This window comes from Bos javanicus, chromosome 18, assembly GCF_032452875.1.
Source record: "Bos javanicus breed banteng chromosome 18, ARS-OSU_banteng_1.0, whole genome shotgun sequence".
Classification (NCBI taxonomy): domain Eukaryota; kingdom Metazoa; phylum Chordata; class Mammalia; order Artiodactyla; family Bovidae; genus Bos; species Bos javanicus.
The window spans coordinates 53,115,364-53,389,795 of NC_083885.1; the positions used below are offsets into that span (position 1 = coordinate 53,115,364).

General features: G+C 51.6%; 16 protein-coding genes, 3 long non-coding RNA genes and 1 other non-coding gene across 63 annotated transcripts in view; 8 read left to right on the forward strand and 12 right to left on the reverse strand.

Moving 5' to 3' along the window:
* Positions 1-9,575: 9,575 nt before the first annotated feature.
* On the forward strand, positions 9,576-15,971 carry FOSB (FosB proto-oncogene, AP-1 transcription factor subunit). Of its 3 annotated transcripts, XM_061388672.1 has the most exons (5): positions 9,576-9,701; positions 11,628-11,948; positions 12,197-12,304; positions 13,312-13,476; positions 13,617-13,706. In XM_061388672.1, the coding sequence occupies exons 1-5, from the start codon at positions 9,576-9,578 to the stop codon at positions 13,617-13,619; spliced, it is 723 nt and encodes a 240-aa protein (XP_061244656.1). In that variant the 3' UTR covers positions 13,620-13,706. The 3 variants fall into 3 exon arrangements, with proteins under 3 accessions (XP_061244656.1, XP_061244653.1, XP_061244654.1); XM_061388669.1 differs by having other exon boundaries at positions 13,312-15,971; XM_061388670.1 differs by lacking the exon at positions 12,197-12,304 and having other exon boundaries at positions 13,312-15,971.
* Positions 15,972-18,510: 2,539 nt separating this feature from the next.
* Positions 18,511-18,597, reverse strand: TRNASTOP-UCA (transfer RNA opal suppressor (anticodon UCA)). The gene has a single exon. It is a non-coding gene; the product is annotated as a tRNA-Sec (tRNA).
* A 3,338-nt stretch (positions 18,598-21,935) lies between these two features.
* Positions 21,936-30,647, reverse strand: RTN2 (reticulon 2). Of its 2 annotated transcripts, XM_061388649.1 has the most exons (10): positions 30,421-30,647; positions 28,520-28,564; positions 27,926-28,396; positions 27,561-27,818; positions 24,934-25,141; positions 24,436-24,574; positions 24,215-24,284; positions 24,042-24,088; positions 22,713-22,771; positions 21,936-22,435 (listed from the first exon to the last, which is right to left on the reverse strand). In XM_061388649.1, exons 1-10 carry the CDS (start codon positions 30,452-30,454, stop codon positions 22,354-22,356), a joined length of 1,413 nt encoding a protein of 470 aa, XP_061244633.1. In that variant the 5' UTR covers positions 30,455-30,647; the 3' UTR covers positions 21,936-22,353. The 2 variants fall into 2 exon arrangements, with proteins under 2 accessions (XP_061244633.1, XP_061244634.1); XM_061388650.1 differs by lacking the exons at positions 27,561-27,818; positions 27,926-28,396; positions 28,520-28,564; positions 30,421-30,647 and adding an exon at positions 26,863-26,972.
* Positions 30,648-31,811: 1,164 nt separating this feature from the next.
* PPM1N (protein phosphatase, Mg2+/Mn2+ dependent 1N (putative)) lies at positions 31,812-36,295 on the forward strand. The gene is made up of 5 exons (XM_061388651.1): positions 31,812-32,787; positions 33,827-33,944; positions 34,021-34,126; positions 34,211-34,271; positions 35,819-36,295. Exons 1-5 carry the CDS (start codon positions 31,873-31,875, stop codon positions 35,885-35,887), a joined length of 1,269 nt encoding a protein of 422 aa, XP_061244635.1. The 5' UTR covers positions 31,812-31,872; the 3' UTR covers positions 35,888-36,295.
* Positions 36,296-39,017: 2,722 nt separating this feature from the next.
* On the forward strand, positions 39,018-52,462 carry VASP (vasodilator stimulated phosphoprotein). Of its 5 annotated transcripts, XM_061388655.1 has the most exons (14): positions 39,421-39,753; positions 43,610-43,800; positions 46,879-47,050; positions 47,135-47,300; positions 48,366-48,459; positions 48,952-49,001; positions 49,121-49,362; positions 49,498-49,598; positions 50,129-50,180; positions 50,342-50,378; positions 50,593-50,638; positions 50,792-50,882; positions 51,418-51,475; positions 51,603-52,462. In XM_061388655.1, exons 3-14 carry the CDS (start codon positions 46,913-46,915, stop codon positions 51,638-51,640), a joined length of 1,113 nt encoding a protein of 370 aa, XP_061244639.1. In that variant the 5' UTR covers positions 39,421-39,753; positions 43,610-43,800; positions 46,879-46,912; the 3' UTR covers positions 51,641-52,462. The 5 variants fall into 5 exon arrangements, with proteins under 5 accessions (XP_061244641.1, XP_061244636.1, XP_061244638.1 ...); XM_061388657.1 differs by lacking the exons at positions 39,421-39,753; positions 43,610-43,800 and adding an exon at positions 39,018-39,143; XM_061388652.1 differs by lacking the exon at positions 43,610-43,800 and having other exon boundaries at positions 39,415-39,753.
* On the reverse strand, positions 52,025-121,075 carry OPA3 (outer mitochondrial membrane lipid metabolism regulator OPA3). Of its 2 annotated transcripts, none has more exons than XM_061388673.1 (2): positions 119,487-121,075; positions 52,025-54,177 (listed from the first exon to the last, which is right to left on the reverse strand). In XM_061388673.1, exons 1-2 carry the CDS (start codon positions 119,911-119,913, stop codon positions 53,744-53,746), a joined length of 861 nt encoding a protein of 286 aa, XP_061244657.1. In that variant the 5' UTR covers positions 119,914-121,075; the 3' UTR covers positions 52,025-53,743. The 2 variants fall into 2 exon arrangements, with proteins under 2 accessions (XP_061244657.1, XP_061244658.1); XM_061388674.1 differs by lacking the exon at positions 52,025-54,177 and adding an exon at positions 83,283-87,089 and having other exon boundaries at positions 119,487-120,458.
* A 2,450-nt stretch (positions 121,076-123,525) lies between these two features.
* GPR4 (G protein-coupled receptor 4) lies at positions 123,526-134,217 on the reverse strand. Of its 4 annotated transcripts, none has more exons than XM_061388658.1 (2): positions 134,109-134,217; positions 123,526-125,602 (listed from the first exon to the last, which is right to left on the reverse strand). In XM_061388658.1, exon 2 carries the CDS (start codon positions 124,744-124,746, stop codon positions 123,658-123,660), a length of 1,089 nt encoding a protein of 362 aa, XP_061244642.1. In that variant the 5' UTR covers positions 124,747-125,602; positions 134,109-134,217; the 3' UTR covers positions 123,526-123,657. The 4 variants fall into 4 exon arrangements, with proteins under 4 accessions (XP_061244642.1, XP_061244644.1, XP_061244643.1 ...); XM_061388660.1 differs by lacking the exon at positions 134,109-134,217 and adding an exon at positions 131,279-134,044; XM_061388659.1 differs by lacking the exon at positions 134,109-134,217 and adding an exon at positions 131,120-131,266.
* A 7,617-nt stretch (positions 134,218-141,834) lies between these two features.
* EML2 (EMAP like 2) lies at positions 141,835-166,789 on the reverse strand. 7 transcript variants are annotated; one of them, XM_061388683.1, is made up of 22 exons: positions 166,482-166,789; positions 163,635-163,853; positions 163,419-163,542; positions 163,130-163,234; positions 161,016-161,044; positions 160,667-160,796; positions 156,501-156,650; positions 155,689-155,758; positions 155,463-155,573; positions 154,118-154,213; positions 153,082-153,216; positions 152,208-152,307; positions 151,286-151,440; positions 150,838-150,963; positions 148,313-148,444; positions 145,875-145,942; positions 145,517-145,605; positions 145,186-145,283; positions 144,566-144,653; positions 144,030-144,125; positions 142,552-142,682; positions 141,835-142,250 (listed from the first exon to the last, which is right to left on the reverse strand). In XM_061388683.1, exons 1-22 carry the CDS (start codon positions 166,651-166,653, stop codon positions 142,125-142,127), a joined length of 2,550 nt encoding a protein of 849 aa, XP_061244667.1. In that variant the 5' UTR covers positions 166,654-166,789; the 3' UTR covers positions 141,835-142,124. The 7 variants fall into 7 exon arrangements, 6 of the variants coding, with proteins under 6 accessions (XP_061244667.1, XP_061244666.1, XP_061244668.1 ...); XM_061388682.1 differs by having other exon boundaries at positions 163,130-163,237; XM_061388684.1 differs by having other exon boundaries at positions 160,667-160,799; positions 166,482-166,786.
* On the reverse strand, positions 142,854-144,023 carry LOC133230800 (uncharacterized). Its single transcript, XR_009730968.1, has 2 exons — positions 143,073-144,023; positions 142,854-143,022 (listed from the first exon to the last, which is right to left on the reverse strand). It is a non-coding gene; the product is annotated as an uncharacterized LOC133230800 (long non-coding RNA).
* LOC133230802 (uncharacterized) lies at positions 159,345-161,598 on the forward strand. The gene is made up of 3 exons (XR_009730970.1): positions 159,345-160,558; positions 161,052-161,165; positions 161,235-161,598. It is a non-coding gene; the product is annotated as an uncharacterized LOC133230802 (long non-coding RNA).
* Positions 166,790-173,810: 7,021 nt separating the features above from the next.
* On the forward strand, positions 173,811-185,951 carry GIPR (gastric inhibitory polypeptide receptor). 4 transcript variants are annotated; one of them, XM_061388717.1, is made up of 13 exons: positions 173,811-176,125; positions 176,563-176,662; positions 177,160-177,267; positions 177,944-178,047; positions 178,897-179,000; positions 179,188-179,332; positions 180,783-180,942; positions 181,154-181,214; positions 181,549-181,618; positions 181,753-181,841; positions 181,921-182,059; positions 183,996-184,037; positions 184,131-185,951. In XM_061388717.1, exons 1-13 carry the CDS (start codon positions 176,054-176,056, stop codon positions 184,335-184,337), a joined length of 1,401 nt encoding a protein of 466 aa, XP_061244701.1. In that variant the 5' UTR covers positions 173,811-176,053; the 3' UTR covers positions 184,338-185,951. The 4 variants fall into 4 exon arrangements, with proteins under 4 accessions (XP_061244701.1, XP_061244702.1, XP_061244700.1 ...); XM_061388718.1 differs by having other exon boundaries at positions 181,801-181,841; XM_061388716.1 differs by having other exon boundaries at positions 173,811-175,038; positions 175,997-176,125; positions 183,996-185,951.
* A 2,205-nt stretch (positions 185,952-188,156) lies between these two features.
* SNRPD2 (small nuclear ribonucleoprotein D2 polypeptide) lies at positions 188,157-191,037 on the reverse strand. 4 transcript variants are annotated; one of them, XM_061388729.1, is made up of 4 exons: positions 190,932-191,036; positions 189,370-189,549; positions 188,874-188,968; positions 188,305-188,421 (listed from the first exon to the last, which is right to left on the reverse strand). In XM_061388729.1, coding segments are annotated over exons 1-4 (306 nt in total). In that variant the 5' UTR covers positions 190,934-191,036; the 3' UTR covers positions 188,305-188,392. The 4 variants fall into 4 exon arrangements, with proteins under 4 accessions (XP_061244711.1, XP_061244713.1, XP_061244714.1 ...); XM_061388730.1 differs by having other exon boundaries at positions 188,335-188,421; positions 188,874-188,994; XM_061388728.1 differs by lacking the exon at positions 188,305-188,421 and adding an exon at positions 188,477-188,604 and having other exon boundaries at positions 190,932-191,037.
* A 57-nt stretch (positions 191,038-191,094) lies between these two features.
* Positions 191,095-197,775, forward strand: QPCTL (glutaminyl-peptide cyclotransferase like). 3 transcript variants are annotated; one of them, XM_061388720.1, is made up of 8 exons: positions 191,095-191,133; positions 192,013-192,234; positions 192,705-192,848; positions 193,580-193,861; positions 195,495-195,647; positions 195,748-195,847; positions 196,451-196,567; positions 197,003-197,775. In XM_061388720.1, the coding sequence occupies exons 2-8, from the start codon at positions 192,025-192,027 to the stop codon at positions 197,146-197,148; spliced, it is 1,152 nt and encodes a 383-aa protein (XP_061244704.1). In that variant the 5' UTR covers positions 191,095-191,133; positions 192,013-192,024; the 3' UTR covers positions 197,149-197,775. The 3 variants fall into 3 exon arrangements, with proteins under 3 accessions (XP_061244704.1, XP_061244705.1, XP_061244703.1); XM_061388721.1 differs by lacking the exon at positions 191,095-191,133 and adding an exon at positions 191,705-191,721; XM_061388719.1 differs by lacking the exons at positions 191,095-191,133; positions 197,003-197,775 and having other exon boundaries at positions 191,938-192,234; positions 196,394-196,480.
* A 1,124-nt stretch (positions 197,776-198,899) lies between these two features.
* On the reverse strand, positions 198,900-216,849 carry FBXO46 (F-box protein 46). 9 transcript variants are annotated; one of them, XM_061388702.1, is made up of 3 exons: positions 216,747-216,838; positions 215,911-216,006; positions 198,900-204,288 (listed from the first exon to the last, which is right to left on the reverse strand). In XM_061388702.1, the coding sequence occupies exon 3, from the start codon at positions 204,128-204,130 to the stop codon at positions 202,313-202,315; it is 1,818 nt and encodes a 605-aa protein (XP_061244686.1). In that variant the 5' UTR covers positions 204,131-204,288; positions 215,911-216,006; positions 216,747-216,838; the 3' UTR covers positions 198,900-202,312. The 9 variants fall into 9 exon arrangements, 8 of the variants coding, with proteins under 8 accessions (XP_061244686.1, XP_061244691.1, XP_061244690.1 ...); XM_061388707.1 differs by having other exon boundaries at positions 215,911-216,091; positions 216,747-216,832; XM_061388706.1 differs by lacking the exon at positions 216,747-216,838 and adding an exon at positions 206,835-207,445 and having other exon boundaries at positions 215,911-216,728.
* Positions 216,850-217,802: 953 nt separating this feature from the next.
* MEIOSIN (meiosis initiator) lies at positions 217,803-240,263 on the forward strand. Of its 2 annotated transcripts, XM_061388713.1 has the most exons (13): positions 217,804-220,156; positions 225,266-225,356; positions 229,618-229,729; positions 230,965-231,099; positions 232,123-232,293; positions 234,015-234,123; positions 234,982-235,082; positions 235,789-235,944; positions 236,354-236,427; positions 237,356-237,520; positions 237,613-237,854; positions 238,701-238,790; positions 239,395-240,263. In XM_061388713.1, exons 1-13 carry the CDS (start codon positions 220,086-220,088, stop codon positions 239,558-239,560), a joined length of 1,683 nt encoding a protein of 560 aa, XP_061244697.1. In that variant the 5' UTR covers positions 217,804-220,085; the 3' UTR covers positions 239,561-240,263. The 2 variants fall into 2 exon arrangements, with proteins under 2 accessions (XP_061244698.1, XP_061244697.1); XM_061388714.1 differs by lacking the exon at positions 237,356-237,520 and having other exon boundaries at positions 217,803-220,156.
* Positions 221,821-244,529, reverse strand: SIX5 (SIX homeobox 5). Of its 2 annotated transcripts, none has more exons than XM_061388688.1 (3): positions 243,463-244,529; positions 241,705-242,501; positions 221,821-222,127 (listed from the first exon to the last, which is right to left on the reverse strand). In XM_061388688.1, the coding sequence occupies exons 1-3, from the start codon at positions 244,263-244,265 to the stop codon at positions 221,982-221,984; spliced, it is 1,746 nt and encodes a 581-aa protein (XP_061244672.1). In that variant the 5' UTR covers positions 244,266-244,529; the 3' UTR covers positions 221,821-221,981. The 2 variants fall into 2 exon arrangements, with proteins under 2 accessions (XP_061244672.1, XP_061244671.1); XM_061388687.1 differs by lacking the exon at positions 221,821-222,127 and adding an exon at positions 240,181-241,446.
* Positions 244,168-249,166, forward strand: LOC133230801 (uncharacterized). Its single transcript, XR_009730969.1, has 2 exons — positions 244,168-244,257; positions 244,523-249,166. It is a non-coding gene; the product is annotated as an uncharacterized LOC133230801 (long non-coding RNA).
* On the reverse strand, positions 245,156-255,975 carry DMPK (DM1 protein kinase). 6 transcript variants are annotated; one of them, XM_061388695.1, is made up of 15 exons: positions 254,588-255,975; positions 252,363-252,454; positions 252,026-252,109; positions 251,840-251,935; positions 251,398-251,546; positions 251,177-251,270; positions 250,673-250,879; positions 250,328-250,591; positions 249,550-249,635; positions 248,122-248,230; positions 247,220-247,377; positions 247,028-247,125; positions 246,821-246,867; positions 246,413-246,498; positions 245,156-246,075 (listed from the first exon to the last, which is right to left on the reverse strand). In XM_061388695.1, exons 1-15 carry the CDS (start codon positions 254,745-254,747, stop codon positions 245,916-245,918), a joined length of 1,890 nt encoding a protein of 629 aa, XP_061244679.1. In that variant the 5' UTR covers positions 254,748-255,975; the 3' UTR covers positions 245,156-245,915. The 6 variants fall into 6 exon arrangements, with proteins under 6 accessions (XP_061244679.1, XP_061244680.1, XP_061244683.1 ...); XM_061388696.1 differs by having other exon boundaries at positions 250,343-250,591; positions 254,588-254,909; XM_061388699.1 differs by having other exon boundaries at positions 246,413-246,502; positions 250,343-250,591; positions 254,588-254,909.
* A 96-nt stretch (positions 255,976-256,071) lies between these two features.
* DMWD (DM1 locus, WD repeat containing) lies at positions 256,072-263,099 on the reverse strand. 2 transcript variants are annotated; one of them, XM_061388693.1, is made up of 5 exons: positions 262,578-263,099; positions 261,147-261,329; positions 257,862-259,130; positions 256,999-257,073; positions 256,072-256,626 (listed from the first exon to the last, which is right to left on the reverse strand). In XM_061388693.1, the coding sequence occupies exons 1-5, from the start codon at positions 263,016-263,018 to the stop codon at positions 256,579-256,581; spliced, it is 2,016 nt and encodes a 671-aa protein (XP_061244677.1). In that variant the 5' UTR covers positions 263,019-263,099; the 3' UTR covers positions 256,072-256,578. The 2 variants fall into 2 exon arrangements, with proteins under 2 accessions (XP_061244677.1, XP_061244678.1); XM_061388694.1 differs by lacking the exon at positions 256,999-257,073.
* A 1,847-nt stretch (positions 263,100-264,946) lies between these two features.
* RSPH6A (radial spoke head 6 homolog A) overlaps positions 264,947-274,432 on the reverse strand; it is a 20,561-nt gene continuing 11,075 nt past the window's right edge. The window contains exons 3-6 of one of the 3 annotated variants that reach the window (XM_061388690.1): positions 271,464-272,228; positions 269,874-270,018; positions 268,953-269,070; positions 264,947-265,272 (exon numbers count right to left, since the gene is read on the reverse strand). In XM_061388690.1, coding sequence (XP_061244674.1) covers positions 265,128-265,272; positions 268,953-269,070; positions 269,874-270,018; positions 271,464-272,228 — 1,173 coding nt within the window. In that variant the 3' untranslated portion in view covers positions 264,947-265,127. Of the gene's footprint in view, positions 265,344-268,952; positions 269,071-269,873; positions 270,019-271,463; positions 272,229-274,432 lie in introns of all 3 variants that reach the window. The other 2 variants (XM_061388689.1, XM_061388691.1) reach the window with 2 other exon arrangements.

Genomic DNA, 274,432 nt, shown 5'->3' on the forward strand with positions numbered 1-274,432 from the left:
TGTCTATCTGGGGTTTCCGGTGGGAGAGCATGCTTATGAGGGCTTCCTTCGTGTGTGTGAGAGCAACTGACGGACTCAGTGAGTGGTTTCCCCAGTTTGCACTTGTGTAACTGGATGTACTGGAGAAGGAAATGGCAATCCACTTCAATATTCTTGCCTGGGAACCCCATAGACAGAGGAGCTTCGTGGGCTATACAGTTCATGGGGTTGCAAGAGTTGGATATGACTTAGCGACTACACCACCACCACCAACTGGATGTATGGGTATCTGAACCCTGCTGACTGTGTGTTTGGGTGTGTGTACTTGAGTCTTTTTGTGTGATTGTACGTGAAATATGACTGTGTAAGTACCTATATACACAGTACTTACAGATACATACATTTGGATGTGTACAGTCTTGCTCTTAGCTTGCCTTTCTGTGTGTGTGCATGTGTGTAGTTCTGGATCTCTGTGTGTGGTCATCTGTGTGCAACTGTGCCGGTGGCTGCGTTTGTCCGTCAGTTCTCTCTCAGTTCTTTCCACAGAATTTGTAAATGAATCTGTGACTCATGTGTCCACGTTGAGTGCACATCTGTGTAACTGTGTGCATGGTTCTGTGTCTCCTGTGTGTGTCTTCCAGCTTTGTGGCTCTGGGTAAGCCATGTCCAGTTGCACAGCTCTAATTTTCAGCACCACCACACTGGGAAACATAGCTGGATTTCAGTCAGTATTTGTGGACTTGAACCGTATTAGCATTAAGACCTCTATGGACCTCAGTTTTCTCATCTGTAAAATGGGAATAATAATTGCCGGCACTCATGGGACTGTCGTGGGGAGTAAATGAGTTCCTACAGAGAACGTTTAGAAAGTGCTCAGCACAGAATAAACTTTTACAAAATACCACACTTGACTGTCAGCAGTATTGTTACTTCCTCTCTGTGTGTGCCCTGTAAGCATGTGTCCAGAACATGAGTTATATAGGCTCAGGGGTTAGCTGTGTGGTTTAGCGTCAGTTCCCTTCCTATAAAATGGGCATGACAACAGGCCTCCTCCACGGGTGGCTGTGACCAGATGAAGGTGTGTCTCTAAGTCTTGACCCTGGTATAAGGACCTAAGGAGCCCTCGGTGTCTGCTAGGCCGATCATGATCATCACTGTGAAGCTCAGGTTCTGGGGAAGCCAGTGGAAGGTAAGAGTTTGAGGCTGGGGAGAACAGAGGCTTAAATCATTCATTGGGACAGGGAACGAGGAAAGTCCAAGAGGGAAGGAGAGGCACCTGCTGCGGCAGGCTGGCTGAAGGTCAGAGTCCTGAAAGGACTTCCTCCCAGGGACTGTTTGGGAGCCAGGGATTAAAAGGAACTGGAACTGTTTGGACAGCTGCCTGGAGGAACAGAAACTAACCTGAGTCTTGCAGACTGGTGGGATCTGGGGAGAGGGGATAACAATAGCAATAATAATATTATACAACTTGCAGGCTCTGATGGGGCACTGTGAGGAATTTCTGTCTTATTCTCAGTTCTATCCCCAGTGTCTGGAGAGCCTGACACAGGAGAGGTGCTGAGAACATGTGTTTGAATGGCTGGTTGAATGAATAAGTTAATGAATGAATTCCATCCCATAACAATCTGTGAGTCCTGATCTCCAGGGGAGGTGGGGAGGTCCCGGTGGGCTGCTGGGGCTGGCCTGGGGTCTGAGCCTCTGGAATCTGCCTCCTGCCGGTCCCCTAGTCCGCTGTTCCCACAGCTCAGGGGTGTGGAGGGCGTGGAGGGGGCCGGGAAGGGAGTGTCAGGCTGCCTGCCGGCCGCCAGCCCTGGAGAGCTGCCCAGAGTGTCTGCAGGAGGGAGAGGGTAGCTCTGGGCCTGAGTCACACTCAGAGAAACCCCGGACGCATACCTGGCCGCTGACATCAGACCAGGGCACCCCCGGCGACCCAGACAAGCCGACTGAATCACAGGCGGAATTCAGCCACCCCGGGTGCGGGCACGTGGCCCACTGTGACACCCCCCCCCATGACACCCCCGCGTGGCTGTCTGGCTGTGGGGGCCAGGCAGGCCGCATTCAGGTCAGTGAGGGGGCACAGGCCTGAGTCAGGGATGGGGCAGCTCCAGCCTGAGACCACCCAGTCCAGCCACAGGCATCCTCAAGGTGCAAGAAGGGGAGGCGGGGGAGGGGGTCAGCCGGTGGGGAGGCCCCTGGGCCGTAAAGAGGAAACCCGCAGCGGGTATGACTGGGAGGCTGTGGGTTGTGGCTAGCAGTTAGATGACCTGCTAGGGGTGGGATGGGGTCTGGGTGTTTGCGCAGAGAACAATGGAATCACCCTACGTGTGCTCAGGCACGCACGCATGCACGCACGCAAGCACACACACACCCCAAAGTGGGGAGGCCCTGCCTCCCCCACCCACTACCCCAGAGCCCCATTACCAGTGTCGGAACCAGTCTTCACTTCACACAAACCTGCAGGTTGGGCAAGTTCCCTACGGACTCTTGGCCTCAGTTTCCTGATCCATTGAATGGGGCTAATAATAATTACTGCCATTGCAGCTTACACTTACAGGGAACATATTTTCTGCCAGGCACTGTTCTGGGCATTTTTACATACAAACTCATTTATTCCTCAAAACGCTAGGAGGGAGGTGCTGTTATTATCTCCACTTTACATGAGGGAACTGAGATCAGAGAAGTTGCTTGCCCAGAGTCACACAACTAGTGCCCTCCTTATAGTGTATCAGAAGACTTAAGAAAATAGAGCGGATCTGTATGGAGCAACTGGCACATGGTTAGTTTTCTCAAGTGACTGCCAGCTATTATTACTACTACTACTATTTTCATTCAAAGTGCAGCTGGAAAGGTCTCCAAAACTGTTATCCTTACCACCTTGGTCCGGTCCTTCCTTTTAGCTTCCTGCAGGCTCTCCTGCTTCCTCTCTTTGGTCTTGGATGTCTATAGTAGGGAGAGAGTGCTTTCACAGACTCCCTCCTTATCTAAATCTTTTCAGGATTTGACAGTAGTTGCCCAGACCCACCTCCACCAGGAAGTCCTCCTGACTTGCTCAGGCCTCCCTAAGCACTCCCATCCCCCCAATGCCTAGAGCAGTTATAGCCAGTGAAACACCATCACACTGTGTGGGTCTGAGTTGGGATGGGTGAGAGGTTGGCTCCCACAGTGACGGGGTTTGCAGGGCCTCTGGACCAGGGCCTGACACAAGTCAGCATCTGAAAGTAGCCTCTGCTTAGCAGTGTCTGCATGCCCTCACACGTGAAACTGCGTGTGTGTAGCTGTGAGCATGCGTGGGAAAGAGGGTACACAGAAATGGGATCTGAGTGTGTGATGCTGTATCCCTGTGTGCCTTGTTCTGTAGGTTTGTATGCAACTCTGAGCAAGACTGTGAAGCTTCCTTGTGTCCGACTGACTTGGAGGCGGGAATCTCCACACAAATGTGGGTAGCTAAGAAATGCTGCCAGTCCATAGCCCTGGGGCCTCTCCGTGGCAGTGGGAGTGCCTAGCTCTGCCAGTTTGTGTGTGTAGAGTTGTGGCCTGTCAGTATCTGTTGTCTACACATTTCTGCAGTGTGTGTGCATGAGAGTGTGTGTTAAGCTCTGTGTGTGACTGTGTGTTCGTTTAGTTCTTTGTGTGCATGCACATTTGTGTTGTCTGCCTGTGTGTCTGTCTTTTTGTCTCCACAGTTTGGATTCTGTAAACCAAGCCTCCTCCTTCCCACCCCTGACGAATGTGTCCACCTCAACCCTGGGAAGACCCAGGGTCACCAGCTCAGCTGGGAAAAGGCAGGGAGGACAGACAGGCGACTGTTTATCAACACTGAGAGCCAAGTCCCTACACCCGTGTACAGCCGTGCTGCCTGTCAGTTAGTCTATAGCATCTTCCCCCTTCAATCCATGAAATGGCAAAGGAACAGATATGTTTCTGTCCAAGGCAGTCTGTCAGAGTTGATAACTGAGTAAGTGAGTGGAAGATGAAGAATCATTTAATCAACAAATATTTACTGAGCACCTGCTGAGTACCTGGCACTGTGCTGGGGAGGTGGCTGTGACTTGGACAACCTCGACTTAGGTCTGAATAATAATACACCCCAATGAAGAAGAGCAGATTGTCCCCAGAGAGTGATGAACCCAGACAGGCATAGAGGGGAGGGGGGCTCTCTAAGGGAAGGGTGCTAACCCAGGGAGGGCTTCCTGGAGGAGGGAACAGAGGAGCTGAGACCTGGAGGAAGAGAGTATGAGCTAGAGGGAGGAAAAGGGAGCATGCTCCAGGCAAAGGGAAGAGCACATGCAAAGATCTGAAGACCAGGGAGACAGACCACACGAAGAAGAGGAGGAGGAGGCGAGACTGGGGTGGTCGGCCCCAGCCAGGTCATGCCAGACTTTGTGGGCTGTGGTGAGTGAGGAGTTTGAATGCAGGATGCAGGGGTACTAAGGGCAAGCTAAGAGTCCCAAGTCTGGACTGCTCTGCTTCCCTGAAACTCCACAGACACTGCCTCCAGGAGGCCTCCAGGATTGCTCAATGGAGAGTGGGCCCAGCCAGCCAGTAACACTCACTACTTAACCCTGGGCCCGGAGGAGCCAGCAGTTACTAACCAGCTCAGCTCTACCCTCTTGGAGGTCGCAGTCGCCGCAGTAGAACCTACACCCACACATGTGCACCCTCTCCACTCAGCATCAGAAACTCTCACAGACCTGTCTTTTGGAGCCAGAGCCTTGGAATCACACAGGGGCTGCCTGGAAACACAAAAGACTACATCAGACATGCATTGTAACCAGATTCCCTAGCTGGTTTGATTTCACAGAAACAGCTGAAAAACCCTGTTCTCAGGTTTAACGTCCCTGTGCCTCAGTGTCCTTCTCTGTACAATGGGGATAACATCAGAACTTACTTATGGGGCTGATGTAGTGTGAGGATTAACTGAGAGAATTCATGTGAGCAGAGCTAAGTGTTTACTTCCCGTATCTTCCTCTTTTTTTTTTTTTTATAATTTCATTCATGTATTTTGGGCTGTGCTGGGTCTTCTGTGCAGGCTTTCTCTAGCTGTGGGAGCGGGGGCTACTCTTTGTTGCGGTGCTTGGCCTCACTTGCGGCAGGGTCTCTTGTTGCAGAGCACTGGCTCTAGGTGTGTGGGCTCAACAGCTGCGGTCCCCCAGCTCTAGAGCACAGGCTCAACAGTTGTGGCACAGGGCCTCAGTTGCTCCACAGCAAGTGGGATCTTCCCAGACCAGGGATCGAACCCATGTCTCCTGCATTGGCAGGCAGATGCTTCACCACCGAGCCACCAGGAAGCCTCTCCTTGTCATTTTCACTATTAAATTTCGGAGCCGGAAAGGACTTTGAGAGCCCATGGCCATCCAACCTTCTTGCCCTATGGGTGGGGATTCTGAGGAACACAGTAGCAAGGGTTTTGCCAAAGGAAGAATGAAAGAATGAGGGCTCCCTTTGGCAGAACTGGGCCTCCCGGGCTGTTTACAGGATGCTCTGAGCAAACGCAGCTGTCACTGCTTCCCCACCCCCAACAGGAACAGGAGGCTCAGGGTCCCCCTGCTCCCCATCACCTGCAGAGCCCAAGCTCTTGGGAGCCAGAGCAGGGGTCCTGCCCTCTCCCCTACACTCAAGTCCTCCTCCTCCTGGAAGCTCCCTGGAATTGAGCCTCATGGAGGAAGACTTGCCTTGCCCCTGCCATGCTGCGAGGGCAAGGTATGCATGTCTGCGTGTATGCTCGAGTGAGACTTTGTGAATGTGAGGGTGTGTGTGTATGTGTGTGTGTGTGTGGTATGTCTTCAAGGCAAATTTTTCCCTTAGGTGCAGAGGGCATGGTACTAGGACCTATGATAACTTTAGGGGCCCATATAAGTGTTTAATTGCTTTTCTTTGGTTGGCCAAAAAGTTCATTCGGGGTTTTCCGTAACATCTCCTGGAAAAACCCAAACAAACTTTTTGGCCAACCCAATAAAATCCAAGAAGAACTGAACTTCTAGGTTAAGTGAAATGTTTTAATATTCAGTATTTGTCTTTATATCAATGCAGTCATGAAAAAATACTTTTAAAGATGTCTTTATGGAAAAAGAGGCCCACAAAGGCAAAAGTACTCAGGACTCATGAAAACTGCAATGTGATCTGGCGTGTCTGGTGGCTTTGTTTTATTTTTTATCATTATTTATTTTTTAAATGAATTAATTTTTTTTTTTTTTTTTTTTTGGTAGCACAGCATGTGTGATCTTAGTTCCCTGACCAGGAACTGAACCCATGTACCTTGCCTTGAAAGTGCAGGGTCTTAACTACTGGACTGCCAGGCAAGTCCTAGGGTGGCTTTGTTTTAAAAACAAAACAAGCCCCTCCATTGTGCCAGGCATGTTCCAAGATATTCACTTCACATAATCCTCTCACCAGCGTCATAAGCTGGGCACTATTTCTCCTCTTTTCCAAGGACAGAAAACAGGCTCCAGACTTCACCAGCTCAAGTTCATCCAACTACTAAGTGGTGGCGTCAGAATGTAAGCCCAAGGCGCCTAGTTTCTGGGTCTGCCTGTGGGCAAGGGGGCGGGGGGAGGAGGGTCGTAAATGCCCAGTGCCTGCATGAGTGTCACCATCTGCCTGTGAATATGTCAATGTACATAACTCATTTAATAATAATTAAAAGCAGGGGCTACATTCTTATCCTAGCTCTGCCACTAATTTGCTGTGTGACTCTAGACAAGTGACTTCACCTCTCTGGGCCTCTATTTCCTTGCCTGTGAAATGATAGTTCCTACCTCATAGGAGTGTTGTGAGAATTAAATAAATTAATACAAGTGCTCAGAAGAATTAACACACAATTGTCATTGTGTGTAAAGAGCAACCACAAGTATCTATAGTGAGGATGTGCCTGTCATATGTGTTGGTAACCATGTGAAGGTGTGTTTCTATGTGCGGGGTGTGTGTGTGTGTGTGTGAAACCTGAATGCCCAACTATGCCCCTCTGAGGATATGCCAGCAGCTGTGTGGTCATATGGGCCACCTCGGTTGGGGTATGAAGGTCTCTGGGCAGCGAGGGTAGGCATTTATGTGTCTCCTTTATCCCGTGGGAGAGGAGATGAGGGGCTTGGACAGAACAGGAATGAGGGGTCACTCCCTGTCTGATGCTGGAGCCGAGTCACTGCCTGCTGGTGGCTGCTGTGTCATCTCCTAGTCCCCTCCCTACTCCCAGACTGGTGGCAGACAGAGGGGGCGTTGGCGAACGAGGTGTTTGAGGCTGTGCTTTTTTTCTCAACCTCCCTGTATTGAGCCCATGTCCCTTCAGCCTTCCCCATCTCCCTCCCTCCTCCCCATTTTGGGGACAGGGAATCAAAAGTCTTCTGGGAATGAGGAAAGACCTAACCCCTCCAACTTGGCTTCATACCTAATGTGTGACCAGGAGCCAGCCCTCCCTCTCTCTGGGCCTGTGGGATTCAACAGTTTTAAGGTGCTTCTTCCTCTGTGCCCTGGCTGAGCCAGGCTCCAACCTGGGAGGGAAATGCCAGGAACTCGGGTTTATGAAGCACCTGGTAAGAGCCTTACCAATGGGTGCTAAAGAGTTAGAGGCTGCGGGGTCTGAAATACCCTAATTAGACTCTTGAACCACATTTCCTAACTGGATAGCCAGGTAAGCAGCTTGCTCCCACCCACGCCCCGCCCCCGCCGTGGCCCCCCAGCCCGACCTGGAACCTGGGTTATAATAGTGTATGCTGTGAGCAGACAGGGACAGGTTTGCAAGGCGTATCACTCCCCACCAATGGAAGCTGTTATTTAAATAATCCCAACACCCAGGTTCTTCAGGGAGTTTCACTGAAACAGGCAGCTCTCGGAAGTCAGGAAGAGAACGAGAATTCTGGGTTTGAATTTCTTGAGATGAGATCTTGGGCAAGTCGCGATCTATCCTTTTCCTCTTTTATAAAATGAAGATTTTCCTCCCTTAAACTTCTGAAGCTGTACAAGGATTGAAAACCTTGTATTGAAAGGCTTAGTACAAGAGCCGGTATCTGGTAAATGCTAAATACTTGGCATCTATTATTATTATATCATTATTATTACTATCATTTATTTCCCACCCCACCCCGCACCGCCGTCACACATATTTCTGATTACGGATAGGATTATAAAGCAGAAAGGGGAGCACCAGCAGCAGCAGGGACACTTCACCCCAAGTTTCATTCCCCTTCTCCCCCAAACCCGCGTACCTCCCAAACGCCGCACCTCTGGGGGCAGCAGGGTCCAAGATACACACTCTTTGTCCATCCGGGAAAAGTGAAGCTGAAGTTCAGAGAGAAAAAATATATATATATATATTTTTTCAAGATTGCACAACTATTCAGGGCAGAAGCTTGTACGAGCCTAGGGACTCCACCCTCACCTCCACTTTCACCGGGAGCATCAGAGTCCCACCCACCCGTCTTGGGACTCAGTTTCCCCGCCTATGTGACTACAACCACAGAGCCAGAGTCTCCTTTTGGAGATTGACCTTCCTCTCGAGAGAGGGCGCTGCACCATCAGGGGAAATGGGAGGGGGGGCCAGAGTGATATGGACCCCCCAGTTGGGGTCTCCCGCCTGGATCCTTTGCCCGGTCAGTCTAATAACCTATTAATACCAGCCCTCCCCCGTCCCCCGGGCGGCGCCTGGACTGCGCAGGCGCGGGCGGGTTCCGCAGGCGCGCCGGGTGAGCGCGCGAGCGAGCGAGCGAGCGAGCGAGGGATTCCCTCTGACGTAATTGCTAGGATACCAAACAAACACAGCCGCGCCGGCCGAGCTCCTTATATGGCTAATTGCGTCACAGGAACTCCGGGGAGACCGGCCGGGATCCCCTCCCGCCGAGTGCTCCAGAATGCAGCCCCCAAGACCCCCAAGGCCACGAAGGTGATGCAGATGATCAGATCGAGGCTAAGACAGACCTCTTGCCGGACGGTGCGGGGCTGGGTTCACAAGGGCCGGAGATATCGAGAAGTTTGCCGAGTGAGGGACGGGTGACGTCAACAAGGGGGCCGGGCCCCGGGCATATAAATACAGGCTGGCGGCTCCGAGCTTCATTCATAAGACTGAGATCTACGGTCAAGGCTGGGACACGCGGAGCTGGAACTTGATTGTTGTGGTTCTTCTTCTTGGGGGCTGTGAAATTCGGTTTATTTTCTTCCGGAAAGTTTTTGGAAGGATTCTTCTAGATAATTCTACATTTTATTTCGGAGGATCGACTTTTTTTTCGTCTTCTTTACTACTCCCTCCTCCCCCGTGGGACCCGCCGGACGCGTGGAGGTGATCGCACCCGAAGCAGATTCTGTACAGCAGGACAGAGCTTTCCGCCTCTGGGGGAGCGATCCCCCCTCGCCCCCGGGTCCTACGGAGCCTAGACTATCAGGAGGCACAGCGGCATCTTGTGGGGGCCTGGGCACCGCAAAGGAATTACACGGAAACTTTACCATTGTTGGAGCGGGACGCTGCCCCCACCCTGAGTTTCCCCGAACAGCGTACTTTGGGGACGCGCTCGGCTCACCCCGGACTCGCATCTTTCTTCCCCCACCCGGCCATAGCCTTGGCTTCCCGGCGACCTCAGCGTGGTCACAGGGGCCCCCCTGTGCCCAGGGAAATGTTTCAAGCTTTCCCTGGAGACTACGACTCCGGCTCCCGGTGCAGCTCCTCACCCTCCGCCGAGTCTCAGTATCTGTCCTCGGTGGACTCCTTCGGCAGTCCACCCACCGCCGCCGCCTCCCAGGTAAGTTCTAGAGGGCTGGGGTACTGCTTTGTATTTATAAATTTTTAAAATTCAAGGGTGGAGCGAGCAATCCCCTCACCCCAAATACAACGCGTCCAAATCTAGGATCTGACAGGGAGTAGGTTCACGGCGCACTTTGCAAACTGCAGAGTCCGGACGTGCTTGCAATTGGTTGTGTGCGTGGAGCGCAGGGAGGGAACACAGAGGGGTGAGCTTTGCGGGTGGGGATAGCGCGCCGTTCAGTGCAACGTGCGTGAGGTAGCAGGGCTGAGAACTTTTAGCCGGTTCGGGAACTGCCCCCCACTCAAGTCACCAACCTGAAGCCAGAGAGGTTAGGCAGGTGAGGGAAATCCCGGAGAAGCTTCCAGTAGCCGCCTCTCTTTTTCCTTCTCCATCCTAGCGCCTACTCCGGCGCCGGGTCACCCTGGACCCAGCGGGAAGGCGGGCCTCGAACCCTCGGTGGCGCTGCCTCCGCCTCCTGCGCGGAGACGTAACGGGGGACCCGTGCGTAACGGCTGACGCGCTGGAATCCTCCGTCTGACGCGGGGCACGCACGGCGCGTGGCGCCCCCTTCGTCCGCCCCGCCCCTGACGTCCCGGGAGCGTTCTATTTTGGAACGCCGGGCCACGTTGCTAAGGGAGGGGGCAGCTCAGCGTCCCGATTGGCCGCCGCGGCACGAGCTGTGGCCAATCAACTTTCGCTTCCTATTTGTAGGGCGCAGTTTCCTTCCCACAGTTCGTCCCCGGAACCTGTGGTTCTCCGGCACTAGGGTCTCTTTCACGGGCCTCTAGAGGCACAGCGAGGGGATTCCTGTCGCCACAGGAGCGATCTTCTGCGACCCAATGAGTCCGCAAGGACCTGGCAGGGATCCTGTCCCTCCGCTCTCAGGGTCAGAGCGTGTCTGTGTGCCAGGGTTCCTTTGGGAGACGTAGTGACCGTCACCCACCTCTCCAGGCACACACAGACACGTTCTCACTCCCTCTGCTCCGGACGCCGGGTGCCTCCCGTGTGTCAGAAAATAGGACTAAAGCCGCTAGCCCTGGGGGATCCAGCCAGGTGGTCTCCAGGAGCCCCGCCCCCTCTGAGTTTCCGGGGCGCTGATTGGCCAGTGAGCCAGCCCATCCCTCACCACGCCCCCTGCGAGAGTAGTTGAGCCTTCCGAGCAGTTCTAGGATTACATTTTAGGGGTGGGGGGCGGGGGGGACATGAGCGCTACTTGGGCTTGGGGTCTCAGGACCTACCCCACCCCGCCTCCGCGACAGTCTGAGGGAGCCTGGCTGCTCACTTGCTGTCCTTGTCTGCCCACCGTAACCTGTCGCTTGTCAGTTTCACTCTGGGGAGAGACAATTACTTGAAACGTTGTTCTAAACTCCTAGGCCCGTCCCCCAACACTCTTTTAACTGGGACCCCCCGCCCCTGCACGGGGGTCTCATGGACCCTCTAGTCCCTTATCCCTGCGCTCAGAGGGGTGTGTATATGTGTGTGAGTGTAGAGGAAGGCTTAGCCTAAGGCCTCTCCCTCTCCCTCCCCTTGCCTCTGGGGTGGGGGTGGGGTGTTGTGGCTGTGTGTGTGGCTGTGACTCCATCCCGGGGCTTCTGTCACCCGGCTGTGTCCAGCCTCCTCCCCACCCCCCACACCTAAGAGTCACCAACCCGGGGTGTGATTCACCACCCGCTGGAACCGTGCAACCTTTCCCCGAGGAAGAAGGAGGAGGTAGAAGCCAGTTGCACAGAAATCCTCATTAACCACTGCGTCACGGTGTAGTGGAAGGGTGGGTGTTGTGGCTTTTTGCCTGTGACACACACATCCACACCCGCTGGCCCTGTGCTCACTCACCGGGTCGGTGTGTGTATGTGTGTTGGGTGTGTGTGTGTCGGTGTCTCTGTTTGTGTGTCTACGCCTGTGTGTGTATGTGTCACCCCGTAGGAGTGCGCCGGTCTTGGGGAAATGCCCGGTTCCTTCGTGCCCACGGTCACCGCGATCACAACCAGCCAGGACCTCCAGTGGCTTGTGCAACCCACCCTCATCTCTTCCATGGCCCAGTCCCAGGGGCAGCCACTGGCCTCCCAGCCCCCGGCCGTCGACCCCTATGACATGCCAGGAACCAGTTACTCCACACCGGGCATGAGTGGCTACAGCAGTGGCGGAGCGAGTGGCAGTGGTGGGCCTTCCACCAGCGGAACCACTAGCGGACCTGGGCCTTCCCGCCCAGCTCGAGCCCGGCCTAGGAGACCCCGAGAGGAGACGGTGAGTAAGGGGCATCAGAGCTTGCTCTGGGGGCTGGGGGGGAGGAAAAGAGAGAGGCAGGAACTTTCCCACTCTTGGGGTGAGGGACCACCTGCAGCCTCAATGCTGCAGAAACCCTGTCCTCCTCCCTACAGTGAGGACTTGGTCCTTTTCTGACTCCTGGGGGTTCTTGACGAAGAGGAGGTTCAGGATGGAGGGGGAGGTACACCGTGTCCCCAGATCTCACCATCTCTATTTCTCCTACTCAGCTCACCCCAGAGGAGGAGGAGAAGAGAAGGGTTCGCCGAGAACGAAACAAACTGGCAGCAGCGAAGTGTAGGAACCGGCGAAGGGAGCTGACTGACCGACTCCAGGCGGTGAGGGTGGTCCCTGGGATGGGGTGGGCTGAGGGAAGGCTGAAGGGGGGCTCTCTCCCTATCTTCTGCTGCCCACCACCACCTGTGCCTCTGTCCTGAACTGAGAGCAAGAAGTTCCACACGTGGAACTGGATATAGATGGGGTCAGCCAGCTCACACACACCGACCCTCACATACTCCTGGCCAGTCCATGTCCTGGTTGAAGACCCCCTCACGCCCCTGACCACTTGCCTGGCCTTCACTTTATCCTGAGGGGGACCTATGAGCGACCTTTAATAGAGGGATGCTTCAGTCATACCCCTTTTTTGGCCTTGGGCAAGTGATAACTCTTTTTGCCTCAGTTTTCCATCTCTTCAACTCCTCATTGAATCTCCCAGGTTCCTTCTAGCTTTAACATTCTGGAGAGTCTGAGAAACGAAATCCTTTAATCCTATGTCAATTCCCCCACCATCTGCCCCCGCCACCTGTAGTTCGATCTTGGGCTGGGGGCCTGTGCCAAGGTGCCCCTCTATTTTCATACCCTACCTCAGTCTGAGAGTTTTCTACTTTATGCTTGTAGGGTGACCTGCTCACCTAGGAGGAAATTAGGGAAATTGTCTACTTCCCTGAGCTACCTGGTCTCTTCCCTGGGAGGCAGAGGGGAAAGGGTAATGAGGAGAATAGGGGGCATGAAAAACAAGTAAGGATGGTTGGTTCATTCAACAACCCTCCGAGTGCCTCTTGCAACCAGAGACTTCCTGTGTGTACCTGGCCCTTTCCCAAACAGCCACTGGACAGATGGGGAAACTGAGGGTCCTAGAAGGCAAGACCCCTCCCCCAAGTCCCCTGGCACACCAGGCCTCCACTTCAGGGGGTCTTTCAATCGGGAGCCGCCTTCCAGCCATGGGCCTTAGCCGTCAGAGTAGGAGAACTGGTTTCAGCCATGACCCACCTTCTCCAGTCGCTCACGGCCTTTTCCTCCTTCCTTGCTCTCCTCCGTGCTCCACCGTGGCCACTGGGGACCTCAGGAGACAGATCAGCTAGAGGAAGAAAAGGCGGAGCTGGAGTCGGAGATCGCCGAGCTCCAAAAGGAGAAGGAACGTCTGGAGTTTGTGCTGGTGGCCCACAAACCGGGCTGCAAGATCCCCTACGAAGAGGGGCCCGGGGGGCCCGGGCCGGGCCCGCTGGCGGAGGTGAGAGATTTGCCGGGGTCAGCATCCACTAAGGAAGATGGTTTCAGCTGGCTGCTGCCGCCCCCGCCACCACCGCCCTTGCCCTTCCAGACCAGCCAAGACGCACCCCCCAACCTGACAGCTTCTCTCTTTACACACAGTGAAGTTCAAGTCCTCGGCGACCCCTTCCCCGTTGTTAACCCTTCGTACACTTCCTCGTTTGTCCTCACCTGCCCGGAGGTCTCCGCGTTCGCCGGCGCCCAACGCACCAGCGGCAGTGACCAGCCTTCCGACCCCCTGAACTCGCCCTCCCTTCTTGCTCTGTGAGCTTTAGACAAAACAAACAAACACACAGGGGAGAGAGATTTGGACGAGGAGGAACTGGAGGAGAGAGGGGAAGAGACAAAGCGGGCGTGTGGTTTCCCTGCTTCTCCTGTTTGACCCTCTGCTGCCGCTGCCATCGGACAGGAGGACTTCCTTGTGTTTTGTGCCGCCTCTTGTTTCTGCCGGCCCGGCGAGGCCAGAGAGCTGGTGACTTTGGGGGCACGGGGTGGGGAGGGGATGGACACCCCCCAGGCTGCCCAGTGCTGCCTGTGGGCCGTTTCACTTGGACCCAACCTCTGGGGATGGGGGGTGGGGGCGGGAGGGATGCCCACCTTTGGGCTGGAGGGAGCGGGGTGTTGGCAGTGGGCTGTGGGGTGGGCTGGAGTTCTCTCCAGAGAAGCCCAACAAGGAAATGCCACCAAACCCCCAAAGTGTTTCTCCTACGCCCACCCTTCCAGGGGTGACTAGGCTGGTTCTCCCTGCCGCCCCCCACGACCTCAGCTTATTTATCCAACATTTCCACGGGCTTCGATCCTCCTCCGAATTGAGCCCCCCTTTAAAGGGAAGTTGATGCCCCCACCTTTGTTAATCTTCCTTCCACCCAGACCTAGTCTGAAATGTGAACCTCCCTCCCTGACCGTCCAGCTGCTCCGTCCCGGCAAAACTGGCTCCGATTTTGAATTTCCCGCCTCCTAAGCCTCCCCCTACGTTCAGCCCCCAGCCCTCCTTTCTGATTACAGTATTATTCTCCCCCTGCCCGCCACCCACCTCCCACAGCCTCCCCTCCGGGCCTTCCTTGTTGGGCCTCTCTGATTCAGGCAGCAGGGGGCGTTGTGATGCCTGTCCTGCTGGAGTGTTTTATACTGTGAAACGAGTTGGCCGGATTGTGGGGGGAGCCGGGTGGGACAGAACCCCTCCGGAGGGATTGTGCCCCCCACTCCCCAAAGCCTTTCCGTGGTCTCCCCTCCCCTCATCTGCCTCCTTTCTCCCCTCAAAATGAGTTAGACTCGAGGGGGTGACAGAATCGAGAGGGGAGGACAGTTATCCATCCACGTGGCCTCTCTCCTCAGGACCCCCGTCTCCGCACCCAGACCAAGCCCTGGCCTTTTTCTTTAAGGCCTGTCACCCTATCCCAGCCTAGGACGCCAACTTCTCCCTTGCCTTGGCCTCCCACAACCTTTCTAGAAAGAGAGCAACGGGAGATTGCCAGGGGGCCCGACATTTTCCCGGAGAAGATTTAAAGGCTGAGGCTTTGACCCCCACCACCCCCTAATATTTTTGGACTGGCAAACTCCAAGGGGCTGGGTTCCCCAGGATCCCAGCTTCCCCTCGCCCAGCCCCAGCCCCAATTCTCGGTTTAGGTTCCCTAACTCTGCCTTTCCCTGTGTTTCCCCTCATGAGGATTGTATCATGAGGCCAATTGGTATTTTTTAATATCGGGTGGGTCACGCCGCCCTCTGTGCTGCATGGAGAACATTCCACTGCCCCGTCCTGCGGCTCCCGCCCTGAACCCAGACGCCCCCCACCCACTTCCGTGGCTATTTATCCCTTTCTTGATTTCCGAAAGGCACTTATATCTATTATATATAAATAAATATATTATATATGAGTGTGTGTGCGCGCGTGTGAGTGTGTGAGCGCTTCTGCATCCTTGGCCTAGGTCACGTTGGCCCTCAAAGCCATGCCGTTGAATTGGAAACACTGCTTCTGAAAACTTCCAGGCTGCCTGTCTCCGGCTGCCTCTGTCTCTAGCTGTCTCTTTTCTGGCTGTCTCTGGTTGTTTTCTGGCCATCTCTGGTTCTCTCTTTCCTGAATCTCTCCCGCCTCTGTCTGTTCTCTGCCAGTTTTTACCTGACTGTTTCCACGTGACTGTCCCTGGTTCTCCAGCCGTCTTCTGACTCTGGGTTTGTTGGGGACCTGATATTTTATTTTTGTGAGTAAGCCTGAGGGATTATAGATTTTTGCAATCTGTATCTTTGAGAATTCTGGGTGCGAGTGTGAGGCTGTGAGCAGGGCCTGCCCCTGCAGATCACAATGTATTGAACCCCCAAACCCCCCACCCCACGCTGTATTTGTGATTCTTTTTGTATTTTGCACCTGACCCCCCGGGGGCTGGGGCTGGCTGGCACTGGGCCGCTACCCCCCTCCTCGTGGTTCTGCACTGTCGCCAATAAAAAACTCTTAAAAATGTATCCACCAAGCTTCAGGGTCTCCTTGCTCCTGACACCCATCATCTGCCTTCCTTTCAGCATGAGGGAGTGAGGTTAGATTGCTCCAGGACCACACACACACACATATATGCTGGAACTCTTACTAGTGAATCAGTCAACAGCAGGATGGAGGGAGGCTAGATAGTCAGGAGGACTTCCCACACACACAGGCTGTACCTCCTCCTTGAAGAAGTAATGAGGCAGAATATTAGCCATGAGGCGTCTGATACCAAAATACTAAAGGCTCAGGGAAGTTTCCAGGTGAGGGAAGAATTTATACTTGACCATGTAATGCTCTGGGGTTGGCCTGAGCAAAAGTGAGAGGTAGAAAAAAACTCGAACGGTTGAAGACCACTCAGGTACATTGGGAGTCCTCAGGGTTACATGAATCATAAAACTTGGATCACTTTACAGTGAAGATGAGTTTCCTTTTGCTTTTTCACATGATCACATCTTCTGAGTGAGGAACATATTGGGGACAACCTAAGACTGACTAAACCAAAGATATTGCCACTTAGTCCACAGATACACTGAGCCATCCCCGTTGCAAGATCCAAACCCACTCTCATTCGCATAGCAGCAAGCACTTTGAGAATTGAAGTACTGGTCCAGAGGTTAGGTGTCTTAGTAAATGACTAAGCAGGGGGATTTGTCATGATGGAATCCCTTAATTTATTAATTAGCTCAAAAATGTACTAACTTATTAATTTCGAACTATTACTTAGTTCAAAGTCGGATGCGACTGAGCAGACGCACACAATATTATGTGCCCGGGGTTGGGGACACTGCAGAGACTGAGACAGCCTCAAACTCCCCCTCCCAGGGTTCACAGTCAAGTGGGGGACACAGACCTGTTCCCAATCAGGGATGATGTAAATTGGGCAGAGTTGGGGGAGTCCATGGGATTTGGGGGGCCCCGTGGGGGCACCTAACCTGGTCTGGGAGTCAGGAAAGACTTCTGGGAAGAGAGGATCCCTAAACTGAGTCTTAGAGGATAAACAGAGGGCATAGAAGGAAATAGAAAAAACTGAGTCAAATGAAATAGTGCAAAGAGTTGACGGGGGAGGGCTTGGTACATTGAGAAAACTAGAGGTTCCCAGGGGCTAAAACAAAAGGTGTGAAGAGAGAGGTTGAGCAGGGACCAGATTCTGCAAGCTAAAATTCCAGACTAAGTTTAGATCTTCTCTTGAGAGTATTGGGGAGCTCTGGCAGGTTTTGGCCATAAGAAATTCAAGGACAGTTTTGTGCTTTAGGGAGACTCCTCTAGCTGCCAGGCTGAGGGTAATTGGGAAAGAGGTGGGGATGAGGCAGAGGACCAGGGAGGAGGCTAGGATGAGAACACTGAGGTGTGAGGGGGTGCCTGGAGCAGCACCAGGGCTGTGGGCTGGAGAGGAGGGGAAGGATTCAAAAGACTTCGAGGAGGCAAAACAGGCAGGGTTTGGTGAGTAGCTGGCTTAGGAAAGACAGCAGGGGGCAGTGGTAAATAGTATGGGCCAAGGGTGTGAGAGCCCTGGGGTTGGAGGCCTCCCAAAGGTGATCCTGAATAAAAGGCTTCATCTTTCTGAACCTCAGTTTTCTCAGCTGCAGAATGGGCTGAAGGGTATCAGTGAGCTTATACATGCCAGCGCTGAGCACAGAGTAACGGTGCAATTATTACCATCCTCATCCCTGTTATTACAGCCATCCTGTTTCCCTCTCTGGAATACTCTCCCCTTCTGCTGACTAATTCACTCCCATCCTTCAGGTATATGTTCAACCGTTACCCTGACACCCTACCTGAACTCAGGTCTCCTTATAAGATGTCCTCATAGGTTTCACTTTCCTGCATTGGAGAAGGAAATGGCAACCCACTCCAGTGTTCTTGCCTGGAGAATCCCAGGGACAGGAGAGCCTGGTGGGCTGCCGTCTATGGGGTCGCACAGAGTCGGACACGACTGAAGCGACTTAGCAGCAGCAGCAGCAGCAGCATAGGTTCTGTACCTGCCTTCCCAGTAGTGAACACTTTGATAGTTGTTAATTCAATGGGGAATTAATTAAAGTTTGTCTCCACTGGCCACGAGGTCAGGGTCAGGGTTTTGTAGTCATCAGCGTGTCCCCAAGACCGCTCAGTGCAGGGCTGGGCATGGAGCAGTCACCCAGCAGATACTTGTTGAATATGTGAATGAATAAATGATTAAAGGAATAAATATTCGACGGTTTTATAACTGCATGCGTGATTAAATACATGAGTGGGTAAATGACTGAACAAGTGAGTAAGCAAGTGAAGGGGAGGAATCTAGAATCACTTTCTAACTGTAAATTTCCTAGAACTGAGAGTATACACGAGTTTTTCTTCATCTTTTGGTGTTCTTTGGTTTTCCCCGGGGCGGGCAGGGGTGGGGTGTGTGAATGTATTCACAGGGAAAAACTTGAGCGACGAAAAACAAAGACTGCAGCGATATCTCCAGACGCGGGTCCGAGGTCCTCTGGGCCAACTCGCATTCTAATGTCCAGTTTGGAAGAAGAAAAAGAGAAACCACCTCGCCCGAAAGGTGGAATTGAACCACTCTGTCGCTAGACAGCTACAGGTTTGAAGCCTGCACCCCAGACCACTGAGGATCATCCGGGCGACATAAAAGCTTACCCGTACAGCTATATAAAAGCCAGAAATTTCTACTTTTTTACAGTTATGGTGATGTAGTTTGCGAGACTGTGAAACTGTCGATTTCAACATCTATAAACTCTACCAATATTATTACGACAGACATCCTCCCAAAATGCTGCGTTTGCCTCCTATGAATTGAATCACGTCTCTTTGGAAACTGTCTCATTTGCATAGCGCCGCGCATTCTGGGAAACGGTGGTACAGGACGTGGCCCCCTCGTGTCTAGCTGTTAAAGAGACTGAAGCCCCTTTTATCCAAGAGAGAAGTCCATTAATTTTTTTAAAACAAAAAAGATTCATAATTCGGGATTCAGAAGCTTCTTTCCTGAAAAATCTGAATTCAAGTGTGTCCGTTTCCGTTAAGAGTCTGATTTAGCCCAGCCGCGGAGACTCCGCCCTGGCGGCTGTAGGGCTGGTGCGACACCTGCTGTTCTTTTGTGGAACTTCAGCGATCTAAACCTTTGAAAAGTTTATGAGCGCCTCTCGGTTCAGTTCAGTCGCTCAGTCCTCTCCGCCTCTCGGTTCAGTTCAGTCGCTCAGTCCTCTCCGACCCCATGGACTGCAGCACGCCAGGCTTCCTTGTCCATCACCAGCTCCTGGAGCTTGCTCAAACTCATGTCCATCGATTCGGTGATGCCATCCAACCATCTCATCCTCTGTCGTCCCCTTCTCTTCCCGTTTTCAATCTTTCCCAGCATCAGGGTCTTTTCCAATGAGCGCCTACAGAGTCCCAGACACAATCCTAGGTACTGGTGATGACAGAATTTCTGTCCCCATTGAGCTTAAACACTAGAGATCATCAGTTTTTGCATTTGCATTTTATGGCCGAGGAAAGTGAGCCATAGAAACGGATAGTACCCTACCCTATCCACACAGCCCATCCACGTGGGAAAATAGAAACTGTGCCATCGTAATTACTATTTAAAACAAACAAAAAAAAGTGATCCTTTTATAATCCAAGTCGGTGATCCTTTGACAACAATGTCATTCCCCGACATGAATCTTCCCGTGTCTCCCTTCTCAGCGGAAAAGTCAAATCTCTTACCACAGCTTTACGATCCTGACGATTAGCCTTTTGCACTTCTCTGACCCCATGTCCTCCTACTCCTCTCTCCTCATATACTTGGTTTCTGGCACACAGATCACTTGCTGCAGACACCAGGCACGCTCGCTTCCCAGGGCCATTGTATCTGTTGACTCCCTTGTCTGAGTCTCCTTTCCTCCATGTTTCCATGACTCACTGCCTCCCTTCACTCTGGCCTCTGCTTAAATATCACCACTTAATGAGGCCTTCCCTGACCACCCAGTTTAAAATAGCAAGCCTTGTCACTCTGTCCCCTTCTTCTGCTGGACTTCTCTCCATCACCCTGATCACCACCTACCCTTGTCTATGTCCATTTGCTTATTGTCTGGCTGCTCCCGCTAAAATAGCGACTCCATGAAACCATGGACTTTGTTTTGGTTCATTTCTGTGTCCCTGATAACTAAAGAGTGCTTGAGCACTTTCCAGATGCTGGCTAAACGTTTGTACAATGAATGCAAGAATATGGGGACTTCCCTGGTGGTCCAGTGGTTAAGGCTCTGTACTCCCATTACAAGGAGGCACAGGTTCCATCCCTAGGTGGGGAAATAAGATCTGCATGCTTCTGAGCCTCAGTTTCCCCGTCTGAAAAACAAGACTAGTGCAACTAGGGGGAACCATAACAAGCAGATGGATATAAAAGCCAGACATGGCACTGTGAGTGACTCAATTAAGACTGTTCCCATCACCAACCTGTTTCCTGCCTCCAGTGGGGGTGCCAAGGATGGGCTTGGGGGCTTTAGACATTCTTGGGTCCATAATCTCAACCAGTCCCTCTTCCTCCAGCTTTTGATAAAGACAAATGGACACTTCGTCTTATGGAAAGTATCAATAAAAATATCTTTAGGAAATGTTGCTATTTTATTTGGAAGTTTAAAACATTGCCCCTAAAAAACAAAAACAAAACACTGCCCCTGCTTGCCAAATCCAGATGCAGGAAAAGCCCCTCAAGTACTCTTTCTTTTAAGCAGCAAGCTGCTGCTAGGCAACCCCTGTATACAAAATCTGATACCGTAACTACCACTCTTATTATTATGTATCTTGTAAAATGTGACATGCCTCACTAGAGGCAAGATTTTAAGTGATGCACAAGTAAACATTTTAAATGGTAATAGTTTTGCGTTTAACTGTTGTCTTCTATTGCTGGCAAGGGATACTGACTTCCTTAGTGGTGGAGTAACATTTCATTTTAAAAGATGTTTGCTTTATTTTTTAATAAACCAATTTAGGGAATTCCCTGGTGGTCCAGTGATTAGGACTCCGTGCTCTCACTGCCAAGGGCCCTTGCTTGATCCTTAGTCTGGGAGTTAAATTTTACAAGCAATGTGATATGGCAAAAAAGAACAAAATAGTTAACTAGCAGAACAGGTGGTATACAGATCATCAAAGTCCGAGGAACTGAGTGGGATGTAGGTAGCTTAGGGTGACAACTTTTCATTTGAGGAAAGGGAGGCTTCCTGCAGGTCACGTAGTCGAAAAGTAGAGAAGCTGATTCAAGTCCAATCTATTGGCTTGTTGTTGGTTTTTTTCCCCTATTTTTTTGGCCCTTCTGCACAGCGTGCGGGATCTTATTTCCCCCAGGAGGGATCGAACGCACTGCCCCCTCTGGGGAAGCGGAGCGTCTCAACCACTGGACCGCCAAGGAAGTCCCAAGGTCCCTGGGTCTTTAGAGTCGAGCTTCCTGCCTTCTCTTGCCCCGGTTTAGTTTTGGAAACCGAGGCCCAGAGGCCACAAGGCCCTGTGTTTATTCCCAAGGCATTTGGAATAGAGACGTGGGTGGATGAGAGACGTTTGAGAGAGTGAATAGGTGTGGCTTCACGACTGAATAGATGTGAGGGAGTAGGAGCCCCGGGCCAAATCTGGGTCTCCGGCTGGGCGACAACGTGGACAGGAGGGGGCTCCCGGACTTGGAAATCAGGTAGGACCAGAAGAGGTTTGGATAGATTTGAGGAAGGAGTCCTCCAGAAGGCAGCTGGATACATGGGTCTGGTACTCAGGCGAGACGGGGGCACAGCAGGCAGAGTGTGGGGATCGCCTAGTGATGTCTGCCAGGAGTACAGGTGTGGAAAGCGACCGTCAAGGCCTGACTAGCCCTGGGATCCGCTGCCTCTCGGTTCTTCTTCGGCAGAGATGGGGAAGGTTCCTTCTTGAGAATCACTTACACACTTTTCAGGGCAGGAATATGAAAGCTGGAGGGGGCTGGAAGCACAGGAGGCCTTGGGTTTTCCACAGAAGTCTTTATTACAGTGTAAATCCAAGCTCAGGCCTCCCCTGGGCCCCATGCAAAGCCCCAGCGTTGGGGCTAGTGGCGTCAAAAGAGACACCAAGCCCTCACGGCGCCTCCAGCGGTGGGGTCACGGAAGTGCAGGGCGTGCGCCCTATCTAGGCAACTACAAGTCCCAGCAGGCCCCGTGGCCAAGGTGCCTCGCTTTCCTTGGACTCGTAGAGCAGAGCCTCTTGGGAAATGTAGTCCTGGTCGCTCAGGCAATTTGCGCAAACTCCCTGGTGTGAGTGATCCTGACACCCACTGGGAAATGGCTCGGGCTGAGGCTGGGAGAGGGCAGGGATGGAAGGGAGATGGAAGAGGGCAGAGGGCTACACGGGGTGGGAGCAGGCGTCCCGCAGGCAGAGACACCTCTTTCATTCGGCTTTGGCTTTGGGTCCGGAGACTGCAGCTGCTACCGAGGCAAGGGCTCCGGTCCCTGGGATCTTAGCTCGGATCCTGAGTGAGAAACAGGTGGAGTCAAGGGGTGGGGCAAGAGAGGATAATTCTGAGAACTAAAGGGAAAACTGAAGGAGGAACTTAGGGCCCAAACCATCCCCAGCCCTCCACCTACTGGCCTGCGATGGAATTGTCTCTTACCTTTTAGGAAGGAGATATTCAACCCCAGGAGATTTAGGTATAAGGAATATGGGGGCGGGGGCGCAAAGGGAGCAAGGGGAACGGTCCCCAAGTTTCCCCATTCCCCATCCCATCCATCTCCACCACATGCACTTACTTAGCTTTGATGTGGCTCAACTGATTGGTCACCAATCCCACATACTGATCAATCTGGGCCTGGGGGGATGAAGAAGAGGGGTGAAAGGAGAGATTGGAGGGGGCTCTTCTCCCTAATTCATTAAGGTGGCTGCTTCCTCCCCCCCGCCTCAAATCAGGAGTTTGGGGGAGCGGCCTACCATGCAACCTTCAACTCTAAACCTAATAAAATACCCTTGGAAGTCAGAAGTCCAAGTTGAAGTGTCAAACTGATTGGACCGTACTCTGTGTAGGAAGGGATGATGGGTAGACACAAGAATTTGCCAGTGAGTTTGTGTCCTGGGCACTATTGTTAATCTTTGAGATGTGTGTATGTGTGTGTGTTTAGGGACAGTATAAGAGCAGAGGGCATTAGTGTTGCTTGTCAAGTCCCTGAGTGGATTGATTTAAATACTAGTTTAATTCACAACATTAGCTGACTTTGTGAGTCTTAGTGATTCCAGCATGTGAGGGAGTTAGTTAGGACTATGTCCCTGGCAGGGATGGGCATCACTGGGCTCTCAGCTGTGCTGGAGAATGTCAAAATGGAATGCAGTCCATCTGTCTGTCTCTGGATAGGAGGTATGTCAGTTGGCCCTGGTTCTGTCAGTGTTCTGGGTAACAGACATCCCACCTGATTTAACTGAAATGTCAGTCCCTCGCAGTTTCAGGGAGTGAGGGCATCAGTCAGTCCACCTGATTGGCTGAGACGGGTGCCAGTCAGACCCAGGCTATGTGTAGGGATAGACGGCATCAGTCTGTCTGTGTGTCTGCAAATGGAATATGTATTTGTCAGTCCCTGGTGGTATCACAGGGACAGAGGGTATCAGGCTGTCAGGAGGAGGCATTCATCTGTCTGCCTGTTTCTAGCTAGGATGAGTGTTGTTTGGCCTCCTGCTGTGTCAGGGAGAGAAGACACCAGTCAGGCTCCTTCTCCGGAGTTAGGACATGTCAAGGCAGGCCTTGCATCATTGTTGGGGAGGAGCATCGGTGAGTCCACTTGCCTTGGGTTGGGATACATCAGCTAGATCCTGGCTCTGCCACTGGCTCTGTCATGGGACACCAATCAAAATGCCTGTCTCTGACTATTGAAATGTATTAGGTAGGCTCTAGCTGCATGGAGGAAGGGCAGTAGGCAGACCACCTGTGCCTGGCATGTGTCAGATCCTGACTGTCGGGGTAGGAACACCAGCTGGTCCTCTCTTCTCTGGCTGGGACATTTGTCATCGACCCTGGCTGTTGGGGGGCAGGGGGCGATCAGACAAGTTGTGTTTGGTTGGGGTACTGCCAACTGATGGCCTGTCACACTCACCTGGTGCTGTCGATATAGCAGAGGGACTGTGAATACACCGATCACTCCTGCAGGCACAGAGATGGGGGGTCAGGGTCCTCCCCGGAGATTAACAGTTCCATTCATAACCCTGTCCCCCCCAAGCCCCAGCGCCCCACCTCCCCACCCTGCCCTCCACAGCCTTCCCAGCTCACCCAGAATGAGAAGAGTCAAACCATTGAAGACGGCACCCACGAAGGTCAAGATGTAGAAGAGAAGGGCCAGCTGAGGGTGAGGGTGAGGGTCAGCAGAGCCTACAGGGTGCACCCCAGGCTGGGAACTCACACAGCAATGGCCCTCCTCCCCCTCCACCCCACCAGGGGCAGGCAGGTGAATGCTGAGGACCCAGGAGGGAGGTGGGGGTGCTTCAGGGCACCTTGAGGGAGTCCACGAGGTCTTCTACCAGAAAGAAATGCCGCAGCTGTATGGCCGCAGAGACAACACGGGAGGCAATCTGCTGGGACAAGCGTTCAGTCTGCTCCTGAGTCAGGGTCAGGTCCACGTCCAGGTAGGCCCTGAGAGAACAGAGATGTGTGAGGCAACTCGGCAGGTGGAGGGGGCCCAGGCTGAGGGGATGCCCAAGACAAGGACAAGAAATGAGGGTTGGGGAGGAGGCCAGGTGTAGAGGGGTAGGGTGGAGGTCAGGGTCAGGAGATGGGATCAAGGATTAAGGATCAGAGGTTAGGGTCAGAGGTCAGGGCTGGAAGCTAAGGGTCAGAGTTCGGTTTAATGTCAGGATATCAGGTTGGAGTTAGGAACAGGAAGAGGATGGGTTGGGGCCCGAGTGAGAAGTCAGTGCCTGATCTGAGGTCATGGGTCAGCTCTGGGGTCTGGACAGAGATAAGGGGTGGGGGGCCGGGCCGGGGCTTCTCACTGGAAGGGGTTGGCGCCGTCCCCCCGGTGCACGGCCTGCAGCACTTTTCGGTAAACCCTGAGAGAGATGGTGCCGCAGAGCAGCAACAGGGCCACGTGGGCCGCCACGGACACGATGCTAAAGTGCAGGAGGCTTAGCAGGGAGACCATGAGGCATGTGAAGACCACTCCTGACGTCTTCGCGTCCTTCCAGTGCAGCAGGTCCACCACTGTGGAGGGAGGGGGCGGCGATCAGGCTGGGGTATGGAGCTGCCCTGGCTGACCTCTTGACCTCGTATTTCCTGTCTCGGGGCTGAACCATGACCTCTTGACACACCTGTGGGAGCCTTAACCCAATTTCCAGATTTTTATTTGTCTTCTTTTATTCCATGCTTGGGCTTTCCTGGTGACTCAGACAGTAAAGAATCTGCCTGCCAGGTGGAAGACCCAGATTCGATCCCTGGGTCAGGAAGATCCCTTAGAGAAGGGAAAGGCTACCCACTCCAGTATTCTTGCCTCAAGAATCCCGTGGACAGAGGAGCCTAGCCGGCTACAGTCCATGGGGTCACAAAGAGTCAGACATGACTGACTGACTAACACTTTCATTCCACGCATGCCTCCTGGAAAACCCAAGTTAACTGTCTAGCAAGTCCCCACAAGCTTACTCCTTATTATGTGTGAACAGAAGTTTGGGTGAAAAAAATCATTCTTCTGCATCATGTATATCTCACTCTACTTTTTCTCCTAGAATTCTCTTCTGGTCAACTGGAACAGCTGTTAATTCATTCTTTTTAAGGGCTACACAATATTCCATGGTGTAGCTACACCATTATTCATTTTATTCAACCACGTATCTATTGCCAGGCCATTTCTTTTGTTTCCTCCCCCCATCCCCTTCCTAGACAGTACTGCAAACAACAGCCTCCTGTAGATATTCTTACCTCCAGGAGGTTCTGTTTCTGAGATACAATCCCAGGGGTCAAATCGCAGGGGGGACTAGTTTTGTATTTTCAAGTATCATAAATTTTATTGGATTGCTTACAAACAAGAGTTAACAATCCTTTTTTCTGTGAAATGAAAGTGACCTTTTCCCAGCATCCTACCCAGCAATGGGTTATTGTTCTTTTTATTTTATGTACCCTGAGGGGTATAAAGTAACATCTCCCTGAAACCCTACCAACACATATATCTAAGTCCTAAGTGTATTAATGACATCATTCTCCTTCCTAGGCTCTAACTCAAATTTCTAACTCACCTCCCAAGCCCAGCCTAAGCTTTGATCAGTGGCCTTTGGACTCCAACCCTCATCTCACTCATCTTAACTTTTAACAGCTCTCCCTATAATCGGCTCCCCTTTGAGCCCTGAACTGAGAGCCTGATACCCTGCCATCTATTTCTGGACAGTTTCCATCCTACCACCCTTACTGCAATCAAACTGACCCATCCCAACCAGTCCCCCTCAGAGTCTGACTCTCCTCACTTCTGCATCCTCCCTGTACACATCCTCCCATCTACTGTAACTAGGGTAGGTCTCCCCTCAACCCCTCCCCTGCAGGCTCCCCAAGGCCTGGGCCATTGGGTGGGGGAGGGGCCGGGTCGTCTGAGGCGGGGGCTAAGTTTAGGCACGCTGAGGGGAGGGAGCCTCTCCCGCAGCTGTGCTGGCCTGTCCGGCTACTGAGTGACAGCACCGCCTGGACCAGAGGCAGGGGGAGGGGGCCTCGCTGCTCTCGGGCCCCAAAGCTCCGGCTGGAGAGAGAGGGGACCCCACACTCCCACCACGCCCTCCCTAGGTACCCCCACAGCCCCTCAGCCCCAGCCTGCATTTCTGGGGAATCTGGGACCAAGAGGAAACATTCCCCCAGAGTTGAGGGCGACAAAAGCGAATCTGGGGCCCTTTCCACGGTCCCCCAGCCCTCGCGTCCCAGCGCCCCAGCCCGCCCCGAAAGCCCACCTTTACTCCCCATCTCGGCTCCTCCGAGTGAGAGGCTACAGACACCGCTGCTTCTCAGGGATTTTGCCCACTTCAGTGGAACCGGGAGGGAGGGAATAGGGGGCGGGGCCCCCTTTGTACCCAGCCAATGGCTCTCCATAGAGGTGGGAACTATTCCAAAACGGTGTGGCTCTCTTTGTAAACAGCCGAAAGCAGGAATGTCTACAACCAATCTATAGGAACCGTTCATGGAGACTGAGCATACTTTAAGGCAAGGCGGGTATATTTACAATTTGCCAATGCTAGTGGTCAGGGAAGAGGAAAAGTTTTAAAAGGCTCTGAGTTTACTTTTACGAGCCGGGTGGCCACATTCAAAAGAGCCTTTTCAGGGATTTGGCCTATCCAAAATCAGCCTCCAGGGGGAGCACTACAAAAGAGGGATTTTTTTTTTTTTTTTTTTTTAGCAATTAGCCAATCCCAATCCTAAACCCTCAGTGGGAGGGCTAATTTCTCGAGTGGGAGGGGCAGCTATTTAAAAAGAGGCAATGGCAATCTTAGGTAACGGGACTTTTTTTAAGGCTAGAGTTTATAATGTCCTGCCAAAAGGAATACCTCCTCCGTTTCTCCACTCTCCGCTCCTTCGCGAGTTTGGTGCCTTTAAATATCAATCCTCCACCCTCCCAGTGGTCCAAAGTAGCACTTTCCCTCTCGGAGTTTACCTAGAACTTGTGATTCCAATGTGAATTCTGATTGGTCCGTGCTAGCGAGGCACTGTCCCGTGATTGGCTCTCGCTCCAGCTGCCCCCAGGGCTCTTCCTCCTTCTCGTCCGGCAAGGGCTCATCCAGCCAAGAGTTCGAATCCCGGGATCGAGGTGGGGATGGGGTGGGGGTCTGGGGGATCCCAGAGACAGGGCTGGGCTGTGGAGTAAAGACTTCCAGCGGCGAGGACTGAACGAATGCGAGTGGTAGGTCCAATTCTGGTGAGTTAGAGAGAGAAGGCTGTGAGCTTTCGCTTTGGAGGTGCCCTAAGGAAAGAAACCACCCACCCCTTGTGGCTTCAGTCTCAGCACCTCAGACATCTCACCTTTCCCAGCCTCTCCAGCCACTGATCCTTCGGGCTCCTCGTCTTCCAGTGGAGTGGAGCTACTGGTGGCAGAGTCCTCCCCAGTCCCTGCTCCCCGGGTCGCCCAGCCCAGTTGATCCAGCTGCAACCCCAGGTCCTCTGGGGGGCGCTCAGCTGGAGGGGCAGAACTGGGGTCACCTCGACGCCCGGGCTCCGGGGATTGGCTCAGGCTGGGGATGCTTTCCAAGCTGTCGCCCAGGCCGGGCTGAGGGGGCGGATCTCGCGGCTCCGAGACTGAGCGGCCCTGGGGCCGTGGGCGGCGAGCGGCTGAATCCCTGCGAGCCCCAGAGCCCACCACACCGTCGAAGGCGATGTAGGAGAAGGTCAGCTCCCGCGGAGTGCCCCAGTCCTGCGACGTGGTCTCCTCCTCGTCGTCCTCCGAGAATTCCCGGGCTGTATGCAGCTCCCGAAAATCCGAATCATCGTTCCCTCCTGCCACGAGCAAAGGAGGGCATGAGCTCCTCTGACGAAGACCCTAACCCACTCCCCTTAATCCCTTGGCCCAGCTGTGAGCCCCCTTTAAGTTCCACCCTCACATCCTCCCTCTTTGTTTACCTTCTGTGGAGTCAGGGGTAGATGAAGCTGTAGACGGAGCTTCTTCTGCAAGAGGAAAATATCGAGGACACTTAGAAGTTTAGACTGCCTGAGTTACAGTAGTGAGCCAGTCCTGGAAACTTGTCTGAATTAAGGAATCTTAGAATTTTCATCACAGGACCTTTAGAACATTCTGTATACAAACTGTAAAACCTTCCTATCCCTGTTATCTGAAGCTCAGTCTTGGAAGTTCAAATCCAGGAATCTTGATCTTAGAGTCTTCAAGCGTTGCTTCACTCGTGTCTGACTCTTTGCGATCCCATGGACTGTAGTCTGCCAGGCTCTTTTGTCCATGGGATTCTCCAGACAAGAACACTGAAGTGGGTTGCTGTGCCCTATTCCAGCGGATCTTCCCAACCCAGGAATCAAAACCGTGTCTCTTATGTTTCCTGCATTGGCAAACGGGTCCTTTACCAACAGCGCCACCTGGGAAACCCTTCAGGATTTTAGGAGGCTTTTAGGAGGTTTCAATTCATTAATTCTTTCAACAACCATTATTTGAGTGCTTAATAAATTCCAGTCACTATTTTAGATCCTGAAGATACAACTGTAAACAAAGCCCCTAGTCTTATAGAGCTTACACTCTATAGAGGAGATAGACACAAACAATTAAACTTATGGTGTTGGGTGCTAAGTGTATGGAGAAAAATCAAAGTAAGGGAAGAGAAAATAAGGGGATGCTATTTCAGACAGGTTGGTGAGGAAGACTCCTTGGATGACATCTGAGAAGAAATCTGAATGATGTGATGAAGCCATGAGAATATCTAGGGAAGAGTCTTCCAGGCAGAGGGAAAAGCCAGTACAAAGGCCCTGAGGCAAGCACTAAGCTTTGCATATTTGAGGAACAGAGAAGTATGCAGATATGACTGGAACAGAGTGACTGATGGGAAGATGATGGGAGATGAGAGCAGAGAGGTAAGGTGGGGGTGGGGTGGGGAGAAGACGAAGGGCCTTCCTTTGTAAGCCCAGGTAGGGACAAGATCTTAGAATGTAGGGATGATACGCTAAAACGTTGAAATAACAAATTCTTAGAATCTTGGCATCTGGACTCCCAAGACATACAAGTGGCTAGGTCAGTGTTGAAATCCCCAATTCTCAGAACCTCGGGGATGTGAGACAGAGAATGTTAGACGAGGACCGTTAGAGCTCTGGGCTCAGAAATCATGAGGCTTAGACAAGGCTTAATTTCAATTATGGAATTCAGCCTCTCAGAGCTAGCTTGGGGCTTTGCCTACAGGAGATGCTCAATACCTTTTGGAAATTGAAATCGCATACCCCCCGCCCCCACCTCATTTCCTCAGATGGGGAATAGGAGACCAGGAATGAAAGACCTGGAGGGGTAAAAACAGCTAAGGATCCAGGAGTCCTAGCCCTAACCCAGAGATTGGCTGTTTCCTGGGGACAGGGGATTGGACACTTCGGGTGAGCCCAGAGCTGCCTCTGATTCTGGGCAGAAAACGGAGGTGGGATGCGAAGATGGGTGATGCGGGGGAGGGGGAATCAGACCCCTCTTCTCCATCCTGACTCTACCCCTCCCCGCAGGCTGCGGCCAGCACCAGGGCGAGGGGACAGCTCCTGGAGAGCGTCCTCATGCCGGGCGGAGCCCCGCCGCACATTCAAGCGCCCAGCGCGCCCCCCGTCGGCTATCTCAGTGCCCCCAACCTCTGCTCAGTCTCACTCAGATTCTCCGGGTCAAGTCGCCCCCACCGTTGCTAGAACATGGGGGAGGGCAGATCTTCCTTTGTCTCCTTCACCTCCTCCCCTATCTCGGCTCTCCCACGGCCCAGGTCGGAGGGGAAACCGAAGAGGAGCCCACCCGGGCCTCTGGGCCCCACACCAGGCCTGAGCCTCCCCCTACTCACTGCAGTGGGCGAAGACCGGCAGGACCTGCCCCATGGCCCCCCTCGGGCCTGCATCGGGACCCCCGCCCACTCCGGCCACGCCGCCTTGGGCCTGGGGCCGCGAGCGCTCATCTCCGCCGCGCCCAGGACGCCGCCGCCGCCGCCGCCATCCTCGCCGCCTCCTCCTGCCGGGCCGCTCCAGCAGTCGTCGCCGCCGCCGCCGCCGCCGCCCTCAGTTCGGCTTGGCAGGGGCGGGCGGGGCCGCTGGCGGGGGGGCACTGCAGCGCGAGGGCAAGGGGCGGGGCCACAGACCGGGGGGAGGAACCTGAGGGAGGGCGAGGGGGCGGGGAAAAGCGCGGGAGGATGGAGGGGTGTGGTCTTTCTAATAGAGGGGTGGAGCTAGGGCGGTAGGCTACTGGTCGAGAAGTCTTGGAAGGCGGTCTGAACGGCGGGATCTAGCGAGAGGAGGGCGGGGCCTTTAGTGGGAGTGAAGTGGGGGCCGAGGGTGGGGTGAGGGGCTCAGCGAGATAAGGATGCAGGAGCCTAGGCGGAGAGGATGGAGGCGTGGAACTCAGACCCTGTTCTGGTGGAGCTAGAGGTGTCAGTGAAGGGAGGGTACAAAGATTCTACCGCTGGGAGGTAAAGGTAAGAGCTGAGAATCTCAATGGGAGTGGGAAAGGGGGCGGGAGGAAACTACTTGGAAACTTTTGAGACAAGGGGAGGAGCTCAGACTTGAAGGGCCTTAAACTAATTTAGAATTATTCAGAGTTGGGCGGAGTCAGTCCGAGACAGATGAGCTAGAGGCGTGGCCTAGGGGGAATAAGGCAGAACAAAACAAGGGAGATGGTGTGGCTCAGAAGGGGAGCGCAATCTGGAGTGAGGGGGCGGGGCCTGTAGCTAAGAGGCGGAGCTAGAGTCCAGTCGGGGATAGCAAATATTTGGAGCCACTGTATGTATGAATGGATGGGCGGGACCTGGAAGAGAAGCGACTGAAACCCGAGAGCGAGAGGTAGAAATAAAAAAGTTAAGAGTTGAAAGCTTTTGAAACCCAGGATGGGACCACTGATATGGGAGAAGATTGGACAGAGCAGGGCTGGGTACCCGAAGCCGAGTGTTGTGTTGAGAATACAGATTCTAGAAATCGTTTCCCGATAATATTGTTTACTTCTATGACTCTGTTTCCTCTTCGGTAAACTGGAGATGATGATGTAAAATTATGTTTAGCTGTGGTCAGTGCTAGATTGGCACTATTGTCATTTTCCTCTGATCCAAACCCAAAGCCTCGCTTTGAAGATGCTGAAGAGGGAAGCCCTAAGAGTTCAACCCTTTCTAGTGACTTGAGTGCAAGTCAAGGGCATAGGAAGGAGATTTAGGTGGTTTAAAATGTCACAAGGCAGGGGATTAGTGGGCGGGTGGGGCGGGGATGGTTAGCAGGTGCAGAGGGTGGAGTCTTCCTGATCCCCAGGCCGAAGGATGGCGGCCCTTGCCCGCCTGCTGGAACGTCTCCTTTGGCCAGCCCGCAAGGAAGAGGAGGCGGAGGAAGAAGAGGAGGGATGCAGGTCTCCCAACCGGCCTCAGTCCCTCCTAGACGCGCCGCGTTGCGCCCAGCGGCCGCACGGGGGTGCGGCGGCGGCGTGGGGTCTGCGCTTCGGGGCTAGCGCAGTGCAGGGCTGGCGCGCACACATGGAGGATGCTCATTGCGCTTGCCTTGCGCTACCTGGGCTGCCCCCGGGCTGGGCTTTCTTCGCAGTCCTCGATGGCCACGGCGGGGCAAGAGCCGCCCTCTTCGGCGCGCGCCACCTGAAGGGCCAAGTACTTGAGGCTCTAGGCCCGGAGCCCAGCGAGCCCCAGGGAGTGTGCGAAGCACTGCGCCGCGCCTTTCTGAGCGCAGACGCGCGCCTGCGTGCTCTCTGGCCCCGCGGCGAGCCGGGGGGCTCCACCGCTGTGGCGTTACTGGTTTCCCCGCGCTTTCTGTACCTGGCGCACTGCGGTGACTCTCGCGCGGTGCTAAGTCGCGCCGGCGCCGTGGCCTTCAGCACCGAGGACCATCGGCCCCTCCGTCCCCGAGAACGTGAACGCATCCATGACGCGGGTGGCACCATCAGCCGTCGGCGCCTCGAGGGCTCTTTGGCAGTGTCCAGAGCCCTGGGAGACTTTGCCTACAAAGAGGCTCCAGGAAGGCCCCCAGAACAGCAACTCGTTTCCGCGGAGCCTGAGGTGACCGCCCTGGCACGCCAAGCGGAGGACGAGTTCATGCTCTTGGCTTCTGATGGCGTGTGGGACGCGATGTCCGGGTCTGCCCTAGTGGGACTGGTGGCATCGCGCCTCTGTTTGGGCTTGGCCCCAGAGCTTCTCTGCGCGCAGCTGTTGGACACGTGTCTTTGCAAGGTCCTGGGGGCGGGGCTTGAGGTCTTTGAGGGAAGAACCTAAGGACTTAGGGAAGAGGAGCTTTGATAGAGAGGCTAAAGTAAAACTAGAGGATGGGTGGGGCTCCATTAGGGGGCGGGGCCTGCAGGAACGGGGCAGGGTCAAAAGATGCAGAGGGCGGAGACTGAGGGAAGACTGGAGACAAGATGGGATGGACAGATACTCGAGGGGTTTAAGAGAAATGGCGTGGTCTTTTGGAATGGGACAGCTCTTAGGGCTTTCCAGGTGGTTCAGTGGTAAAGAATTCACCTGCAATATAGGAGATGGGGGAGACACAGGTTCGATTCGTGGGTTGGGAAGATCCACTGACGTAGGAAATGCCAACCCACTCCAGTATTCTTGCCGGGAAAATTCCACGGACAGAGGAGCCTGGTGGGTCACGGTCCATGGGGTCGCAAAGAATCGGATACGCCTGAAGCGACTAAACACAACCGCTTAGGCCTAGAGGTGGGTACTGAGGTGTGATTAGTGGCAGAAGGAAGAGCAGCTAAACAGCAAAGTGCGAAGAGCTTTGGAAAAGAGAAGTTGTCGTTGTTGTAGCTCAGTCATGTCCAGCTCTGCGACCCCATGAACAGCAGCACACCAGGCTTCCCTGTCCATCACTATCTCCGGGAGTTTGCTCAAACTCATTTCCATTGAGTCGGTGATGCCGTCCAACCATCTCATCCTCTGTTGCCCACTTCCCCTCCTGCCCTCAATCTTTCCCAGCATCAGGGTCTTTTCCAATGAGCCGGCTCTTCGCATCAGGTGGCCAAAATGGTTCTCCTTGATAGGGTGGGCTAGGACAGCAAGAGAGGGCGTGGCCTAAGCAATTGGTCTTTGTGAGAGGCTTGCTTTAGAATGGCAGAAGGGTGGGACTTTCGAGAAATGTGCATAACCAGATTGGGAAGGGGGCACTAGAACAAGGGTAATGTTCGGAAACTGCTGCCCAAGGCATAGAGCCCTGTGCTGGGGCTCTCACGCGTGTTCCACCAGGCTCTCTTTCCTCCACCTTCTCCAGGGCAGCCTGGACAACATGACCTGCCTCCTGGTCTGCTTTCCGGGGGCTCCCAGACCTTGTGAGGAGGCCATCAGGAAGGAGGTACTGCTCGATGCAGCCCTGGGACGCAGAGTTGCAGGTGAGCGGTGTTGGGAGTCCAGCAGAAGGGGTTGTCTGCCAGCCGAGCACCCCCACAATTCTTGTCTCTTTCTCAGAGCTGTGTGCTTCTGCCTCAGAGCCCCCCAGCTTGAACACAGTTTTCAGGACTCTGGCCTCTGAGGACATCCCGGATTTACCTCCTGGGGGAGGACTCTACTGCAAGTGAGTTGGGGTAAGGTAGGTTGGAATGGGAGAGTTGCTGGCCGGAGGAGGATGCCCTCCTGAAGGCCTTCCTTTGCTCTCTAGGGCCACAGTCATCGCTGAAGCTTATTCTCAGTTCTGCCAGGCCTCAAGACAGCGCTGCGTGGTAAGGACCCTGTATTCTTGAACGTTTTCATAGAAGCATGTAATTCAGGCCCCCACCCGATTCCTTTAAGTGATGGGGCAATTGCAGCCAGAGTGGATTTGCCAGATATATCAATAAATTCTCACACCTGTTCCTGAAGAACTGTGATAGGTGTGTGTGGGAAGGTGGGGGGTGGGATCGGAAGCAGAAGCAGAGAAGAGATTGTGCTTCTTCTCCAAGAAATATGCCTCTGACTTTGCTCCATCATTGGGAAAGACCCTGAAGTTGGGAAAGATTGAGGGCAGGAGGAGAAGGGGGCAACATAAGATGAGATGGTTGGATGGCATCACCGACTCAATGGACATAAGTTTGAGCAAACTCCCGGAGATAGTGAAGGAGGTGGAAGTCTTGCCTGCTGCAGCCTATGGGGTCACAAAGAATGGGACATGACTTAGCCACTGAACAACAACATTGCTCTGTGAAGCGCCATCATCCCAAGCACCACCCCCTCCATCCAGGAATAAGGCAGAAAAATTCACGGAACGTTGATGACCAACCTGATTGCACTGCGGAGACTACCAGGACATCTCTGAGGGTGGTCTAGGTCTTAGAGGACAGAGGTTGTGGATTGGGCCCAGATACCCCATTTGGGGGGCTTCCCTAGTGGTTCAGACAGTAAAGAATCTGCCTGCAATGCAGGAGACTTGGGTTCGATCCCTGGGTCGAGAAGATCCCCTGGAGAAGGGAATGGCTACCCACTCTAGTACTCTTGCCTGGAAAATTCCATGGACAGAAGAGCCTGGTGGACAACAGTCCGTGGGATCACAAAGCTTATTTGAAGATGTCCAAGGAGGTGGTGGGTGAAGCCATATAAACTAAGGTACAGGGTGGAGGTCTGGGAGGAAATATGAGAATGGAAACTGGAAGGCCTTTGCAGGGCAGAGAAGGGAGCTGGGTTATTTATTACTCTTTGGCGGGGGGTATGGATAATTTCTTAGCAGCAGAAAGGAGAACTTAGTAAGGATTCTTTTGATTTGTGAGTGCCAGAAACCTCATTCAAACTGCGAATACAAAGCAGAGAATTTACTGGTCCGTGTAATTGAAGAGTTCAGGGACTTAAGGCATGACTGCATCCAGTTGTCAAATGATGTCATGCAGTTAGTTTTATTTTCTCTGAGTTGGCTTCATTTCCTGGCAGGGTCTCCACATGAGGTGGCACAGAGTTTCTGCTCCAGGCTTACGTCCCAGGAACCTAACATCCCCAGTGGGGAGAGCAGGCGTTTCCCAGTAGGGGGCAGCCGCGGTTCCAGAGCTGCTTCTCATTGGCCACACTGGGTCAAGTGCCCGACCAGTGTCCGTGTCTCTGATTGGCCAGGCTGGGGTCACAGGTCCATCCCTTAGTGCCTGCCTTGGGGTCCCCTCGCCCTAAAACAAAGGGGTTGAAGAGATGAGGAATGTTGGTTCCTCAAAGGAAAAAATAGGAACGGAGCATTCAGAACACCAGGGAGTAAATACCGAGAGGCAAGAAGGGGTTCCTATTCACCGTCTTCCACGTTTTGTTTCTACAGAAGGGGCAGAAAGGGGCTGAGGAACCCACTGGCGCCCTTTCAGTCTCTGCCTTGCACTTGGAGGCTTAACAGCTGTCATCCTTTGAGGACCCTCTGCCCAGCAGGGACCTCAGCGGAATTAAGGAAGAGAACTCCCCTTCCCCAGTTATGAGACCAGCGGAAGGAAGAGAAGCTGATGGAGGAACCCCAGAATGTTTATTTCCCTTTTTCCTACTTCCCTCTCATAAGACGTCTTATGAGAGAGGGGAAATTCCACCCACCAGCTAGACCGAAAAAAAAAAAAAAAAAAAATCCAAACCCCCAAACCAAATGTCTAATAATTAGAGCTGACCGGACTCTGAAAAACACCCAGTTCAATAACCTTCTCTTTGCTTCCTATTTTTCATCTATTTGGCAGGAAGGTTGGGGAAAGTTTTTATGATTAAATTTTAATTACATAATTCAAAATATATTTTTGTGAAAAAAACCAAAAAAACATATGCATTATTTGCTCAGTCATTTGGCAAATATGTATGGGGCACCTACTGTGGGCAAAAGGCCCTGCTCATAGCCATCAACCTGGCAGACCCACTGAAGTTCCTCCCCCTGGAACTTCCTAGTGGGGGGCGTGGGGGGGTGGGGGAACAGCAAACAAGGGAACCCATAACAAGGTCATCTCAGACACTGAGAAGGGTCTTAAAAAAAAAAAAAAGGAGATGGGGGATTGATTAAGAAAACGTCTAGGGGAGCTATGTTGGTTTTTTTACATTGCTATCTATGAGTAGTAAGTTCACTTGGTTTGAAATTCACAGGGCACAAAATGGTATACAATGACAAGGCCCCACCCATAGTCATCATTCCATTTTCCACCTGGGGATGGTTGCTTTAGACAGGGGGGTCTGTGAACACCTCTGAGGAGGGGACAGCTGAGTAGAAACGTATCAGAGAACTAGTCAGCCACGCAAAAACCCCTCGGGGCAGAAGGAACAGCTAGTGTGAAAGCCTAGAGGAAAGATTGAACTTGACATTTTCTTTTTTTCTTTATTTTTTAAAATTTTGCTTGCACTGGGTCTTCAATGCTGCCCAGGGGCTTCCTCTAGTTGACAGCAGTGAGCGAGGGGTTCTGTGGTTTCGGGAGCTTGGGATCTAGGGCACGCCGGCTTCAGTAGTTGAGGCATATGGGCTCAGCAGTTGAGCTCAGAGGCTCTAGAGCACTGGGCTCAGTAGTTGTGGCGCATGGGCTTTGTTGCCCTGAGGGCATGTGGAAATCTTCCCCGACCCTGTCTCTAGCATTGGCGGTGGATTCTTAACCACTGGACCAGCAGGGACTTCCCAGACTTGGCATTTTTGAGATGAGGCTTGAGATTATGATCATCAAACTCTCCATGATGCCATTCACTGTCCTATTGGTAATCCCTGCAATGAGTTTGGAGTGGATTTTTCGAGACCTTTTATTGGACAAGTACACACACGTATATGGTACCTTAAAGTGTTTCCTTGATTTTTACTCATACCCTATGTATCATTTGGTAATTTGTTTCCTTTTACTCAATAATGTGTTAGAGCCTTCTTTCATGCCACTTGCACACACCTCATTCTTTTTAGCTGCCTCTCAGCACTTCAAATGAGATATGGAATGGTTTCAACACCCATCATCCTCTTGATGGCTATTTAGGTTGTTTCCAGTTTCTTACCCTTGCATTGCTGCTGCCATAAAGATTCTTGATCAGACTCCTGTGTACACATGCAAGAGTTTCTCTAGTGCAGGGGTCTCGCCACCTGTTTTGTACAGCACTTGAGCTAAGAATGATTTTTACATTTTTAAAGGGTTGTAAAAAATACATAAAAGAGGCTCTATGTCTAATATACTTAAAATATTTACTATTTGTGCTTTATTTATTTGGCTGCTCTGGGTCTTACTTGCAGCACCAGCGATCTAGTTCCCTGACCAGGGATGGAAACCGGGCTCCCTACTTGTGGTCTCAGCCTCTGGACCACCAGGGAAGTCCCTATTTGGATCTTTACCAAAAAATTTGCTGACTATAGTGCAAGTGGCACACAGAAGCACCACTTTCCCATTTCACAGATGGGAAAGCTGAGACCCAGAGAGGAGAAAGGACTTGCCCATGGTCACAAAGAACTGGGGTTCTCAAGTCTGTCCCCAAATGACTCACAGCCTGAGGAGACACAAAGAGAAATAATTATAACCTACAGTGGATCAGGGTTTAAGGCCTTCCACTGTGGGGTAGGGGAGAAGGAAATGGCAACCCACTCCAGTATTCTTGCTTAGAGAATCCTGTGGACGGAGGAGCCTGGTGGGCTGCCGTCTATGGGGTCGCAGAGAGTCGGACACGACTGAAGCGACTTAGCAGCAGCAATAGCAGCAGTGTACGGTAGAGAAGGGGAGAGGATTACTCAGTTCTTCAGAGAAGAATTAGTATCAGAGACTGGCCTAGAAGAATGAGATAAAGATCAGGGTATCGCCCAGGCAGCAGGCTCCTTTAGGAAACAGGTAGGAAGCTTGATTCCCTCACCAAATCAGCTAGGCCCTAAGAATTGTTTTACTCTCATTAACCACTGGAGTCCTGGTGGCTCAGGCAAGAGGGCTCTAGCCCAGATTTATTCCCTGCCTCTAGACCTCAGTTTATCCATTTCTAAACTTTCAACTGATTGCCCAGACTCCTGCCCTCCAGGCCAGGTGGCGCTCTACAGGAGGGGCGTGGTCATATTGCTGGCGTCTCGTGGGGGTGGAGTCTGCGGGTCCCGGTGCGGAAGCCCGGGAGGCTGTAGGGACTCAGCCTGAACCTTGCGCGTGGGGGAGGGGTCTCGCAGGAGTCGGTAGAGGGAGGGTCCTCCAACTCCGTGCCCTCGGATTGCTGCATGATCCCACCATCTTCCGCACGCGAAACTGAGTCACGGCGGGGCGTGCGTGGGTAGGGGGCCAGGAGCCTTATTCACACAGGGATCGGGAGTCCCATTCCCACCCAGGTCCACCGCTGCACCACCCCCCCCCACCCCGCCCCCCACACACACCCTGCGGTTGTGAGTCAGCGGCCGGCCGCGCCCCCTCGGCCCACTTCCTCCTCACCTTCCCTGGGCGGGCGGGGGTGGGGGGCAACGAGAGAGGTGGGCCCCCTCCCCACCCATCCCCCTCCTCGGCGAGGGAGGTGGATCACCCTAGTGACCCCTCATAAATTGGGGGAGGAGGGAGACCTTGGGGGGGGGGTAGTCCCGAAGGTAGGATTTAAGGGAGAAAATCGGAGAAAATCTATGCTTGACCCGAGGGTCCTCCTCGTCCCCCAAATTGAGAAGAATGTAAAGAAATGAAAAAAAGTCGATGAGGAGGGTAAGAAGAAATTCTGCCCCCCTGATATTCCCCTAAGAATTTCCATCGTGGCAGAGAACTCAGGATCAAGGAAGGATCCCTTCCTCTCTATCAAGCTTCCCCTCTAATTTGGGGGTGACCCCCAGAGTGCATCGCTGTGCAAAAATGTTGGGGAAGAGGGAAATAGCGGAAGTCGAAGGTTCCGCGTTGCCCTTTTAAGCGCCCTCCACCAACCCCCCCCAACCCCACCGCCTTAAGGTGTCCGCGGCCCCTTTAAGGCGCAGGGCATTGTGGGTGCGGGGAGTGGAATTTTGGAACGAAATGTAGCAAAGAGAAGTACAGTAGTAAGAGTAACATTGTAGCTGCTGCCGGCCGAGGGGGCGCGCCGGGGAGGGGACGCCGCACCCTCTTTCTGCCGCACGGACCCCCCGAGCAGAACCCCAGAGGGAAGAGGCGCCCGAGGACCCGCCCCGGCCCTGTCCACGTTCCCCCCCAGGACTCTATGGGGCGGGACCCTGGGGGAGACTGAGCAGAACCTAGAGCCAGCGCTGAATCTCTGAACCCCGAGCCAGGGGCGCCCCGGGAGCACCTAGCCCGTGGGCGCTCCGCCCGCCCGCTGAGCAGCCATGAGGTGAGCCTCCAACTGCCTCCAGACCGTTCCCTGGCCGGCGCGGGCTCCTGCCGCCCTGCCTTTGTCCCCTCCTCCCCCCAGCTTGGTCCCGGTTGGAATTTGGGGACTGGGCACTGGGCGCCTCGGATTTGAGGCCGAGCCCCCTTGGACGAGCTCCAAACACTGACCACTTCCCCTTGACTCTCAAGGCTCTAGGTGGTGCCGTGAGATTCTCCTGGGAGCCCTTAGGTTTGGGGGCGCTCCGAGGACTCCCGAAATTTTTTAAGACTTTTCAGAGAACCTCCAAGTTGGCAAATAATCCCTGCAGAGAAGCTAGGGGTTAGGCAGGACTCAGACTGCCCCCAAATCTCAACCTGGCCCTGAGAGGGATTATGGGGGGCCGGTTTGGGAATCCCCTGGGACCTGGAAGAGAGATTGAGACGTAGAGCTTGGTTTTCGGGGTCCCCCTATACATGGCGCTGGAAATTCTTCCCACGAGGGACTTTGCTCATTAACTTAGGGGGTACCTAACCCCTAAATTTGGGCGGTTCATCCCCCTGTGAAGGAGGTTGATGTGGACGGATCCAGGGACCCAGACGCAGTCTGGAGGGTCTGGTTGGGACTCCGGTTCCTCGCCGCTCCCCACCCACAATGTGCTTAAAACAGGCTGTGCCTAGGAGGGAGCGAGCGCTCTGTGCCGAGGGCGCCTCCCCGGCCCCGGCCCGAAGGGCGGCCCCTCTCCCCGACCTGCGCGGCCCTGGAGAGGAGGGGCGCGGCAGCTGGGGGAAGAGGGGCCTTTGTCTAACTGACTCACCTGTCGAGACAGCTGGTGTGTGTGTGTGTGTGTAGTGGGGGGGAGGCGGGCTGAGAGTGCCGTGGGCCGGCTGCTTTCCCCACCACGGCGCCTCCCCCTTCTCTCAACACCGCCCCCCCTTACCCAGCCGTCCGGAGTTGTGCGGTTGGAGGAGGGGGCGTTGGAAAGCCTCAAGGTCATAGCCCTCTCCCTCTGGGACTCAGGCTTCCCAGGGAGTTCCAGCTATCTTCCCAGGAATTTAATCCTGAGTGGGGGGCCCAAGGGACCCAGGGATTTTGTTTTTCCCGGAGCCTCCCTCAAAACTCCTGGGCTCACCTGAGGGCGGGGCCGGTGCAGACTGGGGGACCCGACTGGCCCTCCCCCTCATTCTCCCATCCTCCCCGGCCCCCCATAATCTCTCCCTTGAGGCCTGAGCCTGACAATACTATCTCCTTTCCTCTACTCTCTCAGAGACTTCCTGCTGCAAAGCCCCCAGCTTGAGGGGGAGGCCCCTGGGGGGCCGCTGGGGATTAACCCCCTGGGGCCCACATCCTCTCTCATCTGCCACGTTCCCTGCCCTTTGACATCTGGGTGGCATTCCTTTTTGTGGTCATTAGAGAATACCCCCTCCCACATTTGTTCCTTCTGCTGAAAAGGGATTGTTGGAAAATTTGGAACGATGGGGGCACCCACAGACACCCACAAGACTTCCTGCCTACTCTTACCGCCACTATAGCAACATCTCTAAAAGGTCTGCCCGGGAGAGAGGGCAGTTTTGGGGAGTCAGGCCCTGTTCCTTCACCTTCTTCCGGGGGGACTCTCCTCTCCTACTGCCCCCCAGCCCCGCCCTGTGCGCGCGCGCCCGCCCCCCCCCCCCCCCCCCGCCGCCCGCGTTTCCGGTCCCAGGCATGGTGGAAGGCGTGGAAGGCGGATGGCGGATGTCCGAGTTAGTGCTGCCTCACTCACTGAGACCGTAAAAGGGCAGGAGCAATGTCTGGGCCAGCCTCCCGCCCCCGCCTCCCCCAGTCCCAGAGGCCCTGGCCCTCCCACAAGGCCCCCTGCTACTGCGAGCCGTGACCAAACCTCCTGTATCTCCTGGGGGGTGGGCAGAAGTTAGCTGATGCCTGTCCCAGCAGAGGGTTACTCCCATCTCCTGAAGGGTCTTCCCTGCTGATGGCCACACTAGCCTTCTTGGGCTGTGCCCCTACTCCCAGGACAGCTAGGATTCAAAAAGACCCACGGCCCTGTCTAGGGGCTGCTGGGGAAACTGAGGGAGGCTCAAAGAGAGAAAAGGCCTGGCCCAAGATCCCTCAGAAATTTCTAAGCAGTGTTGAGGGATGGGAGGGCACTGGGATCCCCTGATTTCTGGCTGGTTAGGCTGGAGACAGTCTTGGGGACAGTTGGAAGAGAGGCTGTAAAGATGGAAAATTACAGTTCTTTTTTTTTTCTCAGTTTGACAAATATTTGTTGAGTGTCTGCCGTGTCCGGGACTCTGCGCTGGAATTCTGGGAAGTGGGGCAGAGGTCTGAGACTCTAAGGGCAGAGGAGACTCTAGAACTTGGTTCATTTATTATTGTTTTTAATAATGAGAGACCATTTGATCAAGCAACTCCTTTGTGCCAGGCATTGTACCAGGTGCCTGATTCAAATTAATCCTCACGGCAATTGTAAGAGATTGATACTATTATGATCGTCCCCCTTTCCCAGATGGGAAAATTGAGGCACTGGGGAATTAAGCAGATTACCTATTAAAGTCAGTTTGGAAGTAGGCAAGATTGGATATGAACTAAAGCCTCTTTCCAGACTATTGTACTCTTAAAGAAAAGCAAAGTCAAACCTTTAGTGGCCTTAGCAAAAAACAAGTAACCTGCTTTTACTGTACAAACACTGAAGATAATGCTGATAAGCAAGAAGGAACCCAGTTACCTTCCTGTTCACTTATGGGGAACTGAGGCCTGTCAAGGAGGAGGGACTAGAGTGAACCCATAGAAGCCCTACAGACGCTATACCTGTGTTTCTATCCAGGGTTGCTTCAAAGATTTGTAGTTTGTAAAGGCTGTGTATCCCTGGGTCTTTGTGGGGTGGATTACAGTTTAAGGGGCTATCAGATGAAGGGGTAGAAGGAAGGGCAAACCTCTCAATGGGTAAATTTCAGTAAACCAGAGTGACTGTGCTTGATTGCCTCCCATGATGAGAGGCTCTCTCTTTCCTGTATGTATTGCTTCTTGGCTCCCTTATATGTTGTTTGTGTGCTTAGTCACTTGAGTCTGACTTTTTGTGACCCTTTGGACTGTAGCCCGCCAGGCTCCTCTGTCCATGGCATTCTCCAGGCAAGAATATTGGAGTGGGTTGCCATTTCCTTCTCCAGGGGATCTTCCCAACCCAGGGATCAAACCCATATCTCCTATGACTCCTGCATTGCAGGCAGATTCTTTACTCTCTGAGCCATCGGGGAAGCTCTCCCTTTTGGTCCTGTGCCAAATTCCAGGTCCTGCGCTTAAGGCTTTTCTTATCTCTTTCAATCCTTACCAAACCCCAGGGAGTTACGGTTTCCAGGGCTGGAAAGTGAGGCTTAGAGAGGTGAAGCCATGCAGCAAGGGGTTGACTTCAATTCTCCTTTACTGACCACATACTGGAGATTTCCAGAATGGGAGGGCTTGTGGGAGAGTTCTGGGCTGACTGGGGATTCAGGCTGTCTCATGTCAAATTGAGGCTGTGAGACCCCAGTGTTGAATTGAAAGTGTTAGTCGCTCAGTTGTGTCTGACTCTTTGCAACCCCATGGAGCCTGCCAGGCTCCTCTGTGATGGGATTTCCCAGGTAGGAATACTGGAGTGGGTAGCTATGCCCTTCTCCAAGGGATCTTCCCAACCCAGGGATCAAACCCGTGTCTCCTGCATTGCAGGCAGATTCTTTACCATCTGAGCCACCAGGGAAGCCCCCAGAGACCACTGGAATTAAGCAGACCTTATATGCATCTCACTCCCGGCTTCCTGGCTGTGAGATTTTTCCGATCTAGCTTTTTGTCTGGTTTATAGGTGGATTTTTTTTTTTTTGTACTTAAGTAATGAATTAATTTTTTATAGGTAATACCAGCCCATGGTAAAACAAAGCAAAAAGAGAAGACATAATCAAGCAACTCAAGTGGGTAAACAGTGCGAACTGTCCACTTCCTGCCTCCCTTGTCAGACCCCCGGTGCCTCAGTGCCTCAGAGGCGAGCAGGGGAGGCTAGTCCCCTGAGAAGCAACCTCGCTTTTCACCACTCTGGGTGCAGAGGTATTTATATCCTCCCCAGCTTTTTTTTTTTTTTTTTTTAATCTCTCACACCACTTTATACCTTGCCTTAAAAAAAAAAAAAATCAGCTTAGCTGTTTCCTCATCTTTAAATGAGGTTAAGAACATTGGGGGTGGGGAAGATCAGGACTTGGGTTCAAATATGAGCCCCTGTGCTTGTTTGCTGTGTGACCTGGGATGGCTGTCTTCACTCCTCTGTGGCCACAGTTCCTTGTCTGGAAAAAGGGTGTGCACTGAGGTCACTGTAAGGTTCACTGTGGCAGCTGGAGCTCCGTACCTGGAACGGTGTCTGGGACACAGACTAACCAATACATGTCAGCTGCTGTTAAAAAAAAAAAAAATTTCCTTTTTTTATAGACGGCTAATTTAACAACTCCTGGATACCTGCTAGGTTCTAGGCACGAGTCTAGGTTCTGAGAACACAGTAGTGAACAGAAAAGACAAAAATCCCCGCCCTTGTGGTCCTGACATTTTGGTGGGGGAGACAGATAGAGCCCTGATGAAACACCCAACGGTGTGTGCAGTGAGAGCTTTTCCAGGTAGGGTAGTCAGGGAGGGCTTCTCGGAAGAGGTGATGGCTAAGCAGAGGCCCGAAGGAGGTGAAAATCCAGGTTGAGGGAGAAAGGGAGCGCAGCCCTGAGGTGGAGATGTGTCTGGCATGTTGAAGTGGGGGCTAGAACGGCTGGTGGGGCCAGTCGAGGGGAGATCAGAGATCATACAGATCATGAAGGCCGCAGAGAGAACTTGGCCAGAATAAAAATTCTGCTGGGAGCTGCCAGCGGAGCTTCCAAGAAGAGGAGATACACAATCTGACTTGTGTTTTAACAGGTTCCTTTTGCTGGAATGGGGATACCGTGGCTTGGAGAGGGACAAGACCAGTCCGGGGTCACTCGGCAAACACCCACAGCTCAGGCTAGTCCAGAGACTGAGCAGGGCAGGGGCTCTTGGAAAGAGCAAAGTGCAGCCAGGGTGGGGTAGCAACGAAGGCCCTGGGCACCTGGCCAGAGTCTGCCCTGGGTGTGGGTGGCAGGTGTGGGCGAGGCCTTAACCCTGCCCTGCCGGGGGCAGCGGAAGCCAGAAACAGCCCCTGAGGCTGCGCTTGTCTAGAACCAGCACCTGGTGCTTGGGGAGGACCCGCACAGTCCGTGGTGGTGAAGACAGTGGACTTGGGGGCCAGGTGGCCTGGGTTCCCATCCTCGCTCTGCTGCCCGCTGGCTGTGTGACCATGGGTGAGTCACACAACCTCTCTGTGCCACTGTTTGCAGTCTTTGCATAATGAGGATGAAATAGCCCACCTGGAAGAGCTGCACTGAGAATAAAATGAGAGATCCGGAGAAAGGGCTGGGTGAAGTGCCTGACAAGAGGGAGCCCCCCTAATTATGCAAACCTGGGGGCTTAGCTCCCTGGCCTAAGAACTCGGATCTGGGTCAGCTGAGGGGGCTTTCCCTGCCTTGTCTTTTATAGTGTCACTGTCACGCTTCAGCCCCTAGCCCTGGTAGAGACAGAGCCATTGTGGGGTATAATTTATCTCCCCGGAAACCTCTGACCACCAACTTCCTCTTTTTAGGAAAAAGTCTGGTGGGGGGTGGGGCTGGGCAGGGACTAGTGCTTCCCCCTGGTTTGTGGGTGACCTTGGCCAAGTCACTTCCCGTCTGGGAGCCTGAGTTTCCCCACTGAGAGAGGAGGGCATTGAACCTTTCCAGAAGGACTGGTGAGGGGTGGAGGAGGGCCCTTTGGTGCCTGTTCAGAGTGCCCAGGGAAGGGATGCTGACAGTTACTCAGCACTCATGCCAGGCACCACGCCAAGCATTCTACATGCCCAGACTCTTACTTCTCCCACTGCCCTGGGAGGTGGGGTCTGTCATTTCCCCAGTTTGCGGGCAAAGAAGATGACTTCTGTGGGAAGGTTGCTCGCCTGAGTCACATGGAGTAGGTGGCCCAGCGGGGGTTTGAACCTACGTCTGTGGATATCAGATCCTGAACCCTGAGCTGCGTTACTGAGCCCCCTCCCTGCAGGGCTAAGTCAGATGTCATCTCCTCCAGGAAGTCTTCTCTGATCCAAAGGCTGGGGCAGGCCCTGCTTCTGGGCAACCCCAGGCCTGGTCTTGGATTATCACCATGTGCGGACAGCACAGTCCCTTGCGATGCTCCCCTGCCCTGCAGGGTGGGGCCGGGGCTGTCTGGGTCACTGCCGGACACAGAGCAGGGAGTGTCTGCTGATGGCCGTTGGCGCCAGGGGGCGGGGAAGGGCTGGTGGTGCCGGATGGATGGGGTGGGCAGCAGGAAGGGGAAGAGCCTGGGATCTTGCATCGGTCCCCAACTTGCTGGAAGCCTCACCCTTCACCTCCCTGAGCCTCAGCTTCCTCCTCCACAGTGGGGAATGGGGGCAGGAAGGTCCAAGCCTCCCAGCAGAGACAGGGAAACTGAGGCTCCAGGCGCATCGGGCAGGGGCTTGTTCCCAGTGCTGCCCAGGACACCTGCTCTGTCCCTTGCATCCGCTTCTCCCGGGCCCCCTCCTCCAGCTCTCATGCCACATCTCTGTCTCTCGGTCCATCTCAGTCCTCTCTGTCTGCCTGTTTGTCTGCTCTCTGCCTTTGCCTCTCTTCTCCCCATTACTACTTTCAGTCCATCTCCCCTGTAACAATCTGACCCCCTTTCTTACCTCTCTCTCCCCATCGTCAGTCTGTATGTTTGTCTCTTCCAGCAGGTCTGACTCTTCCTCTTCCTGTCTCTTGCTCCCCATTTGACTGTCTGTCTCTTTCCTTGTCTGTCTCACATCCCCCGGTTTGTCTTATTTGTCTGTCTCTCCCGGTGTGTCTTTCGCCGTCCCACCTGTCTTTTTCTCCTCCAGTCTCCCTGTCTGGGTCTCTCCGAGGGCCTGTCCTCAGCCCTCTCTCTCGGTCTGTCTTCCTCTTCGTGGGTCCCCTATTCCTGGCACACTGGCTTTGCATCTCCGAATCTCCCAGGGGAACGAGAAGGCGACCGGCCCCTGGGGGGAGGATGCCAGGCTCCCCACAGCTAACTGGCCTCTCTCCCTTTTGCCCGCCTGCCTCTCTGCAGCGAGACGGTTGTGTGCACCAGCCGGGCCACGGTGATGCTCTATGATGACAGCAACAAGCGCTGGCTGCCCGCCGGCACGGGCCCGCAGGCCTTCAGCCGCGTCCAGATCTATCACAACCCCACCGCCAACTCCTTCCGGGTGGTCGGCCGCAAGATGCAGCCGGACCAGCAGGTGAGGCTCCCCTCCTCCTCACCCCCTCTGCCTGCGGGGCCTCACCACCGCTCACCCACTTCTCCCCTACCCCTCTCCCACCAGGTGGTCATCAACTGTGCCATCGTCCGGGGTGTCAAGTATAACCAGGCCACCCCCAACTTCCACCAGTGGCGCGATGCCCGGCAGGTCTGGGGCCTCAACTTTGGCAGCAAGGAGGATGCCACGCAGTTTGCCAACGGCATGGCCAGCGCCCTAGAGGCCTTGGAAGGTTAGAGACAGCGGGCGGAGGGGACCATTGAGCCCTGCGGTGGGGCCTGGGGCCACCCCTTTACCACTCGGCCTCAGTATACTCATCTGAAAACAGGGCTCATTCACTGCTGCTATGGAGAGTTACTGGGCTGACCAGAAAGCTCATTCAGGTTTTTCCGATGTTAGAGAGAAACCCACGTGGATTTTTTTGGCCATCCCAATTCTGTGGGCTCCTCTTTGCCCCAGTTGCACCCACATGTCAAACGCATGGTTCCTAAGAGCCCATTTTGCTCCATGAATTTTTACACTTGCACACTCCTGTGTGACCGCCTCCCAGATCAAGATAGAAATATTTCAGGCCTCCGGGGGGTTTCCTTTGCCCTTTCTCCAGGTAACCATTAGACTGACTGACGTCATTGTCAGTTAGTTTTCAAGCCACAATGTTAAGAAAAAACTTCCAGTTGGTATTTCTTAAACTGGAATGTGCCTGCGAGTCATCTAGGAAAAAATGCAGATTCTGAATCAGGTAGGTGGGCCAAGGCCGGAGCCTCTGTGCTTCCTGCGAGCTCCCTGATGATGCCAAAGTTGACCGGTCCATAAAGAGCGCTTTGAGGAGCAACAGTTTTAGGTGGCGGCTGTGCGTCTAGGTTCGCCGGTTGTCAAATGGTGGAGGCATTTGCTTCCAGGAGCAACTTCAGCGGCAGTCTGAAGCACAAGAAATACACGGGAGCGGGAGGCCTGAGGCTGGGTGAGGAGGGGGCTGTCAGCCTCTTCTGAGCTCTCAGGTAGGGGGTCTGAGCAGCTGTGACGGTGGGTTAAGAGCCTGGATTCTGGAATCTGCCTGAATTCAAGTCTTGTCCCTGCTAATTCCCATCTGCAGGCCTTGGGGTGGGTGACCCCCTTCTCTGGGCCTTGGCTGTCCTGCCTGTGATCTGGGTATCCTTCCAGTGCCCACCACCTGTCAGCTCAGTCAGGGGAAGCGGGTGCCAACCCTCCTTACAGGGTACCTGGAAGCCCCTCGGGAGCGTGCCAAGGGGTGGGGCTGGCTTCCGTGTGACTCACTAGCCTTTACTCTCACTTCCAGGAGGTGGGCCCCCGCCCCCGCCACCACCTACAGCGCCTCCCACCTGGTCTGCCCAGAATGGCCCCTCGCCAGAGGAGATGGAGCAGCAGAAAAGGTGGGGCCAGTCCCCGGTGGGAAACCCTCCCCCAGCCAGAGTTCTAGGTGGTTCCAGAACCCCTGACGCTTAGAGTTAAGACCTCTCCAACTTTGAATTTTCAGAATGTTCCAACTCCCAGGGGACTAGAAATCCACATCTTTAAGAACCACTCCCCCGCCACTTGGAGTTTGAAAAACTCCTGATGCCCAGAGTTACAGAACCCTTCAAATCTCAGTCCCCTGGACTCACAGAGTCCAGAACTGGGTTTTTTAAAGGATCTTGGGCGTTTTGTGATTCCTGATGGTCTGATGACTAGATCGCTCACATCCTGGTCTCACCCTTTCCCGGCCCTCACCACCCCACCCCCGAGCCCTTTCCTGGGCCCCTGGGAGATAGAAGAAATGAGCGGGGCTTAGGAACCAGCCCTGCCGGACACCTCTGAGAGGCAATCCGGGAGGTTGCTGGCCATCTGGGGGCCCTGAGTGATAGCCACTCGCCCTCCCTCCCCAGGCAGCAGCAGTCAGAGCTCATGGAGCGGGAGCGCAGAGCCTCCAACGCAGGTGATTGCTCAAATGGCCTCAGGGGTCAGGGGACCGCCCCAGAGGAGGGGGTGGGCCAGCCGGACAACAAAGAATGAAGCTTCTCTCTTAGCACCCCTCCTGTTTTGTTTTTCTTACAGGAGGCCCGCCTGCTCCCTCAGCTGGGGCACCACCACCGCCCCCAGGACCTCCCCCTCCTCCGGGTCCACCCCCACCCCCTGGTCTCTCCTCCTCAGGGGTCTCGGCTGCCACGCAGGGAGCAGGGGGAGGCCCACCCCCGGCACCCCCTCTCCCTACAGCACAAGGCCCCAGTGGTGGAGGGACTGGGGCCCCCAGCCTGGCCTCAGCCATTGCTGGTGCCAAACTCAGGAAAGTTAGCAAGGTGAGGGGTAGGCGCAGTGGGTGTGGGGTGATGGGTCTGATATAATAATGGAATGAGGCCAGAGTTGCCTGGGAGCCTCACAGGAGGGCTGGGAGGCCCCCCCGTAAAGCCCTCTCTTCTCTGTAATTTCTCCAGCAGGAAGAGGCTTCAGCGGGGCCTGTGGCCCCCAAAGCTGAGAGCAGTCGAAGCACGGGTGGAGGCCTCATGGAAGAGATGAACGCCATGCTGGCCCGGAGGTGAGCCTGAGCCCAGAGCTCTCAATGGTCGTGGAAAGCTCTCAAAACAAACCTCTCAGCCCAGCAGTTATCACCTGGAGATTCCGGTTCAGTTGGACCAGGTGTGGGGAGGGCTCAGATTCCTGGTTAGTTTGTTTCTTTGGGTGAAAGTTCATCCTTTGATTGCCAGGTTTGAGATATACTGATGGGGACTGCATTCTCCTGAGATGGCTGAGGTTTGCAACCCCCTAGGTAGCCTCTGGAATGTCTGGAACTCAGAATTTTAGGACCTTAGATGACCTAGCCTCAGAAGCTGGGGACTCTGCCCTGAGAATTTTGTGATTCCCAAATGCAGGAATCCTAAACGCCACCCCCATCCCCTCATTCGCGAACAGCACCCTCTTTAACTTCTAAAATTAAAATGTGCTTAGCCTTGATGAATTCCAGAAGCCTGCACCCTAGGACCCACTTTTCCAGAACCCTGGGGAAGGGAACTGTTGAGTGGCTGAGAGAGGACAGAAGCCATCTGTTTCTGCCTTTCTCTCCCGCAGAAGGAAAGCCACGCAAGTTGGGGAGAAACCCGCCAAGGATGAATCTGCCAATGTGAGTTAAGGACCCTTCCTGCCTAATACACCTTAGGATATACCATTAGAGTAGGAATATTGGGGCGGGGGCTGTGATAGGGATTGGCTGTGTTTGAAGGTGGAGGAAGAAAAGGAGCAGAATGGCCATGTCTGGCTCGTGACAGTTTTATTTCCCACCAGCAGGAGGAGTCAGACGCCAGAGTCCCAGCCCACAGTGGTGAGTGAGAGCCCAGTCTAGTCACAGGAACTACAAGTCCCAGGATGCCCTCTTCTCATATATAACACACCTTCATGGGAAAGTCTGTACAGATAATTCTGGGGATTGTAGTCTGAGATGGTTCTTGGAACGGGGGCTGATGAGGCTCGGGAAGAAAGGCTGAGGGAGGGCATTCCTTGTTCCTGATCTTTTTGACTTATTGTCTGTCCCACAGAATCTGTGCGGAGACCCTGGGAGAAGAACAGCACAACCTTGCCAAGGTGGGCCATCAATACTGGGGCCCTACCTCCAGAAAGAGTCGGACTTGCCAAATTTGTAGGGAGGAACACAGTGTGACCCCTGGAATGGGAGGCAGGGGAGGCAGACCCTCTCTCTAACCTTGTTTCTGCCCCACACCATGCCACCTCTCCCAGGATGAAGTCGTCTTCTTCAGTGACCACTTCCGAGGCCCACCCCGCTACGCCTAGTTCCAGTGACGAGTCAGACCTGGAGAGGGTGAAACAGGTAGGGGAGGGGACTGGGGGTGAGGCTCAGGGGATAGAAAGGAGATCTGGGTCTAGACTCTGCCACTGACCTGCTATGTGATTCTAGAAAAGGCCTTGGAACCCTCAGCTTCCCAGTCTGAAAACTGGAGAAATTGGATCGTGTCAGGGATGACAGACCCCATAACCACCTTGTCCAATGCCCATGACAGACCTTACTAATCTATCACTGCACTCATTCCTGATGAGTATCCAGAATCTTTTTCAGCACACTGGCTGCAGACATTTATCACCAACCAGAGTTGGCAGGAGACTGGAATGTCTTATTTGCCAGCCCTGGTACTGGATGTTCTCCAGTACTTTTTTCTCTGGCTCAGAGGATCCAGAATTCTCCCCTAGAAATCTCAGTCACTTTATGGCCTGGCCAGTGATGTCATAGTGTGTGTGTGATACAGGTCTTGACCCTCCTTCCTCTGGCCCCTCAGTCATTAAACGGGGGATTCACTTCTGCAAGTCCAGGTACTCTTCCTCATTGGTTGTACCCCCATTATTTTCAGGAGCTTCTGGAAGAGGTGAGGAAGGAATTGCAGAAAGTGAAAGAGGAAATAATTGAAGGTGAGGTGTTTTCCTTTTTAAACATGTATTTATTTTGGAGGCATGGTGTCCCTTGGAAAGCCCTTGTTTTGGAAGGGAGAAGGGGAAGAGGCTCTGCCCCTGACCTCTGCCCACTGTTTCTTTCCAGCCTTTGTTCAGGAGCTGAGGAAGCGGGGTGCCCCCTGACCACAGGGCCCCAGAAAATCCAGTTTCTCCTTTCCGCACACCCCCTCCGCCTGTCACCCTGCTTTCCCTGCCTCAACTCGACTTGGAATTGGCTGAAGTCTACACAGGAATGCATCTTCCCCACTCCCTATGTCACTTGGAAAATTCCAAGGGGGTGTGGCTTCCCCAGCACCACGCCCACACCCATATTGGCTGCTGATTGGCTGGGGAAGCCCCCACCCTTTGTTCCCTTTGGTCCTTCCCCTCTGCCATCCCCTTGGGGCTGGTTCCTCTGCTGGGGATGTACCAAGTAACCCCACAGTAAGGGGGAAGGAAGGAGGGAATTTCACATTCCCTTGTAGATTCACTTTAACGCTTAATGCCTTTGAAGTTTTGTTTTTTAAGAAAAAAAAGTATATATATATATATATATTTAGGTTTGTTGCGGGGGGAGGAAATTTTTTTTTCTCTTTGGTTTTGATAAAATGGGATGTGGGAGTTTTTAAATGCTGTGCCCCTGGCTTGTCCCATTTGGGACAGCTGTGTAAGGAGGGTTGTCCCACCAGGCTGGGGGTGCCTCCCCTTACCCCAGGGACCGACCTCCCTTCCCTCTGGCTCCTTCCCCTTTTCTATGAGGAATTAAGATGCTGTAACTTTTTGGAACCTCAGTTTTTTGGTTTTTTATTTGGGTAGGTTTTGGGGTCTAGGCCATTTTTACCCCCTGGGGATAAACAAGATAAGGGGGAAAGGAATAGGGGAGGAAACCTCTCCTCTTACCTTCACCTTTAGCTTCTTGGAAATGGGCCCCTGTGGAATAAATCTGCCAGTTTTTATAAATGCTAAGATTTCTGGCGTCATTTGACTAGCTGCTCTCATGAGGATGGGCATGTCCCTCCCTCCCTCAGTAATCCACCTTCCCTCACTTTCCTCCTTCCCACCAGAACCTGCTCCTCTGCCCCCTCTTGCTTCCCGGTGCCCCTCAACAGGCAGCTTCCTTAGTCCTTTCCACCCAGCCCTAAAGAAAGCCAAGGGCATCCCTCATTGACCGTTTGCCCTTGGGCCAGACCCTTGGGTTCTCCTGGACCTCAGTGTCTCGGTCTGGGAAAGGACTCAAAGGATGACTCAGGCAGGGCTCCTCCCACCGGGAACCCTTCCAGCTTCTACTTTTAGTGAGCCTTGTACCCATTTGGCAGATGTACATTATGGTTTTCAAGACACTTTCTTAAGATGACTTTTTCCCCCCAGAGCTCCTTTAATTATTATAATATTTACAGTCTTAAAAAGTAGAATTCAGGAATCAGAGGTCATACACACCCACTTCAGTGGTTCATTGGGTGGGCAGGGGGTAGGTGAGGTAGGTAACAGCCTGGTGGAATTATTCCATTCTGTTGGAGGTAGGGAACTTCAGGGCTGAGGGGCAGACTTCAGTGGCAGAAGACTTTGAATGAAGGTGGGTGGTAACTGAGTGTCCAGTTCAAAGGCAGGAAGTAAGGGGGAATCCCTGAGTACTCTGAAGGGCAGATTTGGATGGAGGAAAGGGTGGAAGGGGAGATCCACTTAAAGAGGGGAGGACCCCAGTCAGGATACCAATGGTGGACTAAATACAGGAGACACAGAGTGACTCAGAAGAGCTGATGCATGCCAAGATCCACCCTATTCCTAATCCCCTAAAAGAGTGAGGTAGATGGAAGGTCATGGGGTCAGGAAGTCCATCAGAGGTTTCTATATTTCCACTACAATGTTCTGTACCAGTGGAGAAGCGGGAAAAGGTAGATGGGGGTCCCAGGAAGAGGACCACTCCTCAGGTAGGTTGAAGATGTGAGTGATAAAATTAGAGATGGTGTAATGGTGGGTGGGTGGGGTCCAATGGAAGACACCGCTTCTCCATTCCAAAGTGCTAAACCAGTGGAGTAGGGCGTGGAGGTTTGGGCTGGAACGCTTCACCAGTGGATGGGGGAGTCCCAGTAGAAGGTACCCCTCACTGGGCAGGTTAGTAGGGAGGTGACCAAAGGCCTGGTTGGATCAACCCCTGTCCAGGATCCCGACTGCCCCTAAAGGGGCCTGGTGGTATTAGCTCGGCCGGTTCAGGGAGGGATAGTGCAGACAGACATACCAGCCCAGACTTCAGTCCTGTCCGAGACCTGGGTCTGGCGGCCCCTCATCCCTTGGTGTGGGCTCTTCCTGGGGCGCCGGCGGCAGGTCCTGGACGCAGAGCTGGGCGCGCACCTCTCGCATCTGCGCCTGCAGCTCCTCCAGGGCGCCCGGCGGCGGCGCCGCCTGCACCTGCGCCTGCAGGGCCTCCAGCACCAGCGCCAGGTGGTCCACCTCGTCCCGCATCGCGTCCCAGGCGGCGAGCTGCTCTCCCTCCTTGCGACGCTGTTGCGTCTTTTGTCGCGAGTACTCCAGCACCAGGCAGCCGCAGGCCACCAAGAAGATGGTGGCCTCGCCCAGCAGCTCGGCGCCCAGCTCCGCAGCTGCCTCCTCGTTCAACGGCTTGATGGTTTCCGCATTGAAGCCCATGAGGCGCATCTTGGCCCGCATCTCGACCCAGTGGTACACTGCAGGGGAAGAGAGGGGTCGGGGATCTTGGCTGGGACCGCAAGCCCTGCCCCTCGATGCTCAGTGTTCCTGTCGGAGCAATGGGGACGCAGCGGCCAGAATCGCGAGCGCTAGTGGGAAATGGGCGCCTTAACCAAGACCGGCGCCGGGCCTCGCAGTTACCTGACCAGAAGTGGCCTTGAGGGCATTATTTTGAAAACGTCCAGAAGGTTCTGGTTAACTACTGCAGATGAGAATTGCTGCCCTGGAGGGGAGGTCCAGGGTGTGGGGCAGCATCTCTAGGGGGAGGTGAGTGGTCATAAGTCCAGGGCAGGTGTAAACCTTGCTCCTGCCCCACCCCCAACCCACCAGCCAGGCTCCTTCCCTCTCCCCAAAGGTGGAGCTGATGGTGATGCACTCCATCCGGAAGTGAGTTCAGTGTGGGGTTTGGGGCTTTGTACAGAGCTCAGGGCTGGGGCTACTGCTCTAATGCCAACTTCTTCCTTATCTGATCACTTGTGTGAACAAGAGTTATCACCATTGTCCTTGTTTGTCAATGCAAGAGTGGCCTAGAGTTGATATTTAAGCCTGAATCCCTGCAGTAATAATTAATACTCATCCATTGATACAAGAACTGATGGGGAAAATAAGGTTCCTTGGGCTCATTAAGGGATGAATTTCTGAAAACATTTATACTTGACCCTTGCCAACCATCCTCCACAGCAATCAGGCTGACCTAATACGGCTTTTTTTTTTTTTTTTTGCAAGTTAGAAGAATAACATGCACGTGGTGGGGGGGATCATTTAGATCACACAGAAGTGAGTAAATTGTAAGACAAAAGTCCATCTTTCCACCTCCAGTTTTGGTCCTCCTAGTCCTCAAAGGTTAACCACTTTTTTTTTTTTGGTCACACTCTGACTGGCGGATCTCAGTTTCCTGACCAGGCATTGAACCCAGGCCACATCAACGAAAGCATGGAATCCTAATCATCTGACCACCAGGGAACTCCAAAGGTTGACCGCTTTTGATCTTTTTCTGTTAACATTTGTTAAGCAAAACATGATAAGGACTAGCCGTAAAGAAAAAGTTTGACACACTGGAATGCTCTGAAATTCATTCCTGTTTGATGCCCCAGAGGGCAATTCCCTGGCAATCTAGTAGTTAAGACTCCATGCATCCAATGCTTCGGGTCCTGGTCTGATCCCTGGTGGGGGAACTAAGTTTCCACATGCTGACCCAATGTGATCAAAAAAGAAAAAAAGGGGGGGAAAAGACACAAGCAAGAGAAAGAAAAGGCAAGTTCCAGACTTGGAGAAGCCATTTGCACCATACCTATCTGACAAATAACTCAGATTCAGGATATGCAAAGACCTCCTGGGGATCAATAAGAGCATGTGAGACCAGTCAATAGAAAAAGACTTGAATCACCTAAGAGGAGAACTAAATGGCCACTCTGTGTGTGTGTGTGTGTGTGTGTGTGTGTGTGTGTGTGTGTGTGTGTTAGTCTCTCAGCCATATCTGACTCTGAGACCCCATGGACTGTACTCTGCCAGGCTCCTCTGTCCCTGGGATTTCCCTGGCAGAATACTGGAGTGGGTTGCCATTCCCTTCTCCAGGGAATCTTTCTGACCCAGGGATGGAACCCAGGTCTCTTGCATTGCAGGCAGATTTTTTACCATATGAGCCACTAGGGAAGCCCACTAGACACGTTAAAAAAAAAAAAAAGCTGACCTCTATTACACATCAGGGAAATACTAATTAAAATCACAAAGAGAAAGCCCTATAAACCCCCCAGAATAGCTGAAATGAAAACACCAAACATCCTGAAGTGAAGTGAAAGTCACTCAGTCGTGTCCAACTCTTTGGGATCCCATGGACTATATTGTCCATGAAATTCTCCAGGCCAGAATACTGGAGTGGGTAACCTTTCCCTTCTCCAGGGGATCTTCCCAACCCAGGAATCGAACTGGGGTCTCCTGCATTGCAGGCGGATTCTTTACCAGATGAACCACAAGGGAAGCCCAAAGACAGTGGAGTAGGTAGCCTATCCCTTCTCCAGTGGATCTTCCCAACCCAGGAATCGAACTGGGGTCTCCTGCATTGCAGGCAGATTCTTTACCAGCTGAGCTATGACGGAAGCCTGTTTCTACATATCCTAAGTGCTGCTTAAGACAAACTGCAGTCAGACTCCGAGGAGGTCATTGAGGACACACACCCACTCAGGCAGCTGGTTGGCAGTGGACTACTAAATTTAGCATCCAATCCTGATAAACCAGCAATTCCGCTCCTGGGTGGACACCCACCAAAACCTGTCACATGTTCTCCGAAAGACATGTCCCTGCATGTTCATCTCAGTGCTATGAATAAAGGACCCAAGACAATTTGAATGCCCACCCATAACTGCAGGATTCGTTAAAAAAAAAAATGTACACAGTGAAACACTCAACAGCAGTGAGAACAAGTGAAGCATGACAACATACAGCAAACTGAATAGTGTTGAATGAAAGAGGCCGCACAAGCGTACACTGCTGTGTGATTTCCTTTATGTAACAACCCCCAAGAGGCAACCTCCACCCACAGAGTCACAAGTCAGGAGAGTGGCTACCCTTGGCAGACTTAGTGACCGGAAGGGGGACATGGGAGGCTTTCTAGGGGGCTGGTTATGTTGTTTCCTATTCTTTCTGTGAGTTTATCAAACTGGACACTTAGGATTTGTATACTTTGCTTTAGGTATATTATAATCCAGTTAAAAATTTTCATAACCCAAATGAATCAGTGTTGTCCAGCCACCTTCCTGGTCTCTCCCAAGTGAGTTTCACTTGCAACATCTGGAGGAGCCCAGAGAAATGCCACTGTCCGGTGCCCTGCCCTTCATCAGTCTGTTCCTCCCTGTTGCCTGTGGGGGATCAGACTCGGCCTTGGCCACCTGTCAGATGAGCCTGAGACATCTAAGTTCAAGGTGCCCTGACTGCCTATTTAATCCTCTTCCAGTTGGGAAATTGTACAGGCCTCTCCCAAGAGGAATCCCAGTCTTATGATGTCCTCCAGGCTTCTGCTTGTGTGCAGGGAGCAGGGAGAAGGGTTGTGATGAAACCATGAATTCTTTACTCTCCCTGATGTCTGTTAGAAGGCAAAATGGATTCAGAACCCAGGCCTGAGAAATTCCAGTCCCTCACTCAAAATGGGAGGGCAAGGGGCATGACTATGGCTTGTGTTAAAGGGACTCAAATACACATTCCTTTCTCTCTCTCTTTTTTTTAACATTTGTAATTGTATTATTTTTTTAAAACTTTAAACTTTTTATTTTGTATTGGGGCATAGCTGATTAACAATGGTGTGACAGTTTCAGGTGAACAGAGAAGGGACTCAACCATACATGGATACACATGTATCCATTCTCCCCTATACCCGCCTGTATCCAGGCTGGCACAAAGCACTGAGTAGAGTTCCCTGTGCTATACAGCAGGTCCGTGTTGGTTATCCATTTTGAATATAGCAGAACACACATTCCTTTCTTGTTTAAAAAACAAAATTTGTTGAGCAGTTAAGACAGTTTTTTTTTTTGGCCAAGCAGCATGTGGGATCTTAGTTCCTCAACCAGGGATCTAAAATGTGTCCCCTGCATTGAAAACACAGAGTCTTAACCACTGGGTCACCTGAAAGTCCCCAAGAGAGTCTTTATAATATACTTTTATTATATGATTTGAACCACAAGTTTTAAAATTTTTCAAATTCCACATGTCAATTACCTCCACAAATCTAGACAGTTCCTTAAAGGTAAAGGCTCTAAAGGGAATCTCAGCCTGAAATTGAGGAGGATTTTATGTCACCATCTATAAATGCAGCTATGGTTATCAAGCACAGTAGTTAAAACAAAAAAATGGTGAAATCACTCACGTTTGCTTCCCTAACAGTGTCTTATATTCCCAAGCATATTTTTGCCAACTTAGCAACACTTCAGAGTTATTTCATTACTAATAAATAAATCTCATAATTTGCAAAGGAGCTTTATATATTTCAACACACAAGAATCTCCCAAACATAATACAGAGAGAAGAAACGCAAGTTCCAATAGATACAAACAGTGTGAGAAAAACAAGAATGTGCACTGACTGTGGACACACATATGTTTAGGAAAAGGAAAATCTCACATGGAGTAACTAACACTCAGCAACTTCAGGACAGATGAGGGAGGAAGCAGGAAGAAAAGAGGCTTTTTAATGTTATCTCCTAAAAACGGGGGAAAAACCCAAAGCAAGTAGGGCAAAATGTTCATCTCTGTTAATCCCAAGTGGTAGGTACATGGGTGTTTGTTACATTATTTTCTCTATGTCTGCAATACGTAATGATTAAAAGTAAAAGATTACAGACTTCCCTGGTGGTCCAGTGGCTAAGACTCTGAGCTCCCAGTGCAAGGGCTAGGGTTTGATCCCTGGTCAAGGAACTAGATCCCGCATGCGGTGGCCAAATAAATAAATAAAAATATATAAAAAGTAAAAGAGTATTTCCAAAAAACACCCAATTATATATATATATATATATATATATATATATATATATATATATATATTTGCCACTTGGGGGCAGGCGAAGAGATTTTGATGAATGCACAGTGATAGAAATCAGGTCACTGGTTCCCTGAGGGCAGGGGTGGCCAGAGGGATGGACCGAAAAAAAAATACAAGGAAATCTGGAGGATGATGGAAATATTTTTAGTGGTAGTGATTTCATGGCAAATACCCATGATAAACCCATCACAGTGAACACTTAAAATAAGCACAGTTTATTGCATGTAAGTTATACCTCAAAAATGTTGTTAAATAAAAAAGGAAGTTTACATTTTATACGATTATGAAAGTGAGAAGGCAAGCCACAGACTGGGAGAAAATATTTGCAAATCATATATTTGATGAAGGACTTGTTCCAGAACACATAACGAGCTCTTAAAACTCAACAACAGGAAGATAAATAATCCAGTTAAAATGGGGGAAAGATTTGAACAGACACTTCAGATAAGATCAGATCAGTTGCTCAGTTGTGTCCGACTCTTTGCGACCCCAGGAATCACAGCACGCCAGGCCTCCCTGTCCATCACCAACTCCCGGAGTTCACTCAGACTCACGTCCATCGAGTCAGAGATGCCATCCAGCCATCTCATCCTCTGTCATCCCCTTCTCCTCCTGCCCCCAATCCCTCCCAGCATTAGAGTCTTTTCCAATGAGTCAACTCTTCGCATGAGGTGGCCAAAGTACTGGAGTTTCAGCTTTAGCATCAGTCCTTCCAAAGAAATCCCAGGGCTGATCTCCTTCAGAATGGACTGGTTGGATCTCCTTGCAGTCCAAGGGACTCTCAAGAGTCTCCTGCAACACCACAGTTCAAAAGCATCAATTCTTCGGCGCTCAGCCTTCACAGTCCGACTCTCACATCCATACATGACCACAGGAAAAACCATAGCCTTGACTAGACGAACCTTTGTTGGCAAAGTAATGTCTCTGCTTTTTAATATGCTATCTAGGTTGGTCATAACTTTCTTTCCAAGGAGTAAGCGTCTTTTAATTTCATGGCTGCAGTCACCATCTGTAGTGATTTTGGAGCCCAGAAAAATAAAGTCTGACACTGTTTCCACTGTTTCCCCATCTATTTCCCATGAAGTGGTGGGACCGGATGCCATGATCTTCGTTTTCTGAATGTTGAGCTTTAAGCCAACTTTTTCACTCTCCACTTTCACTTTCATCAAGAGGCTTTTTAGTTCCTCTTCACTTTCTGCCATAAGGGTGGTGTCATCTGCATATCTGAGGTTATTGATATTTCTCCCAGCAATCTTGATTCCAGCTTGTGTTTCTTCCAGTCCAGCGTTTCTCATGATGTACTCTGCATAGAAGTTCAATAAACAGGGTGACAATATACAGCCTTGACGAACTCCTTTTCCTATTTGGAACCAGTCTGTTGTTCCATGTCCAGTTCTAACTGTTGCTTCCTGACCTGCATACAAATTTCTCAAGAGGCAGATCAGGTGGTCTGGTATTCCCCACTCTTTCAGAATTTTCCACAGTTTATTGTGATGCACACAGTCAAAGGCTTTGGCATAGTCAATAAAGCAGAAATAGATGTTTTTCTGGAACTCTCTTGCTTTTTCTATGATCCAGCGGATGTTGGCAATTTGATCTCTGGTTCCTCTGCCTTTTCTAAAACCAGCTTGAACATCAGGAAGTTCACGGTTCACATACTGTTGAAGCCTGGCTTGGAGAATTTTGAGCATTACTTTACTAGCGTGTGAGATGAGTGCAATTGTGCGGTAGTTTGAGCATTCTTTGGCATTGCCTTTCTTTGGGATTGGAATGAAAACTGACCTTTTCCAGTTCTGTGGCCACTGCTGAGTTTTCCAAATTTGCTGGCATATTGAGTGCAGCACTTTCACAGCATCATCTTTCAGGATTTGGAATAGTTCAACTGGAATTCCATCACCTCCACTAGCTTTGTCCGTAGTGATGCTTTCTAAGGCCCACTTGACTTCACATTCCAGGATGTCTGGCTCTAGGTCAGTGATCACACCATCGTGATTATCTGGGACATGAAGATCTTTTTTGTACAGTTCTTCTGTGTATTCTTGCCATCTCTTCTTAATATCTTCTGCTTCTGTTAGGTCCATACCATTTCTGTCCTTTATCGAGCTCATCTTTGCATGAAATGTTCCTTTGGTATCTCTGATTTTCTTGAAGAGATCCCTAGTCTTTCCCATTCTGTTGTTTTCCTCTATTTCTTTGCACTGATCGCTGAAGAAGGCTTTCTTACCTCTTCTTGCTATTCTTTGGAACTCTGCATTCAGATGCTTATATCTTTCCTTTTCTCCTTTGCTTTTCGCTTCTCTTCTTTTCACAGCTTTTTGTAAGGCCTCCCCAGACAGCCATTTTGCTTTTTTGCATTTCTTTTCTATGGGAATGGTCTTGATCCCTGCCTCCTGTACAATGTCACGAACCTCATTCCATAGTTCATCAGGCACTCTATCTATCAGATCTAGGCCCTTAAATCTATTTCTCACTTCCACTGTATAATCATAAGGGATTTGATTTAGTTCATACCTGAATGGTCTAGTGGTTTTCCCTACTTTCTTCAATTTAAGTCTGAATTTGGCAATAAGGAGTTCATGATCTGAGCCACAGTCAGCTCCCGGTCTTGTTTTTGCTGACTGTATAGAGCTGCTCCATCTTTGGCCACAAAGAATATAATCAATCTGATTTCGGTGTTGACCATCTGATGATGTCCATGTATAGAGTCTTATCTTGTGTTGTTGGAAGAGGGTGTTTGTTATGACCAGTGCATTTTCTTGGCAAAACTCTATTAGTCTTTGCCCTGCTTCATTCCATATTCCAAGGCCAAATTTGCCTGTTACTCCAGGTGTTTCTTGACTTCCTACTTTTGCATTCCAGTCCCCTATAATGAAAAGGACATCTTTTTTGGGTGTTAGTTCTAAAAGGTCTTGTAGGTCTTCATAGAACCGTTCACCTTCAGCTTCTTCAGCATTACTGGTTGGGGCATAGACTTGGATTACTGTGATATTGAATGGTTTGCCTTGGAAACGAACAGAGATTATTCTGTCATTTTTGAGATTGCATCCAAGTACTGCATTTCAGACTCTTTTGTTGACCATGATGGCCACTCCATTTCTTCTGAGGGGTTCCTGCCCGCAGTAGTAGATATAATGGTCATCTGAGTTAAATTCACCCATTCCAGTCCATTTCAGTTCGATGATTCCTAGAATGTCAATATTCACTCTTGCCATCTCTTGTTTGACCACTTCCAATTTGCCTTGATTCATGGACCTGACATTCCAGGTTCCTATGAAATATTGCTCTTTACAGCATTGGACTTTGCTTCTATCACCAGTCACATCCACAGCTGGGTATTGTTTTTGCTTTGGCTCCATCCCTTCATTCTTTCTGGAGTTATTTCTCCACTGATCTCCAGTAGCATGTTGGACACTTCATCAAACATGATATGCAAACTGTTAATAAGCAAGTGAAAAGATGCTCAAATCATTAGTCAGCAGAGAAATACAAATCAAACCCACATGAGATTCCATTTCACACACACTTTGTTGTTGCTGCTCAGTCACTTAGTCATGTCTGACTCTGTGACTCTACGGACTGCAGCATGCCAGGCTTCCCTGTCCTTCACCATCTCCAGGACTTTGCTCAAACTTATGTCCACTGAGTCGATGATGTCATTCAACCATCTCATCCTCTGTCACCCCTTTCTCCTCCTGCCTTCAATCTTTCCCAGCATAAGGATCTTTTCCAATGAGTTGGATCTTCGCATCAGGTGGCCAAAGTACTGGAGTTTCAGCTTCAGCATCAGTCCTTCCAATGAATATTCAGGACTGATTTTTTTTTAGGATTGACTGGTTGGATCTCCTTGTGTCCAAGGGACTCTCAAGAGTCTTTTCTAGCACCACAGTTTGAAAGCATCAATTCTTCGGCGTTCAGCCGTCTTTATGGTCCAACTCTCATATCCATACATGACTACTGGAAAAATCATAGCTTTGACAACATGGACCTTTGTTGGCAAAGTGATATCTCTGCTTTTTAATATACTGTCTAGGTTTGTCATAGCTTTTCTTCCAAGAAGCAAGCATCTTTTAATTTTGTGGCTGCAGTCACTGTCCGAAGTGATTTTGGAGCCTAAGAAAATAAAGTCTGTCACTGTTTCCATTGTTTCCCCATCTACTTGCCATGAAGTGATGGTACTGGATGCCATGATCTTGGTTTTCTGAATATTGAGTTTTAAGCCAGCTTTTTCACTCTCCTCTTTCACCTTCACATCAAGAGGCTCTTTAGTTCCTCTTCGCTTTCTGTCATAAGGGTGGTGTCATCTGCATATCTGAGGTTATTGATATTTTCCCCGGCAATCTTGATTCAAGCTTGTGCTTCATCTAGCCTGGCATTTTGCATGATGCACTCTGCATGTAAGTTAAATAAGTAGGGTGATTATATATAAAGCCTTGATGTACTCCTTTCCCAATTTTCAACCAGTCTGCCATTCTATGTTGGTTCTAACTGTTGCTTCTTGACCTGCATACAGGTTTCTCAGGAGGCAGATAGGGTGGTCTGGTATTCCCATCTCTTTCAGAATTTTCCACAGTTTATTGTGATCCACAGTAAAAGGCTTTGGCGTAGTCAGTGAAGCAGAAGGAGATGTTTTTCTGGAATTCCATTGCTTTCTCTATGATGCTAATTTTGATGTTGGCAATTTGATGCTGAAACTAAAACCTGACTCAGCCAAAAAAAAAAAAAGACTGTACAATGGTCTCATATGGAATTGGAGGGGAGGGGGGATGCTCTGGAGCCAGGGCAGGCCAGCCCCAGCCCTGCTCTATGACTGTCCTAGCCGGCAGGACATCCGCAGCTACTGCTTCCGCCCCTCCCACTCCCTGAGCCACCCTCACTGCAAGAAGAACCCGCCTGCCAATGCAGGGCACTTCAGTTCAGTAAATGGATTTAAAGAGCCCACGTGCTTCGGGACAACTAAGTCTGCTCACCACAACTACTGAGCCCACTTGCGGCAACTACTGAAGTCTGGCACCTGGAGCCGGTGCTTTGCAACAAGAGAAGCCATCGCAGTGAGAAGCTCACGCACCGCCAAAAAGAGCAGCCCCTGCTCTCAGCAACTAGAGAAAGGCCGCAGCAATGAAGACCCTGTACAGCCAAAAATAAATACATTTCTAAAAAACTCATCAAATTTACACACACTATAAGTAGTGACATTGTATGTATATATATATATAGAAAAAACATTGTAAGTCAATTATACTTCAATACAATTTTAAACATTTAAACCATCAAATTTTATACTTTATATACATGCATTGTATTGTGTGTCGCTTATACCTCAATAAAGCCGCTTTGACAAAAATATCCAAGGGAAGGCAGGGTAAGGACTTAGAGAAAAAGGACTGAAAGAGTTTGTGGCAGGAGACGGGGTACAGAGTGGGTGGTATGTGGCTGAGAATTGCTGCTTTTAATGAGGAGCCTTAGAAAATGCTTATTTATTTTTTTAAAGATTTAACTGATTATTTGTTTTGGCTGTCCTGGGTTGCTGTGCACGGGCTTTCTCCAGCGGCGGCAACCAGGGGCTGATTTCCAGCTGCGGTGTGCAGGCTTCTCACTGAGGGGGCTGCTCTTGTTGCAGAGCACGGGCTCTAGAGGCCCGGCTTCAGTAGTTGCTGCACCTGCTTGGTTGCTCCTGGGGATGTGGGATCTTCCTGGAGCAGGGATCGAACCATGTCTCCTGCATCGGCAGCCAGCGTCTTAACCACTGGACCACCATGGAAGCCCCGGGAATGTTTATTCTTTAAACTGAGAATTAAAAAATAAACATTTAATGTAATTACACTACTGAGCAACTGAACTGTGTAATTACACACACGCGTTGGCACAGACACAATATTCATGGGACCTGAGCACTGCAGCGCCTATCCTCACCCACCTGCTCTGATTGGTCACCAGGTCTGATGTATCGCAGTCTCTGCCCCTTGGCGCCCCCTGCAGCTCCCCACCAAGAAGGGATCATCCAGAAAATAAAAATACAATGTTAAGCCACAGCCCTCTTCTGCAGAAAACCCTGCTACAGTGGTCTCTACTTGCTCACAGAAAATGTCCTGACTGCTTAAAATGGCCACAAGGCCCAATGGGATTTTTTTAAATTTATTTTTTGTTTAAAAAATTCTGGCAGCGCCAAGAAGCTTGTGAGATCTTAGTTCTCCAACCAGGGATCAAACCCTGCTCTGGGAGCACAGAGTCTTAACCACGGGATTATCAGGGAAGTTCTTTCTCTTTTTTTCACCCAAGTGTTATTCTTAAGAAGAATCTTCTTGTTGTTTAATCACTAAGTCCTGTCGGACTCTGCAACACCATGGACTGGAGACTGCCAGGCTCCTCTGTTCGCAGGATCTCCTGGGCAAGAATACTGGAGTGGGTTGCCATTTCCTTCTCCAGGGGATCCTCTCTACTCAGGGATCGAATCCGCATCTTCTGTATTGGCAGGTGGGTTCATTGGCATGCACAAAGATTGAGTCCAAGGTCCCTGTTGACACCTTTCTGCCCAGAGTGGCTTTTGGGAAGTTCCTTCCCTTCTAGTCACCAAGGTGTCCTGATGCTGCCTTTCAGATCAAGTAGAAGTGGAGCCACTGTTTGGTGTGTGACATGTCCATCTTCTAAGCTTAAAACTCAAAGCTCATGGGAAACTTAGAAGAACAGAACGGCAAACTCTGGGGTACCTTATACGCTGTCTCTTGGAGAGGTCCCTGCAAGACTGAGCCCCAGGTACAGGAGTAACCTGCTCACTAACATATCCTATAAAGACTTTCTTCCTTTTCGGTCTCACCTCCCTCTCCAGGCACCCCTTGTACCTACCCTTCTAAGAGTCAAAGAATAGTAGTCATTTATTATTCCCATAGTTACTTTCTGAAGAGGTAAAGATGCATTTCTCTTGCATCTCCTGCATTGGCAGGTGGATTCTTTATTGCTGAGCCACCAGGGGAAAATCATGTATATCTTGCCACAATTTAAAAAGAAAAGGTAACCTGGCAACGAGAAATTGGTTTAGGTGCTGCTCTATGTCACAGCCAACTGGTCAACACCAACTGGCTGTATTGCAATATGACCCGGATGATGATCACCCAGAGTTAGTGCAGACCCCACACTATATGGGCTCAGTCCCAGCAGACTACCCCGACTCCAGACCTCAACCACAAGTGGGGTTCCCAAGCCATGTGCACTTCTGACTGACTGGTTACAAATTCGGGGTGCCCACAATTCTCTCAGGTTCAAAACTGTCTAGAATAACTCATAGATGCCCTAAAAACATTATAAACATACTTGCAATTACAGTTTCATTATAAAAGATGCACAGAGGGTGAGATTAGGAGAGCTTCCTGGCTCTCTCCCTGAGAATCAGAACAGGAATCAGGTTGCCACCCAGGAATCACTGTTCCATCAGGAGTGATGAAATTTTCTGCCAAGTGATTGAACTTGGCGGTCTCAATATGGCTAGTTTAAAGTCACAACCCTCTGGGGGTCTGAGGCGGGGAAAAATAAATTAGGAGTTTGGGATTCACACAGATCAGATCAGATCAGATCAGTCGCTCAGTCGTGTCCGACTCTTTGCGACCCCATGAATCGCAGCACGCCAGGCCTCCCTGTCCATCACCATCTCCCGGAGTTCACTCAAACACACTGTTATATATATAAAATAGGTAAATAAGAAGGGCCTACTTTACAGCACAGAGAACTCTACTCGGTATTTATAATGGAAAAGAACCTGAAAAAAATACATATGTATAGTTGAAAACATATGTATAATTTAACACAACATGGTAAATTACCTACATACTTCGATAAAATAAAATCACAGTGCTGTAAATCTTCTATCTATACCTTATTCATAGGTCCTTCTGGTGACCGGCCTAGCCTGGTTTGAGTAATCTCATTAGCATTAGCAAACACACACCCATCCTTTAGAAATTTATGGATGTTTCTGGAATGCTGTTAGGAGTTGCGAAAACATCTGCATATATTCTTTATTATTAACACTAAAGGAATTTACTTGATACATTGTCATCACTGGTGACTGACTTTGCAGGGCAGACGGCCAGAGACAGAAGCTGTCTTCCCTGGGTGCTGCTGGCCTCCATGACATGTGGCAGCCGGCAGTGGTCAGAGGCAGGCCGGGGCCCAGGGCCAGAGTTGGCATAGGGTCCCGACTGCTCATCTTCTCAGGTACAGGCCTCTCCCCACCCTCCTCCTCCGGCCCAGCTCCCCAGCCGGCCCTCACGTCTCTCTCTCCTGCAGCTCTCTTCCTCCTGCTGTTCCCATGCCTGCAAGGCTGGCCCCGTGCCTCCAAAGGTGAGCAGGGGTGTTGTGGGGCAGGGAAGTCCAGCTCCTTTGGGGTGGCCGGGCAGTGGGGAGGGGCCCAGCTTCCACCTCGGTGCTCCTGCTCAGCTGAAATGCCAGCCTGAGCGTGAAATTCTGACACACTTTCCACCCTCGGGTTCTGGGGTTGCCTCTGGGAGGATCCCCTCTGCCAGCCCCCTGTGCTGGGGGGCAGGGGTCTTCCCAGGAGGGAGGAGAAATGGGGCTTGGAGGGAGATAGGGAGGGGCCAGCTGAGTCAAGTAATTGTAACTGTGCTGTGCTCAGTTGTGTCCGACTCTTTGCAACCCCCTGGACTGCAGCCCACCAGGCCTCTCTGTCCATGGGATTCTCCAGGCAAGAATACTGGAGTGGGTTGCCATGCCCTCCTCCAGGGCATCTTCCCAACCCAGGGATGGAACTCTTCTCTATTGCATCTCCTGCACTGGCGGGCAGGTTCTTTACCAATGTCCCACCTGGGAAGCCCAGATGAGTCATGGTCAAAAGTCCCTTTCTACAAAAAGCTCAGCTGGGGAAGCTTCTCTATCATCACTGCCCGACAGCAACTTTCACTCTGGTGACACCCTCAAGAAGCAGACAATCCCATTTTAGGGATGGGGAAAGTGTGGCTCAGAGGGGTGAAGTTAATTGCATGAGGTGAGGGGGAAAAACGGGGCTTAAACCTTGACCCGGCAAGTCCTCTTTCCTCTACTTAAAAAAAAAAACACTTTTTTTTTCATTTTCGCTGGGTCTTAGTCACTGCACGTGGGATCTAGTTCCCTGACCAGGGATCAAACCCAACCAGGCCCCCTGCATTGTGAGCATGGAGTTTAAGTCACTGGACTGCCAGGGAAGTCCTCCTCACTGTCCCATTCTCTTTCTGGAAACTGAGGGAGGCTGATCAGTACTTTTTTTTTAATGACCACTGGCTGTATGCACTTTTTTGCTGTGACGGGACACCCAAGGTGAGTGGCTGTAACTCTGCCCACAGAGGGCCAGAGAACTCAGCAGAGAAGCCACGGCCCTGGGCCAGGAGGAAGGCAGATGAGGAGGTAGCGAGAGGAAAGGGGGCACGTGTACTCTGGGGACAGAGGTGACCTGGACACTGGACCGCAGTGCTGGGTAAGGGATAAACGGATGCAGGGAAACACAGATCAAAACCACAAGGAGATACCACTTCCCACCCACAAAGGAATGGCTATAATCAGAGACTCAGACATCATGGACTGGCAAGGATGTGGGGAAATCAGCACTCATATACTGCTGGTGGAAATGAAATGGGGCAGTGTCCAGAATAGACAGCAAGTAGACTGGCGGTGGTTGCCCGAGGCTGGGGCGTGTCGGGAAGTGGGCGGAAGAGAGCAGCAACTGCTGATGGACACGGGTTTCCTTTTAGGGTGATTGAACATCTTCTAAAATCAATCGTGGTAGTGACTGCACAACTCTGAAAATATACTAAAAACCATGTATGCTTGAAATGAGTGAATTGTATGATATGTGAATTCTACCTTTAAAAAAAATTTTTTTTTAATTTATCTATTTGGCTCTGCTGGTTCTTAGTTGCTGTAGGTGGGATCTTCATTGTCAAATGTTGTGCATGGGGGATCTTTTAGTTTGAGTATGTGGGATCTTTTTTAGGTATGGCCACTTAAACTCAGTTGCAGCCTGTGGGATTTAGTTCCCTGATCAGGGATTGAACCTTGGCTCCTTGCACTTGGAGCTTGGAGTCTCAGCCACTGAACCACCGGAGAAGTCCCTGAATTCTATCTCTCTGTTGTTGCTGTTGTCAGTTCCTCTCTTTTTTAGTATTTACTAATGTATTTGGCTGTCCAGGTCCTGGCTGTGGCACATGGGCTCTTTGATCTGCTGCTGCAGCGTGCAGAATGGCTTAGTTGTGGCATGTGGGATCTAGTTCCCTGTTTGGTTGTTTAGTCGCTCAGTTGTGTCCGACTCTTTGTGACCCCATGGACTGTAGCCTGCCAGGCTCCTCTGTCCATGGGATTTTCCAGGCCAGATTGTTGCAGAGGATTGCCATTTCCTTCTTCAGGAGATCCTCCCGACCCAGGGATCGAACCTGCATCTCCATGTCTCCTGCATCGCAGACAGATTCTTTTACTGCTGAGCCACCGGGGAAGCCCTAATAGTCCCCAGACCAGGGAGCAAACCTGGGTCCCCTACACTGGGACCTCAGAGTCCTAGCCACTAGACCACCAGTGAAGTCCGCTGGATTCTATCTTAATAAAGGTATTCGAGAGAAAAAACACAGGGAACTCCTTGGTGGTCCAGTAGTTAGGACTCCATGCTTTCACTGCCAACGTCTCGAGAGCAAGCCAAAAAACTACACAAAGGCAAAAAACATCCCCCAGCCCCAGAAATGAATGGATGTGAGGGCAGGGCCCCTGCACCCAGGCCCTCCCGCTGAGCCGAGTCTGGCCCGCAGGCGAGGTGCTGGTCCTGAGAAAGGAGCGCTGGCGGCTCTGCGGCAGCATGGCGCTGGACCCCAAGGACAAGAAGTGGAGCTGCTGCAGAGGCTTCTACCCTTTCCACCGCCCTACGCAGAGGTGCTGCCAAACCTGGGGGAAGTTCCTGGTCATCCCCATGGACCCGGAAAAGTCAGAGGCTGAAGACTGCAGGATGTACACCCAGAAAGCTCTAGGTAGGTCCTGTCCCCACTGGTAGCCTCTCTGTCTGCTCTGGGGGTCACAGAGACCCTTTTCTCTCTCCTTCCTTCCCGGGAGCTCTGCCCTCCTCCTAGGGGCTTGTCTGCTACCAGACAAGGGGTCTGTGCCAAGAAGTTAGTTGCGTTCCAGCTCCCTACTGTGTGACCTCAGACAAGTGTTCTGCCCTCTCTGGGCCCAGTCTACCTGTCATCAGAGTAAGGGCATGCACAAGAACTTTTCCAAAGGTCGGGGGCGGGGCCTTTCAAAGTCATTGGAAGTGACATCAGGGGAAATCCCTCTTGTGTTCTGCCCTCCTCTGAGTCCCTCCCCGTCCCGGGTCCCAGATCCCCACATGTGTGTGCATGTGTGATGGGAAGTCCCCTGGGTATCTCACAAGAATGGCCGACTCCAAACACAGGCAGGGGTGGGGGCTCCTGGTTTTTGGAAGTTGCCACCAGGTGGAAATCACCTGAGGGCCACTACACTGCAGTGGGGCCTGCTGCCTCCCTGGAGGGTCCCAGAGACACTTCCAAGGTCACAGGCCCTGTCTCTGAACTGGGCTGGTGGTGACCTGGGTGTTTGTTTTTCTCTTCTCCGTGTATTACAGAATAAAACAAAGACTGATGATTAGATCTGTGTGCATTCTCAAGCAAACATGTCCTTGACAGAACAAGCCTGATACTGATGGGCATACATTCTGATCTGGCTTTGATGAAAAGCAAATCATCGTGTTAACTGGCTAGAAATGCAGGACATTCTTCTTTTCCTTCTGGCTGATTACATTTCACGAACAGGTGTTAGAGAACAGGAACAACAAGAGCAATCTCCCTTCTTGGGATTGGAACCTCTATGGATCCAAGTAAACTTCTCCCAGGGACATGAGCCCCACCGGCCCTGTGAGAGGAGGTCCCCTGGGAATCCGGCACTAACCCGAAGTCACGTGTAGTATTGTGTGTTGCAGGGCAGCCTGTCCACCTGCCTTCTGAGTCATACCTGGGAGGGGAGGCAAAAACCTTGACACCAACTCGATGCTTCGAGTGTGACTCACCACGCCCAGGACCTTAGGTCTCACTCTGAAAGATCACACCAGGTAACTCATGGCACAGAGGCTGGGCTTAAATATACAGCAAAAATGTGATGGGTGAGGGTCTGCCCCTGAGTGTGGACAGCTCAAATGAGCCATGGATATCAGTGGTCTTGGTCTCCTGCTCACCTGGAAAGTTGGGGAATGATGGGGCCACGATACATCCCTCCGCCCCCAGAACCCCTCTCTCCACTTTTGGCTGCCCTTCTGTGCTCCTGGAAGCTCAGTGCCTCTCCTCCGCTTCTGGTGGACACTGACTTTGGGCAGTGCCCTCAAGAGAGGAGGGGATAGGGACCTCCCTGGTGGGCCAGTGGCTAAGACTTTGCCTACCAGTGTAGGGGGGGTGGGTTCAATCCCTGGCTGGGGAGCTAAGATGGACTCAGGTGCCTTGGGCCAAAAAATCAAAACATAAAATAGAAGCAATATTGTAACAAAACTTTAAAAATGGTCCACATCAAAAAAGCTTTAAAATAAAAAATAAAAACAAGGCGGGGACAGGAGAAGGTGGAGGTGGGGCCTGTCTCTTCAGTCCCCTCTGTGGCTGGGCTGCAAGCTCTTACATCTGCCCATCTGGGTCCTGCTTCTGGTGCCCCCCCCCCTTTTTAAAGACATTTACAAATATTTATTTATTTTGGAGAAGGAAATGGGAACCCAGTCCAGTATTCTTGCCTGGAGAATCCCATGGGCAGCCTGGAGGGCTACAGCCCATGGGATTGCAGAGCCGGATACGACTGAAGAGACTCAGCATGCATTTGTTTCTTAGGGCGGGGTCTTCATTGCTGCAGCACTCTTTCTCCAGCTGCCGAGCGCAAGCCTCTCATCGTGGTGGCTTCTCTTGTTTCAGGACGTGGGCTCTGGGCACGTGGGCTCAGTAGTTGTGATGCAAGTCCATAGTTGCTCCGAAGCACGTGAGATCTTAGTGCCCGGACTAGGGGTCAAACCCGTGTCCCCTGCATTGGCAAGTGGGTTCTTAACCACTGGAGCACCAGGGAAGTCCTCCTGGGCCCGTCTGACATCTCCGGACAGTGTCTGGTCCCCGGGGACCTTAGCCCCCTGCTGGATCCCTCACCATACCAGCCCACACTTCGGTCCTGCACGGGCTTGAATAAACAAAACCAACGAACACACATGCAGGAAAAACTTGCACAGTTCCCAGGAGCTCTCCGGGGCCCCTGAGGTCCTGCACAAATCTGCCATCCCAAGCTCATCTTGCCCCCACTCTGCTCCAGCCGCTCTCACCGCTCCCTGCAGCCACTGGATACTTTCGCAAGCTGTGCCCTTTACCAGATCATCCTTCTCTCCCACACTGCTGCTAGTGCATAACAGAGGCTCACAGATCCATCCACCCTCACCTGGCCAAGGGGACCTGACGCCTTCTCCTCCAAGACTCCTTCTCAGTCACTTAACATACAGATACAGAGCATTTTATAGGATGATTCCCACTTATATTAATACATATGTGTATATCTACCAATATACATGGGGCTTCCCAGGTGGCCAGAGTGGTAAAGAACCTGCCTGCCAATGCAGCAGACCTAAGAGACAGGGATTCTATCCCTGGGTTGGGAAGATCCCCTGGAGGAAGGCATGGCAACCCACCCCAGTATTCTTGCCTGGAGAATCCCAGGGACAGAGGAGCCTGGTGGGCTACAGTCCATAGGGTCACACAGAGTTGGACACCACTGAAGAGACTTAGCACGCACCAATATATACACAATGCATAACTTTTTTTCTGTACACACACGTGCGTGTGTGCATTTAGGATCATGAAATACAGCTAAAAGTTAACAATGATCATCTCTGGGTAGTGGGATTACAGATGATTTTTTTTTCATTTCATTGTTTTTCAGTTTTCACTGCTGTTTCTATACTGAACCTGTTGTCTCCTAAATATGATTGGGAAATAACGTGATTGGAGTGAAATTCCTTTCTGTACTGACACCTTCAACTCCAGACCACCCAGTGCTCTCAGCTCACAAGTCACGAAAGGCCATACCCTCCTTTCCAAGGCCCCAAGCCTTGGTGATCTGGTCTCCCGCCTCTCGTCCTGCCCGCTAAGGTCCATGACTAAGCCATGGAGTCATCCCTTCTCACTCTCATCTTTGGGCCTCTGCACATGCTGTTCTCTTTGCACCTGGACTTCACCCCGTTTACGTTTTCCCTTTGTTGGTAAGAATCTGTATCCTTTCACTGTAAGGCTATGTCGGCTTACTATGTAGCAAATAAATCATCAGGTCTGAGGGTGGTTTGGAGGACCCATGACACAGGGAGATTCAGGGATTCAGTGATATGACTCTTGTAAAATCCTCGCAGTGCCTGGAACCTAAGAAATGTGAACTGGAAGAGATTATGTTCTTCTGTATCTCAATTTCCTTCTCTGTAAAATGAAGGTTATTACCATTCTGCACCCTTAGGGTGGGGATGCTTCTAACCTGGGGCAAGGACGCTCTTCCCAGACAAGGGAGGAAAAATAAGAGCCATAAAGGAAAAGATGGGAAAACCTGTTTATTAAAGTTGAAAAACTTTTTGTAAAAGGACAGAAGACCTCACAAACAAGCACCAAGGATGAGCAAAGCAAACATTCTTTTTGGGGGCGGGGAGGGGGGAGCTGTGCCCATGTGGCTTACGGGATCTTAGTTCCCTGACCAGGGATTGAACCCAGGCCCTCGGCAGTGAGAGTACGGGGTTCTAAGTACCGGACCGCCAGGCAATTTTACAACACAGGCATTTCTCATAGAATTGAAAGGTCCGATAAACAGCTGAAAATGAATATGCTGAGCTCCCTAGCGATCATCTGGGAAGCACAGACCACAGCCCCATGCCAGCCTTCTCACTCCAAGGCTCTAACAAGAGGTTTGCCAAAAAGTATCCCCATCTCGGGCTTCCCTGGTGGCTCAGAGGTAAAGAATCCGCCTGCCAATGCAGGAGACATGGGTTCGATCCCTGGTTCAAAAGATCCCACACGCCTGGGAATAACTAACCCTGTGCACAACTACTGCGCCTGCGCTCTAGAACCCTGAAGCCCACGCACCTAAAGCCTGGGCTCCGCAACACGAGAGGCCACCGCAATGAGAAGCCCACACACTGCAATTAGGAAGCCCCGGCTCCACGCAACTAGAGAAAAAGCCCTCGCGGCAATGAAGACCCAGCACAGCCATAAACGAACAAATGAATTATTTTTTTAAATGTCCCCATCTCAAATGAAGGGGCAGTATGCAAATTCTGTGTAGAGCACTTAGAAATCATAACAGAACAGCCTAAAAAAGGGGGATGTGGTATATTAAATAGTGGGTCCCAATCCCCGGATCTTGTGAATCTTACTTTATGTGGCAAAAAGGACTTTGCAGATGTGATGGAGTTAAGGATTTGAGATGGGGAATGATCCAAGATTATTCAGGTGGGCCCTAAACGCAACCCAAAGGGTCCCTGTGTGAGGGAGGCAGGGGGAGATTTGATCACTGGAGTAGGAGGAAGGGATGAACACACCCAAGTCCCTAGAACATGTGACTGTTGCCTTATTTGGCAAAAGGATCTTTACAGATGTGATTAAGGTTAAGAATTTCAAGGTGGTGTCATCTTAGCTTACCCAGATGGGCCCTAAATCCAGTGACAAGTGTCCTAATACGAGAGGGAAGAGGAAAAGAAAACACAGACATACAGGGGAGGGGGCTATGTGAAGAAGGAGGGAGAGAGTGGATTGACGCTGCCATGAGGCAAGGAAAGCCTGGAGCCACCGGAAGCTGGAAGAGGCGAGGAACCTGCTCTCCCCTCAAGCCTTTGGAGGGAGCACAGCCCTGCCAACATTCCAGCCCAGTGATATTGATCTGGGTTTTCTGGCCTCGGGAATTGTTAAGAGAATAAATGTGTGCTTCTGTTTTGAACTTTTTGTATTGGGGTATAGCCAATGTACAGTGTTGTGGTAGTTTCGGGTGGACAGAAAAGGGACTCAGCCATACATATACATGTATCCATTCTCCCCCAAACCCTTTTCCCATCCGGGCTGGCACATAACATTGAGCAGAATTCCATGTGCCATACAACAGGTCCTTGTTGGTTATCCATTTTGAATATAGCCATGTGTACATGACCACCCAAAGTCCCTAACTGTCCCTGAACAACCATAAGTGTGTTTTCTAAGTCTGTGAGTCTCTTTCTGTTTTGTCAGGTCTAAAAGTGTATTCTTTTAAGCCACCAAGTTTGCGGTAATTGGTTACAACCACCACAGGAAACTGATATGACTGACTGATGACTTGAACAGATCTAATTATTATCAGATAATGGTATTAACAGACGCAATTATTATCTTTGCCAAAGAAGATGATGAGCATGGCCAGTAAACACATATAAAGATGCTCAACATCATACCTGAGAGAAAGACAAATTAAAACCACAATAATAACACGAGGAGCTCAGCTTGGTACCCTGTGATGACCTAGAGGGATGGGATGGCAGGTGGGATGGGAGGGAGCCTCAGGAGGGAGGGGATATATGTATACTTATAGCCGATTCATTATGCTGTATAGCAGAAACTAACACAACATTGTAAAGCAATTATCCTCCAATTAAAAAAACATTAAATTAAAAAAAAAAAAAACACAATCAGAGGAACTTCCTTGTGGTCTAGTGGTTGAGAATCTGCCTTGCAATGCAGGGGACATGGGATTGATCCCTGGCTGGGGAAGATTCCACATGCTGTGGAGTGACTAAGGGCTACGACTAGAGAAAGCTCACATTTCACAGTGAAAACTTAGCGCAGCCAAAAAAAAAAGAAAGAAAGAAAAGAGAAACATGTAATGGGGAAAAAAAAATGGCCCAAGGTTAGAAACAGAGTTTTGAAAATCTGGAAAAAATTAACTGCTCAATAAAATGTGAGCTAGTAAAGACATGACTACTCTTTCACCACAGACTACTAAACAAGCTATCAAAATACCTGTGTCCAGTTGAGGAATTACCTTCTCTCCAGCAACATAGAGGAAAGCCACGAGAAGTCTCTGGAAAATCCAGGCCCTCCACACCCCCAGCAAAATGAAGTAGGCTTGTCCCGTCTTTAATTGAGAGGCCAGAGTTACTCGGGATGAGCCATCAGATAGACTGTGGGAGTGGATTAACTTCCTGTGGCTCCTGTAACACATTACTATGAACTGGATGGCTTAAAACAACAGAAGGTAACAAAACAAAACAAAACAAAACAACCACCACCCAGAAACTTACTCTCTCACAGTTCTGAGGGACAGAAGTTCAAAATCAGCATCACCGGCCCCAAAATCAAGCTGTGAGTGGGCTCCACTCACTCTCAAAGCCTGAGGGGAGAATCTGTTCTTTTTTTGTTTGTTTTCATCATACTCTGAGGCACAGTTGTTCAATGTCCTGGTCATCTATCACCTGTTCATCAAGTCTGCATCTCCATTAAAATAAATGAGGAAACTGGGTTTCTGAGAATAACCTTCTCTGGGGCACACAGGAAAAGGGCTAGGGTCAGAATGTGTTTCTCTTGCCTCACAGTGCAATGTTCACGCCACTACTGCCGCACCATGCTTTGAGATCAGCTCCACAGATGTTAATTATAAAATAGCCCAGTGTTCATAAACAGTAAAATCCCGACTGCTTTTTTAAAAGTTCATGTTAAATATATCAACTTAAATATTTTCATCTCAAAGACCATGACAATTGTTCATGGAAGATCCAAACAGAAACTTCCTTTGGTATGAGTGAGTGAGTGAGTGAAGTCGCTCAGTCATGTCCGACTCTTTGCGACCCCATAGACTGTAGCCTACCAGGCTCCTCCGTCCATGGGATTTTCCAGGCAAGAGTACTAGAGTGGGTTGCCTGACCCTTGATAAATACAGGAGGTCTTTCATGTGCCTTGTCAACCCTAATGAAAATTATAATAATCATTTTTTTAATTGGTTCAGTAAGAACCTTTTTATTTAATTTATTTATTTCTTTATTGGCCCTGCCAGACAGCTCCCGAAATCTTAGTTCCCCTACCAGGGATTGAACCCACGCACCCTGCGGTAGAAGCCTAGAGGCCTAACCACTGGACAACCAGGGAATTCCCTGTAGTCAAATTTTTATTCTACGTTAGAGAGATGCTGAATTTAAGGACAAAGACTTTATATAATAAATATTTTGTGACATGCACAAGAGAAAATTCAGCTAGGTGAAGGAATGTTTTCAGATGTCTTTCAGATTTAATGTTGTTCAGTCACTTAGTCGCTAAGTCATGTCCAACTCTTTTGAGACCCTGTGGACTGTAGCCCGCTGGGCTCCTCCGTCCATGGGATTTCCCAGGCAAGAATACTGAGGTGGGTTGCCATTTCCTTCTCCAGGGGATCTTCCAAACCCGGGGATCAAACCCACATTGGCAGGCAGGTTCTTTACCACTGAGTCACCTGGAAAGCCCAGAATACTGCTGTGCGGCTAGCCAAAGGGGTGAATCTATTCTCTGCCTCTTCTGGCTTCCAATGACGGCTTCATTCCTTGGCTTGTGCCTTCATCACTTCAGTCTCTGCCTCCATCTTCACATCACCTTCTTCTCTGGGTGTGCAACCTCCCTCTGACTGTCTCTTATGAGCACACTGTAAAATCTCTTTCTCACAGTGTCTTTAATTTGATCATGTCTGCAAACATTTTTATGGGATGAGATCACATTCGTGGAATGCAGGGACTGGGTCCGAGGCTCTTTGGGGGCCACCACTTGTCCACTGTAGGGTGGGAGGGCCTGGAGGCTACAGGTTAGCTGGGGTTTGACCAGGTACGTTGTGAAGCTCATGGATTCACTGACTCAGCAAATGCAGGAGTGTTGGTGGGTGACAGAGGTCTCACATCACACAAGACTGTGGAGACAGTAAAAAGATCAGTGCTGCAGGGGGTCAGGGTAGGAGAGGGACCAGTGAATAAGTAGAGCACAGGGGGGAATTTTAGGGCAGTGAAACCATTCTGTATTTCATAATGGTGGATGTCATTATAAATTTGTCCAAACCCATAGAATATACAACACCAAGAGTGAACCCTAATGTAAACTATGGACTTTGGTGATATATCAATATTGATCCCTCAATTGTAACAAATATACTGCAGCAAGATGTTGATAATAGGAGCAATTATATGTGTATGGGGGGAGAGGATATGTGGGAATTCTCCGTATTTTTAAAATACCTTTTATTTATGTATTTGACTGTGAAGGGTCTCAGTTGCATCATGTGGGCTCTTCATTATGCCGGGCAGGCTTCTCTCTAGTTGTGGTGTGGGGGCTTATTGCCACCAGGCAAGTCAGATCCTTGACCCCGCATCCTGAGTTACAACCCAGATTCTTAACCACTGCACCACCAGCCAAGCCCTTTCTGTACTTTCTGCTCAATTTTCCTATAAACCTTCTTGTTGTTTAGTCACCAGGTCATGTCTGACTCTTCTGTGACCTCCATGAGCTATAGCCCATCAGGCTCCTCTGTCCATGGGATTCTCCAGGCAAGAATACTAGAGTGGGTTGCCATGCCCTTCTCCAGGGGATCTTCCCAACCCAGGGATCGAACACTTGTTTCCTGAATTGGCAGGCGGATTCTTTACCACTGAGCCACCTGGGAAGCCCTTCTGTAAGCCCAAAACTTCTCAAAAAATTAAGTCTATTAATTTTGGAAAATGTTTATCAAGGAACAAATGTACTCAGATAAGTCTGAAAACAAGGACGAGGCTACCAGTTTGCCTTGAAGAGACCAAAAAATATTTTCAAGCTCTTGGCATTCAGAAGACCTGGTGTTGGTGCAGGACGGACAAAGATTGACAGAACAGGATCAAGAAGGAAGTACCTGTGTCTGGGAACACAGCGGACGCTGCTGTCCAGAATCAGATGAGGCGGGAAAGGATGTGCCATTCCACGCACTCTGAGACGCCAGCCCTCATACATCTGGAAACTGAAGATCGCAGACCGCACCCAACCTTACACTCACCAGAAACCAAAACGCAACGCAACACAAGTTCAGGGAACGACAAGCACAAAGGCAACATTAACACAAATACGAGAAGAAGGGAGACGGTGAAGATATAAACTCTTAGGGTAGAGAAGCCCTTCTCAAATAAACACAGAAACAAACAATCACAACAAGTGCCTGAAAGGAAAAAGTCTCATAGATTTGGTTACTTTAAAACGAAACAACTTCAGCAGGACAAAACATGCCAGAAATGAACATTAATTCACAGACAATGAAAAGAGGCATCTTTCAAAAGCGGTATAAATGTCCAATAAGCGGCGGAAAAGATGTTCATCCTACGGGTTAAAACAAGAAAGTGCGAATTAAAAGAATAATGAAATTCCACCATGCACTTGTGTGGGTTGAAATTTTTTTTAGTTTGATCCTTGCAAGTGTCGACAGTTCCTCCAACACTTCACTGAGATTTTGGGGGCATTCCTTTTTTGGCCGTGCCACACAGCCTGCAGGATCTTAAGTTTCCCAAACAGGGATTGAACCCATGCCCCCTGAAGTGGAAGCGCAAAGTGCTAACTACTGGACCACCAGGGAAGTCCCTATGAGGCATTTTTAGATTAACTATAAATGTCTTTGGCTTCCCTGGTGGCTCAGTTGGTAAAGAATCCACCAGCAACGCGGGAGACCTGGGTTTGATCCCGGGGTTGGGAAAATCCCCTGGAGGAGGGCATGGCAACCCACTCCAGTATTCTTGCCTGGAGAATTCCATGGAGAAGGGAGCCTGGCAGGCTACAGTCCATGGGATCGCAAAGAGTCAGACACGCCTGAGTGACTGAGCACACAGCCCAGCATAAATGTCTTTAAGGGTATTTGCTTTTTTCAGCTCTGGGCATCTTCCTGAGGAAACGCTCATGCTGGCCACAGAGGCGTGGGCAGATCCCTGACTGTCACAAGAGGGAAGAGGGGGACAGCACTCGTGCCCACAAAGGGAGATCTTTAGTAGATGTGTCGTGGCCAGACCACTCCCAAAAGGGTTCTTGCCAACGTGTCCCCCCACCACCACCAGAAACAAGAATCCTTTTAGGGAGGGAACTTTGGTCTCTCTGAAGTGGCCAAACTTTAGGAAGAGACTGCAATTTCCAAATATAAATATCGAGGTACAGGGATGTGACCCCTGAGTGAGACAGCCCACTGCGCTCATGCACCCCCCAAACCAGGTCCATATGAGCCCTGACTTGGTGGAGGCGCTTCTGGGGAGCCTGGCCTGAGCACTGCTATTCCAGGGGTGAGGAGAGCCCTAAGATCAGAGTCCCAAGTCCAAGCCCGCCACCTCCAGTTGCCTCCTTCCTCCAGGGTGTCCCAAATGGACCCCAGGAGAGTCCCCTGATGGAGGAACCTGGAGATAAACAATGTCAGTTACACGGTGTGAGGAGAGCACCCAGGATCAGCCCCCACCAGCTACAATTCAGAAAAACTGAAGCCTTCCAGAGGGCACCCAGATCTGAGACGACCGTGGGGTGGGGAAGGGGAAGGCTATCCACATCTCCTCACACTGGTTCTCCTGCAGCCTCAGCCCCTCAGCACCAACATGTCCCTTCTCGGTACACAGAGCAAAAACCTTGAAGCCATCAGTGACTCGCCATCTCCCATCCCTGAGCACATTCTGTCTGCTCTACCTTTGAAATATTAATCTGCCCAGAATCCCACTTCTCCCTACCCCCACTGTCTCCACGGCCTGGACAATCACAGTCGCCTCTTCACTGTGCTGGCAGCTTCCAGTTTTGCCCCGCGCTCATAATGTGTACCGGGCTCCCGTTAAAACTAAGCCAGCTCACATCCTCCTCCACTCAGAGCCCTCCCTTGGCTCCTGCTCACCCCACAGTAAAAGCCAAAGTCTTCACCATGGCCAAAGGCAGCCTGCTTTATGGAGGTTAGTGTAATCCATACCTATGTGTATGCTTTCCTTAAAAAAAAGTGAATAGAAAGTAACAGAGTTCATCACACACCAGTAAGGGCAATTATTGTTTAGCAAAATTTTGTTCTAACAAGGTATGTATGATATTAACATTGTTGTCATTCCGTCACCCAGTCACGTCCAACTCTTTGCGACCCCATGGACTGCAGCATGCCAGGCCTCCCTGTCCATCACCATCTCCCAAAGTTTGCTCAAGCTTCAGGTCCATTGCTTCGGAGATGCCATCCAGCCATCCCATCCTCTGACGCCCTCTTCTCTTTCTGCCCTCAATCTTTCCCAGCATCAGGGACTTTTCCAATGAGTCAGCTGTTCCCATCAGATGACCAAAATACTGGAGTTTCAGCTTAAGCGTCAGTCCTTTCAGTGAATATTAAAGGTTGATTTCCCTTAAAATTGACTGGTTTGATCTCCTTGCTGTCCAAGGGACTCTCAGGAGTCTTCTCCAGCACCACAGTTCAAAAGCATTAATTCTTCAGCACTCCACCTTATATAACACATGATATTAACATACATGTGTTTTATGATACGATGGATTTTATGTTTATGATACATATTAGGTATATGATACATATTCATCTGTAGTTTTTCTAAATGCAACACAATAAAACAGGCGATATCAGACTACATAGCACATATTAAGGGTAAATTACTGAAATGTTCATTGCAATGATAAATTTTACACACACACAACACACACAACATATATGATGTTATGTGACATATTACATAAAATGTTTTTATATTCCATTATATACTATGTCACATAATGCAGGAATTACACAATGTATATCCAACACGGAGGGTGAGTTGTGAATTATTATACATATATATGGTGGATTATATAAAACATAGGTCTTATTTCACCTTGCTGCTGTAGATTGAGATGGAGACTCTGCAATCTGAGAATGGCAGGGTTATTGCGGCATCTCCAGGAAGTAGTTCCCGTGGGTGGGGACGTGATGGATGCAGGCCCAGGCAGGGGGGCGTAAGAGCTGACCTGATGGGCGTGTCGGAGCTGGTTGGCCCCTCCAGAGTTGTGCCAACTGAGGCAAGGGGGCCAGCCTTTGTCCTCTGGAGCCCTTTGCCCGTCCTTCTTCCCTTGCTTACTCTGTTCCAGGGGTCAGTAAACTCTTTTTATGTAAAGGGCCAAATAGTAAATATTTGCATCTTTGAAGGCAAAATGGTATTTTTCACAAATGACTCAACTCTCATTGCCATGCAAAAGCAGCCATAAAAAGACACAAACAAATGAGCGTGGCTGGATTCCAATAAATCTTTATTCCCAAAGACAGGCAGCGCCAGGCCCTTAGTCCGCTGACCCCAGCCCTGTTCTCATAGCAGAGCCTCTTGCAGGTCCAGGAAGAGGCAGACCCCCCCACTGTTGCAGGGCCTGCTAACCCTTTCTCACTCTGGCAGCTGCCAACAGGGCTCCTCGCATCTCCTCCCTGACCAGCTGATCTACACCCCCATCTCCATTACTCCTGAACTCTTTCTTCTCAGCCCCCATCACCCAGACCCAGATTAGTTTTTCTTCTTTCTTCCTTCCTGTTTTTGGCTGTGCTGGGTCTTCGTTGCGGTGCACAGCTCTCTAGCTGTGGAACATGGGCTCAGTAGTCGTGGCTCGAGGGCTTAATTGCCCCAAGACATGTGGGATCTTAGTCCCCACCCCACCCCCAGGGATCAAACCCACATTCCCCTGCATTGGAAGGTGGATTCTTTACCACTGAGCCACCAGGGAAGACCCTAGTTTTTTTCCTTTACTGTCCTTGCACTAGCTGGTGGCTCCGTGGTAACGGCAACCTTGTCTAGTTCCTGGCTGCCTCCCAGCTGCTAGATAGAACGGGGCCAGGAGCGAAGTAAACATTTGTCCAGTAAGCGGGTAGATGGTGCCCTCTCCACCCTCCTCTGGACATGTTTCTCCTCTCCTTCTGCCTATAGGGGCTGGGGGACCCCAGCCTGGCCCCACAGCATCACAGTGGCCAGCTCAGCGATGGGCCAGTGGGTCAGGTGGGGGCTTCAGGAAGTCCATTTTCTCCTGGGGTGGCTCTCCCCAGGCAAGGGCCTGCCCAACGGGGAAATCAACATGGGGGCCAACAGGGCCTGCCAGGAGATGACAGAGGCAGAGTCCTCGGAACACCGGATGAGGCTTTTGTGAGCCACTGTTGAAGAATTTGCTTCTGATGGCTAACAGCCCTCCTCAGGAGGAGGAGTCCCTCCTTCCCAAATAACCACAGGGCAGATAACACTGGAAGAGAAATACTGGACTGTAAGCCCCCTGGGGGTAGGGTTGGGACTGTCTCCTTCACAGCTGGGTCACCAGCCCTGCACAGAACACAGTGAGGAACATGGTGGGCGCCTTGGTGACAGTTTTTTGTTTGTTTGTTGGTCAGGCGGGGCAACACCCAGGGATCAAGCTCCTGCCCCATGCAGTGGATGCGCAGAGTCCGAACCACTGGACCTCCAGGCAATTCCCTCGGTGACAGTTCTTTGAATGAAAGAATAAACGAAGGACAGTTTTTCTAAGGTTAACAGGGATTTTTAAATGTGGGGAAAAAAATACACCAACTTGAAGACAGCCAATTTGAATTACAAATTTATTCTAACCCCTTTTCCCAAGTCACAAATAGATACAAAATTTTAGCTAGCAGGAAACCAGAGCGATGAGCCATCCTCTGGTCTTGTACGTTTTGGGGGGATTCTTTCCCCTCACATGCACTGACCCCACCCGCACACAGTGGGTGAAGCGGCTACATCCCACGTCTCGCCGCACTTGAGTATGCGTCAGGGCTGAGTTCTGAGTCCGAGATGCGAGAGCAGCACTGTATCAGGCGCAGGGGGTAGGAGCTCCAACCCAGACTGCCCGTCTTCTCATCCCACGTCTGCTTCTTCCCCTCCTGTGTGACCCTGGGTGGTTGACGTTCCCTCTCTGTGCCTCAGTTTCCTCATCAAGGAAACCAAGAAAATAATGTTATGCCAACTATATGAAGCACTTAGAACAGTGTCCTGCGCCTAACTGGAATTCAATAATTAACTCCACCAGAGGCTTCCCTTGTAGCTCAGTTGGTAAAGATCTGCCTGCAGTGCAGGAGACCCGGATTCGATTCCTGGGTCAGGAAGATCTCCTGAAGAAGGAAATGGCAACCCACTCCAGTATTCTTGCCTAGAGAATCCCATGAAGAGAAGAGCCTAGCAGGCTACAGCCCATGGGGTTGCAAGAGTCGGACATGACTTAGCAACTAAACCACCACCACCACTCTGATAATGACCACATCTAACTGACAAGAGAGGTCACTGACATTGATGTCACTGACACTGATGTGATGTGGGGGGCAGTTACAGTCCCTGGCCTCCAGAAACCCTGATCCAGAGATGTGTCAGTGCCAGAGTGGACCCACCCCCACCAGAGGTAACCATGGAAACAGGTACTGAGCTGGCTCACCTGGCTCAGTCAACCACTCCATCATCCTGTGGCAGCTCTGTCTCTTGCCTTCATCATTTAACCCACTCAAGTCACTTCCAATTTAAAAAGTATCCCTACCTGGGCCCACCTCCTTAGCTCCCTCTGTATCAGTGGAGGCTCTTCTAGAAGGAATTAAGATGCTGTCTCAGAACCCGTTTCTTGGTTTCCTATCTGGGTGGGTCTTGTGTCCATGTGGTTTTCACCCCCCTGGGGAGGGTAGGTGAGGGAGGAAGGAGAGAAAGCTGGCCCCTCCCACCCCACCTGCAGCTGCTGGGAAACAGATGTGGAATGGGTCTCACCTCATTCGTCAAATGCTAAGATCCTGAGTGCAATGGGGGGCTGTTGATAGAGAACTGCACCCCCTGCTTTCGCTATTGTGTAGAGATCTCTGCCCCCTCCCCGAGTAGTCCACCTCCCTCTCATCTTTCTTCTCACTTCTCTCCTAATTTCAATAAGCCTTGTACCCGTTTTGGAGATCAGCTCATGATTCTCAAACACATCCTTCAGCTGACTTCCTCACTCCAGGGCTCCTTTAAGTAAGCAACATCTACAGCCTGAAAGGGGCTTCCCAGGTGGCTCAGTAGTAAAGAATCCGCCTGCCAATGCAGGAGACACAGGTTTGATCCCTGGGTCAGGAAGATTCCCTGGAGAAGGAAATGGCAACCCATTCCAGTATTCTTGCCTGGAAAAGCCCGTGGACAGAGGAGCCTGGTGGGCTACGGTCCATGCGGTCACAAGACTCGGATATGACTTAGCGACTAAACAGCGACAGCCTGAAAGACAGAATGCTGACTGGTGGGGCCCAGACCCCTCCCGCTTCAGAGGTGACTCTTGGAAGAGAAGCCACGTTGTGAAGTATGGTTCCTGGACTGTTCCTCTCACCCTTGTGCTTCCCCAAATGTCCCACGGGGTTGGCAGGAGTCCCAAAGTACTCCTGGGCTGCCTCACCCAGGAAGTTATGGGAGCTTATGTGCAAAGAATCTTTGATGTAATTAAGTCAAGGATCTTGACGTGAAACCATCCTTGATTTAGGGTGAGCCCTAAACCCAATGACAGGAGTCTTCACAAGAGACAGGGAGGAAGAGAAGGCCATGGGAAGATGGAGGCAGAGGCTGGGGACATGTGGCCACAAGCCAAGGGATGCCTGAGGGCACAGAAGCTGAAGAGGCAAGAAAGCGTCCTCCCCTAGAGCCTGTGGAAGGAGGGAGATCTGTGAACACCCTGGTTTCAGATCTCTGACCTCCACAACTCCTGTGGTTGTGGGGTGTTTTTTTTTTGGTTTGTTTTGGCCGCCCTGCAGCATGTGGGATCTTAGTTCCCCAACCAAGGACTGAACCTGCGCCCCCTGTACTAGAAGCGCAGAGTTAATCCCTGGACCACTAGGGAAGTCCCTAAACTGTTGCTTTAAGCCACCGAGTTTGTGGTAATTTGTTATGGAAGTCCTGGAAACTAATAACAGAGGTAAGACCAACTGGTAGCCAAGCCCAGTGGGATGGAGGTGTGAGTTGGGGATTGGAGGCAGGAGGGTAATGCTGCGTGAAGAGGGTCTGCTGGACCAGAGCCCCATGAGAGGAGGGCAAGAGCACACAGATCTACAGATCTGATGGGACATGGGGATGTGGTCATCTAATCCATGGCAGGCAGTACCCTGAGCGATGCCACTGAAGATGACAGTGGGAAGGCAGGAAAGGACACATCAGGAAAGGCCTAGGACTCTGAGGACAGGTAACCAGGGGGCTGAGGCTGCAAGACAGGCCAGACTAGCCATCTGCAGGACCGAATTTGCAGGACTCCCAGAAGTGGGAGTGGTAGGGCACTGCTAGAAGACCCTGCCCAGCCATTCCAGTGGGTTGTGCCCTAGACCAAAGGAAGGGGGTGGCGGTTGGTTCTGTTGGAAAATTCCATTTGAGTGTCTCGGGGGAAGAGACCATGGATCAGGTTAAGGGGAAAGATATAATATTTGACGGATCAACTGTAAGCCAAGATCCCCTGTGTCTTCCCCTCAAAGAGAGGAGTGATGGCCAGAGAGCCCACCTTAGAAGGTGAGGGAGGCAGAAGCACATTGAAAGACACTGCATTTCCTCACAATGGCCGGCGCCACCTGACAAAGGGAAGGAGGTATTCTGATGTCAAGGATGAGCGTCCCAGGGAAACGTAACACTGATCACCGTAAACGGGGGGCTGACAGGTTGATCTGGCTCAAGTCCGGTTCCAGGTCTTCTGCCACAGGAGTGAGCCTGCTGTCCTGCTGGCTGGGCCCTGGGTCTGTGCGGTTTGGAGTGGGCGGGAGGGGTGAGTACTGCTGACTGCACCACCTGAGTCAGAGGCTGGAGGGGCCACGTAACGCTTCACCTGCTGGCCACTGGTCACAGCAGGGTGACCTAAGCCAAGTCCCATCCATCCACATCCTGGTGGTTTCCCCTGGGCCAGCACAGGCAAGGGTAACGCAGGGAGAAGGCCACATCAGGGCACAAAAGGCCACGTCCAAGTTCAGGCTTCAGCAAGCTCCTACTTCTTGGGTGAGGATGCTGCCTGGGACGTGGACGCGGCCCCGGGGGTGGACGGCGGGTCCCCGGCGCCCAGCTGGGCGCGCACCTCTCGCATCTGCGCCTGCAGCTCCTCCAGGTCACCCTTTGGCGGCGCTGCCTGCACCTGCGTCTGCAGGGCCTCGAGCGCCAGCGCCAGGTGGCCCACCTCATCCCGCATCGCGTCCCAGGCGGCGCGCTGCTCCTCCTCCTTGCGCCGCTGCTGCGCCTGGTGGCGCCAGTACTCCAGCACCAGGCAACTGCCGCCCACGATGAAGATGGTGGCCTCGCCCAGCAGCTCGGCGCCCAGCTCGGCGGCCGCCTCCTCGTTCAGCGGCTTAATGACCGTGCCCCGGAAGCCCATGATGCGCATCTTGGTCCGCATCTCCACCCAGTGGTACACTGCGGGGGAAGAGAGGGGTCAGGTTGTGCGTTCAGGGCCCCCTGCCACCCCCGCCCCTCCACGCCTTGGTGTCCAGGTCAGAGAATTGGGGACACAGCAGCCAAAATCACCAGGCGGGTGCTTTAAAGAAGACCCTGCCCCTGGCCTGGTCTGAGGAACACCAAGTCACCCCTCTTGGGGTGACCCTGAGGGCATCCTTTAAATCTCCCAGAAGATTCTGGCAAGGGGCCAGGAATGAGAAACTGTGCCCCAGAGGGGAGGTTCTGAGACTGGGGACCAAGCTCCTGGAAGGTCACTAGGAGCTCCCAGGGCTCAAAGTCCCAGGAGGTGTAAAGAAAGGGTCAACTGCTGAAAGCTTAGCTCCTTCTGCTTGTCTCTCAAGCCACCTCCCTGGGTACCATCACCCCACCCACTTGAGAGAGGCAGAACCCTTTCCAGATCTTCCCCAAATGCAGCGGTGGTGGTGTGGGGGGCACCTCCTGGATCCAAAGAAAGGGCAGCTGAAATGTGGGAATGGATGCTAAGCGACTGTGAGCACAGGGTGCCCGAGCCTCTGCAAGTCTGGCTCCCAGCCTAGATCTTCATCGACTCTGAAGATGGAGCTCCTCACAGTAAGGTTCTGGGCACATATCCTGGAAGAAGCTCACAGCTGACTGATGCTGCTGGAACAAAAAACTTCCTTGCCTAGCTGTTTCTTTGTGAAGGAAGATTCTCAGCGTTTGAGTCTTAGAAACAAGGCAGAATGGATGCTGAACCCTGACTCACTCATAAGACAGTTAACATTCATCCAAGGACACTTGGGATTATTGGGGGTGATGTCCTGTTTTCTGACTTATCTGGAGATTCATTTTCCTTCCTCTCATTTTACTTTTAATGTATAATAATTATCCAGAAAATGTAGAACACATAAAAGGTTTTAATTAATTGTGGACTAATAATTTTATTTTTTGGACCAATAATTTTAAAGGCAATTCAAACCAGAAGAAAATATTTTAACATTTAGAACCTTACATAGGAAATTAAACAGATTCAAATTTGAATTTCTGTACATATTTTGGTTGCTGATACATCATTCATTAGAATTCTTCGGGGAATGAAACTGTAAGTATAATTTCAAGGACAAAAAGGGACAACATAAAATTTGACTGTAAAAGAAGAACTTGCTCTTTTTTTTTTTCCTTATAAACCGGGCAACGGCAGGCACCAAATCACAAGAGTATGTGGATTTCGGTAATACTTCAAAGAAAGGATGCTCCAGGTGTTTGAAAATGTTGTATTCCTAACACAATAGAAATGATATCTTTTGTAGTTCCTATTGGTCCCCCAGCCACACCATAAGAGATGAGCACCTCGTCTTTCCCTGACCCCTCTGCTCCCCATTCCTACAAGTGATTTGTAATATATATTTTATTCTTATATTTACACTCTTCTCACCATCTCCCTTGGCTCCCAACATGGCTGAGGAGGAAGCCAGCAAGCCCTCTTCCCCTTTCCACTTCACACCCCGCAATCTCCCTAGGTCAGACCATTCTTTCTCAAGATCAAGGTTTAAAACACTGGCTGTTCAGGGGCTATAGTACAGTCCCTTGCACTCTGTGCATCAGGTAAGTCAGAAAAATGAAAATAAATGGCACATACAAGGCACCAATCATGGAGACACTGTTCGGTGTGACATGACTACGCTAGAAAGGAGCCCCTGTGATGGGCTGTGTGAGGGTGGGGGCCGCCTGGCAGAGGGGCCTCGGTGCCTTGATGTGTCCTCAGGATCAGGTCAGCCAGCTTCTCTACTCTTACTCCACGGAGCACGTCAGTTTGCTCTCAGCTGGACGATGACTTTCTAGGATGACTTGACCTTCTCTTGCATGACAGTTCTCAAACTGCATATCTCATCCCATAAGTGGGTCATGAGGCCGGTGTGGTTGCACAAACTATCATTAAAAATATAAGCAAGAATGTAATTTTTAGGGAACTGGTGACTGACCCTGGTCAGGTATGATGATAACCACTTGCATGACCTGTGTTGCAATAGGAGGTCCTGATAAGGAATGAGGTCCTGCCTGCAAATGCTAACCTGGAGAATTCAGAAGGGACCAAAGGAGAGAGGATACGCCTGCCCACAGCATGTCCTGTAAAATTAGCCCAGAATTCAGGGGGAGCCCAGGGAGGAGGTGAGTGCTAAGTCACTTCAGTCGTGTCTGACCCTTGGCAGCCCCATGGACTGTAGCCCGCCAGACTCCTCTGTCCATGGGATTCTCCAGGCAAGAATGCTACAGGGAGTTGCCATGCCCTCCTCCAGGGATTCCCAACCCAGGGACTGAATCCTAGCTGCTTATGCCTCCTGCATTAGCAGGCAGGTTCTTTACCACTAGCGCCACCTGGGAAGCCAGTGGAGGAGGGAGGAGATGATATATCCTGCCAACCTCTCAGAAACCCTCACGCTGGAATCCATCTTGGCTAAGTGATGCACGAACCACCAGGGAGGAGCCTGAGTCAGAATGATTGGTCAGAGCAACAGGGAAACTAACCCCATCACCGTAAAACCTGAGACCTCGAGCCACGTGGCAGAGCAGTCCTCCTGGTTCCCTTACCCTTCTGCTCTCCACCCAGGTGCCCCTTCCCAATGAAGTCTTTTGCTTTGTCAGCACGTGTTTCTCCTCAGACAACGCATTTCTAGGTGTTAGAACAGAGCACACTCTCGGGCCCTGGAAGGGGTACCCCTTCCTGCAACATAATAAAAAATATTAGATGGACTTGGAGGCATTACCCTAGTTGGTCAGAGAAAGACAGATACCCAATGATCTCATTTACATGTGGAACTAAAACAACAAAAACAAAAAACCAAGCTCATCAATATAACAACAACAACAAAAAATACAAAACATCCAAGCCAATCTCATGAACTCAGGGCACGGACTGTTTCACAAAACTTTTATTCTTGTTTTGTGTGGGACTATATGACTGTGTGTGCGACTGGAACATGGGCAAAAGGCTGAAAGCCACTGTCCTAGACTTTGGTTGGATCCCCAAATCTCCAGACAATGTTTAGGATAGTGATATCTTCCCAACACTGAGTCTTTCAATCCGTGAGTATGGTCTCTCTCTCCACTTAGCCTCGCATTCTTTCGGCCAGCCTTGCACTTCTCTAATTTTATTTATTCCTAGGTACTAATAGTTTTGCCATTATTACTCATGGTATTTTAAACTCCATTTTCCATTTGGCTGGGGCTGGTGCACAGTGATGATACAGTTGAGTTATGTAAATAACTTTCTCTCCAGTGACCACCCCCATCCATTCTTTTTTTCCCTTTTTAGTGAAATATAACTTACACAAAGTATACAAATGTTAACTGTAGAGCTAGAGAATTTTTTTTTAATCTTTATTTTGTACTGGGGTATAGCTGATTAACAAACAATGTTGTGATGATTTCAGGTGAACAGTGAAGGGACTCAGCCATACATACACATGTACCCATTCTCCCCCAAGAGCTGCATAGTTTTGTAATATGTAAGCATCATCTAGGTCAAGATCTAGGACATTCTCACACTCCAAACGGCTCCCACCCTCAAGCCTTCTTCCAGTCGCTACTCCTAAGATCACTATTCTGACCGCTCATGATAGATGAAAGCTCCCTGAAATCCTAGTCTGTCTTCCTCGTGATAGAGCACTGTTACTCTTTCTGTTCTGACTTCTTTTGTTTAGCAATATGTGAGATCCATGGTGTTGCCATGCGTTCAGCTCATCCAGTGTGTTGACTGAACAGTTCATTCACCCACACCCCACGGATGGGCACTCAGAGAGCCTACAGTAGCAAGCTTTCCCAGGAATGAAACTGCTGAATCACAGGGCATTGCATAACCCAGACAATCCAACACACATCTTAATGAAGTATTTCGTTGTTAGGGGCAAGCTGACCCTAAAATTCACAGGAAATGCAGATGTCCTAAGAATAGAAAATTTTAAAGAAGATCAAAGTTGGAAGATTTACACAATCAGATTTCAAGACTAACTACAAAGCTAAAGTAATTAAGACAAGACAGTACTGGAACAAGGACAAATAGAGAACTGGGAAAGAACAGACTGTCCAAAACTGGGACCCCACATATTTGACTGCTTTTCAAATGCTAGACCCAACCTTGTAGTCTTGGAATAAATCCCACTAGGTTATAAAGTATTATCTTTCTTATACAGTGCTGGATTCTACTTGCTAACATTTTTGTTCAGAATATCTGAATCCATGTTTAGAAGGATCTTGGCCTAAAATTTTTCTTTCTTATAACGACCTCGTTAGGTTGTGGTTATCAGTATCTCATTCGACTCATAAAATGAATAAGGAAGTGTTCCACATTCTCTATTATTTAGAAGAGTTTGGGTAATGACCTCATTTCTTTCTTAAATGTTTGGAAGAATTTATCACTGAAGCCATCTGGGCCTGTGATTTTCTTTAAGGGGAAGGTTTTAAATTATAGATTCAAAGTCTCTAACAGATATAGGGCTATTCAGAGTTTCTATTTTTTTCTTGTGTCAACATTGTTAATTGTATTTTTCAAGGAAACTGTCCATTTCCTCTACATTGCCAAATTTGGGGGCTATAGTTGATCATGATATACTCTTGTCATCCTAGAGTTAGGATCTGAATTCATCTTTCGTCTTTCATCCCTTTTAATGGAACTTTATGTCTTTCCCCTTGAGTAGTATTAACCTTTTCAAAGAAACGTCTTTTGACTTTGTTGAAATGCCTGCTAACTCCTAGTTGTTCTTCAAGGTGTGTCTCAGGTGCTTCCTTTTTCAGGACTAAGACCCCTCTGGGCATCCTCAGCTCCTTGGGCTCCTACATCCCAGCCCTGATCAATCCTGGGTATCACTGGTGACAGATCTGTCTTCCCCACTGGTCACGAGCTCCGCAAGGGCTGGGCGCAGGCGCATTCTGCTTGCCCTTCCATCTCACAGCTGAGTTCACCTCTGCCCGGAGTACCAGCCCTGCACTCCTCTTTTCCCACTGTGCCCAATTCACTTTTTAGGTCTCAGCTGGAGGGTCTCTTCTTCCTAGACGAAGACACCTCTCTGACAGCTAGGCTGCATCAAACACCTCCTCTAGGCTGGCGAAGCTCCCAGGCTTCCCTTATCATGACACTGTTTATTCCAGGTTGAATTTTTTTTTTTCTTTAAATACGGATGTAGAACTCCTTGCTTCTAAAATGGATACAGAAATCAGTTTCACCCAGGCATGTCTGACCTTTCACCAGAAATGTTGGTTTCACTGTTTTCAAGTTTCTTGGGATCTTTGGCAATTCTCCCTGTTTCATGGGGAACTCCTTTGTCACTGCCTGGAGGCTAGACTGAAGGGCAGGTTCCCAGAAATGCCCAGCCCAGCACCTGGCATCAAGAAGGCACTCAGGCAATGTTTAATGAGTGGATGAACGTCTCATCTTTCCTTTGGGTGTCCTCAAATTTATTGTATTTAATGTCACTATAAGCAACCAAATTTTGCCCAAACATTCTTGTCTGTTTTGAAGTTTATATCTTAAATAAAGCTTGATGTTTATCCTATCTTTCAGGAGTCAAGAATGCTGCCCTTCCCAAGCGGGAGAGAATTTCACAGGTCGCTTTAGCCAAGAGAAAGGCAGGATTGGCCTAACCTGCTCATCTGCCCTTAGTCACTCTGCTAGAACTTTTAACATCATATCACGGTGGCGCACTGCCACCTTCAATTCTTCTCCTTTTGAATTGGGGTGTGTTGATTTACAATATGGTGACTGAAGACATGAAATTAAAAGACGCTTACTCCTTGGAAGGAAAGTTATGACCAACCTAGATAGCATATTCAAAAGCAGAGACATTACTTTGCCAACAAAGGTCCATCTAGTCAAGGCTATGGTTTTTCCTGTGGTCACGTATGGATGTGAGAGTTGGACTGTGAAGAAGGCTGAGCACTGAAGAATTGATGCTTTTGAACTGTGGTGTTGGAGAAGACTCTTGAGAGTCCCTTGGACTGCAAGGAGATCCAACCAGTCCATTCTGAAGGAGATCAACCCTGGGATTTCTTTGGAAGGAATGATGCTAAAGCTGAAACTCCAGTACTTTGGCCACCTCATGCGAAGAGTTGACTCATTGGAAAAGACTCTGATGCTGGGAGGGATTGGGGGCAGGAGGAGAAGGGGACGACAGAGGATGAGATGGCTGGATGACATCACTGACTCGATGGACGTGAGTCTGAGCAAACTCCGGGAGTTGGTGATGGACAGGGAAGCCTGGCGTGCTGGGATTCATGGGGTCGCAAAGAGTCGGACATGACTGAGCGACTGAACTGAACTGAACTGAATATATTATGTATTGTGAACAAGAGTTTCAGGTGTACAGCATAGTAATAGTCTTTTCGTGGATTATACTCTATTACAGATTATTACAAGATAATGTGTATAATTCCCTGTGCTATACAGTGAACCCTTGTTGCTTATCTACTTTATATATAGTTAGTATCTGTTAATTCCATGCCCCTAATTGGTCCCTTCCCACTTCCCTTTCCTCTTTGGTAACCACAAATTTGTTTTCTGTATCTGTGTGTTTGTTTATGTTCTACATATACATTCATTTGTATTATTTTTTAGATTCCACATATAGGTGATATCAAATAGTATTTTCCTTTCTTTCTGTCTGACTTATTTCACTAAACATAACACTTTCTAGGTTCATCCATGTGCTGCAAATGGCACTACTTACTTTTTATGCCCAAGTAATATTCCATTACACACACACACACACACACACACACACACACACACACACATCTCTCTCTATATGTATGTATACACACACACACATACACACACATATTAGATATATATATATCACATTCTTTTAATCCAACTGAGGCAGGACATAGATGGGGCCCCAGGTTGAACAGCTCCAACCAGTCTCCTGGCTGATACTTGGAGATAGAAGGTATCATCAGGGCCTTGATTGCGTAAAAGCCAAAGCAACCACATTCTTCTAATTCTTGTGGTTAAGAGGATTTCCCTGCCTGACACACTGGCAGAGAAGGTCCTCAGTCCAGGGGAGAGAAAAAGGGAGGGAGGAGACACCAGCCCATAATTTGTCCTGACAACCTCCCAGAAACCTTCATGTTTGAACTGATCTTGGCTGAGAGACGCACACACACTGGGGAGGACCCTGAGTCAGACCAAAGATGGGCACAGACAAGATGGTGTCAGAGGCAACCCAAAGACTGCCCGGATGTAAGAGACTTAACTCTCTCCTATTGACACACAACTCACTCTGAGTTCCCCTGTGTTTTCTTCCACACATACTTTGCTTCTAATAAATGCTTTATTTTTGTTTCACAGTCTTAATCTCTGCTAAATTCTTCCTTCAAAGAAGACAAGGACTGAGGTCCCTCTTCTTCCCAGCAAAATCACAATCGTCTGTTGATGGGCACTTGGGTTGTTCCTATGTCTTGGCTATTGTAAAGTGCTGCTATGTACACTGGGGTGCGTGTATCTTTCCAAATTAGTGTTTCTGTTTTGTCCAGATATATGCCTAGGAGTGGATTGCTGGATCGTATATAGTTCTATTTTTAAATTTTAAAGGACACTATGCAACATATATTGCACAACAAATGGATCAATGAAGAAATTCAAAGAGAAATTCTAAAAAATACTTTGAGATGAATGAAAATGAAATACAACATATCAAAACTCATGGGAATCAGCAAAAGCAGTTCTAAGAGGGAAAACAATTTTTGAAAATACAGTGGTAAATACAATAAAACAGATAAAATAGTTAAACTGGGGAACAGGAACTGAGGTAGAAAAGAAGATGGTTGAGTTTTCTTCTTTTTGTCATAAATCACAGATGTATTTGACTCTTTAAATACTCATGTTCCTTTGACAACATTAGTAATTAATGTAATTTTGAAAACACAAATACATTTAAAAGACTTGTCTAAGCCAAATATTCAATCCAAAAGTCACAGAAAAGACATTCTTCTCAAGTCTCAAGTGTACATGGAATGTTCTCCAATTATAGATCATGTGTTAGGCAGCAAAACAAGCCTTAACAAGAAGACTGAAATCATATCAAGTATCTTTTCTGACCACACTGGTATGAAGCTAGAAATCAATTACAAGAAAACTGGAAAATTCACAAATATGTGGAGATTTAACAACATGTATTGTGCAACCAATGGGTCAATGGAGAAATAAAAAATACTTTGAAATGAATGAAAATGAAATACACCATACCGAAACTCATGGGATTCAGCAAAAGCACTTCTAAGAGAGAAGTTCATTGTGATAAACACCTACCTCAAAAAACACAAAAACTCTCAAATATACAACCTTACTTTATACCTCAAGGAACAAGAAGAAGGACAAATGAAGCCTAAAGTTAATAGAAGGAAGGAGATAACAAAGACCAGAGCAGAAATAAATGAAATAGAAACTAAAAAGACAACATAAAAGGTCAATGAAACCAAGAGCCGGCTCTTTGAAAATATAAACAAAATTGATAAATCTTTAGCTAGACTGACCAACAAAAAAAGGGAGAGGAATCAAATAAAATCAGAAATGAAGAAGTTACTACTGATTCTACAGAAATACAAAGGATCGAGAGAGTACTATAGACAATTGTATGCCAACAAATTGGACAACCTAAAAGAAATGAATAAATGCCTAGAAACATACAATCTTCCAAGATTGAATCATGAAGAAATATTATCTTCAAAAATATATTTATGTTCAATAAAAGACACTGAGAAGACTAGACAACCATATGTAAAAGAATTAAATTGTACCACTATCCCAGGTGGCAGTAGTGGTAAAGAAGCTGCCCGCCAATGCAGTAGATAAGAGAAGCAGGCTCGACCCCTGGGATGGGACAATCCTTTGGAAAAAGAAATGGCAAACCATTCCAGTATTCTTGCCTGGAGAATTCCATGGATAGAGGAGCCTGGCAGGCTATGGTCCATAGGGTCGCAAAGAGTTGGACACAACTGAAGTGACTTAGCATGCACACATCTTACACCACATACAAAAATTAACTCAAAATGGATTAAATACCTGACTGTAAGACCTGAAACCATCAAACTCCTAGAAGAAACAGGTGGTAAGCTCTTTAACATAAGTCTTGGCAACAATTTTTTGGATTTGACACCAAAAGCAAAAATAAACAAGTCAAACTAAAAAAGCTTCTGCACAGTAAAGAAAAACCATAAACAAAAAGAAAAGGTAACGTATGGGATGGGAGAAAATATCTTCAAATCATATATCTGATAAAGGGTTAATATCCAAAATATATAAAGAACTCATTTAATTCAACAACAGAAAAACCAAACAACTCAACTGGCAGAGGATGTCTGAACAGGCATTTTTTCAAAGGGGATATACAGATGGCTTGCAGGTACATGAAAAGATGTTCAACGTCACATCATCAGAGAATTGCAAATCAAAACCACAGTGAGCTATCACACCTATGAGAATGGCTATTATCAAAAAGACAGGAAATAACAAGCGATGGTGAGGACTTGGAGAAAAGGGAACTCGTGGGCATCGTTGGTGGGATCATAAGTTGGTGCAGCCACTGTGGAGAACAGTATGAAGGTTCCTCAAAACATTAAAAATAGAACTACCATATGATCCAGCAAACCCACTCCTGGGTATTTATCTGAAGAAAACGAAAACACTGACTCACAGTTCTGATTCTAGGAATTTATCACTTTCTTCTCCAAGAAAAAAAAGTATGTATGGGTTTATAGAGAGATCTGGAGTCCAGAGGAATGCATGTTAACCCCCACATGCTGGGACCATTTAGCAGGGAGCTTCTTTCACCTGCTAGGCCAGGGTCCTGCTCTGCATTCAGTTACCCAGGGGTGCACCCTGGGCACCAGCCACTCCTGAGGGGCTGATCTGCAGGACCACTGGGGCGCACCAGGAGGGGACTTTATCAGTGACTATTAGGGCCAGAGGCACGTGAGTGGTGCATGACACCATTTGATGACCTGAAGTTTTATGGCCATGTGATAAGATCACTTGAATAACCTTCATGGGGAAGACAGGTTCTTGGGAAGTTAATCACAAATATCTCAGGAGACTTTGGATCTTTCTCGGGAAGCTTTGTTGCTGCAGTGTCAGTGTGCACCAGCCAGGAGAACCCCAGAGGGTGGCGGGCCCCGCCAGCAGCCGGTGTAATGGGGCCCAGGGTCCACTCGAGCAGGAGGATCTGACACATCACCTTCTCCAGTAACTACCTCGCTGGAGACCCCCTGGACCCAGTCAGTCCTCACTCTTCTCTCCTCTGCCTCCTGCTGTGGCCATTCTCTTAACAGCTTGCCCTCCCTGAGCCAAGAACCCAGGGTGAGTATAGGGAGAGGAGGTGTGAAAGCCAGGATCTTCTGAAGGGTGGTAAATGTGAGGTGAGATGTGGGTATGACAGCCTTCCAAGCAGGAGTTGTAAATTGCAGATCTATGATCATAAGCTGCAAAATCAATGTGGTATGTGGTAACCAGCGTCTCTTTAAAGTAAAAACATTTTAATTCACATTGTGTAATTTCAATTACATAAAATTCTAGAAAATGCAAGCTGCTCTCCAACAGATCAGTGGTTGCCTAGGGATCGGGGAGTCACAGGCAGGGGCTGGAAGGGGCACAGGGATACCCTGGGGTGACGGCTATGTTCACTCTCTAGGCTGTGGTGATGGTTTCATGGGTGTACACGTTTGTCAGAACTTATCAAGTTGTATACTTTAAATACATGCAGTTTATGATGTGTCAATTATACCTCAATAAAGTCATTAAAAATTAAAAGAGGAAACCTCCCTGGCAGTCCAATGGTTAAGAATCCACCTTCCAATGCAGGGAATGTGGGTTCAATCCCTGGTTGGGGAACTAAGATCCCACATGCCACATGGTGTGGCAAAAAAAAAAAAAACACTAAAAGAAACAGACGAGAATAAAATAGAGTAGAACAGACTAAGCCAGCCAGGAAGGAAGAGGAGCGGATGTTAGCTGGGTGAAGTCAACAAATACCACAGGAGATGAGGGTAGTCCCCAGAAAGGGGGATCAAAGCTGAACTAGAGTGAAGAGGGGAGGGGCCCAAGACACTCCCAGGCAGGGAGCCCGCCTCCCAGCTCTGCCCAGGCCCAGGCTGAGCTGCTTCTGGCCCCCAGGCGATGTGCAGGTGACTCAGTGGAGGCAGTGTGGCCCTGGATCCCAGGGAGTGCACGGAGAGGGCTGTGGGCTCTACTGCTCCTTCCATCAGAGCTGCTCAGTTGAGATGGAGCTCCTGGTCATCTCTGAAGACAATACCAAGTCAGAATAGGACAACTGCAGGAAATACTACAGGAAGAACGTCCAGGCCCTGAGAAGGCATCGTCCCCTCCCCTTACTCCTCCCCTTCCTTCCTGAACCTTCACTTTGAGGACACGGCCCGGGGTCACCAGTGGTCTCTTCTTTCCAAGATTCTAAGTTATGGACCACAGATTCCTGGTCTGGGGCTCCTTGTCTGCAAAACAGACCAAATTAGAGAGGTTTCCAGCTCTAGCCGGAGGGTGAAGGATGATGGCTAGGGAAGATGAAGCATGTGGTGGCAAGGCAGATTTCTTTCTGCAAGCAAATGAACATGCTGAGCCAAAGGCCCCAGTTTGCTGAGTTCATAAACCACAAGATGGTGCAGAAACTTCTCTCTGGACCTTCTCCTTCCTCATGATTCTCCTGAGCTGCAGGCCAGTCTGCTGGTCTTCCTCCTAGCACCAGAGAGGCAAGAGATCCAGGAGGGGGAAAGACAGGCATTCAAGGATGTTCTTTTTTTTTTTTTTCTGGCTGCACTGGCTCTTCATTGCTTTGCAAGGGTTTTCTCTAGTTGTGGCTCAAGGATGTTCCTGGCAGTGAGGTTTACAGAGGTAAAAAGTGGAAAATAACTCAGCTGCCAGAAGTAGATGATTTTGTTTGTGCTGCAACAGTCCCAGGTGACTGGGCCTTCCTGTACCAACAGGCTGCAAGGTACTTCCCCAACTGACTGACCACGCGAGACCAGGATATGAGTTAAGAGTCCACCAATGAGACGCATCACCCAGGATTTGCAAGGAGACATTACTGAGATAGGGTCCCCCAACTGCAGCTTTGCATGGGTTCTGCTGGTGAAGGTAGGTTAGGGACCTCAAGGATTTCCAAGGTAAATGTCCAGTGTCCTATTACCAACTTCAGGGGTGTGATGGCTTCTTGGCCCCTGGATGGCATTAAATCAGTGTGTTCTTCAATACAAAAGTCAAGCAAGCAGCGTCAGAGGCAGCATCTCCCCTGGTGGGTCAGTTCTGTGGTGGTATTCCTGGAAGCCCAGCCAAGAGGCACTTCTTCTAGCCCTTTCAATGACTCTGCAAACCTCATCCTTTGTATTAAATTGCTTTCTGCCTACTTTATTTGGAAATGTACCAAAAATAAGACAGATTAATCGATGGATAGAGGGATGGACTAATGGGTCAAAACGTGTTAAAGGAAGTACAGTAAGATGCTACTGGGAGACTCTTTGTGGGGGTATATGGGTATTCAATGTAAACCTCTTTCAATGTTGCTGTATGTTTGGAAATGTTTATATTAATAATAAAATGTTGAGAACCATCCTTTTTCCTAAAAGAGCTGGAGTGTTTTCTCTTTTCTGCAAGTGAACCCCGAAGATGCCGTGGTCTTAGAAATGACGAAAGCTGTCTATGGCCAATGTGGAAAGGGGCTCTGAATGTAACAGGTGAACTGAGCAGTTGTCTAGTTCTTGGCCGGGTGCCCAACACAGAGGAGAAATCTCCTCTCCAGGAACAGGGACCTCAGGGGACACTGGGTCTCCGTCTCCCTCTGCTGGCCTGAGATGAAGGTGGGACGCTGTCCCTCTGCTCCCTCCTGCAGGGGAACCTGCTATTTTAAGAGCCAGCCTTGGATTCAGCAGTTCCAAGGCTGGAGGCCCAGCGATGCTCCCTGTCCAAGCCTCAGTCTCCTGCTTTATAAAAAGGGTTTAATAATAATCCTTACCCATAGGGTGTGTGACTCCATCAAGACTGGCACCAGCTGAAGGTTTCCATACTGGGCAGCTATTGTCGTTGTTATAATCAGGCCTGGGCTGAGGCTCCTGAATCTCAAAATTGAAAAGTTTTCACTGGGTGTGGTGCAGGGAGATGACAGAAAATACACAGGGGTGTGCTCCTCCAGGCTTGGGACACAAGGTCACTGTTAGCAATACCCAGAGGGTCCTCTTTGCTCCTACAAATGCCAAGACCACAGGCTGGAGGCAGGCTGGGCCTGGATCCAGTCTCCATGTCCTTGGTGAACCCCCTTTCCCTCACCGCAGTGACTGGTAAAACAGCCCCCAAGAGGGAGGAACAGTTCTTCCTACGTTAGACTTCCAAATAGTAAATGGAGAAGAAAAGAAGGAAACAGAAAATCAACACTGGATAAATAACACAATAATAACTGCCGCAGATAAGATCCATAGATGACGCTAAAATTAGTGGGCAGAAGTCTCAGGAGAAACAGGATATCTGTATGGTCTCAGAGTGTCTTCCCCAAGAGATTTATTTCATTTTAAAATTTTTATTTATTTATTTGGCTGTGCTGGGTCTCAGTTGCAGCACATGGCATCCAGTTCCCTGACCAGAGATTGAGCCTGGGCCCCCTGCTTCCCCCTGGGAGCAGAGTTTTAGCCACTGGACCACTGGGAAGTCCCCCATTTTATTTATTGAGGTATAACTGACATAGAGTATTACATTAATTTCAATGACTTAATGATTTGGTCCTTGTATATACTGCAAAATTAGATTAACTACAAATGGAAAAATGCTAACTTCACACTGGACAAACCTAGCAGACACCACCTCGACCACGTGACCAAGGTCGGTATGACCAGAAATCCGGCTGATATCCTAAATTTCCTGACACAGTGCACTGAGAAGCACACACTGGCTCTGGGTTATGTTTGCCAAAAACGTGGAATTTCTTTCCAGTCACGGGAAAGCATCAGACAAACTCAGATCAAAGGACAGTCTACAGAATTAACTAACCAGTATTCTTCGAAAGGGTCAAGGAAGACAAAGACAAACCGGGAAACTGTCACAGATTAAAGGGAGCTACAGAGACATGACAACTAACTCGGGACACCAGATGAGATCTGGAGACAGAATAAGGACTTCGGTGAAAACACTGGTGAAATGGGAATGCCATGGGTGGCTGCGTTACCAGCACTGCACTTGCACTCCTTCCCTGGGTTTGCTTCCTGTACCATGTTTAGAGAGGATGCTATCATGGGGGGAAGTTGAAGGAAAGGTCTGCAAGAACTCTGCACCATTTCACAACTTTTCTTTAAATCTACCCTGAGCTCAAAGGAACAAGATTTAAAAAAAAGAAGAAGGGACTTCCCTGGTGGTCCACAGGCTAAGTCTCCATGCTCCCAACACAGGGGACCTGGGTTCGATCCCTGATCGGGAAACTAGATCCCACATGCTGTAACCAAGACCTGGTGCAGCCAAATAAATAAATTTTTTAAAAAAGAAATAGCCTCCAGGTGGCGAGACTGGGAGGAAATGAACCTTGGGAACATTCTCGGCTGCCAGGGTATATCTGTTGCACACCTTTGAGTCAGTCATTCCGCTTCTGGCCAGATTCACCCTGCAGGTGTGAAAGGTTTGCCTGGCACATGAGTTCTGCAGCATCGTTTATGATATAAGAACAACAACAACAAAACCAGGAAGACCCTACGAGACTATCTACAGTCTCAGAAATTACAAGAATCTGTCAGTAGCTGAGAGTAAGGAAGTTTTTGTTGTAGACAGACAGTTCTCCCCAGGATGCCATGGAGCACAGTCAGTGAAAAGCAGTGAGGGCCAGCACAGTGTCTACTGTGTGCTGAGTTCACGGAAAAAGACAGTGGGGTGGCGGGGCTGCATAGCAGCATCTGCTTGGAAATGCACAGTTGCCTTTTGTTTGTTTGTTTGTTTTTTTCTGGAAAATACTCAAGATAACCATGGTTGCCGATGTGGAGGAGAACAGCGTGCCTGGGGAACAGAAGTGGCGGGAGACTTTCCCCTACTTAACTCTTCTGACCCTTAAACTATGGGAACTTGAAACCAAAAACTGAAGACAAAACAGATAACTAAAATTTTTTTCCCCAAAAATCAACAAACAAGCCACCCTGGACCCAGAATTTGGGGTCAAGCCTGTTTAGATGAAATACTCTGCTCTTCCCTCAAGACCCACTAAGATGGTGATCGGGTAGAAAGAAGCCAGAAGCCACAAGAACAGAGCGGAGAGGGCAGAGTAGCCTGGAGGGAGTGAGGGGGGGCACCTGTGGGTGGGGTGGGGCAGGAGACCAGGATAGCAGGCCCTGGTGCCCCTGAGAGTGGAGATAAGCTGAGGACCCTCAGAACCTCTTCCCCACCTGACAGGAAGCTGCAGAGGGTGAACCAGGAGGACTCCAGGAACCGCTGAGGGAGCGGGTGCCATGCTGAAATTTTACAGGCCTGCCCCTCTGGCCTGGGACTGGTGGTCAATGCCCAGAGGTCAAGAGTGAAGGCCAGTGGCCCAGCCGGGAGTTGCTGGGAGTGAGGCCACATCGTTCACTGAGGCACTTTTTTTTAGAAAGGGGCTCTGCTGAGCTGTGACCTTGGCAGTCAGGGGCACAGGGAAGGTCTAGGCCACTGACATACCAGTAGCTCCCAGGCCTCTCTCTTCAGGAATCCAGAGCCCCCTCCCCGCTCTTCCTCTAAAGCCCCCGTGAAGTGGGTATCTGTTAGGTTTGCCAGCCCAGCATCCACTCCTCTTTCTGGAAACTCTCCCCGACCCTCCTGTGGGGAAGCCGCTCCCCCACTGTTCCCGCATGCTGTTCAGGTAAACCTGACCCTCCCCTCATCTTCAGATGCTGGCATTCAGCCCTGGGACTTTTCCTGGAATTTCAGGAGAGAGGCCTCCTCCTTCCTCTGGGGTTGCCTGGTGAGTGGGATGTGAAACTGGAGTTACTGAGGCCATCTTGTCCCCAAAGAGAGAGACTGCCTGAGAAAGAAGACAGCACAGAGAAACACAGGGCCCGCGGAGGGGACTGCGCCTTCCAGGAATTGTCTGGGTTCCTGGATGCAGCTGAGCTTGAAGCTGTACACTTCCGGAGCTTTTATGCCCCTGCCCATTAGCTTAGGATTCTGCCACTTGTAAACAGGAGTTGAGAGAGGAGTTCAAAATGAGGTCACCACCCCTTCTTGACAAATATTGAGAGACAGGAAACTCAGGGAGCGCTGAGGGGGCCATGCCTAAAAGTGTGTGCCAGAGTACAACAGGACGCTGACAGCACAGACAAGAGGCTAGACAGGTCTTCTGCACTGAGCAAGTGTTACCTTTATTAGCAGAAATCAATTTTCTTCGAAAAATAATAAAGCAAATTAATTGATTCCTTGCCGCCCTTCATTTCTTTTGTCACCATGACCTCCCAGACCAGGTCCAAATGTATTAACATGGCCCTGTGTGATCTGTCTTTGGATGCCCATCTGGTCCCACCGTCTACGTTTCAGCCACCCCAGCCTCTTATTCCTCTCATTCACACCTTGACCCTTGCACCTGTGCCTCCATCTTTCCACTGTGGCTCACTCCTCCTTGAGTTCTGAGTCATCCCCTTCTCTCCAAAGCCCTCCCCCAAACCCACAGACAGGCTAAGGTCCCCTCCAGGCTTGCCCAGCCCAGCACTGACCCACTAACTACCCCTCATCATCGAGGGCTGGGCCTGTGTCCCGCTCTGCACTGGAGACTCATCAGGGCAGGGCTGTGTCCCCACCACTGCTCAGCACAGGCCCTGGCACAGAGAAGCTGTTGGGCAGTGTTAATGGACGGATGAGATAAGGATGAATACAACAGGCAGGGACAAGGTTTGTCTCACCCCTGTGTCCCCAGCACTCAGCACAGGCCATGGTATGGAGAAGATGTGCAAACGGGAGATATGTTGAAAGAATGACACCAAAAGTGAAAAGTCTGAGCTGTGAAGACATATCAAAGTGAAAGTCAAAGTCGCTCAGCTGTGTCCGACTCTTTGCGACCCATGGACTCTATACAGTCCATGGGATTCTCCAGGCCAGAGTACTGGAGTGAGTAGCCTTTCCCTTCTCCAGGGGATCTTCCCAACGCAGGGATCAAACCCAGGTCTCCCACATTGCAGGCAGATTCTTTACCAGCTGAGCCACAAGAGAAGCCCAAGAATACCGGAGTGGGAAGACATATCAGTGTGGTGAGAAAAAGATGCTTCGTTCAATCAATGCTGTTGGGACAACTGGAAAGCCAACTAGGAAAGAAAATAAGATGGATCCCAAGTGGGTTGAGGTATCGCTGGGAGGAGTTGGGTGGTGAGAGAAGCCAATACGGGAACCAGAGCCAGGGATGAAGCCTGAGCAAGAGGACAACCTCCCAAAGGCACTGAGACTTCAGGACAGAACCCATGGGGGAAAAGTCAGTGGGAAGCCTAGCCCGGGCTGGCAAAGACCTGGGTGACAAGCTGGAGGAAAGGGGTTTTGACAAGGCCCATGTGGTCCCCAGCCAGTTTCTGCTGCTAAAGAAAGATGAAGACCTCTTCCAGGAATGGCTAAAGGACACAGGTCCTGCCAGTGCCAAGAGGGAGGGGACACTGATGCTAGAGGGAGGAGGCTGAAAGCTGCTGGACGGTGTCCCCAAACCACAGCCCACATTCCCACAGACGCAGACCCAGACCCACAGACAGGCACTCAGGAATAATTACAGGGAGACACCCTTGTGTAGGAGCCAAATAAGCATCGCATTGCTCCTGTGTATTCTCAACAAATTTTGGAAGAACTGTGCACCCTCTTTATACACTTTGAAGTGGTCAGATCCATTTTTTCCATCCTAAATTTAAATTATTGCAAAGAACATAATGAATTTTAAAAGAAATCCACCGCATCACTCTTTTAAGCATACGCAAAGGGCTAAAGAGCCACGGAAATGTAACACCTTCCAGGTTCATTTTAAAGATGCATGCCAGGCAGCTCTTCTTTAACAGCACTTTGCACTGTTCCTTACTCTTCTTTTTTAAAATTCATCTTATTTGTTGTATTTCTGGCTGTGCTGGGTCTTTGTTGCTGCACGGGCTTTAGTCATGGTGTGCGGGCTTCTCACTGCGGTGGCTTCTCTTGTTCTAGAGTTTTCAGGCTTCAGCACTTGCAGCTCTCAGACTCTAGAGCACAGACGCAGTAGTTGTGGCATGTGGGCTAAGCTGTCCCGAGGCATGTGGGATATTCCTGGACTAGGGATTGAACCCGTGTCTCCTGCCCTGGCAGGCAGATTCTTTACCACTGAGCCTCCAGGGAACCTCTAGCATGATTCATTTTAAAGATAAACACCAAGCAGCTCCTCCTGAACAGTGTTGGCACTGTTCCTTACTCTCTCGATGTTCAATCTATATTCTACTTTCTCTACAAAATCTTATCCTAACATATTTTTATGCACAAATGTCCTATTATATTTCTCTGAAACAAAAAATGTGCCTATGAATTAAGATCAAAATTTTCATTTCTTGTGATATTAGTTAAATTTTTCTCTAAGACTGAGTCACCCTTACAATTATTATTAGTATGTGTATGCACTAACTCGCTTCAGTCATGTCCAACTCTTTGCGACCCTGCGAACTATAGCCCCCCAGGCTCCACTGTCCATGGAATTCTCCAGGCAAGGATACTGGAGTAGGCTGCCATTTCCCTCTCCATATTACTGGTATATCAGCTGATCAAGATATCATATATGACACAACTTGATACATATTAATACTATTGAGCATAAAAAGTAAATTTTGACCACAGATGCATGTCTTAATAAGGTGGACTGGGGAAAGCATTCATTCCATCAATATTCTAAATTGTTCCTTTGTTATGCTGGTTAGTTTTCGATATGGGGTAATGCATCAGTAGGAAGGGAGAGGAGATTCGCCTCTTTTTTCATACTTCTCCCAGAATTTCTTTTCCTGGGAGCAGAGCCATTGAAAAGGGAGGGAAGGAAGGAAAAGAGGGAGGGAGGAAAGGAGGGAACCCAGCAGATTCCTCAGGCAAGTCGGGTGAAACTGGAGCTCTGGAAAGGATTCCCTTAAGACTCCCCCGCAGGAGTGCGGGGCGTGGGGGCGGGGGGTGAAGCCACATCTGCAGCCTGAAGGCCCCTGCCACGTACCACACAGTCTGCACTGCCGACAGCGGCATTCTCCGGGGAGCCTGACCCAGAAACCGCCTCATGTTCACCAATGGGGCCGAGTACAACCACACCAAGTACCAAGTGCTGTGAAAAAGAACATGGGATAAATGTTCAAGGTACGCAGTTAAGAGGGAAAAAAATAGGTCACTGAACAATGTGAACAGTACACAATCTGTTATGTGAGTTAAGTTTATACATACAATACACCTGATCACGCCCAGAACACCTCTGGAAGGTGCCTGGGGAGTGACCTTTGGAGGTTCTGACCTCTGACTGCCTCCTCTTTCCATCAACCTCTGCCCCAGCCACACAAGCCACTGTTCCTAGAACTTGATAGGCATGCTCGAGCCTCAGGGCCTTTGCACTTACTGTACCTTATGCCTGAAACACTCCTCTCCAAACGTCAATACTTCCTCACTTTACTCAAGTCCCTCATCAATCAACGGAAACCCAAATGACTAAGAGAGTGGATAAACAAAACACAGGCTATTCATATAAGTATTAGAATAAAAGAATATACGCTAAAAGCAATTTTAAAAAATGAACTGATACATACAGCAACAGGAAATATCTCAAAAGCATCTTGTGAACAAAAGCTAGACATGAGCTTCATCCTGTGTGATTCCACTTACATGACATTTAACAACACATAAAGTTCATCTATGGGCTTCCCTGGTGGCTCAGTGGTAAATAATCTACCTGCCAATGTAGGAGATGTGGGTTCAAGCCCTGGGTCAGGAAGATCCCCTGGAGAAGGAAATGGTAACCCTCTCCAGTATTCTTGCCTGGAAAATCCCATGGACAGAGGAGCCTGGCAGGCTACAGTCCCAAGAGCTGGACACAATTTAGCGACTAAAACTACAACAAAGTTAATCTACAGTGAGAGGAGTCATACAGGGCAACAGAGCCGGAGAGAAAGGAATTTCTCCCAGAGTGATGGAAATGTTTTATATCTTGAATGCTGATTATATGGGCATATGCATTTGTTAACGCTCATTAAACTATACATCTTTACTAACCTTTAGATCTGTATTGCACTGTATACTGTATTGTACTTCAATAAGTAATATACAGACAAACAAATATTAGTAACTAAATGTAAGAGGAGGAGTTTGGGAGCCCGTGAGGCTTGATTTCTTATTCAGTGTTGCCTTGGGGAACTTAACGGTCTCTGGGCTATTTCATCATTCATACAATCAGGACAATCACATAAACTCCCTAATAAAGTGGTTAATATCATTTGTTGAGATCACAGAAAGCTAATAAATGAGAACTATTATCATCAGTTAAGAAATTACTATTTAGAGTAAACACAGCTTTGAGCCAGTCCCTGGGCCAGCTGCCCTTTTTGCTGGCTGCCTTCCAGCCAGTTGAAAGCGCACCCCGACAGTGCTCCAGGTGTTCACAGACTTGTGCCGCCGCAAGCGGGAACCTTGTCTGGCAAACCTGGTCCTGTCCCCCTTTACACCAGTCACCACAGGAAACACGATTGGTTCTGTCTTTCCAGCACCTTGGCCAATCTCATGTCCCACACTCTGGGTCTAAAAAATTTCTTAGAGGTTAACCCCGCCCCTCAGGCTGGCCAATCAGAGCACGGCATTCCCAGGCCACAGGGACGGGCTCAGGGCTGGGGACGTGACCCAAGCTGCACCACTGAGGCTCACCCTGGGAAGAACGACCTCCCTGTGCCCTGGAGTCACTGGGCAGGTAACTAGTACTTCAACTGTGAGCTCCGTGAGAGGAGCGTCTTTTGTCTGTTCTGTTGTTTGTCACACCTCCTAGAATAGCTCCTGGCACACAGCTGGCACTAGATAAAGACGGAATGAGTCAAGTATACAGATGCCTAATGGACTGAAGCAAGTCCTTGTCCCAGAATATAATTCCACTTCTACTCCCTGCCCAGATCTGGAGAGTCTGTACAACTTAGTACAGAAGGCATCTGGGGATGTTAAGAGGCACAAGGGAAGCAGCTAACAGAGGCTAAGAGTTTAGTGGGCTCTAAGTCCCCGGATTCAAGTTCTGGATCTGCTACTTGCATGCTCTGTGAGCTTGCAGACATTTCTCAACCTCTCTACACCTCCATTTCCTCCTTTTTTTTTTTGTCGTTAAGGAAAGTGTAGTGTTTATTGCAGGGCACCAAGCAAGCAGTCCAGGCACAGACTCCCTGATGGCTTTCAAGGAAAGGTTTTTAGAGACAGAATGAGGCAGGGGGAAGATGGGGTGCATGATCAGCTGGTGGACATTCTTCTGATTGGTTGGTGGTGAGGTAATCCGGGGCCAACATCATCAATCTTCCAATTCCAACCAGTCTGGGGTCTGCATGCTTGTGGGCAGCATATAGTTAACATCTCCCACCTGGTGGGGGTTTCAGTACCTGCAAAACAGCTCACAGGACATCGCAAAGAATACTATCTATAGCCCTTGAGGGGGAACTAATGCTCCTTGACTTTGTCCATTTCCTCTTTTTCAAAATGGGGATCATAAACCCCGGCTTGTGAGGATGTTGGCGCAGTCAAGGCTTGTGCATGAATGAACTGTCCAGCGGGAGATTCAGCAAGGCTACCTGCAGAGACTAGGAATGAGGCTGAACACACGGGGTGCAAAGTGGAACCAGATAATCGGGTCCCAGCTCTGGCACTCGGCACCCATGTGCCCTTGGGCAGGTTGCAGAGCTGCTCTGCTCGTTTCTCCGTCTGTTTAGCTATGTCAGTGATAGCGATCTACTTCATGGGGCATGGAGAAATAACATAGAGAAGGACGACAACTTTAGTGTTCACTTTGTACCATTCTTTACTGCCTTATTAACTCCATTCTCTTCTGCCAATGGGCTCCCCTGGTAGCTCAGCTGGTAAAGAATCTGCCTGGAATGCAGAAGACCTGTGTTCAATCCCTGGGTGGGGAAGATCCCCTGGAGGAGGGCATGGAAACCCACTCCAGTATTCTTGCCTGGAGAATCCCCAGGAGAGATGAGCCTGGCAAGAAGATGGTGAAGGACAGGGAAGCCTGGCGTGCTGCAGTCCACGGAGTCGCAAAGAGTCAGACGCGATGGAGCAACCAAGCACACTCCTGCCATTAGAGTGCAGAAACTATATCAATTGACTACCATGACCTTCCCAGATAGCTGGAGACTATGACTCAATTCTGGTCAATCAGCAGTAAGGGGAGTCCCCTGGGGGCTTCTGGGAAAATATTTTTCTCCTTGCAGGGCCTTCTCTCATATCCCTAGAACCCCCATCCCACATCTGAACACGCACATGAACACACACACACACTTCCTCCCTTTGGACACAGCAGTATAAAGGCGTGATGCCTGGCACTCCAGCAGTTCCTTTGAGGCCTTGAGGGGAGTTACTGCCTGAACACCAAGATGGTAAAGATAGAAAGAGTCCTCAAGTCCCTAATGACATCACCAAGCCACCGAACCAACCACAAGCTACCTTCCTCCACCAACAATAAACATCCCTTAGACTTAAGGTTTGGGTAAGATTTATTGGCTGGGTTTCCAATCCATCACAGATGGGCACAAACTAATTTGTGTCTTGTTCTTTCACAATAAGCATGCATTACTTTCTCAGATTTAGTTAAGTCCTCCTAAAAAACTTCGGAGGGAAAAAAACCCTAAAGCTCCAAAATAAAATAAAATGTGATTTAAAATAAAATGTGATTCAATTTTAAAAAGAAAAGAGATAAAACACAGCACAGAATTCAGCACACACTAGGCCTTCAGCAGAAGGAAGCCACTGTGGCTGTGTGCTCATCAAAGGCAGGACCCAGGTGAGTCTGGGAGCCGGAAGATCACTGAGGAAAGAGAGGGAGTGGGGGGGGGGGGGTCTGAAGAAATCTGAAGAAATACAGTGGCTTAGGGGTCTGATGTGGGGTCAGCTGGAGCCAGGGCAGCAGAAACAGAGAAAGAACCAATTACCTACAAATGAGGGTTAAGACCCCAGTTAGAGACAGGAGCACACCCTGGGAGCACGAGCCATCAGGACAGGTTTCTAAGGAACTGACCAGGAAGTCTCAAGGACAGGTGAACAAGGAGGGGTGGATGAGGAGTTTCTCTGGTGCAGAGGGAGAAAAAGTCAGAACTCACAGTTATGTTTGTTTGAAAAAGGAGGAAGAAAGGTAAGAAAAGGGAGAAGAAGAAGAGAAGGAGAAGAAATTAAGCTTTACTAGGCATATAATAAATCAACCCTGAATATTCATTGCAAGGACTGAAGCTGAAACTCCAATACTTTGGCCACTTGATGCAAAAAGCCAACTCACTGGGAAAAGACTGATGCTGGGAAAGACTGAAGGCAAAAGGAGAAGGGGGTGGCAGAGAATGAGATGGTTGGATGGCATCACCAACTCAATGGACATGAATTTAAGCAAACTCCAGGAGATAGTGAGGGACAGGGAAGCCTGGTGTGCTGCAGTCCATGGGGTTGCAAAGGGTCAGACACGACGAAGCGACTCAACAACCACCACCACAGGCATGTAGAGATACACCCAGAAAAGGCCTCTAGGGCCCCTCCACCGGCAGGTGCCAGCTTCCCCAGGTGCCAGACCTAAAGGCAAAGGACTGACACGGCCGCCCTCTCCTGTCCACTCAGCGCACTGCAGCCGGCAAATCGATTCCCAGGGACATTCTCAGGTTGCAAATCAAGTCCTCACACAGGAGCTTCTTAGACTCCTGCTCAGAAACCAAAGACTGCACATCTAACAAGACTAGCAAGAGGAAATTCCAACAAATGCCTCTGCATATGAAGGGTAGGGATGCAAACTGAGCAGGGGATTAAAAGCAGCTGACAGCACACTCTTCTTTGGATCTCTGTATCTTAGTGAGGTCTTTGCCAGCTGTGACAGCTGTGCACAAAGAATGTCATAGCTCTCACAGAGGGTCTCATGGAGAGTTTCCAAACGCATTAACAATGTCTGTATAGGAAAATATTTTTAGTGAGAGCAAAAATATTTGGGGGGCTAGGAATACATAAAACAAAAAATATTTAAATATTAGTTTCATCCCTCCTAAATTTTAAATGTTTCTAAATGCACATAATATATTCATAGTAATATGTCAGCACTATACACGACTCCTAATTAACTATATATATAGTTATATATATATATATCTCTCTTCATATTGTAATATATATACACACATGGGCTTCCCTTGTGGCTCAGCTGGTAAAGAATCCGCCTGAAATGTGAGAGACCTGGGTTCAATCCCTGGGTTGGGAAGATCCCCTGGAGAAGGGAAAGGCTACCCACTCCAGTATTCTGGCCTGGAGAATTCCACGGACTGTGTAGTCCATGGGGTCGAAAAGAGTCGGACATGACTAAGCGACTTGCACTTTCTTTTCACTTCACACACACACACACACACACACACACACACATATACACACATACATACATTCATACTAGAGGAGAACGCTCAAAATGTTTCCTTAATAGGAGAGCATGATGAAACTGTTTGGAAGTCACCAGCATCAGCCTGCTGCCGTGTAACAAAACTGATATGGTGCTCTGGAGATTATAAATAGACTTCAGGGAAGTGGTTTTCAAACACTCATGCACACGAGGATCCTTTCTGAAAAAGATTAAAAATAAAAATGCCCAGCTCTTCCTTCCCCAGATGGACCCGATCAGGATCCTGGGTGGCTAAAGGGAGCACCCCACAAACCTCACTTTTTTTCCCCTTCAGGGCATCTACTTTCAGCTCATCAGTCTTCACAGCAGCTGTATTTAGTCTGGGGTTTGTGTAATCCTATTGAGCTCTGAATGTCAATTCTATCTGTCACTTCTTGGAGTTCTCTTTGGCTTTTTTCCCAACTCCCTGGTGATTTTTTATTGTATTCATTTGTATTTTTGTATCCCTCCTATTTTAGCCTTTCCATACATAAGCAGAGCTCTTTTGTATCCACATCTGACCATTCCTGTACCCACAGTGTTGGCAGGTCTTGAGCTGCCATATTTTGTATCTGCTGACTGTTGATCATGGTGCCTGCTTCTCTGCACCGCACACAATTTTTTCTCATGAGCTCATATTTGCTGGAACTCTACCTGAAGGAATTCTCCAAGGCCCAGGCAGAGGGGGGAGACCTCCTCCAGGGAGGGTGTATGTTTGTCCTGACCAGGTACTTAGGGGCACACAGACCCAGGTTCATTTTCAGCCTGCTGTTTCCAGGATCTTTCAAAGAGTATAAATTAAGCCTCGAACCCACACAGGGACAGTCAGTGACTGCCAATTCACAGAGGAAGACGTTTTCAATCTCTGCCTAGATCTAAGGGTGTGTGTCTTTGCAGGATGGGTTCTTTTTAGTCCACTCTTCCCCTGAGGGGTACCTTCGCTGGGAGCTGGTTGTGCACAAGGTGGTCCCCTGTCCAGCTTTCCCACAACACAGCCTCTGTCCCTGAGGCCACATGAACCTGTCAATGTCCCCAGACTATCAGGTAGCCTCTGTGCTTGCTCCCCTCCTTGGCTCTTTGCTCTTGATTTCTCCTTGCTCTGCGAGGAGTCCCTCTTCCTCGCAGGTACAAACCGTTCATTCCAAAGGATGCTTCAAGTATTTCAGGAAGCATTGGGTCATAGGAGGTTCTCTACTCAGCCACACTGTCCTCTCTCTTTGACCTTCTCACTTTTCTTTGCTCAGAGACACACCTCCAGTCCCATCAGATCAACATAATTGCCCTGTGCTAGTTAGAAATGTTCGCGGGGAGGGCCCAACTCCTCTGCCTGTGGCAAGGCTGTGAGGAATGACTGAGGAAGAGACACCAACACCACCTAGAGGCCTGAAGTACTGACAGCTCAGCCACAAGAGGCCGCCAGGGAGTGCACCTGAGAAAGAATGCACTAGAAAGTTTAGTATTAAGATAATGATGGGACTTCCCTGGTGGTAGAGTGGTTAAGAATCTGCCTGCCCATGCAGGGGACACAGATTTGATCCCTGGTCTGGGAAGATCCCACATGCCTTGCGGCAACTAAGCCCCTGTGCCACAACGACTGAGAACGCCCAGTGCCTGTGCCCCTCAACTGGAGAGGCCACCACAATAAGCCCGCGCGCCGCAACTAGAGACAGCATGAGCATGCCAACGAAGACCCAATGCAGCCAAAAATAATGACTAAACACACAAATAATTTTTAAAAAATTAAAAAAATACTCTAGGATGATAAATGGATAGCTGCAAGCCCCCACAAAGGCGATGATAATGATCAAAATAGTATGGTGCCTGACATCTCCATATATTCAACAAAGAATTATGCAGTGCTTAAGAGCCAGGCATTGTTTAATGCTTTATGGATATATGAACTCATGGAATATGAATTATAATGATACAATTTATAGACAACAAAAGTATGATCCAGAGAAGCTAAATAACTTGCCTTGGGGCCACACAGAAAATGGCAGAACTGGGATTCACATGCAGCCAGACAGCTCAGCTTCAGAGGCTAGTTTTGCCCACTCCACCCAACCAAGTTACTGAGTTCACTCTAAGTCACTGAACTTAGAACATGCCAGGCCTGTGCTAAGGGTATTCACGTACTTGACAGATCCTCCCATCAGACCTATGAGGTGAGTGCTACACTGTGCGGAGGAGGAAACTGAGGTACAGAAAGGCAGAGGGACTCGCCCAGGATACACACTGGATGGCAGAGCAGAAAGCTGAGTGCGGGAAGCCTTTATCTGGAGGCAGTGTTCTGCCTCTGGACAGTAATGCCCATGCAGGATAAGAAGAGATTATCACAGCCAGCACCAACGACCAGATCCGCACATTCTGGGCTAGGCCTTGATATCCACTAGCTCTTGGATCCTCACGAGAATCCTGGGAGGTGAGTTCTGTCGTCACCCTCATCAGACAAACATGGATTTGGGAGTCTCGGAGAGGTCAAGCTGCTTGCCCACAGCTCATTAGTGGCACCAAGATGCCAAGCCAGGAGGGTCTCCCCTGGGGCAAACTGCCTTTGGTGACTGTCTGTATCACGCCCTGTGTAGCTCCCTCCCACACTCCCTCTAGTCTGTGCCAGAGCTGCTGGGATCAACAGAGTGCGCTGCAAGTGATGCTGTGTGGTTCCAGGTCCTGCCCTTAAATGGCCTGCAGCTTCTGCTCCTTCTCCCATGGAAATCCGGCTCCAGCAAGCCCTGAGAGACCATGAGGGGAAAGACATGTGGAAAAGAGAGGTCTGTAGACAACACTGAGATGGAGAGAGGAAACAGGATATTCCAACACCCCAGTCGAGCCTCCTGATGACTCCAGGCCCGGCTGGCCTCTGACTGAAACCCCCTGAGAGACCACCAGGCCAGACGGACAGAGGAACCAGCCAGCTGAGCCCAGTCAAGGCACAAAACTGTGAGAGAAAAACAAAACGGTCGCTGTGTAAAGCCCTTAAACAGTAGGTCACATTGCTTTGTAAGCAAAAGAAAACAAAAACCAACTCCAAAGCCAAAACTTGTAAGAATGACCACAGAGCTGAGCTCTTCTGAAAAAACTCTCCCAGTCGCCTGAAAGAATTACATGGCATATTAGTTTCCTATTCCTTCTGTAAGAAATGACCACAAAAGCAGTGGCTTAAAACAACTCGCATTTGTTATCCACAGTTTCAAAGGTCAGGAGTCTGCAATGGTTCTCACTAGGCTACACTCTGTCAGTAAGTAAGAGCTCCTTTCCAGAGGCTGTAGGGAAGAATTTGTTTTCCTGCCTTTCCCAGCTTCCAGAGGGGACCTGCATTCCTGAGCTCACGCTCCCTCCTCCATCTTCAAATGGATGTCTTTCCTGTCTCCTTCTTTCACCTACAAGGACCTGGGTGATTACACTGGGCCCACCTGTACAATTCAGGCCACTCTCGTTTCTCAAATACCTGATTCAATCATACATGTAATAATGTTCCTCTGTCGTGTAAGGTAACACATTCAACAGGTTCCTGGAATTAAGATGTGGGCATCTCCGGGCAGGGGAGGGCTCATTATTCTGCCCACCAGGGTAGCAAACTGGAAAAATAACCAGTGTTCTCCAAAGGCCTAAGTGGAAACACACTGGAATTTTCCCACTGCCCAGAAACCTCCCACAGCTCTTCCCACAGTGCACTTTGCAGGCATGGCCCCAACCTGCCTGGCATCACTGCCTTCTTTTATTTTCTCTCCCCAAGAAATCTTGGTTGAAAAAGATCGTTGCCTCCTCGGCACAGTGCGTCACCGATGATTTATGCTTCGTGCATTTACTGTTCTTTCGCAGGCAGACACACCTACTCCTCCAGCTTCTACTGTGAGGAGACGCATGGCCAGGCCCACCCTCTGTGTCTAAAGAATCTTAGCCAAAGATACAGTCGCTGTATGTGTGGGTCAGCTCGGGAGGCCTGACCCAGGAGAACACACAGTAGCCATAATGCTGGAAAACTCCAGTTGCCTGGGTCAGGGGCCATGGTGAACAGCAGTTAGCAGTATGAAGACAATACAACAACATAATTCAAAAAGCGTAAATCTGATAAGTCAGTGCATTCCAACATCAAACTGCATCTCCAACCAAACCTGTCCCCCCACTGAGCTCCTGGTGCTTTCTGTTCAGCCTGCCCCTCCACCAGACTGCCTGTCACACCCCATCCACAGGAAATCCTGCTGGAGCTACCTTTCAAATAAATCTACTGCTTATTCATTACTAAGGGGAAAAAGAAAGGTTCTTTTAGTGGTCACCACCTTAACCAAGGGATCCAAGTTACCACAAATGACGGAACAAACAGACATCAGGAACCCCCTGAGGTGATGTCCTTAGGTGTTCTGAAGTGTTCCTGCCAAATATGCTCAACGTGAATCAAATCAGAGGAAACGATCAGAAAACCTCAGATTGCAGGACACTATGGAACAACTACCCCAAAGTCAACGTCACAAGGACGTTGTGGAGGAGGGCCAGCAAACTTATTCTGTGAAGGGCCACACAGTAACCATTTCACATTTGTGGACCATAGAAATCCATCTCTGTGTCCACAGACAACGTATAACAAATGGACATGGTTCTGTTCCAATAAAACTTTATTTACAAAGACAGGCACTGGGCCAGACTGCCAAACCTGCTGTAGATTAAAGGATACTAAAGAGGCATGATCATCAAATGCTGTGCGTGATTGTTGAGCTGACACTAGATTAAAAATAAAAATAATAAACAGCTTAAAAAGGACATTTTGGGGACCAGAATATGAGCTATATATTATATAGAAGCTGTATATTAAACAATATTGTCACCAATATTATTGTTATCAATGCTAAATTTCTCAGGTGTGATACTGGTTCCGTGTTCTTAGAAAATACAGGCTGAAATATTTAGGAGTTTAGAACCATGTCCAAGACTTATTTACAAATTTTTCAAGGGGGAAAAAAAAGACTGTGAGTATACATTCATGTATGATGGCGAAGACCAAACAAATCTGCTGAAAGCTAATAAGAGCGAACCAGGGGTTGAAGGGCATATAACCGATGACCATACCATTCTTTCTTTCAACTTTTCTGGGAGTGTGAAATTTTAGAAAGAAGTTGCTGGAGAAAGAGTGTGAGGCAGTGGACAAGTGACTTCCCCACTCACCTGGAGTCCTGTAGTCATCTCCTCCCTGCAACCACTCTCACCCTATGATTGCCAAAAGGATCACATGAAAAGTGGTCTCAGATCCGGTCCCTCCTCTGCTCAGACCCTCCAGTGAGTCCCAGCCATTCAGAGGGGTCCACAGGCCCTGCACAATCTGCCCCCTTCCCGCCACCTGCTCAGCCCTCAGCCTCTACTCTGTCCCTCTGTTCAGCCACACTGGCTTCCTCGATGTTCATCAAGCATGCCAGCTGCGTGCTCACCTCAGGGCCTTGGCAGGTGTGGAGACTTCGGGTGAGAAAGCTCTTCCCCCAGACACCCGCACTGCTGGCTCCCTCCTCTCCTCATATTGTCGATGAGGTCACCCTGATAATCCTATCTAAACTTCACAACCGTCCCCCAAATACTCCTCCTTCTGCATCCCTGATGTTTTCTCCAGAGCAGTTTGTGCTATCGAATATATTTCACACTTTACTGCTTTCTTTATTGTCTGACTTTCCCCCAAAGCTGAGAATGTAAGGTCTCCTGAAGACAAAATGTTTTGCTTTTTCTTCTCTGCTGTATCCATAACATCTACACGACAGCCACAACTCAGAGCCATGCACTGACCTACCATTTTACATCCACTTACTCCTCACAACAACAGGATGAGATAAGTATTATTTATAGCATAAATGCATATGCAGCATATACACAAAATAGGAATAATAACAGTGTCTAACTCAGAGTAATTGGTGAGGACTTAATGCTGTGAAGTGCTTAGCACACTGCCTGGCACAAAGTGAGTGCCCATTAAATGTCACTATTATATAATACCCACTGTACAGAGGAGGAAACTGAACCTCAGAGGGGTTAGTGACCTGCCCAAAACCACCTGGCTGAGAAGGGGGGGACCCCAGTTTGGAACCGATGTCAGTTTGACTCAAGTTGCTGCTTTTTAAACCACAACACTAAGACATCCCACGGTGTCTGGGAGAAAGGCAGTGGCAGGAAACAGAAACCAGCTCTGGGAATCCAGAATGCAGGGTTTAAGTCCCGCCTTAAAGGGCCAGGGTTTAAGTCTGGCCCAGACTCCACGTGTAACCTCAGCAATTCTCTTCTGCTCTCAAGACTTTAGTTTTCTCTTTGATAAACTGCAGGGAGTCATTTCCCCTCCCTGACATGGGGACAAAACAGTGTGAGAGTCAAATGAGAAAGCTTATAGGAAAGCACTTCAGTAACTGAAATCCAACATTTCTCCATTCTAAGATCTGCAACTCTGGCAGACAACCGACCAAACACCAAAAGATTAAGAATTCCAGGCCCTGCAAAGCAAATTTTAGGCATCCAAACTTGTAAAGAAAAGAAGTGTGGTTCCCTTAACCATTTGGCCTTTGCACACGCTCCTCCCTGTCCCTCAACATTATCCGTGTCCCTGTGCTGTCTGCTGACATTCTTCTCACCCTTCAGTTCCCAGCCCAGAGGTTTTCTGCCAGGAAGCTCTCCCTGAATGCTACATCAGGTCAAGTGTCCAGTGGGCTTCCTTATCCAAGCTCTGCCCACTCTGGGTCATCACCTTGAAGGATGGGCCTGTCCTCACCCAACTGTGAGTTCCTCGAGGGCACAGACTAGGGCTGGCTTGATTCCTGCTGTTTCACCAGCACTGCCCAGCACAAGGCCAATCACAGGGTAGACACTCAGAAAACACCAACCAAATGAAGTACCAGCTGGATTAATGGTGGTTCCCTGACCTAGCAAATTAGGTTAAATTTCCTTATTCTTTGCTCCCACAGGCCCCTAGCACATAGATCATCTTCTCACAGTAGCCCGTATTTTAAATGTTTACTATGCCCTTCGGATCTCAGCTCAGGCAGCCTTCCTCCAGAGTCTAGACAGCTTTCCCGACCCCACGCCCCTGGGTCAGGAGGTCTCTCAGCTCTGGAGTTGGCACCATCCTGTCCGCTCTGGAGTGACAACGATGGATCATAAATGTGTCTCCCAGCCCAGCAAAAAGCCAGAACGGCCTGTCTACTGAATGAATGGAAGAACAAATATGGTGTATGTGTGGATTAATAAATAGACGGATGAATGTCCACTTTAGTTAAAATGACTCCTTTAGCCAGATTCCCATGTCAGGACTCCAGACTTTGCCCGGAGCCACGCCCCTAACCTAGGCCTATTCCCCGGAGTCCAACTGGGACAAACGAATGACCTAAACAGATGAAAAAAGCACCCCTGACTTCCCAGGACGGGAGGGAAACTGAGGCACGAGGTGGCGTTTGAGGAATGATGCCACACAAGGATGATTTGGCAAATGACCCGGTCAAGTTTTTCCTCAGCTCTCCCCAGGTCCTCTCAGTCCTGGCATGCCCCGCCCAAATCACTCCCGTTGCCCACACTATTGGCTCGTCTAGACGTCAATCTTCTCGCGCTCTTTTCCTCTATTGGCTAATATTCCCAAATCAAGCGCGGGCACTTTGTACCGCCCTTCACCCCATGCCCGTTCTTACTATTGGGCTATTCGTATGCCCCTCTTCAAGGAACCCTCCCTATTGGCGTCAAGACTCTGCCGGTTCGGGCTGTGATTGGTTGTGAACAGAAGCCCATCTCCTGAGCAACCACCTGAGAAGGATTAGAGAATGGAAAGGTTGGAGGGACGTGGGGTCAGACTCACGCTGAGCCGGCGGGAGGCAGATATAGGTCTTGAAGAACTCGCTTCGGCGGGCGGCCTCCTTAATGCGGTTGGCAAGCGGCTTGCTGACCTGCCGGATGCCCAAGTATAGCAGCTTCGCCATAGGGAACGCGCCCACCACCATCTTGGCGGTCGCAAGGGGAACACGCAACCTTGCTGACTGGGAGGGGCGCCTCAGATCGCTCCCTCCTCCCCCGCCCTCTCGTCGCCGTGCGTGCGTACGTACGTGCGTACGCCCCGGGGGAACCGCTGGGGCGGTCCATGACGTCACGGCGTAGACGCTGACGCTCCGACGTCCGCTCCTATGAATATGCAAATATACGGCGGAAGTGAGGCTGTCAGAGGGTGGTACCGTTAAACGGCTGCTGTAGCCTATATGGGTTCCCACGCCCGCTTCGGCTGACGTCATCGCCTTCCTCCGTGACGTGGCGTACCTGCGCGGCTTCTCCAAAAGAGCAGTCTTAATTAGTCCTAGTTAGGGCTCAGGCATCCCAAATGCACCTTCTCTCTCAGTTTAGAGCTCTCACTGGTCGTGAGAAACTAGCCAGGTAACCTGTAGTGAGATCCCAGCTCTGCGGTTTACCTGCTGTGTATGGCGAGTGACTTAACCTCTCTGAGTATCAGCATTCCCATCTACAGAATAGAAATCATAAGAAGGCACATTCCTTATTAGATTGTTACGAGGTTTGCATGAGAATCTTGAAGATAAATACATAATGAGTGAACTATGTTAAGTGTTTAGAATGATGCGAATCACCCAACAAACAGCCCTTATAACTGCACAGGTATTAGCATTGTTATTGCTAACTTGAGCATGAGGGTTCATTTCATCTCCAGAAACAGCTGTTTCAACCCTTTCCCAAGTAACTGACAAACAGGCCTAAAAAGGGGCCAGGGGAGTGGCACGAGGTCCCTCGGCCAGGAGAGGTTGATAGCCCAGCCTCTTGGCTAATAAACTTATCCGTTCTCAAGCAGGTCCACTTCCTCTGTTGGGGAGGAGGGTCCCTAGGGAGCTGGCTCAGGAAGGAGTTTAAAGAACATGTCCCAGACTGTCATCCCTTACCCAGCGGGGAGCAAAATCATGTAAACAAGTTCGTCTGAGAGAAATGCCTGGGTGGTGGAGTGCTAATGGGTAACTGAGAGATTCTCGAAGAGGCAGAGGGCGAGGGAAAGTCCAAAGAGCAGAGTTGTGTACAGGAGGAAACAAACGTTCAGGTCAGAGTCGGGGGACCCAGGGCTTTCCTCGGCAACCGCTCTGACTCCCTGTGTGGCTTTTGTCACTTTCCTGGCCCTGATGGACTCCCATTTCTCCATCTGAGATAATGGTGATACTGACATGTATGAACCCTGATATTCTAAATTACTAAGAATGCCAAGACTCCATGAAAACAACTCCTCTCCAGGATCCCTGTTGGACTGAAGGTGTGAAGGAGCTTGGGACCTATTCCAGATCCATCACCCACTCACTGGGAACCAACCACTCCCCCATTTTACAGACTGACCAACTGAGGCCAGAGACTTCACAAGGATTTATCCAGAGTTCCATGGGTAATCAGGAGAGAAACCCCTTGGGTTTCTTGAGTCCCAGCCTAGAGTCTTCTCCTAATTCCAAGAACCGACTTGGGAGTGGGGCTCAGGTTCCACTTGATGCATTTAGGAAACTTTTAAACTTGTACATGATTTTTTTGTGTATAATTCACTACTGTTTCCTCAGCTCCTAGAACAATTTCAGGCATACAGTAGGTGCTCAATACTTGTTGAATGAATGGAAATGAGCATTTGGTGGAGGGGTAGTGTTCAAGCTTTCATCCGATTCCCCAAGGGGCCCATGTTCAGAAAGTTTCTGGCTCCCTACATGTTCATCCTGGTAGCTGTACTGCAATGAGACAGGGTGGGAAAATTATAACACCCCCCCCCACCCCAGCCAACCACCAGATCCCAGGCCTCCCTCTTTTCTTTCTCCCATAACACCAGAGCCCCAACTTCCTGCATCTCAGTGACCCAACCCTCCTCTTGCAAAAAAGTTGTCCTCATTAAGTTCTTTATTTTCCCCCCTCATTCCCCTCCTCCTTCCTCTTTCTTTCTCTCAGGAACCTCTCCTGGGAACTTTCGGGGCAAGGGTGTATTTATGCCCGTGTGTGTGTGTGTGTGTGTGTGTGTGTGTGTGTATAGGCTTCACATCTCCTTAGCCTGGAGCCTCTTACATACCCAGAGGGGTCAAGGCCTACAGAGCTGGGTGTTTTCCTCCTCCTGCTCTCCAGTCTGGTTCTGGAAGGACAGCCATTCCTGGTTGACCCCTGAGGGCCAGGGGAGGGAGGGGAACGCCGTTAGCCAGGGCAGCAGCCTTGGCCACTCTGGGGCGTGGGAACAGAGGCAGAGGCGGGGAGGGGAAAGGGAACCCAGGATGGTCTCAGCACTGACTCACCGGCTGTGCGACCCTGGGCTAATCACTTGGCCTCTCTGGTGAATAGCGCCTGGGATCATTCCCAGAGTTCCTTCTAATTCAGGTCCTCTGGTCACCCTTTTCCCAGGATGGGCAAGGGACTAGGGTTACACAATCCCACAGGGCCTTGTATTTCTTCCATCATTGGATTCCTTCAAGAGAAATCCGAAAGCTGACACCAATCCTTGCTTGCTCCACCCTGACCCGGGTCCAGCTGTCAGCATCTCCTGCCTGGGCTTCTGGCTTCTGCCTTTACTTCCCATATTCTGTTCCCCACTCAGCAGCCTGGGACTCCTGTTAACATTTAAGCCAATCCCAAATGTTCTTTGCTAAGAGCCCCTCTGTGGTTCCCATCTACCTTGGAATAAAAGGCAAGGCCCTCACATGGATTCACAATGCTCTGGGACATTGGCCCCTGTCCCTACCTGTCTCATCTCCATTCTTAATGTCCTCCCACACCTCTGCTCCCACCACACTGCTGTGTGTACTTGCTGGCCCTCGAAATGCAGGCGCTCTCTTACTCCAGGACTTTCCACCTGTCGTCCCCTCTGCCTGCAGCCCTCTCCCATCTGATCCCTCGCCTCCTTCAGGTCTTTTCTCAAATGCCCCCTTCTCAGCGAGCCCTCCCCACTCTCCTGATCTAGATCAGACTCCATATCATTCTCTGTCCTCTCAATTGGCTTTATCTTGCTCCATTACCCTTACCAATTCCATTTTTTTTTTTTTTTGGCTGCACCACACAGCATATGGGGTCTTAGTTCACCAACCAGGGACTGAACCTGTGCGCCTTGCAGTGGAAGTGCAGAGTCTTAACCACTGGACTGCCAAGGAAGTCCTTTGATTCCAAATTTAATATTTATCTTTATTTACTCATTTACTGTGAGCTCCATGATGGCGGGGCCTGGACTGTCTTGGTCACTGTTTATACTGGCCAGTACAGGTATAAATAAATCTCTCTTGAATGAATGAATACCCTTCTCTTGTCCTAAGCCCTGTTCCCAAGCCTATCCTGCTCCCTGCTCCTCCAGATAGTTGGCCAGTGGCCCTTTATTTGGGTTCTGACACACTCCCTCTTCCTCCTCAGGCCTGACTTGGAAAAATCTGTTTATCTCCAAACTCTGAAATATTCTGTCCTGCTCTCTCTCTACTCTATATGACCAGGGGCTTCCCAAGACACAAGTGATTGTTCAATACTCCACTTTCCCCTTGAATCACAGACTTTTACTCCCTTGTTGGAAATAATCCTAACTTCTTTGTCTTTGCCTTTTGGAAACTTAATCTATCGGTCCCCTCCTCTAGGAAGCCCTTTCCATCCCCCAGACTGCGACAGAGGCCCTCTTGGGTTCCCCCGGCCCCTAGGCTCCCCTGTCTGAGCCCTGCCCACTCTGGAGCATCACCCTCCCGGGATAGATCTGTCTCTTCCATTGGAATAGGAGCCGTGAAGACAGAGCCAGGGCCGCCATTTGTCACTGCTGGGTCACTAGCACCACCCAGCACAGGGCTTGGCACAGTTCTACTGAATTATCATGGGGGGTCATGGCAGAGGATGATGGCTGATCAGTGACACATCAGCCTCACTGTTTTCCTATTTTCTTACATTTTATGAATAGTAACAGGGCCTTATTTACATACAATTTGCATACACTGGGCCAGAAGGGAAGGGAGTGGGGGATTAGACCGGAGGAGTGGGGGCTCTGCAGAATTCGAGGTTCACTGTGCCGGGGGCAGCATCTTCAGCTGCACCTGGTCCCCCTGGGCGAGCGGAGCTGCCACCCAGCCGGCTGCCATGGCCTTGGCCATGCTGTTCCTCTTGGAAGTGAGCGGGGTCTCTAGGGTGAGCGAAGCATTGGCCATCTCCTGGGGCTTGTCACTGGCCAGAAAGCGGAGCAGGTGGTGCAGGGCCTTGGCCACGTCACTGCGGGCGCCCTCGTTGACGAGGCAGTAGAGGATGGGATCAGCCACGCAGTTGAGGCTGGTGAAGGCCAGCGAGCTATGATATGCCGAGAAGACACGCTCCTCGAAGCCACAGTCCCGGGGGCGGCGCAGGTAGACGGCGCTCCGCGAGAGCAGGAGCACATGGTAGGGCGCAAAGCAGACCAGCACAATGGCGATGAGGCTGAGGGCCAGTCTCTTGATCTTGACCTTCTCCTGGCGCTCAGTGGACACGCTGCCCCGCACAGCCCGCAGGATGCCACGGTATGATAGCAGCATGAGCGCCCAGGGGAAGAGGAAGCCCACGAAGACTCGGTAGAGGTTCATCCAGGCCACCCAGCCCTCCATGGGGAACTTCTCGAAGCAGAAGGTGTGGTTATAACGGTCGCGGAAGAGCTCGTCATGGAACAGGGGTGCCGAGTTGGCGCCCAGCTCCGTGGCCCAGACCACAGAGCTCACGGCCACAGCTGTCTTGACACGGCGCAGGCGGGCGAACCGCAGCGGGTGGGCCACAGCCAGGTACCGGTCCACCGAGATGCAGCACAGGAAGGCGATGCTGATGTAGATGTTGGTGTAAAAGATGAACCCGAAGAGCTTGCAAGAGCCAGGGCCGTGGATCCAGTTGTCATGGTGCAGGAAGTAGTCCACCCACAGTGGCAGCGTGCAGATGTACAGCAGGTCAGCAATGCTGAGGTTCATCAGGTACACGCCCAACTCGTTGCGTTGCCTCACCTGGCGGTAGGCGGCCCACAGGGCCAGGCAGTTGGTGGGCAGCCCCACGCCAATGACGAAGATGTAGAGGGAGGGCGGGAAGAGGTGGTCCATGCGGGAGTCCACGTGGCAGCCCTCCAACGTGCGGTTGCCCATCCTTGGCACTGGGTCTTTCAGGGTGCTTCCCCTGGCCCACGGGGGCTTGGGGCCACGGGGGGCGGGAGGCCATCAGGCCCCCCTGAGCCCCCTCCTTGGAGGCTCAGGGGAACATGGTGGGAGGCAGTTCACGGGGTTAGAGGATGAGGTGGACTGAAAATTGTGGGCCAGACTGGGCAGAGAAGGACAGAGGCTTCAGAGAGAAAAGTTGGAGAAGGGATAGAATTACGACAGGAGGGAGGTTTGGGGGTGGCAGGATTAACAACGAGCTTTGTCAAGGAGGTTTTATAGACCCAACCAGAGTATAAAGGGGAGAGTATTGGGGTAACACACGATTGACCAAGGGGAGTGTTTATACGGGAGGTGAAGGCATCAGTGGGCAGTGGTGAGAGACAGAGATTTGTGGAGGATGTAGAAAGTAAGCGTGGCTATGCTGAAGTAACAGTGAGGTGAAATGTACTAGAAGACGCAGGAAATGTATGCGGTAGTGTTGAGATAGGGCAGTTCACAGTTTGGGAGCAGAGGAGACTAGGCCAGATGGATGGGGGTGCTGATACCTGACACCTCCTAGGACCCCAGTAAGAAATATGGAAATAAGGGAGGTAACCAAAGAGGCGAAGACTACAAAAAAAGGGGGGTGTCCTATGAGGGATGAAAGAGAGAGAAGACTCAGTCTGGGGAATGTGGGAAGGGTTTTAAAGAAACAGGAAGGTGGTGAGTAAGGGCTCTATCAGCACCAGGTTACCAATACCGGAAATTTAAAGGGACATGGGAGGGGCTCCAGCTTGGTCCTGGTGGGGGCTGAGCAGTTAAGACGAGGTGGCCCTGCTTCACAGTTCAAAGCTGACTGCGGTACCTGTGGGGAAAGAGAACTGTCATGAGAGGTGTCAGGGACTTCCCTCTGCTCCCCACACCCTTCTGTGAGCTCCAGAGGGTAGGCCCCTTAATGATGCTTAATCTAAGCAACAGATCACTGAAAACACAGATTTGAGATGTCAGTTATATTTTTTCCCTAATTGTTTCTTTAAAACTTTCTTCAAGAAACCATATAAAACTGGCACAAGTCTCATATCATGCTTTGGGAAATGCTGAACTAGTCTCACCTATCATATCATAAACATTGAGACAGGGTCCAGAGAGGCTGGGTCACTCCCCTCAAGGATGTACAGCAAGGCAGTGATAGAATCAGCTTCCTACTCTTAACCCAGGGCACTGAATTCTTGACAATGATGATGATGGTAGTGATAATAACAACCAAAGTTTTTCTGAGTCCTATTACATAGCAGATCTTGTCTTTAGTACTTTATGGATGTGAGTTTAAAATTTTCAAGAACCTTATGAGGAAAGTACTGTTACTCCCCTATTTGACAAACTGAGGCACAGAGAGGTTCAGAGACCTATCCAAGGTCCTGATAACGGGAGCGGGGAAAATCTTGGCTTTCGCCTCCTTTCTCCAGCCTGAACGTCAGTTTTCACCCAAGAATAATTGGACAGAAAGGGGCCCTGGTCTGACAGCCCATGGAAGCATAGCTGCAGGGGGCTGGGGCAGGGAAGTTATGAGAACTCAATTGACCAAGGGGGAGCCCTAGGGGCAGTGCCAGGAATCCCCTCCCTCAGAGACCACCCCCTTCATTGTCTCTTTCCGCTTCCCTCTGACTTCCCTGAGTGAGAGTCTTGGGCCTGTCGTGCCCTGGTCCTGGGGAGATCTTTAAGCACAGGGAAAAAGACAGTGTTGGACCAAGCCCTGGACCACTGTCAGCCCCCAAGAGGATGGGAGTGAAGTCCTGAAGTAGAGGCATCTTTAGAGGCCATTCCATCCAGCGGTTTGCATCAGTTTGTAGGCTGTGGAACCACTTTTTAAAAAAACATATCTCAACAGGAAACCTCATCTAAGACAGTGAAAAGGGGAAGCTACTCTGTGCTCTAGATAAAAGGAGGTGGTGGGAGGAAGTCCACCTCTGAAGAGTCCCCAGGACACATTTTGAAAACCAGTGGTTGACTCAGTAGGACAGATGAGGAAACCGAGGGGCCAAAGAGGGGAAGGGATGAGACCCAAGGCATCCAGCAGGCTCACGGGAACCTCCCCGGTGCCTGAGCAGTGTCTTCCCATGGGAGAGTGCTCTGGGCTCTCCCTAACCTCCACACTAAATTCTGTGCCCACGCGTGTCTCTAAAACCCCGGCCGCTGCCCACTCTGCTCCACCACGACCACTGGCTTGGACCTTACGGTTGAGCCTCCCTGAGGATTTCCTGCCTGCCACTCTGGCTTCCCTCCACTCACTCCCCACGTGGCGGCCCCATGTGGCGGCCAGGCAGGTCTCTCTAACATGTCAGTCAGCTCTTGTTATTAAATCCTTCTCTCCTTGAAATCCTCCAATAACTTCCCCATGGACTTGGGACAAAATCCCAAGTCTTTCCCCAGATGACAAGGCACTGCCTGCCCAGCCTCTGCAGCCTAGTTGACTTTCATACCCACCTCTCCCTCCCCCTCAGCAGACTCAAGGCTGGACCTTCTTTCCAGCCTCACCACCTCTGTCCTTCCTTCAGATCTACTTAGGACTAGCTCCTATATCTCCATCACTTCCTCAGGGTGGCCCTCTGTACCCACAGTCCTGCCCACCCACACCCACACACTCTGTGTGGAGGAATTACAGGGATCACAGAATCTCAAGATAGGGCTCTTCTTTTCCAGGAGGTTACATCCTATTTGAGGAGAACTTCAGTTCATCCAACATCTGAGTGCCTCCTCTGTGCCCCGCATAGGACTGAACACTGGAGATAAAATAAGACATGATTTCTGCCATCATAGATGGCTGGTGGGAGAGAGGTACACATGTCTGTGAGGTGCTTTTTGTTAGTTTATTCACAGCTGGAAAAGGTTGTTGTAAAAGTCAAGGTAAGAAAGAGGACTGAGTCAGGACAGAGGCAATGGCTATGAAGTTGATGTTAAAGGGATAGACTGAATAGATTGGGTACTTGGAAGTTCAAGAAGTGAGGGAAATCTGTCATTATTCAAGGAAATTTAGAAAAGGCACAAATGAAAAATGAAAATATGCTTATCCATAGTCCCAGTGCTTCCTTGGTGGCTCTATGGTTAAAAAAAAAAAAAAAATCTGCCTGCCAACGTAGGAGACAAGGGTTCCATCCCTGGGTTGGGAAGATCCCTTGGGAAAGGAAACAGCAACCCACTCCACTATTCTTGCCTGGGGGAAAACCCATGGACAGAGGAGCCTGGCGGGCTACAGTCCGTGGGGTTGCAAAAGAGTCAGACATGACTGAGCAAGAGTCAGACACGACAGAGCGACTAAACAACTCTCTTCACATCACCTTGCATCCTGTTTGTGTCTGCCTGTCTGTCTTGAGTGGATATCTCGGGAGGGCAGGGACTGTATATTGACTGTTGTAGCTCTCGCCAGCACCCAGGACAGGCCCAGCATACAGTAGGCACTCAATAAATGCCTTTGGCTGAGGGAACAGGCATTTGGTCAGCCACTGCTTCCACACAGGCACCACCTCCCCTTGAGGCAGCAGCACCCCCCACTTCAAGCTCCAGCGAGTCCCTGCAGGGTCCCAGAGATAAAGAGATGAGGAAGGAAAAAGTGAAAAGGGCAGGCTCTCTCTGCTGCATAATTGACTTTGAAAGGTCAGGGCTGAGTCCCGCTTAGTAAGTCCTACCCCCTGTGGGGTCCTCCGCAACAGAAGAGCTGCCCCCACCCCAGACTCACAGACACTCCTGGATCCTGTGGAGATGGGAGGGAGGGGGCTTGCTCCCGACTGGAACAGTACAATCCGGTCCCTCCCTTTGAACTGAACCACCCCTCCTCCAGCCCAGAACAAATCACTCAAAACACCTCTCTCTCTCTGCCCTGGGTCTCTCCTTCAGCCTGTAAGACCAAGGGAATTACTTCTCCTTCAGGAGCCTCAATGGCACCCCACTCCAGTACTCTTGCCTGGAAAGTCTCATGGATGGAGGAACCTGGTAGGCTGCAGTCCATGGGGTCGCTGAGGGTTGGACACGACTGAGCGACTTCACTTTCATTGTTCACTTTCCTGCATTGGAGAAGGAAATGGCAACCCACTCCACTGTTCTTGCCTGGAGAATCCCAGGGACAGGGAAGCCTGGTGGGCTCCCGTCTATGGGGTCACAGAGAGTCGGACACGACTGAAGTGACTTAGCAGCAGCAGCAGGAGCCTCAGTTTCTCCTTCTGCATGAAGGGGAGGTGGGACACAACTTTTATATCAGTTGCATCACAGATACAAAAATCTTTGGGACTTCCTGGTGGTCCAGTGGTTAAGGCTCCTGGCTTCCACTGCAGAGGCTGTGGGTTTGATCCCTGATTTGGGGAACTAGGATCCTGTATGCTGCATGGCATGGCCCCTCCCCCACCCCCCCCAAAAGAAACACAGAAGAAAATATCAACTTGATACAAACTTACAGAAAATTGAAGAGGATGAAACATCTCCCAACTTATTCACAGGGAACTATATTCAATATCCTGTGAGAAATGAAATATTTCCTGCCGTATCAGTAAAAGAGGATGTCACAGTCACCAGCAACTGCGGCCACAATGGATGGTGAGCTGGTGAGCCTTGAGGGAACTCAGGAAGGAAAGAATACCTGCCATCTAGCAGCCATCAGACTGCAACCACTCCCCGTGGTGAGTCCCCCCCACCCCCAGAAAGCTCAGGATGTGAAAACACAGGATACTGGCCCCAGATAGCTGAGGTGCCTATCAAAGGAATGATTTCACTGAGCCCAGACTCTGGCATCTTCCCATAATACAGAGAAAAGCGCTAAATTCCCTCAACTTGGGATATCTGGTTTTCTTTAATTGACAACAATCTTCCGATGTTCAGACTACCCACCCTTTGTTGCAAAACATCTATATAACCTGGCTCCTTGGAGCATGTTTTCTCAGGGTGACTTGAGATGCTATCTCCCAGGCTTGAAGTCCTAAAACTTCCCACCCAGTAAAATGTAACTCTCAACTTATAGGTTATGAATAATTTTTTGGGTGTGAATATTTTCTTAACTCCACATCCGTGACAAACCATAATGGAAAGAATATTTAAAAAACAAGAATGTGTATAACTGAGTCACTTTGCCATGCAGCAGAGATTGGCATAACACTGTCAATCAACTACTGTTCTTGTTCAGTTGCTAAGTCGTGTCCAGCCCTTTGTGACCCCATGGACTGCAGCACGCCAGCCTCCTCTGTCCTCTACCATCTCCTGGCGTTTGCTCACAGTCATGTCCATTGAGTCAGTGATGCTATCTAACAGCGCCAAAATCAACTATACTTCAATTTAAAAAAGAAAATGAATTTTAAAGAAAGAAACAAAATCCTTGGTAGAGGTGATATCATCTATAAATTGTGCAGTGTTTGAACAATTATTACTATTCCACAGGCACTGGGGAGCTGACATGAGAAATGAACCAGTTCATAACGGAAGGAGGCAGTGAGCCTGGAGAAATTCCCTTTGTCCCACCCTCTCAAGAACCCCCCAGTTCTGCTGAGGCTGGGGTTGGTACACAGGCCGGAGACTGATTTCCTGCAGACAAAGGAAATGTACTTCCCATTGCTAATTTCCTCCAGGGGACACTCGCCCCTCCCTCCTCCTCCGGTCCCTCTACTTCAACCCACCTGCTTCTTGGGGGATGCTAGGCGTGGGGGGAGGGGCATTCAACCCTCTCTTCTCCCCTACCTGAGATATGCCCAACATCAACCCCACCACATATAAAGATAGCATGGAATGGCAGACTCTTAGAACTCCACAATGCAATAAACCTATATGCCACAACTGGGGGCACAAGGTTATTTGACTCCTACCTGATACAGACGGGGAAACTGAGGCCCAGGGCCACAAGGCAGTTAGCTGTCTAAGTCACATGACGTGTCAAGGCTGCCTAGATCGCTAGTTCTTAACAAAAAAGAATGTTTTCTCTCTTCCCTCCCTGCACTCTTGTAATTTTTTCTCAAGTCTTTCTGGGGTTCTCAGCCCTCTTTGAGACTCTGCTGAAAACCCCACAGACTCTCTCACCACCAGAAGGCAAGTGATCTCGGGGGTCTTGCATGCCCCTCCATCACCTGACTCCCTTGCCCAGCACTCTCTCCCCCAACCCCACACCCCCGCTCCCTCCTGGTCCCTGCTGGTCCCTCCCAGAGGGCCAGGGAAGAGAGATAAGTTGGGAATGTGGAGCGATAGTGGGGAGACAGAAAGGACTGTCAGACCCCTGACCCCACTTTGCACAGTCTTAGCTGCTCAAGCCAGGCTCCAGAAGCGACTTCTCAGTCCAGCAAGGCTGAAGGCTTGGGGGTAGGGGGTTGAAAGGGCAAGAGGGAGAGGTAATACAGCCCCCGCACCCACTCACCACCAGCCTTGTCCTAGAAGCCTCCAGGTCATCTCTCTCACTCCCCGCTTCCCTCCTCTGAAGGCTCCTGCTCCCCTGTCAGCCCCCTGGGGACCAGTCAGCTCCGGTAGGTCTGCTCATTAGGGGAACGAAATGTGATCACAGAGCCTCGCTCCCCACCTGGCGCCTTGGCGGCTGGCCGGCGAGAACCGGGGACAGTCAGGCCACCGAGACCATTCCACTGGCCCCATTTCTACCGAAGGGATCCCCATCCCCTCCACATATGTCCCCCACACCACCCAGAAGGGACACCAGGGAGGGTCCTTGACTCTACTCCTCTGATGTTCTAGATTCCCAAGGCTCTCAGATCCTCAGATTCTATTGTTAGTCCACGCCATGGTTTACTGTTCTATTATTATAACCTTTTAGAGCTTTACCTTCCTTCCATTCTATTATTATTATTATGGCGGCTTTCCACACCCCTACCCTCTAGGTTTCCAATATCCCAGGAAATTCACATTCCAGGATTCTCAAGTTCTATTGTTAGAACGCTCTATGATTAAAAAAAAAAAAATTGTACAACTTTCATAATATATTATTAAACTCTTAGTGATCATTATCTTTGCTCAGCAAACACTTATCTGTATTTCCCCTTTCTTTTTTACAGATATGGTGAACCCCACTTCCTTTTTTCTCCATTTATCTCTTCCGGTTTTTTTTTTTTTTTAACATTCCAGCAGCCTGAAGTTCTAAAATTGTGCAAAATTGTAAAATACTAAGAATTCAATTTTGGCAGGGGGTGGGTAGTCACATTTACCTGGCCCCTAAATTCTCTCCTCCTGGTGGGGACACTAAGAGCCCAGGCTGCCTCTCTATACCTGGCCCAGAAACTTTGTCTCATCCCACCCCACTGGATCACATACTGGCTGAGGCTGAGTTATTATTTGTCTAGACACAAACCAAATTATAGGCCCCGTCCTGCAGGAGCAGTGGGCTTCATGGGGAGGGTCAGGAGACAGAGTCAGTGGGGAGTTAATCGCTGCCCCCTCTCCCCACTTCCCCTCTTCTCTTCCCTCCTTCTCTGAAATTCCACCCCTTCCACTCCAACCAACTCTTATCCCCTCTCCCTCTCCACCACCATGGTTTTAGAAATACTTTCTCTCCTCTGCTTCTAAAATTGCTCCCTCCTGGGTTCCAGCCATTCACACTCACCCTGGCATTCTTCCCTGTTGCCTGTGAAGACCTCCTTCCCCACATTAATCTGAGGTAGTAGCAGCAAAAGAAGCCAGTACTTTGGATTTGGGCTTCAGTGGAACCGGAGTCCCAACCCAGCCTGAAACTGACTCACCTTGGGGACTTCTACACTTGGGCCTCAGTTTCCCCATCTCTGAAATGGGGGTTTAGTCTAGCTGGCTCTGACAGCACTTTTGAGCTCTCGACTGCGACCACTGAAAACTGCCAATATTCCAAAGCCCATCTTTTTGGACTGAAGGATTCAAATACCCCAAGACCTTTAACTTGAAGGTTTGAGCTCTCCCAATCCTCCTTTCAGATCATTCTCACATACTTGGGTCCTTTCATGCAAAGACTTCACATTCAAAACTGATGATACTCTAATTAAAAAAAAGAGTTCACTAACTTCTTGATGCTATGATTCCCAGAGTTTTGGAGCTCCCCCCGCCAAAAAAAACCCATCAATCTCTCTCATTTTCTCCTACTGAAACCCCGCCCAGAGAGGACAACCTCCCCATCCTCACCCCAAACCTGAAGTCAAGCTCAACCACAGAGACAGAGTTGGGGGGCCCTTGGTGAATTCTTCCCCTGTGGTTTAGCCGTAAAGAATCTGCCTGCAGTGCAGGAGAAGCAGATGCAGGTTTGACCCCTGGAGGGGAGGATCTCCTGGAGAAGAAAATGGCAACCCACTCCAGTATTCTTGCCTGGAAAATCCCATGAACAGTGGAGCCTGGCGGGCGGGGACAGTCCACGGGGTCGCAGAGTTGGCCACAACTGAGCTCGCAGGGACACACTGGTGAGTTCAGGAGAGGTGTGGCTGGTGGAGGGCCCTGGTGGGGGGTGATGAGGGGTGCGGCCCCCATCATCTTCATCTCTGCCCTCCAGAAAATCCCCCAGCCCTCATCCCACCTGAGTATATATGACATTCATCCCACAGTCGATGCCTCACAGAAATTCCAGAGCTGTCCTTCAGGGTGCTTGGGGGGGCGGGGGGCGGGGATGAAGCCGAGACAATAAGGAGTTAATGGGTGACCCAGCCAAATCCTGGACTGGAGGAAGTTGGGGAGGAAGTTCACCCCCTCCCCCAGCCAGGAATTCCTGAAATTGGAGGGTGGGGTGGGTGCGACCTCCAGAGCAGTGGGGTGACTCTGTTAAGGGGGAGCCCAGGTCACAGGGGTACTCAAAGTCCACCTGCCCCAGGTGGTAATCCTATTGCCCCCTACCCGACTCCCAAGAAGACCCTCAGCCCAGGGGAAAGTTGGAGAAGGATGACGACGGAGTGAAGTTGCCAGAACCGGGTCTAAGATACATGGAGACAGAAACAGAGGGATACAGAGAGATACAGAGACAGGAAGAAAAAAGGCAAAGAGATGCCCAGAAACAGGGAGACGGAGGTAGAGAGATCCGTATAGACTGAGAGTTCATCAAGACCCAGGGATCCAGGCAAACGGAGTGACAGAGAGACACGGAGAGGCAGAGATAAAAGATATCAACACAGAGACATCGAGATGGCTAAGGAGAGACACGAGCAGAGGAAGAGGGACCGCAGATCCAGACAGACATCAGAGACAGACAGAGAGATGGAGACAGACCCAGAGACAAAGTCAGTCGCGGAGACGCAGGGAGAGCCAGCCCCAGAGAGGGGCGGGGACCGAGGCCACGCGGGAGACTGAGGCAGCGGACCGACGCGGGGACGCAAAGCCCGCGAGGGGCGCGGGGAGGAGCGGCCGCCGGCGGCCGCGGGACCTGCGCGGACCGGGGAGAAACCGGCGCCTACCTGCGCGTGGCGGCTGGACGGGGCGGGCGGCGCCTCTCCCTGCGGCTGGGGGATCCGGGATCCGTGGCGGCGCAGGGACCCGGCGGCGACTCCTCCCGGCCCCGGGCCAGAGCCACCAGCTGAGGCCCCGCCCCGCCCGGACCGGGCCCGCCCCCGTTAACCCCTCCATTGTCGCTCCCCCTTAACCCCTTCACCCCACTAAAGCTTTCCAGCTCTGGAGAAACCTCACCTGCTGGTGAAACACCCCCGAGTCCTTCAACGTCCCCAGCCTGGAAGCCTCCATCTCATAAATTCCTTTGCTTACCCTCCCTCCAACCCCGCACTCCAACTAGATCAAGCCTTAAGCTATGGGGAGGTGTGGGACGGGGGTTTAGGGAGACCCCAGACCTAAGTCATTAACTTTTTGGTCATTGCACTCCCACTTCCCCAAGGGAGAGAATGAGGGGTCTGTTAGTTCCCCATGCCCATGGTCAGGGCCACCCCTGGAAGGAATCTCTCCTGGGGTTTCCAGCTCCAGCCCTGCCTCTTGGCCAGACTTAGGCTGGTGACCTCTGTGTGCCTCCGTTTCCTCTTCTGATGCTGTGGTCTCTCACAGTCCTTTTATCAAGAGGACGTCATACTATAAAGTCTGTAAAACATCACCCGTCCCCCCTCCCCCCGCCACGACCTTCTTTCGCCCTGCTTTATTTGCTTTTCCCCAAAGAAAGTGTCCTAACAGTCTGTGTATTCCACTTTTTTTGGTTGTTTTTCTAAATATCTGCCTTCCCACTAGGAGGAGTGTCATTTTTCTGTTGGGTTACTTTACTACACGATACATGTGCAATACACGTTGTTTTCAAGGAGTAAATACATGAATGTTAAGTGCTGCAAAAATATTTGCTGATTTTTATGTTATCATCATGTCCTTCATAAACTGATCCATTCTTAGGCGAAGCACTTTGGACAGACCTGGGATGTAACACTCAAAAGTGACAACTAATAAAAAAATAAAACAAATTTTTTTTAGAAAAAGTGACAGCTAGGAATTCCTTGGTGGTCCAGTGGCTAAGACTCTGAGCTCCCAATGCAGGGAACCTGGGTTCGATCTCTGGTCAGGGAACTAGATCCCATACTCAGCAACTAAGATCTGGCACAGTGTGTGTGTGGAGGGGGGAAGTGACAGCTATCGGGCTTGCAAATTCTTTTTTATTTATTATTCTTTTATTATAATTATAATAATTATTGGGGCTTCCTCAGTGGCTCAGCTGGTAAAGAACCCATCTGCCAATGCCAGAGATGCAAGAGACAAGAGTTCGATCCCTGGGTGGGGAAGATCCCCTGGAGAAGGAAATGGTAACCCACTCCAGTATTCTTGCCTGGAAAATTTCTTGGACAGGGGAGGCTGGCAGGCTACAGCCCATGGGGTCGCAGAATCAGACATGACTGAGCGCGCATGCGCACGCGCGCTCTCTCTCTCTCTCTCTCTCTCTCTCTCTCTCTCTCACACACACACAGTGATAATTATTATTTTGGCTGCTCTGGGTCTTCATTGTGGCATGAGGGCTTCTCTAGCTGAGGTGCACTGACTTAGTTGCCTCATGACATGTGGGATCTTAGTTCCCTGACCAGGCATGGAACCTGCTTCCCCTGCATTGGAAGGCTGATTTTTAACAACTGGACTACCAGGGAAATCCCTGTTTATTTATTTTGAGAATAAAAATGCTGGGATCTTAAGGGAGAAGCCCAGTAAGTTGTGACAAACAGATACACCCATGTGACTAAGCCAAATTAAAACATAAACATTCCATCACCAGCGACCACTGTTTGGTTTGGTGTTTTGCTCCTTTCCAGGGCACTCACTCTCTACTTTACCCCCAGAGACACTCCATGCCTTTTTTTTTTTTTTTTTTTTTACTGGAAATGAGTGTTGCCTGTTCTAGAACTTCATAGAAATGAAATGAAACAGTTCTGTTCTGCTTCATTTAAGGTAGCTATTATAATCACTCACTGTGTGGCCTTGGACAAGTGACTTCACCTCTCTGAACCATAGTACCCCTTTCCTCTCGGGGCTCTGGAGGCACATAGAAAGTAAGAGTTAACCAAGTACCCAAGTGACCTGCAATGCACACAGGAATAAAAGCTTTTTCCTTCCACCCTCCCTCAAGGGGAGAGGCAGAGAGACATACCAATGGAAGTGTCAAGAAGAGTTTAGCCCCTCCCCACAAATAACCCCAGGTAAAGTTTACCAGCTTTCAGACAAGTCCTCCGGTCAGCTCCTTGGCCATCCCAAGGTCCTTCTGCAGAGAAACTCTGAGGTGCCCTGGTGGGTGAGGGTCTCCTTCTCTCATGCACACACCCTAAGTTTATGATGTGATTCAGTTAGGATCCTGACAGGAAACAGGTAGCCATTCAGAGAGCTTGTGTACTGAATAGCTTCAGTAGCACCAACTCTTTGCGACCCTGTGGGCTGTAACCTGGCAGACTCCTCTGTCCATGGGATTGCCATTCTCTTGTCCAGGGGATCTTCCTGATTCAGGGACCGAATCCAGGTCTCCCACACTGCAGGCAGGTTCTTTACCGTCTGAGCCACAAGAGGAGCTATAGCTCTCGATAGAGAACACAGCCACTGGCAAAACTGCAGGGATGCAGAGAGAGGCCTGGAAAATAAATACTCCAACCTCTTCCCCCACGACTGACCTTCAGATTTCCTGTCAGTGCTTGTAACGGGAAGAACCCAACCAATAGACTCTCGTGCATGGAGTCCACACAGGGCACTCTCACAGTACCCAGAGCTGGAGGAGAAAGGCTGAGAGTGACCCCTTGGGTGCACTGTGGAGAATCACCTGCACGCAGTTCAGTTCAGTTCAGTCGCTCAGTCGTGTCCGACTCTTTTCGACACCATGGACTGCAGCACGCCAGGCCTCCCTGTCCATCACCAACTCCCGGAGCTTACCCAAACTCATGTCCATCGAGTCGGTGATGTCATCCAACCATCTCATCCACTGTCGTCCCCTTCTCCTCCGGCCTTCAATCTTTCCCCGCACCTGCACTATTCTCCCAGAACTTTCTAGGCATATTTTTCCACGCAGGTCTGAAGCTGGGCACAAGGGGGCGCCAGAGCACCAAGACCCAGGGAAAGGGATGCTTCGATGGAGCTGGACCACTTACTCCCTAGAACTTGGACAGTAGGGAAGGGTCTAAAAGCTGGAGGACAGGAAAGGAGACTTTGATCCCAGGAAAGGAGAGTTTGATAGAAAACCTAGGGGTCTGGAGTCGGGATATGATTGCTGGACTCTGCCTATCGAATGGGAGTTGTCTGGGTGGACAAGTTCAAAAGGGTGTACCAGCAGGGAAGGAACAGCATGTGCTGAAGCTCAGAGGCATGAAATGTCACAGGCAAGGGCAAGTACTGGCGATTCAAGTGGCTGGAGATAAGAGATGGGGACAGTAGAAGATATTGGCTTAAAAAGGAAGATCAGAAACGAGGGGAAAACAAGGGCAGCTAACATTTAATGACCGCTTAGTACAGTCAAAGTACCATTCTAAGCACTTCATGTGAATAACTTAGACTGGAAACTGCATCTCTGCCTCTCCTAGTTCTCCAGTTTGCTGATTGACCCAGCAGATCTTGGGACTTGTCAGTTTCCACAATTGAGTGAACCAATTCCTTATAATATATAAACTCCGCTGGCTCTGTTTCTCTGGGGTTTTCTCTGACTGATATACTACTTCAAAACTGAAACTAGATGTTATCAAGCAGGATATCCTATCACTAATCTAAGGACTTCTTTAGTATATCGTCCCATACCTAAAGTATGTTCAGCCCAGATGACAGAACTCATTGTACTTATTAGGGCTTGTTAACTAGCCAAAGACCAGAGAGAAAATATACTTATATATAAACAGCAGGTATAATTTGGAAATACTGTAGAAACAAAAGGGAATTTATAACCTTTTCTTCCTGAAAAAATCCATACATGTGACAAAACTGCACACACACACATACACACAAGAAGACGTATAAAACAGGTTAAATCTGAATAAGGTCTGTAGATTCACCAGGGCCAGTTTCCAGGTTTGGCAGTGTAGAATAGTTGCACAAGATGTTACCACTGGGGGAGACTGGATGAAGGGTATAGAGGACCTCTCTGTACTATGTTGGCAACATCATCTGAGTCTATAGTTATTTCAGAATTGTTTAAGTAAAACCACATACACACAGAGGTTTCTCAAAAAGTTAAACATAGAACTGCCATATGGCCCAGTAATTCTACACCTCGGTATATACCCAAGAGACATGAAAACGTATGTCCAAATAACATCTTGTATATGAATGTTTGGGTTTCCCAGGCGGTGGCAGCAGTAAAGAGTACGCCTGCCAACACAGGAGATGTAAGAGACATGGGTTCAATCCCTGGGTCAAGAAGATCCCCTGGAGGAGGGCGTAACAACTCCAGTATTCTTGCCTGGAGAATCCCATGGACAAAGGAGCCATGTGGGCTACAGTCCATAGGGTCGCAAAAAATCAAACGTAACTGAAGCGACTTACAACGCATGCATGAATGTAAATATTTATCACAGCATTATTCACAATAGCAGAAGATGGATACAACCCAAACTTTCATCATGTGTGAATGGCTAACACCAAACTGAGTCATAGCAAAATGGTTGTATTTTAAGCAATTAAGTTTTTTTTTTAACTCTCCTTTGAACTCTTTTTAAGAAACTATTTTATTTTTAATTATTTGGCCACACTGGATCTTAGTTGGAGCATGTAGTGTCCAGTTCCCTGACCAGGTATCGAACCCAGGCCCCCACCATTGGAAACATAAAGTCCTAGCTACTAGACCACCAGGGAAGTCCTGCTAAACCATTAAACTTTGAAAAGCTTTGTTCTGAAACAGTGGATACTGGCAATAGGGGTCTTCAAACTCCCAGAAACGTTGCTGACCCTGCCCTCTGATGTGTCACTCACCTTGACATAAATAGGCTGAGGTGGCCGGTAACCCCCATCTCCTGCTCATGTGCTTCCCCACCTCCCTTCCTCTGAGAGAAGTCCCCCCAATTCCATGAGGCTGGTGGGGCTGTCAGCCCCAGGCATCATACATTAACCCCTTCCTAAGCAAAGAGATGGGAAATAGATTGGGAAACAGTGGAAACAGTTTTTTGGGGGCTCCAAAATCACTGCAGATGGTGACTGCAGCCATGAAATTAAAAGACACTCCTTGGAAGGAAAGTTATGACCAAGCTAGATAGCATATTCAAAAGCAGAGACATTACTTTGCCAACAAAGGTCCATCTAGTCAAGGCTATGGTTTTTCCTGTGGTCATGTATGGATGTGAGAGTTGGACTGTGAAGAAGGCTGAGCGCCGAAGAATTGATACTTTTGAACTGTGGTGTTGGAGAAGACTCTTGAGAGTCCCTTGGACTGCAAGGAGATCCAACCAGTCCATTCTGAAGGAGATCAGCCTTGGGATTTCTTTGGAAGGAATGATGCTAAAGCTGAAACTCCAGTACTTTGGCCACCTCATGCAAAGAGTTGACTCATTGGAAAAGACTCTGATGCTGGAAGGGATTGGGGGCAGGAGGAGAAGGGGACGACAGAGGATGAGATGTCTGGATGGCATCACTGACTTGATGGAAGTGAGTCTGAGCGAACTCTGGGAGTTGGTGATGGACAAGGAGGCCTGGCGTGCTGTGATTCATGGGGTTGCAAAGAATCGGACACGACTGAGCGACTGAACTGAACTGAAGCAAAGAGATGAGCAAGTGACCCAGGCCTGGCCCATCACATGACCCTAGCCCCTAGGCCAGGGGTCCCCAACCTCTGGGATCTAATGCCTGATGGTCTGAGGTGGAGCTGATGTCATAACAAAACGCACAGTAAATGTAATGCATTTGAATCACCCCAAACCATCCCCCTACCCTGGTCCATGGAAAAACTGTCTTCCACAAAGGCAGTCCCCTAGTGCCAAAAAGGTTAGGGACTGCTGCCCTAGGCCATGGAGACTGGGCACAGGATCCAAGCTGAGCCCATCTGATTCCTCTGGAGACAGGAACACTATGAGAGAAAGACTTCCTCTGGCTTTGCTATCATGTGGCCTGGCAGAATGCCTGCAGCCACGGTGTCTGTGTTCTCAAGTGTAAAAATAATCAGCTAACATTTCTAGAAGGCTTTTTATGTGTCAGGCCCTGTCCTAAGCTTTCTGTGGGAATTTAAGTCATTTTCACAGCACCCCTACGGGGCAGGTGCTAATATTAACTTCTATTTTATACACCAGGAGACTGAGGCCTTGAGAGGTTAAGAACCCGGCTCCAGGGGAGAAGCCAGATCCAAAAAGAGTTCATACTCTATGATTTAAAGCAAAAGTGGGCAAACTATCAGTACCACTGTGGACCAAATCTTATCTACTGCCCATCTTTGTATGGCCCATGAGCTAAGATGGTTTCACACTTCTAAATACAATGAGACTAAAACAATAGTATCTCATGACACAGCAAAAATGTTGCCAAACTCAAGTTTCGGTATCCATAAATAGCTTTATTTGAACACTGCCAAGCTCATTCATTCACGTGTGTCGTCTGTGGTCACTTTCACACAGACAAGGTCAGAGTTACTTGGGACAGAGACTGAGTGGCTTCTAAAGTCTAAAATATTTACTAACTGGCTCTTTCTGGGAAGTTTGCTGACCTCTGATTTAAAGTTCAAAAATGGGTAAAACTGTTCTACGGTGTGAGAAGTAGGGTAGCGATTATTGAGGGGAGAGGGGAGCAATGACCAGGAAGGGACTCAAGGGGGCTTTCTGGGGGCTGGGGATGTTCTATGTCATCACCTGGGAGATGGCTGCACGGATGGGATCCGTTTATTTTTGTACATTTATGTTGAGTGTACTTTTCTGAATGTAATGTATCAACACACCAACAAAAGGTTAAAGTTCAAAATTTGCTCAAGATTACAGATAAAAAATTGAGAAATCCCCAATGGGACAAACCCAATCACCACAGTCCAGCTAGACCCCTCCTGGACTACTCAGATCCATGACCTGGCAATTGCTTCTTATTGTTTCTGCTGGATGAAATTAGGTTTCTGTCTCTTGTAATGCAGAACGCTCACATCTTATCCACCAGATCTCTATAGTGTCATCAGTCCACTTCTCTAAAAACTTTCCTTGCCTTATTTCAACCCTATGGTTCAAGTGAGGCTTCCATGTTTTTAATGATTCCATCTTCTGGCCACAATCATTGGTCCAGGACTGGTCAGCACCTAAGTGGAACTAACCAATCACAGTAGACCAACCAACAGTCCAAGTTGATTGATTTGCAGATGGCCCAATCATAGCCCTTCTCTGGGATTTCTGGGCTTGGGGTTCAAGCTGTTGGGTGCCATCCTTCTGTTGCGTGGAGACTGCTGTTCCCAGAGAAAAATGCTGACTTGCAGAAGATCAGAGAAGGTATGGAATACCTTGATTGCCCTCAAACCCTTGTTTCATGGGCCCTGAAAGCCAGAGGGGACAACTGCCTTTCCTTGTTTGGGTATGTTGGCCAACTGAGTACTCCTTTGGCCTAAGTTAGAGCTAGCTTGGTTTCTATCAAGCTTAAAGACCAATTTAAAAAAAAAAAAAAAGACCAATTAAGACCCAATAATGGTCTCTCATCACAAACACTGTAATACATGCACACATACACATATACTTATAGACACACTCAATCTATGGATACTCCCATACACAGACCCTGACACTCCACCTCAGTGCACATGTTTTTATTTCTGGATGATATAAAATAATAAACTTAAAAAACACTCTGAACCAAACACTCTAATGGCTCCCCCAAATCAATGTGACCCCTCTTCCCACCCCGATAAATAGAGACTTCTGTCAGTCCACCCACCCACCCCCATAACCCCCTTTGCTATAGACATACTCTGGGTATATATTACTCTACTCGGCAATAGACATCTCCCGAAAATAGAATTGCACCCTCACCACCTGACTCTACCTGGGCCCCATGTTCCTGGGAACCCCACCCTCCTCAGTTCAGACCACCCGCCACTGCAGCACGCTGGTGTCCTTGCCCCCCGTGGTCAGGGCCATACTGTCATCCCACAAGAAGGCCACATTTGTCACATGGCTGCTGTGTCCACCATATTTGTGGCTGAGGGCCTGTGATAGGGAAAGAAGGAAAGAAAAGGAGGTCACCTGTCTTGTTCACTGCTGTATTCCCTGTGCCCAGGCATATAGTAGGTACTCAATGAATATTTCTTGAGTTAACAGGATAAAAGAACCAAAGATTTCATAATGCAGGTGCTCAGAGCTTTAGCACGACAGACTCAGAAATTTATCAAGTTTCAAGTTAAGAAAGGCCCTTGGGATCAAGTCACTGCCCTCTTTGTATAGATGGGAAACTGAGATCCGCAAAGGGTTGCTTGGTACCTCCACCCTGCCAGCCCCCACAGGGACTCACTCGAGGCTGACAGCAGGGGTAGCTGAACAGGTGGACTTTGCCAAAGTCATCAGCTGAAGCCAGCAACTTCCCATCATGGGAGCGGGCCACAGCATTGATGTCAGTACCATCCGCTCCCTCGGACCAGATCCCTGTGGACAAGATTGGGGGTGGGTGGTGATGGTAAGATGTCAGTTGGGGCCAGGAAACCCCAAGGCAAGCAGGCCCCAGCTGCAGCCTCCCTGCCTTCCTCTCATCTAGCCTGTCTCTAGCCAGGGATGAGAGTTGGAATAATCTTTTGGAAATATGTATCTGACCCTATCTTCCATCATTCAAAACCTTCTCATGGGGAATTCCCTGGTGATCCAGTGGTTAGGACTCCATGCTGTCACTGCCAAAGGCCTGAGTTCAAGCCCTGGTTGGGGAACAAAGATTCCATAAGCCACACAACGTGGCCAAAACAAAACAAAAACCCTTCTGTGGTCCAGGCTTCTCACCATGACCCCTGTGCTCTGCCAGGCCCCTTACACTGCTCCCCTCACCAGTGCTTCCCTTGAACTCTGAAATGATTTAGCCATCCTGCCTTCTTGCATTTCTCCAAATAGCAAGCTTTGTCACCTCTGCGCTTTTCCACATGGCTATTGGAGACGGCAATGGCAACCCACTCCAGTACTCTTGCCTGGAAAATCCCATGGACAGAGGAGCCTGGTAGGCTGCAGTCCATGGGGTCTCGAAGAGTCGGACACGACTGAGCAACTTCACTTTCACTTTTCACTTTCATGCACTGGAGAAGGAAATGTCAACCCACTCCAGTATTCTTGCCTGGAGAATCCCAGGGACGGTGGAGCCTGGTGCACTGCCGTCTGTGGGGTCGCACAGAGTCGGACACGACTGAAGCGACTTAGTAGTAATAGTATTATTCCCTTTGCCTAGAGACTGCTTTCCTTCTTCACCACACTGGAATGTAACTCCTCATCCTGCAGGGCCCAGTTTGGATGTCTCTTCCTCCAGGAAGTCCTCCCTGACTCCCTCCTAGACTGGGGCCAGATGTCCTCTCTGGAGTTCCTTGCCTCCACCTGATCTATTCTGGGTTGTCTGGGGACAGGTTTGTCTTGTCCACTGGATTGTGAGACCCACGATGGCAAGGCCAGGGCTGTTGTGGTCACCACTGGGTCTCGGCACTGCCCAGCTGTGCAGACAGGTGCTCAGGGAGTATGTGTTGAGTACATTAATGCCTGAATGAACTCATGACTGGGACACAGGCCGTGCAAATCTCTCTGGGCCAGGCGCCACCCCTCATTTGTTCTCATTTCGTTACAGCTCCAAGGGACCTGAGCAGTCATCTCACCCTCCTCTTTCCTCTGACACAAACATGGCTGCTCACATGGGTAAAGGAATGAGTTTCCCAGCCTGGGAATAAGAGGCCGCAAAAACCACCAGTCAGGGATATTTCTCAGAACTCCTGTCCTCAGCAAGACTCTGTCCATTCCACAACTTACCAAACACCCCAAACCCTAAGACACAAGTAGCCGTGGCCCATTCCACGTTCCTCACAGTTTCGGCAGTAGTGATCTGCTTACAGGTAGATGAATCCCCTGGGGCAGAAAATGGAGGAGAGATGTTCAGAGCATAAAGAACTAGTGACAACACACCCATTTCACAGACAGTGGACACTGAGGTCCGAGACAGGAGGTTAAGGTCCCAGGGCTTATTCTAAGTCTTCAGACTGGCTGAGGGGACTAGATCCTGGATGGTGATGCTCTACCCCAAGGCCAGAGCAAGGGTATCTGCATAGAAACCTGTACCTAACCCATCCAACCAGGGAGGGGAGGAATTGGTTAAAAGCTGGGTCCACCAAGGAGGAAACCAGAAGTCAGGAGACCAGCCCAACAGATCAGCCCCTGAATACACCAGCCAGAGGTGAGGGACTTGAATGCCCTGGCTTTTCTGCCAGAACCTGGGGAAGGCTATGCAAATCACACATGCGCTGTAGAGAGGCTGAGGGAGGCGTGCCTTTGGGTTTCAGCGAACTCACAGTACAGAATCTCGTAGTCCCCAGAGTTGGTGACAAAGCAGCTGCTGTCCTGGGCCCAATCCAGGTGGGTGATAAAACTGGAATGGCCCTGCGGGGGAGGGAAGAGGTGGGGTTAGAGCTGGAGAGGGCAGGATCCGCCCAGGATGGGGGGAAGGCTAAATACAGAGGTAGGGTGAAAACACAAGGGGTCTAGAGGAAGGATACACAAGCCTTTGGAGTGTGGGGCCAGACTACCACGGGCAGGGGCAGACCGTGATGGGCAGGGCTAGACAAAGAGGGCTTCGAACACAGGAGAGTTTAGAACAAGTGGGCCGAGCTAGACACAGAGGGGGCGGGCTTTGAATGCAAGGGGCTGGGCTATAACACAGAGGGTGTGTTTAGAATGTGAGGGGCGGGGCTACACGAAGGGGCGGGCTTAGAATGTGAGGGGCGGGGCTACACAAAGGGCGGGCTTAAAACACAGGAGAGGGTAAATGTGTGTGTGCCCGGCTAAGACTCCTAGACGTAATCAGGGCAGTCAGTTGAGTGTTGAAGCTGTGCTCCCTTGAGGTAGAAAACTGGTTAATCCTGCACCCCCCGAACGGGGTGGCGGCGCGGGCTGGGGGCCACGGCCCACTCACCGAGCACTTGCCCAGGCGGCTGACCTTGCGGCCGCCTTGGTCCACCGTGTACACGTACACCAAGTTGTCGTGGGAGCCCACGGCCAGGTACGCCCCGTCTGGGGGAGGGGGAGGGGGCTATGAGGAAGCACCCAGGTTCTACCCCTCCTCTCTCAGATTCAGCCCCCCCACTATCCCAGACAACTCAGTAGTCCCGAGCTCCATCCCTACCACAGTCCTGGCCCCACCCCTAGGCCAGCGCCACACAGGCTCCAACCCTTCCTCCTGCCTGTAAATCAGCTTTTCTGTTCCCAGGCCCTGCCTCTCCAGCGTCCCCAGTCGCGTTCCTTACCCGGAGAGAAGCTGACCACTGAGATCTGTTCATTCCCATCGGTATGGATGGCCACCAGGTCATGGGTCTCCGTGTCCAGCAGCAGCCATCTTTAAGGAGAAGGCGTGGTGGGGGGAGGAGGGGTGAGCTGATCTGGTAGAGAGGGGTGGCAATCTGGGGCTTTGAGGGAGGGACCGCATTAAGATGTGGGAGAAAGCGGACTCTCAAAGAAGAATGATGGGAGATCAAGTCCTGGCAACCACCTGGGACCTAATTATCGTTCTCTGTAGGCTTTGGGGCAGTAGGGAAGGAGGGGGGAATCAAGGGATAGTTCCTGGGGGGAGCACAGAAGCCCACCCCAAATGCCCGTCAGTGTTACCTGCCAGTCACTGTGCCGATGGCCAGGACAGAGCCACTGGGATGGAAGCCGGCAGAGCGGGCAGGATCCTGAGGAGGGAGAGAAGAACCGGGGCTGGAAGCTGGGGTCCCCATCCATCTGGCCCACCTTCCCGGCCTCGGAGCCTGCCTAAGGGCTCTCACTTCCCTCTGCTGCCCTCTGGTAACCCCCTTCCGCAGACACTCAGAAAACACTCTCCTGCCCTTTAACATGTTGGCTCGAACAGAAAACATTCCTCCTCACTGTGGACTCTGGATCCTTTATCACTCCTGTTCTAAATTCCCACACTTTTATTCACCCAAGATGATCTCCTTAGGGACTTTTCTAGACATGAGATTGCTGGGATCAAGACTGTCCACGTTTCTAAGACTTTTGATACATCGTGTCAATCTGCTTGCTATAAAATTTATCAGCATATCACCAGGTGTGTCTGAGTGCCTGTTTCCCCGCATCTTTATCTAATCTCCAGCAAAAAAATATTTAATTGGGGTGTGGGTATGGGGGGGATTTGGTTGATTTACAGGCAACAGAAGAATCAGACCTGGGTTCAAACAGTGGCTCTGATACTTCCTAGTGATGTGACATCAAATAGGTTTCTCCACCTTGGCCTTGGTTGTCTCAAATGGAGAACATAAGCACACACACTTCCCAGGACTGTTATAGGCAAGGTGTAAAGCCCTGAGAATGGTAAGCAAGATGGCCCACAGGAAGCACTCAATAAAGGTCAGCTATGATCGTAATTACACTTGTTGATGGGCAAGTGATTTTACCTTTCTGGGCCTGTTTCCAAGTGAGGATCCATCATTCCTACTGCCTTGTGGAGGTTGGGGGCGGAAGCAGTTAAAAAGATGATGTTATCTGCCAGCCTGGATGGGAGCTAGGTTTGGGGGAGATTGGATACATGGATACGTATGGCTGAGTCCCTTCACTGTTCACCTGAATCTACCACAACATTGTTAACTGGCTATACCCCAATACAAAGTTAAACATTTTAAGTTAGGAAAAAAAAAAGATGATGTGGGTAAAGTGCTAAGGCAGTTTCAAGAATGGTAGGGAGACTGCCTGAATCAGAGTAACCTAAGGGAGCTTGTTACAATCTGCAGAATCTGGGACCAAACTCAGACTTCTTGAATCAGACTTCCTGTGCTTGGAGCTCACGATTCGATTCTGTGTTTCTGACATCGCAGGTGGTTCTGATGCCCTGGCTAGAGAACTGCTGTGCTGAACATGGAACCTGGCATATAGTAGGCGTTCAGTTAGCAGCCAAGGTGAGGATTATTACATATGGCCCCAGTAATTTCTAGGACACACCATCCCTGACTCCTAGAAGTTGAAAGGCCATCAGGTGTTCCAGGATCACAGGTAACCCTGGATGCCTAGAACAAAACCTCAAAAGGTGGTGTGAAGACTATGACAACTGACTTTCTACTCTCCTATACTGCACAGGCAGGGGAGCTTAGAAACTACATTGCCCAGAAGCCCATGCGGCTAGGGTCAGCTGTGATATGTGTCCAACAATCAGTTACACTACTGTGGGCTCTGGAAGACACAAAGTAGAGGCCCCACTCTGCCACTTCCGCTGATCAGTTAGGTTGTGAAAACATTTGCTGTGCAGGTGAGCAGTCACTAGCCTTGAAAGGCAAGGGCACAGAGGATCTGATTTGGTCAGTGCAAATATAGCCAGAATTGAGTCACTCTAGATCTAGCAAGACAGTGCAACAGAACTTTCTACAATGATGGAGATGTTCTGTATCTGCACTTGCCAATTTGGTAGCAACTAGTCACATGTTTTGGCTCAGCAGGTAAAGAATCTGCCTGCAATGCAGGAGACACAGGAGATGCAGGTTCGATCCCTAGGTTGAGAAGATACCCTGGAGAAGGAAATGGCAACCCACTCCAGTATTCTTGGCTGAAGAATTCCATGGACAGGGGAGTTGGACACGACTGAGCAACTGAGCCTGTACACACGCATGCAGTCACATATTTGGAATGTAGTTAGTGCAAAGGAGAAACTGAACCTTTCACTCTTAAATTTAAAGTTGATTTAAGTTTGAATAGCCACATGTACTAGACAGTGTAGCTCTAGAGCCAACACTTGAGTGACCACAGCATCCTGATTTCTGGATCACAGTTATGAGGACAGCATTTTCTTGAACCCAGTGGTTCCTGACTCCCCACCTTCCTGACTATGGAAGAGGCAGCAGCTCCTCAGGCACGTCAGGTCTGGGGTGTTGTTCTAGGCTTCCTTCCAGTCAAGAATTCACTCCCCCCAGCCCTCCCAAGCGAGTTTGTAAGCACCCAGTTCCCTGCATTAAATCTCCTTCTGCTGAAAGACACTGGGTGTGGTTCCTGATTGATCCCTGACACATTGAGACAGGTGGTCCTGTTAGAACGGTATATCAAGTCCCCCAGCCCCTTACCTCGATGGTCCTACTCCACAGGGGCTGGTGGGACTCCACACTCCACAGGTGCACCAGCTTATCCTGCCCGCATGTCACGAACTGTGCCCGGCTAGGGTGCGTGGCCAGGCCCCACAGCTCTTCCATGTGGCCCTGGCAGGAAGGACAGATTACAGCATGGAGACCACCGATCCAGATCTTTCCTCCGAATCCCCCACCTCTGATGCCAGAAAGAAGTGCTGGACTAGCCTCAGCAACACACTCTCCCCACAGGTGACCCAGGGACGACGCTTTGCCCAGGGTATCTGAAGGAGGCAATGATTGGGCAGATCCCTGCCCCAGTGGGGGGGCTCCAGGCAAATGTGCCCCCTCCCCTCAGACCTCTGCTTTCCAGTTTGCACAATGAGAAGCAAGAGACGTGGTGCGTAGGAGCTAGATCTTAGGAGTCAGATGGTGCCCAGAAGGCTGCGAGAAACCATGGAGGGTACTCAGCCTGGTAAGTCTGACCACATCTCACTTATTGACTATGGCAGTCACCTGCGCAGGTGACTTCTCCTTGAAGGCTTGGTTTCATCTTCTGTAAAATGGGTCCAATCACTGTATGTGTCTCGTGGCATTCTGCTTACTCAAATTGTGGATGGAAAGTGCAAATACATGGAAGATGTATGAGGCTGGCACAAAGTGCTCATCAAATGAAAGTGGCTGACTATTATTAGTAATAATAACATATCCTATTAATATATTATTAAAATAATTAACTATGATAATCAACAGAACTATAATCATTGATAGCAGCATAATGATTAATGCTAAATAATACAATTCTAGTAATACACTAATCATATATAACTTGGGAATTCCCTGGTGGTCCAGTGGTTAGGACTCTGCTTTCACTGCTCAAGGGCACAGGTTCAATCCCTGGTTGGGGAATTAAGATCCCACAAGTGGCCCAGTGTGGCCAAAAGAATAAAAAAATTAAAAATATGTATAATTAATATTGTAGAACAGTGATGCTATTATTAGGGGTCTACCCCACTCCTGTACTCTTGCCTGGAAAATCCCATGGACGGAGGAGCCTGGTGGGCTGCAGTCCATGGGGTTGCTAAGAGTCGGACACGACTGAATGACTTCACTTTCACTTTTCACTTTCATGCATTGGAGAAGGAAATGGCAACCCACTCCAGTGTTCTTGCCTGGAGAATCCCAGGGACAGGGGAGCCTGGTGGGCTGCCGTCTATGGGGTTGCACAGAGTTGGACACGACTGAAGTGACTTAGCAGCAGCAAGGTCCATTCTGGCCTTGGGACACCTAAGAAATCCCTCTAGCCCTTGTTTTTCTTCATCTTCTTCACACACATGTGTGTGTGTTCAGTCACTCAGTCACGTCCAGCTCTTTTTGACCCCATGGGCTGGAGCCCACCAGGTTCCTCTGTCCATGGGATTTCTGAGGCAAGAATACTGGAGTGGGTTGTCATTTCCTTCTCCAGAGGATCTATCTTCCTGAACCAGGAATTGAACCCATGTCTCCTGTGATGCAGGCAGATTCTTTACTACTGGGCCACTGGGAAAGCCCCTAAGAGCCAGAAGGGGGAATCTAAACTCAGTTGCATGGATCTCAGCCACCTTGTAAGAGGGAAAATGCATGTTGGGAATGAAGGAAGGGGAAAACCACTGAATAAGGAACAATTTTTGTTTTTCTCTTTTTGGCCATGCCATGCAGCATGGGGGATCTTAGTTCCCAGACCAGGGATCGAACCTGCCCATGCCCTCTACAATGGAAGGTCAGAGTCTTAACCACTGGACCACTAGGGCAGTCCCAGCAAGGAGCAGTTTTGGCCAAGATTCTTTGAGCACTTACTCTGTGCCAAGCATCATTCAAAATGCTATATATGAATGGACTCACGGAATCCTTATAAAACCCTGTGAGATCAGTTGTGTTACTCTCTCATTGCATAAAGGCACAGAGAAGTTACTCATTGGCCTCATATCACACAGCGAGTGAGCGACAGGGTTCTTTCACTCCCAGGCAGTCACTCCCCAGAATTCATATGCTAAGCCATCCTTCTAGACCACCACTTGGTAGGTGGGCTCTTTAAACTGGATGTGGGGTAGGGTTGTGGCCTACCAGGAGGGAGGTGTGGGCGTCTGAGCAGACTCCAGAGGACATTCCTAGAGCCCTGGAGCCCGAGACATGCAAGGTGTGTGGCAGGTGGGACAACCTGCCAGGGTACTTATAGAAACAGTACACCGCCCTGACCAGCAGGGGGCAGCATAGCTGGAGCAAGGTCCTGGGAAGCCCCTGCCGTGCAACCAGTTAACCCACTGCTGGGCCATGGGGTGTTCTGGGGCAGGAATTCTAGGGCAGGGGTGGGGTTATAGGTCACAAGCAGGTAAAAGGAAGGTAAGAGGTGTTAACTAGGCCAGAGGATAAGGAATGGGGCAGAGAGATGAGGAGAAATGGGAGTAGTAAGAGAGAAGTGAATGGTGCAGAGGAGAGAAGAGAGGCATATAGGGACGGAGCGGGGCAGGTGCAGAAGAGATGCTCACCTGGACCAGCAGCGAGAAGCCGGTGTGGACAGAGCCCTGCAGGATGGAGTTGCGGGTGGTCCCCACATACAGCGTGTCTCCCCGGCCCTCTGCCACGGTGCGCACGGGGCCGAAGTCCTCAGGGACCTGGGTGTGGGGGGAGGGGTGGGCAGATGAGTTTAGGACACATGTAGAGGTGGGGGGTGAGATGGCTGGATAGCACCAACGATTCAATGGACATGAACTTGGGTAACTCCAGGAGATAGTGACGGACAGAGAGGCCTGGCATGCTGCAGTCCATGGGGTCACAAAGAGTCGGACGCAACTTAGGGACTGAACAGCAACAACAGACGTGAGGGCAGGGTGGGGATGGGGGAGACAGGCTGGGAGAACAGGGTCTAGTGTTAGGAGCCCTGGGGGGGTGATGGGAGATCCCCTCACCCTTGTACGAGCCTCTCCCCCTCCTCACCTCCACCTCCTGCAGCTTGCTGTAGTCAGAACCCCAGAGGACAACCCGCCGATCGCGGCCCCCTCCGGACACCAGCGTCCCGTCCCGCAGGGCGCAGAGCCCAAACACGCCGCCATCGTGGGCACCCAGCACTGCCTGTGTGATTCGGTTCCCTCCTGCAGGGTGGCCAGGGGCAGGGGTCAGCATGCAGAAGCTGCCCCACACTGACCCCAGAAAACACCTCAAACTCTCACTCCCACGTCCAGCCATTCACTCACCTCTTCTTCTACCTACCTTCCCATCTACCCAACCACCCTACCATCCGTCTAATAAGCCATCTGGAAAGATAGTGTATTCATTTACTCATTCTTCTATTCACTGAGTAGGACATCCCCTACATTCATTCACTGCCTTATTCATTCATTCCTTTGGAACAAACCATCTTTCCATCCATCTAACCTGGGTTAATCCATTCATTTACAGTTCAAACTTGATCACTACCATGGGGTTTGCAGAGGACCAGGGAAGGGAATACGTGAAGATTTCATGCAGGTGGGGATAGAGCTGAACCTTGATGGAGGCATTAGACTTGGTCAAGTAAGGATTTAACCTGTTGTATCATACCCAGGGCTTCCCAGGTGGTGCTAGAACCTTGCCTGCCAGTGCAGGAGACGTAGGATAAGTGGATTGGATCCCTGGGTCGGGAAGATTCCTTGGAGGAGGGCATGGCAACGCACTCTAGTATTCTTGCCTGGAGAATCCCATGGACAGAGGAGCCTGGCAGGCTACAGCCTATTGGGTCGCACAGAGTTGGACACGACTGAAGCGACTTAGCACACACGCACGCACATCATACATTCCAGCAGGGTCTGAGGAAGGAAGGCACAGCCAAAGGGAGTCAGGGAGGACTGGGTTGGGGACCAAACGGTGGGGTAACACTGACCTTTGCCCCAGACATAGAGGTTCCCCCCAGAGTCTCCGGTGACCACATCGCCACCCTCCAAAAAGGTCACACACAGCACGTACTTCGGTTTCTCGTATTTCTAAGGTGGGGGAGAAGGGGATGGTGTCAGAGGGTCACTGAAGCCGGGTGGCCTCCCCGAGCTCACCCACCAGCCAGGACCACGGTCCAGGGGATGTCCTCCCTGCTTCTAGGTGCAGCCCTGTGAGGAGCATCCTTGTCTCCAGTGCACACCCGCGGAGTGTCACATCACCTAGAGTTTCTGACCCCACTGTCTCCCTTCTCCACCCCAGATTCCCTTCCTCCCTCCTCTCTCTCATCTTGACTTCTGTCCCAGTCTCTGTCCTCAGTTTCCCCTGCTGTCTTCCCCTCTCTGCCCCACCCCTCTCCCTCTCCGTCCCTCCCCCCCAACCCCTGTCTGCCCCTAGGTCCCTTTCCCTGCCCCGCCCCACCTTCTTCTCAATATCTCCATTTCACCTCCATCTGAGCCTGGTATTCTCAGGGCCTCCTCTGTTGGGGTGGAAGACCCAACTCTCACCAAAGGCGGGCCTCTGGTTCCTGCTGTTTTTCTCTCTCTCCCGGTCACCAGGCTCCGACCTCTCTATTTATCCAGAGTATCAACAACCACAGCAACCCATTTACCCAGCATCCACTATCTGCTAGGAGCTGCTGTACTCGTCATCCCATTGAATCCTCACAACTTGAAAGACTTGAGGAGGACCATCCCCTGGTATGAATAAGGGAACTGAGGCCCCAGCAGGCAGTATCTCAGCATCCCTACACATTCCAGCCTCTTCTGGGGTGTCCCTGCCAGCCTCCCTCAGGGCCAGCCAGTCCCGGGACCCCTGGCACTCACCTCAAAGAGGCCCTGCCGCTTGCTCAGGCTGCCCCCCTCCAGGTTCCAAAAGTAAATGTGGGATTTCCCACAGGTGATGAGCACGGTGGGATCCGTGGGGTGGAAGGTAGCCGCCAGCACGGCCTCATTGGAGCACTTTAAGGGGTGGAGGAGATTCAGAATGAGGACCTCAAAGCCACCAGGACCACCACATCCATCTCAGGAAGGACTGCCCTGAATACAGCCATGTGGGTTGTGTACTGCACAACTGACTTGCCTGTATCTCTCCTATACAGGCAAGCTAAAGCACAGGAAGCAGGGCCAGTCAGTGAAGCTTTATTGCCTTCTTCACCAATCTAATGGCAGACACGTGGAGAGCCTTTACTTTGCACCAAGCTCCGTGCCAAGCCCTTTACATCCATCAACTCATTTAACCCCACAGCACCCTGTGAGGTAAAGCTCATTAGTACCTCCCATTACAGATGACAAAGTGAAGCTCAGAGAGGGGAAGTCACTTGCCTAAGGACACACAGCCAGACTCCGTCTGGAATCAAGTCACTGGGAGCCCAGCCTCTCAACTACTTCTCCTTCCCCAAACCATGGGCCCTCCATTCCAGGTCTCTTGCCCCCAGCCCAGAATGAGCATGTGACCTTGGGCAAGTAGCTCTCCCCTCTGCCCTCTGCCTCAGGTTCCTCATCTGTAAAACAGGCCACCAGCCAGAGATGCAAGTCAAGGTCTATCTTAGACATCGCAGGGCAACTGAAACAGCAGCCACCTTGTACTGATCCTCCTGTTTGGCCTGGTCTGCCCACCCCATATCCCAACATCAAAGCCAAATTTTCCCTACAGGGGAGATGCTACCATAACTCCCATTTTACAGATGAGGGAACTGAAGCACCGAGAAGGCAAGCCACTTGCCTGAAGTCACACTGCTAGCAAATGGAAAAGCCAGGACTTGGAGGTGAGTCTGACTCTGGACTCATGAACACTGAGATCTGGCCACCAGAGAGGGACCCCAAGGAATGAGGATTGAAAAAAAAAAGGGGGTTACTTCACCTTGACATCCACCACCTTGGTCTCCTTGGCCCAGTCCCACACGGAGAGCACGTGATCGTTGGATTCATCTACCGCACACAGGAGGTTGCCCCCGTTCTAGGAAGAGGAGAGAGGATGGGGAAGGGGCAGACAGCTCTGGGTCTACCCTCCCTCCCCGCCCCCAACACCAATACCTTGCCCACTGGCGCATTAGCCACTCAGGCCTGTTTAAAGATTTTCGAAGGCCCTGGCCCAAGGCATATGGAACACATTAAAATACACTCTCCATCCAGGGCCACACACATTTTAAAGGCTGTTTATAGTTTTCCTTTTGAAATGACTAGTCCCTAAGAAATTCATCTAATTTCCCCTCAGCTATAATTTCTCTGCAACCAGCACGCCCTCAGGAATTCTTACTAAGAACATCTAACCTGCCTCTTTATCTGTAATGACTTGTATGACTATGAAGTTAAACAACTATAAAGTTGGGACAATGTTGCTGTTTTATATCTTTAGTTAGGCATAGGTTAGTTTTGATTTTGCAGAGTTTTTCTTTCTCCCAGACGCTGGCAAAAAATTGCTTTATTTCTCCAAAGGTCTCAGAAAACCTGTAGGTAGGTGGGAGGACCAGTTGTTTTTTATTTCCTGATTCGCTGCAGCCACTGCTTGGGTGAAATGCGATAAAAATGTAAAATATGATTTTAGGAAAAAACCACCAATCACGCACTTGGATGCTGTGGGAATGTCAAATTGCTCTACAAATCCCTAAAGCCTTACTCTTTGATTTCTGTGCTTACCGCCCCCATACATATCTGCCGACACCCATGTTCCGGATGGTACTAGGAACAGGGCTGCGCTAGACACAGGGCTTTAAATGCCTACAGATAAGGATCCTTCCAGAATGAAAGGTGGTGTGAAAAACAATGTAAAAAGCATTACCTGATCTACAAAGGATCATTGAGAAGTCTGTCTGGGGGCAGACATGTTGTTTTACTGTTGTTAGTTGCTAAGCTGCGTCTGACTCTTGCGACCCCATAGACTGTAGCCTGCAGGCCCCTCGGCCCATGGGCTTTTGCAGGCAAGAATAGTGGGGCAGGTTGACCATCTCCCCCTCCAGGGGACCTTCCTGACTCAGGGATCAAACCCACGTCTACCCACATAGGCCAGCGAATTCTTTACAGTTGAGCCACCAGAGCAGGCCGGTGAGGCTGCAACTGTGGGCACCCAGCCTGGAAGGTCAGAAGGGCCGGGAGTTTGGCCGGGGGCGTGTCCAGCACCTGTGATGTCACGATGAAGGCGTGGCCTCCAACTCAAAGGGGAACAAGGGGCAGGAGAGGGCCCAGGGCCAGGCTTGCACAGGACTTACAGATTTGGAAAAGCCCACACAGCACACAGCTCTGTCAAACACCCCCAGGCCCAGCACGTGTAAGGTGGAGAGGGAAACTGAGTCCCAGATGCGCACGTGGGGCGGCAGCGGCTGCAGGAAGGAGAGAGGCCAGTTACCTGGGGGGCCTGACTCCCTCACCCCCACCCCCACCCCGCACCCACAACTCCATCCCAGCCTCCAGGTCCTGCCCCCTCCACTCTGTTACCTTCCCCTCCTTAGTGGTGCCCGCCACCTGTCCAGTGGCGATGGTGACCATATCAGGGTGGACAGCCAGGCTGAGGAGAGAAGCGCAGGTGGAGGGGACTCAGGGAGTGAGGCGGGGGGGCAGGGATGACAGCAGCCCAGAACCCCTCCAGCAGCAGCCACAGTTATGATGCCTGATTATTCATTCCACGGGTTGGCTCAATGAGTTATTTTTAATCCAACGGTCCCCAATGTTTTTGGCCCCAGAGACCAGTTTCGTGGAAGAAAACGATTCTTCAGATGGGGAAGAGGGAGATGGTTTGGGGATAATTTAAGCGCGCTACAGGTGTTGTGCACTTTATTTCTATTATTATTACATCAGATCCATCTCAGATCATCAGGGATTAGATCCTGGAGGTTGGGGACCCCTGAGTTAGTCAATGAACATTGATTTAATTCTTCAGTAACAATTAGGGAACACTCTCTGGGTACCCTGGCTCAGAAGCAAGACTCAGACCTCTGGTCTCTAACTCAGGGGCCCACAGGGCTCAAGCCTGAACCACAAATGGCCAAGAGAACACACCCATTGAAAGGGTGGCTGCCACCACGGGATTCCAACACACTGTGTCTGGTGTGCCTGCTTGAAGTTTTCAAAAGAAGTGAAAAATCCAGGTATCGGAGTGAATTCACCGACATCTGAAGTACTGATAGTTAATCCACGATGTTTTTCCCCCTGAATTCTGCCTGAATTCAGGCCAAGTGAAGACCTGGCCCCCCGCCTCCCCCTTGATGCCCTGTGCGGGAGATATTTGGCATCCTCCGCCCTGGCCTCACCACTTGATGTCATCGTTGTGTCCCAGGTAATGCCGCTGCCTCTGCTCCTCCACACTGTACAGAACGGCCACGGAGGCCACGAAGTACACTATCTCCCCCGTGGGCAGCAGGTAAAGGTTGGCTCTGCAGTCTCGGCCACGGTAACCATAGCTAGAGATGCCCCGCGGCCGGTTAAGGAGTGTCTTCTGCATTGTAGCTGTTGGTTGACTCCCAGATGAAGGTCATGGGAGATAGGTTTTCCTGTTTCCACTCTTACTGTGTAGGAGGTTGAATAACAGCCCCCGCAAATATGTCTACTGTAGGACTTCCTTGGAAGTCCAGTGGTTAAGACTCTGACCTTCCGATGCAGGGGACGCGGGTTCAATCCCTGGTGAGGGAACTAACGTCCCACATGCCGCCCAGCCAAATAATGAAGGGAAAAAAAAGTGTCCACCAAAATATTACCACCTGGAAACTGAGAATGTGACCTTACTTGGAGAAGGAGTCTTTGCAAATGTAATTAAGGATCTCGAGATGAGATCATCCTGGATTATCTGGCTGGGCCGTCTAATTCCAGTAACAAATGTCCTTGTAAGAGCCAGAGAACAAAGAGACACTGACACTGGGTGGGATAAGGCAGTGTAAGACTGGAGTGATGGAAGAACCGAAAGGCTTGTTAGCGGCCACCAAAAGCTAGCAGCCAGGGAAGAAGTCCCCCAGAACCTCCAGAGGGACCATGGCCCTGCTGACACCTTGATTGGGGATTTCTGGTCTCCAGAATTGTGAGATTTTTCTGTTGTTTTAAGCCACTAAGTTTGTGGGCATTTGTTAAGAGCAGCCACAGGAAAGTAATCTGTCTACTCTTCTTCCCCAGAGGGATCCTGTTAAAACCTATTATCACTAAGTCACTTTACATGTGTCCCCTGCTCAGGCTCTCTACTCAGCTCCTTAGAGAGGCCTTCTCAGCCTCTCCCAAATAGTTCTGAGATATTTAAAACTGCAAACCGGAATTCCCTGACGTGTTAGTGGTTAGGAGTCAGCACTTTTGCTTCCGGGGCCCAGGTTCAATCCCTGTTTGGGGAACTAAGATCCTACAAGTCTCGTAGCATGACCAAAAAAACGTTGCAAACTCAAGACTTCTTGGCAAGCTAGTGGTTAAGACTTCCTCTTCCAGTGCAGGGGGTTCAGGTTTGATCCCTGGTCAGGGAGCTAAGATCCCACATGCCTGAGGTCCAAATAACCAAAATATAAAACAAAAGCAATATTGTAACAAATTCAATAAAGACTTAAAAAAAAAAAATGGTCCACTTCAAAAAAAAAAAAAAAAAACTTAAAAAATAAAGAAAACCTATGCACCTCAATGCCCCCATCCGCCTTCCCTATTAATTTTCCTGCAGTACATTCATCAGCATCCCACATGTTCCATTTGTGTTCTTGTTTTTGCCACATCCCACGGCAATTCCCCAACCAGGGATGTAACTTGCGCCCCTTGCATTAGAAGCACCGAGTCTTAACCAGTGGACCACCAGGGAAGTCCATCTGTTTGAATTATTCTGTCTCCCCAACTAGAGTGCCTGCTCCAGGAGGGCATGACCTCTGTCTTTTCTGTTTACTGATGTACCCCCTGTGGCCAGATGAGGTCCTGGTACACAGTGGACATATGAGTTCAATATTTGTTGAAGGAGTGTGACCCCTCTTCTGTTCAGAACTTTCTGTAGCTCCCCTGTTCCCCTAAGAGAAAGTCCAAGCTCCTCTTGCTGGCCTCGTTTGCCCTCCCCTAGTCTCAGCTTCTGCCCTCTGATACTGGATTTCCCCAAAACACCACAATCATGACCATCACCCGGGTCTTGGCACTAACTGTTCCCTTTGCCTACTACACGCTACCTGCCACCTTTCTCAGCTGTCACATCCTCAGAGCAGGCCTCAGTCTCACTTCATCTGCTGGACTCATCCTACTCATCTGATCAATGTGGTAACTGCACCCAGTCCTTGATGAGACTGTCAACTGCACGGCAGCCAAAACTGGGCTGTTTTGTTCTCTTCTGTAACTCCTCCTCCAGGAAGCCTTCCCTGATGCCCAGGCTGGGTCGGCTGCCCTCTCTGGGTTCCCCCATCCCAGCCTTGCCCGCTCTAAGTTGTCATTTTCATGGATTCTGTCCCCACACTGGATTATAAGCCCAGGAATGCAGGTTGTACTAATTTGGGGACTGCTGGACTCCAGTCCTTAGTCCCAGAATGTTTGCGAAACATCTGAATGGATGTCAATATGCCTATCCCGACCCCATAGAAACTGCTTCACCCTGCAGCCATTTTAGGGCTGGGGAATGAGGCCCACATGGACTTTTGTTGTCTCAGCTGCTTTTCTCCTGATGCTCACTTATCAAGCCAAGCCTGGCATGACAGCATGGTATTCTTCAATTCCTGTGAATATTTCCAGCTGCCTTAAAGAGGTTCCAGGCTCCAACTATTCCTGCCTCTTCCAGAGAAAACAGCAAGGCCAAGAGAGGACAGGGAGTGGATCCCCAGGATACTAACCCCAAACCTCAGTTTGTGTTTTGGAAAAAGCTTAGGGCTCAGAGTCAGAGTTCTGGCCTCAGTTCTGCTCTGACTCCCTAGGACAGGGCTGGGACCCCTCTCGTGGCCTCAGTTTTCTCATCTGGAAAGTAAGGGTAATCATTCCCAATCTGCAGGCCTTAGAGGGCTCTTGTAGAACACTGGCTGTAAAAATATATTCTGAACCCTACAAAAGAGAAGGATCATATTATTCGATGTATTTATATTGAAAGAACTGAACAGTGCCTGCTGCTGCTGCTAAGTCACTTCAGTGGTGTTCGACTGTGCGACCCCATAGATGGCAGCCCGCTAGGCTCCCCCGTCCCTGGGATTCTCCAGGCAAGAACATTGGAGTGGGTTGCCATTTCCTTCTCCAATGCGTGAAAGTGAAGTCGAGCAGTCGTGTCCAACTCTTCTCGACCCCATGGACTGCAGCCTACCAGGCTTCTCCATCCATGGGATTTTCCAGGCAAGAGTACTAGAGTGGGGTGCCATTGCCTTCTCCGAACAGTGCCTGGCATACAATAAGCGCTCAATAGGGACTTCCCTGGCAGTCAAGTGGTTAAGACTCCACATGTCCAATGCAGGGAATGTGTGTTCAATCCCTGGTCAGGGAACGAAGATCCCACGTGCCATGTGGCATGGTCAGTACGTGCTCAACAGTGATTAGTCATTATTTTGATCAATCTCTGTTCATCTGGCACATATTATAAGCACATTGTTTCACAGTCTTATGAATCCGAGATCATGACACCCACTTTTCAGAGGAGGCTAGTCAGGCACAGAATGGCAAGGTGATTCATCCAGGGTCACAAAGCCAGCCAGAGGCTGGGCTGGCATTTCACCCTATTTCTGCCAGGCTCCAAAGACAGAGTTCTTAACCAATGCCAACTTCTTTCATTTCTCACATTCACCAAACTCACTCTGGCCACAGAGCCCTTGGACCTGCCGTGCCTTCTGTTCTTCCTATGAAAGTGAAGTGAAACTGTTACTCACTTAGTTGTGTCTGACTCTGTGACCCCATGGACTACAGCCCACACGGCTCCTCTGTCCATGGAATTCTCCAGGCAAGAATACTTGAGTGGGTAACCATTCCTGGGGATCTTCCCGACCCAGGGATCAAACTCAGGTCTCCTGCGCTGCAGGCAGATTCTTTACCATCTGAGCCACCAGAGATGGCTGGCCCCTAAATGTTCAATTCTCAGCTCAAATGCCCCCTCCTCAGAGAAACCCAGTTACTCCTCTTACTTGAGCTTAGGTTACTGTATGACCAGCATTTATTACTTAGCTGAAATTATCTTATTTGTTGACTCACTGGCCTCAGTCTCCCCCACTTTAGAAGGGAGCTCAGGGAACCTAGCCTGTGTGTAGAAGAGAATCTGATAGATGGAGGGCACTCAGCAAATGTTTGCTGCTCTAATGAATCATAAAAGTCACGTGAGCTAATCTGCCTCCCTCTGCTCCCTGCAGACTCCAAGCTCTTCCTGATCCCTTAAGTCACAGATGCCTGAGAAGTCCCACTTTCGGTACAAAGACCCTCCCTCTAGCTGCAGTCCCACGGAAGGGCTTCCCTTCCGGATTGGGGAGGTGGGGGGTGGGGGGAGCGGGAGGAAGGGATTAAAGTAAAAGGATACACCCAGTCCAACTTGAATCGGTGCGAAGGCAGCTCAGAGCGTGTGTCCAGGCTGTAGGTGGGGACCAGCTCCTCCGGGATCAGCATGGGTACAGGGCGGCCCCTCAGGAACATTTTCACCGAGCCCTCCTCTGCTAGGATGCATATCCCCAGAGGTCAGGTGCTGACACCAGTCCGCAACCCCGTAACCTCTCCCCTTCTGACTTCACTTTTTATTTTTTTTTCACTTTTTAAATGTTTTTTAAGTAAAAAAGGGAAGGGGTGTGGGGTGGGGATGAGGTCAAAGAGGTTTCCTGACCTCTAGCACTGGCCTCTCACCCCAGCGAGGCCCTCCCATTCTCCCTACTTACCCATGCTGAAGATAACTTCTTTGGTTTTGCTGTCAGGAAAGGATAAAGAAGGAGGGGAAAAAAAGAAAGAAAAGAAAGCCCTAATTAGCAGGCAAGTCAGAAACTGGAAGAAACCACTTCCCCCACCCCACGGCTCTCCCGAGGTCTTTGGTAAGTAATGGGGCGGGGGGGGGGGGGGGGTTGGGGGCGAGTAAGGAGCTGAGCGCTGCCTCTCTGCAGGCCGTGTGCTTTGCTCGGTTGATCTTGCAGAGCCTAAGACACAGGCCCAGAGAGGCAGTGATCGCCGAAGATCACACAGCACGAAGTGGCAGGGACGCGATCCTGGAAGCGGGGAGTCACAAGGTACCCCTCCCTCCTAAGTCAGCACAGTTCTCCCAACGCTCTCCACCCCCAGTCCCACAGCGCCCCAAACTTCTAACTGAAAGGGAAGAGGTGAGGGTTTAAGGGAAGGGGCGTGTCTCTACACTCCTTTTTGCTGACGGAAAGAGGTGATGCCCGCGGGTCTGGGTCCCCGGAGAAAGGGGAGACCTGGGTCCTGCTAGTGCAAGAAGGAGTGGGGTATGTGCAAGAGGGTCTCACCCAGGTCCAAAGCTACTCATGGCGGCGGCTGGCGGCGCTTCGGGGCCGGGGGTGGAGCCGGGCCCAGCTCCGCCGCTTCCGGCCCTGGGAGGCGCCCGCGCCGCCGCGCCCTGCCCCGCCCTCCACGGAAGACCCCGCAGCCGGAGGTTCGTGTTCCGGGGCTGTGAGGTCCTGACACCAGGCTCTTTTGTCGGGGGAGGGAGAGTGTTTTTTGAGAACACAGACTAGAGGACGTGTCTGCCTGAGTTCCAACCCAAGCTCTGCCAGTTCCCAGTGTTGTGAACAATTTGCCAAACCTCTGCCTCGGTTTCTTCACTTTTCACTTGGGGATAATAAACCTCTCAGGCGATTGTGAAGCTTCAGTTGGTTAATTCATGTAAAGTGCCTTGTGTAGTACCTGGCACATAGCTCTGTGTACGTGTTTGCTATTATTTCAGTGGGGTGAAATGTGTGGGTTTTTGACTCCGGTCCAGCCTTAGTCCACCCCACCCCCCAGCCTTGACCTCGCCCGCCGCATGGGACTCCACACGCAGGTTTTTTCACCGCCCAGACATTCAGTCTGGCCCGGCCTCTGGGAACTTGACCTCGCCCAACATTCTGATAGTCTCACCTCTCCTGAACCTATCCCTGAATCGACAGCTCCCCATGGAAACTCCTATCGTCTTCAGGTCTGGTCAAGCAAGCAGACCAAGATAACATTCACCCTCAGTCCCTGCAGACCTACTGGGGTCTGTCCACGTCCACCTATGACCACAGTTCAATTCAGTCGCACAGTCGTTTCCGACTCTTTGCGACCCGTGGGCTGCAGCACGCCAGGCTTCCCTGTCCATCACAATTCCCGGAGCTTGCTCAAACTTATGTTCATTGAGTCAGTGATGCCATCTAACCATCTCATCTGTCGTCCCCTTCTCCTCCTATGACCACACCTAACCTTCAAATTCAAACCGCGCCCATTTCCACCTGGCAGCGCCCAGGCTCCCCTCCTCCCAGTTTCTTGCACCGGACACTACTGCACATGATCTCAGCCCGTTGCCCTCACCCCAGGTTCTGATTCTGCCCAGTTTACCCTCTGGCCAAGCCCTCAAATTCCTTTCACGCCGGTTCCTCTGACTACCCCATTTCCTGCAGAAACTCCTCTTAGAGCCCTGACCTGGCTGCCTCCCCGAGACTAAATGCGGACTCTGCCTTTACCTTAGTAGCCACGCCCACAATCCTGGATCCTCCCTAACTTCTACTCGGGCTCTTCCGAGAGACTCTGACCATCCACGCCTCCTACGCGCTAGTCCAGCCTCTAAAGCTTTGACCACGCCCCTCAATGTTGGCTCCGCCTTCTCGTGCCTTTCACTATTACCACTCTGTCTCAAGATTGGTCCCTCCGATCCTCCTGCACCGTTTCCGCTTTCTGAACTAGATGATCATGCTTTAGGTTACTACCTCGTGGCCTGGGGCATCACCCTAATCTCCCCATCGTTTTCCAAGCCTAACTGAGGTTTTGGTCCCACCCTTTGCGGTACGACCCCGCTTTGGACACTTACCCTTCCTTTTTGGCGCTGCAGTTGCTGCTAGAGGATGTGGTGCGGCTGCGGGGATCCTCGCGGCGCACCGAGGCGAGGCGCTCTGGTGACAAGTAGCGCCGGGCACTGCTAATAGAGAGCACACAGTTAGGGTCAGAACCTGCGAAGCCAGCAGGCGAGTGCCGGAGGCGGGCGAGAACTTTACAGGACATTCCCCTGCTGATGTTCAGACACCCGAGTCCATCCCTTTTCATATAAACAGCCTCCGAGGTCTTGGAAGAGGCTGGGGATCCCGACTTCCGCGCCTCACCTGCGCCCAGAGGTCGCCTCCTTTTTGGGGGAGGATGGAGACGTGGCATAGCCGCCCACGCGCCGCGGAGGTCCCGAGCCATTGAGGGGCGTCCTGGTGGGAAGACCTTTCAGGAGCTGACACACTAGATAGATGGAGTTAGAGGACAGAAGAGGATGAGTTTGAAGTACAGGCCCCAGCCCCTACCACCTCACCCCTCTAGTCTAGTGAAGATACCGGAGGCAGTGGTGCCTAGGCGAGGAGGAGCCCGGCCCTTGGGGGTGCCCCGCGCGCGCAGCGCTGCGCCTTGCTCTTCGCATGCCCGCAGGCGACGCAGCGCGTCAGCCAGCGCCGCCTTTAAGACCGCCAGCTCATCTTCTTGCAGCTGAAGCCGCTGCTCCAGCGCCGACACGCGGTCGTCCACCTCCATCCCGCTCGTGCCCGACAAATTGTCATCTGGAAGGCAAGAGATCGCTGGCTGCGAGGGCCACCCAGGAGCTCCAACGCCCAAGGGGAAGTGTCCCTCCCACCTGCCCGGGGCTAAGTCCCGGGCCAGCCACGCCCCTTCATCTCCCGCGACCTGGGGCTGGAACGCCTGGATGTGGGCCAAGAAGAGGGGAAGGAAATCCCCACGGCTCTCAACCCTTGCCCGCACACTCCTCTCTGCCTCAGCGCCCTGGAGGCGTGACCTTAGGGAAGTCCCTTCCTCGCTAACCTTCTAAGAAAGAGTCTACAAATCAAGAGCCTCTCGACTCTGGTTTTAAGATTCTATGACTAAGATGCTAAATACCTATAAGTGATATCAACATCTTAAGGATGACATCAACTTTTTCCGAACGACACCAACATTCTAGAATTGATCCCCAATATCCTCTGACGAATACCGAGATTTTTTATCGCGGGTACTAACATTCCCTGTCTGTTTCTAAGACTTTCCAAGCCAAAAAGGTCTGTGCCTGGTCCCTCTCTGCTTTCTCTCGTCACCGAGGGGTTCGACCCCAGAGCCTACTGCAAGGACAGGCTTTCTGCGGCCCCTGGCGGCAAGTTTGGGAGTTGCAGGCAGCTCCTCGAAGACCCGAGATTCGCGCAAGGGATCTGACACCCAAACTAACTTCCCCGACCCAAGCGTCTCTCCTCTGATCCTCTTTTAAAATGTAGCTTCTTCACTCCCATGCCCCTGACTCGGCTCTCCCTCTCCTCTCTAGATGCAGCCAAATAATTCCTCCTGCATCTCCCGCGGTCCTCATTTTCCCAAAGTGGGAGGGGCAGAGTACCAAAGTGGTCCCCCCTCCCCCTTTCGTCCCAGACCACTCATACCCAGACTCATTGCTGGCAAGAACCAAGGAGGCCCTGGCTCCCAGTTCGGTGGAAGTCAAGGTGGTAGCCTTAACAGGAACGGGGCTTGGAAGTAGCACCTGCTATCCCCCGTCCATAGGATGCCCCGCCCGTCCGCTGGGCTCCGCAGTGCAGCCATCGGTCCCTCCCCTCCCTCCCCCACCCCTTGCGGCCCAATCGCTTGCCTGGCCTCGCCTGCCCTGCCCCCCACCCAGCGCCACTCTGGTCGGGTGCCTGGACCTGCATTGGAAGGTGGGGGTTAGGTCTGAGGGAGAGAGCTGTCAGGACTCGGAACTCATAAGAAAGGGAATCTCAGGGGCCTGTTGGCATTGCGTTTTGCAAAAGAGGAAACTAAAAACGGAGGATGGGGGAGAGTACAGAGATCACCGAAGGTCAAACAGCCAATAGAGGAGGTGTAGGAGGGCCTGATCACCTCCTTGTGCCAAGACCCCTCTTACTTACCATTAATAATACTACCCCCAAAAATGAGATTTGTCATAGAGAGCTTACACGTGCAAAACACTTAGCATCTCACCTGGCTCTGGTATGTGCTCAATAAATCCAGAATATAATTAAATGTTATTATGGTACCCACACTGGAGGAGGGCATGGCAACCCACTCCAGTATTCTTGCTGGGAAAATCCCATGGACAGAGGAGCCTGGTGGGCTATGGTCCACGGGGTCGCAAAGAATTGGACATGACTGAAGTGACTGAGTACATGGTACCCAATGTCCCAGCAACTTTAGTAGCTCTAGTATTGTACCCATTTTAGGAGGCAAGGAGATAGATGGGGATTGAAGCCCAGAGAGATGAAGTTACTTGTACACAGACACACAACCTTTCAGCCCCGGAACAGGTATTTGACCCAGGCTTAGGCACCCTGTCAGCCTGCCTCTCAGAGGGGCTGAGAAGGACAAAAATGAGCATTCTGGTCCCTGACACTGGGGTGTATGCCCAGAGGTAAGCCTCCAAAAGGGAGTTCCTTCTCAGGGCCTCAGAGTGAAGTGGAGGAACTGTTACCTTGCCCCTGCAACCCCCATCCAGGGAGCCAGCTTATTCTGAGGCCTTGACCTACCCACCCACCCCTCACCTACCATGACTCAAGTCCTCTGTCCCCTCCTGCCGGTTCATCCCCCACCTTCAGCTCTTTTGCCAAGAGGCCAGCCCCCATTTCCCACTTCTCCCCTCTGCCTCCAGCTCCCCTCATCTGGGTCTGACACCCACAGTGGCCTTTCTTTTTCATACCCATTTGTCTAGGGAGAAGGGATGAATCCTAATGGGCGGGAGGGGTGGGGCCTGAGGACTTGGGGGGTAGAGTGGAGGCAAAGTCCTCTGGTCATCCTGCCTGGTCCCACACCCAGCCCACAAGCCAACACCCAATTCCACTCTCCCTCAATCGGTCCCTCTGCTGAGGAGAAGGGAGAGGGTCCCGGAGGATTGAGAGGGGATGGAGAGAGCAGAGTTCCACACCTCCAGGCCTTCCCTCCTTCAACCCCAAGATCCTAAAGGCTCTGCTCTCTTCTCTCGGTTCAGCCACCTGGGGAAAAAGGGGAGGGTCGAAGAAGGTAGGGGACTGGGATCAGGGCTTTGGGGATCAGGCACCTTGCTCTGGGGTCAGGGTCCTGCTAGGGGAGAAAGAAGAATCTTCAGCTAGGGGCGAGGATGGGGACTTGGAAGGAGGTTGGGGTAGAAGGAGATAGGTCCTGCCCTGGGCGGGGCCAGGGTCGGAACTGAGGAGGGGTCTCACCGTTGCAATATTGAAGCAGCGAGGACGTGTCGTAGAGGCCGCAGAAGGCCGGGCCGCGCTCCGCCATCGCCCCGCCACATCCACCGCCGGCCCCCCCGGTCCCAGCTCGGGCCCGGTCTCCCCCCCCAGGCCCTGCCTCCCGTTGCCATAGCAACGCCCTTCGTTCCAGCATCCCCGGCTCGGCCCGCCCGGCATCAGGCGGCCGACGCCGGGCCTGGCACCGGGGTCATCCCCCAGGATGCCCAGAAAGGGGGAGGGGGTCGGGACACCCCCTGCCAGGCCCCCCAACACAATCCTCGGGCCGGGATTGGTTGAGCCGAGATCCCTCTCGGTACTGTCTGGTACCGCCCACAACAGGCGCATATTCTCTCTAGACCCCCTCCTCGCCTGTTCAGGACCAATGAGAGCCTGTCGCGCAGGACCCCTCCACCAATAGGGATGCAAAAGGATTGGAAGGGGCAGGGCCTTCTCTGCTTTTCAGCCCGAAGCATAGCCCCTGGCTTTTAGAGAAAGGTAGGGTAGAAGAAGACACTCCCACATCCCCCAGATCTTCCTAATCTTTTCCTGGGTTTTCGAGAAGCCTCCTTGCAAGACCAAATCCTGGAGCCTCAAATCCGCCCAGATACCCACAAGCTCCGCCCTGGAACTCTTATTCTAGCTCATTTCTTCGAGCTCTTGTTTATTCTATCTACACCAGCCCTCAAGGCTCTTAGCTCCACCCCCCCCCCCCCGAACCCCGTGGGGGGAGCTAAAGTTCTATTCCCGCCCCCAGAGCTTTTGGCACCGCCTCCTGAGCATCTAGACCCAGCCAACCGATAGGATTGGCTCCGCCCTTGAAGTTTAGAGCCCCCTCTACCCTAAGTCTGTTAGTCCCTCCCTCACCTTTCCTTCCACTTTCCTATTGGCCAGCCCCGGCCCTTAGCTCCTCCCCCACAGGCTTCACCTCCCACCTTATTATCCAGTCCAGGTTTTGACAAAGGCCTAGTTGTGACGCTTGGACGACTGGCGGTGTCAGTCGGAGCTGGCTCCGAAGTTGTGGGGAGAGAAAAGGGAAGAAAACCTGACAATGGATTTAAAGAATACTGAACCACTTTCTCCGAGTCCTTATTGAAAGTCAGCCCCTAGAAATGACCCAGACCATGCTATATATCTGGGGGCCAGATATATAGAGACATATGTATGTCAGCCAGCCAGTGCGTGCTCAGTCGTGTCAGATTCTCTGCGACCCCATGGACTGTAGTCCCCACCAATTTCCTCTGTCCATGGAATTTTCCAGGCAAGAATACTGGAGTAGGTTGCCATTTCCTTCTCCAAGGGATCTTCATGACCCGGGGATCGAACCCGGGTCTCTTGTGCCTTCTGCATTGGCAGTCTGATTCTTTACCAACTGCCCCACCTGGGAAGTGACCGTAAATCAGAAGAGATTTGCTTCTGGACACAGCCAGGCCTTGAAGCTCAGGGCTTTAGAACCAAATTGACCTGGGTTTGAGTCCTGACTCCACCAGGGTCTGATTGTGACCCTGAGCCTCGGTTTCCACATCTGGAAACAGCAGGGAGGAGGGGAGTGAAGGTTAAATATCGAACCGACTTCTTTTATTCATTAAAAAATGTTTACTGAGTGCCTATCATGTGCCAAGCTCTAAGTGCCAGAGTTTCAGTGATAAGCAAGTCAGCCCCCAGAATTTGCTCTCATGGACCCTGCAGTTTCTGGAGGAGGTAAACCACAAGACACAAAACAAATAAAGAGTGTTAATAATAACTAACATTTACCGAGCACTTCCTATGTGCCAAGCACTCAGTTATCTTCACCACAAGCCCTAGTTTCATCACCATTTGATAGATGAAGAAACAGGCACAGAGCTTGTAAGATCATTTCAGGTCCTGGCATTAGAGAGATAAGACAGAGTGATATTGTCAAGGATGGGAGGCTGAGGCTAATTTAGAGAGTGTGGCCAGAGAAAGTCTTTCTGAGAAAGTGACATTTGAGCTGAGATGTGAACGACATGCAGGAAGCAATCACACAGGGGCAGGGGGAAGGGGGGTGACTTTCCAGGCAGCGGGAACATGAAGTACAAAGGTCCCTAGGTAGGCATGAGTTTGGCAACAAGAAGGCTGTTGATGATGGAACTGTGGAGAGCTTCCATGTGAAGAGGAGAGCAGGAGGTAGATGGCATCGGGAGATAATGGGAGCACCAAATCTTGTGGCAGATGTTGGCGGTTTGTCACTGTATCCTCCATGAGGCCCAGGGAGGCCACATTGGTAAATCACACAGGAGGACAGTGTCCGGCACACAGTAGGCACAAGTAAAAGGCAGCAACCCCTGTTCGTGTGCCAGTGAACAACTACTATGTGAGGTCAATAGGGACTTACTTCCCTAAGACTCCACGCTCCAAATGCAGAGGGCCTGGGTTCGATCCCTGGTCAGGGGAGTAGGTCCCACATGCTGCAATTAAGACCCGACACAGCTAGATAAAAATAAATTTTTAAAAATCAATAATAAGTTCCAAGTGATGACTAAAATAGACGTGGGCCATTATCATTCTATGATCACAGCTAATTTTCTTACTGAAGAAACAAAGCAGGAACTCAGATTTCTTGCCTTCCCAACTCCCATTTCTCCCAGCCTCCACCTCCCTAAGCTCAGATTCTAGGAAAGGGGAAATCAGACTCCTACATACAGAACGATATGCAACGGGTTGAAATGTGCAATGTGCTAAAGGCTGTTACTGGAGTGTCCCCAGAGGACGGAGGGAGCCCAAGGGACTTCAAAGCCTGCAGTTGGGGAAGGGGAGGGGAGCCAGGGTGTGAATGAAGGAACCACAGGCAGAGGAGTTTAGGCTGCTGGGCTGTTAGGGGTGGGGTGGGGCGGCGAGGATGACACGCCAAGATGTCAGGATTTCCCTGGTGGTCCAATAGTTAAGACTCTGAACTTCCACTGCAGGGCACATGGGTTTGATCCTTGGTCGGGGAACTAAGATCCCATATGCCTTGCAGTTTAGGGGGAAAAAAAGCCTCTGCTGAAGGTCTGTTATGAGGATCAAGTGAGATACGTGCATGTAAAATGCCCAATATGGTACTGATTAATAAATATGGTACCTATTATTATTATTTGTTAATTAGTAGTAGTAGTTCTGTGGTGCTGGAGAAGACTCTTGAGAATCCCTTGGACAGCAAAGAGATCAAAGCAGTCAATATTAAAGGAAATCAACCCTGAATATTCATTGGAAGGACTGATGCAGAAGCTGAAGCTCCAATACTGTGGCCACCTGATGGGAAGATCTGATTCATTGGAAAAGACTTTGATGCTGGGAAAGATTGAAGGCAGGAGGAGAAGAGGGAGACCAAGGATGAGATGGTTGGATGGCATTACTGACGAATGAACATGAGTCTGAGCAAACTCTGGGTTATAGTGAAGGACAAAGAAGCCTGGCGTGCTGCAGTCCATGGGGCTGCAGAGTGGGCCACATCTGAGCGACTCGACAGCAGTAGGGGTAGCAGTACTTCTATTTCTGATTTGGGACAGTGTTTTTTTTTCCTCTCTCAGCGTCTTTTTTTTCCCTCTGTCTTTCCAACTCTTTCTTTCTTCCTGTTTTTCTTTCTACCTCTCCTTCTGTTTGTTTAGGTCTATGCCTGGGCTGGGAGCTCCATGAGGGCAGGGCAAGAACTATCTTGGCCATTGGGGTCCCCAGCATTGTCAAGCCCAGGGCCTGATATATAACAAGTACCCAGTGAAGGAACCTCTTTATGCTGGTAAAGTAGTTAAGACTCTGAGCTTCAGTTTTTGACCCCTGGTCACGGAATAAAGATCCCACACGCTTCGCACCATGGCCAAAAAAAAAAAAAGAAAAAACAAGTACCCAATAAAGTAAACCGAACCCAGCTCTGTACCGAACCCAGCTCTGTGCCGAACCAGTGTTGGGAGATGATGGGGACCCAGCTGTGACTGAGACAGCCCCAGCCCTACCTTCTCAGAGCTCACGATCCAGGAGAGGAAATCATTATGTGTTGAATGAATGAGCTAATTTTGAGGTGAGCTTGGAAGACTCGACCGAAATTGGGTGGAGATATTTAAGGCAGAGAAAACTGCTGGGACTGAGGTAAGAGGGGGTGGGAAAGAGTCTGAAGAGTTGGGAAGTGATGGAGAGAGGGCTGGAGAGCTCAGCAAAGGCCTGGAAGGCTGTGGAGAGGAACGTGAGCTTTCTTCTCTTGAGTGCACTGGGGAGCCATGGCAGGTTCTGAGCAGGGGAGGGACCACGGCTGGTTTGTGCTTTAGCAGGACCACTCTTACAGCCTGGCTGCCCTGGGGAGGTCGAGGTGGGAGGTGATGGATGGAAGGAAGAAGGACATGACTGGGGTAGGAGAACGGGGGGGTGGGGGGCGGGGCGGGGGCCAGAAGCGAACTGGATCAGAGTAGGGGCTGGCGGGAGAGGGAGGAAGAGCCAGATTCTAAAAACCAGGACGGGAAATTCCCTCCGCGCTTTCATTGCCGAGAGCCCAGGTTCAATCCCTGGTCGGAAAAACTAGATCCCAGAAGCCCCGTGCGGCCAGAATAAAATAAAAAATAAATAAATAACCAGGAGGAAAGTGCCTCGGTCAGCCTGCTTTCCGTGATGCCAGAAAATGGGCTTGACGGCTCACGCACCAACACCAGGGGGCAGCCGGGAATTCAGGTTTGAAACTCCCAGCGGCTTCTCCCCCAGGGCGGCGAAAACTTCACCTTGATACCGAGGTGTGGAGAGGTTGAAGTTGTCTTCCGGGCCCCAGCTGAGAGCCCCTCTGCTTTCCTGCTCCACCCCCCAACACACACACCGATCCTGGCCTCTTGGTTCCCTGGAGCCCCTACCCCACCAGCAAGAGATTATGTCAACACAGTCCGGCTGATTCTGTCCAGGACAATATTTGCCCTCAGGATCTGGGAAGGTTGCTATGGAGACTGGGGACGTGCTGCGGGGCGGGGGGCAAGGGGGAAGGGAAGAGAGGCAGGGTCAGGGGGAGCACCCTCCCTCCTGGAAGAGGGTGAGGGGAGCCAGGCGTCATCTCTGCCTCACCTCTACCTGATTGAGTCTTGGGGAGTTTATCCCATCCCCATTTATCTGCGTTCCAAGTCTTTTTCCCCCACCCTCTGCGCTCTCTCTGGACCATCTCTTCGTCTCTGTCCCTGATTATCTCTCTGGATACCTCTGCTCTCATCTCTCTGAGTCTCTCTCTCTGTCCTTTGCTTTCTCTCTTTGGGTCTCCACCTCTATATCTCTCCACGTCTCTGTGTCTCTCTAGGTATTTATCCTGTCTCTATGTCTCCATCTCTCTTTGGGTCTTTGTCTCTCTCTCCGGTCCCGTGTTTTTGGTGTTGGTCTCTCTAGGCCCTCCTCTCTGGATCTCTGTCTCTGGGTTCCTATCTTTCTCTAGGTCATCTGTTAATCTTTCTCTCCGTGTACCCCCATCTCTGGAGCGCTGTCGGCTTGTGTCTCACCGGATCCTGTGTCACCCCTAGGTCCCTCTCTGAATCTCTGTCCCTCCTTCTCTCTAAGGGTCCCTATATTTTCAGCTGTGTCTTTCTCAGTCTCTGTCTCTGACATTCTGAATCTCTTTCTGTTTGTGTGTGTGTGTGCATGTGTGTGTCTCTCTCTGGGTTTCTGTCTTTGAGGCCTTGTCTCTCCGCAGTCCTGAATCTCAGGGGGCCATCTCAGCCTCCCATTTCTGGCCTCAGTCCCTATGGGGCCCCCCCTCTCCCCATCTCTCTCTGCCTCATTTCTCCTGCACCATCTGCCGGCACTCCAGGCCCCCGCCTGCTCCCCGAAGGCTCTTCTTAGCCAGGCAGCCCCATGGGGGGAGGCACAACCCACCCCAGATTCCTCCCCACCATGGCATCCTGAGGTGGGGGGGAACACTGCCTGGTCGTGGCTAGGGTGGAGGGAACAACAGCCTGGAGACCCGGGACCAGGGGACATGGAGAAAGGGAAACAGACAGAAAGACACCCTGAGAGGCGATGGGAAAAGAGGGATGAGAAAGAAGAAAGCTTCAAGATAGGCAAGAAGAAATTGAGCTGGAGAGTGGAGCGAGCAAGAGAAATGAGGAGGGGGCAGAAGGAAATCCAGAGGGAAGAGAAGAGAAAATACAGCCCAGCCAACAAGGAAGGAAGATGGAAAAACTGCACTCAGGCTTGGAGGAAAGGAGAAAGAAGAGATTCTTGGATCAAGGGGACTGAAGGGGGCATGGAGAGAGAAGAAGGGCAAGGGGAGAGGGCATGACCGCTTCTCTGCCTGCAGCTTCCAAAGCCCTGAGCATGGGGACTGGAGAGGGCCCGTGTGGCTACCCCTGAGGCCCTCTTACCTCCTCCCCAGGACCTGGGAGAATGTAAAAGCCCGAGGGCTAAGATGAGCAGGGGGCCAGTTGGGGACCCAGACACCCCTCCTCCTGTCCTCCACACCCACCCCCGGACACAGTGCTCTATTCTGCCCAGAGGGACTCATGAGGGAGGGGCCAGCCTGCTCATCCCCAGGCTCCTGTCCTGGTTGTCTCTCCTCAGGGCCCATCTCTCAGGCTCTCCCTCCCTCCACCCACCTCATCTCCATCTCTCAGAGTCTCTTCTCTCAGTTTGTATCTCTTCTTTCTCTCTCCCTTTCTTGGTCCGTTTTGTCTTCCCTGATTTTTTCTCTCTGTCTCTCTCTTTTTGTATATTTCTCTCTACTTCTCTGTCTCTCTTGATTCTTTCTCTCTATCTCTTTTTCCTGGTCTCCCTCATCTCTGCCTCTTCCTGTCTCTGTCTGTCTCTGCTCTTTCTTGGTCCTTGATTTCTTTTCCTGTCTTTCTCATCACCTCAGTTCCTCTCCCCTGCTTCCCCCTCTCACACCCAGTCCCTCTCCTCCCCCTTTCCAGCCTCCCCCCACCTTCCCATCCTCAGCAAGTGACCCCAGACCCTCTTGGGACCAAGGAGAGGCTCCCTCCCAACCCCAGCCTCTTCCTGAGGTGTCTGGCATTCTCAGAGTCCTCTCCTCTCCACTCCATGAACCGAGCCTTTCCCAGGACCCAGAGGGCACCAGGAATGTAGGGCAGAGAGCAGGAGGCCAGCTGGAGGTCAGGAAGCCAGGAGCCCCCATGTCACTCCCCCTCCCCGAGACTGTTTCTTTCCAGCCTCTAGTGCTGGATCTCACACCACTCCTTACTCTCTGCCCCTCCTGGGGCCTCTGGGCCTCAGTTTCTCCTCTGCAAAATGGGCAGACTCACCTCTGTCCCATTTATCTTCCAGCTCCCCGGGGAGTGTGTGCTCATGAATGTTACTAGTATTATTAATGTGCAGGAATTGGTGGTTTGCATTCAAGGGGGAAGTGAGTGCTGAGAGCCGGGATTCAGTTTCTAAGCCAAATATTTTCCATATTTTAGGGCAAAGGAAGAGACTGGAAGTGGAGACTCTGAGGAGGTGTGTGATTCAGTGGTGACTGTGACTGGGAGACCACATGAGGCTGTGGGTTCGTGCATGGTGGTAGGAGGATAGTGTGCAATCCTGTGCACAACTGTGCGACTGCGGGTGGCTGTATACGACTTGTGAGTGCAAGTGAGGCTGTGATGGCCAGTTGTATGTCTTAGCACTGGGCGTGACTGAGGATGACAATGTAACATCCAGAGCTAATGGGAGTGTGTGCCTTAGAGACACTTGAAGAACATGTGTTGTTGGAATGTGACTGTGGACTCTGTTGGTAATTATGTGAAGTGTGTGAGACGTTGTGTGAGCACATTAATGAGTGGAATTGTGTAACACTGTATATATAATTTTCAGACTGTCATTAAAGGATTGTATGACAATCACCTATAACTGTTTGCCTTTATGTCATCAACAGCCTCCGCTCTGTGCCCCAACTTGTGCTGAGTGACCCTGGGGACCCAGTGGTGACAGATGCCTTCCCTGTCCTCATGGGGGCACTCAGGCCAGTTGGGGGAGACAGTATTTGTGATGTGATTTAATGATGGTGTGAACGTATGCGTGGTGGACACAGTATCATGGGAACTGTAGGAAGCTGTGATTGTGTTGCTGTGTGAGTGCAAGAGTCCATGCCCAGAGTGCGTGGCTGTGTGTCACTGTATCACAAATGACTGTCAACCTGTGGGGGAGAACCTTTGGCTCACGGGGTGTGACGCTGGACTGTGGGACTATGAATGAATATGAAGAACAGGTTCAGTGAGGTGCAGTATATAAGACTCTGTGCCTCCCGGCGGCTCAGTGTATGGGATCGTGTGTGACATTGTGTGCATGGCCTCGCGTGTGGTGGCTGGATGGGACAAGTGGGACAACGTGAGAGGCTGTGCGCGCTGGAAGAGGGGGTCCTCAGGATGCTGACTCTGTGACTGTGCTCCCCCACGCGACCCTGAGTGGCTGTGATACTCACAGATGACTGGCCCCCTGCGCCAGGTCTCTGCCCCAGCTCCCCGCTCCTGTTCCTTGGCCCGCCCTGGCCCCGCCCCCTACCCCTACCCCAGGCTGTCACCTCCCGCGGAGCCCAGGCGAGGCCGTGGAGGCGACAGCGTCAGAAGCAAGTGATTGAGAGGAGAGCTGGGAACAGGTGAGCGCTCCCCCATCTCAGCCACTCCCCTGCCCTGTGTCCCCTCACGTCTCTGGAGCCCTCTTGCTCTGTGCCTTTGTCTCAGCTTCTCTGTGCCCACGGTCTATGTCCTATCTATCTCTCAGTATCTCTGTCGCCACGTCGCAAATCCCTGTTTAGCCGCTAGTTCTATATCTCCGTCTCTGACCCCCATTCTCTGTGTCTCTCCATGTCTCTACCTTCTCTCTGTCTCCGAGCCCACATTTTTGTCTCTGTCTTCCTCTCCCTTTTGGTCTCTAGTCTCTTGCAGTGTGTCTCATTCTGTCTGTCTCTGTGTCTCTCAGTTTCTATGTTTGTCTCAAGCATTTCTGATTCGTGTGTTTCTGGAGCTCCAACCGACATCCTCCTGTTTCCTCCTTTCCCTGCATGGTGCCAGATGTGGTGTGTTGGAGGGTAGACTGATTTCCAAGCATCTGGGCCCCTCACCTTTCTAGTCCCTAAGGAGAACCATTGTCCCATTAACTCTGGGTTTTATCCGCAGCCGGAAATGTTTGATAAGGTCGGGTTCCTATCCGTGATTTGAAAACCCTTTGAGCTGGGAGAGTGGGAAGTCCAAGAGTCACTTCGAGCTACATGCCCTCCTCTCCAAGGTGGTCCCCAGGTTCCCTCGAGTCTCTAGGTCTAGACTGTGGGTGACCCTGGAGCTTCCCGTCCAGCGCAACTCTAAGGCAACCGCACCCTCTGCAAACACTCCCCTTCCATCACCGCTGCCCCAGCAACAGCCGGGGGCGGGCCGGGGAATCAGGTGTTGGAGATCGGTCTCCGCCCACTCCTCAAGACTCACCACCCCCACCCCCGGCCCCAAATCATCCCTCGTAGTTGTGGGGGGCGCTGTCTCCGGGGTACGTGATTCCCTGAGCAGAGGGCGCTGGGGCTGGGAGAGGAGGCAGAGGCTCCTGATTCTGCCTCGGACCCCCAGACCCGGCTGCCCTTGCGTGACCGGACCCTTCGTTCCCCATGCCCTGCTGCCCACACGATGCCCACCTGTCCACCCTGGTGGCTGCTGCTTCTGCTCTCGCTGTGGGAGCCGCTGCTCCGGAGCGCGGAGGTGAGAACCAGAGGAGCCAAGGATCTCAAGGCTTGGAGGGATGTTGGGGCCGGTTTTAAGTCGTATCCCACCGGGAAGATTGTTTCAAGGCTCCCCACCTGCCCAGATTCAAGTTTTGATGGTTGTTTCTAGTCCTTCTTCTTCCCCCACCCCCCACTCCCCTCAAATCCTCCTGATAATATCCAGCCACCTCCGTCTCCTCATTTTCCTGAAGGTTTTTAGTTCCCCACAGCAACTCCCCTGGTGGTTTCTAGGCACCCCTCAAGACTTAAAAGAGGTTTCTAAGCCACCCAAGACGCCTGAGCAAAACAGGACAGCCGCTTCAAGTTCCTTCAGGGTATCTCTGGCCCTCAGGGATCTTGCTGCCTGGGAGCTCGGGTCGAGGCGCGGGCCGAGGTGGGGGGGTGGGTGTGGTCCTTCCTTCTCTCTTTTTGTAGGCAGGCTCTGAGGGGCAGACAGCGGGAGAGCTGTACCAGCGCTGGGAGCGGTACCGCAGGGAGTGCCAGGAGACCCTGGAGGCCTCGGAGCCCCCAGCAGGTGTGACAGGGGTGGAGGACTGGGGGTAAGGAAAGGGTTGGGGCTGAGAGGGATGGGCTTGAGGCCGGCCTGGGACTGACAGGCCGCCAAGGCCTGAAAGGGAAGTCTGAGTGTCGGGTAAAAGTGGGCCTCGTGGGAGAAACCAGAGATGAAGCTTGAACGGGGAGGGGTCTTGGGAGGGGCTTACACTCGGTGGGTGGGACCTAAAGTGGACGGCGAAGGGGGCGGGGTTTGGGGTGGAGTCTAGGAAGGGCCTTACTGACTGGGAAGCATCTGTAGCGGGAACTCGCTTGGTGGGAGGAGCCCAGAGTAAGGCTCGAAAGATGGGCGGGGCCTCAGGCCTGGTGGGAGGAGCTACGAAGGAGCAGGGACGCGACCACTCCAGGTGGGCGGGGCTTGGGCGGGGCTTGGGCGGGGCTTGTGTGTGCAGGGCAGAGACTCCTTGGGCTCGAGTTACTGCAGGTCTGTCCGAACTCTGGCCCCCACGCCCACCCCAGGCCTCGCCTGTAACGGGTCCTTCGATATGTACGTCTGCTGGGACTACACTGCACCCAACGCCACTGCCCGTGCTTCCTGCCCTTGGTATCTGCCCTGGCACGGTCACGGTGAGCTGCCGGGTGGACCCCAGGCCCACCTCTGACACAAAGATCTCCCTCCTAACCCTGGTCCCAGACGCCACTCCTCCGCAGCTCCCCTGGTCCTCTTGGGCTGGGTGTCTCCGTCTGTGTGTCCCTCCACATAACGTCCCTTATCTGTCTCTGTATCTTTCTGACGGCCACCAGGTTATTTTCTCTCCTTTTCATGAGTCTGTCTCTGCACATCTTGGTCTTCCTTGCCTAACTAGCAGTGTGACCTGGGGTTGTTGTTCAGCTGCTCAGTTGTGTCGACTCTTTGTGACCCCATGGACCGCAGCACCCCAGGCTCCCTTATCCTTCACTGTCTCCCAGAGTTTGCTCACACTCATGTCCATGGAGTCAGTGATGCCATCCAATCATCTCAATCCTCTGTCGTCCCCTTCTCCTCCTGCCTTCAATCTTTCCCAGCATCAGAGTTTTTTCCAGTGAAATTTCTTTATGCCTCAATTCCTCATTTGTGAATTGATGGTTATGATAGTACCAAATTCATAGGCTTGTTATGAATATTAAATTATTACATGTAAAATGCTATATTATGGTTTATCATCATCATCACTGGATATCTCTCTCTGCCTTTGCCTCAGTTTGTCTTTCTGTCTCCATCTCTTTCTGTGTGCTTCTGATTCCCTCCCTTGTTTCCCCTCAGTGGCTAAAGGCTTTGTCCTCCGCCAATGTGGCAGTGATGGCCAATGGGGACCTTGGAGAGACCATTCTCAGTGTGAAAACCCAGAGAAAAATGGGGTTTTTCAGGTAAGAAGAGGAGAGATTTCAGGGTATGATTTCCAGGCAGCAGTAGAAAAGCAGCAGCCTCAGACAGAGCCTGAAACCCCTTGTACCATTCAGGACTCTGGGTTCCAAGTGATAGAAATTCAACTCCTTTCTTGAAGGAGAAAGAAAAAGATATTGGCTTTTGTGATTGAAAATTATAAGATTGCAGCTTCAGGTACAGCTGGATCTAGGTGCTAAAATGATGTAGTTGGGAATCTCTCTCACCATATTGTACTTCTGTTTTTCTCTATGATGGTGTCCTCTTTTTTTTTTCTGTGGGGTGGAAAAGGTGGCCCCCATCGGTACCAGGCTCACATTCCACCTGCAAGCAATGCTATAGGCAAACTGAGCTTTTTTCTCAATAGCTCCAACTTAATGTTCCAGGACTGACCGTCATTGGCCTGATTTGAGTAGCATACCTGCCCTTGAGTAGTCACTCTGTGTGTGTGTGTGTGTGTGTGTGTGTGTGTGGTGTTAGATAGCATGCTTTGATTCGTTGGTCACATGCCCAGCCCTGGGGTTGAGGGGTGGAATGCCCCACTCAAAAAAAGGTTGATAGATCCCCCCCAAAAAATTGGGGTGCGAGTATGAACAAAGAGCAGCTCCTTTATGGCCTGAGGGCAGGAGTTGAGCTTTATTTCTTTTTAAAATTTATTCATTAATTTTTGGCTGCACCGGGTCTTCATTGCTTTGTGCAGGCTTTCCCTAGTTGCCGTGAGCGGGGTCTAGTCTTAGTTGCGGCATGCAGGCTTTTTGGTCCGGGCTCAGCAGTTGTGGCTTGCGGTATCTGAGCTCTATTTCTGTGTCCTCTCCCCCCACCTCCACCCCCAGGACCAAAGGCTGACCTTGGAACGGCTGCAGGTTGTGTACACCGTGGGCTACTCCCTGTCTCTTGCCACACTGCTGTTTGCCTTGCTCATCTTGAGTACCTTCAGGTGGGACCCCCCAACCTTGAACAGAAGCAGCAGAGACTGGGCTTCAGTTTTCCCAGAAAGATGGGGGTAGTCAGGCTCCACCGGCAACAAGTATCCAATGGTGGTTCTATGGGGAGGGCTGGGACATGGTTTAAGGGACTCTGTGTGGCCATGGACAGGCCCCCAGACTGCCTCCCAAATCTCCCAGGCGGCTGCGCTGCACTCGCAACTACATCCACATCAACCTGTTCACGTCTTTCATGCTGCGGGCAGCTGCCATCCTCACCCGGGACCGTCTGCTTCCTCCCCCTGGTCCCTACCCTGGGGATCAGGTCCTTACCCTGTGGAACCAGGTGAGCAACATCCTTCTCTTTCTCAAATTGAGATTCTGCCTCCTCTGGTAGGGCCAGAGGGTTCCCATTCCATTTACTACCTCCCTACCCTATCAACGGGCTTCCCTTGTGGGTCAGAACGTAAAGAATCAGCCTGCAATGCAGGAGACCTGGGTTCGATCCCTGGGTTGGGAAGATCCCCTGGAGAAAAGAAAGGCCACCCACTCCAGTATTCTGGCCTGGAGAATTCCATGGACTGTATAGTCTACGGGGCTGCAAAGAGTCAGACATGACTGAGCAATTTTCACCTTATCAACCAGGCTTCCCTGGTGGTTCAATGGTGAAGAATCTGTCTACTAATGCAGGAGACATGGGTTCGATCCCTGGGTCGGGAATATCCCCTGGAGAAGAAAATGGCAACGCACTGCACTGCTCTTCCCTGGGAAATCCCATGGACAGACAGAAGGGACTGATGGGCTACAGTCCACGGGGTCACAAAAAACTCAGACACGACTTAGCAAGGAAACAACAAAAAGAACAATAATGTTATTGTTAATCTCTGTTAATCTCTCTAGACCCTTCTGACACAACTAGAGAGGGACCCTCCCTACTCAGCCTCCCTCATCATTGAACTCTCTCATCCCGTTATCTCCTCTACTGGAACTTTTCCATTCCCTTTCTCTCGGTATCTCACCCGTCATTGGAGTTTTGCACCAATAAGAGAGGCCCCTTCTAGAGGCGAGACAGAAGTTGGGAGGATGGGAGAAACTAACCGATGGGGGGATTTGGCAGATACCAATTTGTTCCAGGGAGACAAGGTGGGAGAGACTAGAGACTAGGGGCGGGTGGGGAGAGAACCTGTCTGGCAGCAAGTTGGGCCATACCAATTGTTGAAAGCGAAGGGGGTGGGAGAGTCCATGTGCTGGTGGGTGATGAGAAAAACCTTTTGAAAGGTGGAGTAGTTGAATTCTTAGGAGATGGCGTGGGAGAGTCCATATTCAGGGGAATCTGGGGGGAACTCATGAAATTCTCCAGGCCGGAATATTGGAGTGGGTAACCGATCCCTTCTCCAGCGGATCTTCCCGACCCAGGAATCGAACCAGGGCCTCCTGCATTGCAGGCGGATTCCTTAGAGCTGAGCTTCCAGGGAAGATAGATAGATAGTGAAGTCGCTCAGTCGTGTCCGACTCTTTGCGACCCCATGGACAGTAGCCAACCAGGCTCCTCCGTCCATGGGATTTTCCAGGCAAGAATACTGGAGTGGGTTGCCATTTCCTTCTCCAGGGAAGATACCAATCGTTAAAGAGGTTAGAGTGGGAGAGTTCACGTAGGGAAAGAGAACAGAATGAGTGAGGAGAGGATAGCTACTTCATCCTTTGGTGATACAGAATGGGAAGAGAATATTTGATGATAAGAGATGGGCTTGGAGGGGACCCTGACTGCCCCCTCCCCCTGTCTGGTCACCCCCTAGGCCCTAGCTGCCTGTCGCACGGCCCAGATCGTGACCCAGTACTGCGTGGGCGCCAACTACACGTGGCTGCTGGTGGAAGGCATCTACCTGCACAGTCTCCTCGTGCTTGTGGGAGGCTCCGAGAAGGGCCACTTCCGCTGCTACATGCTCCTCGGCTGGGGTGAGCCCCGACCCTGTCCCCTGCCCTGCCCAGCGCGCTTCCCCTCCCGCAAACTACCCAGCTGGTCTGCCTGAGGGGGTCTCCTCCTCTCTCTAGGATTCTCTGCCTCCCCTTCCCGGCGGGGGAATTCCGCGGGTCTTGGGCCTGGCAGGGCCCGTGCGCGCTCTGACAGCTGCGGCGGGGTGGGGGGCGGGGGTTGGGGTCTGCACAGGGGCCCCCACGCTTTTCGTCATTCCTTGGGTGATCGTCAGATACCTGTTCGAGAACACGCAGTGAGTCGCGGGGTCTGGGGGGCGGGTCTGGGGAGGTGGGCGGGGCTTTGAGGGACGTGGGCGGTCCTTGGAGGGACGTGGGCGGGGTGAGACGGAATCGTGGGGAGGTTCTAATTGTCTCTAGGAGCCTGGGAGGGTGTCTAAAGGAACCAGTCGCTTAGGAAGATGGGTTCCAGGACTACTGCAAGGGGCGGGATGAGGGCTGGGCCTAAATAGTAGCAGGGACTTTAGGGGAATGTGGGTGTGGCCTTAAGGAAGGTGGGGAGGTTAAGTGCTCAATTCTGTGAGTCTTCAGGTATTCTGGTCTATCTCAGCTCTACGCCCCCTCCCCCAGGTGCTGGGAGCGGAACGATATCAAAGCCATTTGGTGGATCATACGAACCCCTATTCTCCTAACAATCTTGGTACGACCGGTCCCATCTCCTCCAGGCTGGTCTCAAGAATTTCCCATTCTGGGAAGCCAAGGTGGCGGGGAACTGGCTCAGTCTCTCTCTCTCCCCTACCACCCCCCACCCCCCCCACCCCCCACCCGCCACAGATTAATTTTCTCATCTTTGTCCGCATCCTTGGCATCCTCGTGTCAAAGCTGAGGACGCGACAGATGCGCTGCCCGGACTACCGACTGAGGTGGGGACGGAGGGGAGGGTGACTGGGGGCAAGGTGGGGGACTCAGGACCCCGGCATCACTGCCACCCTCTACCCGCAGGCTGGCTCGCTCCACGCTGACGCTGGTGCCCCTGCTGGGCGTCCACGAGGTGGTGTTTGCTCCCGTGACTGAAGAACAGGCCCGGGGTGCCCTGCGCTTGGCCAAGCTCGGCTTTGAAATCTTCCTCAGTTCTTTCCAGGTGCCTAAGCGAGGTGCAGGAGCTATGCCCTTTGAGTTCGGGCCCTCCTACTCAGAGAGGAACGAGGGTTAGAGACATCCTCTGGTGCAGCCCAGAATGGGCTGCGAAGATGGGATTTTTTTCATTCATTCTACACTTCTGTCCTGACTGGGGAAGCAGGGAGAAGGCAGGAGACCCGGCAGCCCCAGCAGTACTGCCTCCTGGTTAAGATCAAGGGCTTTGAGATCAGCCAGGGCTGGGACCAAATCTGGGTCCTCACTTCCCAGCTTTTTGACCTTCACCTCAGGGCCAGGGAAAAGGCGAAGCATATGAAGTCCCTAACATGCCAAATGGAAGGAGATGTCCACTGATATTTAAGGTCAACCCTGCCTGTGCTTGTCCTACCCTAGTCTCCATCCTGCTTTACCTTGTTGGGCCTCAGTTTTCCCATCTCTAAAGTGGGGACAATACTAGTTTCACTTTAAAAGGCTGTTCATTTATCAATTCAGCAAAACTTTATTGAACACTTACTATATACCAAGCACTTTTCCAGGCTTACTATGGGGATATGACCAACCCAATGGTCCCTATCCTTTAGTGGGAGAGACAGATGCTAAAGATGCTATATAAGTAAAATACACAGAATGTCAGATGGTGAGATGTGCCTTAAGGAGGGAGGGATGAGAAGGCAAGAAAATAGAGATGACAAAGAAGAATGGGATTATGGACAGGGGTCAGGGAAGACCTTGCTGAAAAGACACTAGAGCAGACACCCAAAGAAGATGAGGGAATGCGCTAGGAAGATATTTGGCGGAAATGTTCCAGGAAGAGAAATGCCAAGTGCAAGATCCCTGAGGTGAGAGAGAGTACTGATCATGATGGCACTATCATGGCCAGCATGCCTGAAGCAGGGGGTGGGTGGATAGGACAGAGGTGAGGTACCCAGGTAGATCCTTGGGCCTAGAGAGGACCCTTTGCTTTTCCTCTGAGTCATTTGGGAGCCACGGGAGCACAGGAACGTGATCAGAGTTGGATTTTAATGGGATTGTGGAAAGTGATAATAAGTAATATCTTACTGTATGCTTAGTCAGTCATGTCCGACTTTGCCAGGCTTCTCTGTCCTTGGAATTATCCAGGCAAGAATACTGGAGTGGGTTGCCATTCCCTTCTCCAGGGGATCTTCCCGACCCAGGGATTGAACCTGGGTCTCCTGCATTGCAGGCAGATTCTTTAACATCTGAGCCACTAGGGAAGCCCTTGTCTTGCATTAATGTATCAATTACTTTATTAATTATAAATACATTTTATATGTATTTAAATTTCTAAATTATAAATATAAAACTAATTTTTCAAAATTAATTTTTTGGATGTGCCTATTTAAGTTTATTATTATGGAATTTCTTGACTGTACAGTGGTTAGGACTCAGCACTTTCATTGTCTAGGGCCCAGGTTCCATCCCTGGTCTGGGAACTAAGATCCCGCAAGCCCTGCAGCACGGCCAAATAAATAAATCCAATATGTCATGTAGTAAGTTATGATAAGATTTAGAAAAAGGTTTAACTATGTGCCGTGCACTAGAGCTTCTTGTGTATTAATAATACCTTAAATCTCAGCACCACCACTGTATTATTGTTCCATTTTCCAGATGAAGAAACTGAGGCACAGAGGGGTTAAGCAGCTTGCCTAAGTGGGGAAGAAAGTGAGAAGCAGTGATCACATCCAAGCAGTCAGCCTCTGGGGTTACATGTTCTTAATCTCCAGCCCTTATGGCTCTGCAAATTGACGAGGACAAGGGGAGGGGGAAAGTCAGGAGCCAGGGAAAGGGTGACTGCAATAATCTGGGACCGATGTGGCGACGGGCGAGGTGGTTTGGGCCTGTAAAGGGTCAGAGCTCACTGAGGGGTGTTTATAACCCTGCCCCTGTTCCCAGTTTAACCCCCGCTCCCCCCACGGCAGGGCTTCCTGGTCAGCGTCCTCTACTGCTTCATCAACAAGGAGGTAGGGAGAGCCGCGGCCCGCCGCCCCCGCCCTCTGCCGGCCGCGCAGGGAATGGCGCGCGCGCCGCCGCCTCTGAGCGCCGTCCGGTTTCAGGTGCAGTCGGAGATCCGCCGGGGTTGGCATCGCTGCCGCCTGCGCCACAGCCTCAGCGAGGAGCCGCGCCAGCGCCCCGAGCCCGTCTTCCGGACCCTGCCCTCTGGCTCCGGCCCGGGCCAGGTCGCCTCCGGCCGCGCTCTGTGCTCAAGGACCCTCCCAGGTCCTGGGGGTGAGGCCAACCACGTCTTAGAAAGTTACTGCTAGGCAGCGGGATTCTTGGGTCCATTCAGTTAGCATGTATTTATTGAGCGCCTGCTGTGTACCAGGTTTGGCTTGGAGGGCGCTGGGGAAATGGCGGGGGTTTGGGACTGGGGGCGGGGAAGGAAACAGAAAAGCCCCTGTTTTCCTAGAGATCACAACTGAGTGGGGGAAACAGGCGGTGAGGCCAAATTAAATTATACTATGTACCCTGTGGGATGGCTTAGGAAGAAAGGTTAGAAGGGGACCTAGTGTGGTCCAGGGCATCTCTGATGAAGCGACTTTGAAGTCATGCCCAAAAGAGGTGAAGGAGACAGCTTTGCAAAGAATTGGCAGACGAGGTTTTAAGGCAGAAGGAAGAATACCTGCGAAGACCCTGGGGCAAGGAGCTTGGCTGTGTCTGAGGAAGAGAGAGGTGACCTACGAGGCTGCAGCGGGATGAGTCACAGCCCACAGATGGGGAGAGAGAAGTAGGTGGGGACAGAAGAGTGGGCATTTTATTCCAAGTTCATGGAAGATTCTTTGGAGTGTCTCCTAATGGAATGGGCTAAGGTGTTAAACAGACCGCTCCATCTGCCCTGTCGGGGGATGGATTATTAGGGGCTATTGGAGCAGCTGGGAGCCCAGTCAGGAGTCTGAGAATGGTGGGAGGTGATGTTAGCAGGACCGGGGTGGCAGCCACATAGGGTGTGAAATGGTTGGATTCTAGAGCTAGTTTAAAGGTAGAACTGAGAGGATTTGCTGAAGAAGGAGAGACTCCAGGGATGATTTCTCAGTTTGGGATGGAGAGAGGAAAGAGGGAGGGAGATGGGGTTTGAGGTGGGGAGTACCAGGAGTGCTCTCTGGACTTGTTAAGCTGGAAATAAGGGTCTGGAGCTCATAGCAAAGATTAGAGATAGAAATGTGAGTGGGCACTGGGGTCCAGAGAGGATTCTGAGTGTGGATAGAAACAAGCAATTTCACGGCAGGCACCAGAGCTGAAATCGACATCTGGAGGCCAGGCCCACTGCCACCTGGAGACATACCTACCCTTTTTGGTGGCCCCTGGGAACTATGAGATTTAGGGGGGAAGCCAGCAGCCTCAATGTGGCTGGGCCACGTATATATATACACACACACACAAGACTCTCACTCCTAAATTGCTCCCCATCACAGACACACACTTAGATTCAGTTAGCACCTGGGTGTTGTTGATTCGCTTCCTTGGGGTCCCCAGCTCTCTGGACAGATATGGCTCACGGCCGCTGAATTCAATGTCCTGTGAAGCATGCGGCCCTCCTGGGCCCCTCTTGTGGGTTCTGGGAAGGTGGGGGCCTGAGAGCTGGGTCCTTGTAAATAAAGCATGAGAAAAACAGTTGCTTTCGGGGTGGGGAAATCTTGGCCAGGCCATAAGGGAGATGACAGTAGGGAGGGCAGGCTGTGTGGCCAGGTGCTGGTGGTGGCCCTGCACCCTCTGGAGAGCAGTGCTGCCTAACTTCAAGAGATTCAAGTCGCCAAGAGATCATGGACACCATGCCGCTACCATTCTCCATGCTTAAGCCCCAACTGGGAACGTTCGTGATCGCCTGCTATTTAAACTATTTGCAGTGTGTATGATTAAAATTGTGCGTGTGACGATCATGTTCTTTTTTTAAAAAAATTAATTTGTGACTGTGCTGGGTCTTCGTTGCTGCACGCGGGCTTTCTTTAGTTGCGGCAACTGCGGGCTACTCTCTAGTTGCTGTATGTGGCGTCCTCACTGCGCTGGTTTCGCTTGCTGCGAAGCTTGGGCTCTAGGCACACAGGCTTCTCAGCAGCGGTGGACTTCAGTAGTTTCAGAATCTTCCCAGAGCAGGGATTGAACCCATGTTGGGTTCAGACACAATGCAAGTGTCCCCTGCGTTGACAGGCAGACTCTTAACCACTGGACCCATCAGGGAAGTCCACAGACCCAACATTTTCTGAAAGCTGCTTCTCTAGAAAGATGGTGGAGGAATACTAATGCTGCAGGAACCAGCCTGGCTCAAATCTTAGATTGGCTACTGTTTAGCTATGTGACTTGGGGGAAATGCCTCAGGTTCACTTCGGGAAAATAGAAATGATCACACCGACATCCCAGGATGGCCTCAAGTTCCTAAGAGGATCTCACCGGTGCATGGAACACACTTGGCCAGTTTGCCTAGTGCTTTTCCTGCAACCTGTTTTCACTTTCACACACTTGAATTGGAAGAGGGGATTAGAAACTATTTGGGCAGATGGCTGGATAGAGACGATGGATGACAGGCAGGGTCATCAGTTCTAGCCCTAGGCTAGAATCTTTGCTCTCAGCCTGGCAAAGCAGGAAAAGGACCTGCTACTTCCTGGGGAAGACAGGAGGGACGTGCGACCGGGACTCAAACCCAGGAGTGTGACCCCAGGGCTTGTGCTATCCCAGGCTCCAAACAATCATCAAATCCAGGGGGAAGATTTCTGCAGCAGCACCGTCCCCTCCCCGCCATGCTTTAAAGATTAGGATATCATGGCTCCATCCTGCCCCGCTCCCAGTCACAGGGTCTGGCTCCCTGGGTTTGAATTCGGCTTGTTTCCTGAGTGATCCTGGGCAAGTCGCTTACCCTCTCTGGGCCTCAGCTGTCTCATCGATAAAATGGGATGGCTCTGGTATCTATCCCTCAGATGGGTGTTTCAATTAGACATGAACATGCACCCTTATAACCTCACAGCCATCTCCCTGCATGTGTGAGGCCTTCTTCTACTGCAGGGTCCTCAGCCCTGTTGCTGATGGGCTCTTGGGATAACTCAGGCTGTGCCTTCCAGAGCTCAGCGTGTCAGACATCTCCTTGGATCCTGACCTCGTGCCTAGGAACTGCACCAGCCTGGCACCTGGCCCTCTCTGGAGAATACAGAGAGAGATGCAGAGACAGAACTCGGAGAGAGATGCGGGTGGGAGGAGCATAATGGATATGCTTCAGAGAAAGACTAAAGGGATTTCCCTTAATCTACCCACAATAAGCCAGGACCTCCTTTCCCACCTCCTGCTGCTGCTACTGCTAAGTCGCTTCAGTCATGTCTGACTCTATGCAACCCCAGAGACGACAGCCCACCAGGCTCCCCCGTCCTTGGGATTCTCCAGGCAAGAACACTGGAGTGGGTTGCTATTTTCTTCCCACCTCCACCTCTCTACAATTGTCAGAGAATTTCTCTCAGGGCTCATGAAGCTGTGATCTGAGGGCAGAGTTCAGGGGTTAAGCCACTGGCTCAGGAGCAACAGGGATTTGAATCACGGCATCACCACTTTTGGGCTGGATTCCCCTGGGGAGGCACCATCACCACTCTTTGCCTCAGCCCCTGCCCCTGGAATTGGAGGTGATGGATCACAGTGCCTGCTCAGAGGTGTAGAGACGTAGCAACAGACAGAGCCTAGGGCCTGGTGCTCTCACAGCTCAGCAGGTGTCAGCTACAAATGCTGTCAGTATTAATTGCTCTAACCTCTGCTCAGTGAGGGCAGGTTGGGGGCTTTTCTGGGCTCTGCTGTGTCCCCAGCATGGCAACACAGGGCTGGGCACAGACTGTTCAAACAAATGGGGGAAAAAAAAAAAGAGTGAAAAAAAATTTTGAGAGAGAGTGACTTACTGAGAGGTGGGGAGGAGGAGGAGAAAGTGATGAGAAGGTAGAAAAAAGTTTAAAACACAAAAGACCGCAAGATGGGAAAATTAAGGCCTGGAAGGGGCAGAGACTGGGCCTCTTAACCTGTTCAGAGAGGCCTGAGCCCATGCTTGGCCCCACACCCTGCCACCCCTCCCTGGGGTCTGTTCCGCTCTCTAGGCCCTGGGAACAGGCAGAGGCCGCTAGAAAAAACGCACGGTTTTATTATTTCAAGTATAGAGGGCACGTCTTCGGAAAACCGGGGGGCAAGTTCTGACAGCAGGGAGGAGGCCCCTACTTGCCAGCGATGAGCGGGTTCCTCAGGACCACGATGACAGAGTCCCCGCGCAGGAACATCTTGGAGATGTAGCGGTCCTTGTTGACGGGCTTGGACTTCTTCTTGCCCTTGCCGCTCTTGGGGACCTCCGTCCACATTTCCTTCACGTTCTCCAGCACCATGTTGCAGTGCCTGGTGGGGACGAGGAGGCAGCAGGAGTGAGTGAGGGGTGCGTCCTGACCCTTCCTCTGGGCGGCACTGCCTCCAGGAAGGGGGACAGCCAGGGCTCCAAGGCTCAGGCAAAGGACTTCACCTTCTGTGCCTCAGTTTCCTCTTCTCTAAAATGGAGACATTCATGGTGCCTGCCTCCTAGGGCTGTTGTGAAAATTAAGTGAATCAACACAGTATTCTTGTTATGGGCATGTGTGATGACAGTGTGGAATGGCTCAGTCAACAAACTTTTGCGATGATTAGAGCAATGAAAAAAAAACAGATAAGAGCCCTGTCTTCATGAACTCTGCAGGCTAGTGAAGGGAGCAGAACACGAAGCAGGTAAACAGTGGTAGTCAGTGCTATGAAGAAAAATTAAAGCAAGGTAAAGGGACAGGGGGCTTCCCAGGTGGCTCTAGCGGTAAAGAACTTGCCTGCTAATGCAGGAGACGTAAGAGATGCGAGTTCGATCCCTGGGTCAGGAGGATCCCCTGGAGGACGGCATGGCAACCCATTCCAGTATTCTTGTCTGGAGAATCCCATAGACAGAGAAGCCTGGTGGGCCACAGTCCATAGGGTTGCACAGATTCAGACACAACTAAAGCGACTTAGCCCTCATGCACGCACATAAAGGGACAGATGGATATAGGGAACTTTGACTGAGTGAAAGAAAGAAAAGAAAAAAATTGGGAAAGCTCTGTATCTTGCTGTATAGTAATCTATGGTGAGGAAAGCACTTCCCAAATGCTAACTAAAGGCTGCATATGTTTACTGAGCATTTATCATGTGTTAGGTACTTAGCCAAGTGCTTTTCATACACAGTATTACTGAAGCCTCATGACTCTTCTGGAGGATATTATTATGACGCATATTTCACAGGTAAGGAAACTGAGGCCCGGAGAGCATACCTCCCCAGACCCTGGTGCTCACCTGTCAAAGGCCTTCACGCGGCCCAGGAGCTTCTTGTTGTTACGGCAGTTGATGAGCACTTGAGTGTTGTTTTTGACTGACTGCGTGAGCACGGAGAGTGGCCCCGTGTTAAACTCCTCCTCCTCCCGCTTCTGCAGCTCCTCTGGGGTCATCTCACTCTTGGGCTTGTTGAGGAGACTCCTGAGAAGACAAGTATGGAACCCAGAGGTGAGAAGGCCCACAGCCTGGGTGCTCATGGCCTCTCCCTCGGTGTCTCCCCGACACATATCCCTCTCCTCCTACTCAGTCCTCTCTCTTGGTATCACCACTTGGATGCCTAATGGATATTTCCAATCCTCGCATGTCCTAGACTGAACTCCAGACCGCCCATAACCCCAACTTATACTATCCACAGCCTTCCTCATCTCTGTCAATGGTGACTCCATCCCTCTGGTTCTTTGAGCAAAAGCCCTGCTGTCAACTTGACTCTTCTCTCACATCCTACATTCAGTCTGTCAGAAAATCCAGTCATCTGCCACTAAAACCTATCAGAATCTGAATTTCTTACCTTGGCTTAAACCTCCATCATCTCTTTCCTAGAGGTCTCCTTGCCTCCACCCACGCTCCCCAACAGTTTGCCCTCCACAGAGCAGTCTCAGGGGTTGTGTCAAGAATCATCTCACTCTTCAGTACCCTCTCATGGCTCTCCTCTCAGTGTAAAAAGTAAAACCCAGGTTTTACCCTCACTCTGTTCCAGGCACAATGGCCTCTTCAGCGGTTCTTGAAGATATTAGGCAAACCTTCTTGGGCCCCTCTATTCACTTTTCCCTCTGCCTAGGTACCTCCCCAGGTATCTTTGTGGTTTGCTTTTTCACTTTCTTCAGGTTTTTGCTCAAGTGTTCCCTCCTTTATGTGTTCTGTCTCTCAAAAGTGACATTCCACACTGTTTTACCCTGCTCTGTTATTTCTTTATTCACAACCCTATTCCCTAACACATTCTAGAATTTACGTATTTATTACCAGCACGTTTCCTGCCTGCCTCTTCCCATCCCGTAAGATGTAGAAGAGGATTTTTTTTCCTTGGGGAAAGTGGAGTAATTCAGTGATAATAATCTATGTGTCTAAAGCAGCCTAATACCCAAACACTCAATAAATAACTGTTGAGTGAATATATAAGTAAAATCACCCCCATAACTCGTTATCCGTACAAATGGCGGATGTGATCGAAAAGCCAATTGTCTCCAGCTAAGCCTCTTACCTTAAGACCACTTTTCCTACAAGTCCGTACTCCTCATCTCCCAGGTTTTTAATTCGTAAAAACGCTTCCTCTTAAAATTCAGTTCAATAAGATTGCTTATTTGGGAAAGCCCACCCTGTTATCTGATAAAGCTGTCCCCTCTCCCGAGTCAGGATCCGTCAAAGGCCCCAATGAGTCCCTTCGCAACTAATCAGTAGAAAGATACGCCACTTTACCCCCAAATGTTTGCTTCCGCTCCCATTTCTGCCTACCCCCTCCAACCGGTAAGAAGCCAAATTTACACCCTCAACCCCACTGTCGCCACCCAAACCCAGCCCGGCCTCACATGATGATGGTGACCGCGTTTTCAAGTCACTACCGTCTCCTCCGTGGTGTGCCTTCGGAACAGAGAGCCAGAGGCGGGACTTCCTCTTCCTACGGCCCACTTCCGCGCGCGCCTGCGCAAACCTAACCAGCGAGTGGGGCGTGGCCCGTTGCTATAGCGACCTCCGCCTTCAGCGGAGGCTGCAGAATAGAAGCCTTACCTAGTAAGTAGCTCCAGGCCACCATTCAAGACAGTACTGGGCAGATATTCACGACCATGGAGAGGAAAAGAAGGCGGGACTGATTCAAACCATTTTGTTGTAGAACCGCATAGGTTGAAGGAGGGAAATACCGCTGCTAAGTCGCTTCAGTCGTGTCCAACTCTGTGCGATCCCATAGATGGCAGCCCACGAGGCTCCGCTGTCCCTGGGATTCTCCAGGCGAGAATACTGGAGTGGGTTGCCATTTCCTTCTCCAGTGCATGAAAGTGAAAAGTGAAAGTGAAGTCGCTCGGTCGTGTCTGACTTTTCACGACCCCATGGACTGCAGCCCTCCAGGCTCCCCTGTCCACGGGATTTTCCAGGCAAGAGTACTGGAGTGGGTTGCCATTGCCTTCTCCGAGGGAAATACTAGCCATTTCCAAATGCCCTCCAGCTCTGCCTTTGGGGGCGCGGCCTTCGAGAAGCCAATCCGCTCCTCGCTTCAGGGATGGGCACCTCCCCCTTTCCTTCGGGAACTGTTGATTTACGTGTATATTGGATTTTCTGGACCAGGGAGAGGGTCCATCCGGGAGCGGCGTGGATTTGCGCCCAGTAAGACTAATGTTTTCGGTGATCAAACGCTTCTCATTGGCTTCCCCTCCTGCGCTGGGGCGGCGCCTACTTCTTATGCTCTCCCTTTGGGGTTGTGCAACCCGGGGGAACCAACCCCCAAAGCTCCCTGAAGGAAAGGAGCCCAGTCCTCAGGCCGAAAGTCCCATTGGCTTTACTGCTCGCGGGAGGGCGGATGGTGCAGCCGCTCTTGTTGCTCATTGGTCCGGCTTATTTCATGGGGCGGGACTTGGCTGGGCCTTAACTCTATCCGCCGTCTCCGACCCGTTTCAGGGCCAAGCTGCCATGCCTTCCGGGGGCCGCGGGCGGCCCCGGCTCCAGGTCGGGGAACGCAGCCTTTTGGAGCGACCCTCACCGCCCAAGCGCCGCCTGATACCGCGGGCACAGCTGTTGCCCCAGCTGCTGCTGGCTCTGACGGTAGCCTCGGTGTTCTATACCATTTGGAGGATCTGGCATAGCCAGACTGAAGAGCTACCGCTGGGGCGGGAGCTGCGGGTGAGGACAGGCGGGGACACGGGCACTGCGGAACCCTTTACTCCTTGCCTCCCCTTCCCCAAGGTCTCACGGGAAGACCCTAGGTTGGGTTGACCTGGCTTTGTCTGTACCATATGGCCCTAGCTGCAGGTGCCGCCGTCTCCGTTCTTAGAGCGCATACCCCTTTGCAACGCAATGAGGCTTCGGGCTTGTTTTGTAATAGCGGTTACCCCGTAAGAGAGTCTGGAGTAGTAAGACTTGGAGTTCTGGGTTCTAATCCTAAAGTCAGATATTTGGAAGAGTCCCTTCTCGCTGGGCCTAGACTTCCCCCATCAGGATTGCCGTGGGCTGGGCAGGATGGGTTTGGAGGGACTTCTAGAAACCTTGATGCTGGAGGCTGCGACTAGGAAGAGGAGGGCAGCCTCCAGGATATGGTTGGAACGAGGGTCGTTTTCATGCTCTGCTCTTCTCTTCCCTACCTGCTTCCTCAGGGCCCTTTGATCGGAAGCCTCCCCGAAGCTCGGGTGCGGAGGGTAGTGGGGCAACTGGACCCTCACCGTCTCTGGAACACTTTCCTGCGCCCTCTGCTGGTTGTACGGACTCCGGGCAGCCCGGGCAATCTCCAAGTGAGAAAGGTAAAAGGACCCCACCTCTAACTCCTGACCCCACAGCCCATCAATGAATAGGAAATAGGTATCCTGCCCAAGTGGCAGAGCTGGGGGTCTGCCTGGAGCTAATAGGAGCTCTATTCTGCTAACCACCAGACCACTGCCCTCTATACTGCGCCTCCCCCAATCTTATTATATGCATCAGCAACAGCCCTATGAGCCTAACGAGGTGGGTACCAATCTGATCTTCATTGTGTAGATGAGGAAACTGACACCCAGAATAGTTAGGCATTTTGCCCAAATCCCACAGCCAATAAATGGTATGCTTTCAACCCAAATGGTTTGGCTCCAGAGCTCTATATTGCTCCCCAGAAGGCATTGAGAGTCATTTGAACATTGCCTGACTTCAAATCCACCTCAGCCACTTGGTATGACCTTAAACTAATTTCATCTTCTCTGTGCCTCGGTTTCCTCATCTGCAAAATGGAACCATTGTCAGTCCCCACTCCATAGGGGTTCCTAGAACAAGGACTGGGCACAGAGTGAGTGCTATGGAAGGGTGAGCTGTGATTAGTTTGGGCTTCAAGAGATAGGGGCACTCCATGCCTGACACTTAGTAGGTACTCAGAAGTGTCTCAAGGGAATGATTCAACCAAAGTGGTATTGGTGAGCCAACCTGACTGCTCAGCATGGTTCACATGGCCCTTCTGACCTTCTCCCCAGTCCCACCCACCCTCCCTCTTCTCTATTGCCACTAGTTCCTGGAGGCTACGCTGCGGACACTTTCAGCAGGCTGGCATATAGAACTCGACTCCTTCACTGCCTCCACACCCGTGGGGCCATTGGACTTCAGCAATGTGGTGGCCACGCTGGACCCAGGGGCTGCCCGCCACCTTACCCTTGCCTGCCATTATGACTCCAAGCTCTTCCCATCTGACTCAGCCCCCTTTGTGGGGGCCACGGATTCAGCAGTGCCTTGCTCCCTACTACTGGAGCTGGCCCAAGCCCTTGACCAGGAGCTGGGCAAAGCCAAGGAGAGGGTAAGGAGAGCAGGGGTTAGGGTAGGGGTGGGTGAATGAGGGATGTCTCTTCCTTGGTCCATACTGCCACTCTCCCTTCCCTGGTTTTATCTTCCTCCACTCCACACCAGAGTCCAGGGGGTCTTTCCATTTCCCGAATGTCAGAATCTGTCCCTTGTCTACCTAAAACCCTCCCATGGCTCCCATGTCATTCCATGAATAAGCCAGAGTCCTTCTCTTAGCCCATGAGGTGTGCCCTCTCATCTCTCTGGTCTCCTCTCCCACCCCTCATCCCTCACTCACTCCATGCTAGCCTCCCACCTCCTCTGTGGACCTCACTCTCAACCTCAGGGCATTTGCGCTTGCTGTTTGCTCTGCCTACAATGTGCTTTTCTCAGATACCATCCTGACTGGCTCCCACCCTTCATTCAGGGGTCCACTCTGATGTCAAAGAGACTTCCTAAAGAGACCTTCCCAGCCACCATAAAATAGCTCCTTGTCGCTATCCCATGCCTCATGGGGCTTTAGGTTGATTTGTTTGTCTGTCTCCCAAGCTCGAATAAGCTTCAGATAGGTGGGCCCTTGGCTGTGTTTATTTCCTGTGTATTCCCTGAACACTGCCCAGAATACTGCCTGGCGTAAAGTAGGATGTCAGTAATAATGTATGGAATGAATGGAAGCACCTCATGCCTCTATCCTGCTCAGATCCCTTCCATGGCTGAAACCCCAGCGCCCTTGTAACAGAGCCCAAGCTCCCTGGCCCTTGCTGGGCCCTAGGGCCTCTTCTCAAACCTCTCTGGCCCCTTCTCTGTCCCCAGTCCTGGTCCATGCTGCTTCCTCACCAGGGAACACGCTTCCCTTTGCTCCATTTTGCCAGGCCAGGTCCTCCTCAGCTTCAGTGCAAACATCCCTTCCCAGCAGACCCAACATGTTCCCCAGGCCAGGTTATCCCCCACCCCCTTGGAGGATGTTTCGGGACCCTGTTATTCTTAGAAGCATTTGCCCGACTTCATTTCATTGTTTGTACAATTATTTATTTGTGGATCTGTCTCTTTTGCCAAATGAACTTGAGGAATAGCTCTTACAATCAGAGCTAATCCTTATTTAGTTACTATGCATTAGGCACTGTCCTAGGCTGCTTTATTATTCTTGTTGTTCAGAGGCTACGTCGTGTCCTACTCCTCCCAACCCCATGGACTGTAGCCGGCCAGGCTTCCTTGTCCATGGGGTTTTTCAGGCAAGAATACTAGAGTGGGTTGTCATTTCCTTCTCCAGGGGATCTTCCCAGCCCAGGGATTGAACCTGCGTTTCCCACGTCTCCTGCATTAGCAAGTGGATTCTTTAGCACTGAGCCACCAGGGAAACCCGTGCTGTCTTAGGACCCGGGTTCAAATCCTACCCTATGAGAAGTGGTATTAACTCTATTTCTACATAAGGAAGTCGATGCTTTGAGAACTTAGTAACTGACCCACTACTGCTTGGCTAGTGAGCAATCCAGCCAGGATTTAAATCCAGGCAGACTGTACTCTTGGCTATCAGGTTCTACAAGTGAGGAGACTGTTTGCCCTAGTCAGCTGTGCAAACAGGCAGGAAATGTGGGTGCGTTGAGGTGGCAGGCTAGCACTGAGCTGGCCCTGACCACTGGCCCCCACAGGCAGCGCCAATGACCTTGCAGCTGATCTTCCTGGATGGTGAAGAGGCACTGAAGCAGTGGGGACCCAAGGACTCGCTTTATGGCTCCCGGCACCTGGCCCAGCTCATGGAGTCTACACCCCACGGCCTGGGCTCCACCAGGATCCAGGCTATTGTAAGACTAGGGCCCTGCTGGGTGCCGGTGAGGTGGGAGGAGGGGGGCATGAGGTTGGCAGCATCCCGCAGGGCTGCTCAGTCCTGACTTCTCTCCCTAGGAGCTCTTTATGCTTCTTGATCTCCTGGGAGCCCCCAACCCGACCTTCTACAGTCACTTCCCTCGCACGGCCCGCTGGTTCCATCGGCTCAGGAGCATTGGTAAGGGTGAAGGTATAGGCAGACACCTGCCTGGGATGCTGGAGAGAGGACCAGGCACCTGGCCTCTGAGGGGCCATCCAGCTTTCCTTCCACCTCTCTAGCCTCTCACTAAAGCACTGGGGCAGAAACACAAAAGATCCCATAGCAGTCAAATGAAGTGATTACAGACAGGGGTTCTAGGGTCAGAGAGCCCTGGGTTCAGATTCTGGCTTTCCTTCTTACCAGCTGTGTGAGCTTGGGCAAGTGGCCTCCTTTCCCTGAGCTTCAGTTTCCCACCTATAAAATGGGCATGATGCTAATAATGGGGGTGTCTGCTTCCTTAGACTCGATGCTAATAATGGGGGTGTCTGCTTCCTTAGACTCGATGCTAATAATGGGGGTGTCTGCTTCCTTAGACTCGAAGGGATTAAATGAGATCAGGAACATAGTCAGCCTGCAGTCTGGGGTATCTGACATTATCCCAGAATGATGAAGTAACATTCATCCTTATTGGCATGATCAGTGCTTTACCCCCAGGCCTCCCACCCTCCTCTGATCTGTGAGCAGGGGAACCTTTGACCCTGGAGGGGCTGACCTTCTGCTTCTAATCCCCACCACATCCAGAGAAGCGCCTGCACCGTCTGAACCTCCTGCAGTCTCATCCTTGGGAAGTGATGTACTTCCAGACCGGGGAGCCCCTCGGCTCCGTGGAAGACGACCACATCCCGTTCCTCCGCCGAGGTACCTGCTATGGGAACTGGGGGGCAGGGGGGCCACAGGTAGGACCTGGCCCCTTCCTAGATTTGGGGACTGGTGGCAAATTGCTTAACCTCTTTGTGTCTCAATTTCCTCATCTATAAAATGGGGATAATTAACAGCCCCCCCCATCTCAAGAGTTGCTGAGGGGACTGAACGTAAAGACCTTGACCAGTGCCCGGCACTAGCGAGTGTTCAGATCTTCTAGTCTTTTCATAAGCCATGAAGTTTTGAGCTTTTCTGATTTGTGTTATGAATGTATTGGATGTGTTTTTTTTTTTTAATCAACACGTACCCTCACACACTTAAAATAATTGTTCAGAGTTCTTCAAGTGGCACAATGTGGGGGGCGCGGGGAGGCAGACTTCCCCAGGCATGGGCCTGCCACACATGGGCCTGTGCTTCCTCTTTGCCCTGCAGGAGTTCCCGTGCTCCACCTCATCGCCACACCCTTCCCCTCTGTCTGGCACACATCCGATGACTCCGAGGCCAACCTGCACCCACCCACGGTACACAACCTGAGCCGCATCCTGGCCGTGTTCCTGGCTGAGTACCTGGGGCTCTAGCCTGCCCAGGGGACACTCGGAGGGAGAAACGCCCAGCAGGAGACAGGCCAAGGCCCTTCTGGGATGTGCTGGCTTGCCCTTTCTAACCCCTTCGGCTCTGTTTGTGCTCCGACTGGAAGATGCTCTTTCTTGATCTCAAGCTGCCACTCTTCAAAGACATGGAAGAGAGAGAGAGATCACCATGGGGTGAGAGCCAAAGGAACGAGCCAGGCTCCTGTCCTGAGGAAACGCTCGGGTTGCACATCTACAGGGGACTGAGTGCCGTTTGCAGTTTTAATCAGCAGACCGTGGACTGGCATCCGGACCAGCAATACCCTCGACCAAATGAATTCTGTGGCTTCTGTTTTCATGGCAGTTCGTTCTCCAGAATGGCAGCCTTGCTACTGCACCGGTCCAAACCTAACTCCCACACGGACGTGGCATGTGGGGCCCACCGAGGCTCTGCTTGTAAGCAGGGACAGAGGAGGGAGAAGCCAATCCTTGGGAACTCCAGATTCTGCCACCTCCAATGGCTGATAGACCAGTGTTTCTGCAAAACATATTCTGCACAACTAGCGTACATAGGTGTTGCATGAAAAAGGGGACCAAAGCAGGGTGAAACAATATTAAATGAATTTCTTCATTTCACGGTGTGCGATTTTCATCCAGAGTAGGAATGCAATGTTTCCCCCAAGTATTTCACCACGGAACCCCTTTATTGGGAAGCACCTCACAGAATCTGGGTACCTCAGGAGATATGTTGGGAAACATTGGGTTTTGATAGTTCAAAAGTGCTTATGGTAGAAATGGGTCTGATCTAAAACTCACTATAAAATAGTTACACCAAACCATCCTTTCCCTTTTGGCTGTGAGCACAGGAACGAGAGATGTCATGTGTAACTGCAAACTCTAGTGATGGCCCAAGGAATTATTTCCCAGCCCTATCTAATTTTCAGATGCAAGTGGGGTGCTTTTTGAAAAATGAGGGGAATTCCGTGGCAGTCCAGTGGTTAGGCCTTGGCGTGTCACTGCTGGGGCCTGGGTTTGACCCCTGGTCAGGGAACTAAGGTCCCACAAGCTGCGCAGCAAAGCCAACAACAACAAAAAGCAGATTCAGAGGCTGGAACTCTATAAGCACCTGGGGAATCTTCACTTTGATCAGCACTTTGGGACATGTTGTCCTTAAGGATATAAGTTTGGTGCATTCTAGCTGCTTAGCAAACCTGCTCCAAAGAAAGCCTAGGAGAGTATTTAGGCAGGGAGTGTGGTGCTCAGCTCTGTGCCTGCTGACTTTGTGACTTTGATGGAGACTTGGTAGGCCGCAGGGAGGCCAGGCCAGGGTAGAGGGTTAGAGAGTGAAGGTGGGGACCTCCCTGGTTGTCCAGTGGTTGAGACTTAACCTTCCAATGCAGGGGGCGGTTTCAATCCCTAGTTGAAGATCCCACATGCTTCATGACCAACAAACCAAAACAGAAACAGTATTGTGAGAAATTCAATAAAGACTTTAAGAATGGTCCACATCAAAAAAACCTTAAAAGTGTGAAGGTGAACATTGGCTTTCCCAGACAACTCAAGGCTGACTCAAGAGGACCTGTGGGCTGAGGGACAATTTCAGTTCTCATTTTGCAAAAGAAGTGGCCGGGGCTGAGAATTACAAACTGTTTGTAGTTTACAGAGTTCAGATCCTCACCCACAGCTGTGCTCCTAAGCCCGTGTCCTACCTCTTTCTAAAAATCACCTGTGCTGATCCAACAGATGGTTGACCAAAAAAGTAGTTCCTCCTGAGGCTTTTATTTGGCTGCAAGTTACAATGAAGTTTAGAAGGGGGGACTAACAGCCTCTTAGAAGTGTAATTGCCAGAAGTCAGAAAGGAAATTGACAGATATCAACAACTAGGGTAGTAAGAGGGTCTCAAATCAGAGAGTTCCTGTTTGTTCATTTCATGATGCCAAGCACTTAAAACTACAATGTATCTCCTTATCATCACAGCCATCTCAGAGGTAGGTGAAACCATCACCTCAGCGTTAGAAGAAACTGTTCAGTTCTATCCTGGGCCTCCAGGCCTCCCTGTAAGTCTTCTTGCTGAGTGGACCACACCCAGGCACTGGGCAGGGCTTTCCACTTGAATCTGGGGTCAGTATCATGAGCCCATTTTACAGATGAGGCTGCCGATGCTTGACAAGGTAATGCTTTCCCCACCTCCCATCTGTCCCTGAAAGGCAGCCTCCCCCAGCTTCACACTATGAAGGGCCCAAGAGGGGTCTTTGATGGGCACAACCAGTGAGCACTCTAGTGCATCAGCCTTCTGAGGAACTGTCCAACATTCTCATTTTTCAGATTAAGAAACTGAGCTTCAGAGAAGTCAATTGCTGAAGATCACAGCTGGACATGTTCATTGCATGTGTCTAGGTATTTGTTTCTATTTATCCTGCCTATGATTCATTGCGTGTACCCACCTTTTTATCAGTCTGGAATTTGCAATCATTGTGTCTTGACATACTATCATCGCACCATTTCATTTTCTCTTCTGATTCTAGGATGCCAGTTAAATGTGTTAGACTTCCTCTATCCTCCATAACCGTTTACATTTTTTTCCTTTTGGTCTCTGTGCCACTTTTTCAGACCTTGCTCTAGCTGAATAACTCTTTCATTGTGTCTGATTTGTTTAGCCTAGTCACTGGTTTTTTACTTTTGGCTACTATATACCTTTGTGGGTTTTTTCCTTTCATTTTGGCTAGGCCATTATTCAGGTCTGGGTTCCCTGCATGTATTTCCAAGCTCTTTTTTTTCTTCTAATCTTGACTGATGGTTCCACCACCTGCAGCCTTTGTGGGTCTGTTTTTGCTCTGTGGCCACTGCAGCTGCTTTATTTCCATGTGTGTTTGGTTATTTGACTCTTACTGCTCATTGGTGGGGATTCTAGGTGTCAGCTCCTCCCACCAGAGGATTTTTTTGTTTCTGCTAGACATCTCAGTACCCTGGATCACAACAGGTGATGCAAAACTGGGTTGCAAACCCAAGCCAAGGGCCAGCCTGTGACCACAGATTCTCAGGGTTCATTTCCTCCTCCCCCCTCTTTCCTTACCTTCTCTGCAGTGTTCTGGGTCAGTCTTACCTGAGCTTGTAGTTTGGTGGGATCCCAGCTCCTATTAGATTCTTCACCTTGGGCAGGCTTTGACTTCTGCTGGCCTGTCCCAATAAGGCTACAAATTGGAAACCCAGGGTTGTTAACATCGGCAAATGCCCTCAGAGCAAAAGTGGCTTTAGGACCCCTATGGACCTTTTCCTTAAATTTTTGGCTTAGTATATCCATAACTGTGTTTTATTGGCTATTTGAGGCTTTTCAGATTTTACTTCCTGTTTTCAGCAGGAGAGTCCAAATAACCTGGCCTTCTCTTTACAGGAATCCAAAATTCCACAAAACCAAGCCAAGTTATAAATCCAGGTCTCTTTGATTCTAAAACCTAAGTATTAAATAACTACTCTGACATATCCTCATCTCTGGAAATTTTGATTCCTTGGTAAGAATGTCAGAGACTGTTAGCCACTGCTCAATATCCATTTTCCCCTCTTCTGTTAGTTAATAATTAGCTGAATATCTTAAAACTTTTATTACAGGGATCTTTATGAGTTTCCGGTTGGGCATAATGCATCTGGCTAAGCGTCTGCATTCCCGTCTCCCGTGCAGTCCTTCCACGTGGCTAAAGTTGCGATCCATGAGCTGTGCACAGAAGCAGGGTGTAGTATTTCTGAGAGGAAGGAGACTCCCTTCCCCACAAAACAGTAATGGGTGGAGTTTCAGCAGCCATCTTGGACCATGAGGCTGAGGGCCAAAGGCAAAGAATAATGGAACAGTGGGCTTGAAGGAGTCTGGGCTCCCAGTGACTTCAGGGCCACCATACCTGCCCAACACTGAGTTTCTAAAGGAATAAAAGCTACCCTGTTTGAGTTTCTGTTAATACTCTTTTGAGATTTTTGAATCCAAACTGACACAGATGAAGAGTCAAGTCATCTCAGTCCAAGGGAATTGGCTAAGGATTCTTTCAGCTTTTTCCATCTCACCATGAACTGGCCCATGACTTCCTTCTCTTCCAAACAGCTTCCCTTAACAACACACAAACCAGTCTGGGCCCAGCCTTATAAATATTGATTTTATAGAAAGGACCAATTCAAAATTGGTCAGATGCCACACGTTAGAAGCTTTCCAGAACCACAAGGATGAAAAAACAAAACCAAATTAAAAAAAAAACAAAAAACAAAAACCCAAACAACAAACAAAAGTACTCCAGATCAAACTGCCTGAAAGTCAAGGTCTTGGTTCACTAAAGGATTCTTTAAAAAAATATGTGGCTGGGGGATGGAGAGACCTCTAACACCTGAACAAGTACCCAGAGTGGAAGGAAAAAAAACAGATATTGAAACCCTTAGTCCCTGCCCACTGGCCCCCCTATGCTGTCCAGAGTTAGGCAAAGGGTTTCACAGCTTTTTTTGTGGGGGTGGGGTGGGGGTGGGATGGGGTCATGGCAATAGCTTAAATATTGGAAGATAAGTTTTACACTTCAACTTTTGTTTTCCTCTTGGGGACCTAGAGAGACTGATAGCTTGAGGTTACGGAGAAAACTGATTTTTATTGTTTTAATGGGGAAAATGTCTAGAAATGGCAGGTGGCCATGAAAAGTGTCAAAATGTGATCTGTGATCTGATGGCCCCCAACTCCTAAAGAGGAGGTGAGCCCTGGTGTAGCAGGTTAGGAAGGGTACAAACCCTGGGTGCTGCGGCCTCTTGGGGGAAAAGAATAACTCCAGAAAGAACTGGGGGAGGGAATGCAAGGGGGCCAGAATGGGGGAACCCTTAAGTAGTACCAAAATTAGCTGCCGTCTGCTCCCTGCTAGTGGGTCCCTGGGGTACGGAGAGTGGCAGGGAGGGCATCGGGGCTGAATGGAGAGGAAATTGAGATGCTGATCAAAAAAAACACCCAACTTGAGGATCTGAAGAGTAGAAAACCAGTAGGGGTCAATTGGAGTGCTTTCTTGGTCACCCCCAGGAACCCCATCTTAGTTCTGGAGGGGGATCCATGCTGCCTGGGTTGGGGGTATGGGCTGGTGACCCAGTCCTGACCCTCGGCTCCCAGGGGGAGGGGGTGGGGGTGGGCGTGGTGGGCTCTTCCCCACCCCCTCCCCCGGCTTCACCTCCCCTCCTCGCGGCCAGCCCGGCCCCCACCAGCGCCCGGCCCATTGCAGGGCAGCACCCAGTTGTTATCATGCAGACCCAGGCGGCAGCCGGGGGTCTCACGATCGGCTCGGCGGCAGCACATCCAGTAGGAACGTCCGTAAGGCAGGTCGTGGTGGTAGGGCTTGGGGTGCCAGCGGCAGAGCGACACGTCGCCCTTCTCGTATCTCTTGCGGCACTGCTTGCAAGGGTCATCGCGGTAGAGTGGGTCGCGGCTCCAGCGCGAGTCTGTGGCCCGCACGCCGAATGCCTCAATGATGCCCTTGAAGTGGTGGCAGGTGCACTTGAGAGCCGCCAGGGCCCGCGTGGGCAGGAAGCTGAAGATCTTGACCAGCACGTGCTCTGGGAGCACCAGCATGTACTGCCGCGGCTCCAACAACCGCTGGATCTTGAAACGGATCTCCAGGAAGTCGTGGGACACGTGCCGGTACAGGCGGCACAGGGAGGTGTCGGCCGTCCCCTCGGCATCGTCCGGGCCTGGCGCTGTGGCCGGTGAGTCGGCTGGCGGGGGCTCAGGGGGCCCGTCCTGCCCCCGGGACTGGAGGAAAAAGAGCTGGCCTGGTGGGGGTGGCTCCTCGGGGCTGACAGTCAGGCACACCGTCTCCTCTTTCACGTTTTTGGTGCTGTCTTTGCCAAAGAAGATGCACTCGTCCACCACTCCTGTGACCACCACATCCACGTGGAAGCCTGACGCTCCGCAGTCCCGGGCAGGGGGTGGCGGGGGTGCCGGGGGAGTGTCCTCGGGCCTGGCGGGGGCGGGGGTCTCACCCTCACTGGCTTCGTCTGCCCTAGCCAGCAGGAACTCCACGTTGCTGGGGAGGGCGTCCCGAGAGGGGCTGATGAGCTGGTACAGGTCGCAGGTGATCTTGTCCTTGGCCCGGGCTCCGGGACCTGGGCTGCCAGGGTAGGCGCAACCTGGCCGGCCCCCGCTCCCGTTGGGTAAGCTGCCATCCGGTGCTCGGGACTCTCTGCCGTTGGAGATCCGGAAGGCGATGCGCACCTCCCCGGGGCCTGGCCCAGGCCGCTCCTCCTTGCGGAGACCCTTGGCCGGAGGGTTGTCCCGCTGGGCCTCAAAGTGGGCCACTGCCTCGGCTACACGGCTGCAGTCCCCGCCGCCAGACCTTCGTTCGGATCCCAGCCCCTTGCCAGGCCCACCCTGCTCAGCCGACACGAAGACCACAGGCGCTGGGGTGCTGGGGCGCGGGTAGCTCTGCAGGGCCAGGGCGGCCCGCTGTTCCACCAGGGCCACCATCTCGGCCACAGAGAGCAGGTCCACATCCTCCCCGGCGGAGGTTGGGGCCCCCTCTGCGGCAGGGGGCCCGTCCTGTCCCCCTGGGTCGGGCGGAGCCTTCGTAGACTCAAGACAGCGCCTCCTCCGCTTGGCCTTGGAGCTGTCACTGCCCCAGTGCCCCTTGACCTTCATGGAGCTGGCCCGACTGCCCCCACCACACTGGTGGGCCACAAAGAAGGCTACCTTCTCCTTTGTATTCCCCGGCTTGATCACATACCATGTGTCCAGCAGGACTCGACCCTCGTCGCCAGCAGCCGCTGCGGAAAGGAGCGGGGCAGGCTGGGAGGCGGGAGCATCGGAGGCCAAGACCGGGGGCGTGTTCTCAGAGTGGGCAGGGCCATGTTCTGGCTCCGCCCCACCGCCCGGCTCGGAGCAGGCTGAGGGCTTGAGGGTGGCAGAAGGGGGGCGTGGCTGGTTCTGGGAGTAGGTGCCAAAGGGCCGAGGGCACCAGAGCTGGAAGGGCAGAAGGCCACCTCGGTCCATTCTGGGGATGGTGGCAGACAGGCGGGGGTTCACCACATCGCAGGGCCTGGATGGCGGTGGGGGGCTCCACAGGTCACCTGGAGACACGGAAGAGGGGGTGGGGGAGCTGGGGAACAGCCAGCCCTGTCAGCTCCTCTCTGACCTCAACTTCTTCGGACCTGAGGAGACAGACCAGGCTATACCACTCAGATCCTGTTCCCGCCCCGCCCTGACCCAGATGAGCAAATGGAGGCCTGCAGAGAGGTTGGGACCTGCTTCTGTAATACCCAGAGTGTGACAGGAGCTGGCAGTTTGCTCCAACCCTCCACTGCCTGACTGGTTTTACTCACGATCTACAGGCCTTCCGCTGCCAGAACTTTAAACAGAATTTAAAGTACCAACTGATGGAAAGCTCCTCCTTCTTCTATTTGCTCACCCAGTAACAAGTTCCTGAAAAGACAATTCCCAGCCCTGCCCACAGCTATGGGAGCCTGAACCCATGGAGGAAGGAACAAGGTGGGCTGGGCAGGGGAAGATTGGAGGCAGGAGGCAGAGAGGTCCTTAAGAGTGGAGCTCTTCACTCGGTTCCGGTTGTGAGGCTCTTTGGGGATCTATTATAGCTGTGGATCCTCACCCAGGAAAATGCACCACACTTGCCCCAAGACTGCAGGTAATTCCTTTAAGCAGAAACGTAGACCCCTGGCATGAGAAGGGCTTTCTAGTCTAGCTTCTTCAAGTTGCTCCCAACTTGCTGAATTTGAGGCTTAGAGTGGGGAAGGTTTATATATTGCAAAATCAGGCCCTCAAACTTGGCTTCCAGATTTCTCAATTTAGGGCTTGTAATAGTGACCATTTTATTTTGCAATGACTTTGTGTGCATGACCTAATCTGGAGGCAGTCTTGCTAATGAGCCTGACCCAACTATGTTCTACTGCAGAACTAACAGTCTCAAATCCTCAGTCTTTCCCTGGGCCATCTCCCTCCAGATATCTTGAAACCAAGACACTCTTCAAATGTCAAAACTTCCACATGCTTACAGACCAGTGAAAGTAGTTTGCTGACTCCTGGTTGTACTATTTTGAGCCACGGGCCAAATCCAGCCCATTGCCTGTCTCTGCAAATAAAATTTTATCGAAACATGTTCCTTTGTTCATGACTACTTTTATGCTACCACAGCAGAGTTGAGTAGAGGTGACAGAAAACATATGGCCTGCAAAGCCTAAAATACTCATTATCTGGCCCTTTATGGAAAAAGTTTGCTGACCTCTGCAGTATATATGGTTCCTCTAAATTCAGGCAATACCACAGACACCACTAAATCACCATTTATTTCATGGCCCTATAGCTTTAAGATCTAGACAGCCTGCAAGCACCTCCAAGCACTCACAGACACCAGTCTTAATCCTAAGAATCCTTGCCCCCCATAATTCCCAATCCCACCTACTACTCCTAACACAGCCCCTGCTGAAATCTCTTTCTTGCTTAAAACAAAAACAAAAACAAAAAAACAAAAAACCCACACAGCCCCTAAAACCTATAGATGGCTAAGTTTACCAACAACCAACACATCTAAAATGTCCAGGAACAGGGTTTCCTTGGTGGCTTGATGGTAAAGAATGTAGAATCTACCTGCCAATGCAGGAGACACGGGTTTGATTTCTGATCTGAGACGATCCCCCATGTCTTGGAACAAGGAAGCCTATGCACCACAACTTTGAGCCTGTGCTCCAGAGCCAGAGAGCCACAACTACTGACTCCATGTGCCCTGGAGCCTGTGCACCGCAGCAAGAGTGGCCCCTGCTTGCTGCAACCGGAGAAGGGCCTGCACAGTGATGATGACCCAGCACAGCCAAAAGTAAATAAACAAAATTATAAATAAATAAAATGTCCAGGAATAGAAACTACCACAGCAAAAGCCACTCATTCTCTACAGATGCAAATATATCCTAACCCAAAACATCCAGACCCTCTCAAAATCTTCAACTTCCAAACCTAAAAATATCCCCTCCAGCTCAGAAAGCCTCAATCTCAATGTAGACCCACACAAATCCCATGCCTACCAAGAACTCCAACACACACAGCAATTTCCCAACCTCACAGATGACCCAAAAGACCAGTTTCCTGAAATTCTATTCTTAGCTCAAACTCTCTCTAAACCTCCTAATCCCACAAAAGGCCCCCCGACCGCAAAACTTAACTAAAACATCAATGCTCCCTCACACATAAAACTAATACCAAACCATTTATTTCTCAAAGTCAAAAGAACCTCCAAAATACTCCCAAAGAAACCTCACAAAATGTTAATATGCAGACATGAGCTTACTGGGTACTGTTTTAACAACTCCTGCTAATCCTCGCTCCTCCCTAGGAAGCAGGGAGTGTTATTTGTCCGAGTCCAGATGAGGGGCAGAAAGGTTAAGTCCCTGTCCGGACCCAGACAGGGAGGAAGTCGGGAGAGCCGAAAGCGCATGCATTCTGGGTCCAGACATGGGACTCTCTGCTTCTAAGTCTCTCCGTGGCTCCCCAAATCCTCTATCCATCAAACACCCAAACCACATGGGCGATTCCCTACAATACATTCGAATCTTCCACAGTACACAGTACATGGGAACCCAAACTCAAATCCCAAGGCGCCACCTAAACTCAAGAGAATCCCAAAGTATCCCCATACCCACGAAAAATGTCCCCACTCCCTCCTATTACAGCTTCCCTGGAATTCACCAACCTCTAAGGCTACTCTCGAAACCTAGACACGCCCCCTCAAAGCGCCCCACCGGCGCGCCGCGCCCCCTGTGGGGAGAAGGCGGCACCCACGCATGCGCAAGAGAAGAGGGCCCCGCCCCCTCGCTCCTTCCCTCCAGCTGTCTTGCCTGCCCGGCACCCATCTGGTTTCCCTCCGCCCCTTTGTTGACAGACGTGCGCGTGATGGCCCCAGCCAATGAGCGGCGGCCATTCGGAGCCATGCCCATATAAGGCAGGCCTTGGCGAAGGGGCCCAACTTCGAAAGAGGGTGGAGTAGGCGAGAGGTGATGAACGGGGTGTGGAAACAGTCAAGTGCAAGAGAGTGTGGAACAATTCCTAATTTCCTGCTAAACGGAAGAACGAGGCCAGGACCCAAGCCATGACAATCAAGGAAAGGTTTATTACGACGTTTCCTCTAAACAGGAGCCCTGATTGACAGCTGAGATTTAAAGGGCCAAGCAGTTCAGGGATTGAGACTCCAGGTCCGGAGGAAAGGAAGGGCGCAGAAAGATCTGAAAAGTGCCTAGCTTTGGTAGGGAAACCTGGAGGGAGAGATTTCCCGCGGGGGAAACGGAGCAGCAGGATCACCTCACCCTGAAAAACAAATGGGCAGAACCGTCGTCGTCGGCATCAAGTCCAAGCCTCTGGGCCTGGCATTCGAGGCTCAGGCCGCGTGGCCAAAAGGACCTCTCAGGCCAGCCCTTCTAAACAGGCGCCGCAAATAGCACAAGAAAATAATATGAAATACTTTAATAATTTTTTTTTAATATTGGCTACCTGTTAAAATGAGACTATTTAGGATATAAATGAGTTAAAATGTTTAAAATTGACTTCATCTCTTTTGATTTAAATGTGGCTACTAGAAGATTTTAAATTACATGTAAGGTTCACCTTGTTTCTATTGAACAGCACTTTCAGTGCCAGGCTGGCTCAAGAGACACTCCACTGCAGGCATCTGTCCATTCCCACCACCCTGTCTGCTACCAGCCATCCTGCACATCAGAGCCAGAAGGGTATTCTCGAAATATAAACCTGACCTTGTCCCTACCCTGCTCAGAACCTACCATGACTCCCCAGTGCCCCTGGGGAAAAGCCCAGATACTCTACAACTCTAGCCTCATCCTTCCCCACTTTCCCATGCCCCCAGTGGACCCAGGTAAGCACCAGCTCTGGCCTATAGAATAGTTAGAATACTGAGGCCTTCTCTGATCCTCAGGAGTGGTTATCTCCATTGTATAGATGAAGAAACTGAGGCAGGTCAGGTTGCCTAACTAGCTCAAGGTCACACATAACTGGTGGGACTTAGAGCAGGGATGGGAACCCAGGGAATCTGATTTTAGATTGCTGTGCTCTATTTAATTATATATTCTCTGGGGTTTCAGCTCAGCCATCCTCTCCTCCAGGAAGCTAACCCCCTAAGGGTGGGTCAGGCTCCACCTCTGGGGTCCGACACTGGCCTCCTTGCTGGATATTCCTCAGAGTCACCAAGCCCTTTCCTCCTATGTTACCTCTGATTGGCATGCTTTCCCCCCAGAAAAGAAAGAGCGAGCCCACATGGCTCTATCCCTTCTACCATTTGGGTCTTAGCTCAAATGTAACTTTCATGGGCCTGTATCTTTAACCAGGAGGCCTTCCCTGAGCTCCCTTTCTAGAAACCTTCCACCTGCCCAGAGAGGTCCTATGGGTTCCCCAAACCTAGCTCTGTCCATTGTCACTATCGAGGGATGGATCATCTGCTCCACTGAATAGTGAACCCATGGGAGGAAAGGTCAGAGTTATCATGGTCATCATGGTGACCCCAGCAACACTGCCCAGCACAGCCGGAATGGATCAAAGTTCCCTGCCCTAAGGCTCCATGTCTCAAAAGCCTGGAGGCCTGGCAGTGTAAACTCTCTTTTACACCCAAATATTCTATTTGTGTCAGAGGTTACTAGGGCAGAATTCTCTAACTTCCCAAACACTGGGCTCCAAACAAGGCCATACCCTAAGGCAATGCTCCGTGAAGATCCTCTTATTGAAAAACATCTGGAGCCAAACAGACTGAAAATCAAAAGATGGAAAAAGACTGACCAGGCAAATAAGAACCAAGAGTCAAGTAGAGAGGCTTCCCTGGTGGCTCAGTGGTAAAGAATCGGCTTGCCAATTCAGGAGACACGGGTTCGATCCCTGATCTGGGAAGACCCCACATGCTGTGGAGCAACTAAGCCCGCGTGGGCCACAACTATAGAGCCTGTGCTCTAGAGCCGGGAAGCCAGCACTACTGAGCCCATGTGCCTTACAGGGCTGCGCTCTGCAACAAGAGAAGCCACTGCAATGAGAAGCCCGTGCACCACAACCAGAGAGTAGCTCCCGCTTGCTGAAATTAGGGAAAAGCCCATGCAGCAACAAAGACCCAGCACAGCCAAAGAAAAAAAGTCAAGTAGAGAAGTGACAGTGCTGATTTAAAAAAAACAGTTAACAACGGACAAAAGAAAAAAGGGATGATTAGGGACAAAGAATGTGACAAAACAGACTGACCCATCATACACAAAAGTTTGCAACATACATGCTCCTAATACTATGGCCTCAAAACAGACAAGGCACAAAGCAACAAAATGCCAGCTTGACAAGTCCACCACTGTAGTGGGAAACCTTAATGTATCTCTTCATAAGACAGTGGTTGAAAAGAGAAAAATCAGTAAGGACCTGAACCACACAATCAGCACTCTTGCTGGAATACCCCCAATTAGAGAATCCAGCTTTATGTCCCTCATCTGACATTCTGAGGTCCTCCTGTGTGCTGGCCCTGGGTTGGGTGCTGGAGATACAGAGATGACACTGAGATCACCAGAAAGAGCTCATGGGAAAGGGGGCAGGCATCCAAAGAAACAGTCATGGCCAAATCAATGTATTACAGAGGAAATGATGATCACAACAGCAGTTAACACTGGAGCCCTCAGGGTGAGCCAGGCTTTGTTCTGAGTGCTTTATAAATATTAACTCATTTAATTCTCACATCATTTTACTACTTTTAAATCTCATTTCAGATGTTAGAAAGTGGGGGCATGGAATGGCTAAGTAATTGCTGTCGGACACAGCTTTGTGGCCAAGCTTTGAATCAGAGTCTGGCTGACTCCAGAGTGCAAGCAGCTCCTTCATGGAGTATACGGAGCGATTTTCCTGGATCATCTTGTTCTGTCTGCAAAGCCTTTGCACTCTCTGTTCCTTCTGCCTGGAATACTCTTCCCCAGGTATCCAGAGGGCTCACCCTGCTCCTCAGATCACCTTCATGAGACCTTTCTTTTTAAATTTATTTTATTGAAGTAGTGTCAACTGGGGCTCCCCAGGTGGTGCTAGTGGTAAAGGACCCGCCTGCCAATGCAGGAGACGTAGGAGATTCTGGAGACTCCAGTTCAATCCCTGGGTCGGGAAGATCCCCTGCAGGAGGGCATGGCATCCCACTCCAGTATTCTTGCCTGGAGAATCTCATGGACAGAGGAGCCTGGCAGGGTATAGTCCATAGGGTCGCCAAGAGTAGGACATGACTGAAGTGACTTAGCACGCATAGTTGATATACAATGTCATGTTAATTTCTACTATACAACAAGGTGATCCAGTTATATATATATGTATATATACATTCTTTTCCATAATAGTTTATCATAGGATATTGAATATAGTTCCCTGTGCTATACAGTAGGATCCTGTTGTTCCTGAGAACATCTTGATTGAAAACTGCAGTCCCCGCCACAGATAGACATACACACTCTCCCTGATTTATTTTTCTCTTTAGCATGCATTACTATCTACTATACTATAAACTTTATTATTGTCAGCTCCCCTCACTAAAATGAAGACTCCCCCAGACTGGTATTTTTTGCCTAGTTTTTTCTTCCCCACCTCTGCATCCCCAGCTTTTAGAATAGCACCAAGTGGTTGGCTACTATGAGTGTGGTCCTCAGAGCAGCAGCTGCAGCTGGAAGTGTATTAGAAATGTAATCTTGGGCTCTCCCCTACACCTGCTGAATCAGAAAGTACATGTCAACAAGATCTCTGGGGGATCACACGATTAAGTTGGAGAATCTACGCCCAGGCACATTGCAGGTGTACAGCACTTATTGGTTGGAACAAACCCCTAACACTGCCTTACTGTCCGCCTTCTGCACAGATGCTCCTGGGGGCCTCTTGTGAAAAATGAGCTGGTCCAGCCAAGTCCAGTGGTGGCAATCCTGCTCCCAGGACCAAGGCAGGAGGCCACCTCCTCCAGGAGCCGTGTTGGTGCCCTCCTAAGCCACACAGGGTCTCTTCCTCCTGAGACCTCCTCTGGCCACATCTGTCATCTGTCCTGGCTGAGTGACAATGACCTGGGTTCGGGCCTCTCTCTCTCCCCTCCATCCTCTGGGTTTCTGGAAGGCTGGATTCTCTCCCCAAAGGCACAGCTGCTCCAGCCTCTGCACTCGGCTCCCTGGCCTGGTTTAGTTCTTCTGGCTCCATCCTTCTCATGGTAGCCAGAAAGATCTTCCTAAACACCAATCAGACCACAGAACTCCCCTGTTTAAAAATCCTTCCATGAGAGGTGCAAGTTGGCAAAACAAAATGAAAGAACCAACAGGACAGGCACAGGAACCCTTTCTCGGGAAGCTGCCAAAGGATTTGCTTCACAGAAGTAAAGGAGAAAACCAAGAAAAAGGAACCTATGAGATCAAGGAGATAAGATCTAGCTCAGAAGAAAGACAAAAGGAAGGACTCCGCAGATGACGATAAAGGGAGCTCCGGGGACAGCTGTGTAGCAGGTTAAGGGAGAACCTGCTTCCATAAATGCACAGAGAAAGGAAAAAGGCTGCTAATTAACAAGCTAAGCCTTGGACTTAAGAAGCTGGAAACAGGAATCCCTGGCAGTCCAGTGGTTAGGACTCTGTGCTTTCACTGCCAAGGACTTGGGTTCAATCTCCGGTCAGGGAACGAAGATCTTGCAAGTTGGAGAGGTCAGGGTCATGCCAGGACAGGGCTGGGCACAGAGTGGTGCCCAGGGAGCGTACTTGCCCATTACTACAACAGGCATCGGTGGCAGGACCCTCATGGCACTGCTCCTGGTCTTATTCCTTCAATTCTCCACTCTCTCCACCCTGTCACCCCCGCTACAACTGTGTCCACAATCCTGATCCATCCATGCCCCTTTATTGGTTTTTTTGGACTCTGGGTCTGCTGGTCTCTCTTCTCCTCTTAAGCTTTTCTTTCTAATAGCTGGTCAGAATCATACAAATCCTCAGCATCTAGAAATCCAGGCCACAGACAGAATCCAGGCAGGGCTTCGGAGTACCCCAGCTTTCTCACTTTTAGGGCTGTGACTACAGGCAGGGTCCTTATCCCTCTATGCCTCAGTTTCCCCCATTGTAAAATACAGATAGTAACAGTACCCATCCATGGGTTGGCTGCTGATTCATTGAGATCAAATCAGTAGAGCGCTCAATGCCAGTGAGGCACCAAGGACAACTTCAATATGAAGGGACCAGGATTATTAAGAAAAGGTGACACATGGACTTCCCCGGCGGCTAGTAGTTAAAGACTTCTCCTTACAGTGCAGGGGGTGAGGATTATATCCCTGATTGGGGAGCTAAGATTCCATATGCCTGGGGGCCAAAAAATCAAAACATAAAGCAGAAACAATATTGTAATAAAATCAATAAAGTCTTTAAAAATGGTTCACATAAAAACAAGGTTTTAAAAAAATAAAAGGAAAGTAAGAAAAGGTAAGACAGGGAATTCCCTGGTGGTCCAGTGGTTAGGACTCTGAGCTTCCACTGCAGAAGGCAGGGGTTTGATCCCTGGTCGGGGAACTAAGATCCCATCAGCATGGCAAAAAAGAAAAAAAAAAAAATAGGGACCACTCAAGAGTCTGACAACCACTTGATGGTTATACTTGATAAACCACTTCCCTGTTTATTTTACATTCTGAAATTAAACCGGTCCTATTCCCCCCCAATAATCAAAACATGGCCATTACTTTGTTACTGTCTGGTACTGGGTCTCACCTAGTAATTAAACAGCATTTACAGAGCAGTTACTATGTGTCAGACACTGTTCTGGGCATCGGGGACATGCGGGACACAGGAGACAGAAATCCTTGTCCTCATGGATTGGAGACAGGGTACATCTCACAGTGCTACAGGAAAACAAATATAGTAAGTGAAAGGACTCAAGAGTGTAAGGTGGGGATTATAATGTTAACCGAGGGGTCAGGAGCAGGTGACAAGCCAAGTCTTTTAGAAAACCTGGGGACTTCCCTGGTAGTCCAGTGGTTAAAAATTCCCCCTCTTAGGCAGGGGGACTCAGGTTCGATCTTTGGTCAGGAAACTAAGATCCTACATGTCACAGGGCAACTAAGCCCGAGTGCCTCAAACACTGAGCCTGTGTGCTCTGGAGCCCATGTGCCACCACTAAGACCTGACACCACCAAATAAATACATAAATATCAAAAAAAAGAAAAGAAAACTTGTGCTTTTAGGAATAATGCAGTTTTACCAGAGTTGCTAGCAATAGTAAAGAAAAAAAAACCTATATATATATATATAATATATCATTCTGCATGAGTAAGCAGTTCATGTGGTCACAAAGAGTCAAACACGACTAAACGATTGAATAACAACAAAGCTTCAGATAAACCCAGGTTGGAAACACATTTAAGATTTGAGGAAAAGGCAAAGTAACTTGGAAAGCAGACACATTTTTTAAGACAAACAAATAAAGGAAGGAGGCAGGGGAAGCACTGCATCACCAGGGGGCGCCCAGATGTGACAATTGGGTACAAGGAGGAGAGGCTGGCAACTTTTCCCTAAACCAACGGGGTTCCAGATCATTCATTGCGACCTGGAAACAAAATGTTAAAAATCCAAGAAAGCTGGGAAAGATTGAAGGCAGGAGGAGAAAGGGACGACAGAGGATGAGATGGTTGGATGGCATCACCGACTTGATGGGCATGAGTTTGAGCAAGCTCCGGGAGTTGGTGATGGACAGGGAAGCCTGGGGTGCTGCAGTCCGTGGGGTCGCAAAGAGCCGGACACCAATGAGCAGTGACTGAACTGAACTGAACTGAAGGACAAACAGGCAAAACTGGCATGAGGGGCTGAAAATGAATCAGGAGAAGAGTAACCCACACCAGAAAAAGGAGCACAGACGCCACCAGAGATGCAAAACTGCCCCAGTGTTGTGACAGCCACAAGCGCCCCAAGGGGAGGGTGGCAGCCTGTACCTGGGACAGGTGCCGGCAAATAGTAGGTGCTCTGTCAACACGGTGGATGATTCAAGGGATGAACCTCCATTTTCCAGAAGAGGAAACTGAGGTCCTGGGGGGTTAAATGCCTTGCCCAAAGTCACAGAGCGGGGGGGTGATGGAGCCAGGATTCAAATCTTGGTGTTATGGTTCTGGAGCACATGCTCAATAAATTTTTCTGGAAAGAATAAAATTAATAAAAATGCATCACACTTACAAAGAACTTAATATGCACTAGGCATATGATACATGAGATCTCATGAACTGCTGACAAGAGTTTCATGGTTGGAATGTGGCCCATTTTACATATGAGAAAACGGAGGCCCAGAGTAGGCAAGCAACTTGGCCAAGGACACACAGCAGCAGAGGTGGGGATGGGAACGTGGGCCTACCGGACGCTGATGCTTTTAACCATAAGCTTTCCTATTAGAGCCGATTTAGGGGATAAACTCCGGAAGCCTGTAACAAATGAACCAAACTGTTTTAAAATTACTTACAAGTTGCGAGGTCCCAGTGACTAAAAAGTCGGGAGAGAAAAAAAACACAGTTGTTAGAAATATCTCCTATTCACTGAAATACCTGGAGTTGGGCCAGGCTGGGCATTGGTGAGTGAATTATTTATATTTGGCTGGGGCTAGGAATGGGAATGGGAACAGACTGAGTTTCTGAGCACCCCCTCAGGGAGTCAGGCCTGGGCTTAGGTGCCAGGGACAGAGGGTGGGGAACTAGAAGAGTCAGGACACAGGAGCAACCTGGGAGAGAAAGGAAAAGACAGTCTGGCTGGTGTCTCCCTCACCAGTCTTTCTCTACCGCCCTCTCTCAGGTCTGCGTTTCCCGTTCAAAAAAATGACAACTCACATGCATCAAGCACTTATTCAAGCACTTTCTATGCTTACTTCCCTGAAATCTCTAACCTTCCTAGGGTTACTGACCCCATTTTATGATTGAGGAGAGTCCAAAAGACTTGCCCAAGGGCACAGAGAAGGTAAGTGGCAGAACTGAAGACTGGTTCAGACTTCCCTGGTGGTCTGGTTGTTAAGACTCTGGTCTTCTGATGCAAGGGCACGGGTTCGATCCCTGCTCCAGGAAGATCCCACACGTGGTGGAACAACTAAGCCTGTGTGCCACAACTACTGAAGGTGGTGCACCTTACATCCCATGCTCTGCAACAAGAGAAGCCACTGCAATGAGAAGCCCAGGCACCGCAACTAGAAAGGAGCCTTTGCTCACCGAAACTAGAGAAAGCCCGTGGGCAGCAATGAAGACCCAGCACAGTCAGAAGTAAATAAATAAACAAATCTTAAAAAAAAAAACAAAAAAAAAAACCTGAAGATGGCTTCAGTTCTCACTCTGCCCTACTCATGACATTGAACCTCAGTACAGGAGCACAGATGTTAAGTCAGGATGCCTAGGTTGGAATCCCACGTCTACCATTTAATGCTGGATGACCTTGGGAAAGTTGCTGAACCTCTCTGTGCCTCTGGTTCCTTACTGTAGAACAGAGCTAATAACAGCACCTACAACTTAGGGGTGTCGTCAGAATTAAAGGAGTTAGCACATACAAATAGCTAAGACCAAGGCCAGGCACTTCCTAAAAAATAAGTGTTAACTGGAATTGGAATGGCTGTGGGGAAACCCTCTCCCTGCCCCCGCATGTTTCTGACCTGGGATGTGCCCAGATCAGTGCCACGTTTTGAGAAAACACCCCTGGGGCTCCACTGAAAAGGAGGGAATCCATTAGCACCTGTGACCAAGTCACATTCCTGGGGTGGGGAACTTCCCACCAACTGCTCTGAGACTAAGGACTTACCCTGAGCCAGGAGGACGATCTTATGAAGACTCCTCTCTTCTCAGTGGCATGTTGTTCCCACAATAGATAAGGGCACTGAGTTTCAGAGACAGGACACTTGCCCAGATCATAAAGGAGTGAAGAAAAGATCTGAATGCCGGACTGCCCATACACATAAACCACCACACTTTTCTAAATCCCACTGGAGAAATAAGAGTGCAGGAGTCGTCTCTATGGCCTCTTCTGGCCATATTACCCTATGTGGCTGTCCGGTTTATCGGGAGTTTCTGGCTGGACTAAGCAAACTATCGCTACAGGCAGGCCCCTAATCTCTTGCTCCCCACCGTACCCACAGTCCTGGATCCTAACCTACACACCACTCTACCACTGATTTCTTTCTTTCACCATCTCAGCTTGCCCTCCTGCCCACAATCCGATCCAGAGGCTCCAACCCACCGCTTTCAGAACTGGCCTCTCCCTCGGAGCCTCCAGACCCTCTCATTCATCTAGCACTGACTCCCATGCCTTTCCACATCCTCCCGGCTAAAACCCTCGAAATTGCCCCCTTCTGGGCCTCTGCCTGGACGCCAACTCCCTTCTCCAACTCGGGACTCCTTTCCCCAACTCTGAGCTTCCTTACAATCAATCCCAAAGCTCGAGTCTCTCCCCACCTTCAAGACCCATCCCCAGCCCCCATTCTACAATTCCCTCCGGCTCCCGGCTCCCAATCCCCTCCCCCAAGCGATCTCCCCCTCATCCAGCCCCTTCTTTAGCCCCTGCCTCTTCCCTCTCGCTACCGGGTCCCGAATTCCCGCACGGGTTCTCAAGCGCCCCCGGCCCCGGTTCGAGGTTCTCACCATCACCCCGCGCTGCAGCTCCCTCGGCTACGCGGGTTTCCCCCACTCGCTCCTCTCTAGCCTCCCCTTCCGGGTTCCCGCCCCGAAGCCCGCTGGGAATTGGAGTCCGGGAGGCCCCGGACTACATCTCCCAATAGGCAGCACGGTTAGGCGCGGAGGCGGGGAAGGTAGCAAACTGGGCGGGCTGAGGAAAAGACTGACTCCAACTCCCAGGAGGCAGAGAGGGCGCCTGACAGCGCAGGCGCACAGAGCGCCCCCGCCCGGCGCGCTGGGAGATGCAGTTCAGCCTCCTCCATTTTGGCCCGGGGCCCTTGGAAAAGAAATTGAGAAAATTGTAAAGGGGCGTTTGTGAGGGGTGGAAAGAGCAAGTTTACCGATTCCCTTAAACTGATTAACATAATAATTAACAGTGCCTCGTATTTTCTCAAACACTTTCCCATCTATTTTTACCGCTGGTTTTCTTACCACTAATTTACAAATAAGGAAGTTAGCCTTAAACCTTAGGAGGGAGGAAAGCTCCATATACTAGAAATTTGTACATATTATAGTTATAATAGAGGATTCACGAAGACAAGCACCTTTGTGTATCTTGTTCAAACACCCAGAACAGTGTAAATAAGTGTTGAGTAAATATTTATTGCATGCTAATTATATGCCTATTGAATTTGCCTACAATGCAGGAGACTCCTGTTCGATTCCTGGGTCAGGAAGATCCCCTGGAGAAGGGATAGTCTACCCACTCCAGTATTCTTGGGCTTCCCTGGCGGCTCAGACAGTAAGGAATCTGCCTGCAATGCAGGAGACCTGGGTCATTCCAGGGTTGGGAAGATCCCTTGGAGAAGGGCATGGCAACCCATTCCAGTGTTCTTGCCTGGAGAATCCCCATGGACAGAGGAGCCTGGCAGGTTACAGTCCATGGGATTGCAGAGTCGGAGACAACTGAGCAACTAAGCACAGATATGTGCCAGACACTCTGCAGAGAATCCAGGCATTATCCCAAATTTATAAAAGCTAAGGCAGAACTAGATTGAGAATTTTCTCCATGGCAACACAGCCAGAAAGTGATTTAAACTGAAATGTGCTGGACACCAGGGCCTCTACTCTCCTTTAGGTTGCTAGATTGCCTCCCTTTAAGCAGTATTTTCCTGTCCATCCTTCTCATAGGTTGTGAGAGTGAACCTTCTAAAATGCATAGTTCGCTATACTAAGAAACATAACTTCATGAGAGGAACTGCTATTAAGGCCTGATTCCTGTGGCCCTCTTCTTTGAATCTTTTCGCAATTTATCTCTCTTTAACGCAGCCTCTACCTCACTAGATTCTCACAGTTTGTGAGCCTTCCCAACTGCACTAGGAAGACTGTGGCTAAATCCTCAACTTCTAGCATGGGGCTTGGCACACATAAGTCCACATTAACCCTGTGCTAAAAGGAAAAGTTGGAAACCGGACACCAGAGGGCGGGAAGGAAGATTAGTCCGATCTCCCTTGCTTCCTTATAGTTGGCAGTTGAGGAGACCCCGCCTCCTCGCTCGGCTCCTTTGGCCTCGGACCTCTGAAATGGACTAGGGGCGTGGCCAGGAGGGGCGGTGTCTGCCGAAAAGGCGGGAAATGGGAGAGCCCTGATTGGTCGGCCTTTTGGCGCGCACGGGCAAAGACTGACAGGAGGCGCGAAGCCAGGCTCGCGCTGTGTTGGAAGACTGGGACCTTCCCCAGGCGCGCGTGCGCACGGCCACTTGTACCCTGCCGTTTCCTCTCCAGTCTCGTGCCTAGCACACCTTGGCAGGAACTGGTGGGGGCGTAGCCTAGCCTCAAGCGCTCACTTTTGCTCTTCTCTTCAGGCCTCAAGCAGGAACCTCACGCCAAAGGGGACTGCGCCCACCTCACGCTTGGGCTCGGAACGTGGTGGCCAAGGCCAGCGTGAGGCTCCCGCACGCGACCAGCCTCCGGGGGCCAGCGCGAGACACTGTTCAATCGGGCTTCCAAGTTTGGGGCTGGCGCAAAACCAGAAGGGGGGTCTCTTGAGGCGGATGCTGGAGGCCAAGGGGAATAGTTCGGGGGCTTGCCGGTCAGCCCAGAGCCTGGGGTCCACTCAGGAACGGCACTTCCTGGCCGTGGCCACTCTGGGAGTTTCGGGGGGAAGGAGGGCGGGTGTGCCTTGGGTGCCCAGGCTGTATGCGAGGTGGGACCTGGGCAGCAGAGCCGGAGTTTGGATTTGAGGCAGGGCCTAGGTTTCCGGGTCCAGGCTCAAGTTTGACGTATGAAGTCTCTGAATAATGCTGGGGACTTGGGGGTCACCGGTTAGGACCTGTAGTCTTGGGATTTGTGTCTGGATAGAACTAGTTTTGGGAAATCTGAAATTTTGGGGTTTTGTCACTGAAAACTTTCCTGTTGGAATCAGAGATACTAATGTGGGAATCTATAAGCCTAGAGTATAATTTGGGAGCCTGAGGTCTAATTTTGGAGAATTGAAGTCTCAATATAGATTTAGGGTTTAGAATCTTAATATAGAGTATGAGGTGTGAGATTTAGGGTTTGGAGTCCCATTTTGGAACTTTGAGAACTGTTAAGGCCTGGAGTCCCCCACATTGAGTATGGGGCTGCAGTTTTAGAGTTTGGGTTTTAGATAGAATTCACATGTGAGATCTCAGTTTAGGCTTGGGGGCACAGTTTGGGGGTTTGAAGTGACAGTTTGAGGGTCTAGAGGTCTTCGTTTTCAGATCTGAGGTAAATTTGGGGGGGTTGAGGTTTGCTTTTGGGAGCTTGGGTTTCTTTGTTTAGGGTTTGGGTTCTTAGTATTAAGGTTTCTGGTCTGTGTTCTTAATATTAGTATCGGGCTTATATTTGGAGATCAGAAGTTGACAGTTTAGGGGTCTAGAATACCTTAGTATTAGAGTTTAAGGCTTTTAGGTTTGGGAAAGTCTCCTTTTTAGGCTCTAGGTCCTCATTTTAGATGTTTAAAATCATATGGTTGCTGTCTTAATATCATAGTTTAAATATCTTAAGCCACAGTTTTCAGGTCTGCTCTCCACTGCAGAGTCTGACATCTCATTATAAGACTAAAGCTCTGAATCAAAGTTTGGAAATCTGCTGCTTTTAGTTTTAGGTCTGGATCATTATTTACAAGCCCAAATTTGCAATTTGAGATTCATGGACTTCAGTTTAGACTTTGGACATTTTCATTTGTTCTATTGGCCTATGTTTATGGGGACTCAGGAATTTTGGGGATCTCTTGAGTGCTCAAAGGAGCACCATAGGGGGAAATGAGGCTGCCTATCATACTGTGCATTCTTCTTGGAATCCCAGAGGTCACTAATGATTCTTTATTTTCCCCTCTTTGCAGATGTGGGATTCCAGCAAATGTGTGTGTTCTCCTGAACAGCCCAGAACCAATTCCCTGAGTCCCAGTGACAGGTAAGGGCTCCCCCTGGCCCACCTCCCTTGAAGCTCCAGCCACTCTGGTAGAATGATAATAACAATAGTGTTTACTGAGCATTTACTAGTTTGCCAGACATTTTGCTAAGCTTTTTGTTTGTATACCCGTTAATCCTGACAACAACTCCAGGAGGAAGTAGGTGCAAATATTACTGCCATTTCAAGATGAGAGAACTGAGGTAGTTGGCAAAGATCATCTGTAAGCCCTTGCAGGTTTTGACATTCTGATTTTTTTTAATGCCCTTCCTTCCTTTCTTTTATTTATGTATTTATTTTGCCATCAAGCCCCTACCAAGTGTCAGGAATCTAATAGAGAGGTTTTCCCAGCAGATGAGGGTTGGATCAGATGTCTCCCTTCCTCCAACATCTGGATAAAGAAGAGAGCCAAAGTTCATCTTATCCCTTATTTTCTTCCCCAGTGACTTTTCATCTACCTGTCTCTTCATTTATTAACTCCAAAAATCAGCATCCGCTTTATTTAGGTTCTCTACTTAGGAACTGTGCTCAGAAGGAGCACATGAAGACAATGAAGAATTTCTCTCCTGCTTGCCTATTCTTCCTGGAATTCCAGAGGTCACCAACAGTGCATTCTCTTTCCTCCCTTTTTAGACATGGAGTCATTGTATTAATAAAGACCCAATTGCAATTAACAGAAACTTAGCTAAAACTGGCTAAGGCATAAATGGGGATTTACTGGATCCTTTAAACAAAAAATTCTGGGGCATCAGGCTAGGCTGGTTCCAAGTGAGGGGTTAAATGATATGGCCAGAAATCTGCCTGTCTTGGCTCTGTCTGGGTTGGCTCTCCATTTGTGAGGGCAAGATGGCTCCTAAGCCCCTCCAGGTCCATGTTCTGCCAACCTGACAAGCCTGGCAGAGATTTTCTCCCCAGGATCCATTGACTCCGATTGGTCAAGCCTGTGTTACTACCCAAATCCTCAACCAATCCCTTGACTTCTTGATTAGACTTTGCTTCAGTGCTCCCTAATGGAAGGGAGAAGTCAAGTAATTGGTTCAGAATTTGGGTAGTAACCCAGACTTAGCTAATCAGAGTCAATGGATCCTGGAAAGAGAATCTATGCCAGACTTGTCAGGTTGGCAGGATGTGTACCTGGAGTGACTGAAAGGTCTCTTGCCCTCACAAATGGTGAGCCAACCCAGACAACATCAGAGCCAAGAGTGGAAGGGGAGGTTGGGTTCAGACTCTGTGAACGACATGGACTGAGAGTGGGGGAGGGATCGTAAACCAAAGGAAAGTATTACCAGAAAATGGGGATTGGATGTTGGTCAACCAAAAATGACAGTTTTATCAACCATAGTCATCCAATACAATACCTCCACCCTACTCTCCAACATCCCTTATACCTAAATCGTTCCAACAAATGACTGTCTACCTTCTATCTTGAACAAACCTTTCATGAGCACGCCCTTGGTGCTAAACACCTGGACAAGATCACACTTTCCAGCCAGCTCCGTTTTATAAATAAATTATAAACAGGTTTGGAGAGATGAAAGCACTTGTCCAAAGTCACACAGCAAGTGGCAGAGCTGGCATTTCAACCAGATCTATTTGCTTCAAAAGCTGAAGTTTATAACCAACTGTTATACTGCTTCTTGGGACTGCCCCTTGCTTTCCCTCATTTTGGGGTGGCTCTTAAATTCTTGCACATGTTAAGCAAATTAGGGTCTGGGTCTTGGATTTCACATAGCTGATATGAGAAATTTGGACTGGCTTTTTTAAAGATTTTTTTGATGTGGATCACTTTTAAAGTCTTTATTGAATTTGTTACAATATTGTTTCTGTTTTACCTTTGGTTTTTTGGCCACAAGACATGTGGGATCTTAGCTCCCTGACTAGGGATTGAACCCGCATCTCCTGCACTGGAAGTTAAAGTCTTTACCACCAGGGAAGTCCCCTGGACTGGCTCTTGATTAAAGCTCCTTCCAGCTCCTGTAAAATAAAGGAATAGTGAGTGTTTAGGCTGATTAGCTCAGGGAAAAGGAAACCCAAGAATTAGAGTGATTTGCCACTTCAAAGACTGAAAGGCAATCATAAGACAGAATAGCATTCTTTAATTCAACAATTTTTTGTTGAGCACCTACTAAGAGCCAGGTATTATTCCAGGAGCTAGGAATATAGCCAAGGCCATATATGACTTTTGTGGGCCGTAGGCAATTTTGCTTTCTTGAGCTCATTCCTTCATTAAAAACACATTAAAAACTGTCATTTATGACAGCATTGGTATAAAGATGAATGTAATCCAAGTTGAATTATATTAATTTTTTTCTCTTCTGATTTCAAAAGAAAACACTTTATGAGCCCCTAAAATTATCACCAGCCTTAGGCACTGTGCTTACCTGTGCCTAATGGAGAAGTCAGTCCAGGATATAGCAATAAATAAAAGGGACAAAAATCCCTGCTCTTGTGTTTATATTTATAAGGGAGAAAGAAGGAAATGAAAGAAGAAAGGAAAAAAGAGAGAAATAAAGATTTTGGATGCCAATAAATGATGTGGGGATGTGACAAAGAATGTGCCTGTTTATCAGGTAGTCAGGAAAGGCCTTTCCAGGGTTGTTACATTTAAGCTAAAGGCTGAATGGCAAGAAATCAGCCATGTGAAACATCAGGGCAAAGGAACATTCCAGGTGGTGGGAATGGGAAAGGCCCTCAAGGCAGAAATAAACTTGGCAGTTGAGAGAAACAGAAAAAGAAAAAAGCTCCAGCCACACAGAAAAAGACCTGTGTGGCTGGAGCTGACCTGTTCCCCACAGAATCAGAGGGCAGAGCTGGGATTAGTGAGTGAAAATCATAGAGACTGTGAGGAAGACTTGTCTGAAACCAGAACCATCCAGCAAGGAAAGAAGCCCCTTTGGGAGGGAGTGCCCGATTCCCAGAGGCCCCTGTGAGCACAGCCCTGGGTCACACTTATTCGGGACTGTTGCCCAGGAGAGACCAAAATTTTGCAATTCCTAGTTACCTTTTTCCTCCCTCCAAATAAAAAATATATATTTATATGTGTTATTCATATATAAATATAGACATTTATATGTATTGTTCATATAAATACAGACATTTATATGTATTATTTATATATTTATATATAATTTGGCTGCGCCGGGTCTTAGTTGCAGCGTGCGGGATCTTTGATCTTTGTTGCAGCACCCAGGATCTTTTTAACTGGGGCATGTGGAATCTGGGTTCCCTGACAAGGGATGGAAACGGAGCCCTCTGCATTGGAAGCTTGGAATCTTAGCCACTAGACCACGAGGAAAATCTTATCCTCAGCAAATTATATAGCTGGTTCTGCTCCTAGTTGCCATTTTATGTTGTTTGTGGAACAATTTGATAAATGGATCCCTGGATGTACTGTGGGCTCTAGAAAGAGTTATTGTTTTATAGACTTTTATCCCTGTCACCAGCCACACTTCCTGGCACACAGTAAGGGCTCAATAAGCAATTGCTGAATGAATGAGTGAGAATGATTCTTTCAACTTCAGAGTTTGGTTGGGGAGATAAGAGTGCCTCCCACACTGGTCCCTCATGTCCTTGAGGACAGTGAATCGATTTGTCTCCCTTTCCACAGTGTCCAGCATAGGACCTGGCAAAGAGGAGGGATCGAGGGACTTCCCTGGCAGTCCAGTGGTTAAGACTCTTCGCTCCCAATGCAGGGGTAAGGGTTTGATCCCTGGTCAGGGAACTAAGATCCTGCATGCCACACAGCACAGCCAAAAATAAAAGAGTGGGTATCAGTTCGTGAGTCTGAGTAGGAATCAGAGATACAAGTGTAATCAATGGAGTATGTTTGGCTTGATCCTGCTTTCAGTCAGGGAGAAAGACAGGGGAAGCTTCCTGGGGTGGATGGCAATTGAACCAGGCCCTGAAGGAAGATGAGATAAGGATTGGTGGAGACGAGGTGTTCCGGCTTTCCCAAATGAGTAGCAGGAGCAGTGCCAGAAGTGTGTAATTTGGGAGAGAGACGCCAACATCTTTGTGTCTCCATCTGTCAGGAGAAAGAGGTACAGGTGTGTGTACATGGATATATTATGAATTATGGATTCAGGGATTATATCCTGAAAGTTCTGCATCTGCTCAGGAGTTAACTTCTTTCACGCCCTTATTTATCTGTTCATTTAGCAAATAGGCAGTGAGTTCCCACAATGTGCCAGACCCTGTTCTAGGTGCCCCCAACTCAGCTCTCAGCCTAGTGCAGGGATCAGAGAAATGCATGAGCTCATGGTCAGGGGCCCCTTAGCAGAGGTACCTCACCTGTCCTGTGGAGTTGGGGGCTGTTGATGGGAGAGAATGGAAGGAAGTAAGAGATGAGACCAGAATGATCAGGTGGGCCAAGCTGTGGGGGGAGGGGTGGGCATTATAAGCCATGTTAAGGGTTTGATTTTTAATAAAATCAAGGACTTGATTCTTAATAATGGGATGGCATTGAGAGGTTTGAAGTACTTCTTAGGTAACTAAGGTATTCAGTCCTACGGATAACCCTCTGCACCTGAAAGAATATCCTCATTCATTTTGCACAGATGAGAAAACCATAGACATTTTTGTGTTTCAGAAAGATCACTCCAGGGACTTCCCTGGTGGTCCAGTAGCTAAAATTCTGTGCACCCAATGCCAGGGTCCCGGGTTCCATCCTTGGTTAGGGAACTAGATCCCAAGTGCCTCAATGAGAGATTAAAGATCCCACGTGCTGCCACTAAGACCCGGTGTTGTGAAATAAATATTACAAAGAAGAAGAAAGAATGATCACCCTGACGTATAAAGAGTATGGCTTGGAGGAGGCCAGATGGGAGGCTGGGAGAACTATGAGGATGTCAACACACGGACTAGGGTAGGGGTGAGGAGATGGAGAGAAGGGATTGGAGGAGGAATGGGCAAAATTTGGTGACTGGGAGTTCCCTGGGGTCCACTGGCTAAGACTGTATGCTTCCACTGCAAGAGGCAAGGGTTCAGTCCCTGGTTGGGGAACTAAGCTTCTCTGAGATGGGGAACGCTGAGACAGGTGGATTGAGGGGTGGTGTCAGATACCAAATTCCATTTTGGATGTCCTAACCAAAACCGGCTCTTGTCCCGAAACAGGAAGCAGAGGAAAAACCACACCAGCAAACTGCAAGAGCTGGCATTGATGCTGCCAGTGACCCTGAAGACTGGTACCAAGAAGCTCACCAAGGTAAAGGGGCTGAAGGAGACGAGGTGAAATTGGGAGGCAGCTCTGAACATATCAGCAATTGGGCTGACCTCCCTTGTCCTGGGAAACCTAGACCGACACACAGACCCAGTGACAGCACTGAGATTGCAAGGGTCCTGCTCTGAGTGGGAATTTCTGGGAGTCTGTGATCCCATGACCAGAAGTCTGAGGAATTCTTTCCTGCAAAGGAGGCAGGGGAAGGGACCTCCCTGGTGGTCTAGTGGTTGAGACACTGAATTCCCATGCAGGGGGCACAGGTTTGATCCCTGGTTAGGGAAGATCCCACATGCCACGTGGCATGGTGACAAAAAAAAAAAAAAAGGAGGCGGGAGGAATTGACAGAGGAAAAAAATAGGCAAGGCACCAGGTCAAGGTCATCTCCCTGGGAGTCAAGACAGTCTGGATCTGAGCCCTCCAGCTCCACACCTGCAGAACTCTGGGCAGCTCACTCAGATTATCAGCCTTTCAAGTCTCAGATTTCTCAGCTATAAATCAAGGAAAAATAACTGCTCCTACTCAGAGATATTGTGAGACCAAAACAACATGATAGCCATTACAGGGCCTGAATAAATGTCGGTTCCCTTTCTGACAGCCTTCTTTTGTGACTTCATTGGGATGATTTCCGAATTTGGTTCTTCTCAGAGGTTCCAGGAGAGCATCTGTTTCCTCCCCCTTTGCCAATTTCTGCACATGTGCCAGCTCAGTCACTTCAGTCGTATCCGACTCTTTACAACCCCATGGACTGTAACCCGCCAGGCTCCTCTGTCCATGGGATTCTCCAGGCAAGAATATGGGAGTGGGTTGCCATGCCCTCCTCCAGGGGATCTTCCTGACCCAGGGATCGAACCCAAGTCTCCTGAGTCTCTTGCATTGCAGGCAAGTTCTTTACCCCTGAGACACTGGGGAAGCCTTGCCAGTTTCTAGAGGCCACTTATGGTCCTTGGTTCATGACCTTTTCAAAGCCAGAAGCATAACAGCTTCTGGTCTCTCCTCTATCTCTGCTTTGGTCAACAGTTTACCCTCTCTGCCTTTGGCCCTCCTGCCTCCCGCTTATAAGGATGCTTGTGATTGCATTGGGCACACTCAGATAAGCTAGAATCAAGAATCATCTCCCTATCTCAAGATCCTTAATCACGTCTGCAAAGGCTCCTTTGTCATATAAGGCAACACATGTACAGGTTCCGGGGACCAGGCCATGGACACCTTTTGGGGAGGCATTATACAGGCCACCACAGTGCTCAAAAATAGCTGAGAAATTTTGCCCTCTTGCCCACTGGAGAATTTGGTGTGCATGGGCTCTTATAGCTCTTGGCAGGGAGGGTGGAGATGGCTGAGACACAGTCCCTGCGCTGGAGGAAGGACAGTCAAGTCAGGGTACAGGCAGCAGCATTTCATCATGAGCAGAGGACCACATTCCCTTGGTAGAATCCTCCCCAGGTCTCAGCCCACTGTCCCCCCTCTTCTCGTGGCTGCACTGTGCAGCTTTCCAGATCTTAGTTCTCTATCCAGGGACTGAACCTGGGCCCTCAGCAGTGAAAGCACAAAGTCCTAACCACGGGACTGCCAGGGAATTCCCTCAGCTGTCTTAAGGATCCCACTCCTTTCCCATTTTCATCCTCCCTTAAATTAAGTCCTGGGCCTCTTGCTCTACATAAGGCCTTCATCCCAGTCAGTCCTCAGTCTCAGTCATCAACTAAGCATTTATTAGTCAACGAATGTATCAGGCTCTATGCTGGGCACTTTCACACACTCAAATTTATTTCGTCCTAATGATACTTCTCTGAGCCTGAATGAATATCCTTGTGCCCATTGCACAGATGAGAAAACTGAGGCTCTAAGGAGATAAAATGACCTGCTCCCAGTGCACAGCCAGTAAGTGGCAGGTTGGAGCCAGGTCTAAGCTAATAGTCTTTGGGCTGTGTTACATTGTGTGGTGTGCGTGCTCGGTTGCTAAGCAGTGTCTGATTCTTTTCGATCCCATGTACTATAGGCTGCCAAGCTCCTCTGTCCCTGGGATTTCCCTCAGGCAAGAATACTGGAGTGGGTTGCCATTTCCTTCTCCAGGGAATCTTCCTGATCCAGGGATTGAACCCACATTGGCAGGTGGATTCTTTACCACTGAGCCACCTGGGAAGCCAAGCATCAATAGCCATTAATCCTTAAGTAAATTATAACTCCCTCTGCGTATCAGGTTCCCTGGTGGCTCAGATGGTAAAGAATCCACCTGCAGTGCAAGAGACCTGTGTTCAATCCCTCGGTCAGGAAGATTCCCTAGAGAAGGAAATGGCTACCCACTCCAATATTCTTGCCTGGAGAAATCCGTGGGCAAAGGAGCCTGGTGGGCTACAATCCATGGACTTGAAAAGAGTCAGACACTACTGAGCGACTGTTTTTTTCCCATGAATCAGATTAAATATGTTTAGTGACTATCTGTATTATATTTTATGGAAAAGTTTCACGTATGTCCCTCTTGAGACCATGCTTCCTCTTTTTAAATTAATTTTTATTGGAGTATAGTTGATTTACAGTGTTATGTTGGTTTCTGCTGTGTAGCAAAGTGAATCAGTCATACATATACATATATCCACTCTTTTTTAGATTCTTTTCCCATATAGGTCATTACAGAGTATTAAGCAGAGTTCCTGGTGCTAAGTTCCCTTGTTAGTTATCTATTTTATATATAGCAGTGTGTATATGTCAGTCCCAGTCTCTCAATTAATTCCCCACTCCCGAGACCATGTTTCCTGATTTGGGGTTTGGAACATTACTGCTGACAGTTTTGTTGTTATTCTACGGATCTATTTCAATCCAAAAAAAAAATAGTTATAGGTATTCTTTCCTCACCTCCTTACCAGGCTAACTCTTTACACTCTTCGGTTTATTTTTTTTAATTTCAATATTTTTAATTTTTTGGCCACACCGCATGGCATATAGCATCTTAATTCCCCAACCAGGGATTGAACTTGAGCCCCCTGCAATGGAAGCACAAAGTGTTAACCACTGGACCGCCAGGGAAGTCCCCACTATTCAGTTTCAATGCTGCCACTTCAGACAGACCTTTTTGGATACCCAAGTCTAATTGTATCATGCTCTTTTATTCCTAATGCTTATCACACAGTCAATAATTTTATATGAATTATGAGTTTATTAAGGTCTGCTGCCCTCCCTGTATTGTAAGTTCTGTGAAGGCAAAAAAAAGTTTGTGTAGCTCACCCTTCTTGTGGCTTAGTGGCTGGTATCTTTTTTAGCTTAGTATCTCCAGTGTCAAATCAGCTTCGACTTAGTGGCTGGATGGGGGATGCCTGCTGGTGCTATGGGGGAAGAGTCATTCCTTCAGTGATAACTGGCTTCGTCACCTCTCCATTCTATGTGCTTAGGATCCAGAAATCCATCAGCTACATTCTCTTACTCTCAACGGGTTCAAGGTCAATGGGAGAGAATGACATGTCAACGGATAATTATAAAACAGTGTGGCAAGTGCCTTGGTGGAAACAGGCCCAGGGTGTCACAGGAGTGCTGAGGAGGGACATCTGAGCAGCCTAGGTGCGGGGTCAGGAGGTCAGGAAAGCTTCTGGACGGCGGAGAACGCTGTGCTGAGGCTCAAAGAAAGAAGCCAAGGAGGAGAGGGGGACTGTGCACATGCCTAAGGGCCAGGGACAAGAAGCCCAGCAGCTGCTGATGCTGAGTTGCTTCAGTCGTGTCCAACTCTGTGTGACCCCATAGACGGCAGCCCACCAGGCTCCCCCATCCCTGGGATTCTCCAGGCAAGAACACTGGAGTGGGTTGCCATTTCCTTCTCCAATGCATGAAAGTGAAAAGTGGAAATGAAGTCGCGCGGTCGTGTACGACTCTTCGCAACCCCATGGACTGCAGCCTACCAGGCTCCTCTGTCCTTGGGATTTTCCAAGCAAGAGTACTGGAGTGGGGTGCCATTGCCTTCTCCAGTATGTGCCCCCAAAACCGCACTGGGAGGCAGGCAGGCCTAGCTTCACACCCCTGCTCGGCCACGCCCTCTCTGTAACCCAGCGATCCCTTCAGCGCTCTGGGCTTGTCTTCAGAGCTGTAACCGTTGGCTCCCTGGGCCACGGTGAGGACTGAAGAGCACAACAGGAACCTCTCTGCCCATGGTGGGTGGATTGCTGGGGTGGGGCCGCAGGGGTCCTGGAGCTTGACTGTCCCTGGTCCCCAGCAGCCTCATGTGATCTTGAGTGCCTGCTCAACCCTGTCTTTCTTTTGGGAGCAGAAGGAGGTTCTCTTGCACATCCTGCAGTACATTCACTACCTACAGAGCAGCATCAATGTGACCAAGGCCTTGCTCCAACTCCACGCCAACCATGGGCATGGCGAACTCGAGGGTAAGTAAGCTCAGCCGACGTTCCCAGTGCCTGCTATGTCCAGGCTGTAGGGGACACTGAAGTGACCTAAATGGTTCCCATCCTCCTGGATCTCATAGCCTGGCGTGGGTCCAAGATGCTGTGACCCCAGAGGAGTGCGTCTTGGGAAGCCTGTCGGGGGAGGGCCCTTGGAGCAGGCCTTCAAGGACAGCGGGGACCACGCCAGGCAAACAAGAAACAATGTGAGCAGGAGCCCGCAGGCACAAGAAGACACAAATGGAAGGCGTGGGGACAGGCAGGTCATCAGGTGTGACTGGAGGGGCTGTGCAGCACCCAGATGACGTGCACAGACTCCAGAGCCAGGTCCTGACTCAGACACATCCGTCTCATGACCTAAACTGCTCTGTGCCTCAGTTCCCTCATCTGCAAAATGGACCAGTAAGAGTACTTCCTTTATGTTTGTTGTGAGAATTAAATGAGTTAATACACTCAAGAAGTGTTGTCACACAGTGCCCGGAACATGCCAGTTGTCCCACATTGTGTGCACTGGGTGGTGTTGTTACTGGTGTGAGAAATACCCTGGCAAGAAGGGTAGGAGATGAGGCAGAGATGAGATTCTGAAGGGCCTCGAGAGCCTGGCTCGGGAGGGAGATAGAGAGGATGAAAACGACTGAAGGACTGTAAGCCAGAGGAAAACCACAGTCAGAGTGGCTGTTTAGGAAGAGGTCCCTGACATCTAGTGTGGGAGTCATTAAGTAAGAAACTGGAGTCAGGGAGACCAGCGGGGACACTTCTAGGAGGGACCTGGGCAGGAGACCGCAAGCAGATGCAGCACCATGGCTGAGAGTGTGGGCTGAAGAGGGTCAATTTGGGAGATGTTCACAAGGAAGAATTGTGAGGCCTCGGGGAGAGGCTGCGGGCCACCCACCATCTTGAGGAGGTAGGAAGAGGAATTGGTTTGGGAGGGGAAGACGGGTAAGCATTTGGGAAGCACTGAGTCAGTCTTCTGTCTGGGCCAAGGCCCAGAATGGACCTGCAGATACCTGAGTTTTCACCTGTACTTCTGCCACCTGGCTGTGGAACTTCAGACTAGTCCCATCTCCTCCCAGGACCTCAGTTTCCACTTTTACAAAGTTTATCTGGGGACTGCAGCAGCCTCCCTCCCCACCGTCCAGTGGGAAGCATTGTCCACAGGCAGGACTCAGGCTGGACGAGGGTGAGGCCATCTGACCTGCCTCCTTCTCCATCCTCTGCAGGGCTGGACTGGAACCCTGCTGCAGGCCCCCCAAAGCAGAGACTCTCCACCCCATCCAGCTCCCCACACTCTCAGAAGTCCCGTCTTTGGGGAGCATGCCAGAAACCTCGGAAGAAAAAGCCTACCCGAGCGTCAGGTACAAGCCTGCAGTAAAACAGGAAGCAGGAGTCCCACAGGAATTCTGGCTCCTTCTCCAGGCTCGTCACCACTCCAGGGAGGGCGAGTCAGCAGTCCTGAGCCTGGACCAGGCTCTAGATTCAGATATGCCTCGGTTCAACTCCTGGTGCCCTCCTCTTCCTAGCTCTGAGGCCTGGGGTCGGGGTGGGGGGTGTCACTCTCATCCTCTGAGCCTCCGTTTCCTGGTCTGGATATTGGAGTGCCTGCCACAGGGTGGGCCTCAGGATTAGGAGCCCACATGCACACCTCTCAGCAGTGCTTAAGTGGCGGGGCATGCGGCCAGTGCCCAGCAAATGGAATCGCTGTCAGCATTTATCATCCCTCTGTCCTGTCATCCATCCCTGGGCCAGGGCAGCAGGGCGCATGGGTGATGGAAGGACCCCGGTGTGGGAGGCGAGGGTCCCAAGTCCCACCTCAGCCATGCTACTGACTCACTACCTGTCTCTTCCCCTTTTTGAGCCCCATTTTCCATGTCTTTAAAAAGGGAGTTGGGGGACTTCCCTGGTGTTCCAGAGGTTAAGATTCCACTTTCAATTCAGAGGGAACTGGTTCAATCCCTGGTTGAGGAACTAATATCCTGCATGCCACATGACCTAGCTTTAAAAAAAAGTGGAGGGGGAGTCGGACCTAATCAATGATTTCCAGCCCTGGCTGCACATCTGAATCACTGGGATGCTTTCCCTGCCTGTGCCTCACACCCAGAACGCTGGGCTTCAGTGATCTGGGTGGAACCTGGGCATCAGTATTTTTCAGAGTTCTCAAAGTGATTCTAACATGGGCAAAGGAGGGGGGTATCCGACTAGATCTTTAATTGAGGATCTGGGCTTACCTGAGAAGGACTGAGTGACCCAGCCAGGCAAAGCTTTGAAGCAGGTCATTGGGGCCAGAACAGAATGTCTCCACCCCAACCCCAACCACCTTCTGGAGACAGTCCCCCCTGCCCCCATCAGCCCTGTCTGATGCCATCTCTCTCCTCTCCCAGAACGCCAGACCCGGGCCCAGAACCCTCGTCGTTGTCTGGCCTTGGAGAAGCCTGAGAAGCTGGAGGCCCCATCTCCAGACCAGAAAGGAGGAAATGTGGTGGGGACCACCACCCCTCCAAGATGCTGGGACTCCTGCAGTCTCCCCAGGGCTGAGGCATCCTCATCTCAAGGTGACAGGAAGGGAGGAAGATGCCAGCTGACATTGCTGGATGTGGCTGAGAGCAGCATCCACTGTGACATCTCAAGTTGGTCTCTTTCCTCTCCACTAACTTGGCCAGTCATTTACACACCACTGATCAGGCGCCTCCCAGCGTCCTGGACACAGTCCTAGGAGCCGGGGATTGGACCATGGACAAGAGAGGTGCTGTCTCTTGGCCTCTTTCCCAGTTTGCTCTTCCCTTTAGTCTCGGCTGTGGGTGTAAGGCAGGGGACAGAATCAGTGCGGCCCTCACGCGAGGGCTGCAGTTCACAGAACTGGGGGCAAGAGCCGGGCCTCCTCCTGAGCCTCCTTTCCTTGAAGCAGCCAGCCAAATGCTCCTGTGAGCCAGCTTCAAAGGTGTGACACCCCCAGAAGACACAGGCAGGACTGGAAGGCGAGGCCTCGGGGCATCCTCTTCCTCTGCCCATTCATTCAGCCCTTCCTCCCAGAGCCTATCCTCTGGGCCAGGCCACGGGCATGGTGCTAGTGACACTCCGGTGATCCCATACGTTCACTTCCTGGGGTCACCCATGAGTGGTGGGTGTTCCAGATCGTCTGTTAATCTTGTGACCTTGGGCAAGTTTCTTTAGAGCTCAGTGCCTCCATTTACTGAACTATAAATGGGCATTGGACTTCTGGTGGCTCAGACAGTAAAGCGTCTGCCTATAATGCGGGAGACCCGGTTTCAATCCCTGGGTGGGGAAGATCCCCTGGAGAAGGAAATGGCAACCCACTCCAGTATTCTTGCCTGGAAAATCCCATGGACAGAGGAGCCTGGTAGGCTACAGTCTGTGGGGTCGCAGAGTCGGATACGACTGAGCGACTTCACTTTCACTTTCAAATGGCTATTATAATAACCATATCCTTTGGCAAAGGGGTGCTGAGTAGTATGTAAAATGATTAAAACTGTGCTGGCATGGTAAGTACTATACACTTGTTTGCTACCATCATCTTCATCATTATTGCACTTAAATATTTTATCTTCTTTAGAGCTTCTAATCGGAGAAGGCAATGGCACCCCACTCCAGTACTCTTGCCTGGAAAATCCTATGGATGGAGGAGTCTGGTGGGCTGCAGTCCATGGGTCGCTAAGAGTCGGACGCGACTGAGCGACTTCACTTTCACTTTTCCCTTTCATGCATTGGAGAAGGAAATGGCGACCCACTCCAGTATTCTTGCCTGGAGAATCCCAGGGATGGGGGAGCCTGGTGGGCTGCCGTCTATGGGGTCGCACAGAGTTGGACACAACTGAAGTGACTTAGCAGCAGCAGCAGCAGCAGAGCTTCTAATAGAGATGTAGGATTCCAGAAACCTGGGAGTGATTCAGGGTACCCTGTGGCTCAGATGGTAAAGAATCTACCTGCAATGCAGGAGAGTTTGATCCCTGGATTGGGAAGATCCTCTGGAGGAGGGAATGGCAACCCACTCCAGTATTCCTGCCTGGAGAATTCCATAGACAGAGAAGCCTTGTGGGCTACAGTCCATGGGGTCACAAAGAGTTGGACACGACTGAGCTACTAACACCTTCACTTTCAAACCGCATTCGGAGTCCCCGCCCCTAGCCTGAGGTTTTGGCTGGAGTGAGAGGAGGCAGAAGGCTGTGGGAGACCCCAGTAGCTCTCCATCTGTGTCCCTGTGAGCCCTGGCATCTGGCCCAGTCACAGGACTGACCATCCCAACTTGCCCCCGTAGGCTGCTGTGTCAAAGATGATACTCAGGATTTGGGGTCTTATCCTGCTTTTGAGGCCCAGCAAGGGGTCAAGATGATCCATTTTCTCAACAAGACCCAGCCCGGTCCCAGGTAAGGGAAGCCCAGGGGATATGAGTTGGGGAGCTGACATGTTCCAGGGGAATGGCTAAGACCTGGGGAGAAATGGGGTCAATTTCCACCCTCTGCTGGTATCCGGGGTGACCACCTCTGAGGGCCTAGCTTTGCACCAGGCATTGGGAGCCCAAGGGAAAGCCCTGCTTCCTGTGTGCTGACCAGGGCTGCAGCCCCTCCCTGGCCTCCTGTCCTATCCTTCTAGCCTGTCAACACCAGTCACCCGTGTGGCTTTTTTAACAGAGTCCTTGATCATGTCGGGTTTTGGCTTTAGGCTGCTCCCTCTTATTGGGTAGAGCCCAGATATCTTAATTTGCATTTGAGACCCTCTCTTGCCCCAACTTATCTTGCCAGGCCCTCCCCCGTGACTCTTAATCCTTATCACTAAATATTCACCATTTTGGAAGGAGCCCCACCTGTGTCCCCCCGGGGCTTCTCATCCTTGGTTCCCTCTTCGTGGAAGCCTGTTCCCCTCGTCTACCTGGAAGGAACTACCCATCCTTCTACCTATCCTTCTAGCTCAGCATGGTTCTCTGTCTTGCCCTGCCCGCCTTCTCTCTTCCTCCTCAAACCCCCCTCACAGATCTGCACCCTGTGTCATCAGCTCTGATGACAGCTGGCCTCTCCTCACAAGCCCTGAAGCTCCCTAAGGGCAGGCACCTCAGCTGACTAAGGTTTCTGCCCCCAGCACCCCCCCAGCGGCGGGCACAGAGCCATCCGCATCTTAACTCCACAGTGGGCAACACTGGGACACCCAGAGGGGAAGGGCTCGCTCTGTGTGCCACAGCATTTCCAGCCAGGGCTCCAGGTCTGCCTTGTGAATTCCACCTCTTGCAGGCAGAAGCTGGTGTTCTATGATTCTGGCGAGGAGGTGGGCAAGGAGTCCCCAAATGCTGACCCTTGGATTCCCGCCTGGACTGCAGAGGGCAGCCCCCAAGGTGACTGAAGCTCTGTCTCTCCCCCTTGTAGGCGGGTGTGGGGCCTTCTTGGTACCTTCTTTCTGAGGATGGCCAGGGAAGTGGGAGAGGGACGGGTGTCCACTAGGCATGGACACAGTGCACTCGCTGTCCCCAGCCATCGGTTGCCACGGCGGACGTTGCTAATCAATCCTAACTTTCTCTTGATCCCAGAAACTGCTTCCGAATCTTTCTTAACGCAGAGCTCCAGCTAGCTCATATCAGTCTATTGGATCTAGCACAACATCATATACATACATATATATGTATATATATGCCATCCCTAACATAATTCTGGGCTTCCCTGGTGGCTCAGTGGGAAAGAACATGCCTGCCAAGCAGGAGAGGTGGGTTTGATCCCTGTGTTGGGAAGATTCCCCTTGAGAAGGAAATGGGCAACCTGTTCCAGTATTCTTGCCTGGAAAATCCCATGGACAGAGGAGCCTGGCAGGCTACAGTCCATGGGGTCGCAAAGAGCCGGACACGACTTAGGGACTAAACCACCACCACCACCACCACCATGAATCCAGGCACCGCGCCTCTTAACTTCCTCTTCTAAGCACTCACATTGAGGAACTGACAGAGTCACCTTTCCCCAGTATGGGGCACCATCTCCTCAAAGCCAGCCGCTGTATTCTGGGAAAGGGCAACACCTGACACACCCTCAAGCCTGACATTTCCTTTTCAGAGAGCCCACTGGCCTTGGGGCCTTCCCAGATTACCAACGGGATAGAGACAGACCCCCTGCAGGAGATCCTAGGGCTCAGCCCCTCCCTCTTCAGCTCCCCAGGGAAACTGCTGTCCGAACAGATCTTGGAGGACGGCAATGAATACCTGACCCAAGGTGAGCACCCAGGGCTGGACCTGAGGTTTGGTTCACTGAGAAGGAAAAAACCCACAGTGATGCCCACTAAGTATGTAGCCTTTTGCTGGGCAGTACTGGATACCCAGGGGTGAATCCTCCCAGGACAAATCCCATCCCATCCCTGGAGCCCACAGCCTGGTGAGGAGTTGTTCCAGGCTAGCCTGGTGTGGGGAAGGAAGGCTCCAGGACCATATAGTAGGGACCTACTCTGGAGGTCCCCCACAGGAGCTGGACTGTGAGCTGGACTTGGACTTGGGCAGAAGATCCCAAAGCTCAAAGCCAGCGAAGGGCATTCCAGCTATGGGGATGGCAGGACAGCAGCCCGGTGCCCCAACAGAGGCGTTTCTGTCCCAGCCACCCTTCTGGTCTCCCTCTATGTCCCCGACAGCTCTCTTTGAGGAAATACTGTTAGATTCTGCACCCTCACCTTCTGCCTGCATCCTCGAGGAACCACAGAAGAAGGTAGGTGTCTGCCCACACACCTGTCCACACACCCGTCCGTCCTTCTTCCCACCCGCCGATTCACTCATCCGTCCTCTTGACCCTTCTGTCACCCCCACCCTTCAACTCAGCTGTCTGTCCATCATGCTTCTCCTGGTCCTTCCAGAGACTCACCCTTCTATCTTTGCCCTAACCTATCTGCTGGCCACCAGACACCCTGCTCTGTGCTGGGCCCTTGGAGTGAACCACCTGTAAAGAATAAAAGCTAAAAGCTGCCAGGTGCCCAGAAAAACCCCACATAATCTTAGGGCTGCTCTGTGAGGCAGGCTCTCTTGCGCCCCATTTAACCAGTGAGGAAACTGAAAACAGCAGGTGACCTCTGGGATCCTTGGTGCAAAAGAGCCTCCCTCTCAGGCCCCAGAGCTGACCTCCACAGCACCGTTTGCTCCAGCAGTTCAGCCTCCAACTGACAAGAGGTGCGGCCTGGCTCTAGTCCCCAAATGATTCTCCCTCCATGTGTGGGAAGGTGGCCCTGCCTCAACGAGTAGCTGATTTCACAGTAGAAACAAAGACAGACACCCTTAGTGGAGCTCTTATAAACACTGGCCTGGCCTGGCAGGGGATGTGTGGTGGCACCATCGTGGATGAAACTGACACTTAGAGGAGTTAAAACTTGCCTAGGGTGTGCCAGCTCCCTCACAGGGGAATTGAGAGGGAGTGCCCTGGAATAGGAGGCAGAAGCCCCCAGTCCACCTCTTCCCTGACCCGCTGTGGGAACTGGGGAACCTTTGCTTGAACTTGTGAGGTGGTGTCCAGATGAGGCTGTTTTGAACCTGAGCTGTTTCCGATGCTTGTGTGACATCCCAGGAAAGCCACGGGTGGGGGCCATGAAGGGACACCACTGCCCACCTCTGTCCCTCTCCTCCCATCTTTCTCCTTCATGCCCCAGGACACGCCCCCTGAGATCCCCAAAGACCCCCCTGACTCCCACGACCTGGGCCAGTCCTCGGTCTCACTGGACCACTGCTACCTCTCGCTGAGTGAAAACAGCAAGGTGCCGTCCAGCCCCGGCTCGGAGGACATGGACACAGACTTGGTGTGGAGGCAGCAGGAGGTGAGGGAGACGGACAGCCATTGGCCGGGTCAGTCCAGGTCTCCTGCCGGCCCTCACCTTCGGCCCCCTCACCTCTCTATGCTCCCCACCAGGACACTCAGGCTGACCTCGAGAGCCTGCAGTCCTCCAGTGACGACGGGGACTACACGTGGACCCCTACCCGGCGGGTCTCGCCCCTGCCCATGGCCGGGAGGAAGGCCAGGAAGGGCCGGGCCAGCCGGCGTCCCCCCAAGTCCAAGGAGAGCAAAAAAGCCCCTGGCACCCCCCAGATGAAGAAGAAGTGTGTCAACGGCTTCATCATGTTCTGCAGGATGAACCGGAAGCAGTACATCCGGTGGGTGGGCGTCCTCTTCGACCCTGAAAGGGGCCCTGCCTCACTGTCCATCCACTCCCAGGGCTAGGCCGCCCTCTGCTGCTGATACGCTCCCCCACCACGCTTGCACCCGCCTCCCTTGGCCCTGTGCGTTGTAGGCAGTGAAACCCGCCTCAGACTTATGAAAAAAAGGAAATTAATTGGCTAATATTAACTTATATAATTGATATAGCTGATTAATATAATTAATTACTATAATCTGAAAAAAGAGGCTCCACCTTCAGCCGTGGCTGGTCCTAAGACTCCTGTGATGCTCTTGGATCTTCACCCCCTTCTGGACTCTGTGTTCCTCTTGGCTTCAAGCTCCATCCCTGCTGGGCCGGGTCGGGAGCGGGCTCACCCCTACCTAGGAGCTTCAGGCTCATGTCCTGTCTCCTACCCCAGCAACCCAATGGGAAGACAGCTCTTCATTTCTAAGGTTTCAAGCAGAAGTTCTTGGAGCTGAACTTGATGGGATCTGTCAAGCGCCCAACCCTGAACAATCATTGCCAGCCTGAAGCTGGGAGTGGGGGAGGCCCCTCGAGCCTCAGTGGGGAAGAGCTGGTGCTCCTATCTGAGCCGCAGACACAGACCCTAGGACACCGGGTGGCCCCTCTCCAGTCACCCTTTAGTCCAGCTCCCTCCTCTGTCACCTCCGTTCCAGGAGGCACGAAAGGGAAGCCTTTCTGGGCAACATGGGAAGATCTGAGTTCTCAGATGAGAAAGTCAAGGCTCTGGGAGGGCCAGGGCCCCTTGTATGGTTGGCCCTTTGCCCAAGCCAGGCAGGGCTGCAGGCACCTCCTTACCTCCTCCCCGCTCCTGCCACAGAGCCTGCCCTGGGACCGCATCCACGGCTGCCACCAAGGAGCTGGCCCAACTCTGGCGGGTGATGACCCTGCAGGAGCGAAAACCATACTGGTGAGAAGCCCCTGCCCAGAGGCATGGGTGGTGGACGCTAGGGCCCTCCCTGCTCCTCTGAAAATCATTAAGAGCCTTGAGCTTCATGATGTTGGAAACAGGGTGGGAGTCTCCTCAGATGGGAGATCTGGGTGTCTCCAAAGTTTATGGAAGAGTTGGGGGAACAAAAGCAGAGGGGTGCTCCACGCCTGCCTGGAACTTAGAAGGGCAAATAGCTGAATTCTCGATTTGGACCCTCTTGGCCCTGAACTTCCTTTGTGCTCTCTGCTTTAGGGAGTTTCTCAGAGCAGGAAACTGTCTTAACGCCCTGTCGCTTGGCCTCCTCCTCTCCCCGTCTCGACACCCCCTCCCTCCTGAAACCCCTCTTCTCCACCAACTTCAAATTGCTGCCACCTGCCCAGTCCTCAGTTGCACCCCTCTCCGGAAAAACAAGCGTGTGCACAGATCTTAACAGGTCTTCAAGGAGCTAGCGCTTTCCTGGTGGAGCCGAATCAAGCCCTGGCCATCCCCAGCCCAGGCCCTGGTCACTACCGAGCTCAGAGCACCGGGGGTGGGGCAGAGGTGAGACGGAGGAAACCCACCCATCCTGCCACCTCTCCCCCAGCACCAAGGCGCGCAGGTTCAGCCGCCAGCACAACCGGATCGTGAAGCAGGACAGCTCCAGCAGTGAGGACGAGGACTGGGAGACCCCCAAACCCTTCTACCAGCTGCTGGCTGAGAAGGCCCGAGGCTTCCCAGACCCAGTCTCTCCGGAGTCTCAGCAAGGGTGAGGGTGCGCATCCTCCCTTGGGCCCTGCTGTTGTTGAAACCAGGAGCCGGTGATGGTTTCCTGGGCCTCACCCCCGCTAGTGCAGGCCCCCCAGGTTGGCAGGTGGCGTTATTTATTGATCCCGATGCTTTGTGTTTGCCTTGTATGGGGCAGTCTGAACTTCTGCCCCAAGGTTGGCAAGCCTCTCACAGCCCCCTTCTACTCTGGGCAGGGGAATCAGAGAAGCTACAGAGAGGGTGGAAGGAGCCCCCCTCCCACCCAAATGAAATGCAGGGAGGCGAAGGTTCCCTCTGCCTGTCCACTGCCCAGCCCAGAATCCAATGCTTTCCACCCTGTTCAATCTCACCTCACTTTCCTCCTCTTACCCTATTCTATTTATAGATTATTTATTGTTTTCAATGAAATAAAACTTTGTTACCAGCAAGAGACAAGGCCAGCTGCCCTGGGCCCTCTTCCTCAGCTCTATTCTCCGCAGACACCTCCCCAAACAGCTCCTCCAATCTGACCTTCAGGCCTGTCCCCGCTCAGGGAGCATGGATCACAAAGCCAGAAACTCAAGGTGTGCTCTCTGTACTTTAGCTTTTCTTTGGGCAAGTTGTTGGAAGGTAACCCACACCCCCGGAGGTTCTAGTTGTCTGTTTATTTTAATGGAAATGAAGGCATAACATGTCCTAGAAAAATAAAGATTTAGGATACAAACTAGACACAGGGGTCAGGGTTGCCCCGGTGGTCGGGGATCTTTGGTCTGGGGCTGGACAAGGTACCGGGGACTCTAGTCCAGGAGGTGCTAACTGAGGACCCCGGCCCACACCCCCTACACCTGTGGGCAGGAAGGGCCCAGCTGGGAGGGTCCATGAGTCTCTGGGCACAGGACTGCCCGTCCTCCACCCTGGATTCCAAGCAGTTCTGAGAACGCTGAACATCAGTGGAGCTATTAATAGTGTTTCAGGGAGTGATAGGGAGAGGGCTGGGGGTAGGGGGCAGGGGAAATTCAGCCGTTCGGCAGGGCTTTCAGCTCACAGCTAGTACCAGGTCAAGGGGGGGCAGAGCCCCCGAGTCAGGATCCCCAAATCTCCCCATATAGACCAAGGAGAGGGCTGTAACAGAGGCAGCATCCTGTCCGAGGAGTGGACCTCCAGGGCACGGAGAGGTTGAGTGCCCGGCCTGGGAGGGTGTAGTGTGTGTGGGTAGACAGCAGCCGCTGTGAGGGTCCCTCCTCCCCGCCTGGATTTTGAGCACCATTGTCAGGGGAGGCCTGGGGGCCAGCGGGTCACAGTTCCAAGGGCTCTTCCACAGGCACTGACTGTAGCTGCGTCAGGACCTTGGTCTCAGCTTCCAGCCCCTCGTCCACCTCGCCCCCCGCGGTGGCCCCCAGGAGCAGCCCCTCGGGGTCAGGGTCTGGCAGCCTCAGCACGGTGTGGGGGGCCTGTGTTCCCAGCCCCTTCTCTTCCTCTAGCAGCCCCTCGGTGCCGGCGCTCAGTTCCAGCCCAGCTGGCCAGATGGGCACGGCTGCGGGCGACAGCAGCAGCCCCTCGGGCGGGGGTGCCGGGAAACTGGGCAGGAGGCCAGAGGAGTCTGGGGAGAAGGGCAGGCTAGGCGCGGAGGCAGTGGGGGTAGGGGGCGGCTGGGGTTGCTGCTGTGCAGGAAGTGCGCCTAAGGCGTGGGCCTCCGGAAGAGCGGGGCTGGTGGCCACCGGGAGGGCTCCTTCAGGCACCGAGATGGCTGTGTCCGGCTTCAGGGGCAGGGCCAGGCTAGGGGCGGGTGGCAGGACCTGGGAGACCAGCATGCTGGTGGGGAAAGTGGCGGTGAGGATGATCTTGCCCTGCTGCACGGCCACACCTGTCACGATGGGACTGCCAGACACAGGGTTGGCCAGCAGGAAGTTTCCTGTGGGGAGAGGGGGGAGCCAAGGCGCCCAAGTGAGGATGAAGCCTATGGAGGGCAGGCACAGGGATTAACCAGAGGCAGAAGGAGCCCCTTCAGGGTCAGGGTGAGGCCAAGTCTTTCTGGCCTGAGCCTCAGGAGCGTCTGGGACCCGCCAGGGAAGAGCTCCCTTCCCCCCACTGCAGTCCCAGGAGGCGCACCAGCAGCACCCTCCTCCCCAAAACAAGTGCACCCCCCCACCCACCCACCAGAAGGGGTTACCTGGGGTAGTGGCCGAAGGCAGCTGCAGCGCAGTCACGCCCACGCTGGAGTTGATCAGGTGCACGTTGGCAGGGCCCGAGGCACCAGCCACCTTCACTGGGCTGCCTGGCCCAGCTGCCAACAGCTGCAGCGGCCCCACAGCCTGGGGCAGGGTCACCACCTGTGAGGTGGGCACCACCTGGGGCAGATTCAACAGTGGGGAGGTGGGGCCCAGGCCAGCAGGGTAGCCAGGGGGTGGGGAAAGTGGCACCACTTGGGGAGCAGCCATGGAAGTCACTGGTCCTGGGGGCAGTGGAAATGTGGCTGCTGTAGGGGGGCCAGGCACCACTTGGGGCAGAGGCGTAGGGACCTCCTCTCCAGAGGGCCCTGAAGCAGTCACCTGAGCCCCCTTGGTCTCCGGGGCTTCAGGCTGAGCCTCCTCCAGTCGAACCTCCCCGGTCTGAGGGTCCAGGACCAGGGAGGTCTTGCCCTCGCTGGCCCCTTGGGGGCTAGGCTGTGGAGCAGGGGCACCCCCAGTGAGCAGCAGGGGGCCCAGGCCGGAGGCCTCGCCCAGGGCCAGGCTGTTGATGATGACGGGGCTCCCATTGAGGAGCACTGCTGGAGAGCTGCCGGCCGCCAGGAAGCTCCCATTCACCAGGATGGAGGAGGAGGCAGGGCACGGTGCGGGAGGGGAGGCCCCGGCCAGGAATATGGAGCCTGGCGCTGGGCCCTCGGCAGCCGCCGGAGCCGCCCCCCTCTCCAGGTCCTCAGGACTGCGGCTGGACTCGTCCTCAGTAGTGGGGTTTCCATCAGACTCGCTGGCCAGAGAGAGGATTGTGAGTGGTGGACTCATGCTGTGTTTCCCCTCGGGCCAGCCCCATTCCTGCCTGGAGCCAGCGGCAAAGTGCTCCGAGGAAGCACAAGCCACCCACTGCCTCCCCATGTTCCCCAGCCCAACATTTTGTGAGCAATTTCAGAGAGTTAATGAAACCTCCTCTCTGAGACCCCAGGGAGGAGTCCCTGCAAGCCTGGTCCTGATACCACTGCCCAAAGGTTCAAGCTGAACGCTGAGGGTGAGAGGGGACTCTCCTCTCCCAACTCCTCGGCTTTAGGATCCGGGAGGCTGAGCAACCGGGTTGCCCGAAGTCTCCAGAGTCCGCCTGAAAACAGCCGAGTGGCTTTGGAGACACTAAGGAGGGATTCGCCAGCTCAGTTCCCGGTGCCCAACCCCCCCTTTCCCTTCCCCCCGGGCGTCGGAGAAGGAGCAAGAGGCCGGCGCGCAGGGTGGGAGGGGAAGGGCTTGGGTTACAGGGAAACCGGAGCTGGGGAAGGTTCACGTTTCACAACAAAGACAGACGACGGACCACGCTGTTTGGGCCCTGGGGGGTGGGGCGGGAGAGACGAAGAGACAGCCGCGGTCAGGGAGGGACTGGCCGCGAAGGGGCCTGAAGAAGCCCCTACGCCCGGGAGCGAGGACAAAGGCCACTCCTTTCCCGCAGCCCCTTTTTCTCACTGCCGCCCCCAAGTCTAGCCGCGGGCGCGGATGGGATCTGGGACGGAGCCTTGAGTGGAGTAGAGGGAGGCGGTCTCCCCAGCCTCTGCGAGAGGAGCAGCGGTGTCAGGGTGGAGGGCTGGGCGAGTGCCTAGTTAATCCACGCGGATTCCTCGCGCTCGGCGGGCGCCTGAGGGTGTGAGCGGGGGGGTGTCCGAGGACAACGGGTCTGGGAGAGGGGGTACGTCCCCGGGAAAGCCGGACTAGCGCCGCCCCGGGCCCCTCACCTCTTGCAGGGCGCGCCGCCGCTGCCCCCGGTCCGGTCGCGCTGTCGTCGGTTCTTGAACCAGTTGCTGACTTGCGTGAGCGAGAGGCCGGTGAGCGTGGCCAGGCGGCGCTTCTCGTCCGGCGTGGGGTAGCGGTTGCCGCGATAGCAGGCCTTCAGCGCGGCGCGGGAGCGCTCCTTGAAGCAGTAGACGGTCTCCTCGCCGTCCCAGATGGTCTTGGGCAGCGGGAATTTCTTGCGCAGACGGTACTTGTCCACCGCGCCCAGCGCGCGGCCGCGGGCCCGCTCGGCCTCGTGGTAGCGCGCGCGCAGGTAGAGGTCCTGAAGGAAGGCGTGGTGGGCGGCGGGGAAGGGGCGGCTCTCGAGCAGCCGGTAGAGCTCGGCATACTCGCCTCGCTGGAAGGCAACCAGGGCCCGAGCGCGCAGCACAGGATCGCTGCCACGTAGGCGCTCGGCCGGGGGCAGTGCGCCCAGGAAGCGGCTCAAGCGGCCGGCGTGACCCGCCTGTAGCAGCGCCTCGCACACGCACGCCACCTGCTCCGGCGAGAAGCGGAGCCCCGTGGGCGGCTCGGCAGTGGCCTCGGGGGGCGACCCGGGGACGCCTGGGGATCCGGGGCCCTCCACTTTCACCGCCGTTTCGCCCGCCCCGGCCCCGGCCGCCGCCGCCGCCTCACCCTCGGCCGCCTGCAAAGTCTGCAGGAGCTGGCGCGCTTCCTCCTCCTCTTCTTCGGTCGCCGCCGCCGCTACCACTGCCTCCCCCCCGGCCGCCGGCCTCGCGCTCGGCTCCGCAGGCAAGGTAGCCATGTTTTGCAACTTTGGGAAGTTCCTCCCTCCTTCTCCTCCCTCGGGCTTTCCCCAGCCCCCTCCCCCGCCCGTCTCCCCTCCCCACCCCACCCCCCACTTCGTGCTTCCCGATCTTCTCCCGCGGACCCGCGTCTCCCCTCCTCAACACCGATGCCAGGCCCAGCTCTCTACTAGGGTCTCTGTCCCAGTGTCTGTGTGTGTGCCCGTCCCCCTCCCTGTCTGTCCGTGATTCTCCCTTTGTTTTCCCTCCGCCTCAGGCCGCGCTTTTTGCCTCCCCCCGCGTGTGCCTCTGGCTCAGGGCCTCAGTTTCCCCATCGGGACAACGGAGAAGGTAACGGGCCGTCCGGGAGGGTTAAGGGCGCGAAGCCACCTCTGCCCCGAGACTAAGCTTCTGCACGCCGCCGTCTCCAGGGTCCTCCGAAGGCCCCCCTCACTCCCCATCTCGGTCCACGCTCCGCCCCTCGGAATTCCCGGCTCCGCAGGGGGGCGGGTCTGGTTGGGAGAAAGGGCGGGGGAAACGGGCTGGAAAGTTTGCAGCAACTTTTCTCGAGCCTAAGTCTCTGGAACGGATGAGCGTGGCCCGCGCAGGCGCAGTGGTAGGAGGATGGCTGCGCTAGCTGCCAGTCCAGCCCGCCTCTTCAACGCTGTCGAACGGCACAGCTGGGCCACAGCTGGACAATGGGCGGTGCCTCCGAGGGGCCTGCTCCTCTTCTCCTATTGGCCGGCTTCCTAGGCCACGCCCCCAGCCCTACCCCCCCACCCGATTCGTCCGCTTCGCCTCCCGCTAGCTTCCTGCCAGGCCATTGGCCGCCTCCGCTCGCCTTCCGATTGGCCCGCTAAGCAGCGTCTTGCCCTCGACTCAAGCTGCGGACCCCAAGGAATTTCAGAAGTTTGGGCAGACGGAAGGGCCTTTTATTCGCGAGGATCGGGGGTGGGGGTCCTAGGTGGGGAAAGACAATAAATATCGAGGAATGTCGGGGTCTCAGTGCATCCAAAACGTGGATTAGGGTGCTGGGGTCCTGGAGCCTGTCAGCGGGTCAGAGGAAAGGTCAATAAATACCCAAACTGCCGAGGCGGATGGAGCCGGCGGGCTCCGAGAGCAGCGCATGTGAGAAGGAGGGCGCGAGAATCCCGGAAAAAGCGGGACTGTCAAAAACAACGATTCCCAAGAAAGCAGGCGGAGCTCGCGCTAGACTTTCGCTGCGGAAAGAGAGCCTTCCTGAGGGGGCGGGGCCTCATGCACAAGGAAGATTTGTGGTTTGCGAGCCAATGTGGGTGGGGGTGCCTGGAGGGTGAGAAACAGATGGGCCCTGGCCCTGCTGCCTTCTGTAGGTCGCAGCTTGCCCATCCACGTCGGGGGCCTCAGCTAGGCAGGCGGAAGAGGTCCGCGATCCCCCCCCCAGCAGCAGCAGCAGCAGCAGCAGCAGCAGCAGCAGCAGCAGCATTCCCCGCTACAAGCCTCCCTGGAGCCGCAGCCCCAGCTCCTCCCTCCCCGACCGCCAGGGGGCGGGCCCGGATCACGGGGCTGAAGCTGGAGCGGAGACCCACGCTCAGAGTGTTGTGAACTAGGAGGAGATGGGAGGGGCTTCTGGGCCCTGCCTTGGTCACCCAACCCTCCAGCAGAGCCCGAGTGTAGAACAGGCTCGGGTTCTAGGGTTCAGGCGGAGAAGGCGGCTCCCGGGCGGGGTCAGACTGCGGTGAGATGGCCGGCGCAGGCCACCAACCCAATGCAGCCCAGGGCGGCGGCAACAGCCAGAGCAGCGGCGAACAGGAGCAAGGAACGCGCCTCCGATAGGTCAGGCCTAGGGACCTGCAGGGAGAGGGCGAGGGTCAGCACCCAGCGACGCGAGCCTCTGATTGGCTCCCGGGACTTGCCCCGCCTACGCCTAAGAGGGTCCACAACCCCCGGCACCCGCCCCGCCCCCCTCACAGGGCGGGTAGCTCTGGTTGGCCGGCTCGCAAACTTAAGTCTTGTCCGAACTCATTATTGGCTGCTTCCTAGAGACCTGTGTTGATTGGCTGCCCGAGACCCCTCCCCTCCCCACCAATGGCCGAGCCCCGCAGAGGCGCTGCTAAGCAGAGGCGACTTCGGGTACGTGGAGCTGGGCGGGGGCGCGCGGCGGGCGGGCGTGAGCAGCCGGACGTACCCTGGCAGGGAGCAGCAGGTGGCGGCGGTGCATGGGGCCTGGCCCCACCAGCGGGCATTGGCCCAGAGCCACGGCCGGGGGGCCATCTAGCTGGAGAGAGAAGGGACAGGTGACCCGATCTGAGCCCAGCTCGGCCCGGCCGCCCTCGGCGGTGGGAGAGAGACAGCGAGGGGAGTCGAGGTCAGAGAGGTTATCTAGGGAGACCCCAAATGGGATATCCCGAATGGGGATATGGTGAGAAGCCTAAACGAGGGAGATCTGGTCGATGTGGGGTGAATAGAGAATATCTACTGGCTGCAACCACAAAGAGAGGGGAGCCCTAAATCTGGATGGGGGTACGGGGTGACAGAGACAGGGGCAGCAGACAGGGGCAGCAGGCTTGACGCAGGGGAAAAAGAGGGGTCTTACATGGGAAGGTGGATCCGTAGCCCGGGGACTGGGGACCCCCGTGACAGCTGGAAGGAGAAGAGAGAGGCGTAGGGCGCGTGGAGGGACGACGAGGGCGGTGGCGCGGCGTGCCCCAGCCTGGCCCCTCGCCCTCCCCCAGGTGTGTACACCTGCCGAGGGCCCACCTCCCCCGGGCACCTCAGGGAAGGGGGCGGGTGAGGGACTCGCCTGCGGCTCCCCCGGCCTGAAGCAACTCCATCCTCTCCTGCAGCTGCCGGACGTGCGCCTCCAGGTCGCGGTTCCGAGCCTGGGCCTCGCGGAGTTGACTGCGGGGAGGTGAGGACCGTGAGCCCTTGAGGCTCTGGCTTGAGAGGCTGCTAAAGGTGGTGACTGCCCCCGGGCCCCGACCCCGACCCCGACCTGGCGAAGTTCTGGTTGGCCTTATGGATGGCCGCTAGCTCCTGGCTCAGGCTCTGCCGGGTCAGCACCTCCTCCTCCAGGGCCTCCTGGAGCTCCCGCAGCGTCACCTCCGGCTCTGCCACCGCCTCCGGAATGGTCTCCGGAACTGCCGCTTCAGCCTGGGTATGGAAACGAGGCTTAGGGTGGCCTGAGGCCTGGGGAGCATTCAAGGCTTGAGCATAGATTGCAGGACTGGGGTCCTCCCTTGACCTCTATTCCTGCACCCCCTAGATCCTTCTGGAATCTCCACAGCTCCACAGTGATCCAGACTCCCTTCTTTGGAGGGGTAATGCCAGCCCAGTCCTACTCATCTCCAGCCTTTACTCTGGTCTCCTCCCATCCACACCAAAACCAAAGGTCTGTTCCTACAACACTGCCCAACTTGACCAGGTCCCTCCTCTGCTCAGATTGTCTCCAGCCCCTCAGAGCCCTCAGGAGGAGGCACACCACACTGAAAGGCCCTGTCTGGTGTGCCTGGGCTGGCCTCAGCCACCCCACTCCTCATTCTTCACTGTCCTTTCTCCTGGAACAGTGCAGCCTTGCTACACTCCTTTCACATTTAAGAGCAAAATCAGCTGGTTCCCACCTCAGAGCCCTTACTCTTAAGGTTCTCTTTGCTTTTCCTCCTTCTCCGGGGCTTCCCCTCCCTTGAGAGTCCCCCTCCATGCATTAGAAATTAGAACTCAGTGACCTGTTCTAATTTCTTTGTGAGGGTCACGTCTGACCAAAGTAGCCTTGTCTCCACTTGGTCTTCCACCCCTTTCTATTGAGGAAGTTCCCAGGAGGTCCAGCATTCCACGGCACACGGTATCCCCAAAGGCCTTCCCTTCTCATCCCTCACTGACTCTCCTCCAGGGACTCACCGTTTCCTCTAGTGGGGGCACTGTGGGTTCCAGGCTGGGCTCTTGCAATGGCTCAGGCAATGGCTCGGCCTCCAGTTCCATGGGCGTGGAGCCTAGGATCTCATCATCCCTGAGGAGAGGAGGTGGCCAAGGGGTGGGAGGGTGAACTGGCCTCACCCCAGAGGCTGCTTATCCCCTGGGTTTAGAGGCAGGACAACCTAGCCTATGCCCTGGGGCAGCCAGACCTGAAGTCTCTGTGGTTTAAGGAGGGGGAGAGGCAGAGTGAAGGGGACAAATTGCCAGGCTGGGGGTTGGGGGTGGGGCAGGGACAGGTCCTCCTCTTGTTAGGAAAAGGCCAGCCCCTGGCATGGCCTCAGGCCCCTGGAAGCCGAGCTTCCCTTCTTTGGGAACTTGGAGTCAAGACACCCATGTTCTAAGATCTTCCTTTCCCCTCCGTCTCCATGTCCCTTTCTCAGGCCCCTCTCCTTAGGGACTAAGGAAGTGAGGGGCACACTGCCCAGCTCTGGCAACCTCCAAAGAGGTGGTCTTCAGATTGGGTGTGGGATCCCAAGACTGACAGTAGAGAGCAGCCTACCCCCTCAGACCCAGGTGCTGGGAGGAAGACAGACCCTCCCAAGGAATATGAAATTGCAATAAAAGTGATGTTCCCTCCAACTCAGCAGTCCCTCTTACGGAACTGGTCCTCAAGGACCCAATGACCCTGGACGAGGATAAAGACCTTTGCCAAGACCAATTCGTGGCTGTTCATTCAGCTTAGGTCAGGACAGAAAGGCTGGTTGACTAAGTCCTGCCGGTCCAGTGGGGAGAGCACTCCCCAGCAGGTCAGGATTGTGTGGTAGTTTGTTCGTGATAAGAAATGGCATTTGCAGTACATTGTCCAATAACAGAACGTGTTAGAATACAGCATGTTCCCACAGTTGTTAAGGAGGTGTGTGTGTGTGAGCCAGGGACCGCTGCTGCTGGCGGGCTTTGTCTGATATAATTGTGATAGGCAAATGTATTATTTGCAGAATCAATGTTTTAAAAAGGCTTTGTGGTTATGTAATTCAATGAGTCTGTGTTCTTTTAAGACTGACTTAACAATTCTAAACTCCTTATTTTCTAAGACTGTGAGGTCCCATGACTGTACACTAGACATGGAAAAGTGGAAAGTGAGAAGATTCTGCAAGGCCAAGTCTGTGACTCTGAGGTTTTACAACTGAATCTAAATTTCAAAGTTCTCATGGTCTGAGAATTTAAGGTCTTGCAACTCTGGGCTCCTAAAAGTCTTTACTTCCCAAGACGATAAGGTTCCAAGATTGACCCTGCAAGTCTCCTGGGCGCCATCAAGGCAGGATGTGATAACCTGGAGCAGCCCCCAGGGCCTCTTGGAGGGACTTTCCCCCTCCCCCATCCACTCCTCTCAGGCTGCAAAGGGGCCATGCTTACCTGAGGGCCATGCAGGAGTAGGAGTAGCCCACGAAAGGCAGGTGGACGCCCAGCGGCATGCCTTCCTGCATGTCTGACAGCGTCTCCTAGGCAAGAGAAACACAGATGTGAGGTGAGCAGCAGCTGTCAGGACTGGCCCCTCACCCATTCCCAGTGTTGGCTGAAGTGCCCACCACTCCCCACCCCAGCCCGGGGTCTATCCAAAGTGGACTCCACGTAATTTTACTACATCCTGCTGCTTCCTTCAGGGCACTTGCCACAGTAAAGGTATATCTTCTCCTAACTGTAAGTAGAGGAGGGTGGGGACCAGGGCTGATTTGGTCCATAAGTGTCCCCAGTAGTGTCCAGTACAAGGGCAGTCAGACAGAGCAAGCCTGGGAGAGCTTGTACCAACAGCTGAGGGAGAGAAGGCCTAAGGAAGGGAGGGGGGTTCCTCTATGGTGCTTTCTCACCTCTCATCCTTCCAGGTCACGTAGCCCCCTCCTCCAGGAAGCCCTCCAGGACCTTTCATGCTGCATCAGGAGGTGCGCCCCCTGCACCTCCCCGCCCGTCTCAGACCTGATCTCTCTGGGGCGTCACTGTCAGGGACAAGTCTGGGTCTCCCACTGGACTGTGAGTCTAGGTCACTGCTGGCTTCCCAGTACTCGGCCCCCACAGAGCAGGGGTTCTGGGGAAGCACTTATTTCAGGACCCCAGGAGGAGGGTACTCTCCTAACCTCAGTGTTATGGCGGAGGTATGAGGGGTACCTTCTGCAGAGCTGGGGTCGCAGGTACCTACCCCGCCCCCGCTCACCATGGCAGTGAGCCTGTCCTCCACCATATCGAAGTTGCACGTGTCCGTGGCACCCTCGAAATCTGGCGTGAAAGGGGGAACGCTGTCTCGGAGGCTGTCCCATTCAAGACCAAAGAAGAAAGGATGCTTCCGGAAATCCCCTGCTCCGTTCCGGCCCAGGCGCACCTCCGGGGGACACAGCAGCTGCTGGATGAGGTCTCGAGCCTCCTCGGGGACGCCTGTGTCGGCCAGCGGGAGAGAGAGGTGCTCCTGCTCGGAAGGGGCGGGGAAGAGGGGCTGTTACCTGGGAGCCTTTGCGGAGAGGTCACAGGCTCCCCGGGCGGTGCTCACCCTGTAGTGCACAATCTTGCCGTAGGTCTCGGCGGTGGAGTCGGCGTAGAAGGGCGTCTGCCCGTAGAACATTTCATAGGCGAACACGCCCAGCGCCCACCAGTCACACTCGGGCCCGTAGCTGCCAGTCCCCGGCCCGCCGCCCACCGCCTGCAGGATCTCGGGAGACAAGTAGTCCGGGGTGCCCACAGCCACCAGCGACCGCACCTGAGCCAACAGGACCATAGCTGAGCTTGGCCCCGCTCCTCCAATCTCTGACTCCGCCTCCTCCTAACCTCGACCCTGCAGCTTAGTCCCTCCTTCTGCCTGTTCTAACACCGAGCCCCCACAAGCAGGCTTAGTCCTGGTCTCCTCTTTCCCCTCCATATCTGGTCCTGCCCTCACACTGGCTCGGCCTGCACGCCTCAGGCCCGCCCCACACCCTGCCCCTCCGGTTCCGTCCTCCACCACGACCCCACCCCTTATTGGTCGCTGGAGCTGCCCCAGGACCGACACACGGCTCACCGTTCCATCCGCCCGCAACTTGAGGCAGGAGCCGAAGTCGGCCAAGCGGATGTGGCCGCAGCGGTCCAGCAGGATGTTGTCCGGCTTGATGTCCCTGTGCGGAGGGAAGAAGGAAGGGGAGGGGGATACGCGAGCTTCTCTCTCGTCGTCTCACCAGGCCCCACCCTCTGAAGGATCACAGCTCTCCGATTCCCTCGCCCCTGGGCCCCGGCAACGCCCACCTGTGCACGTAGCCCAGCCGGTGCACCGAGTCTATGGCCATGACAATCTCGGCCAGGTAGAAGCGCGCCATCTCGGCCGGTATCCGCTCCCCAAACTTGCTCAGCAGCGTTAGCAGGTCCCCGCCCACGTAGTACTCCATGACAAGGTACTGGGAGGGGGCGTGTTATGGGGGTCGGTACCCCGACTGGGCACCGATCTCTGAGATCCCAGGACAAAGACTCCCAGAGACGCCCCATCCCTGGGCAGAGACCCCGCAGGCGCAGCCACCAGAGATTTCCCAGGCCAAAACAGACACCCTCCACCACCCTCAATCCTCGTTCCTCCAGGATGTCACTAGACAGAAATTCACTCCCCACCAAGAGAGTCAGGGAGAAAGATAACCCAAAGACCTTTCCCGATGTCCAGAATATGGAACCCACAGTCGCCCAGCCCGGGGCTCACCAGGTAGTTCTCGTCCTGGAAGGCGAAGTGCAGCTGCGTGATCCAGCGCTGGTCCCCGTTCACCAATACGTCCCTCTCTTCGCGGAAGCAAGACACCTGCGGGACACCCGGAGCTGAAGCGGGCGGGGAAGGGGGCGACGCAAGGGGGGGATCCTCAGTACCCTGCCCACCCAGCCCGGCCCTCACCTCGCCTCTCTTCAGCATGTCCCACTTATTCATGATCTTCATAGCATACACCTGGCCCGTCTGCTTCATCTTCACCACCGCCACCTGAAGGCCCAAACAGGGTAACGGGGCGGAGGTGGACAGGAGACACCCGGCTCGCGGGGATAGGACTCCGCCCGTAACCCGGCCCAGGAGTGGCCCCGCCCCCACAAGCCACGCCCGTTGGCCTCAAGCCTCGCCTTAGGCTCTAAACTCAGTCATTCATCACTTTCTCAGGCCTGTCTCCTACGTCCCCCTCCCACTGTAGGAAAAGGCAGGTTCCAGCCCCACTGAGCTGCCTTGGCTGCTCCAGGCTCACCTCGCTGAACGCCCCGCGTCCGACCACCTTCAAAATCTCGAAGTCATCTCTCTGCAGCCGGACCTCCTTAAGCCTCGCCGCGATGGGCTCCACTGGAGGCGTGGAGGGAACCAGAATCACAGGGACTGACATTGGAGACGAGGCAGTCCCACCCTCCGTCCCCTGTCCTTGCCTCTCCCCTGAGGGCTCTCTGCCTCCTTCTTCACATAAACGTTTTGTGAGGTTTGGGGGGCCCTAAACTGCCCTCCTATGAAGAGAGGTGTGATGTCTGTGAACCCCTTTCTGGGACAGACATTAGGCCAGAGGGCTCTCCGGGGTGCAGGATGAACGGGTTGAGGTAACAAGTCTGCTGAAAGCAGTCTGTGATAACCAGAGAGAGAAGAAACAGGCCCAGTTCACAGAGCTCCTGGGGCTTCAGTCCCTACTCCCGGTGACCTGGCCCACCCCCAGCGCGCTCTCTCATTCAGTCTGTCTTGCGTTATGGCCCAGAGCCTGCAATTTAATCCAGCACCTTAGGCTCAGATACAGGTGGCTTGTGGCCCACACTTTGGGAAATCCCAAGTTTAGGGTTGGGGCCAGGAGAAGGAACAGGAGAAGGAGATGAAGCCAGCGTGGATCTACAGCCTGGGCACCAGAGCTGCAGACGCGGTCAAATGCGTTCTGTGTTCTCAACTCCAGGAGGAGGTTTTACTATCACTCCTTATCTACAGATAGGGAACCAAGACCCAAGACAGGTGAAGTCCTCTGCCCAAGGTTCTAGAGCCAGCAATGTGGTAGAGGGCAGTTTGGGAGAGAGAGGGCAGAGGGTGGAGGCAGGAGACTCAGGGGCAGGGGGACAGGGAGGCCTGGAAGAGGCTGGGAGCCTCCGAGGCAGGAGAGAGAGGGAGATGGGTACAGCTAAGGATGAGGGAAGATACTGTGGGTTACGGAGAGGGTTTGGGGTTTGGGGTTCGGGGAGAGTGGGCCGGCCGGGAGGCAGCAGCCAGGGCCCAGGATGGGGGAGGGAGGAGAGAGCCAAGACATTGAGCCCTTTTAAGGCAGCGGGAACCCAGGCCCCCTCCCCCGCCCCGGCAGCCTGGCAGGGGAGGGGCCGCAGGATGCTGCCCGGGCCACAAAAGGAGCGCTCCTTACAGGAGTTCTGATTCCTGTCCCCGCCTCAGGTCTCAGTTTATCCTGCAGCAAGAAGGGGGCTGAGAGAGTTACTAAGGGCTGGGGGGATGTGGGGAGAAGGTTCTCCCAGAGGCCAAGTACTTGGCCTCCACCTTCCCGTCTGCAAAATGAGAAGGAGAGAAGCAGGGCCTGGGTCAGAAAGAGATAGACACGAGAGGGAGCAGAAGGCAGAGAGAGAGGACACAGGGACAGGGACAGGGACACACAGGGTCCCAGGACCAGGAGCAGGCTACTGAGGGCCAGAATGGCAGATGTCAGAGAGACAGAAACCTGAGTGCACCAGAGCCCTGGCCAGGAAGGGCTGAAGGCAGACGAAGCAGGAGGCTGAGGCTAAACCATCTTCCCTGCGGACCTGTCTCCAGGGGAACACTCAGCCAGAAGGGACTTGAGTGGGGGGGGGGGGGGCATGCAGCACGGAACCTGCAGAGAAAGTGGGCCCTCCCAGAAGAACCCTGGTTGTTCCTCCTCCAACCAGGGGGTGCTGGGTGATGCCTGTCTACAGAGCTGGTTCTCCCTGGGGCCTGAGTCATCGCACCCTCCCAGGGCCTGGGCACCTGTTGGGGCAGCTGGAGAGGCTGGCGCCGAACACCTGCCCGTCGGCCGCGCCCCTGGCAGCTGCCCTGTTCTGTCTCTCCCACTCCCCCTGCACTCTGGCAGGGTGGAGGGCCATGGAGCCCATTTTGGTGGTGGTGGGGAGTTCCCTAGGAGACAGGGCTCCCCAGCAGGTCCCTAGGCCTAGACTCGGGGAGGGGGTACAGGGGGGCCACAAGAGGCAGCGCCCAGCCCAGCTGACCATGGCGCCCAAGTCTTGGTTCTGAGTCATGGCTACCCTGGCCTCTGCTGACCCCGCTCTGCCCTGCCCAGTGGGGCACAGGGGGAGGCACACGTCGCCCCAAGTTCTGGGCTCCTGAATGGGAAGCTCACCCTATGTCCATCCTGCCCCCAGCAACCAGCCCAGACCCACCTCCTCCCTCTGCCCTGCCCCCATCCCCAAACCTGGGCCGGGGGTAGGGGGTGGAGGGTGGAGAAGCCCCTGCAGAAAGGTGGGCACTCACCCCACTCCAAGAAGTCGGCCACATACTTGTCCTGGGCCAAGTCGGAGGCGCCCAGCTCCTGGTGGACGCCCAGGAGAAGGTCGAGCAGGGGCTCCAGCCCCAGGAAGCCGGGGTCCAGCACCAGCTGCTGGAGCCGCCTCAGCCGCACCTCGGCTGACATGTCGGGCAGGCAGCACCATGGCCCCCTCCCCGGGCCCAGGGCTCAGGGTCCTCCCGTCACGGGGCCTGAAGGGCCCTGTGAGGGCCCCGGCCGCATGTCTGCCTGTCCCTGGCTGTCCCCTGGGCCTCTCTGGCCACTTCTCTCCGCTGGCTGCTCCCTTTCTCCCCACCCCTCGGGCCGGCCCCCTCCAGCCTCCTGGCCTTAACCCCTCACAAGCCAGGGCCCCCCCACTCCCACCTCCCCGGGCCCCTCAGAAAGCTTCAGCATGAGGTGGGGGGCAGTGGAGAATCTCAACCCTCAAACTCTCCCCCTCCCCCACTGAAAAGGCCCGGCACAGGTGTGACCGATGGCAGAGATGAGCCCTCCCATTCCCCGGAGGGGACCAATTGAGGTTCAGAGTGATCTGGTAACACCCCTCCCAAGCTCTGGAGCTGGGAGGGGAGAAAAAGGGGTGAGGCCTGGGAAGGGGGGGCTGGAGGCCAGGGCAGCTTTGCGGGTGACTCAGCCAAGGATTCAGACTTTGGGACGGTTTAAATTTAGCCCTCAGGCCCTCTGTTTTACACTGCCCTTTTTTTTTTTTTGGGCAGGAGGTGGGGAAGGGGCGGTGAGAGAATCGGGAATGGAGGCCCTCAGCAGCCAGGACCAGGGGTGACCCACTGGCCAAAGCTAGGGGAGCCAAAGGAGCCCCCAAAATAGCTCCCTGGACCCTGGCTGCACAGCCACATTCCTGCCCAGGCTAGGATTAGAAACAGAAACATTTCGGGGGGTGAAGGGCGGAGCGGGAAGACACTACTCCCTGTGGCTTCAGAGAGCCGCCAGGAGGGATTTTCGTTGTTCTTTCCAGGGTGGACAGTCCTCCCAGAGGAAACCGTGGTCTCTGGTCGGCCCTGGATGCCAGGGCCCCCCTGGCTGAGCGAGCAGGCCAAGGCTTCTGCTGGCAGCAGGTCACTCAGGGGACCTCGGGGGCTCTCTGGGGACCCATCACTTATGATTTGGACACTTTGAAAAGGCAACTTTAAAAACGCCCACTGAAGACCTTGAAGGGGTACTGGCGGCTCCCTTCCCTCTGAGAGTTTGGGGGTGGGGACAGTGTGAGGGATCCTCCCCATCTGAAGGGCCCTGCCCCCGGCCGGCCAGCAACTGACCCACCAGCTTTGTGCCCCTGGCACCGCCCTCCTCCAGTCTTATTTTTCCTGCCATCGAAAGGGGGTTTGGGGGGAGACTGGGCCTAGCTCTTGCTCTGCATAAAGTGGACTGATTCTAGGACTGCACTGAACACACACACACTCCCTCCACACCTCCGCGGAAGGGAACAGAGACGTGGTGAAAACAGGGAACTTTAGTATAAATAAGAGGTCCCAGGGGACAGGGAGGGCCCCCCCCCCCCCCCAAGGGGCTTCCATAATTTAACACTCTTCAAAAGCACAAGGAACGGCAAGGGCAGGGCTGGGGCCAGGGGAGGGGTGGGCCACCCCCTGCCCTGCGCACAGGACGGAGGGGCACACTGCAGAGCTGGGGCTCTTGTAGGGGGCGGTTTCTCCCCCAGGAGTGACCAGTCACATGCTGGGGACAGGGAGGCTAACACTGATGTCTCGGAGGAAGGGGTCATTGTATTTGGCAGTGGGTGGGGACGAGGTGGAGGCCACTACATCCCCCCAGTGTCTGGGCCAGTCTGAGGGACCATCTACCCCCAAATCTGTGCAGGGCGAGGGACCCGAGCAGTCCATCTGTCATGGTTAGTCTTGTTAATACGTCGATCCGGGAGTTCAGCAGGAAGGGTTACACTAGGAGGCTGGGGGCGTGGTGTGTGGGGACCCCGACATCCACAGCTTCACACCACTGTGCCGCTTGGGGAGTTGCCTGGCTGGGAGGAGATGCCCTGGGGAAGAGGAGAGGGGAGACAGGCAAGGGTTAGAGACCACCTGGGGTTCTCACCAGTCCCGCGGGGAGGGCTGCGGGGAGGGAGCCAGCCCGGCGTCTGCCAGGCTGCTGCTACCCTGGCCTTGCCCTTGAACCCACCCCAAACATCCCCAGAGAGGCCGCTGCTCTGGGCTCAGGAACTTAAATCTCAGCTAGCTTCCCAGTCCCAGCAAGCGGCACTTTTATACAATAATTAAAGTCCTCGTTTGAGCCTGAGCAGAGAGGATGGGGAAGGGGTAGGGGAGAGGGAGGAGAGGGGGGAACTGGGGTCCCCTTCTGACTGGGGGGGAACCTGAGATTCTGGTGGGGAAGGACTTAGGGACAGTCCTACCTCTACCACTGACTTGCTGGGTGACCTGGGCCAACTTCCTTCCCCTGTCTGGGCCTCGGTCTCCTCATCTGTGAACTAGGGAGATAGAGGGGTCTCTTTCAGGGCTCACCAGCTTCCCCAGATCCCAATGCCCCTGCCTCAGAGACTATGCTTTAAGTTCTAGGGATTCAGGAACCTACGACTCTAAGACTCTTCCAGGGAACCAAGGCACAGCCCAACCATCTGGCCTCCTAGCCCCCAAGCCCGAAGCCCAAGGAGACTCCTGACACCCCAGCTCCCAAGTCACACAGCACCAGGCCCCCACTTCACTCACTGGGGCCTCTCTGAGCCCCAGAGCCAACCCAGGAGGTGGGCACATCCATGTCCCTGTCCTCAGAGGTGAGAAAGGTTAGAAAGAGGCAGTGCCTTGAACTAGGTCACACAGGGAGCCAAAGTGCAAGCTGGAAGCCCAAGCCTGGATCCCACAGCCCATGCCTCCGGCAGTGGGCTTGCATCCCAGGAGTCTGACACCCAGGCTGCTAAGCTGGGGCCCACAGGCTTAGTCTTGCCCATAGAGCTGGACCTGCAGCGTTAGAAACATCTCACCATTCCGGTAAGACCTGGCCATGAGGAGCCCACTGACTGCCCTTCAGACAGCCGGCCCCAGTCTCCACCACTCCCAGAGGCTTCTCCTACCTGACCTGCTGCTGGTGTTGCCTGGCAAGCGTTCTAGAAGCCACTCTAAGACCTGGGGAGCCTTTTTCTGGGACAAGATTTCCATGGCTTCCCCATACCCCAGGGGGCTGGAAGCCGTGCGCTAACGAAGCCCTCTGCCAAGGCCCACCTCCGCCTGGGTCCCGGTGGGCGGGCAAGGGGAGACTCACCGCCTTGCCCGGCCGGGCCCAGGTGCAGATGAGGCCCTCCTGGCAGGCGGTGATGATGCAGTCCTCCAGGAAGAGGAGGACCGTGAGCCGCTCCTGGGCGATCTTCTTGCATACCAGTGGCTCCAGCAGCGGTACCTCGTGGATGCGCGGGCAAAGCGCGGTGCCCAGCACCTTGGCGGGGTCCAGCCGGCTTCGGGGGGCAGCACCGCTGGGCTTGTCCCCGCCGCCCCCGCCCCCGCTGCCACCCCGGCTGATGTTGCCCAGACTGTGGTAGCGCTTGTGCTCTTTCTCGGCCCCCCGGTCCCGCCGCTCCTGCAGCGTGAGCGTGGCAAAGCGGCCGATGCTGAAGGGCGTGCCAGGCTCTGCTGCTGTGCCCGGGCCACCCGCCTTGCCGCTGCCCGCGGGGTGCGGAAGGCTGTTGGAGCGGGACAGTGAACGGGGCAGGGGCCCGGGGCCAGGCTCGCCGCCCCGCGAGCCGCTGGCGGTAGGCGGCGTGGTGCCAGGCGTGCCTGGGAGGGTGCGCGTGCGGGCCAGGGGAGGGTGTGGGTAGAGCACGTCTTCGGTGAGGTCCCACAGGCAGAACTGCGTGTCCTGGCCGGCTGAGCCGAAGCGGTACGTGATGGAGCCGGCCTTGGGCAGCGGGGAGAGGGGGGCGCCCCCGCCTGAGCCTGTGCTCCCGGCCTCCGGCTCCTCCTCCTCCTCGCCACTCCGCTCCTCGTCAGCGCCCGCGGCCGCTGCCTCCTCCGCCCTCGTGGTGTAGGGGTCGAAGGCCACGGCATTGACCCAGGACTTGTGGCCGTGGCCCCGGGCCACCACGCGGCCCTCGGTGAAGGACCACACGGTGACCAGGTCGTCTTCGCCCCCCGTCACGACGTAGCGCCCGTCGGGGCTCCAGCACACGCAGAGCAGGCCCCCAAAGTAGCTCTTCATGAGCCCCCGCAGGAGCATGGAGTCGAAGTGGAAGACGCGCAGGCAGCCATCCTGGCTGACGCAGGCCAGGTGCCGGCCGTCGGGCGAGAAGGCGAACTCGTTGAGGGGCCCCTCGCCCACCGCCCACTTGGCCAGCGGGTTGCGGGGCGCCTTGCTCTTGGCGGCGTAGACTGCGAAGCCCTCGCCCTGCTTCAGCAGGCTATACTGGGGCGGCGCCGAGGCGCACGGGTGGCCGACGTTGTACAGGTACAGGTGGCCGCTGGCGTGGGACGCCAGGAACAGGCTCTCTGACTCGGGCAGCCACTTCAGATATGTCACCTTGGTCTTGTCAATGAGCCGCTACCAGGGGAGAGAGCACCGTTGGGAGAAGGCCACCCTCCCCTGGCCCACCTCCCCCCCAGCCTGGTTCCTCACATAAAGTCATCATCCCCAGCCTGGATCTCCCGGGAGAGGAGGGGCTGAGGGAAAAGGACAGACACCAGGTCACGGGAAGGCAGGGGGAGAAGGGCTGCGTGAAGGGCACTCCGTAGAGTCTCAACATCCCTTTTTCGGCAGGAGGGCAGTCCTGCGTTCCAGAGCAATGTCTTCTGTCTAACCCCCTCCACCATCTTTACCGTGTCGTGCTTAAGGCAAGAAATTGATTCACAGACTATCAGCTCCCCTGAGGAAGGGACCTTTGCTTATTTGGTTCATTGTTCTGGCCCCACAGCACAGAGCTGTGCAGATAGGAGTCCTGGAAAGTAGTTCCTGGACTCATGAACGACAACCTCCGTCCTGTCAGCTAAGCATCTTTGCTCCTTTTTGTCCTCAGCACTCTCTTCCACACCTGCAAGAAATCCTGTGGGCTGGAGCTTCAAAATTCGCCCAGAAACGGACCTGTCCTCACCTCCCCACATTGAATCCAACCACCCTGGTCTCAGCCGTCATCAGGCTTCTGATGGCCTAACCCACCTCCCGGCCACCACCGCCCAGGTCTCTTCTCTACACCATTGCCAGAGAGATGTGATTAAAACCTAAGCCAGCAGCCTAGCACTCTCTCCCACTCTGAACACACAGGGCAGCCTCTATCAGGCAGGGCTCCGGAGAGAACCAAGCCTTGAAGCCCTTAGGCATTCAGTATCTGTAACAAATTAACTTCTTTCCCAGGTATCTAAGTGGATTCCCTTTCTGCATTCTCTGGAGAATTTAGAAATCAATCAAATCGTTTCTGCGTTCTATGGCTCAGGTGGCAAGTGTCCATGACTTTCCAGACCCTACATCTCCTCTCCCTTCCGTGCCGGGTTTCTGAGAACTCCTCTATTACCCTCCCCCTCAACGCTTCTCTGGCCACCCAGCCTTTCTGCTCTCCTGCTTTGGGCACCTGTGCTAGCTGTTCTCTCTATGCAGAACATCCTTCTCCCTAGTAACTTCTCCTGCCTCCTTCAGGTCCTTTATTTCCCTGTCACTTTCTAGCGAGACCTTTCCTAACCTCGCCAAGCACTCCCCATTCGCCTCCCCTGCTGGATTTTCGCCCACAACTTGCTGACACACAGCATACTTAGGTATTTGATAACTGTCTCTGCCAGCGAGATGAAAGCTCCACAAAGAGACGGCCCTCTGTTTTGTTCACTGACATATAATACTCCTAGTGCTTACAGCAAAGTCTGGCAACGAATGCAAATGCTCAGCTAATATTTTGTGAATGGATGAGCTAGTCCATTTTTAATCCCTTCCCTTTTCGACTCACTTTTCTCTGCCATTCATGCTTTCTGTACATTTGGGACACCCTCTCTGAACACAGGAGAAAGAGGACAAGAGTAATTCTGGACACAGATAAGCTCTTCCACTGGCATTTCCCTTTATGCCACGACTGAGCAATCTCCACATGTGATTTTACAACAGTCCTGTGAGGTAGGGACAGGAATCCCATTTTGCAGTGGAGGAAAACTGAGGCTCAGGAACAGGCACCTTCCCAAAGCCACACAGTGAGTAGATGATGTAGTCCAGAATGTGAAGAGCAAGGGCTCTGGCTTCAAACAAATCCCAACCAGTGACCAGCCTCAGTTTTCTAATCTGCAAAATGGGTCTCACAATCCTAACCCATTGGTTGATGAAAATGCCAGGAGTGATGTGTTCAGCATACAGCTAACATAGCACAGGGCCTGGGCACCAGAGGTGCACCCGTCGTCGTTGGCTGTCATCAGAGTAACTGCTGTCACCCCCCTCGACGTATCTGTCAGTCCATCCCCAGTCTCTACCTCACCCTGCCCCCACTCAGGCTGACACTGCTCCCCAGGCAGCTGTAGTCTCATGGCAAACAGCGTGCGGGTGGGTGGGATGGGGAAGGAGTTCTGAGCCATGGGGACCCATAATCACCTCCTCATTGAATAGTTTGCTGGTGTCCTTCTTGATGAGATCCAGGTACTGGACTTGACCGGCTGAGAAGCCCACCAGCAGGGAGATGGTCTCCGTGGCAGCAGTGAACTGGTTGAAGTCATGGCAGGTGGGCTGAGTGCCCTTATAGATCCGCTTGTCAATTGGCTTGTTGAGGTCAATGGACTTGAGTGGTGGGAGAAAACGAGTTAATGGCTTCTACCACTGAGAGGAAGGAAGAGGGTGTTGAGGTTGGGGGGAAAACCACAAAGAGGAAGCAGGGCTAAAGCCCTGAGGGAAGTGGGTAGGTGGATGGGTAAATGAGGAGGGAAGGGGCAACCACAGACAGGAAGGACGACCCAAAACACAAACAGAGGAGAACACCAGGCAGGAAGGTTCCCCCGCTGCCACCACATAAGACCACTAAGTGCCTCCTTCCCCAGGTTGGACGCCCCTCCCAGCCCAACTTCAGGGACTCTTGCCTAGAGTATCAGTGCAAGGTCCCCACAGTCCCTGAGCTTCTATACCTTTCTTGTCCTCCCCCATAATTTCAGCAACTCCCCTAGGTCTTAGCACCACAATATTCCAAGACCACCAAAACTCAGGATCACCCAATCCCTAGAACGCTAAAGCCCAATGTCCCAGGAGTCTCTTCACTCTGGAGTTCCTAAATCTCAGAATTCCCATCACACAGTTCAGGAACCCATTAAATCTCACAGTCCCCCCAAATTTTAGGTGCCTTCATCACCTCTGAGCTCTCAGGATCCCCAACACTTCCAGCGGCCACCACTTACTCCAAGGGTCTCACGTCCTCTGGGATGGACATCACTTTAGAGACACCTGTCATATCTGAGGATATCACCTCTGTATCTCCCATCAGCTCCGAGATTCTCCTTTCCTCCAGCACTGTCATTAATCTCCAGAACCCCAATTTTCTCTAGAATCCCATTCACCTTCATGATCCCTATTACCTCTAAGCCCCCGTCATTCTAGAATCCTCCTTACCTCTGGGCTCCCTAAGTCCCCCGGACACCCCCAGAATGCAATATCCCTGGGTATCACTTATGAGCCTGCAATTCCCAACACCTGCAAAATGCCTGCCAGCCAGAACCCTGGAGGACCCCACAACCATCTCGGATTCTCCATCATCTCCACAATAGTCACCATCCCAGAAGCCCCACGCATAACCTGGGGATCTCACGTGATCTCAAGGCCTCCCACCACCTCCAGGATGGCCAGCACTCAGGGGGCCTCCCATCACCTTTTAGAACCCTGCATCACCTACAAGAACCCTTTCCCCTAGGACGTCCATCACATCCAGGAGGCTTGTCTCCAGGCCCTCTGTCATTCAGGTACCCTCCTGTCACTTGTGAATCACCTCAGGGGTCCCCATCCTCAGCCTGCACCCAGGGCCCCAAGATGCAGGCCGCTCACCCGTTGGCTCCCACGGCGACAGCAGCCCGGGTAGAAATAGAGTTCGCGGCCCAAGTTGAAGCAGACGCGGTCTCCCCCGGCGCCCAGTCCCGCGGGCGTGGCAGGCGGCTCCCCGGCCCCGGCGCTGTCGGGCTCCCCGAGACGCACGAGGCTTAGGCGCACCGCAGGCAGCGCGGGCCCGGGCCCGGGGCCTGCAGGCGGAGGGGACGGAGCGGGGCCCGCGGCGCCTGGGCCCGAGGCAGAGGCAGGGCCGGGCGGGGGCTGCGGCGGCTGGGGCGGCGCCGGGGTCTGGGCGGAAGCCGGACCCGATCTGCGGGCGGCGCCGTCGCCGGGGAGCAGCTTGTAGAAGCCCTCGCGGGTGCGGAACTGCGACTTGATTTCCGCGCAATCCCCCATGGCGGCGCCGGGGCCCGAGCCGCCCTCCGCTCCGCCCGCCGCCATCTTGGGCGCCCCCCCACCCCAACCCCGGACCCCGCTGCTGCCGGACCGCCGCCCGCCGCCGGGCCCCCTGCCGGAAGCCGGGGTCCGCACCGGAAGAGGTGGGGTCGTCGCCCGGGCAACGCCTTTTCGATTGGCAACACGGTAGGGAGGCGGGACGAGCTCCAGCCGTCGCTCCGGTAACGGTTCTGGGTCTGAAGGCGGGGCTACAAGGTGGGCGCGGCCTTCGTGCCTGCGACCGTCTAATGGTTGGCTGTGGGGGCGGGGCCCTCAGGGAAAGGGGCGTGGCCATTAAAAGAGCCCTAGTCCCTAGCAACGGCGCCCTGGGAACCGTTTTCCTAGCAACGGGAGTACCCTCAAGAGGAGGCCTCGTCCACTACTTGTCTTTCCCATGACGTCACAGAAATGACTTCAGGTGACCCTAATGTCTCCTGAAGACTCCCAACATACACCCTCCAGTGTTTTCCACTTACATCTTAAAGTCCCCGACTAGCCACAGCATCTCCAACCCTTCCTCCCCACCCTTGATGATCCTGCAAATCTCATTGATTTCCAACGTCTCCATAAAACTCCAGTGACTTCATCTGACCCAATACTGATTAATTGATTAACAGCAAAAAGACCCTGATGCTGGGAAAGGTTGAATGTAGGAGGAGAAGGGGACGACAGAGGATGAGATGGCTGGATGGCATCACCAACTCAATGGACATGAGTTTGAGTAAGCTCCGGGAGTTGGTGATGGACAAGGGAGGCCTGGAGTGCTGCAGTCCATGGGGTTGCAAAGAGTCGGACACGACTGAGTGATTGAACTGAATTGAACAGCTCCACATTTTCCACCAAACTCCTATATATTTCCACAACCTCACTCACTCCTCCAACACCCACCAAAATTTGATTGATCCCTGCAATACTCTAGGTGTCCCAGTAATCCACTGGTAATCCAAAATTTCTTCCTGATCCCAACAGCTCCCTAATAGTCAGTGTCCCTCCCTTCCTGCTCCCATCACAGATCTTAAATGAAACTGACAATCTTACTTCAAACCCCACTCCTCTCCTGTGTCATTTTAGAGGCAGCACTGCCATTCCTTCCAGTCACCAGGCTGCAGATTTCGGTGTTTCCCTAGACTTCTGCCATTTCTCTTCACTCCCTGATTACAATCCCCAAGTCTTTTGCATTCTGTCACCTGAATTCCTCTATTCCAGTCCATTCCTCTTTGCAGCCTCGGTCGAAACTCCTCTCCTGCTTGGACTCTCCCTGTATCAGCCTTGTCTCTGCTCTCCCAGACCCATGTCTCCCCTATCTACACTCCACTTGGGATCTAGAGAGGTCTTTTTAAAGCATAAATACGATAAGGCCCGGCCCACAGCTGTTCAAAGCCCATCCATGGCCTCCCTAGGGCTCTCAGGACAGAGTTCAACCCTGGGTAATCTGTTCCTGCAAACTTTCCAGCCTTATCTGTTGCCACTGACTCCTCACACCATGTCTCAAAAATGAGGTTTGAGCATCTACCCCAACACATCACACTCGCTCTTGCTCTTGGATCTTTTCACACCCTGTTCCCTCTGCTTGGAATGCCTTCCTACTCTGTTCTTGGCCGTTTATGAGCCAGAGCTCAGCAGCTCTGTCAGTGCTCTGGGCTCCCCCTTCTGGGTTGTCATTCCCTGAGGAAGGCATCTGTCTCTCCTGTAGAGTATCCAGCCCTGGGAGAATAAATCTTGGGTCACTTGGTCGCTGCTGTGTCCCCAGCACAGGGCTGGCCTGACCAGGGGCGGCACTTCAAGAGTTGTTTGATGGCCAGATGAATGAATAAATGAACAGATGGGAGAGACTATGCCAGGCAATGTCTGGGTTCACAGCAAAGTGCTACAGTCCTGACTCTGAGGTCCTGTCAACAGACGTGGTGAACAAATGATTGAGTGACTCACCCAAATGCCTTGGGGAAATTTTATTTAGAGCAGCTGTCTTCCTCTTCTACCCCTGTCCTCTAGGGTCAGAAAGCAAACCTACTATGAAAAAAAAAAAATCAACCTATAAGTCTGTATAAGGGAAAACCTGCTGGCTACCTGCTTGAGGAGGGGGCTAGGGGGCCTCAGTCATCCTGGTCCTCATCCTCATCTTCCTCTTCGTCTTCTTCCTCTTCCTCCGCAGCCGCCAGGGCCTGCTCCTGGGCAGCCTTCAGGGCCTGCTCCTCCTCCACCGTGGGGTCGCTCATCTCTATAGTGTCCGGGCCGCTGGGGTACTCGTGCTGAATGGGGGCTGGCAGGGATGGGTTGAAGTTCTCAGGACTGTACTTGTGACCCCAGCCGATGTAGATGTTCTCAAATTTCCTGGAGGGGTGGAGAGGTGCTGGCAAGTCCTCCCTCAAAGACCCCAGCCTGGACTTTTGTTAAAGGTGGGACCCAATTTAGGCACAGCATGCTGCAGAGTTGTGGGCGGTAGAGTGCAATGTGCCCACCAGGTTTCCCTGTTCGACTGTTCTTTCACTATCTCCTGGGCATCTTCCTAACTGCCAGATTGTGTCCAGAGCTGCAATGTCTAACAGCACACATAGCTGGTGAGCACCTGAAACGGGGCTGGCCAGACGGAGGAACTGAATTTTGAATTTTATTTAATTTTCAGATTTCACTTGTGGTTTCTTCTTTGACCTGTTGATTGTTCAGGATTATGCTGTTTAATTCCTACATACTTATGAATTTCCCAAATTTCCTTTTTTAAGAGATATTTTGTTGTTGTTGTGGACTAATTTTTTTTTTAATCTTGATTTAATTTGTTACAATATTGCTCCTATTTTATGTTTTGGTTTTTTTGTCTTCAAGGCCTGTGGGATCTTAGCCTCCCGAAGGGATCAAACCTGCACCCCCTCTATTGGAAGCTCAGTGTCTTAACCACTGTGCCACCTCAGATTTGCTTCTTTAATTGATTTCTAATTTTATTCCAGTGTGGTAAGAGAAGATATTTTATATGATTAATCTTTCTAAATTTATCATTTGGTCTATCTTGGGGAATGTTCCATATGCACTTGAAAAGAATGTGTGTTCTGCTGTTGTTGGATGGTGTGGATTTTATTTAATTTTAATTAATCTAAATTATAAAACCAATACTTCATTTATTGGAAGACATCCAAATATGTCTGGGACAACCTGGGCACGTAAATCTACTTTTTCAACTGTAAATGTTGTGAAATCTGGATACAGGTCAAGTATTTCTGATGAAAATTTAGTACCTAAGGGACTTCCCTGGCAATCCAGTGGTTAAGACTCTGCATTTCCAATGCAGTGGGGTGTGGGTTTGATCTCTGGTTGGGGAACTAAGATCCCACTGGTCGCAAGGTGTGGAAAAAAAAATGCAGCACTCGAATTGAGATCTACTAAAGGTGTAACCTTCACTCCAGATTTTGAAGACAGTATGAACAAAATACAAAGTAGCTCATTAACAATTTTTACATTATTGATTTCATGTTGTAATAAGAATATTTAGGATATTTGGAGTTGAATACATTATTAAATGAATTTTGCCTATTTTTATTTCTTGAATGTGGCTACTAGAAAATTTTAAATGACATATGTGGCTCATATTTTATATACATTGGCCAGCACTGGTCTAACTGTGGGAGCCTAGCAGTGAACAAATTAGACAAGAATTAGAATTGCTGGCAGAAACCAAAGCAATATTGTAAAGCGATTATCCTTCAATTAAAAACAAATCAATGTTAAAAAAAGAAAAAGAATTAGAATTGCTGCCGTGGTGCCTACATTCTAGAGGGAGGAGACTAATAATAAACAAGGATGTAATTGGTTGGGTCAATGGCACCCCACTCCGGTACTCTTGCCTGGAAAATCCTATGGATGGAGGAGCCTGGTAGGCTGCAGTCCATGGGGTTGCGAAGAGTCGGACACGACTGAGCGACTTCCCTTTCACTTTTCACTTTCATGCACTGGAGAAGGAAATGGCAACCCACTCCAGTGTCCTTGCCTGCAGAATCCCAGGGACGGGGGAGCCTGGTGGGCTGCCATCTATGGGGTCGCACAGAGTCGGACACGACTGAAGCGACTTAGCTGCAGCAGCAGCAGCCCCACCAACTCACCTCTCCCCAGATTTTTAATGGGTGAAGCAAAGAGGAGTAAGTGGGAGAAAGGGGAAGAGACTGAGAGACAGGGAGAGAGCCAGAGAGTTCGCCCTGGGGAGCAGTTTGGATTTGACCTTATTTTCACAGCCTTGCTGTCCCCTCGAGAATCCTCTTCCTCCAGATCGCTTTGTCGGAGGCTTCAAAAATCACTGCTTCCTTGGAAACCCTTGACCTCTGCCAGCCCTGGTTCCTGGGGTCCAGGAACCAGCACCTCACTCAGGAGGCTGCACTTGCTAGGAAGGCAGAGTCTTGGGCTCCAACCCAGACCTAGGGGACCAGAAACTGCGCTTTAACCAGAGCCCCTGGTGAGTCCTAGCCACTCGAAGTTTAGGAAGCTCCAGTCTAGAATGTCCTCCTGGGGAGCCCCCCGGAGGTCCAGTGGATAGGACACAGTGCTTTCACTGCCAGGACCTGGTTCAGTCCCTAGTCAGGGAACTAAGATCCTGCAAGTCTCTCGGCCAAAATAAATGAATAAGTCTGATTTGAATTGTTAAAAAAAAAAAAAAAAGAAGAAGAAGAAGAAGGGGAATGTCCCCTAGTTACTTTTCTCTTTCCCTCAAAGGTTTCAGATCAAGGTTGCTTTTCCCAGGAATCCTTCCTTGATCCCTAGACATGACAGTTGAGAGCTGTCATCTGTCCCTCCACTTTCCCTAGTGGTACTTCTCTCCATTTGGAACTAGATATTTGACTGGGGTGGGGATGGGGGTGAGGTGGGGTGAGGGAGGGTGAGGCTCCATGTGCCGTTGGCAGCTATGCCTCCTCTGCCTGCTCCCAGATTCATATCTGCTTTTTCAACAAAGTGCTTGGGGCCCAGCATACAGCTGGCAAACAGTGACATTCCAGAGTCTTTTATAAAGAACAAAGTGGGGATAGACGGATGCCTGATTGGGTGGTGGATGGGAGGGTGGATGATGGGTGGTTGGGGACTCGGGGGTGGAGGATGGGTGGCTGAGACCAAGTTTGGATCTTTTGCTTTCAGAGGAATGTTGGCAAATCAGGGTGTGGCCAGAGGGGCATTGGTAAAAGCGAGTATGTCTCTTCCACGCTTCTGGAGGCGAAAAAGAAATTGCGAAGAATGTGGATAAATTATAAAGATTACATCAAATCCCACCTTTCCTTGTGAATCCCAGTAGCGAACCCCGTGCAGGTTCATCATTGAGACGGAAAAGGAAAAGCTATGAAAAGTCGTCGTGCCATCTGGTGGACAGCGCTGGTAAGTGCATGCCCGGGGAGCAGAAAAGCTGGAGAGAGGCGGAGGGACCGCCTGGAGTGTGTAACTGAGGTGAGAGGATATGAAGTGATTTTGGCTTGCAGATCTTTTGGAAATGACCGGTGAGGGAATCCTGGTGGGGAAGATTTCTGCCCATAGAGAGAAGACCCTCCAGGAGACTTAGGGAAGCAGTTAGCTTCCCCAGAGATGAGACTCTGTCCCTCTAATGGCCACCCCAAAGGGGACATCTGAGTGCTCTCTGGCTCCATGCCTCATACAGCACGGAACCCTGGGCCAGGGGGGTCAGATATCCAGGTTTGAATCCTGCAGGTGCTGTGTGACCCTGAGTCAATTCCTTTCCCATTCTGATCCTCCATTCTGTCATCCCAGAGGCTCACACCCTCTTGGTTTGGGATTTCTTGGTCTGGGATTTTAATCCTCGTGGGACTTCTGGATTCTGAATGAAGGCATTAGCCCCTAGGGGCTTCCTTAAGGGAGCCTATCCGATCTTTGCCCACCCTAGTGGGTTGCCCCAGCACGTCAGACTCTGAGGAAGTTGTAGGAGCGCCCTCTGCTGGGGAAAACTAGAAGAAGACCTACTTGCCACTGGCGTAGGCATAGGCCCCTGGCCAGAGATTGGAGCGCACGACAGCCACGGAATACTGCGGGCTGAGAGTGCAGGACAGGCGGGCGGTCCACGGTGCCATGTGCATGATTTCTGTAGGGGAGCAGAGAGCACCAGGGAGGTCAGAGACTGGCCTGCAGCCCCCTGCCCCGCTGCAATGCACAGCCCCCGAGAAGGGAAGGCGGCGAGAAGGATGGGAGGGAGCAAAGAGGGAGGAAGCGGAAGGGCATGAAGGGAACTGTGGGAACCAACAGCTCTGGCTTCCGTGTTTGAACCCTGGCTCTGACCACTCTTTCTGTGTGGCCCGAGGAAGCCACTCCACCTCTCTGAGCCTCAGTGATCACACCCAGGAGATCACACTCAGTGATCACACTCAGGATCACACCAATGGAGACACTTATCTCATCTCCTGTGCGGAGTGGCATGAGTCCCGAGGGCCCCTGACAGGGGTGCCGCTGTGATTCCCCTTCTACGTTGGCCATCAGTTTGAACCAGGGCTCAGAGGACGGCCTACAGGCTCCAGACTCATGGAAATCTGCGTTCACATCCTCACTCTGCTCACCCACTCTCAGCCTCTCCTCCTTCCTCCCATCAGTTACCTGAGGTCCCAACCTCAGGAAATTCCTGTCCAGTCTTCCAATATCCAGCTCAAGTCCTGCCTCCTCTGGGGAGGCCGCCCTAGCTCTCGCTCCCTTTTTTCCAAGCCCACATGGGACTCCAAAGATCATGTGTCACCATCTGGGCCGTTGCATGGGCCAGATACGGCTCACAAGATGGACATGCTCCTATAACCCCATGGGCTGCCCATTTTATAGATGAGAATGTAACAGAGGCTCAGAGAACTGCTTCCCCTCCCTTTCTGCCAGCCTCCACTGGCCTGTGTGTGGGGCTGTTACCTGCGTCTTCTGAGAGGGGGGTCAGCAGCGGGGGCCCGACCTCCTGCTCCACTTCCTCTACGCCTTCATCTGCCTTCTCTTCCTCCTCCCCCAACTCCTCCTCCTCTTCTGTCTTCTGCAGAGGGTTCACCCAAGTGCAACGGCCCTGCAGGTGGGGAGGAGGAGGTCAGCTGGAAGCCCCAGGGAACAGCCCAGGCTCTGTTCCCCGGGAAGTGGTGAAGGGCCAGGCAGCATGCTGGGGCCCAGTCCTATTCCCAGGGACCCAGGTGTGGGTAAAGGTCAGGGTGAGTCGCACAGGCAGGAGGGCGGAGGAGAATGGGCCGAGAGAGCTGCTGCGGGGAGACGGGAACCCCTCCTCTCTCAGCCTCTGTGGGCTCCGTTTAGGGAGCCATCCATCCATTCATTTATTGTATATTTAAGGAGCACTTACTATATACATGCAGTGCTCCTGGTGCTGGACTTACGTCCTTGAGAAAAAGAGACCCCCACATCTCTGCCCTTGTGGAGTTGACATTCAACAGCCCATATGGCACTCTGTTTGCTCATCTGTGAAATGGGGGTGTCATGGATGCCTCTCTCATTGGATTATTGTTGGGTTGAAGGAAGTACTGAAGAGTTAGTAAACGTCTGTTGAATGAATGAGTGGACCTAAGTGCAGACCATATAGCAGAACTCAGTTTCAGCAACTGAATGGGAATGGCCATTATAGCAATCTCAAAAGCGGTTATTCGGAGTCCATAATCAATGTTTATCGAATAAATGAATGAATAAGAAAGTTCCTAGCACACAACAGATGCGTCCTTGAATGGACAAATAAATGTATGTAAAGTTTAGACAAACTAGGCATTCAGTAAATACAGGTCCACCACCTCTTACCCACACTTTCAAAATTTGGAAAGCTTTGAAAACCAAGTTTTTTTCATGAGTCATTTGGCTGCAATCCTGACTGACAGATGAGAGGCTTTTCAGTGTTGCTGCAGAAAGTGACACCTTTAAAAATGGGCTGCAGCCCCAGTGCCTCCTTGACATGTTATGTAATATATGGTATGTGCACTGCGTCATCTTTTTATTTTTGTGTATTTTTAAAGTGCTCTTATTTTTATAAGTACTTTTTTTGCCATGCCACTTGTCTTGTCAGATCTTAGTTCCCTGACCAGGGATCAAACCCTGGCCCCCAGAAGCCTGGAGTCAGCAAGAATACTGGAGTGGGTTGCCATTTCCTCCTCCAGAGGATCTTCCCCACGCAGGGATCAAACCCAGGTTTCCTGCATTGCAGGCAGATTCTTCACCGCTGAGTGACCGGGGAAAGCCCCTCCTAACCACTGGACCACCAGGGAATTCCAATATCACCATTTTTAAATCTGAAAAATTCGGGATTCCAAGAGGCATCTGGTCCCAAAGGTTTCTGACTGGGGACTGTCAACCAATATCTGTTGAATGAATGGATGGATGGATGCATGGAGGACTATTACGGAGCACAGATGCCTCGCTGCCAGCAGGTGCTTGGCATAGCTAGTTCCGGGGTCACACCTGGTCCTACACCCCACCCCACCCCCGCCCCGGCCTGGGCGGCTGGAGCCCCGCCCTCACCTGCGGCAGGATGTGCTGCGTGTGGTGCACCCAGTTGGCCATGGAATCCACCAGCTCGAGGACCGGGATGCCCTCAAAATCGGGGTTCTCCTCGTAGGAGTCGCGCCCGGCTCCACCTTCCTCCTCTTCGTCGCCCTCCTCCTCGCCAAACTGGTAGAAGCCGAGGGGACTGATGTGCGTGGCGGCCGAGATGCGGGCGATCTGGGCCCGCAGGTAGTTGGCCTCGTTGCCCGGGAAGGGCGGGTAGCTGATGACTGGCGCGTCCAGGTAACCCGTGAAGAACTTCCTGATCTTGCGGGCCTGCACGATCTGGATCGGTGTGACGTGGGGCAGCCGCATCCACGGCCTGCCCGGCTCGTTGCACACGAAATACAGGTACCTGTTGGTGCCGGTTCGGCTGTCTTCCTTGGGGATGACGGGCGGCGGCTTCCACGTGGGCTTGGGGATGACGTCCGTGGCCTTATCCTCGTCCTCGTCGCCCTCCTCCTCTCCGTGCGCCTCCATCCCCTCGCCGCCCTCCGTCATCTCCTCCACCTCCTCCTCCTCCGCCTCCTCTTCGCCCTCCCGGAATTCCACCTCGGCCACCAGGTAGCTGCGACTGAGCCCCAGGATCTTGCCCCAGAAGCGGCAGGTGTGGATGGGCTGCTGCTCCACTAGCTGCTTCAGGGCCATGAAGACGCGGAAACTCTCATCGGAGCTCAGGCCCACGCCGGCCTGCTCGAAGTAGAAGGCCTTCTCCATTATGTTTGGCACCGCGGTCTCAGCCTGCAGCGGGGTAGGGGGCGGATGGCAGAGGGAACCAGGTTGAAGCCCTGCTCCCCATGCTGACTCTCCTAGAGTCCAGAGACTTAAACTACTCGGTAATCCAGTTGCTCAAGCAACCATTTCTGGCCACTGATGGAGGGGTATGTGTGCCAAGGAACTATGATGCTTACTTAAATTGTACCTGCGTGAATACTCAGTTGCTCAGTTGTGTCTGACTCTTTTGCAACCCCCATGGACTGTAGCCCGCCAGGCTCCTCTGTCCATGGGATTCTCCAAGCAAAATACTGGAGTGGGGTTGACATTTCCTCCTCCAGGTGATCTCTCCAAGCCAGGGATCCAACCTGCATTTCCTGCACTGGCAGGCAGATTCTTTACCACTGAGCCACCTGGGAAGCCCTTAAATTGTATAGTTGATGTAAAAGATTTGGGGACAAATGTATTGCATTTTTTTTCTTAAAGTTGTATAGTGCATTTCCATTTTCTTTAAAGCTCCATTTGTGAGCTCAGTGTTATTAATAAAAGGAACAACTACTGCATTTGCTTTCTGTGAACACTAGACTGGTTCCTTATTCACAAATATCAGAAGTCCCTCTCCACAGGGGGATTATACATTCCCACCCCCACCCCTGTGCATTAGGAGCGGTCATGTCACTTGCTCTGACCACTTGAAATGGGAGTGAAAGGGACACAGGTCACACCCAGGCAGGAGCAATAAGAACCCGTGTGGGGTTTGTTATGCCTTGTTTTTCCTGCTCTGCAACTGTGGGAGCCTGAGTCACGGCGGCATCTCCATCACCGTTCATCTCAAATGGCTGATGAGCCGAGCCTCCTAGCCCAGCCTGGATGGGTAGGAAGTGTGAGCGAGAAATAAACTGTGTGACGTTAAGCCGCTGTTTGTTATCTCAGCTTGACATGGCACACCCTGACTAATACTCTATAGGAGGAACACCATGATTTTGAAAGTGATTCTGGCAGTTTCCCGCAATCTAAAACACAGGGCAAAAGCTTCTTTGCCTAATCGACATTTACACCAGCAGCTCGGTGGGACAGAGTCAAAACTGAATCCCCAGACTCACTGTGCTGCCGGCAGGGAAGCTAAGTGAATGAGCAAAGGAAACCCTCTTTGGAATGTGTGCCTGGCCCATGAGCCAGTGGCCCATCACCCTCTTACTGGGAATGTCTTCCACCCACTTGGCAATGGAGTGGCCTCACCAACCATGATCAGATTATGTCACCCTGCCCTCTGGTCACTGTTGATTGGAGCAAGTGAGGACAAAATGGCAGTTCAGGCTCTCCTTTCTGTCCCTCTGCAATTTGTAACTGGGTGGAGAGAAACTACAGCTGGTGCCCTCCAGCTTAGAAATGACTTCTGTGGGTTGGCTGGGTTTGAACCCAGGTTGGTCTGGCTCCAGAGGCCATAGTCTTAGCCCCTACTCTGTAACTCTTCTATTAACTGTGGAAGCTTCCTCTTTCTTTCTCCCAGTTTCCAGAAAGATCCTATCTATGACCTGAAGGAAAAGATTTCCTACTGGCAACTGGATGGAATTTAAAAAATTAGGAGCAGAGGGGAATCTCTGAATGCCAGCTTGGCCTAGGGTGCAGCTACATTCCTGCCCTTGGGTTTGTTGGGTTCAGTCCACCAAATCAGGACCATTCTCAACCCCCTTCTCCATTGCTTGCTTTCTCCAGACTGGAGAAGTGGAGAAGTTCCACAGTCACTTTCCCAGCCTCCCTTGCAGCCAGGGATGGTCATGTGACCCCATCTGGCCAATAAGATGCAAGCAGATATTTTCTGAGGGGCTCCTGATTGACTGACTGATTTACTGGACCATGCTGCCCAGCTTGTGGGATATTAGTTTCCCAACCAGAGATTGAACCAGCACCCTCAGCAGTGAAAGGGCCAAGTCCTAACCGCTGGACTGCTGGGGAATTCCCTTGCTTTCTGGATTTTTAAAAAAAGGGAGTCAGTGGGTGGGGGGCAGTTTATTGGTGGCCTAGTGCTTAGGACTCAACACTTTCACTGTTGTGGCCTGGGTTCAGTCCCTGGGCAGGGAATGAATATCCCACAAGCCGCATGGCTCAACCGAAAAAAAAAGGTGGGGGGCATACTGAGAAGAGCTCCCCACTCCCCTTTCAGGGCACTGGTGTGGAAATATGATGTCTGAGGCTGTAGTAGTCATTGTTCAAACATAAAGTGATAAACT

Bases quoted from the DNA above. Each gene is read 5' to 3' on its own strand.
- FOSB (XM_061388669.1), top strand. From the start codon at position 9,576: ATGTTTCAAGCTTTCCCTGGAGACTACGACTCCGGCTCCCGGTGCAGC. The intron at 11,949-12,196 runs GTGAGTAAGGGG...TCTCCTACTCAG, and splicing joins GGAGACCCCGAGAGGAGACG to CTCACCCCAGAGGAGGAGGA. The intron at 12,305-13,311 runs GTGAGGGTGGTC...TGGGGACCTCAG, and splicing joins TGACTGACCGACTCCAGGCG to GAGACAGATCAGCTAGAGGA.
- RTN2 (XM_061388649.1), bottom strand. From the start codon at position 30,454: ATGGGGCAGGTCCTGCCGGTCTTCGCCCACTGCA. The intron at 25,142-27,560 runs GTAAACTCCGAG...CTCCCTCCACAG, and splicing joins ATTGGAATCACAAGTTCTAG to TGGTGGACCTGCTGCACTGG. The intron at 24,575-24,933 runs GTGAGAAGCCCC...CTGTTCTCTCAG, and splicing joins GACGGCGCCAACCCCTTCCA to GGCCTACCTGGACGTGGACC.
- PPM1N (XM_061388651.1), top strand. From the start codon at position 31,873: ATGGCGGCCCTTGCCCGCCTGCTGGAACGTCTCCTTTGGCCAGCCCGC. The intron at 32,788-33,826 runs GTCCTGGGGGCG...CACCTTCTCCAG, and splicing joins TGGACACGTGTCTTTGCAAG to GGCAGCCTGGACAACATGAC. The intron at 34,272-35,818 runs GTAAGGACCCTG...TTGTTTCTACAG, and splicing joins CCTCAAGACAGCGCTGCGTG to AAGGGGCAGAAAGGGGCTGA.
- VASP (XM_061388652.1), top strand. The intron at 47,051-47,134 runs GTGAGGCTCCCC...CTCTCCCACCAG, and splicing joins AGATGCAGCCGGACCAGCAG to GTGGTCATCAACTGTGCCAT. The intron at 49,363-49,497 runs GTGAGGGGTAGG...TAATTTCTCCAG, and splicing joins AACTCAGGAAAGTTAGCAAG to CAGGAAGAGGCTTCAGCGGG.
- OPA3 (XM_061388673.1), bottom strand. From the start codon at position 119,913: ATGACGTCAGCCGAAGCGGGCGTGGGAACCCATATAGGCTACAGCAGC. The intron at 54,178-119,486 runs GTGAGTCTGACC...CTTCCCCTGCAG, and splicing joins CTGCCTCCCGCCGGCTCAGC to TGTACCACTGGGTCGAGATG.
- GPR4 (XM_061388658.1), bottom strand. From the start codon at position 124,746: ATGGGCAACCGCACGTTGGAGGGCTGCCACGTGGACTCCCGCATGGAC.
- EML2 (XM_061388682.1), bottom strand. From the start codon at position 166,653: ATGCTGGAACGAAGGGCGTTGCTATGGCAACGGGAGGCAGGGCCTGGG. The intron at 145,606-145,874 runs GTAACACTGACG...TTCTCCTTAAAG, and splicing joins ATCGGCACAGTGACTGGCAG to ATGGCTGCTGCTGGACACGG. The intron at 144,654-145,185 runs GTGAGTGGGCCG...CCTCCCCCGCAG, and splicing joins GCCGCCTGGGCAAGTGCTCG to GGCCATTCCAGTTTTATCAC.
- GIPR (XM_061388715.1), top strand. From the start codon at position 176,054: ATGCCCACCTGTCCACCCTGGTGGCTGCTGCTTCTGCTCTCGCTGTGG. The intron at 176,663-177,159 runs GTGTGACAGGGG...CGCCCACCCCAG, and splicing joins GGCCTCGGAGCCCCCAGCAG to GCCTCGCCTGTAACGGGTCC. The intron at 182,060-183,995 runs GTGCCTAAGCGA...CCCCCACGGCAG, and splicing joins TCTTCCTCAGTTCTTTCCAG to GGCTTCCTGGTCAGCGTCCT.
- SNRPD2 (XM_061388727.1), bottom strand. The intron at 188,422-189,369 runs GTGAGCACCAGG...CGTCCCCACCAG, and splicing joins CGCGTGAAGGCCTTTGACAG to GCACTGCAACATGGTGCTGG.
- QPCTL (XM_061388720.1), top strand. From the start codon at position 192,025: ATGCCTTCCGGGGGCCGCGGGCGGCCCCGGCTCCAGGTCGGGGAACGC. The intron at 192,849-193,579 runs GTAAAAGGACCC...TATTGCCACTAG, and splicing joins GCAATCTCCAAGTGAGAAAG to TTCCTGGAGGCTACGCTGCG. The intron at 195,848-196,450 runs GTAAGGGTGAAG...CACCACATCCAG, and splicing joins CCATCGGCTCAGGAGCATTG to AGAAGCGCCTGCACCGTCTG.
- FBXO46 (XM_061388710.1), bottom strand. From the start codon at position 204,130: ATGGACCGAGGTGGCCTTCTGCCCTTCCAGCTCTGGTGCCCTCGGCCC.
- MEIOSIN (XM_061388713.1), top strand. From the start codon at position 220,086: ATGTGGGATTCCAGCAAATGTGTGTGTTCTCCTGAACAGCCCAGAACC. The intron at 235,083-235,788 runs GTGACTGAAGCT...TTTCCTTTTCAG, and splicing joins TGCAGAGGGCAGCCCCCAAG to AGAGCCCACTGGCCTTGGGG. The intron at 236,428-237,355 runs GTAGGTGTCTGC...TTCATGCCCCAG, and splicing joins TCGAGGAACCACAGAAGAAG to GACACGCCCCCTGAGATCCC.
- SIX5 (XM_061388687.1), bottom strand. From the start codon at position 244,265: ATGGCTACCTTGCCTGCGGAGCCGAGCGCGAGGCCGGCGGCCGGGGGG. The intron at 242,502-243,462 runs GTGAGGGGCCCG...CTCTCTGGCCAG, and splicing joins GGCGGCGCGCCCTGCAAGAG to CGAGTCTGATGGAAACCCCA. The intron at 241,447-241,704 runs GTAACCCCTTCT...CTCTCCCCACAG, and splicing joins GCCTTCGGCCACTACCCCAG to GAAACTTCCTGCTGGCCAAC.
- DMPK (XM_061388695.1), bottom strand. From the start codon at position 254,747: ATGTCAGCCGAGGTGCGGCTGAGGCGGCTCCAGCAGCTGGTGCTGGAC. The intron at 247,378-248,121 runs GTGAGTCCCTGG...TTCCATACCCAG, and splicing joins TGCCCCCACTAGAGGAAACG to GCTGAAGCGGCAGTTCCGGA. The intron at 246,868-247,027 runs GCGAGTCCCTCA...TTCTCCTTCCAG, and splicing joins TCAGGCCGGGGGAGCCGCAG to CTGTCACGGGGGTCCCCAGT.
- DMWD (XM_061388693.1), bottom strand. From the start codon at position 263,018: ATGGCGGCGGGCGGAGCGGAGGGCGGCTCGGGCCCCGGCGCCGCCATG. The intron at 259,131-261,146 runs GTGATTATGGGT...CTCCCCTGGTAG, and splicing joins GCAAACTATTCAATGAGGAG to CGGCTCATTGACAAGACCAA. The intron at 256,627-256,998 runs GTAGGACTGTCC...CCTCTTCCCCAG, and splicing joins CCAGCAAGTCAGTGGTAGAG to GGCATCTCCTCCCAGCCAGG.